Here is a 288,358-nt window from a genome sequence, read left to right on the forward strand (position 1 = left end):
ATAGCCCATTGGTTAGGGCACTCACTTGAGATGTGGGAAACCCTGATCCAAGTCCCTCTTCTGAATCAAGCTGTTATCCAACATATATGTTATGTGTATTGTACACCACATTGATATGTATTACACCAATGACATTAATATATACTATATTATATATGAATGTTGGGTAGTTCTATTAAGCTCTATGCTGTGAATCATATTTTCCCAGAATGCTGCGCATTCCTGTTCACTCATGCTAAGGTATATCCCATAACACTTTGTAACAGTTCGGCACATACAGATACAAATCCTGTCAGAAGCAAGATGTCTTATTAATGGTGTGCTTGGTATAGTTAGGTAATGCACAACTCGTTGATAGCTGGAATGCGATGCCCGAAACAAAGATAAGGGAAGGTATAGGATGGTGCAGAAAAACAACATAAAGAAGCTGATATGGATTGGTAGGTTAAGTGTTGGTTGATGTAGATAATGATGTCTAGCTTGTAAATAGGTGTATTATAAATATTGCTAGTCTTAGGTGCATATTCTCAAAGCTGATCTCTGTAAGGCGAATGAATATTGTGAGATTGATTGCATCCTGGAAGAAGTGGCATGTCTGCCTTCTTTTCCTACTGTACTGCTTTGTCCAAGACTAATAAACTGACTAAGCTTGGCTATTTGGTCTCTAAAATATTTTTAATATTGAACCGTAAGTGTAGTCTACTGATTGCCCATACATTGATTACTCAAAAAGGTAGAGCGGGACTTAAATCTGGGTCTCCCATATCCCAGGGAAAGCCCTAACCCTTGGGGTGGTCATGCTCAATTCCCCCAACCTCCACGATTTTTGGAAGGTCTTTTTTTTCATTCCACCTAGGAACAAAACAAAACAAAAATCTCAAAGCCTTGACATTTTTCACAAAACAGAATTCTTGTTTTCTGGCCAGCCCTATTACTAATGGAGACCAAGCAGCAGACCAGTAGCTGATTCTCAGCTTGCTGCATGTCCACCCATTACCAGCTGGCAGCATTCCATGGGCATCATTCACAAGAGAAGTGACTGTCAAGGAGGGATTGGAAAGAGAATGAGGTAGGTACTTTATAGATTTATCCACTGGCCTGCTCCACTAGGGATAGTAAACTGCACCTCCAGAAAGGGCTGCTGTATGCCCAGGAGCTCCTGGAGGCCTTGTGTCTTTCTAAGGTAAATGGCTCCTGATGCTCTCCCTGGGATGAGGAGACTCCCCCAGGCTGTTGCACAACCCAGCTCAGTTTTATTCAGTCCTTATTCAGCCATGCCCATTGATTGCAAATGGGTGTTTGCCTGAATAAAGAGCGAATGCAAGGGCCCAACTAATCAGACGCCTGTTTTGCATTGGTGTAATTCCTTCAGGGGGGTTACTCCTGATTCACACTGGTGTAAGTGAGATCAGAATCAGGCCCTCAGAATTTGGCCAACAGATATTTTGTGAGATTTCTGTGCATATGTCATTACCTGTCCATCTCCCTGCAATGCACTATGGTATGTGCATATTATTCGCATATCACATTACCATTCTGGTTTGACTGGCAGTGATATTATCAGGGAACAAAAATCATTCCTTCCTCCTCTGCCTCCCATACCGTATGAGCTGGCTCTAAAGCTGCTTTTTAAGGTGCTTGTTAAAACCACAATGCACTAAAAAGTTTGTTCCGGTACATTTATCATAAAATTCAGTGAAGGACAGCAATACTTGCAGGAAAATACCGTGCCAAGAACAGTGTGTAAATAACACTTTTACAATGGGAAATATTGATCATGAATCTGTCTCACAAGACTAACATTTTTTTGTCAGTTAGCAAACCCTTTAAAATGTAAAGCTATATCAAAGTTATTTCTATATCAATAACAAGTAGGCTATGAATATCATACAGTTGCAAGCTAGAAGCAGAGAGAGTTATTTCTCGAGCATGAAGACCCCCTCTATGTATGCTAATGAACATAATTCTGATGTTTTTCTTCAATGTCAGAGCGCTTTATATAGAAACAAATTGAGCTTTAAATAGGATTTTGTAGACAATTTGTGTAGGTGCATGAACATTTTAGCAAGTGGAGAAATTGCACAGAAATAAAATCTCTGCTTATACCAGTAGCACAAGTGGCCAGTACAGAGAAAGGAAAGAGGAAGGCACCATTCAAAGTGACTGCCATTATTAAGAAAACGAAAACAAAAACGTTTTCTCTCTTATCCGTAACAGCCACAAGACAGCCTGAAAGTGAACAGTGTTTCCTTATTACAATGATTTTCCTCGATTTTGTGCTCACTTTGGCTTGTTGCTAGAAAATGACTTCTGCGTGCTGGACTGATGGCACTGAGGTTTTCTCATTTAGAAATAAAAATACTAAAGTGTTAAAAACAACAATTACATGATCTTTACAAACCAAAAGAAGGAAAAAAAGCAAGTCACATTTTAGACCCACCAGCTTTGAGAGTGCCCTTTCGTTTTAGTTGGCATGGCAGATGAGTGGTTTTATAAATATATGCCACACTTGTATTTTTGCTCAACTTTGTACATCAATAGGCAAGTGTGTGAGAACATTCAACTCCCTGTGAGTGCATCAGACTAATGAACTCAATCGTGGGAGATGCAGACAGTCTCCAGGAAGGTGCTCCCTTGAAAGCCTGAGGGCACTCAGCAATGCACAGTAGATATTCAGCTTATATGATTGGACCCATTGTGATTTTCAGTTGACAAGCAGGTGATTCACTGATGTCACTGTTCAACGTAATATTGTGACTGTGTTGCAGTATATGACACCATGTTTTTTGTCGGAATCATGACCACGTACAACATCAAGCACTGTGAAGAGCTATCATCCTACTTCGTGAAATGATCACACACATTCAAGAAGCCTTCTCAAACAGCATAGATCTGCTCTGCTTGCACTCACCAATCAACAGTCCACCAGTATTCCTACAGTTCAGGACATTCACTCATCGAGAAGTTCTGGACACCCGAAAGGAATCTTGACCTAAAACTTGTGAATCTGACCCAGGCCTCTCCTGACTTGTGAAAGGGAGTCATTTACAACTGGTGGCACTCTTTATCAAAAGAACCAATGCCTCATTCAGAGAAGGAATCTTCCCTTCCTCCTTCAATTACCCAATACTCTGACCAACCCTGAAGAAACCCACCCTGAATACTTCAATCCTAGCCAACTACCACCCAGTGCCAAACCTGTCATTCCTGAGCCAAGTTCATTGAGAAAATAACCAAGGCTGATTACAAGCTCATCAAACTGAAGCCAGCATCCTAGACCCAACAAAATCCAGATTTAGGCCAGGACATGGAACTGAAGCTGCTTCAGTGGCACCGATGAATGGTCTCCTCATGCTAATGGATAGAGGATAGGTGTGCATTTGACGTTCTTGACCATGAGATACTGCTGTCTTGCCTGGGAGAGGGGCAGGAGTTCAGGGTAATGCACTAAAATGGTTTGAGTCCTTCCTGGAGGAATACACTCAAAGAGTAGTGATGCATTGCCACTACTGGACCCCTCATTTGTGTGGTTCCACAAGGATCAGTTCTCTCTCCAGTCCTTTTCAAAATCCACATGCAATCCCTAGGTGATCTGGTCAAATGGCATGCACTCAAGTGCCAGCAATATGCAGGTGATACATAGTTCTACTTATCCTTTACTACATATGATCACACCACTACTACCAAGATGTCCCAGTGCTTGGATGAGATCAGATCCTAGATGAATAATAGCTGGCTAAAGCTGAATCTGAGCAAAACAGAGGTGATACTGGTGGCAAAGGAAAGTATTCTGAGGAGTTTGCAGCTACAGTGCAATCTCCTTTCCCGGAAGATTCACATCTACAATTGTTCATTTCAATCCAGAGTCTAGGACAGTGGTGGGCAAACTTTTCAGCCCGAGTGCCAAATAGGGAATAGAAAGTGTATGGCAGGCCATGAATGCTCACAAAATTGGGGTTGGGGTCCAGGAGGGGGTGTGGGCTCTGGGGTGGGGCTGGGGATGAGGAGTTTAGGGTGTAGGAGGGGGCTCTGGGCAGGGACCAAGCGGTTCAGAGGGCAGGAGGGGGATCAGGGGTGCGGGAAGGGGTGCAGGTTCCGGCTGGGGGTGCTGCCTCTGGGGTGGGGCTGGGGAGGAGAGGTTTGGGTGCAGGAGGGTGTTCTGGGCTGGGATCGAGGGGGTTGGAGAGTGGGAGCGGGATCAGGGCTGGGGCAGGGGAGTGGGGAGAGGCTCGGGGGTGCAGGCTCTGAGCAGTGCTTAACTCAAGCGGCTCCTGGAAGCAGTGGCATGTCCCTTTTCCAGCTCCTATGTGGAGGCGCGGCCAGGAAGCTCTGCGCACTGCCCATCCACAGGCACCGCCCCTGCAGCTCCCATTGGAGCACATAGGAGCCAGAGCGGGGCCATGCCACAGCTTCTGGAGCGGGGCCAAGCTGCATGGTCCGGCTCCCGACCCAGTACCCCAGCCGGAGAGCCAGAGTGGGGCCAAGCTGTGTGCTGCAGCTCGCGGACTGGCTTAAAAAAGCTTGCGGGCCATAGTTTGCCCACCCTTTGTCTAGGAGCACTCTTTTATTCCTGGCTGATACTGAGCTCTCACATTGAAAAAGCTGTGAATAATACTTTCTATTATTGCCAGGTTGGGTAGGAAACTCTGACCCACCCTGGCTGATGAAGACCTGTAATCAGTTATTCATGCCTTTGTCACACCTCAGACTGGATTACAACAGTGTGTTATACCTGGAGATGAAACCTTCAGCACATAGGAAACTCCAACTAGTACAAAACACTGCAGTGCATCTCCTCAACAACACAGCTCCCCAACAACACAGCTCCCCATGTATGTTTGTAGGTAAGTTCCTTTCCCATACACTTGTACATGGGAGGGTCCCTGGTGATTGCTCCCAATCTTCCTTTAAATCCCAGAGGAAGGTTGCTCTGCAGACCCTCCATAACATGATCTGAGAAGGAGCACCCCAGGCAAGGAGAATTCACACACCTGTACATCACACTGTCCTCTGCTCTCTACTCTGGCTTCCTATAGAATTTTGAATCAAGTTCAAGGTCTTGGTCCTTATCTTGAAAGCGCTCTATGGCCTAGGCCCAGGATACCTAAAAGACCATTTAAAGCTGCTCAATGAAAATCATGGTCGACAACTTCACTGCACTTGCATAGTGGAACTCTCAGCAGTTAGAGTAAAGCTCGTCTGTGCAGGAGCCAGATCCTTCTCTGGAGGTAGTCCAAGACTGCGGAATGAACTCCCCAGGAACTAAGGACTATCATGAACCTCACCACTTTCCATTCCGAATGCAAGGCACATTTCTTTGACCTTGCCTTCTCTAATTTAAACACATAGCAACAGGTATGTTTAACCCCCCCCCCCCCCCCCCCGTTCCACCCCAAAAAAATCCTTACCAATACAAGACACTCCACTCAACATGCTTCTCCATCTGGGCAGAGAATGAATGTACAAACAACAGGACAGATGTGTCATCACATTGTTTTATGCACTCCTGGAAGGCACTCAGATACTGTGGTGATGATATGATATAAAAACCTGTATAGAATAGAATAGAATATTAACTGTTAAGCAACACAGAAAGAACCCTGATGCAAAGGTGAATTGGAAAGTAAACAAAAGCAGGCAGAGATAATTTCAGCCATCAGTATCAAAAAATGGGTTTTGGGGCATATTTCCCTGATGTTAAATACTGTACATTGGCTACATTTTAAAAGAACATAAAACACATTTTCTAACTCAAATGTTGCTTCCTTGGGAACAAAATGAGCACACCCACAGCATACAAAAAACAATGTGAGTGTGCTCTAGCATTCTGACTCACTGTAAACACGCATGCTGGACCCCCCTGGATAGGTCACTCCTGCTAGGAACTTACATCTGTGCACAGAGAGAGACACTGTTTCCATTACAGGATAAAGTGCATATTGTACATGTACAAACGTGTGGCTGACTTCTCCTTGCCTGGAGTGCCCCTCTATAGATCGTATTATGGAAGGTCTTCAGTGCAACTTACCTCCAAATTTACATGGGGAACTGCAGTTCCAGTTCACCCTCCCTTCTTCCTTTGGGGCCAGTGATAGAATAGTAGAGGCAGGGAGAAGGGCCTTAATACACTTTCTAGTCTAGCGATCAACAGGGCAGTCTAATTTCTCTATTCCTCTCTATGGGTCAGCTCTATTGCTTTTTTTATCCAAAGAATACAGCATTGCAATTTGCGTTTCATATACATCCCCAATACACGATGCATAGTTGCATTTACTGTGCTCTTGTAGCCAGGGCCCCATGCAATTTTACACATCCACGTCCAAGAATATGAAGGAAAGAGCTCCCTCCCCTGCAAAACAAAAGGCATTGCTGCAACTTATTTAAGCTCACGCAGTGATCTATTCATTAACGACTGGAGCCAAAGTCAGCCCGTTTAATTTGACTGCTTTCGTAAATTGTACTTGCAGTTCAATGCGTGCAGTATTTTCTATATTTAGTGTATGTGATTTGTGAATTGAAGTCATGTATATAAGCAGTGACTTAATTTACAAGTATAATAAGTATCTATGGAAACACTGCGGAAACAGATCATTACATGAAGTTCTTCAGGAATAAAAAAAATTCTGTGCATCCCATAAGATTTTTCTTGTATGGTTAGAAGGCTAACCAGTGGTGATCTATAGTTCCTTTCAATAAACATAATAAAGTTATACAGCATCTCCTAGCTCACAGTCAGCATGCAGTTGGTATATTTGTGTAAGAGAGCACTCATGAATTTTGATAGATAAATGCATGTCAAAGAAATATAAGGCTTACTTCAGGCAAGCTGTGGGCAATTCTAGGTCCCTGAGAAAGCTAAACAGTTTTGCCAAATACTCATCTAACATTCTGTGTTGTGAAAGAATAAAAATCTCAATCCCAAGCAAAAATTTTAAAAACTTGCCCATTCATCAAAATAAATAAATAAATTAAAAATTGGTTTTGAAACAATTACATTTTTTTAAAAAAATTTGGAACTACCAAGGAAACAAAAAAATCCACAATTTTCACAGCTGTGATCACACTACAGGATCACAGCTTGATTTTGGTGATTCAGTTTCCTATTAAATCCTAATACCTACTGTGTTTGACAGAAGACAACTGAAATGACTCATCTGGCTGTGCACATTGTACATGACATCCTGCTTGTGGCCATTTGTAAGGCATGAACTATTTCATGGGTTTGGCAAAAAATAAATGTCTCAGATAATATTTTCTTACTACATCTACTTATTGTGGGTAAATAAATAGCCTTCCCAACTGGGACCTTTGGGTACTACTACAATACAAATAATAAATAACAATAATACAAGAGCTGATCAGAATGATAAAAGTCTGCTCTTCCCCCATAGTATAAATTCACAGTATAAAATTATGAGACAAAGAATGATGCCATTTAAATCAATTAAACCAATATATACAGCAATAAACTGCTAAGTTCTTGTTCACATGGGATCTGTAGGGTATAAACTGTCATGCTCATAAAAACAAAAGACCTACTGCAGGCATGATGTGGGCGGGCACTCTGCAAATGTTCTCCATAGTGCTGGCATGTGTCTCAGTCCTGACCTGCAGAACTGCTGCTATTTCAGCCATAGGCTTCGTTTCTTACACAGAAACAATCATTTATGCTGTGCCATCCCATTGCTCATGATTTTGTTTTATTATGCGGCAGCCAAAGTAGCTCTTCAATTAGAAAAAAAAGAAAGAAATGTTATTGGGGCTTGGGCTGGTGACTATCGTAACTATTATTTTTAAGATCACAGTCCTCCTCCCACTGAGGCCAGTTAGGTCCTGAGTAACTATGGTCAAATCCTGGACGTCAGCTTGCAATCTGAGTGGCCAGGCTGTGTGCAGGGGCCATTAGTAGGATGGGGAAGAAATCCTCTTTCCCCGCTGCAATGTGGTATGGAGTTGCTCTGCGGCAACTACTGCTGCCTCAGGGCTCCAATAACCTTTGTTGACCAGGTATTCCTCCTCAGCGTGGGAAAATGGCCACTAGCTCTGTAAAGTCCCATAGCCACACCATGCCCCGAGAACCATGTTCTAGTCAGGCTCTTAACTCATGCCTATCCCTGATATATGAGGACCTGATCTCTCTCAGACCCCACAGTAGGAGGGCTGGATGGAGGCCATTGATGGGTAGGGTGGGAAACAGGCAGCACAGAACCTGAACAAAAGATAGCCAAGGCACAAGAAAATGTAAGGACGAGCATGAAAGGTATTGAACATGAGCTGCAAAGAGAAAGTTCCAGTTGCTAGGCTATGGGCTACCTAAGCGACTAACCTAGCTTAGGTGCCTAACTCCAGGAGAGGGTTCACAGCTGAGGCTCCTGAGCGAAGGGAGGCACCTATCTGGTCTATCAGCCAGACAGACCAAGCCAACTGCTTAAGTTCCTAAGCTCTTCTCCTCTCCCAGACCTCCTCGGCATGTCCTACTGGCTAATTTAGGAGGCTCCCTGCTCAGCTTGCTGGCTTGTGAGGATCCCTTTCTTGGGCACCTACCTTGCTTTGCATGGGGAACCTGAGCGCTTAACTCAGGGCTGAGGATTTCAATAGGCAGAAGGCATGTAGGAGTTAGGCATTGCAATGGTGAGTGAAGCAGCTTTAAAGTATGTTTGAGGATGTGGAACTGTGTGCCTTCCAAAATTAGGAAACTAAACAGGGGGACTAAGGGAATGAGCTTGTACCTAGAAGTCCATGGGAGTATTGCCATTGACTTCAATGAGAGCGTGATCAAGTCTTAGATCTCCTCTGTGGTACTGCACATTTAGCCCCTGTGGACGGGGGTCGATACAACTCTCCTCTCCTCCACCTCTACAGCCTATTCGCCCCGCTGCCATTGCAGTAGTAGTTCTGCCATCTTTAGCTCTCTGTGCATCTACACCAGTGATGGACGGGTGGTAGGGGTGAGGCATTTGGGCTTAAAAATTGAAATAGCTTCATTGAGAAATTAAAGTGATAATATCTACAAGGGCCTGTATATTCTGTGGTTCCATGGCCACAGTGCTACACACTGAAACATGCATATATTATTTTTCAATTCAATTATTTTTCAATTATTTTCAAAGCCAGTATGTTTCTTTTAATACCTGATGTGCTTCTATAAGCTATTGCATACAAGTCTTAGTTTGCTTATATTAATCAAAATTCTGGCTGTGAAAATGTCCTCCACAGCACTACATAGATGGAATTATATTCTGCTGTATTGAAAAAGTTTTTTAAATGTCAATTTTAATTTTCCTCTATATTTAGTTTTCTGACCAAAATCTTTATGGTATTTATATGTGGTGTTTCCACAATGTGCTATCTACAAATATGACCATTTTCCTTTTGATATTAAAATGTCTCATACACAATATTTTAATAAGAAGTCATTAGACTTAGCTGTCAAAAGCTGACATCAATCATTTTCAAGTGTCTAATTGGGAAAATAGCAAGACATATTTCTGGAAGACAGCATGCCCCAAAGCTTCTTGTTCTTGACCATGACATATGGCATAGAAGAGTAGTAAACAGGAAATCTGTTCTCTAGTAATTGGTAAAATAGCTGTATTTATGGTGAAATTCAATGAAGGAAATTGATATTTCTTTTAATAATAAAAATATGTGACAGTAGAAATAGATTCTTCTCTACTGTCATTCTCCTGAGTACAAAACTCGAGTCAGGGCTTAAAGCATTAAAATCACATTAGATCATTAATGTAGATCACATTAGCCTCCATCTCTGACTCTTAAAATTCTCTCACTTTTTCTTGATTTCCAAAGATTCCTCACAGCTCACGAGAATTCTAATAGCTGTTAAAATTTGAGCACAGTCATTGCCAAGTCTCAATAATGGAATGAATAAAACAGATCAATAATATAGAATAAGGAAACATGGAACAAAGAGTGGTTGGCAAAAAAAGACAGATGTATTTATTTTGTTAACCAAGCTTATTCCTCTTTTTTGTTGCTGTTTTGGTAGCTTGTGTGTTGCACTTTGGAAATTTTACAATAGGGCTAAATCCTTAACTGATTTAAAGTGGCAGAGCTTAATTAAAGTCAATTAAGCTAGGCCAATTTACACTGGAAAATGATTTGGCCCATAATATTTAAATAAGTGAGCAGAGGACACTATGGGAATATATTACTTTCTATCCCCCATGATTTTCTTTACTTTTAAAAAGGTACTTAAATTAGAAGAGTGTGACGTATGATAGTTAACACAAACAATCAAACATTTTCTAGTTTATAGTTTTAAAGACAGACTTTGCAAACCAAGAAGATTGGAGGGACATTTGATTTAGCAACTGGTGAACAAAATCATTCCAGACCTTCAAAAGACAAAGTAGTGACATGTTATTAAAACATACTCACCAGTGCAATCACTTCTGAGTTATAAATAATAAGCAGTTGCAAATGACAGCTCTATGGGTATGTCTACACTACGAAATTAGGTCAAATTTATAGAAATCGATTTTATACAGTCAATTGTGGGTGTCCCCACTTAAGACCATTAAGTCGGCAGAGTGAGTCCACAGTACTGAGGTTAGCGTCAACTTCCGGAGCGTTGCACTGTGGGTAGCTATCCCACAGTTCCCGCAGTCTCCACCGCCCATTGAAATTCTGGGTTGAGATCCCAATGCCTGATGGGGAAAAACATTGTCGCGGGTGGTTCTGGGTACATGTCGTTAGGCCCCCCACCCCTTCGTGAAAGCAACTGCAGACAATAATTTTGCGCCTTTTTTCCTGGGTTACCCGTGCAGATGCCATACCACGGCAAGCATGGAGCCCGCTCAGCTCACCATCACCGTACGTGTCCTGGGTGCTGGCAGACATGGTACTGCATTGCTACACAGCAGCAGCTCATTGCCTTGTGGCAGCAGACGGTGCAGTATGACTTGTAGCCGTCGTCGTCATCTCCTGGGTGCTCTTTACTGCAGTGGAGGGTGCTCAGGATATCATAAAGCAGAGCCAAACGAGAATGGTTTGCGTAATTGTTATAACTAGATCTGGTTGGGCATTTTTTGACAAAACTTTACTTTTGTCAGAAAGTGTTGGTTCACCAGAACATATCAGTTTTGATGGGAAAGGTTTCACAATGTGGTCACAATCTGCATGTACATGTGTGCCCCCAGAATAGCTTAGTGGTTAGGGTGCTAATCTGGAACAGGAATTTGAATCTCCCACATCCCAGCTAATGGCCCTAACCACAAAACTATTCTCAGGTGAGAGGGTCTCTATCTCTCAAGTTTTTTATAAAGCATTTCAAAAGGCCTAGATTTCATCCCAGTATGGAATGGGAAAATGTCTGACATCTCAGACATTTTTGCAGGATGGAAAAAGTGTTTCCTGCATACCTCTAATCACGGAAAGATGAGACACCGCCCTGTTGGCACACAGACTGCCGCCCCTTTCACAGTCCCGCCCCAAGCACCTGCTTGGAATGCTGGTGCTTGGAGCCGGCCCTGTTCCCCACAAAAAACCATCCACTGCAATCCGTGCCTTTTGTTCTGCATCCGAGAGAGATACTCTTGAGGAGCTGAAATGCGTGCGCCATCTAAATTTTAACAAATATCTTTTTCTCACATTTGCTTCTAGATGTAGTTTTGGTCTCACAAAAAATGTCAATGTCTTAATCACCATGTGCTCACTAATGTAACGTGCTGAAAAGAAAACAAAGTGCCTCAGTGGAAGTATCCTTGTTAAGTGCGTGGTTTGGCTTTTGCCTTTAGCTAAATATTGGAAGCTGATATTGTGGTTGCTTTTTCTCCACATTTATTTATAAAGTGGCGGGTTCTGGGACAGATGAATTTTGTAATGAATGAACTTCAGTTTATAACAATGGATTGTATAATATACATTTACCAGTGAAACACTATTCAGCTGTTTTCTTAATAATCTTCCTTTATCAAGATGTTTAATTAACTATAACTGACAGATCTGATATTACATGGTATTTAATACTTTAATAAACTTTTGAATAAGCTTGCTCTCCTCTTAGCCAAATTGTGGACTGTAGTTTTAATGGTCACATGTGACACTAGTCATCATTTGTATGTAGTGCATCCTGAATGATTTTTTTTTTCTTTTTTGGAAATGCAAGGCAGCAATAACCACCATTAGAGGTAGGTCACCCTTGCTGTGCCAAGATAAAAATTATATCCCTAAATCTGCAAGGATGCTGCGGTCCTACCACAATATGAGCAATAATGACCAAGGCCTTTCTACATGACTGATCCCACTTCCTGCACTTACCAATCCTCCTTCTTGATCCTGCCATGGGCAACAGTGTAGCAATGCAGCCACCAGAGATCATTCTTGTGCCAGAACAGGCCCATCCCACAGCAGCATTTGTCATTCTAGTCTCCCACATCCATATGAAAGCTTGGCTCTAGCCCTGAAAATACTGCCCCCACCTGCAGCTCTTTCTCTCTCTCTCTTCGTGCATGTGTATATGTGTGTGTGTGTGTGTGTGTGTGTGTGTGTGTGAGAGAGAGAGAGAGAGAGAGAGAGAGAACTGAAAGTGATAATAGATCTTCGAGTAAGGACTTGGTCAACCATGCTTTGAGTTAGTTACAGTTCAGTATTTAGTGATGACTGTAAATTGCCTCTTTGTAAGTCAGTTTTATCTATGCACATTCAGATACCACCAGTTTCCACTGGAAAGTAAATACAATATTTATTTCCTTATAATTTCCTTATAAAAATCCCTTCTACATTTGCAATGACTTTCCCATACTGAGAAATAAAGTTGTGACATGAGAAAACACTGCAATTACACTGAAGGAAAGTACAAAACTGCTCAACCAGAAACATGGTGAAGTGGTATAACCAACTTGACTTGCTGCTCATAGAATAAAGAGTAACCTAGATCTGCTAGAAGCATACAATGATGTTCTTGTCACTAAAAGTACAGACAAAGAGAAGGTATTATGCCCTGAATTGTAGAGATTAAAGAGCATTACAATTTGATAACTGTCCAATAACTTATGTGAAGTAAATTGGTGATCTAGGACAAGTTCTTAGTCCACAGATCTACACACCACAGTGGGCACTTCAAAAAGGCTCCTAAACCATGTATGAAGGCTGACATTTTCAAACTTCCCTAGAAAGCTAAAATACAGCCAATTCAAGGGTCATCAGCACAAGGATCTCACCACCATAAAGATGTTTTTATTCTTATCCTAGTCTCCGTGACTGCCAACTCTGTTTGAAATATACAAGTTTCTTCTAACAAAAAGACTGTCTGAATCGGGAGGTTCTGGAAGCCAAGATTGAAACACAGCTTAAGACAATGTATAAATGAATCCAATGGTCTCAGAAAAGTCCCTAGTGGATACCTATCCTAATTAAAAGAAATGAATACTGTTAAAAATTGTATAGTCAATTGCTTGACCACACTTGGTTTGCTAAAACAGACATATTTATGCTAAAGAATTGGGAAAATCAGAACAGAAGCATAGCCTGTGTTAGAAATGACTTGGTCCCTATTACACTGTAAATAAACTAAGTTAATCTTTGTATAAATGTAGGTTATTGAAAACAAGAGAAATGTAACGCACTGTGGTACGATGTCACGATTTGGCAGTCCAAGATTAGAATAGCAATGCTGTTACAGATCCGGGTTAAAACATGCCTCTATTTTGAAAAGTGATTCTGTAAACCTGGAACCTTCTTACCCAAAAGATCTTGTGTATTCAGAGTCAGATCTGGAACTGTAGTGACTAAAATAATGTTTTTTACTTAATCTCAGAGAGCCAATGCAACTAAGGATATGATTGGACTGAGTTGCTTTGAAATTTCAAGTGCATATTTCCCTGCTTATTTTGCTCCAAATTTACACTCATTTAAAAATAAGTATCTATCCCTTATTGTTGTGAAGAAAACTTGAACTGAATACAAACTACTGCAGTGCTGTTTGCCTAACTCTGCTAGGAGATAACCTGAAACAACAGCTCTGAAAGATGTGTAAGCTGTTCCTATTCATCTCATTGATGACAATTTCATGATAACAATTTATGTCTGTATTGTTAACTACTTCACTGCTGATCAAATCATAAGAACATACGCAAAATCATGTTATGAAGGTCTGCACAATCCACTGTGAGTGGCAAAGTTTGGCTTGTCTGTAGAACTTTGGCACGTACTACCACTAATTTTTTGCCCAAGCTGACACCTGGTTAGGAAAGACTCAACTGAACTCTATTTCTTCTTGGACATTGGCAGAATTGTTTAATAAGCTCTGATCAATTGTATGCAAGCTTGTTGGAGCCAAAAGGCTGCACAGATGTTACTGAGGGTATTAGCTGGCCTACAAGAACCTCTATCTTTGGTGATGACTTATGAGAAGACAAGAACCCAGCTCAATTTTCAGATCCCAGAAGAATTTTGCAAGACTGCCGGATCCAACACCAAACCAAACCATCTTTTTGCATATAAGCAGAACACATTTGATCTGGAGGGCCTGACAGTAGATTTGGAAGCTCATTTTCCCATTTTCACAGAGTCACTTTTCAGTGTGTGCGTGCACACACACACACACACACACACACACACACACACACACACACACACACACAGAGAGAGTTCAAAGAGCGCAAAAATGCAAAAAAATCCCACCCTAATCTATTACAGGAATAATTCTATCAGATTAATTATTTGCTATATACCAAACCAATACATAATAAATTGGGGGTGGGGGTTAATATATAATAATTACATTTTTGTTGTCAAGAGTTGAGCTTCAGCCTTCTGCCAATGAAATAAATGTTTTTTTAGGTGTAATGGCCAGACCTGTTGCTTTCCTATCATTGTTTTTGAAAACAACTCCGGAGCTGATGGCATTAAAATGTTTCTATTTGTTCATATGAACTAGAGTTTTGTTAGTAAGGCTAAAAGTCTAATTTACTGAAGCACTTTGAGGCCAACATCAGATCTTTGTTACTGTCTGTATTAGCTTGACGTTACAGCGGAACCAAACTCTGCTCACCTGACTAACATGAATAGTCCCAAAGGCCCAAATTTATGCCTGGTGTAATTCCTTTGAAATCTGGGGATAGACCAGGCATGAGTATAGTCCACTGACTTCAGTGAAACAACTCATATGAATAAGGCAAGAGGGATTTGGTACCAAATTTCTAAAGATGATTTACCATGCAGTGATACAATAAAGGCTTGATCTTCCGATGTGATGAGTACTCTCTGGCCTTGATCCAGCAAAGCACTTATTGACTCCAGCGGAGTACTCATGTGCTTAAAGTTCAGCATGTGCCTAAGTACCTAATTCTTATCTATTATTTATATTTACTGTAGCTCCTATAGGTTCAGTTGAATTGGGGCAGATGATTGTAACTTGCTGTGGATTTTATGAAGAAATGTGTCAGGTTACTTAAAAATCAACACCTGTCTTATCGAATTATGCATTATTGATAGAAACTGCAGAATAAGACTGAAGTGCTATGAATACTTCTGCCCACTACAAACTTCAAATGTGATGTCTCCTGGTAGATTGTAATTTACAAATATTTTTTAAAGTAATGTTTAGATAGGCACACATGCAGTAACATTAAGACGGTTTATATAGAGAACTTTCCTGCATGTGTTTCTTAATTATTTTTAAATTTATTAAATGACACACTTGTTTTGCCCTTCTCCACATGCCTAGTTCTCCTGTTAAATCTTTCAACACAGAAGAAGGCCTATTTATAATACTATTCTGCACGTCAATACAACTTTTCATTCAAGAATCTGAAAGTGTTTTACAACATGATTGACTTCATCATCACAGTTAGGGAAACTGAGGCACTGAGCAGTGAAACGCCTTGCCCATGATCATGCAGCAAGGGATATGTTTTCAAAAGAGCAGCTCAGCATGCAACACCTCCCATTTAAGGACTTCTGAAAATCTAACCACTTCTTTTAGGTGCCTAAGTGGGAGGCGAGTTCTTTTGAAAATCAGACCATAAATCTGTGGCAGAATAAGGAATGGACGCCAGAGCTTCTTGACTAATCTCAGCATAGAATGAAGTCACACAACTCAGGCAGGGGTTGTGGTTTCCTCAGTGGCTAGCAGGTGACAAGGTGGGCCTATTGCCTCCCATGCACATTTTGCTAGTTTTACCTGTATCTTGACTTCCTTTCCCTCTCCACCCACATTTGTCTGCTTCCTCCATCTGTTGCACAGATTATGAGCTCTCTAGGCAGTCTCCATGTTGCTTGTGCACACAGTGCATAGTACAATGGGACCTTCCTTGACTGGGGCCTCTAACTGTTATGCCATATAAATAATGGATAATTATTAACAATAATATTAAAAGATTTCCAGGCAAATATTCTCCTTTTCTTTTTAGGGAGACAAGATGACTGAGGTAATATCTTGTATTGGACCAATTTCTGTTGGTGAAAGAGAGAAGCTTTCAAGCTTACGCAGAGCTCTTCTTCAGGAGGTGTTAACTGTTCCACCTTGTATTTAGCTTTGACACTCTAAGTATATTTCCCAGCCCTGTTATATTTTATCTACACAGAGCTCTTATCTTGTTATATCGGCAATATCTCTTGTCTTGTTATATATGGTACTGGCAGCCACCCTTTTCTCAGCAGCTATGAAAACACTAACCCGAGACTGTCTACCAAAGGGCATTGGCATCCAATATTGGATTGACTGCAACCTCTTCAACCTTTCTCATCTCCGTGCCAGAACTGCAGTAATATCGGCAACAATAAACAAACTCCAGTGCGCAGATGATTATGCTGTAGTTGCACGCTCAAAGGAGGATCTTCAAACATCCCTTAATTGCTTCTCTGAAGCTTACAAAAGCCTAGGGCTAACTCTGAACATCGGCAAAACAAACTTTCTCCATCAGGCAGTTCCCGGTCAACCATCAGACCCAGCAAGGAAGATCTATATCGACAAAGAAGAACTGGAAAATGTAGAATACTTTGCCTATCTTGGCACCCATTTCTCAGAGAGGGCAGACATAGGCGTTGAGATTCAGCTCAGAATTCACTGTGCCAGCCTTGCCTTTGGCAGACTATCTTGCCAGGTGTTCAACAATCACAACATCAGAACACATACTAAACTGTTAGTTTACAACAGGGATTGGCAACCTTTGGCATGCAGCCCGTCAGGGAAATCCGCTGTGGGCCAGGATGGTTTGTTTACCTGCAGTGTCCACAGGTTCAGCTGTTCGCAGCTCCCACTGGCTGCGGTTTGCCATTCCAGGCCAATGGGGCTGCGGGAAGTGGCATCCAGCACATCCCTCGGCCCATGCCGCTTCCCACCGCCCCCATTGGCCTGGAACGGCGAACCGCAGCCAGTGGGAGCTGTGATTGGCCCAACCTGCAGATGCTGCAGGTAAACAAACTGTCCTGGGCCACCAGCGGATTTCTCTGACGGGCTGCGTGCCAAAGGTTGCCGACCCCTGGTTTACAAAGTGGTGGTAATACCAACTCTCCTCTATGGCTGTGAGATTTGGATGACCTACAGAAAACACCTGAAAAACCTAGAACATCAGCACCAGCACTTTCTTCGGAAGATCCTCATCATAAAGTGGGAGGATCATCGCACTAATGTCAGTGTCCTCACAGAGGCCGACATCTTCAGTGTTGAGGCCCTGATTATCCAGCACCAGCTGAGGTGGAGCGGGCACTGTGTGCACATGCCTGATGTACGCTTACCCAAACAACTCCTGTATGCCCCACTCACCAAAGGAGAAAGGAAACGAGGAGACCAAAAGAAACGCTTTAAAGACACCCTCAAGATAAACATCAAGAGATGTGGCATCGACACTGTACGCCGAGAGACAGCAGCCCAGGATAGGGATAACTGGTGAAGACTTGTCGGAGAGGATAGACTTGTCCACTTTTGCGGAAAATCGCCTTGCCCTGGTCACAGAGAAATGCCAGAAAAGAAAGGAAAGACAACAGTTATGCAGCAATCGCGGCCCAACCCTGTCTTCCAACACCACCTGCAATGTCTGCCAATGAGTATGTGGCTCAAGAATCGGAGTCTTCAGTCCATGAAAAATAAAACATGTGAAAAAGATTGACCACAAGGGATCGCTGCTGCTGCCGCCACCCCCAGGCTGAGAAGACATTTCTGATTACTTATCTATGGGCATCAAACAACTAGTACTTCAAACTGGATTGTCTTTCTAACCAGCAAATACGATTGTTCCAATTTTCAGGCTGTGTCCTCATTCTCTTAAGTAAATTAAAATGAAATAAGCTTGCTGCTCTGATTGTCTAGAGGCATTTTCTGAGTAATGTGTGTTCTCTTTTGGACTGTTGTGCCAGGATTTTCCTCCTTGCTCCACTGTGTTGTTTTTCCTGTCTCTCACTTTGTCTTATATGCTAAGTTTTAAATAAAAATTAAAATGCTACTGCTATCACCTGCCTACGGCTGGAAAAAAGTCAAGTAAACATTATAATTTCCAAATATTATAAATAATGTACACCCGGTTGAAATCTAGATCTGATCATTTAGAATAACACTAGTCCAGCCCCCCACTGCTGCTGAGAGCTCACTGCAACTGTTCATGAATGTTTTGTTCTCGGTTGCTCATCAAGCCAATAGAGAATAGCCTGAGGGGACTGGAAATCATCTATGTTTCGATCTGTCACTCATATGGCCCAGACTCAGCAAAATACTAAGCACGTGCGTAAATCTAATTGAAATCCAAAAAGATGTAAAGAAGTGCATAAGTGCTTTGCGGAACAAAGATGGGATTACTCGTGATTAAATCTAAACACGTTTAACAGGTGTGACAATTCAGGGCATAAGTCCTGGAATGCACTTTATTGCATATGTGTGCATAGATTTGCTTTAAGTATGCGAAGCAGCAAAATTTGCAGATGATACAAAATTATTCAAGATAGTTAAGTCCAAAGCTGACCGCAAAGGGATACAAAGGGATGTCATAAAACTATGTGACTGGGCAACAAAATGGCAGATGAAATTTAACACTGATCAGTGCAAAGTAATGCACATTGGAAAATATAATCCCAACTACACATACAAAATGGTGGAGTCTAAATTAACTGTTACCACTCTAGAAAGAGATCTTGGACTCACCATGGCTAGTTCTCTGAAAACTTAAGCTCAACGTGCAGCAGTGGTTGAAAAGGCTAACAGAATATTAGGAACCATTAGGAAAGAGATAGAAAATAAGACAGAAAATCTCATAATGCCACTATCTAAATCCATTGTACACTCACACCTTGAATACTGTGTCCAGTTCTGGTTACCCCATCACAAAAAAGATATAGTGGAACTTGAAAATGTTCAGAGAAAGGCAACAAAGATGATAAAAGGTATGGAATGGCTTCCATACAAGGAAAGATTAGGGCTGTTAAGCTTGGAAAAGAGAATTAATGGGAAATATGATAGAGGTCTCTAATATCATGAATGATGTGGAAAAAGTGAATAGAGAAGTGTTATTTACCTTTTCCCACAATACAAAAACCAGGGGTTGCCTGATGAAGTTAATGGGAATCATGTTTAAAACAAACAAGAGGAAGTACTTTTTTTACACAATTAACTTGTGGAACTCATTGCCATGGGATTTTGTGATGGCCAAAAGTATAACTGAATTCAAAATAGAACTAGGTAAGATCATGGAGGATCGGATCACTTATGGCTATTAGCCAAAATGGTCAGGGATGCAACCCTATGCTCATGGCAACTGTAGCCCTCTACCTACTAGAAGCTTGACAGGGAAGATAGGGGTGGATCTTTCAAAACTGCCCCATTCTGTACACTTGCTTTGACGCTCCAGTACTGGCCACTGTAAACAGGGAGAGACGGGAATGGGCTAAATGCAACACTGGTCTGACCCACTTTGGCAGTAGTCATGTTCTTAATTATGGAAAACCCATGTTCTTCCCCTAAAGAACTACAGGAGGATGCAAACAATATTACCAACAAGCGCAATCTATCTCAAAAGGCTGGGTGGTTAAAAATGTTTTTAAACTTGCTCTTGCACTTGTACTCTCTTTATTGTAGATTTTATATTATTAAGTGTAATTTTAGAGTTAATCATGGATTTAGGATAGTCTCATGTTCCTCATCACTCAAGATCTGTGTAAAATGTCTAGTAGAGTTTCAAGTTGTACATTTTCATAATGAGCCGATTCATCATCATAATAATTAGGACAATTTGTTGAATCAAAGCCTTAGAATCACATGAATGGTAGTTGCTGCACATTGAGGAATCTGGCTTCCATGTGTTCAGTGGAAGACTCAAGCACACAGATCTGATTTTTCGGTTGCTTGCCTTTAAACAGAAGCTGTGGGTCCTTAAAACTTCTGAAAACCTGGCCAACTCTGTTTACAGCAATAATCCAGGATACAATTCTAACTTCACTATTAATGTGATGCATGTCCTCAGACAGGATTGGGAGGGAAGAGGTTGGAGAGGTAACAATTCCTAACACACACACACTACATACAGATAGTATGAAACATGGAATTTTGAATAAAGAAATGGTGAAGTTCCCAACATCAGTCCTACAAAGAAAGTCACGCAAATGGGACCTTTTCTGGTGTGGTTCCCTTTGCAGGATCAGGGCCTTTAACTTGACAGATAAAGATGAACTGCTCATAGAACTAAAAATTAATGGCAGCTTTAGGTACATGTGCTCATGACTTGATGATATTTATAATGTTCAAAACTGAGTGAAGTCCAGCCCAGTAATTATATATTATATATATATATATGGCGCTCTGAAAGGGCCAGTTTCACAAAGCTGAAAAACAATTATGAGCCAAATCATCTAGAAGGAAGAATTTAATCAGAAAAATGTGAATGATAAGTGGGAATTGTTTACCTTACTAGATACCCCCAAAGCCACCATCCCACTATCAAGGAAGAAGGCCATATTAGTTAAAAGCAAACTAGTTTAGAGGGGAAGTAAAGGCAGCTATAAAAATAATATATAGCAAATGGAAGAATGGGGACGTGGACAGTAATAACTATAAATGACTATAAATCAGAAGCTAGGAACTGTAGAAATTTGATATGGGAAGCAAAGAGACACAAGGAGAAATCTATGATCACCAGAGTTAAGGACAATAAGAAGGAGGTTGTTTTTTTTAAAGTATTTTAGGAACAAAAAGAATTCTAACAATGGTATTGGTCTATTAATAGATGGAAATTATAGAATTATCAATAATAATGCAGAAAAGGCAAAAATATTTCATGAATATTTTTGTTCTGTATTGGGGAAAACAGATGATGCAGTTATATTATACACAGTAATGCCACTTTTCCATTCCACTAGTATCTCAGACGGATGTTAAACAACAACTACTGAAGTAATTTTTAAATCAGTAGGTCCAAATAACTTGCATCCAAGAGTCTTAAAAAAAGCTGTTTTAGGAGTTTACTGGACCATTAATGTGACTTTCAATGAGTCTCGGAATGCCAGGGAACTTCCAGAGGATTGGAGGAAAGCTAGCGTTATGCCAATATTTACAAAGGTTAAACAGGAAGACCTGGGTAACTGCATTAATCTCAGGCAAGATACTGGAGTGGCTGATATGGGACTCGATCAATAAAAAAAAAAATAAAGGAGGATAATATAATTAATGTTTGTGGAAAATAGACCGTCATACTAACTTTCTCTTTTTTAATGAGAGTACAAGTTTGATTTACAAAGGTAATAGTGCTGAAGTAATATACTTAGCCTTCTGTAAGGCATTTACTTGATACCTCATGACATTTTGATTAAAAAGAAAGATATAAAATTAACATGGCACACATTACAGGCAATAAAAACTGACTAATTGATAGGTCTCAAAATGCAATTGCAAACGGGGAAGCATTGAGTGAGCTGGGTCACACAAGGGATCGGTTCTTGGCCTTATGCTATTTAACATTTTTATCAATGATCTGGAAGAAAACATAAAATCATCACTGATATAGTTTGCAGATGACACAAAAATTGGGGGAATGATAAAGAATGAAGAGGATGGAGAGTGATGTGGGTTGCTCAGTAAGCTGAGTGCACGCAAACAATATAGACTTGAACCCGGTGAGTGCTGTAACTGCTGGACTATAGAATCAGTTGCTATTGCCTTCTCTCTCACCCAATGAATATTTAATTATTTATACAAAGTGGAACAGCTACAACAGGAAAGATTGACACACTCTCTCCTAAAGTAGCCCATAGCATGGTGGTGAGGTCATTCATCCAAGAGCTGGGAGACTCAGGTTTAAGTTCCTGGTCTGTTTGATTTGGAGCAGGGACATGAAGTTGAGTCATTGGAATAAACGCAAGACCTTTTGGAGTTCACAATGTGGAACAGCAATTTTTTTTGAAATCTCAAAAATTTTCAAGAGATGAACAAACTGTTTCATGCCCAGGTCAACTAGAACCCTTGCTATGAAAAGTTCATTTATGAGGGAAGTGCTTATAGTGTGATGGGCTCTATAGATAAAATAGAAGATGAAATCACTCAAGTCATGTGAGAATGGCAGAGAACTTTCTCCACTTTTACCTTATCTTTTTGTGCCTAAAGAAAACATTTCCTCTCTTAATATGCATACCTTTGGGGCTGCTTTTAGTCTTCGGGAAGATTAAAAGACAACTGTGATGAAGTATCAGTTTTCTAGGTTATTAAAAGCCCTTGGCTTCAGTTTGCATCTCACATAGCACTAGACAAACTAATGGATAGTAATGCCAACTCATGACTCACGGTTGGGTTGTGGTGGACTGTCTCATTTCTAAGGGCTCGATTTAACACTACCATTATCTTTCTGGTTTCTGCACAGTGCAAGACAGATGGGTTATTTGTGGAATTAGGCCCTACGTGTTAAATTCTTCACTTAATGGAAATGTCTAAGTTCCATTAATGCCGGTTACCATTAGTCAGAGTTATGTGTGCACATTAAGAGGGAGAATGTGCCCATAAGTATTTAATAATGTGTTAAGATGTCTGAAAACACATCTAAGGTAAAATACTTAATATTTCTGCTAGATGGTATTTCATTTCTTAATTTGGGAAATCAAACCATTTATGACCATAACCAAACACATTTGCCTTTGCCAAAACCTCATTTCTGTTCATTTAATGCGGGCACCGATCCCTAAATGAACAGAGTAGAATATCTGGGTTAACAAAACCCTTCTTCTGGTTTACTCTTCAAAATATTACACTACTGTTTTTTTTTTCCATGTATGGTTCTTTACCAAAAGTCAGAAATAATCTCGGCTGCTAATGGCAGTGTTTTAGTAACTAACTACACAGAAGAGCCAGAGTCTCAATTACACTAAGGTCCCTTTACACTGCCAGTCACAACCAACTCCTTTGCATGCACACACACCTTTTAGGTACAAAATTTACTGGGTGGGTAGAGGTGCTTATCTGGCTCTGGGGAGCCACCCCCAGTCCCCGCCAAGATTTTTACGTACGAATTTTTGGGTGAAAGAGGCTTTTTATTCACATGATTCACTGTGAATAAATTTCAGCCTCCCAAAAATTTTACTAGAAAATCTACTTTCTGAAGGCAGAGAAATTAGACACCCATGTAAAGCTATGTGACAAGATACTTCACATTAATTTTCACTCTCCAAAAAAGAAGGAATCACCCCTTTCACACACCTTTCCTAGCCCCACTTGAGTGAGATGCTAATCATACTAAATTGTGGGACATGTTCAGGTGACTTTGTGATATCTACCAGGGAACGATAGAGAAAACCAACCTTATTTTCACCTATGAGCTAAGCTTCATCTGTGTACTCGTCTCCAGACCATGAGAAGATACAGTGTCTCAGACAGGTACTTTTTATAAATCAAAATTACGATATCATATGTTGACACTGTGGGAGGCAGCAGAGTCTCAGACTCTGGGAGACAGGAAATATGGCTCTATTCCCAGCCTTGACACCGATTTATTATGTGACTTTGCCTGAATCACAACAGCTCTGTGCCTGAGTTTCCCCTTATCTGTAGAATGCAGATAATGTTCAACATACCTGCCCTCTTGCTTTAATGTTTTCAAAGTGCTCTATAAGTATTATTATTGTTCCATTCTGTTATTGCATCAAACCCCTTAAGATGTTTAATTCTAATAAAACTGATCATATTACCATTTCCCATTAGCTGCTAGTTACTGCCTCCATCATCTCCTTTACCTGACCATGAAATTGAGATATTTTTTAGCTAACCAAGTCATGTTGTAACCAGATGGAGAACGATTCCATCCACCATCTGGTAAACATTCACAAACTCTTCCTTAACTTCTTGTATTATGGAGCTGATGCAGGCTTTCATTTCAACCAAGGCTGACCATTGTATTTTTCTAACATTATGTCTTCCTCAATAAGTTTAAACAACAGGGGTTTATGGGAGAAAAACATGGCTAAAGCAATTGTTGGTGAAATATTCAGCATTTTTTCCTTGCCTGCTGGATTCAGACTGCCAATCTAAATCAGTAAGTAACCCAAAGGTGTCACCAACTGATAGCTTTACAGTGGATTATGATGAATAGATAGATTGTTTCAGTTCAATGCCTAGTAGATGTGTCTATATGACACAAACCACAGCTGGTGACCAATTGACACCCTTGCTGACAATCTATGCAGGGACGCCAACCATTGCATGGGAATGGAGACCCTAAATACCCAGGAGTAGAAGCTTGATCTGTTCTGTACACAGATAAGATCAGTCTTTAGGATTGTCAATCCAGTACCTTTCATGGATTCTAAATTCTAGTTAACCAAGTACTTTTATGGCCCTCATCACCTAAGTAGGTGAACATGTTTAAAAACAAGCTTGCCAGTCCAGAATTCTCTAACAAAGCTAATTAGCAAGCAGAAAATATCACATTTCCACCCGCCCCAGATTTCCAGTCATTGTATCAGTTCCCTGCATTTCTGAATAAATTTCAAAATTCTTCTGAGTTACCATATGTGGGCTTGACCTTCCATCCCAACCTTGTGCTCTTCTGACCCATGTTAATCAGCGTTCTCAACATTTAAACTGAAGATAACAGTACCTGGTCTAACAACCTCTTTGAAATGTGTTTCAAAAGCATGAGAATTTGCTGCCCATTTGTATAAGATTAGATACCTCTTTGCCCAGATTGAAAAGTAGGCTAAAGACATTCATGTTTTCCTCAAGTCCTAGAGGAATGAGCTTTGAAAATTTCCTATTTTTACTATGCCTTGAGATGCTTTCTATGAAAGGGCATTTTATAAGTAATCCTTGTGTGACCAAGTCCTTGTCAGAGAAGTGACAGACTGGTAACAGACTATAATAGTTGGCAAGGTGAAAGAGTTTTTATATTCAGTGAAGGGGTTTTACATTTTAATTCTGCTCAGAATTTTGTCCATAGTCAACTTAACACTTACAGGAGAAGTAAACTGACCCTTTTATAGGAGATTGTTACAAAGATACAAATTCCACGGATGGTGTGCAAAGAAATAGTACTGACTTCTAAATAGATTTTAATACCGTCTCTAAAACTATACTTTTTTTCTGGGTTTGTACACTGTGCTCATTACTGTAGCATCTGGGCACCTTCCTGTAGTGCATTAAGCAACATGACTATGCATCTGTCACATAATATTTGTTCTCTTATCCTTTTTCCAGAGGGAGATGATTATGCAGTGAAGTGTCTTGTTTTGGTAGGGTTTTTATTTATTAAATAAATATTCATGCTATGTTTTTATATTAGAGAAGGGAAGATCAAAGAAATGCATCTTACAGTTGGAGTAGAAAGTGGTGAACTTTGTGATAATCCTTAGTTCCAGGGGAAGTTCATTTCACGGTTGCAGACCACCCTCAGAGAAGGGTATGTCTCCAGCACAGATAAACGTCATGCTTATTGTTGAAAGTTCCACTGTACCGAGGAGTGAAGTTGTCGACCACGGTCCCCATCATGGAGCTTTAAATGGTCGTTTAGTTATCCTGTGCCCAGGCCATGGAGTGCTTTGAAGAGGACTGAGACTTTGAACTTGATTTTAAATTCTGTGTAGCAAGCAGAGGACAGATGTGATGTGCTCGTGGTAGCCTGTGTTACTGAGATGTGCTGCTGTGTTTTGTACAGATTGTAGTTTCTCAAATGCTGAAGGTTTTGTGCCCATGTATATTACATTGCTGTAATACAGCCTGAGAGGTGACGAAGGTGTGAGTAAGTGAGGCCAGGTCTTTGTCCACTAGATGGGACAATTTCCCCTAGCCACTTGATATAGTAGAAAGCATTACTCATAGCTGTTGCAATGTGGGTGCTCAGCATCACTAAGGAATCCAAGATTACATTTAAGAATACGGACTGAATTGACCAATTGTGGATGTGAACCTTCGATCTAAGGAAACTGCACCGTGGCTACAAACTTCTTAAAAGGGGACAGTTTAGTAATGGATAGGAATAGTCTTTAAAGAGGTAGTCAACGTACTGATCAAATTATAGAGATCAAAATGTGTAGCAATTTTGCACCAAGACTTTTGGATTAAGAGATTGTATTTTGGAAAATGCACTGTCAGTTTTCATAGGAACTCAAGAAAACTGGATCAGTTTTAAACTAGATACTACATTAAAAAACCACCAAGAAACAATTACTATTTTCAAATAAAAATAAGGCCCATATTTAAACAGACACAAGCAATCAAAGATTAAAAAGACATTGTCAATCTAAAATTGAAATATGAAGGTGATTTCAGATACGGCCCCTGCCTCTAAGTGTCCCTGTGAAATTTTGTGGTTTTACAACCAGATTTTCCATGTTTAAAAATGTTTTTGTCTCCCCCATGGCTGTGGGAGGGACCCACACAAACACCAGGCGAAACTGACTATGGAGGGGAAATGGAGAGAGCACTGGTGTGCAAGGTGCTATCGAATGCATTAACAACCTGGAAGGGGAAAAAAATTATTCCTCTCTTTAGTATCTTTCAAGTTATAGTGCTCTTAGGTGTTACTTGTAGCAACAGCACGAAAAACCAAACCAAACTCACAATTCAGAGAGTAGATTGATTTAAGTAAATGGTGTTGCTTTCATACAGAGATGCTTAGTTTTGCAGTTCTGAAACTGTGGATTTCTGTCTCCAGAGATAACATGCTTGTTAACAGCAAAAATGTTTTTAAATAAATAATATATAGAGCTGAGAACAAATCTGAGAAGAAATTTAGAAGAGAGTGAAGAGTCCCAAGTTAATAACAAACGGTTGCAGTGCTCATAAAAGCACATCATCTGAAGAAGTGGTGTTTTACCCACGAAAGCTTATGGCCAAATAACTCTGTTAGTCTTTAAGGTGCCACCAGACTCCTTGTTGTTAAAATTCACATACCATCTCATGTTAAAGGGAACAGGTACATAAATAAGAAATAAATGAAGAATAAAAGAAACATCTGAGATGGCAGCTCTTCAGTGAGTGATTGCTAACCTCCTTTTATCATAGCAGGAACCAGACACACAGAAGACTTGGAATCCTTTGTTTATGCTTCCCACAAATCCTTTGATTACTGAGGAAGAGAGGAGGAAGTGAGACTTGGAAAAGAGATAGTGAGGCAAAAGATTGCAACAGGAGAGAGGATTTCTTGTCTAAGCTGGGATGAATGGTCCATTCTATGGGGATTCTGCAGCCACAGAACTTCAGTAACCATTGATTTCATCACTGCAATACTCCAATTATGCCCAGTCTAACTTTATTTATTTCAAAGGAGCTACACTATGCAGTGGTGAGTAGGACAGAGGACAATAAAAGAACAGAACCAATACAGAGAATATGGTGCACTCTTCAGATAGTAAGCATCTTGGAGAGAGGCTTTGTCATATGTTTTTTCTGTGGGCAGAGAGGGGAGTAGATGTGAATGAGGGTTATTCCAGGTATGTAGTGATCAGCAAGTAAGAAAGGAAAGGAATTTAAGGAGCAGTGAAAGGGACAGGAGGAAATTATGGCAAAGATGTGATACAGATCCGATGGCTCACACGCAGACCCATGGGCCCATGTGAAACTCCACTGATGTTACTGGGACTCTGATTGGTACAAAGGTCCACCTGCATGCAGCAAGTCTCCAGGATCAGACCCTAAGTGTCTTAAAGGTGTAGAGAAAAAGCTGAATTGTTTACAGCAGAAAAAGAGGGATTTAAGGGTGTTTGAACCAGTGCTGCAGTGTTCTGGGTGGACTAGAAGGAGGAAAGAGTTTCCTTGACACCATAACTGCTTTACTTTATTGGACACGGATAGTTTCTGACATGGTTATAGTTTATCTTCTCCGTATACATGTGTAAAATGGTGTTTCAAAAAAGCTGCTGTAACTTGGTCATTTGTCTTTAATTCCAGAGATCTGAAATTCTTGAAACTGGTTACCAGCCCTCCATCCAGATGCTTTCTTTGTTTGCAAAATTTGTCCACTTTTGAGTTAGGGATGTTCAGATATTCTGAGTTTCAGATGCAGCTTAAATGGTTGAACTTTGCAAATAAGTTAATCTTTACAGAGGAAATATGGATGACAGCACTTACATAGCTGTCTGAAAAAAAGCTGAAATTTTGATCTGAAAAGCTGTTAAATTGCATTTGCACTAGCCAACTCCTCCTGTTTCTGCATATGCATTTTGTTCCATACTGTTTACTATATATGCAGTATGCAAAATGTCAGTAATTTAAATGTGGCTTTTTGTATACAATGATTTACATCTTCACAGATCTGTTCATTTTTAGCTGTAATTTCTATAGACTGATTAGACTGACTGAATAGTAGCTGTGAATTATAGGGACTATAACTTCATTGAAGGGATTCTGGTAACACTGTCAATCAAAGAGTACAACTCAAGTAGTTTACATATCACCGGAACCCCAAAATGGAACACTATAACCCACTCATTAAAAATATACTGTATTTTAAAAATAGATCTGATCAAGGTGGAATTGATTTAAATCATGATTTAAATCACTAGTCAGGAAGACTTGATTTAATCATGGATTTCTACATAGAAGTGCATTCTTGTTGGTTGTTATAACCTTAATACATATTCTTCACAACTCAGAGACCGCTGTAGGTTTCATTTTTAGAAGTGATTTATTTTGAAAACTTTTCAGGTTAATTTTACAGCTGTATCAGAAAATGAATGATTGTTTGGTTATTTCATTTACCAAAGGTAACTGAAGGAGATATTTATGAAGTCATTGGGAGGTGAATTATCTCCAATTCAACAGGTTAATCATTAATCAGCTTTGAAATCACAGATATCAGATTCACCTTTCAAAGCATTCTGATTTTTCCCATATTAATTATATAAAATGTTAACGTAACATTTTAAAATGTCTTTAATAAATTAATTCTATGGATAGCTACTATAACATCGATGGATCTCAGCAATCTCATTCACTCAATTCAGAAAGGCAGTTTTGATTTATTTTTAAAATATGTTTTGAAACTAGAGAAATGTGACCAAGGGCCTGAAAATGGGAGATAGAATTTCTTGCTTCTGTGCAGAAGATGGTATCTGGTCCAGGTCGGTAGTGACTGAAAGTCATTACTGTAACAGGTGTGGCCTACAGTAAGTTGGTGTGAGTTTCTGCTCTCAATTCAGATCAGACTGAAAACTGCCTGCATCACAGAAACTACTATCCCAATTGGCTTCCAAGTTGGCAGTCTCCACAGAAGCATTAAGGAATAAAACAGTCATGGAGATCGAACACAGCTCAATCACCCCTATAGAAGGATCCTTCAGGTCAACATTGAGACAAGTTTTGTGAACCGTGATCTTCGGTTCTGACAAATTCAACATCTTCCAAGAGCACTGAAAATCTCAAATAAAATACATCTGGTAAGACAATTAACTATTTGGGTTCCAATTCAACAAACTTATATAAGAATGTGCTTTGCTGGATGAGGCCATTGGCAGCAAAGAGTGTTTGTGAATAGATATCCAAAAGTTAAGTGTGAGAAAAGAGCACATTATTTTAAACTGTGTTTATCAATCAGCTGAATATTACAATATTCAATAGCCAAACAACTTTAAGTGTCATATTTACAATCATAAAATGACTTGAAAACGTTCTGCCAAGAATCTCACATTTCACATTAGAAGATGGTGAAAACAAATATACACTGAAGTGTGAGCCTTATATATTCTGATCTATTACTTTTCAAAAGGGTTACTTTAAAATAGATATTATTAATACCTGCAATGATGTACAGGAACATGACTTTTTATTTATATAAAAAACATTTACAATTTAACACTTACTTTCTAACAGCGACTGGCAGTGCATAATATGGTTTGTGATGTCATGTAACACAACCAGAAATACAGGCTTCTATACAAATCTTATTCCAAAAGAGGTTTGGCTCTATAGTTTTTGTGATTAAACTATCCATTACCTAGCAAACAAACCCTTGTATATTTCTTATGGATGAGCACTTCAGGAGTTAAATTCCACTGAAATTATCTGGACACCCAAGTAGGTGTTCAAGTCTTAAAAATAATTCACTTATCAGTATCTCTCATCAGGCCAGGGGTAGGTAGGCAGCTGCTTTCAGAATTATTGCCAGTTTTTTTCCTTGCTTGGCAAGCTGATGGTCCCATTCAATCAGGCTGACAGTTTCTCCTCTCCTTGAAAGCGAACCATCGGCTTCCAATGTTATGTACCTTCTACCCACATGATAATTGATAAAGCATATAACTTCTAGGTTCATGGCTCACTGTTTCCATTGCTCAGAGTGATTTTTAAAGTAACACACAAAATCTATTGATATTTGTATGAAACTAAGTTGATATAATAGCTTATTCTACTAATCATTTCTTAGAACACTGTAAAATCATTTGTATTTAGTATCAAAGTACTAGTCAACTGTTAGCACTATTTTAAATATCTCCATACTCCATTTAAAAAAGTCCGCTGTGCAAGTGTTATGTAATTTTTTAACCTTGATGACAAGAAGCATATTCCCCTAACAAGAATTTTTACATTAAAATTATTCTCTAGAAAATTATTCTGAATTTGGGGCAAATATTAGAATGCAAGGTAAAAGAGCACGCATGTTTTTCACTGTGGTAGCCAACTAGTCACTCGTTGGCCTGAAAATGCTGTCTTAAAATTTAGCCATCCAATCCAATTATATAAAAGAGAAAAACAATCGAGACAGTATAATCGGACACTAAATTTAGCCAAACTATGTGCAAGAACCTCTGCAAATACACACACAATTTAAAGGAGCAGCAATGTCAGATATGGTCCCAAATATGTCTGACTTTACCATCCTTACAATCTAATAAATATTAGTATTTATTTTAATATTTTAAATATCCCTGCTTTTATGGCCTGACTTTATGATTCTTAACCAGATGAGTAATTCTAACTCATGAGTATAGCTCCACTGAGGTCAGTAACACTACCTGTACACATAAGGACAGCAGGAAAAGCTTGCTACAATCTACATATCAATGAGAAATTAAAGTAAGGAAAAAACCCATGGTTTTTCAGAACCCTAAAATAGGTTTGTACAGAATAAAATGAGGAAATACAAGTTAATGGAAGAGCCCTGTTTCCACAGCTGTGCTCAAATCACACTCTTTTGTATTAAAATAGGTAAATAAACAAAGCATAATCATGCTGACTGTTCTTCATACATTACAAAACATGTTTACATTTTACAATGTTCCTTTAAATTCGATGCTGTAAGTCATAGCAGAGTTTAGTAACATTATTGATAATTTTCAATTGCGTAATAGCTTGGAATGTTTGGATATTAAATCACTTTTAACAGTTTCAACCATGCAGTGATCAATCCCATGAAGTACTGAGCACCTCAGCTACCACTTGACTCACTGGGTTGGGCCCAGAGCAAGTAATAAATACCTCTTAGCATATGTCCAATTAATTTTAATTCAGAAACAGAAGAGCTAAAACCTTCATTCACAAGTGAGATGCAGAAAAAGGCATTTGTTTTCCTGATTAATTTTTCTCAACACAGAACATGATACATTAAATGTTATACAAAACCTTTTATGGTGTTTATAGCTTCAAAACTTTTTTGTAATCAATGTCAATAAATTGCATGTCTCTTAAATTGCAATACATATCACTAGATAACATCTTCAGCAACCATAGTGTCAAAAATTTGATAGCAAACTTGCTGTTCCATTCCATCTTTGACATTATAAGACCTGATGAAGCATTCCAACCATGGCAAGTCATCTGCAAATCAAAAACAAATTACACATTTTGATAGTATTTCCAGCTCTTATAAGAAAAGTGGAACTTTAACACAGCCTTTAACTAGGAACACTAACACATATTTCAGCTGACTGAAAATGGATTTTGAAGTTTCTTATGCACAGAAGGGGTTGATCAGTCCCCATTGAGAAATGCTTCTCCTCTCTGCTGGTACAGAGAGCCACCTGGGAGGAGGCTGCAGAGTGGGACCTGTATCATTATTCTCCCTCTGTTCTCACCAAAGGATTGTACTTGGAGAAGATAATGTAGCCTAGGGATATAATTTCTATTCCATGGAACACCCACTGCACTGGGTGGAAGAAGGTCCCCAGGGACAAAGGTGCCTGGGTGCTTTGGACTTGCACTGTGAGGAAAAAGAAAAGGAGTACTTGTGGCACCTTAGAGACTAACCAATTTATTTGAGCATAAGCTTTCATGAGCTACAGCTCACTTGAGCTGTAGCTCATGAAAGCTTATGCTCAAATAAATTGGTTAGTCTCTAAGGTGCCACAAGTACTCCTTTTCTTTTTGCGAATACAGACTAACACGGCTGTTACTCTGAAAACTGTGAGGAAACAGGCTCCTAAGGGCCAGAGCTATGGCAAAGACAAACAGTTCTGTTCAGACAGCCCAATGGACGCTTCCATTTTGGGCCCCCAAATGAAATGCTCAGAGGAACTCTGATGGGATCTTCATGAAGATTTCCTTACCCTGAGTCACTTTCCACAGGGATTTCCCACAGGAAAGGGTACTCCAACATTCTATGTGCATTCAATGGAAGAATCTGGCCTAAAGTGAGGGGCTCAGACTGAATTCTCTATCAATTGTCACTATGCTTCTGTGACATTTTAAATAAAGGTCTTTTGGTTAACTTCCATATAAATGTGAATTACACATCTAGCTCTGCCTCGACATGTATATATACATACCAAACTGAATCTATGCCAACATGAGTGAACAGCTGCACACCCTCATTACCCTTTTAGGGACTGAATTATTACTCCTGTTCCCAAAGGCCCCTTTTTTAAAAAAGGACAAACCAAACATATTACACTAAACAAAAGTAACAATTTCCTTACAATTCTGTAGTATTGAATTTGGTCTGTGCTCTCATCATATTTATAATAAATTAATGGTGAATACAGCTTAACTTTACATATATAGTAGCAGATTACAAAAAGTGACAGCTGACCTAGTTTTGTTCCTGGAGGACAAAGTATATTCATGATCATTTCCATCTTCTCCTGAAGAAGACTACTAGTAAGGACTTCGGAGGCAGGAATCTGGAAAAACTTTTCCTGAGGAAAGGGAAGGGTTTGAGGAGAAAAGAAGAGAAAAATAAATCAGGATGTCATTAGTTAGTGTCATTTTAGAAAGCTCTTGAATCTTATGAAGAGACTAAAATGACAAAAGGGAGCAATATATTCAGTTCTGTGTTTTTAAAATGATCCAAATACAGCTAGAAACAAACCAGAACATGCACGAGTAGGGCATTAACCCTGAGACATGTAGTATGCGCAATGACTTAGACCACCAAAAAAGTGCATTAATGCCTTACTAACACACATACTGCATGAAGATAAATCCAATAAAGATTGTGAGGTGCTCAAACACTATTAGAGCTGAGTGAATAATAGATTTTTCAGTTGGCAGGGGGCTGACTCAAAAAATGTGAAAAAACAAATTGGTTTGATTCAAACTGAAATTCAGTTTTTCATTTTTTTTTTTCTGTTTTGAACCAATTAAAATGTTTTAGGTTGACACAAGATGATTAGTTTTTTGTAATCAGTGTTGATTCAGTCAGCTTTGGGTGTTTTTCACCATTTTATATGGGTTTTCTTAACTGCACAAAATTTAAAAATGAAACATCATTTCACAATGAAAAGTCAAAAAGATATTTCAAAATTTTCAAAATGAAACATTTTGAAACAAAGTCAAAACAATATTTTCAAATGGTTGAAATGAAAAAATTTGACTTTTCGAAAAAACATTTTTATTTTCTTTTTTTCGGGCAAAACTTTTTGACAAATTCATCACGAATTTGTGAATAGTTTCAGAGCCCCCAAAATGCATTTTTTTTTTTTTTTGGCAAAAATAATACCTCCCCCCCCAACCCAGTTGCCCAGCTCTAGATACTATAGTGATGGGGGCCATATAAGTATGATAGACAAACAGACAGAAATTATAGACAGGATTGTGCTATCCTTATTTAAATTCAACCTTACACCTCAAATAGTCCCACTGCTATGAATGGAAATCCTGAGGCATAAAATACCACTTACTCCTCAAGATTAAGGGAGGTGAACAGGAGTAAGGGTGTCGGAATCTGAACCTATGCAAGTAGAACTCTTGTTTTGAATTTCATTCTTCTGTTTGAAAAGACATGTGGGTGGGTTTTACACAATTTATCCTCCCACTATAAAGAGTAGCTCAAGCAGATGATGAAATAAAAGAGTAGGGGAACTGTATAACACCTACTCCCAACAATTTTCACTACAGCATAATTATTTTAACATAACTTTGACCAGACTTTCATTTTGTTCCTCTTTCCCCCACATTTCTTGGCCAACCTCATCTCTCTTTCTCCCTGGAGCCCCGCTGATGTGTCACCTAGCAAAATGGGGTCCTTTCTGGCTGACCTCTAGATGGCACTATAATATAAATGTTAAAGAACAACCGTTTACGGCAAAAGAGACACATTTTCAACTCATGCTTTCTCTTAAAAGAACTAATGTGGGAACACTTTCTCCTCACTCTAATTTTTATACTAGAAATCTAATGGAAAATGACCAAAAGATGGGGACATGTCAGAGAGGGACAATTTAAGATTACTCCCTCTGACCTCCGAAGTCCTTCCCGCTACCATACCATAATTTTTGCTGACTCTTCTCCCCAGCTCCTTTAACTCAGACAATCAGGTTAAGAAAATGAACTGGGAGCATGACTATAGAAATCTGATTGGAAGCTAGTTTAAAGTCACAATTCAAAGCAGCCCAGGTTCTTCTCAAGCACTGTTGGAGCACCTTAGTCTGAGCAGAGGAAAGTGGCAGTTTCCTTTTGAAGTGCAGGTAACACTTCAAAAGAAAACTACCTTTTCCCCCTGAAGCTCAGCTGTAGCACTCAGCAGCTCCCCCAGATTAGTTTCTCAATTTAGAAGAACAGCTTTCAAAGAAGGGGAGAGGGGCCGTGGAAAGGAAAGAAGAGGAGAAAGTGGGGATTGCTGGGCTTCAGCTTCCTTTTGCAGCTAAAGACCTTAATATTTTACGAGAAGAGCCTTTTAACCTGTTATACAGAATGTGTTAAAGAAATGGGAAAATATTGCCCCCTGATTGTCACTTGACACAGTGGGTAAAAATATATTTCTATATTAATTTGTATGTATTTGAGGTGAGGATGTTGCAAGCTGTGAAACACAGGGATCAAAAAGCCCAACTTGTTTTAGATAATTCCAAAGCTGCTGTGTAATACATTACAAATATAATGTTACATTAGATTGGTATTATCAGCATCTATTCATCTTATCAAAGTCCTCATACTTCTTAACATTTACATTCCTACCTGAAATTATCAGCAGGTATGCAACAACCGAAAGGACAGCTAAAACAAATGTCTATTGAGTACAAACAACTATCTAAATGAAACATGAAGGCCCAACTACTCAAAATCTAGGACATGCAGAGTACTCACAACTAATTTAACTCTGCCATCATGAGCATATGAAATAGGATTTTCCATTACTTCCACAAAGTAATACATCTATTACATATGCATATGAAAAATAATATTGCATATTTACATAGCACTTTAGAATCATTTAGTTAATCCCTCACATTCCCATGGGCAGGCCAATATCATTTCTATTTTAGAAAATTGGGAAACGGAGACATGTAATTTAAGCAAAGTCTGTAAAGTCACAAAGAGTGAATGTATAATCTTATGTTAAATGTGGAGACCAAGTGTTTAGGTAAGACAAACAATCTTTCTAGAGCAGGGACTAACATTTATTTGGAGGCTAGATGAATAAAACCTAGGAGGCACTAGTCAGTTCATGACAAGCAAGAGCCCCATTACCCAGACCTTTAGATCAAACAACTAGATTTAGAGGATGGACAGCTATATGGCTTTGGCTAGAATCTACCCAGTAAGGAAACAGAGTTTATATAGATTCATAGTTATTAAGGTCAGAAGGGACCATGATGATCATCTAGTCTGACCTCCTGCACAATGCAGGCCACAGAATCTCACCTACCCACTCCTACAATAAACCTCTCACCTATGTCTGAGCTATTGAAGTCCTCAAATCATGGTTTAAAGACTTCAAGGAGCAGAGAATCCTCCAGCAAGTGACCCGTGCCCCATGCTACAGAGGAAGGCGAAAAACCTCCAGGGCCTCTTCCAATCTGCCCTGGAGGAAAATTTCTTCCTGACCCCAAATATGGCGATCAGCTGAACCCTAAGCATATGGGCAAGATACACCAGCCAGAAACCCAGGAAAGAATTCTCTGTAGTAACTCAGATCCCACCCCATCTAACATCCCATCACAGGCCATTGGGCCTATTTACCATGAATATTTAAAGATCAATTAATTGCCAAAATCACATTGTCCCATCATACCATCTCCTCCATAAACTTATTAAGTTTAATCTTAAAGCCAGATAGGTCTTTTACCCCAACGCTTCCCTTGGAAGGCTATTCCAAAACCTCACTCCTCTGATGGTTAGAAACCTTCATCTAATTTCAAGTTGTCAGAGTAGTCATAAAATCCTGAGCTAACCTCCCAAAATAGTCACTCTCAATGATCAGATTGAAAGCAATCAGACAGGGTGATTTAACACCATGACAGAGAGAAACTCAGCCAGCTCAACCAGGGACTTTGTGGAAACACAGAATGCTGTATACCTGTGACATATTGTACTTCAAAATAGCACTCTGTAACCCACATATTCACCACTTGTGTATGGTTATATTTTGTACCAAGAATGTCTTGTAAGATATCCTATGAAAACTCATGATTTGCTGAAACTCATTGTTCTGTCAAAATATGTATATCATCGTTGTATATAGAATTATGAGATTTTGCTATATGGTTGTTACTTAAATATGTTGTGAGTGTAGGAGACGCCCATAGCAAGCTGTCCAGTGGCAACAAAGGGGGTGACCCACACCCAGATGGGTGTTAAACGACCCTCCCTACCCGTTGACCAGCAAGGGAATTTCAAACAAGAGATTTACAATTCAGTAAGAGACAGTTGCTCAAGCTCTACATAATGGGGATTGCTTAACTCAGTGACTCAGCAAGGTATCAGGACTGGTGATGCTTGACTCCACGTTTGAGCCAGTATTTTTTCAGACACATGAACTGAGCATATAAAATAAGGGACAGTGGCATTAAGAGTCTGCCTCTTTCCTCCCCACCTACTCTGAAGGCAACAAGAACATTTGGCAGAAAAGACTTTGAACTAGGAAATTGGTCCCAGGTTGAGCAGGGAGTTCAGCCTGTGTATTAAGAACTGTGAACTGCTTGCAACTTTGAGTGGGATGAGAAAAACTGCTTGATTCAACTCTTGCTTAGTCTGATAAAGTTTATGATTTAAACTTTGATTTTCCCTTTTATTTCTTATGTAACCAACTCTGATCTCTATGCTTACAACTTATAATCATTTAAAATCTATCTTTTTGTAGTTAATAAACTTATTTTAATTCTTTATCTTTACCAATGAATTTGTCTATAGAGCTCGGGGCATCTGCTCAAATTATAAAGTCTGGGGCACATCCACTATCCTTTGAAGGAGTGGTGAATTAATTAATGAGCTTATACTGCTCAAGACCTTCTTAATCAGCACAAGATGGTACATTTTTGGCGTGCAAGACTGGGCCCTGGGGATTTGCTGGGGTCTCCCTATGTATAGGTCATGACAGGCTGTGAAAGCCTGCATGTAACTTTGGGTGTGCCCTCATGTGCTAATGGCTATGTGACAGCAAAGCCAGAAGGAGCTGCTAGTTACTAGCAGAGCAGTGTAAGAGTCTCCTGATCCAGAGTGTTAAAGGGGACATACCAGTCCCACAGTCCAGGTTGTGCCCTGGTGGGGGGAAGCAGGAGGGTGTCCACAACTGCCACTCTAGTTCCTCTCTTCAGTCCATTTTAAGACTTGAACACACATTTTTCTCCCATTTTACCTTTTATCTAGTATTGACCTAAACAGCATTTTCATCAAAGGATAGTGCTAATAATTTGTACATTCATTATAATAGTTTGTTTTAAAACACTGCATATGACAAAGAGAATGTACAAATTCATATATACATGCATACATCTCTGAGACGATACTTAACAAGAACCATCATCTATTTACCCTCTGTTTACTTACATAATCAAAGAGGTATGCATCCAGTGTTCCTGTGCCATCATCAAGTGTAAACTTCATAACAAAGACATACTGGAGTGGCTCAATACCTAAAACTAGTGTGGGAAAAAATTTTTGCGTTAGGTACTGAGAACTCAAGACAAAATTATCACAACACAAGGTAATTGAAATGACTTGCTTTTAATGATGTGACTTATTGTAAGATCATAATTTTAAAATATAATTAGATACTTGGACAGGTGGTGGTTGTGGATTAATAATTAGAGCTGTGCGAATCACAGATCTTTCAGTTCAACACTGAACTGAAAAATAAACAACAAAATCTTTTCAGGTTGAAACAAAAAATTTTCAAGTTTTTTTTTTAAGCAAACAATGGAAATGTTTCATTCAATCTAAAACCAGACATTTTGTTTTGATTTCAAGGTTTTTATTTTTATATAAAATTGAGGGAAATTCCAAAACAAAAGGCATTTCTGAAATGAAAAGTTGTTTTTTTCCTTTCTCCTCCCACCAATACAAAAAAAATCACCAAAATCTACTTGAATTTGCTGATTGTTTTGGTTGAAGCAAATCTGCATTTTTTCAGTGAAGCATGTATTTTCACTAAAAATTTCACATAGCACTACATATATGATTCATGACAATGTTATTATACACTAAGTGAAAACATTTTGTGTTGCAGGTTAAATGAGATGCCCAGAAAGATTTACATATAGAGTACCACATTAGAATGGAAATTCAGTTTTGCTCAGGAGTTTAGAAAAATACAGAAAATGCTCCGAAGTACATCTTTTCTCTTTAGTAAAAATGTTGGAAACATTTGCATACATCCTAACTTCTATGTGTTAGGATCTCTTTCTGCCTGATCTTCCACTGAAATTGGTGAGAGTTTTGCCTTTGGTTCAGTGACAACAGGATCATGTTCTAAACTAACATACTGCAATATATTTGGTGAAATATATTATCTATGGGAAAACAATTTATTCCATATGATGTAATTAAAATTCCTGGGCAAGTTCTACTCAAATAAAAAAGCTGCCTGACCGGTACTCTGAAATTAACTAAGCCCATCTGTGAAAATTCAATGGCTAGGTACATTCTCCCATGGATATTAACTATGTCATCTGTCAGACTATGCATCTAATCTATATAATTATTGCAGCTACTTTCCAATCACACACTCTCCTGACTATCTTCAATTGAAAGTCTGTGTGTGGTTTATATTTGAATACTGCTTTAGATTCCTATTGGGTTCTGCAGGGGCCTGTCCAGGGTCTGGTCCCATTTAATATTTTCATTAATGACTTTGATAATGGAGTGGAAAGCATGCTTGTAAAATCTGTGGATGACACTAAACTGGAGGGGGTTACTAGTACTTTGGAGGGCAGAATTAGAATTCAAAATGACCTTGACAAATTGGAAAATTGGTCTGAAATCAACAAGATGAAATTCATCAAAAGACAAGTGCAAAGTACTACACTTGGGAATGAAAAACTAAAGGCACAACTACAAAACAGGGAATAACTGGCTAGAAAAGGATCTGGGGGTTAAAGTGAATCACAAACTGAATATGAGTCAACGTGATGCAATTGTGAAAAGGGCTAATATTTTGGGGTGTATAAACAGGAATATCATATGTAATAAGACATGAGAGGTAACTATCCTGCTCCACTTGGCACCAGTGAAGACTCAGTTGGAGTACTGAGTCCAGTTCTGGGTGCCACACTTTAAGAAATATGTGGCCAAATTGGAGAGTCCAGCAACAAACATGATAAAATGGTTAGAAAACCTGACATACGAGGAAAGGTTAAAAAAATGGGCATGTTAGTTTTGAGAAGAGACTACTGAGGAGGGACCAGGTAACAGTCTTCAAATATGTCACGGATGTGTTGTTCCTTGACTTTAGCAAAGCTTTTGACACGGTCTTCCACAGTATTCTTGCCAGCAAGTTAAAGAAGTATGGACTGGATGAATGGACTATAAGGTGGATAGAAAGTTGGCTAGATTGCTGGGCTCAACAGGTAATGATCAATGGCTCCGTGTCTAGTTGGCAGCCGGTATCAAGTGGAGTGCCCCAACGGTCAGTCCTCGGGCCGGTTTTGTTCAATATCTTCATTAATGATCTGGAGGATGGTGTGGATTGCACCCTCAGCAAGTTTGCAGATGACACTAAACTGGGAGGAGAGGTAGATAGGCTGCAGGGTAGGGATAGAATACAGAGGGCCCTAGACAAATTAGAGGATTGGGCCAAAAGAAATCTGATGAGGTTCAACAAGGACAAGTGCAGAGTCCTGCACTTAGGACAGAAGAATCCCATGCACCGCTACAGACTAGGGACCGAATGGCTTGGCAGCAGTTCTGCAGAAAAGGACCTCGTGGTTACAGTGGACGAGAAGCTGGATATGAGTCAACAGTGTGCCCTTGTTGCCAAGAAGGCCAATGGCATTTTGGGATGTATAAGTAGGGGCATTACCAGCAGATTGAGGGACATGATCATTCCCCTCTATTCGACATTGGTGAGGCCTCATCTGGAGTGCTGTGTCCAGTTTTGGGCCCCACACTACAAGAAGGATGTGGAAAAATTGGAAAACGTCCAGTGGAGGGCAACAAAAAGGACTAGGGGACTGGAACACATGATTTATGAGGAGAGGCTGAGGGAACTGGGATTGTTTAGTCTGCGGAAGAGAAGAATGAAGGGGGATTTGACAGCTTTCAACTACCTGAAAGGGGGTTCCAAAGAGGATGGATCTAGACTGTTCTCAGTGGTAGCAGATGACAGAACAAGGAGCAGTGGTCTCAAGTTGCATAGGTTTAGGTTGGATATTAGGAAAAACTTTTTCACTAGGTGAAACATTGGAATGCGTTACCTAGGGAGGTGGTGGAATCTCCTTCCTTAGAAGCTTTTAAGGTCAGGCTTGACAAAGTTGACAATCCATAGTTGGGGATTGGCCCTGCTTTGAGCAGGGGGTTGGTATAGATGATCTCCTGAGGTCCCTTCCAACCCTGATATTCTATGATTCTATGTTTGGGCTGTTACAAAGAGGATGGTGATCAACTGTTCTCCAAATCCACTGAAGACAGGACAAGAAGTAACGAGCTTACTCTGCAGAAAAGGAGATTTAGATTAGATATTACACACAAAAAAATGTACTGGAATATGCTTCCAAGGAAAGTTAAAGAATCCCTGTCATTGGAGGTTTTTAAGAACAGGTTAGACAAACACTTGTCAGGGATGGTCTAGGTTTAGTTGGTCCTGCCTCAGCACGGGGGGCTGGACTAGATAACCTCTTGAGGTCCCTTCTAGTCTTACATTTCTAGGATTCTGATTCTATGCGCAAATGATATATAATCAGTTAAAACTAGAAATATATTCACATACTTTTAAAATCAAATTGATAAAATAAGTAAAAATAATTGCTTGCAGTATATGTTTCAAGTTATGTGAGAATAAACATCTCTACAGAAACATGGTTGAAGTTTCTTCCAAGAAAAAGGTGGATGACCTGTTTACACACCACTTATTCAGTTTCTCCTGATGATTCCAGACTAGGTCACCTTCACGAAATTTTGTTTAGTAAGAGTCTAGACTCCACTAAAAGGAGTCCACAATTGTAAAATAGGGAAGACTTTGCATTTTGGGCTCTTACAACCCATCGATATTTGAATATAAACAACTGATGCTTTTTAACACTCTTCTTGCATCATAGACCTTCATATGAATTCCAATTCTTACGGAAATATTAGTTATATATTATATGCATTACTTTTGTATTATAGACATTTATATATCTCTCCATTTTATACCTGTGCTATCTTTAATTAGACAATTCTGGGGAAAATGTAAATAGTCGATCAAGTATTTACCTATAAACAAGTCATGTACACTGTTTATGCTGCCATGATCCACCACTCAGTGACTAAAATACGTCAGGAAAGTACATTCTGAAAGCAAAGGGTTCAATCTAACCAAACCAAAGCTATTTATTCAGCCAGACAAAATTGGTTTTCATGCAGTAGCCACATTGATATGTTGATGAATTATGCTGTGAGGAATTACGCATCTCCCAACTACTGCTTTTATTTAATTTGTTGGAAAGCTTTCATTTAATGAATTTAGTTGTTTTTTTTAATTTGGGGGGGAAAGTAAATTTCTAATGAACACAATTTGATACTGTAAGTTATGTGTTAGCTTATATTTACTAATACAGAATAAACATGAGAGGATATTTGTGAGACACATCATGCTTCTGCAGTAGTCTGTATTCTTTAATAAAATCAGTCAGACTTAGATACTACTTGAGATTGCAAATCCTTATTAGGATGTGAACTGATTTAAAATAATTAAATTTAGAAACAGTTCAAACTGTTATCTTCTTTACCCATTGTATTTCCCAGGGCTCTGTTTTCCTTCCATCAGTTGATGAGACTATCTAAAGCAACACAAGGAATAGACAGGGAGATTTTCAAAAGCAGAAAGGGGAGTTAGGGGCTCAAACCTTTTTGACTTGGGCGATGAACTCTTTACCAATTCCCTGGGTTATGTAGTAGGCTAGTGTTTATGTCCTCTAAGGGTAGTGTTTAAAAAAATGATACAAACCTTACTATCATTTACAGCTAAGGAAGATTCACATTTTGCTCAAGTGAAAGACTTGTGCATGGTACAAATTTTATTCCTGATGCTACATATGTGTGTATAGCTCATCTATATACTCATCTATAAGTACAAAGATTCGTTACACTTGCACTATTTTAATTGTTAAAAATGTCACCTGGTTAGGAATAAACACTAAACAATGAGCTCACATTCCAAAAGGTAAAAAGTTTTTCAGTTCATCTTTAATATAATATTCTAAAAAGGTAATCATATATGCAAATACACATGCATCCATAGGACACAAAGATCCGAGCAAAAGTGTAATCCATTCAGTGAGACAATTTGTATCTACCTTAAGAATCAAGACACAATCTAGTTCAGGTCATAATGATGTTAGCTAACCTCGTGCTATTTCAGTGGGCTCCCATGATGGTTCTTCTACTGCAAGGGAACTGAGACTCTGGATAGTCTTCTGATTCGAACACTGTTTGCACCTGACATTTAAAATAAGATGCTGTTAGTGTACAGACTTCAAGGTGATGAACTATTAGCTTGTTCATTCTGTGCCAAACAAGTTTATTCAAATAAAGTTACTCAGTGGAGATGCAAACCATCAGTGTACAAATCAGGTTTTTTAAGGCAGAGAAGCTTTGTACAACATCTAAAGTACTAAACTACATTAATGCTCCTTTTGAATCACCAGCTACAAAAAGTAAGTTATTTTGACCCACAAAAAAGCCTAATTGAATAAAAAAGGCTAACTGTGCACTGATACCAACTGAGCACATATTCATACACTAGCACTTTTGGTTCTTTAACAATACTTATAAAGTGCAATTTTGTAACAACAGTAATAAATCTGAAACTCTACTATGTATTAAAATACATGATAGGCTTATAAGATTATTAGTATAGGAATTTGGATTAACCTGTGCCTAAAATATTTTAATTATGAGTCATTAAAAGAACCTCTCCTTTTTATTCCTGGAGTACTAATGTATCATCATCAAACCTTTACAGAATGTAAGACAGCAACTAAAATACTGTAAGTGAATAAAAATATCTAATGTTGAGAGATGTCCATATAAAGTTGTTTTCATTTGCCCTAAGAAACAAAATTATGGTAGCATTATTCTGCCCTCAAAATAAGCTTCTGTGCTAGTATGTTACAGTTATAACATAAAATTGACATTTATTATCTTTAAGATTAGCTTTAAAAGCAAATTTGTCATGTAGAATCAGTGGACCTAATTCTGCTCCCACTTACACTGGTGTGAAGCAGATATCAATAAAGTCACTCTGGTTTTACAATGGAGAAAATATAGCAGAATTTGGTTTAATACGTTGCAGGAATATAATTCATACCTTTAAAATATGTTACATAGAATATGTGGCATTCAGAGTTAGGACAACTACATGGGCAATAAGATAATACCCAAAAATTCTACATAGATGAAATGTAAGACCGTTAATGAAAATTGCAAAGGCTGAGATTTTAGACGTACAGCTGTCAGGGAATTCAAGGATCGCCCCTACACCAACCATACCTTGGTGCACATTTAATTTTACTGTAAAGGTCTTAACGCACACAAGTGAGACTTTGAAACATCATGAACCTTCAAGTTTCCTAAATGAACTCCCAAGTTTGGAGGCCTTTGTGCCTACTATTATTCAACGTGCTGGCTGTGGGATGGGCTTCTCTTCGAGACAAACTTTGGGAGCTTTCACTCCAAAAGAGAATCACGAACCTTCTGAATAAGGGAAACTATAATGTACAGGCCATGATTTGGTCTGCACAGTAGACTGAACCACCTCTGCAAGGGACACATCCATACCCATGCAAAGAGGGCAACAAGGGTACAACCTGCCATCAGGCCAAATGAAAAACTACTGCTCCTGCTCCTCTGGACTGACTAGGTTTACTGCCTGAAGATCTCAAATCCTGTTCTGGGCAGAAAATCTAGGGCTCTTGTCATATCTAAGATGGCTCCTAGGAAGGTGAAAGACTGCGTAGGAACCAGTGTGATTTTTCAATGTTTACAATAAAACCCAAAGATTTAAAGAGGGAAAATATCTCCTGTAGGGCATAGTTATAAGACTGGGCCCTTATGAGACAGACATCTAGGAACAAGGAAACACCTGCAGGCCCCATCTACGAAGCTGAGCTGCCAAACAGTTAGTGATCACATGGGGCATGCTGACAGCTCAAAGGGTGGTACTTTGTACTGGTGATGACCTGTGCCCAGCAGAAACCAATGCCTTTGCCTCAATGAGGTGTGTAAGTAGGCATGTCTTTATGATCAAGAGCGTTTCTATTTTTTAAGGCAGAAAAAGCTAATAAGTTCAGATAACCATCTTTTCATAGGTTTCAGAGTAACAGCCGTGTTGGTCTGTATTAGCAAAAAGAAAAGGAATACTTGTGGCACCTTAGAGACTAACCAATTTATTTGAGCATAAACTTTCATGAGCTACAGCTCACTTCATCGGCTGCATACGAAAGTTTATGCTCAAATAAATTGGTTAGTCTCTAAGGTGCCACAAGTACTCCTCATCTTTTCACACCATCAAGTAGGGGCTGTAGCACATCATTTAAAGTGCATGGGAGGGCATATATGCATATAGTCAAGCACTGACACCCCTAGCCCATGAGCTCCTATACCCACTGCCTCCTAGAAGCCTTGACCCTTGAGGAAACCCTCCTAACCCTCGCTACCATCCAGAGAATTATAGGAAAGTCTGTGGGCTGAGAATAAGGTTTTTTTAACCTAAAGGGTAGTTATTTTAAAAAAGCTGTCAGCTCCTGAAAATAGAAGTGTACCATGTAAGTTTCTTTTCTCTTAACTATAGTGGTGGTAGCATAAGTTTCACGGTCAGGATCCAGATCAATGTCTTCTTCTTCCATACAATTTTAATTTTTGCAATTGTCATGGACAATTCTTTTCAAGAACAAGCTTTAGAAGGTAAAGTTATATCTGTTTGCAAGTGACACTGGAATTAAGTTATTGAAACAAACTAACTTACTATACATCTATTAATTGCAACCACTTCTAAACTATTAAGGCTTTTTTTTTCTTTTAACGTACCCATAATGCCATATTTTCCCTTGCAAAAGGAAGGGAGCTGAAAGGTCTAGTAACTCAAGATCTTCTTTTGTGGATCTCACAGGTATAATACATTTAAATCTTCTTGAAAGTTTTCTGATTTCTTTTAGCGTCCCTCCTATTAAATGTAAAAAAAAAGTGTTTTCTTAATTGTATTTAATCCTAAATTACTTGATTCATCTGTCTTGGCCTATCAGATATCCATTTCAGCATCTGTAATTCATCACTGTACGCAGGCCAGTGTTGACGAAACTCCTTAATGTACTGCATGTATTAAAAGTATAGGAACAACCACACACATTTTTTAAAAGCGACTCATTACTGCATGCAAAGAGAACAAAATGTTAACACAACCACATGTGCTACATGTTCAATCAAAGCTGTAAGTTACCATAACATATGTTTTAAATATATGTCATGATAACAATAGTAGCTAACAAGATAACAGACCTTAAAGTAACTTTACTCAAGTTACATTTTGTTCTTTCTTTCACTACATTTCCAGCAATTTTAGTGGTTGCTGTCTTGAGAACAACCAGAACTAGAATACACTTTATACCACTAGAAAACAGCTTGACATTCCAGCTTTTAAGTGGTACAAGACATTAAATTTTAGCTAGCAATATGAGAGCAAGTGGCTGTTAAAACAGCATCAGAACTGAAGTGAGGGGAAAAATGCAACACAGTAGTAAACATGATAATATGATTTTAAGTACTATGTGGTAACTTACCAAGACTAGAAATGAATGCTTTATATTACTGGAGAAGCTAGGATTTTCTGAGTCTAGCACAGGGGTGAGCAAACTTTCTGGCCTGAGGGCCACATCTAGGTATAGAAATTGTATGGCGGGCCATGATTGCTCACAAAATTAGGGGTTGGGGCACGGGAGAGGGTGAGGGGCCAGAAATGGGGTGTTCAGGGTGTGCGATGGGGCTCCGGGCTGGATGGGGCTCCACTTCGGTGTGGGGGCTCCGGCTGGGGGTGCGGACTCTGGAATGGGGCTGGGGATGAGGGGTTTGGGGTTCAGGAGGGTGCTCTGGGTTGGGACTGAGGGGTTCAAAGTGCGGAGGGAGATCAGGCCTGGAGCAGGGGGCTAGGGTGCAGAGGGGTTGAGGGCTCTGGCTGGGGACGAGGGGTTTGGGCTTTGGTGGGTGCTGTAGGCTGGGACCGAGGGGTTTGGAGGGCGGGAGGGGGATCAAGGCTAGGGCTGGGGCAGGGGGAGGGAAGGGCTCAGGCTCCAGGCGGTGCTTACTGAAAGCACAGCCAGGCAGCTCTACGCGCTGCCCCGACCGTAGGCACCTCCCCCGCAGCTGCCAGAAGCAGCTGCACGCCCCTCTCCAGCTCCTACACGGAGGCACAGCGTGGGCGGCTCTGTGTGATGCTCCGTCCACAGGTGCTGCCCCTGCAGCTCCCATTGGCCACAGTTCCTGGCCAGTGGGAGCTGTGGGGGGCGGCCCTTGGGGCAGTGTGCGGAGCCCCCTGGCCTTGGCTGCCCCTATGCATAGGAACTGGAGGGTGGACATGCAGCTACTTCCAGGAGCTGCACAAAGCCCTCGACCCCACTCCCCAGCAGGAACTTGAGGGCCGGATTAAAAGGTCCAATGGGCTGGATGTGGCCCGTGGGCCGTAGTGTGCCCACCCCGATCTAGTATCATGAGACATGCATTTTATCCCTTAGAGATACAGGAATGTAATTTCTTAAAATGATCACAGGTCCTTCAATCACAGCCGTGCTTGTCTAATATGGTTGCTGGATTGAATCTAGAAACACTCTGACCTCAGACCAGTATAATTCTGTTTCCTTGTAATTTCAAGAACCAGTTTGATACACTTAACCCTGTAATTATTGTTACGCACGTAATAACCACCAGCTTTTGGCTAAATAACATTTGAATTAATTAGTTCATGAATGGATAATAGGAAAGAAATATAGCAGTGAATTTCCTGAAATAAGTAACTTTCTGCAAAAACAACTTTAGTTTAAATTAGATTTAAGATCTTACAAAAGCATTATTATAGGAACTATGGCTTTGTCTCATATATTTTATTATTATTGTTATTACAGTTATTTATCATGCAGGAGTGACTAGAGAAACCAACCAGATCAGGGCCCAACTGTGCTAGGCACTGTACAAATACATAGTAACAGACTACCTACCAATAATAAAACCATAAAAGATGAATAAAACTTGGGAGGGGAACAGAGGCACAGAGACATGAAATGACTTGCTTGGGGTTACATAGCAGAGCCAAGAATAGAATCCAGTCCAGTGCCATAGCAACAACCTCTTCAGAACACAATGCTTGAAATGTTATGGTCAGACAAAGGATTTAAATCATGTGTTAAGCATAAAACTCAGTACAGCCTTAACTATGGAACCATTGGGATGCCTCCATAATTTAAAGGTATTTGGAATACAAAGTCAATCTAGACAATGTTTTCAGTGTACTAACAAATTAACATCAACAAATGTGTCAGATTAACAATAGCTGTCCTTTGAAATGAATCAGAGTGCATTTACTGGATAAAAACTGAAGTAAATGATAGTACATATTAATCTAAATATAATCAATATCTTAAACTACATCTTTTTTAAGGTTTGCCACAAATTAGTTCTATTTATGTTCATTAAAAGTTGTCTAAATAAAGGCTGACCTAGCAGTGAATCTGTTTCCTGGATTTAGCTCTATCTCAACTCTCAGCTCAACAGAGGCAAAAAAAATCCTCTCTGGGGAAGGGAGGATCTCATACTGTACTAAAGCAAGCTGCTTATGCAACACCAAGAGTAATATTTAGATCTACTTGGCCAGAAGAATAGCTGCTGTTGTGTGTATGTGCAGAAATTAAGGATGTATCTGGGAACACTCAAAAAATTCCTCCCAGAACTTGTAAATGAAAAAGTAAAAAGCCCAAATTCTGTGAGTAGCCATCTTTTTTAGAGACATTCCATTGTCAATATTCGGAAGGAGAAAAGAAAATGAACTGACATACTGGTCAGCTAAAGTTTCTTTTAGTAAACATATGAAGATTTACAATTGTGTCTTTCACTTCCACTCCACATGCTCTCTCTCTCTCACACACACACACACACACACACACACACACACACACACACACTCAGCTGCTGGGGCTTTAATATCTTCCAGTGATTTGCAGAGCAAGGTATACTGTTTGGTTATTTTGGGGAAAAAAAAAACAGACACAGAACTGGGGAGACAAGGTTTTTACAAAGGAAGAAAATTGTATCAACAGACTGAAGAATGTGGGGACACACCACAAAGCAGATTACTGTTGAAACTAGTCAGATAATAAGCTAAGTAGCAAACAGAAGGGGCTTTGTCATTAACCCTAATGATCTGTCCACAGAAAGGGCCAGCTGACTCACCCTTGCCCTTCTACCTTGATCCACTTGGATACTGTGACCTTGTTTTAAATTCAGAATGTGAAGCTGTGCAAAAATTTCTTATTTACATTCTATCCAAACATTCTCATTTATATCTTTGCCTAAATTGCTTTGTTTAAAGTTAGGTGGCTTTTTTTCTTTCCCCCTAAAAAATCAATCAGATAAAAAGCACACTGCTTCAGCTTTATTTATGTGACACAACACTGACATCCAGAGGCTGACAAAGTAAATAGTAGGTCTGCATTATCAGAAGCCTTTTATTTATCCAGCCACGTTTGCAGTCTTGCCAAAAATCTTCAATCACATTCCAAATCAGAACGATACCTACCTAAAAGTCCAGCTGGAGACAGTACATTTTTAAAAAAAAATGCATCATGAATAAGCTTCTTGGTTTGGATCTATCAGATACAAAGGTATCTGATTCCTGTCTGGTTTACAAGAAATCCAAACCCACTATTTTTGCAAGTTTAGATTTTATCTAAAACTTCAGAGACTCAACCAACCACCTCTAACCTTAAAATTCTAATGGATTTTACCATCTCTTAATGCTGATTCTAATATGTGTGTGCTTGTTTCTAAATACAACTCACTAACTTTTTGTTTTTAAATCAGAGATATTTAAATCCTAAATTTCTAGTGGTAAAGACCACTGTGCCATCCTAGGTGGTATAACTGTAATTTAACTATCTTACCTTGTACCATAATTAAAGTATCTTCTGGCTCTTGAAGCAGCTCATCATGTTTTACAAAATGAACAGCTATTTTTCTTTGCCCCTGATTTTCTGTATCCCACACTGCAGAATCATACCACAATGAATTATGTACTTCTGGATTTGGAGCTGTAGCTGCACAGTCTCTTAATATTAAGTCAAAATCATCTCCATCTGGAACTTCTTGCCTAAAAACATTTGAGAAATCAATAGGTAAATAGTAGCAGCTTCTCTTTCAATAGTCTAGTAGTTGAAATGCAGTACTTTAAATAAACAAGATACTGAAATATTATTATAACAGCATATACAGGAAAATTCACCTTTCCACACTGATCTTTGACAAAAGATAATATACAACAAGTTGTAGCAATTTAAGGGTTTGATGGTGCACAGCAAAGGCGTGGAGTGTTGTGCATATAAGCTCAAGGAAAACTAGTCCTGCATTAATGAGCCTGCTGCTGCATGCCAAGAAAACTAATCCTGTCTATCAGCAGGGGTAAAGCCTAACACCTTCATCCAAGCCCACACTGAAATCAACAGAAAGATTCCCACTGACTTCACTGGGCTTTGGAATAGGCCCTAAAATGGCCACATAGCTACATATCTCTTTAGCACTGAAATCCAGATTACCCTACTCTATTTTACCATGCATTCTGCAAAAAAAAAAAAGAAAAAGAAAACAAGAGCAGCAGCTGTTTGAGACCACTTTCCACTACAAGACAATACCTTACGTTGTGCCACACATAATCACTGTTTGTACTTGTGCTGGAGTGCAAACACATTGCATTCCTTGCTCTGCATGGTGGAATAGCTTGCAGGATCAAGCCAATGTATAAGTGTAACCATGAACACAAAGATAGTGGATTGCTTATGAAATTTTAACAGGAAATGTTCTGGCACACTTTCTGTTGGGGGAAAAAGCCTTGCTGGCTTTGAGTGGAATAGCAACAAGGAGACAAGAAACATTGTTACACTGAAGAAAAAAAAAAAAAATCTTTAAAAAAAAAAAAAAAGCACCACAGATGTCAGAAACTCAGAATATCTCTATTTAAAAAAGCATTTATCCACACCAATTCCCTGCTCCCAAAGAAATCAAGGGCAAAATTCCAACCAGAGCATGCTTCTGAACGCATAACTGTACTGCACGAAAGAGTATTCAGTATTAATTGTGTCTGTTTTTTTCTTCTATTGGCATTTGTATTTATTTATTCATTCATTTGCTACATGATTTTTAAAGTATTTCACTCTGCTTTGGAACTTATCAAATTTTGAAATTTTCTCACCAAACAAAATTTTTCCAGCTTTTTTGTTCTGGGTCAATCAAAACATTTTGGTTTTAAAATTTTCATTTTTAAAAATATTTTATTTAAAATAAAACAAAAATAAAAAAATTAAATATGAAATAAAATTTTGAAATGAAAAGTAACTGAAATAAAATGAAAAATCAAAGTGTTCTGATTTTACTGAAATGCTTCAATTTTTTTTAAAAACAATATTTTGTCGGAAGTGACCTATGCCCCTGGAATGTTTTGATTTTGATGAATCGGCATCTTCCTATAAAAAAATGTCCTATCAAATCTGACAGCTCTACTCAAATGAAGAACCCTCTCTTTTTTAAACCAGTAACATTTTTAATTTAATTGTAATTTAATTTTAATTGTAAAACACAGATGTTTGTCTAATACAGGACAACGTTCTTAAATTGTTAGAACTGAACTGTACCATTGATTATTAAAATAAAGCTTATTTCCTTGAAGACTTCACTAACTCGCCGTAGGTAAGGGCCTACTACAGAAGTGGGTGGCTGAGGCCAAACTAGATTATCATTATGGCCCCTTCTGGCCTTCAAGTCTATGATAAGAACACTTAGCTCTCATATAGCACTTTTCATCAGTAGATCTCAAAGCAAATCACAATCTTTACTGGATTTATCCTCACAACAGCACTTTGAGGTACGGAAGTGCTATTATTCCCCATTTTATAGATGGGGAAGTGGAATATATGGGTCCCCCTGATACCATGATGGAATGCCCCTCTCCTAAGCTCCATTTACAGAGCAACTTCAGAACAGTCCTTCTGCAGATTGTGGGGGGGAGGGCAGGAACAGGATAAAACTCCCCACTCTGGCTGTGACTTTTCAAGTGTATGTCCAGATGCAGTCAGAAGTTAGCACAGTTTGTAAAGTACCTTGGGCTGAAAGCTTCTGTATAAATAACATATTGTAAGAAAGTCTCATAAGAGGACCAGTAAGCACTGATAATACTGCACAGTGATGTATACAGTGGTATACAGATGTATACATTTTCACCACAGAGAGGGCTCGATCTCGAAAGAAACTGAGTGGTCCGGCCGCATTTTAGCAAGGCATTTCAGCACATGCTCAACTTCAAGCATTTGAGTAATCTAAAGTTAAGCACGTGCTGGGGCAGAGAGCTCATCAGTTTTCAGGATCATCCTTGAATAACATTATTAACCCGCACAACCCTCCTCTATCAGAAAGGCATTATCCTCTTTTTAAAGATGGGACACCGAGAGATGTTAAAACTCTTTCCAAGGCCACATGGTGATTTTATGAGATCTAGGATTAAAACCCAGAAGTAAGACTCTTAAACACACATACTACTCTGCTCTTCATGATGTGCTAGAAGGTGAAATGATGTTAACGTTATTTAACACATTCAATGCACTTTCTTGAAACATCAAAGATTTCCTGAATTTTTACTTAACTTACAGTAGTGAGTTTTGCCAAGACAAAATTGATATCTGACAGTTTTCAAATGGTATTTTTCCCCCTTAAATAAAATAACTTTGAAAATAAAGCAAAACTCTGTCTCTAGTTGTACTGGCAGTCTCCACCATTCTAGAATTCTAAAAGCCAAAATACAGATAGTTATGTGGATACCAACAGATTATTGTGATGGGATACTCAAAAAATTGTAAGAGTAGGGTTAGGTAAATCTTGCTTCTAGGTCCAGGGCATAATTGAGTGCCATATTTGCAAACTGGAACAGAAACTAGAATTCTGGAGCCACTGAACAGAACTTATTAAGCATATCCCATATGATTACAGTTTTCCCCAACTAATTTCAGTAAGCTTCTAAGCCTTTGCTTGAAATGAAATGGATTTAAATTCAACTCATCTTCAGTGTTAAAAGAAAGATGAAAATATTTAAAAGATTATCTAAGATTCCTAAAACATACTGAGCAATCTGTAACTTTTACTGTTATTATGTAAAATACTTACAGTGAGTTGCATTTTGAACAATAAAGTTTAACAGACTGATAGAGCTTCTGGGGTTTAAAAGTTCTCAGTTTTGCTCTAATGCGATACTGTTGAGGAGCTGCGCTGTTCAAAATAGTATTCAGTGCTGTGTCATCTAAATGCTGATGATCTGTTAACACTATAAAGCAATAAAAATACAACCTATTAAGCAATAAAACAATACCTGGAACAAAAAAGTGCACAATAAGGTGAGTGGATGGGAACATCACAGGGATGTGTTTAAAGAATTTTCACTGCTGTTTTTTTAATTTCAGAATTTTCTTGAAAAAGGAAAAGATACTCTATTGGATCTTAAAGTATATAAGCACATTTGAGAAATTACTTTTGCAGAATCTGTGTGCAGCTGTAGCTAAAACTGATAAAGGTTCTAAGTAAGTCAGCTGATAGCTGAAATTACAATTCCCATGGAACTGATTGTTAGATTTGCAAACCCTGGTAAAGTAAAATGGTCTTCTTGCAGCACTTAAGCCAGTTTTGACAAATCACATGTCCATTTTTATGAAAAGAGTGGCAGCAACAGGTATGAGCTGAGCTGACAGAACTCTTGAGAAATGTATTTGTGGCTGCAGCCTCCGCTTTACAAGTACAATGTTTCAAATGGTTCCTTTGGCCTTTCAGACACAAGACATTCCCAAAGTCTGCAGTGATTTACGCCTGGGTGAAAAGGATTCAAGTAGGGAAAAATCCTACCTATTTTAATAAGAATGTAATTTTGCAATTTCTTAAAATATTGTAATTTCTTCCCATTTAAAAATGTTCCAACACAATGAAACAAATACAATAGGATATTTCAACAAAGGTGACTAGAACAAGATACTGCCAATTGAGAGGATGAAAATACAAGGCTGAATATATTAGCATCCAATAGATATAACTGCCCAATTTGTAGTGTGGCTTTATCTACATCTAAATGCATATCTTCCTTAAAAACAACATTCATAATGGTAATTAGACAATTACATTTACTTCAACAGTTTTGTAGCTAACATCTCAACATCCATCTTTATTACTTATAAGTAGGGTTGGCAAAATTTGATTTTTATTTTCTTTTAGTTTTGATGGATAATATCTATTTTTATTTTTAAGCTTTTTCTATTTTTATCATTTTAAATTTTCACATATATTGGAAATTATGGGGGGGGAAGTGGTCAGACAATTGGGAGGGTTCAGACAGTAATGATTCAAAAAGTTAAGCTTTCTAACCATTAAAACACAAATTGTCAACATCACATGTCAAAATATACAAAGCATATATCCTTAAATTAAACTCCAATAAGTTCTCTAGCAGCATTTTTGTTACTTGGACCATCTGTAAATTCTGATGATCATCAATGGAAATATTTTTTCATCAGTATGTGTGTGTACACTGAAATTGAAATTTACTGAAATGTACAGATAAACTTCTAAGACTATTTATATGAAGTCTACCACCTTGGTATAAAAAAAAAAAATGCTTCCTACCTGTAACAGATAACTGCTGGCATCTCTCTGAATATGACTGATCTGTTAAAAAATGACATATTTTGAAGGAAAAGTAATTGTGTTAATTGAGTATAACATTGCTACTAACCACTTAACATTGTACGATTGTTATTAATTCTGAGTTATAGATAACTGCTGCATTTCAGTTAATAGGAAAAAATTAATGTAATCACTGATGAAAACTTGATACTCTACGTAAAACTACATTTATATTTGTCTTGATGTCATTTGTAGTTGAGAAATTTATATTTTTTTAGCTGGGCAAATCTCTCTCCTATCTACACTGCTAATGGTATAATTAGGCACCCCCTAATCATTCAAAAATCCACTTGCTTTTGATCCCTGACTTACGCCTTGTGTTTTATTTTATTTTTCATAGGTGTTTGTTTGTCCACTAACTAGACCAAATATGGTCCAATGGCAGACAATTGAAATGTATGATCATATAAGTGTGTCAATTAAAGTGTTTTAAACCATGAAAGATGCTTTACAATAGATTAATACCTACATCTGATAATGCCTCTTACTATAAGAGGGTCCATTCCATTCTGTTTGGGCAAGACCTATTTTTCATTATCACAGTATCCTTTAGGTTTTGCTCAAACTGTATAGGAGAAGAGACTAACAGTAAAAGGCTTCATCAGGTGCAGGTATCTTTATTCATATATAATAATATTTATCTTAGATTTATGTTTACACAGCGCATGTTAGTACAGCCCTCGTTACTTGTCACATTTGAGCTGCACTTTTACTTTCACCCAAACCTTGTTTTCTATATTTGTTAACAAAGAATGGCATTACAGTTAACATCTCTGCAATTAGATTCCATACACTATAGGATATCTGTATGCATCTGATGAAGTGAGCTGTAGCTCACGAAAGCTCATGCTCAAATAAATTGGTTAGTCTCTAAGGTGCCACAAGGACTCCTTTTCTTTTTGCGAATACAGACTAACACGGCTGTTACTCTGAAACCTGGTGCCTTTTATGGACATAGATTTCTGTTAAGCTCAAGGACACTGAAAAGTGTTTTTTTCCTGATCAACAGCTCTGGACATTAACTTCTCCTGCCTGGTAGACTGAGTTCTAGGAATAATTTATTCACTATTCTCATTGTTCCGGACCTCATCAAAAGTTCAGAAGTCTATAACTTCATAATCCGACAGCTAACAGGTAATTTGCTTTAAAATAAACCCAAGGCCTTATTTCTTAGTCTTCTAGCAATTCTGAGGTTCTGTCTACAATGGTGTTCACCACAGCGGAATCTAAGAGCAGTAAGGGTCTCCTAAATAGATTCAGTTCCACAGGATTCCATTCTACACAAAAAAGAATTAATATAAGAGATAACTATTGAAAAGGTATATTAAGTATGAATCCAATAGTAGCTGCAAACTTCTCCCTCCAAATATAAACTTTTTTAAAAATAAAAATGTACTGAATTGCTAAAACCACAGCACCATTCCCTTGAACATCTGTATATTAGCTCATAAGAGTCTATTGTTTTTTTGATGAGTGAGAGATTTATGCAGGTAACATACACAGAATGAAATGGAAGCAACACTCGTGAAATACCCAGAAAGGAGAATAGATTCTTGAATCTTAGTTCTTCGAAACAGAGATAGTGAGTATTTTGCTACTATTCCTACGTGTCATCATAGGCAAAGGACAGTCTCTTTCTTAGGTAGACACCTTACTTTTGATGTGAGTTTCCTTAAACCAGCATTCTGTTTTTTATGAACATGCTTCCTGTTAAGGGTTTGTACACAGTGGGGTAATGCACACTAGTTGCACATTAATTGGTGTGTACACCCTGCTGGTGTGCACTAAATGTTCTCTAGTGTGTTTTAACATAGTGCTGTTTCAAAACAGTGCTACATTACAGTGAAGTGAAGATCTTACCCTCTGTGTTTAAATTAACTCTTTACCAAGTCCTTTTTAACATTCATTTATTTACATGACAATCTTCTGCTGTGAAACAGAACAATAAGAGAATATTGGTTTCTGGTCTAATAGAAATGTATCTTGTATCTCCCAAATACTTTTTGTTTAAATGAAAGAAAAACATTCCATGTCTTCTTTAAAGCAATAATAAATATAACATGACCAGTATTATTTTCATGTAGCAAGAAATAGTGAATCAATTTCCAATTGCTCTTACATGATAGACTGCCAAAAATGCCATCCAATTCCAGTGAAGACATGCTCTCCACATTTTGACTCTCTGTGAGATTCACAGAATCCATGAATCTATAAAGAAAGAACAAAGGTTTTAAAGATATACATTTTCTGTGGTTTTCAATAGATCTTAAAGGTATCAAAGATGTGAACCTTTTCTTCACAGAGTCCAGCTAGAACGTTTAGGTATAATAGAAACTATTGTACGGACAGAAAACAGAAAAGAATCCAAGGGCTATAGGCATGTTTACTGAAGATTCAGTAGGAGAGACCCTCTGAATCAATATCCTATATAGCACAGAGAGAGAACTGTGCTGCTGGAAGTGCAGACTTTCTGATGAAATATAAAATTGAGACCTTGAACCTGAGCTATTCTTTGCCTATGGGCCCTAATTCAATACAGTATTTATTGATGTGCCTTGCTTTAAACATGGACTTAAATCTCACTGACTTCAATTGGATCTAAGGACATGCTTTAAGTGAAGCAAATGCTTAATTACTTTGCCTAACTGGCACCTTCATCATTAAAAGACTGCATGCCACTTTTAAAAAGAGTATTATGTTTACAACACCTGCTAGCTTGGCTAAATCATAACTTGGACCATTATGATTTGTTAATCTAAACTCCTCTTATAGTTTCAATTGGAAAATTTAATCCTCACTTACCTACCCTCTTTTGAAAACTGTTCTGTGGTATGGTAGTGCCAAACGGCAATCTCATTCCACTCCAGAAGCACTGGGTGCTTACATGTAATCAACCCCCAAAGCACTTACAAATGTAAATAGCTTCTGTTTACTAAAATTCTAAAATACTGCAATTAAACTTCCAGACTAGTCTCAAAGATTATTTTCAGAACTTACGCTTTTAGTTCTTTGACATCTGGATTATTTTCTGGCAGGACCCTAATTCCTCGACCATAACAGGTGCCACCATGAAGATGAAATTCTACATAGGAAACATCAGGCTGGTTCTCAGCACTGGCTTGTTTTGTATGCAGACTGTAAATTCTCAGAAAGCTTCCAACCTAAGCAAACACATGATTTCATAATATAAAATGAATAGAATTATCATGCTTTTCTCCTAATAAAAGCCTCTGAACCTCAGAATCAATCCCCTTATCTACTTTTACTCTCAATGTTAAGCTGGTGTGCAACTGTCCCATCAGTTGAGAAAGACTGGATCTGGCTTCTTGCAAAGTCTGCTATCAATTTTGCTCTCCAAGCAGCCAAAGTAAACAAGACCAAGTACTTCCTCCCTGTAAGGACAGAGTACATTTTTATAATTGCAAAAAGACTCTCCAGAGACAGATCTGTGTTGTAATTTTCATGTCCACATGGTTCATTTGATAGAACTCAGTATGTCCACCACATCACTAGGAGTAAATTAATGCAGTAAGTTTCATGCCCCACCATGTGTTATTGTTCAATGAGCAAATAATTTACTTTGGGGCATCAAAGAACCAACACCTTTCACAGCTCCAAACCTTTGGCACTACTTCTAACTCTGCCAGACTTCCTCTCCACGGATCAACAGTAGGTAGAGTATTTCCCCCCTTGCTTAGAATCAGTTCTGTTATATCAAAACACAGACTTGCCAAATTACAAAAATACTTTTAAATCTATTTACAAAGATGACTTCAAAGACAAAGGAGGTCCCAGAGGATTACTGGTGTTTCACATATTTTCAGAATGAATATTTTTTATTATAACAAAAATAAACGACAGTTTTTTCATAAGGTAGGCACATTTCGGGGGTTAACTATGTTCATTTTCCTTTGACTTATTTTAATGATTTAGGAATATAATTTACTGTTTTCCATATCCTTGTTGAAAAACATCAGCCAGGATTCAGTTGATAGGCTGACAGTTACGCAGCCTTCTTTGAAGTTGCAAATATTTAATAATCTTGATTTATACTTGCTCTAAGTACCTTTGAAACATGACTCATATACGTAAGTTACAGAAGACTCTAAATTCACACTGGATTAACCTCAATATTGCAGGGGTAACACTTAAAAAGTTTCAGAGTTAAAAAGTTCTGTTTTGACTGCCTGGTTTGAACACATAATTGCCCACATGGGCAGAAATTTCTTAAGTGCACTCATAGCACTTATTGGGCCTGATTCTCAGCAGGTGTAGACTGGAAAAACTCCATTAAAGCCAATGGATTTATGCAGATTAGTATTAACTAATGGTGTGGCCCATTATTGTTATAGCCACATCTGTTTTGCATTACACTTTACAGTGGGTTCACTCACAGTTCATGAGACACTCTTTGTTTCTTACATACCTAGATAATTATTTTTTAAAAATAAAAATGTATGATTAAGTGTTTTGCATTTGTTCACTTAGATGATAAATATTTAAGGTTTGAGGGAGCAAGAGGGAAGGGGCTGGAGATAATGGCCTACACCTTTAAAAATCAATGGGAGACTTGCAATTGTCTAAGCACAGAACCAGTCCCAAGACAGAGAGGGGCTAACCAAAACTAACGAGTCTTGGAGACAGATTTAAGAGTCTACAAGGTGCAAAGTGGCTGGGAGTGCATTCCTGGAATTGGAGAATGGTGACAGATGGCAAAAAGTTGCTTGTGAAAGGAGGCTATCAACAAAGCATTGAAATATGATGAGTTGGCAGAACATAGGTTGTATGTGGAAAAAAGGAAATGTAGTCAGGAGCCACACTGTACAGAACTTTGAAGAGGAGGTTAAAGAGTTGAGCTTGATGCAGATGAAGACCAGAAGTCAGTGCAAGTTTTCAAGAGAGCAATACATACGCACACAGGTAAGTGGAACAGTGAATAAAGATGATGATTTTTCCAGTAGCATGATGGGTAGACTGACTGGCACAGTGTGAAGGCTGAAAGCAAAGCTATCCAAATCTTTACAAATTAAAAAAAAAAATTAGTACTGATTTTATTTCCACTACCTCCAACTACTCAGGATACTGATGATTTAGAAACACCATACAATTATTGTAATAAAAATCACACTCTTCAAATTAAATTGGGACAACCAGAGCAGACTTAACATAAGAACAGCCATACTGGATCAGACCAATGGTCCATCTAGCCCAGTTTTCTATCTTCCGACAGTGGCCAATTCCAGATGCTTCAGAGGTAATAAACAGAACAGGGCAATCATCAAGTGATTCATCCCATGTCACCCATTCCCAGCTTCTGGCAAACAGAGGCTAGGGACACTTCAAAGCATGGTTTTGCATCCCTGACCATCCTAGCTAATACCTATTGAGGGACCTATCCACCATGAACTTATCTAGTTCTTTTTTGAACCCTGTTATAGTCTTGGCCTTCACAATATCCCCGTGCAAGGAGTTCCACAGGTTGACTGTGCATTGTATGAAGAAATACTTCCTTTTGTTTGTTTTAAACCTGCTGCCCATTACTTTCATTTGGTGACCCCTTGTTCTTGTGTTATGAGAAGTAAATAACACTTCCTTATTTATTTTCCCCACACCAGTCATGATTTTATCAAACTCTATCATATCTCCTCCTTAGTTGTCTCTTTTTCAAGCTGAAAAGTCCAAGTCTTATTAGTCTCTCCTCATATGGAAGCTGTTCCATACCTCTAAGCATTTTTATTGCCCTTTTCTGAACCTTTCCCAATTCCAATATATCTTTTTTGAGATGGGGTGACCGCATCTGCACACAGTATTCAAGATGTGGGCATACCATGGATTTATATAGAAGCAATATGATATTTTCTGTCATATTATCTATCCGTTTCCTAATTATTCCCAACATTCTGTTAGCTTTTTTTGACTGCCGCTGCACATTGAGTGGATGTTTTCAGAGAACTATCCACAAGAACTCCAAGATCTCTTTCTTAAGTGGTAACAGCTATTTTGGACCCTGTCATTTTATGTGTATAATTGGGATTATGTTCTCCAATGTGCAATATTTTGCATTTATCAACATTGAATTTAATCTGCCATTTTGCTGCTCAGTCACCCAGTTTTGTGAGATTCCTTTGTCTCTTTGGAGCTTTTGATTATGAAAGCTATGATATCCGAATGGCCTGAAATGCACTGATTACATTCAGTTAGTTTTCTCACTAGAGATTCTACAGTCTTCTGAGTTTCCTTTGAGGCTAACCACTTGTTTTTCCATCTTGGTAACTTGAGATTTGCACATTAGCTCCCATTACTGACAGGTATTATCAACAACTTACTAGGCAAATGATAAAGTGCCAACTATCTTTAAATTCTAGGATCATTCCTTTTACTAAGAAACCAAGTTTGGACCATAAAGAGCTTGCCTAATTACTGCTTACTCTCAAACCTCCCATTTTATGGATAGTGTTTGGTAAGTCAGTGCTTATTCAATTCCAGGTGCACTTGGACACCAATGATATAGGAGGTAGATTCCAATCTCCCTCTTGGCTTTCCTTAGAGTAGAGACTATTTTAATCAGAGTCTTAAATTATCTGCTGAGTTTAAAATAAACAGCTGAATGTTGGGTTTATGTTGCATCTCTCAGTAGTCTTTTTATAGGCCAGACCAGTCACTAAACTATATTGCTACCCTTCATTCCTGGAATGTGCCTTGAAGTAAATCAGTGATAATGGAAAAACGTGTTTCATCGATGGACTGGAAGTGTGGTGTCTCTCAAGTTCTATACTATCTGTTTGGCTTAGTCTTTCTACCACCGTGTCAGAAGTCAGCAACAGACTGCACTTTTCTAGGGAGGTGCTATGGAGTGGAACCTGCTCTCTTCCTGAAAGCTGTCTGTCTCTTCGTCCTTTGAAAAAGTATAAAAATCCTATACACCTTAAAGCTTTGGATTCAGAGATGTTTACATTATATTTGTCACCACCTCTTCCAATCCTCTTCCTCTCTTTTTTAAAGTTGTATTTCTCCATCTGATTTCCCGTCTTTGTATTTTAAGATGGTATTTTATTAGTTTCATCAGACTGTTAACAATGGTAAGCTTTCTCTTCTTCTCTCTCTTTTTTAAACTGAAATGAGAACTGAGAAATTCATAAAAATTGATAAAAAAATTTTACTACCTTGTTGAACAATCCTGAGGTAAAGACAGCACAGGGTAAAAGGCAGTTGTTTGCAGAGATTAATACACCGTTTGGGGAGAATTTGGAGGAAGTAAACAGTTGGTAGTTGAGGAAGTGTAAAAAAGTAACAGTTCTGAAGATGTTAAAGAGTAACAGTTGTGGTGATATAAAAAGTAAGTTTTTGGTTTGATGATAAAACCCAGTTATGTAGATGTAATTATTTGTGCACTCGGTACAGTCACATTGGGTGGAACCCTGGTAGTTAAACAGATTATACAAGGGGGTCAGGTGGCTACTACCATCACTATGTTTTTGTCCCCAAGAGGCTTTATAGCTATTCTGTGGGAAAATGGGCGCTTTTCCCACAGAAATGGTCTGTAAAGGACTATCTGGCTGCCTGCAGCACTCTGATCTATATTATTTGACTATTGGATGAGTTAATCAAAATCATTAAAGGAACGCAAGGGGCTTCTAGTGGAACTTAACTTGACTGTCTCTGATTGTACAAGATGGGAGTGTAATCAGGTACAGTTGTGTAAAAAATAATAGCAGTGCAAGGAATGTTAAGATCAATGGTTGTGAAACCCTCAGTTCTGTATTGTTTTATCTTTATGGCCCCCACTTTTCTATTGTTATTCTGTCTGGTTCTCTAATTGTTTCTGTCTGCTGTATAATTAATTTTGCTAGGTGTAAGTTATTTAGGGTAGTGGGATATAATTGGTTAGAAAATTACGTTAGGATTGATTAGTTAATTTTTTAGTAAAATGACTGGTTAAGGTATAGCTGAGAATATTACTATATAAACAGGTCAAACAGGAAGTGGAGGGAAGGGAAATTGGAATCATGCTTGCTAAGGGAGGGGAAGGGAACAGGGAATAGGAAATGGAGAACAGGGACACAGGCAAGACTCTGCAGTATCAGAGCTGGGAAGGGGGACAGGGTAAATGCTCTGCGGTGTCAGTGCTGGAACAGAACACTGGGGAACAGACGCTATCAGCATATAGAGATAAGTCCGACTGGTGCGAAGGGCTTCAGAATATGCTTGCTTGCAAACTAACCCCAATAAACATCGTATTGTCCGCACTTTGGATTTCTGTTCTTTTGCGGCTTGCTGTCTGTGTGACAAGAATCAGGGAAGTGGGAGGGTAAGGAAAAGCCTTCTAAAGTGTTTAGAAAGATAAATGCTGGTATTTGTTTTTCCCCAGCTTTCCAAGTATTGGTATAGTAAGATGACTGCACGAGCCTCCAATTTATCCATATGTAGCAGCCCAGCAGAAATAAAACACATGAATCCAGCCAGAGACAAGTGGGAAAATGTCACTGACTTAAGCAAATTGGCAACCTGGAGATTTTGCAGTTTCACTTCCATTTTCCCCAGAATCAGTTTAAGCATGAATCTTTTTACAGGTCAATTCTTAGCAAAGTAGGAATAAATGTGAAATGAACAGCCTGAACTTTAATGAGAAATCATCTAGGGGATAAGGCTACCTCCCTAAAAATCCAGAGATAATTTCCATCTCATACATTTATAATCATTTGGGCTTGGTCACTCAATCTCATTTGTATTTTTTTAATCGTTATCCTGGATTTACTACAAAATGTGATATATCCTGGTGTGTGTGTGTGTATATATATATATAGTGACAAAGCTCTGTCCTTGCCTCCGTGGGTCCTGTGTTTCCTGGCGGATTTCGCTAGCCTCAGAGGCTCACCATGACCCTGCACGTAACCCTTCTCTCTCTCTCTCGAGACAAGGGTCACAGTCTACTGAGCCATTTTCATCATAAGCCAGCAAGGGAGGTGAGGAGAAGTTATCCTTCCTTGCACAGTCTCTGTTGTCTCCCAGTCTCGTGATTAATCAGGGGGCAAAGGTATGGGGCGGGGGGAGCCCAGGCCCACCCTCTACTCCGGGCTCCAGCCCAGGGACCCTAATAGTATCAGCTATGGTAGCTGACCTTTTAGAAACATGACATGTACAATTCCCTGAGCTACTTCCCCCACAGCAGCCCTCACTTCCTCAAGCTCCACTTGACCCTGACTTCAGGGCCTCCTTCCTTGTGCCTGATATGGTGTGTACTACTCAGCCTCTCCAACAGCGCAACTTCCTCCCACAGCTCCTGACATGCACACCCACCTAACTGGGAGCCTTTTAACTAGTTTCAGCCAGCCCCTGATTGGCTTCAGATGTCCCAATCAACCTAGCCTTCTCCCTGCCTTCTGGAAAGTTCTTAATTGGCCCCACATGTCTTAATTGACCTGGAGCAGCTGCCATTTCACTTATCCTGGTGCCAGGGATTTGTTTAGCCTGGAGCTAATATATCTATCTCCCACTACTTTTCTATAGCCATCTGGCCTTGCCCTGTCACAATATACACACAATGAACAATTTTTATTTTTTTTTTTACTTTTTTTTGCCTACTGAGTAGGTGCAGAAGAAAGCCTGAGATATGTGATCACTGCGTGATTGATCTTGTTGAGTTAGGGATAAGTATGTACTAGGCAAGCAGACGTAGAGGTTTTGCTGGTGCCAACTGCCCTTTTCTTGGGCTCAGCCTAAACACCAGGCCACTAGAATACTGGGATGAGAAGAAAAAAGAAAACACAGCTTTGTACACAGAATCTGATTCATCCAAAGAAAACAGAACTCTACTTGAGGGAGAGGGAAGGCCAGGTTCCTTTTCTCTTAACTTCTTTTGTTTTCCTTTCCCTTCTTGCCCTGAGCCCCAATATGCCAAAGCACTTAAGCATGAGAGTGGATCCACTGCAACCAATGGGACTATTCACATGCTTAAAATTTGTTTACATCCTTAGGAGCGTTGCTGTTGTTGTGGGAACTATTTCCCCCTAAAAAGTTAATAAAATACAGTTTAATACATACTTATTAATTACCTTCCCTAATATTACTTTTCCCCATCACACACAAACAGTTGCTTTTATTGCTGGTACAATGGTATCAAGAATGAAGGAAACCTGGTCCATACAATTATGAATGTGAAAGGAGTTGGTTCATGAGATAATCTCCCTATTAGGATGTAGTCCATGCTGTGAAAGCATTTGTAAGCCCCATGACCTACAAAATCATCAACCCCACCATTAACTCAAACTAAAAACAGGATGAGCATAATCCAAGAGTAATTAGGATTAATCCTTCAGTGAGACCATAGGAAGCCAGAAGAAGCCAATTAGAAACAGCTGAAAGGCTGTCAAATCAGGAAAGGTAGAAGGTCAAAGAAAAATATGAGAAAGTTTTGAAAGAATACATCTTACTTGCATGGAATTCTTGGCATCAGACTTAGAATGAAGTATGAGAAGTCCCAAAAGTTGATACATCCAAAACATAAGGATGCTGTTGCATAGCCTTGTAGTGCTATATAAATAGCAACTTAAAAAACAAAACAAAACCCTAAACTCAAGGAAAAAGATGACTACTTACCTTACTACAGTACTATAATTGTTGTTCCTCAAAATGTGGGTGCATATGTATATTCCACTCAGATGTGTACATGCCCTGTGCACCAAAGCCAGAGAAGGTAGCCTAGCTGTACCCAGAGGGGTAGCAGTCATACCCTCTGGCCCTTTATCTCCTCCCCAAATTTATTTAAGGGTAGGCCAGTGCCGACCTTCCTCAGTTTCTTCACACTGAAAAGTAAAGAATTGAGACTCTGACACAGAGGGGACAAAAGGTGGATCATAGAATACATATCTGTACCCAAATTTCAAAGAACAGATACAGTACAGGTAAGTACCAGTCTTTTCTTTGAGTGGCTGCAGACCTGCATTCCACTCAGATGAGTCACAGGCAGTATTAGAAGGAGGGGGGGCTCTGCGTCTCCTTAAAAGCCCGTCTCCTTAAAGAGCATCTGAAAGACTGCCTTTCCAAAATTCACTTCTGATTTGGATGCAGTTGTAATAGCATAATGCTTGGTAAATGTACGCATGGAAGACCAAGTAGCAGCCCTGCAAATGTCCAATGTTAAAACATCACTGAGAAACGTGATCTATGTTGCATGGGACCTTAACCTCTGTGGAAGTAAACTCTGAGCTATCCCACAAGCCACTGTAATACAGCATGTTATCCATCTGGAAGTCGTCTGTGCAGAGACTGTTTGACTGTTTATGCAATCTGCAAATGAAACCGAAAGATGAAGAAGTGATGAAAAAATTGGCTTAGTTCTTTCCAAGTAAAATTCCAAGCATCATCTCACATCCAAGGAATGAAGATGCTGTTCGTCAGCATTTGATTGAGGTTTGGAAAAAAAAACAGAGATAAGCAAATTGTCTGGTTAAGATGAAATTGTGACAAAAACTTTGGATGAGGTCTCAAGGCCACTTTGTCCTTGAAAGACCGGGTATACATTAAGACCTGAAGCTCACTAACTCTTCTCATGGAAGTTATGGCCACAAGACACACTGCCTTTAGGCACAGGAGAGATAGAAAACAAGTTGCCAACGGGTCAAACGGAGGACCCATGAGAGCAACCAACACAATGTTAAGGCTCCACTGAGAAATCACTTTGATGAGTGATCCCTCTCAGAAATCTGACTACCATGGAGTTTGAGTAAACTGATTTACTTGAACTGGAGGATGAAATGCCGAAATCACCAATAAGTGGACTTTCAATGAACTGACTGACAGACGAGAGGACTGAAGGGATAATAGATACTCCAAAATGTCCTGGATGCAGGCCTCTTCAGTTGAACTCCCCAGGCCAGGAACCACACTGAAAACAATTCCACTTAACCAAATATGTAACCCTAGTAGAGGGCTTTCTACTATTAAGGAGAAACTATCAAATGCAGAACAGTGTGCCTCCTCCTTATCTGGCCATGAAAGTGAGGTGCAGACTGCTCAGTGCTGGATGCAAAATCTGAGGCAGTAGAATGGTAAAACAAGGAAGAGGAGTGAAGTGCTATAGTAGAGAAATTGAGGAAGTCAGAAAACCAGCACTATCTCAGCCAAGCTAGTGCAATGAGAATCAGTCTGGCATAATCCGCCTTCAGCTTGATAATGACCTGAGGAGTGACTGGGATCAAGGAGAAAAGCATACATCGGGACCGATCCATAATTCAGATGAAATGCATCAGTCAGGGAACCTGGACTGAAACCTGCATGAGAGCAAAAGTGACGGCACTTCTTAATGTCCTCCATTGCAAGCAGGTCTATAGTCGGAATGCCCCATTGTCTGAAGATGGACTTCAGCACACTGGTCTTTAGAGACCACTCATTAATCAGGAACTTCTCCCTGAATAGACGATTGGCCAAGTAATTCTAGGCCCCTGGTAAATGAATGGCTGTGGGATTGACGTTCTCTTCAATGCAGAACTGCCACAATTTCATCACCTTCTAACAAAGCTGACTGGAATGAGCTCCCCCTTGTTTGTTCACATAATACGTCACAGTAGTGTTGTCAGTGAGTATGTGAATTACTGCACCCTTGATCGGTGCTCGAAATATCTTGCGTGCATTGTAAATGACCTGAAGCTGATATGAAAAGATACCTCCTGCTCCATCCACAAACCTTGTACCTTAAATTCCCCTAGATATACTCCCCAATTTATTGTGTAAGCATCAGTATTTATGGTCCTGTTTGGGGAGAGGAGGTGCGGAGATGTATGCCAGGGTGCTCCCTTTGCTCATTACTCTGAACTGTCCACCACTGGAGAGAATGAAGAACTGCCAGAGGCATTTGGACAAGCCCATTTTATGCCTGATAATTTGGACGATAGTCCAACTTCAACAACTTTGAAGGGAACACAGGAGCAATCTTGCATGCTGGACTATGTAAGTGCATGTGGTCATAAGACCTAACATCTTCAGGCCCACTTGGGTAGTAGTCGAAGGGTAAAATGGAGAGACAGATACAGGTGATGAATTGCCCAGAATTGCTCATTTGGTAGAAATGCCCTCAAGCTCAAGCAGGACCCCAACAAGCTTGCTTTTTTGATTTGGTATTAATGTCAACTTCCCCATGTTTAAGATCAGACCCAGATGATCAAAAAGGAGTAATGTGAACTGTACATACAAGTGGACTTGTTCCCCTCACTGACCAATCATCCAGGTATGGGAAGACATGAATTCCTCTTTTTCTAATTTTTAGCCTGCAGTTTTAGTCTGAATCATACATAAATGAAAGACCCTTGAATATAAGGGAATTTTTTGGAGTTGAATCTTTATAAAATATACAAGAGACACCACCTTACAAAATTTGCCTGATAGCAAAAATTTCTGAGCTGGATAAATTTTTAATAGTTAAGTGCTGTATTTCTCCTCATATCCAATGATCCTAAGGAATAAATCTAACTGTATGATTAGCTCTGAGCAGCCATTTTTTAGAGACTAAAGGTGAGATTCTACAAAGATTTGAGGCAGTTAAACATGAATTTTGGCTCTGATCTTAAAAAAAAACAATTATAGCGACAATTAGAGAGCCAAATGAGTAATTTATAAAGCTATTTTTGCTCTAGCTGGCTCTATGGAGCACAAAATAGCATATCATTATTCTTTCCACCCAAGCAAAAGAGAAATGAAACTGCTGGATTAAAAGACAGACAAGAGTTTGCAAGCTAGCAATACTCAATGTCATTATAATACATTAAGGATGGATATTGTGTTGTACTTCAAGCAAAGCCAATCGAACCACATATTGTACCATATTAGTGAATGATGAACCTCTCCAAGTTTTTTGATCACTACAAGGCATTGCTTCCCCCCGTATTTATATTTTGATCACATACACATAGATGTCTTTTCATTCTTAGTGATACTATTAATTTGTTTTAGACATTTGATAACTGCTTATAAGTAAAGTGATATAATTATAACCAGCAGCGTCATATATGAAAACGGTTGTACAGGTTATGAATAGCAACACAGTATAACATTAATTGATTATACCCTATGTAAGAAAGCGTAATATATATAAATTCCTTTGGGAGGCAGCATTGCATATTGTTAGCATCATGTTAAGCAAGAAGCTTTGAACATGCTAAGTAATATCAACTCCCAATTCACAGAATGCTTGTACAAAAAGCGTATGACACTTCTTTATATTTTAGCCGGTGCTAAGATATAATCCACCAGGAAAAAAAACATTAAAAAGAGCCCTGCCACTATCAGTCTCTATAAATGACATCTTCAATTAAGACAATATAGTTGTTTTTACAAACTCTTGCAGGGAATAAGCATGAAGATATATTCTGATGCCATGCTTCATGATTTGTTATAAATTGACTATATACTGTACTACCCAATTTCTCTACTATGATCTTTTCTTGCTCCTTGTCAGAATGCTTTCAAATGCATACAATTTTAAAATAAAATTAAATATTTTGTTTTTATACAGTCTTTGCTATTGACTTCTTGATAACAAGTCTGGGTAAAGGAGATTATTCTTACATTAAAACATCATTATTCAAAGCTGCTGCTGTTATTCCAAACAGTACATGATGATACTGGAAAGTGTAACCTACCATTTTAACAGCAATTTACATGAAAACACAATTCTAAAGGAATTTCAAAGGAAAAAAGGATGTACCAACAAATAGTGTAGTATTTTATTGGTTCTACCATCCTGAAATTGCCAAAACACCTCCTAAATCGCAATACCTATTATGGGCATTCTTATTTTAATACCTATTCTGGAAAGCACTTAGATTTTTACTTAAATCACATTGACTTCAAAAGGATTTTAAGCATGTGCTCAGAGTTAAGCACACAGGATTAGGTGATTTCCTTGTCTGTGCATAACAAAAGCCTGTATTACATGACGTATTACATGAAATAATATGACCACAGATTATTTCAGTCACGTCTCTTGCAAACATTCCCTCATATGTATAGCAAGTCCTTTATTAAAGCATCTCTCCCTTTTACTAAGAACATCTGAAGTTTTAATTATGAGTCTATTCTGTATGACAAATAAGCAAAATTGAGTGCACACAAACATTAAACTTCAAAGATTTGTAAAATTTCAGCATGCAGCAGCTGGAATCCACATTTTTACTGTAACCTTACCTAAATTAAAACCACCTATTATAGCAAAAATTTAAGTCTGTAAATGAATACAAAGAAGGCTCAATGCCTACAATTCTGATTTAGCCTGTAGTTAAGAAAACGTATGTCTTAAAAATTCTAGTGAATTCCAGCGATATATGAATGCTTACTTGACGAATCATACTGTGCCATCAATATTTCGGGCAGGCACAGCTCCCTGAACTTTGCAGGTTCACGATCTTGGGGTAATTTTCCAATACTCTTTCTGTCCTCCTAGTTTCAAATCCAAATTTGTGCAAAGTGCTGTCACTTCTTCATCTATAACACATACAAAATGTGCCCCTTCCTTTATCTCCACGGCCAAAAGTCTTGCTCAGGCAAGAGATAACAAGGATGTGCATAATGCAGTCTCCTCTTCTCAGGTCTCCCTTCTTTCTTCCCATCTTTCCCCTCACCAATCCTTCTAATAAGTTGCAGTACATTCTACCTCTGCTGCTATGTGTTCTCACTTTCTATTGCACTTCCCATTAGTGCATTTTGCTTTATCAACGTTTTCCACCTTACCAAACCCTTTTTCTTCATCACCATCATTATTATCATCAATTTCACCTCTAAACATCCCCCATCCCCACATTGACACTACACTTGAACAGTCTCCATTCTCCCAGGGTCCAAACCATCTCAACTCAAGCCCTTCCTAGAAATTCAGTTATTTTGGCTAGTCTTCCATTACCAACCAGAGAGAAAGGATTAGGCTGGGATTTGGTTAGGCTGGGATTTGGGAGACCAGGGTTCAATTTCCTGCTCCACCACAGGCTTCCCCGCTCCACCACAGGCAAGTCACCTAGTCTCTATGCCTCCGTTCCTCATCTGTAAAATGGGGATAATAGCACTTTCCTCCTACCTGATGATAAATACATCAAAGATTGGGAGGTGTTCAGATAGTATGGTATCATGAGCCATATAAGTACCTAGGATAGATTTAGTTTTGCCTGTAATAGAAATTTCAAAGATATATACTCATAAAATTGCAACATAAACATACACACAACAATCTGGACCTACAAGATATGTACTAAACCTAAGCATGTAAAACACATTCTTGTTACATATGTGTGCCCTGGTGGGCCTGGGGTAGCCCTCACTGGAAATGCTAATGTCAGGGCAGGCTGCAAAAAGGGAGAGCAGATACTCCCAAGACTGGTGGGTAACACTGAGTTAAACTCCACAACAAGTCCCAACTCTTCTTCTGATCCCCCACACTGATTATCAAGAAGCAAAAAAAGAAATTACACAGCCCCCTTGATTGCATTCCAGTTCTCTGGCTCCAAATCAGCACCTAGGTCCAGTACAGTGAGAAGTTATTTAAAAAACACTGCTCACACGTACAAAATGTTTTTCTGACCCCAAAGAGTCAGCCATATCACCAGGTCAGTAAAGGTTTGGATGTTACCCAAAATACCACACTCTCGGCCAATCCTTTAGTGTCTAAAACTAAAGGTTTATTATAAAGAAAAAAGGAAGAACAAGAAGAGAGATTTTAAATGGTAAAACAGTCACATACATACAAAGACTTTGAAGTCCATATATCAGATTCCTAGCAGTATTGGTTAGTTTGCTGGCTTGAAAGTCCCTCTAGAACACATCCACAGCTTGGATGGGTCATTCAGTCCTTTGTTCAGAGCTTCGTTTGCAGAAAGGTTATACCAGAGGTAAGAAGCAGGAATTAAAGACAAAATGGAGAAGATGCAGGTGCATTTTATAGTCTTTTGCCATGGGGCTTGTGCTACCTTTGTCCCAAACACAAGCTGCCAGGCACATGGCCTGGAAACCTTAGAGTTCTGTCCATAGGCATGTCCCTGCATGCTTTGCCAAGTCAGAAGGCACACCCCTTGCCTTCTCTCAATGGGTCAATTGTATAGCTGATGGTCCTTAATGGGCCATTTAATGGGCTAGGCAGTGCTGATGCCAGACTGTCTGGGGGTGTCACCCAGAAGCATAGCACAAGTTTTGAAATACAGACATACATACATATCTATAACTCATAATGTAAAGGTGATACAAACATATAAACAAGATTATCATATTTGGCATATACCTTACATGGTATATCTGGCATAACTCATCGCAATTTTATAATATTGGTATTCATAATATCCCAAAGTGTCCCCCAAACTCCATACAGTGTCACAATATGTTCTTCCTCATCTCCTTTATCTGTACTTTTACTGCAAGGTTCTTGGAGCAGAAACCTTGGCTTACATAGGATCAGCAAAACCCTTTTATTGTTACTCTGTATTAGGAATTCAGGTTCCTAAAATCACCTTATGGTTCTTGCAAGCTGGGCCAAACAGGGCAGCAAAGCACAGATATCACATTCTCTCTGAAAGATGTTTGACTAAGTTGTGTCTGGAGAGACCTTCCTAGGGCTTGTCTTCACCTGTAAATCTAATAATGCTATGCAAATGTGAGCAGACAAAACAGATGATAGGAACATAAACATAACTTGCTGGTCAGCATAGACAAGAACAGATGTATGAGATACAAGAAGGAAACCGGAAGAGATAAATGGGAAGAAAAGTAGAGGCAGCTTATGAAACCACCCCACGTATTATGTTCTTACATTAAAACCTGGATTCAGGAGGGGAAACTTCTATTACAAACATTACTGGCTGAGAAGGATTGGGTGCTACAAACACCCAAGACTTCACAGTAAAAGGAAACTGATCATCTTTAGAATCTTAAAAAGTGTAGACTTTCTCCTCCTAATTCTCAGACAGTACTGTTCAACACTGTTTTTGGAGTGAATCTTTTAGCAAGAGATAAATCTATATTTGGGAAAAAATCTAAGATTAATAAAAATAACTGTGTGACCAATATAGTTAACAATTCTTACATAAACAAGAGCCATCTTCTCATCTGCAAATTACTCATGAACATGTCTTTATTTATTAATGTATCAGTATTGTAAACTGATTTTAAGTCTACCCATAACACTGGATTAATATTTTCAACATAAAAATATATCTACACCCTCCCCTCCCCAATTACTTATAAAATTGATCCTAAAACCAAGGATATCTTAAATAGTGTAATAGTCATGCTGTAAAATGAAAGCTACATTTTCTGCTAGTCTATTTTATTCAGAAGCAAGATGGTACTGTTGCTAAAGATCAAATGTTTAATTATAAAAAGAAAAGGAGTACTTGTGGCACCTTAGGGTATGTCTACACTACGAAATTAGGTTGAATTTATAGAAAAGTTGGTGTTTTAGAAATCATTTTTATATATTCGAGTGTGTGTGTCCCCACAGAAAATGCTCTAAGTGCATTAACTCGGCGGAGTGCTTCCACAGTACCGAGGCAAGCGTTGACTTCCGGAGTGTTGCACTGTGGGTAGCTATCCCACAGTTCCCGCAGCCTCCGGAAATGAGATTCAAAAGTTTGCGGTTCTTTTCGTACCTGGCCAGTGCATCTGAGTTGAGAGTGCTGTCCAGAGCGGTCACAATGGAGCACTCTGGGATAGCTCCCGGAGGCCAATACTGTCGAACTGTGTCCACAGTACCCTAAATTTGACCCGGCAAAGCCCATTTAAGTGCTAATCCACTTGTCGGGGTGGTGTAAGGAAATCGATTTTAAGAGCCCTTTAAGTCGAAAAAAAGGGCTTCATCGTGTGGACGGGTGCAGGTTTACATCGATTTAACGCTGCTAAATTCGACCTAAAGTCCTAGTGTAGACCAGGGCTTAGAGACTAACCAATTTATTTGAGCATAAGCTCAGGAAAGCTTATGCTCAAATAAATTGGTTAGTCTCTAAGGTGCCACAAGTACTCCTTTTCTTTTTGCGAATACAGACTAACACAGCTGCTACTCTGAAACATGTTTAATTATGTTGTTCTTTTCCCTAAGTATAATCAACATTACTGACCCACTAAAACAAGATATGTATTGCAGAATGCAGCAGACTTCACAGAATATGCAATACCCTTTTGTAGACTGTAGAATTATCATTTAATTGGGCAACAAATTTAACCCCATTTTACATCAGTTCCAATAAATAATTTTCAACTATAGAGTACATTTTTCATAATGCATTACGTTCACATGGTAATGAATGACATTACAATATTTGGAAAGAGCTGTTTAATTGGAAGGATAATTTTTCATAGTGATTTTAAGGTAATGAGGCTGTTTCACACCTGCTGAAGGTGATCTGCACTAAAATAGCGTGTACAGGAAAGATCGTAAAGGATAAAAAGCACATTGGAAACAAAATCATCACATGTAGAAGTGGATAGCTAGCTTTCTTGAAATGAATCCAAAACAAAAAAACAACAACAAAAAATCCAGTAAAATTAAAGTTAAAAATACTGACTTCTCTGTTACCTTCAGTGATTTTGCCAGTTTCACATGGTTATCGTAAACTAGAATGTCTACAATCAGATTTCTCAGCTGATGGATAAGAACTTTATCTCCTTCAAGGTCACTTTCTTCCACAAGCACCTTCCAAGATGGGTAGGGACATTTTGTACCATCCCATACCTGCCATGAAAAGAAATTATTTCAACAATCCCTTTTAATACTTTTAATGTGCAAAATAAAAGGTTTAAAAAGTTGATTACTTTAGATTAAATTGTTACAAACATATGTAACTACTTACCTTCACATGATTAAATATTGTGAGTCAAAATAGTTACTAAAGTTACTTTCCTCCTTAACTAAGAAAAACACTCACTTGGTTCAGCAGCAATTTTTCAAGTTTAAGTAGTGTCGATCACAGCCCCTATATATTTTTTTATGCTACACATACTCTAAATTGGTATTCACTACTTTTTTTTCCCCTCTCCAAACTTTGTCGGTCTTTATGATGAACAAGCCCAGTCCTTCAAAAGGTAAATTTAACATCTTAGCCTGAACACCACCCTAAGAAAAGCCAAATTTAAAAACCAAGTAGTAGTGGTGGAGAGTAAGGGGAAGTGCCACAGATCTGGTGTAGTATGTGACACAAAGACTGCTTGACGGAATGTCTAGAGACAATTTGGCCCTCTTATTAACATGGACTTGATTTTCTAGGACGCTTATCAGGCAGGTGGACTGGGAGAAGGAAAAAAACTTCTCTCAACCATAAAAATTGTACCTGGACTTAAGAACCCAGCCCTGGAAATCTTTTGGTGGGTTCTCTCATGGTACTTAGTTGGAGGAGATGCACCCACTGGTGTTTAGCTGGCCTTTCAAAGATTCCTCTCTGTCAATAGACGTTTTTGCTACTACTGCTGTGGAAGTCAGACCAAAGGAGGAAAAGTGAGTACATGCTAGGAACTCTCTAAAAAGAGTTGTTTTCTCCTAGGGCTGAAGGTATCTGGTGCGGTGGTTCATTGTGGACATTTTATTGTCATTTGATATATATCATTCAAATCTGGTATTTTGTATGTAGGTCCACATGGGGATAATTGGCAACAGAGCAAATAACCAGTCTAGGGCATCACAACAACAGAGACCTAAATTAAAGGCTAAACTATTAGCAGTTACTAGCTTCTTAAAACTACAATTTATACCCTATGAAATAAAGTGGCAAGGTTATTACCAAAGTAGACAATAATGGTTGTAATAAAATAATGGTTCAGAAAGCTGCTGTTTACAGTGTAGGAAAGAAACTAAGGGTAGATGGGGCCATAACAATTAAATGTTGGATCTACAAGGAGACACGCTTACAACCCCAATGGACGCTGTTTTCTAGACAGTTCTCAATACATGGTGCTAAAGCACGTTTTCCCAAGAGTTAGCATCTGTAGAGGTAATTTGCAAAAGAAAAGACAAGACTTTTCCCTTTTTGTCTACTTCCTGTAGCTTAGACAGAAAGATATCTCCTGTTTGGAGGGCCCTCAAGAGAAGCATTTACAAGAAATACAAGTCATGTGCAAAAAAGCTAGAGAAAACACATGTGCTCAACCTTACAAAGCAGACAAAAGAAGAAAGCCACCCACATTGAGGACCCAGAGCAGGAAAAGGAACTTGCTGCCATGGATCCTAAGAAGTTCTAACTTCCACAGACAACTGCACCCGGGCATAACTGGAACCAACTTTGGATCCAACATCTTACCTGATTTTGCATATTGGTGCCTAAATTACCTGACCTATTAAAAAGTTGCCAGTATTTTTGTACTTTAAAGAAGTGGACTAAGGCACCAAGGATTTCTTTTACGGTTGGTCTCAGGAGTAGAGCTGGTCAATTGACAGAAAAAGCAGCACTGGATTTTGATAAAATTTCCCCCCCATTTTCCACCTGGCTGTATTTGGAACAACTCTGTAGTCCAACACTCAAAAGAGGGAATTGATAAACTCTGATCCAAAGAGCTTATTCCCCCATCAGATCTAAGGACAACTATTTAATTTAATTTTTGATAGCTGGAGAAACCTGAAGGACCTATGGATTCCTTTTAAGGATATCCCTTTTCATACCCATTAGCCACTAAGGCCTCTTCCAAGAAAGGTCTTTAATCTGTGGTTCCTTCTCTACTTTCATAGATGTGAATGAAGCTCAAGCTTCCTTCTTAAGCAGTTGAAACACTGGGAATGAGTAGACGGAACCAATATTTTGCTAGAACAAGAAGCCACTGACACTTTTTCTTTAAAGACCTGTCCATTTCTCCATTTCTGCTACCGCAGGGACCAACTCCTGTTACACTATGAACCAAAAATTTGAACATTAGGCTATTTAAAAGGCTAAAAAGGTTTAGTACGCTAACTAAATCAAACCTGTGCAGGAAACAGGAACTGGTCCTTCACAGCTGATGGAAAGACAGGGACAGCTTGGGGTGGAGGCCTTTTATACTCATGGATACAAAACGCTGCAGTAGGAAACATCCATGCATCCCTTAGTTGCTTTACAGCTTTGAATGGTTCCACGGCAAGGCACGCTATTCTTATGATAGAAGTGGGCAGAGGCAATTTAATGAAGGAAGCGATAAGTCTTTTAATCTTTTAAACTTCATCTTGTTTATGCATTAAAAATTCAGTTTTATTTTTCCTTCTTCATCACCTGCTTCTGATAGCTTTTGCTCCAGTGTGAGGATTTGAGTATCCCCAATTTAAACAGAAAATTCTCAGAGCAGTTGGTAAGCACTTGCCAATTGCTCTTTGCTCATTTTTTTGCACAGCACTGCTACTGGTCATTTGGTTTATTAGTTCTGGGCAACAAATACAATATCAAAAACTGGTTAAACAAATACTATTGGCCATGCACAAAGCCCTGGAAGTAAGTTTGATTGTTTCTCTGAGTGAACATCAAAAGGTCTGTTAGGCCACCACAATGATGACTACCTTCACATACTTATTCATTGAGCAGCTGGTCTGCTGAAAATTATTAAATAGTCAAATTAATCATTGCTTTAAATCATAAGAACAAAGACTTAATCAAGAGCACCATCTGAACTATATGAAATGGTGGTGGCATGGACACTACCTTTTAGCAATTCAGCACAGGCTAGCCAAGACCCTGCTAAAAGTATGAGCCTTGCTTATAGCAAGATCAATGTCTGACAGAGAATCAGATAGACTTTAGCACATAGGCACCAAGGAGTGCATTAACAATGCCATAACAATATTAACCCCAAAATTAGCATTTCTGAATTTGTCTAACTGCTATATTTAAATGCAGTTTTATGTGGTAATATCTTTATGCTACTCCTACAAAAATGACACTATCAAGGTTACTAGTACAAATAAATTGATCTAACATGCTTCACAAGTCAAGCCTTTATTTCCCCCTCTCCCAGTTGTTCTTTTGCTTATATAAAACTGACACAAATGCAAGAGTCTATGGAACTTAAAATAAACAAAAAGCAATGAAAGATAAACAATTTAATAAATTACTTGCCTGTGTCCTTACAAAAGGATCTCACAGCACGAACGTGTGCTCATTGAGGTAATGAACTATGAACATTTTACCTCCAGTTCATAAAGTACTTAAATCATTTTATTAGTCCTTCTTTGACATCCATTTTACATGGGTTTGTTTGAATTAAAATGTTTGTAACAGCTGTAGGGCATGTTGCAGGATGTAGTTTAAATAACATTCCTTTTTATGTCATGTAAACAATGTTCTTCATGAGAACACCTATGCTGCTTAAATGAAGGAATAATGCACTATTTTCTGCCTATCTAAAAATACTAAAATATGGCTTTAGATAGTTGTTTCTTGGCTTTACTACACATAAAAGCAGAAATACTCAGATGGAAAACATCAGACTGTCTCTTATTTGTTAACAGTGAACTCATGGAGGGGTTTCAGGATAAAATCAGTCCACTGTCACTGTTTCTAATTCAGGAAAATTACACACACAGATCCCTTTTCACTTAGCTGATGTTAAGTATTAATTCCCTGAAAGTGCTTTCAAACAGTGTGACACACTGTATTTTGTTTCTTTACTCAAGCACTGATTCTGTAAAGAATTTAGGCATAACTAATAAAGGCTAACTCAAATACCTCAAAAAGATAGCATACTCAATCCATCCATCCATATGCTAAACAATGCTACATAGTGCATTAAATTATATCCTGTTTCTGTTCTAATGAAACATAATACAGAGAAGTGTACATAAAAGAAGTCTGTTATTTAACTAGCCACAATGTAGAAACTTAAAACAGACAATATCATTTTTTCAGCATTAAGAAATTCTGTAATTTCAAACTACAAATGCTTGTGAAATCCTATTCTGAACACGTACCTTGTCACACAAATATTTGTGAATAATTCTAGAGGAATAGGTGAGCTGAATGTCTTTAAAGACAAATGAAAGTATGAATTTGTATGAAAGTGAACTGGTTGAGGATCATATATTTATTAAAATAATCCTTAGATGTCGAAAAAACTCCTATATAACATTATTTAAATATAAGATTGAGTGAAATCATTAAAACCCTGAAACTTAAAGCCTTGAAATAAGAATCTAATAGTCAATCTGTAACAATTATTTAAATTATTTAAATTGTTTAAAAATCCACCTTGAGAAGAAAGGAAGATCCATCCACTTCTGCTTTCCCTACAAGTTGGCAAGTAAGGTCAAAAAACAGCATTGGCTGGACACCAGACAATTTTGCTGTTGGCCCACAGACTGAAAGATTACTAGCTGCCCACATACGTAGTTCTTCTATTGTTTTCTGTTCTTCTTCTGTGAAAGAGTACGATTTACTAGAGGTTCGAGGCACTATCGGTGCTCCTACGGTTCCATCAAATGTCAAGGATGCAAAGCCAATACCAGTAATCCCCTGCATCTGTTCATTGTATTCCCTGATCTACAACACAAAAACAGGAAGAAAAAAATATTGACTACAGTGCATGAAAATGTATAAAAAATTCAATATTTTATATGCATAAAAATGATTGTTGCCTGTTATTGCTCTTTAAAATGTATTAGTCCTACAAAATAAGAACACACATGGAGGGAGGAACCAAATGAAAAAACACCAAAACAAATGAATACACCCAGAAAACCAACCAGACAAGCAACAGAAAATGCAACCTAACACCAATAATTCCTGTACTGGCAGGATCCAAAATGCATATGTAAATAAATTATAAAAATAATTAGCTCCCATATAAAGCTTTTCATTCATCGACCTCAAAGTGCTTTCCAAATGGAGGTAAGCATCTGCCCTACTACTCTTTACAGATGAGGAAACAGAGGCACAGGGTGAGGTGAAGGTCAAAAGTATAACTGGGTTAAAAAAAATTAGATAAGTTCATGGAAGATAGCTCCATCAACGGTTATTAGCCAAGTTGGTCAGGGATGCAACCCCATGCTCTGGGTGTCCATAAACCTTTGACTGCCAGAAGCTGGAACTGAACAACAGGCAATGGATCACTCAATAATTGTTAGTTTCAGAGTAGCAGCCGTGTTAGTCTGTATCCGCAAAAAGAAAAGGAGTACTTGTGGCACCTTAGAGACTAACCAATTTATTTGAGCATAAGCTTTCGTGAGCAACAGCTCACTTCATTGGATGCTGTGTTCTGTTCATTACCTTTGAAGCATCTGTCACTGGGCACTGTCGGAAGACAGACTAGTGGGCTCAATAGGGCTGTTCTTATTTTCTTATGGCTTGCCACAGGTTACTAAGCAGACCACTGATAGAGCCCCAGTATCATGATTCCAAGTCCAGCTCCTTATACACTAGACCACACTGCCAGCTAATAAAGTAGATTGTTGAACATTGCCCCTTCGGTTTCTCAATAATAAAATACACCAATTCTGTGAGCTACACTTCTACTCTTATGACAACACAATAAATAGATCAATTTCCCCCCTGATTCATGCATGTAACTTACCTTAATGGGAGTTCCGAGTCCCAAATATTCTTCTTCCTGCAATGGACACCTGCCTGCCAGATGACTGATTTAACTTATGCTTGCCACTATCCAACGCATTCTGGAAAGCTCAAATCCTGAAGTGTTCCCTCAAGCAGCAGACAGTCTGCTCCTCATATTCTCCTGTCTCTATGTGATGTCAATAGGACATCCTCACATACATGATATGATCCATTAACAGGAGCTCTAGGCACTGGCCCACTTCGCTAAGTGGGTAATCCAGCCCTACATAATTTAAGAGTTGGCTATCAAAAGGTAGTAATTGTTCAGAATAACTCATCTGAATAATTTTGCCATTTCTACATCCTAGATCTTAGCCATGCTGTAAAATGATCAGTACAGGGTTCCCAGTGCCCTGTTTTCAGGCCAATTAAATACTTTAGCAATTTAGAAAATAGCACAAACCCAAAAGAACCTGTACTACAAAACTGCTCTAAACAGCAGGAGATTTAATCAAGAATTTGCCAACATTTCCAGAGCATAATTTGTAACATAAATATAAATAAATAAATAAATAAATAAATAAATAAACGTTATCAATTTGTAAACAAAGCAGCTAAAGAGGGCTTGATATCAGGAAGTCCCTTAATCCTTGCTACTTTGTCTACAATTATAAATGCCTTAAGGATCATTTCTAGGATAAAATCCAACCTTACATGCACTTATATATTCTCTAGACCTGACAGATAAAGTAAGCAGCATTTCATGAGGTAGCTTTTCCTAAAGATAATGTTATAAATTTTAATCTTTTGACCTTTAGCTAAAACCAACCAACCAAAAAAAAAAAAAAAACACCAACAACAGAAGAACAAAAGATATAAATCTGGAATGTATGCATTTTTCATAATTCTTTTGAAGTGAATCAACTCTGTCTCCTAACTCCCACCTCAATGCAAAAAAAGTAAACTTCTATTATAAACAGCATAGACCCATGATAAATGAATAGCCTTTAGCTCTGCTGCTGACACTGGCAATATATTCTATACTATGCACAAAACTATGCAGCACTGAGGGAAAAGGAAAGCCTTCTTTCTTCAGTTTTATTCATTTATCTATGATCAAAAAGATTTCAGCTATATCATCAAATATTTTATGTGGCATTTCAAATGAATCCCTCTCACAGATGATTTGCTTTTATTTCCCATTTATTTGTTCAATAATTTATCAAGTACCCATTGCCATAGTATCTCAGCAACTTACAGACTGAAAACTCACCACTAGACCTAAGAGAGAGAAGTTTATGAAGCTCTTAACTTCCTGTGTAAGTAAGACAGGAAACTATACTGGCTCATGTGGAATCCTTTGAGCTTTCATCTATCCCTTCAATTTAGACTATTTTCGCTGACTATAGCCTTGATTTCATGCTCCTTTCTTATGGGCTCTGTTTGTGTGTGCCATGCTCCTACGGTCTCTATGAGTAACCTTAGTTTATTACAATTGAAATCAGAGACAAACACAGTTAAGTACAGTAATTAAGCAGTAAAGGAAATGAAACATAAGAGAGTAGACCTCAACAAGCATGATGGAGGACATTAACAAATGACCTTGAAGTGAAGAGTTTTTTCTGTGAAATTCCTTAAGTTTGGGTAAGTGAGGAAGCCACTCACAGGTCTCAAAGCTGTTCATAAGGTAAATAATGCATGGTACTGTTTAGCAAATGACAATGTGAACAGAAAAGTACATAGAGCAGAGGTTACAAAGAAAAAAAAAGTGACCTAGCTGAGAACATCAGAACCAAGGAACAGATGATATAGAGGGAGAATGTTCTTGGCTTGCCCATTGCAAAGGACTGTGACTAAATAAGTGGAGTGTAATCTAAAGAAAATTCATGGACAGAGTTCCATCAAATGTGGCTTGTTAAAGCACAGTGAATAGTTCTCAAACCATGGTAAGCAATGCTACACTATAAAATAGCTATGTTTAAACTAATTTTAGTTTTAATTAAATGTAGATAAAGCTAACCTGTGAATTTAGTAAAAGATGACAACCTTTTCCTACAAGAAATGCTTTTTATTATTCCTGGAATCTTGGCTGGCAGCAAGACAGATACTCTCTGGAATAAATAATTATCACTGTAGCAAAACATCTACTGGGGGAAAAAAAATACAACGAAACAGATGGTGTGGACCATGCTTGTAATGGCAAGCAACTACCTTCACTTATGGTTTAAGGGAGCTTCTGGATAAGTGATTTTAAACCTGAAGAATTGAGTGTGAAATCCTGACCTCACTGAAGTCAAAGATAAACGCCCATATACTTCAATAGGACAGGATTTCACCCGGAATATATTTACACAACAGTTGCTAATCTCCAATGCTTCATGAATAGATTTTAAAAAGCCAAATACATCTGGATTCAAAAAAACATTATCTATCTAGTTCAATGGAAGGGAAAGTGTGATAATAAATTGAATATTAGACTGGGATAATTTTGAGGTAATTTTCCATCAAAACTGATAGTTAAATTATAAAGGCAAGAGCAACGTAAGAGACTTTACAAAACTACTGCTGTCATAGATCATCAAAATGCCTCACAAAGACAACATAAAGCTAGTTTATAACTGCTACAGTAAGAAGAATCTAAACTAAATCTGAAAGTTGATTTCCAACTGGATTAGGAATCGAAGACAGCTTTTTCAAACCTGGATGCCACAAGTTCAAAGGCTTGATCATAATTTACATATTTCTCAAAAGAATGTCTGGTAGTTTCAAGACAAAGGGTTTGTTTGTTTCTTAAATAGAACAATACTTCACTGTAGATAGTCTTCTCTGATGAATTCCTTCTTAAACTGAAACCAGGCAAAGAATACACTAAATGTTGCTATAAGGCATTGGCAAAACAGTAAAGTTATAATTTACTTTAGCATCTTAAAATTATTATACGCAACTTAGTTAACTTTTACTATTCTAAATTTGCCAAGTGATCGAACCTTGACCAGCTCAATCAGCTTCTCAGATTATTCCTGAGATAGAGGATTGATGCCTGTGACAGCTACTTTTATGAAAACATTTTCCTTCCCAAAATAATGTCTTCTGGAACATTACCTTATATTTTGCAAATGTTTTGTCACATTCCTTTAAGTGTACTAATCCACAATTTAAACTAGTTTTAATAATATGGTATCCTGATCATATGCTCTCTCTTATATTTGGGTTTTACTATTTTAATTCCTTTATCCTAATAGCTGCATAATAATTGAGGCCATATAAGAAGGCAGGTGGTAATGGAAGAGAGAAGTAACATATAATATTTCAGTATATATGTTGTGTTCCCAATGTTAATTAAATCTTTGTGCATATATTTAAACAGAATGCTAACAAAAATAAATTACTACAAGCAGCTGTAATGATTTGAAGAGAATATCCACCAGCTTCTAAAATAGGACACATTTAAAAAGACACAATTTGGACACTATGCTGTGCAAGCTTCTCCATACAGTTTTGCCAATGCACTTATTTATCAAGTAGCCAACACCAACTATTGTACAGAAATTGCTGATCTGGGTGGATAGTTTCAAGCTTGTGAGTGTGCATTTGTTTCAAAAGTGTACAAACACTAAATAGGATTTGCATCTAAGGCAAATGCATTACACCACTATGGCACTTAGTCCCCTTCATGGTATTGTGCTATAAATGTGGTGGCCTCAGTCCAGGTCCTAGGGGACAGATGTCCACACCAAACACACAAAAAGTCACAAACAGTGCCATCATGACTGTTGGCATCCTTATTGGAAGTCTCAGTAGAGGATTAAGGATGAAAAAAGTATTGACACTAAACTACTCTTAACTTTTGCGATGGTCCCACCAAGTCAGGATAGAGTAACATGAACAGCAGCCATGCTGGATCAAACCTGTGGTCTGTCCATTATTCTGTCTCAGAGAGTAGCCAGCTCAACATGCTTCAGAGGAAGGTTAAGGAAACATGCAGTAGGTGGATGTGGGATAATCACCCCCTCCATGAAGGTCTTATGCTAATCCTAAATAGCTAGAAATTGGTTTAAGCCAGTATTGCATTTTCTTGTGTTACAATTCCAAAAAGCCCAACACCATTTTTTTTTGTTTTGTTTTAAACTCAAGGATGAAAGACGTATTGTGGATGAACTATGCTTTAATTCCTTTGCCTGATTGAACGTTGTGGAGGTGAAGAACCACCTACTTATTACAGTTATACAGCAACCCTGATATTCTATGAAAAGAAAAGGAGTACTTGTGGCACCTTAGAGACTAACAAATTTATTTGAGCATAAGCTTTCGTGAGCTACAGCTCACTTCATCGGATGCATTCAGTGGAAAATACAGTGGGGAGATTTATATACATAGAGAACATGAAACAATGGGGGTTACCATACACACTGTAACGAGAGTGATCAGGTAAGGTGAGCTATTACCATCAGGAGAGCGGGGGGGGCGGAGGGAACCTTTTGTAGCAATAATCAAGGTGGGCCATTTCCAGCAGTTGACAAGAACGTGTGAGGAACAGTGTGGGGGAGGGAGGGAAATACCAGCAGAAGTTGGTCCAATAAAAGGTATTACCTCACCCACCTTGTGTCTCTAATATTCTGGGACCAGCATGGTTACAACAACACTGCAAACAACATTCTATTGAAGAGACAACCCTAAAAGACAGACAGACACAGCACACATTTCTCTGATAATACTGTAGTTAAGAAACAATTTGGAATATTTTAAAATTGTGAAAGACTTGGCAAAATAACACTAAAGAGGATTTCCGGTAACACGCTAATAGAAAACAGATGTACCAGAAACAACAATCCCTAGTTATAGGCATACCTGGTCACACTGTCCACAGTTAAGGTTGCTTGACACATCCCATATTAAGATCCTGTGTTCAAGTTCCTTATAATTTTGTCAGACTTTAGCCATTTGGACTGAATTACTTCCATGCCAAATGTGTGCCTCAGGCTGAATATTTTTCAAGTTTCAGCCAAAATGGTTTGGTTGTTTCTTTGAATGAATGAGTTTGGGAGAAAATATACCGTTTTGCCAATATTATAAAAAATTCTTACAACTGTTTAGTTGAGTCGCTCTAGTACTCCCATGCATGAAGCAAGGGCTTGAAATTTGGCAGGGGAGAGTTTTCCTCATGCTGGGGATGTGCTTTTTGCCATTCCTTGAAAAAGCACCTAAATCTGGTCAAGTTTTCCACTCTACACATTACTGTAAAAATCTTTGTACAAAATATGCCTTGTGAGGTATCATTTGAAACCTAATAACTGACTGGTCAATAATATTATAGTGCAATGTTTGTAGCAACCCTGTGTGTACAGTTATGATGCTAAAGGCACATATTCAAACTCACATAGCCCCAGTTAGGTAGAACTGGTCAAGAAGGCCTGTATTAAACAAAGAAATGTGTGTGTACCTCAATTTGCATATACGCTGAAAATATACTCCTCAGACAGTGAAAGAGGGAAGAACCAAGACAAAGAAAATGTGCATTTCCATATGCACTGGTGAAAAGAGACAGAATGAAGCCACTTTCCCACCAGACTCCAAGTCTCTTTGCTCTCAGCTGGAAAAAAAATTATCTCAAGAAATACATTTCGAAAGGGTGACTGAACTATAAAATTGAGGGACAAAAATACCCCAAGTTATCTATCCCTATCCACCTCTCTCTCATGACTTAAGACGACAAAAGAAAAAACAGCCGTTGGAACTTGGGAGAAGATCCTGACCAGAAATTTGGTCAGCAATGCTACTGAAAACCTGTGGTAAGGATTTCATCTTGACCAAGTCTAGTTTGTTAAGTTTAGTAGTAGGAAGCTTTTATTTTTATTTTTATTTTCCTTGTAACCATTTTTGACTTTAATGCCTAAATACTTGTACTCATTTAAAACTTATCTATTTGTAGTTACATAAACTTGTTTTATTCTTTAATCAAAACTAATTCAGGGTTATGAACTGTATGTGTAACCCCATTTGAGGTGGCAACCTGTTGTATCTTGATCTCCTTAGAGAGGCAATGGACCTAATATATCTGGACTGCCCAAGAGAGGGTTGGACAGTGCTAAACACACTTTTGGGGGGAAATTCATGACTGGGAGTGTGTTGGCGTCATCCTGCATGTGGTAACCCAGGCTGGTGGAAGCCAGATTATGACTGGAGCGTGGCTAGCAGGCTGCAGCTATACACAATCACTCAGGGTGTTATCTGCGTGCTGTTTGCGAGCTGCCCAGGTGGAAGCTACAACAGTGAAGCATTGTTAGGCATCCTAGGTTGCAGGGCACGGGTGACACAGCCCCTCACTGGTCTGGATTGCATCCTGAAATGTCACATTATCATGTAATTAAAGACTGTATCATAATACATACCCACAAGAGGGCCAAATTAATGTTGCATGGGCAACCTCAATTCTGGTATTTCCTAACGTTTTGAGCTCTGGACTTGTAACCTCAACATTCGTTTAATGTAGTTTAGTGTGTGTAACATAAGGTCAAAAGGGGAGTACAATATGTACGGTGTTGATATAACACAACATTTTGAGACCGTGTGCTTCCACTGTTAGGGAACTTCCTTCCCTCCACGGTGTTCCACCCACAGTAGTAAGAGGTACAGGTATATCTGTAGTAACTGATGCAGTAGAAGGCACAGGTATATTTGTAGTAATTCATTAAGTATTAGCTTAAATCATAAAATTACAAGAAATATTAACAGAAATATAATTATGCAAAACAATCTTTCAATCCCGTTATCAAGATGCTTGCAATTTTCATTTCCTGAAACATTGAGCAAATCAAGTGATTCTGTATTTAGACTAATCCCAACTGAACTCTTTTTCCCCATTACACTATTAGCTCTGACCCACAGGGCCTTGCCAATACCTGTTTTAATTATTATCGTGGTGCAGTAGCACCACTATAATAAAGGGTATGTCACGACTTTGGTCTAAAGGGCAACCTTCTACGGCCTCTTAAATTGGCATGCTTAGTCAGATTCCTTTGAAATGTGGTGTGCCTTAGAAGGGTGCAGAATTGGCTTAGTGACTCAATTTCGGGTCATTTAAGACAGAGATTGTGGAGTTGTAAACACCCCATAACAGACATTTTTCATAAAAAGTTTCTAGGTTTTGTTTCTTTTATTTATTTTTGGCTCAGAGCTACAGATAAAACTATTGATGTAATGTTGGTCTCAGTCTGTTGAATTTTACCCAAGGTGGTGCATGGTACTCACTAAATCTTTGGGAGACCCAAATTGAGAACAGTATTTAAGAATATGTAGATTTTTACAGTGCACGTGTGCCAATACATAAAAACGGCTAGAGGGTTTCCACTGCAGCCATTTTATAGAGGACTATGGCTAGCTAGTTGACTTTAGAGCAGCCTCCAGATTGATCTAGCATGCCCCAGAGTTGGGGTGACATTCAAGGTAACTAGCTCAAATAATTCTAATAGTTTGAAGAGGCATGGTTTTTGTTTACACAATCCATGGTGGCTTATTCCTATCATATTCTGTTCACATATGAATTCTATAGCTATCTTTAATGATTTTATTCATTTAGTTTACCTAGTCCTCAAATAAGGCTCACTGTTCTGGAATTCCCAGGATTACCTCTAACTTTCTTAAGATAAAAACTACCAACAGTATGCCTATTAATTATTACTAGTAGTTTTTGAAATCAATTTAGTCTTGGTTCATAAACTAGTGAACGTCTTTGTCCCGCATCGGGCTTTCACAATATGAATGAAGTTATTCCCACGCTGCTGATGCCTCCCCCCCCCCCGAAAAAAACCCAAATGTATTAAAAACAACGTACCTTTATTCTATGAAATCGAACAATATCTCCAATTTTGTAGATTTTTGGAAGGGCATCTAGATTTCCATTAAAAAGTGTGCATGTTAATTTCACATTTGATTGGTCCACAATTGTTACAACAGAACAATAATCTGTAAAATATAAAAAAGAATGTATAATAGGACTTAATGACATTTTAGTATTAATATATTCATATTTGGATTAACACATAAATCAAGGGAGTAATGCTAATAAGAAAATTCATCCCATCATATGCTATGTAAGCTGTTAGAATAGCTGAAAACCGGTATGGTTGCTTGTGCAAAGAGCTCTGAGTCAGAAACTCCCACATTCTGTTGTTCTGCCATGGGCCCACTGTAGGGTTTGGAGAATGTTACATCTTCACAAGTCTCAGTTTCCTCATCTGCAAAATGGGGAAAATAGCTATTTACCTCACAGAGTTGTGAGAATAATAGTGATTCCACTGTACTTTAAGAGATAAAGAGCTGTGCAAGTGTCAAGAGTAAATTAAAACATTAATTACCACCCCACACACAGACATAAGAAAAAGAGTTGCAGGCACATATCAGTGGTTTGAAGTTTTATCATCTTTCAAGCTGCTATTTTATTTAGTTTTGGGAGGTAGGCATTGGAGACCCAGGAAACGGCACTGCACTTCCACAACAAGCCACAGGGTCAAACTCCAAAGACTATATGACCTTTATTCTGCCTCACTAGAACTGTAACAGTGTATTATGTATGTTACAGACTTCCCTAAACAGAAATGTAAAAGCAAGTGCTCAGTTGGACATCTTTAAGTGAGAAATCTGTAAGGAAGTAATGGTAAAATTGTTGTCTTGATCTCAGGAGTTAGGTGCCTAACTTGCTTGGTTGCTTTTGAAAATACCATTAGGACATCAGTAATTTTTAAATAGGTAATAGGCAGAGGAATGGCATCACAGTCTATTTCTATGTTGATATACGACTTTGCCAGGCATTTATGTACGCAAAACTTTGTTTTGAAAATGGTTTTAATAATGTACAGTAAGACCCTTAAGAAAAGCATATCATTACATGCAATGCATTAACTAACAATACACAACATTTCCATTTTTGAAGTACTGACTCCTGAAAAGGGGGAAGTACACATTGGCTTTGAATGTGAAGGTTGCTATCCCTAGGTGCACAGTGCCAGAATGTACAAAACTAGCATTCCTAAGAGTGAAGAATTAAATTAAATTCTTACATTTAAAAATTGTATTTCTAAACACCAGTACATAAAAGTGGGCCTACTTGCCCATTCATGATTTTTTTACCCCAGCCCTCGTTCCATTAGTTACTTTACTTGCCATTTATACTGAGTGTGACATTTATAGAGGAGTTGAAAATGTTTGCTGGAAAAGTGAACTGAAACATTTTATGCTTTCAGACTTGGAAGGCACCAGGAGTTTTTGGGTTAATTGGTGCTGCTAAGTATTGTGCAAACTAAGGCCATGTCTACGCCTGGAGTGCTTTACTGGTATAAATGTAATGGTATACTCTACTGGCATGCAGTCTTAGCTGGATACAGCTTATGCCTGTGAAACTATGCTTTTAGCATTGTAACTTATTACACACTCCTTTCCTTGCAGTAGTGTGAGACAAGCTATGCCGGTAAAAGCACAGTTTTGCTGATATAACTGAGTCTGCAAAAGCTCACTTTCATATACAATGAAAATGTTGTTATACTGGTAACGTGCTAACTTGAGGAGTAAAAAGTTCAGATTTACAGGCTGGAAACAGAAATCTTTCCCCTCTTGCCTACATCTCAGTACGTTTGGTATGGTCTCCTCTCAGAAACCACGCTGAAGGGGAAGAGTTAATTCTGCCCTCTCGGTTTTATTTTGTGTACTGGCAGCAACCAAATCTAGACTCCTGAGCTCAATCAGAAATGGTTGTAGTACTTCAGATGTTAAGATTTATATAATCCCCTTGGAGTCCCTTACTCAGAATTTAGGACACACTGCTTAAGCCATCAGCAAGTTGTCTAGGTTATTTTTAAAATTTAGATAGATAGATAGGGCTGTCAAGCTATTAAAAAAAATAACCGCTATTAATCACACGATTAATGGTGGGGACTGACTTTTCCATTTTGGTTTTAGCAACCAAACATACATATTGGAACACTCCACCTTATTACCAGGTAACCTCCATGTATCAGGAAGATATCCAAGAATAAAACTTAAGGGAGAGGGCTCCAATTTAGCATCCAAAATCAGATTAGTCATTTGACCTGCCACAGACAAGAAATTCTTGATAGAATCACAGAATATCAGGGTTGGAAGGGACCTCAGTAGGTCATCTAATCCAACCCCCTGCTCAAAAGCAGGACCCATCCCCATTTAAATCATCCCAGCCAGGGCTTTGTCAAGCCTGACCTTAAAAACTTCTAAGGAAGGAGATTCCACCACCTCCCTAGGCAACGCATTCCAGTAGAGGGGCACTCCCAAAAATATATGAGGTAATGCAGCACCAGTGGAGTTTCATTTCCAACAGCCATCAGCAGTTATGAAGCCCATTACAATTAGATTATGTGGGGACCAGTATATTCAAAAAAGTGTCTGGTGAATAAGCCACAGTCTCAAATCTTCAGCTGTTTTTTTAACATTAGATACAATTGTATTACACTGCAGAGATAGTTGTGTATCCAAATCTCTATTCCAAGCAACTCTCAAATTGACAATCTTTGGCAGAATTTTTGCATCAGAAAATCATAAAAGGATATCACTGGGTGAGTAAATCTAGGAAGATTTGCTCCAAAATAATAAAAATGTTATGGAGGCTCTGGAGCTTCCAATGCATTGGGTCTAAAATACATTTGAAAGTAAATGCTTTAATTGGAGATATTTCCACGCTCCAGAGCGGGGAAAGCCAAATTGTTGCTGAAGATCTACAAATGGTTTAAGTTTATCATTGTCAATTAGCTGCGACAAAGTCATAATTCCTCGCTCCATCAATTCCTCCACATCATTTTACCACCGATTTTATGGAAAGATTACTCCACAGAACCATCTCTACATGGAAGAATGGATGGAAGCAGAACTTTCTAGTCAAGTTTGACCAAACTTGTCTCACAGTTCTTATTGTGAAAGCTCAGGAGCCATCCAGCCCATAATAATTCCATCCTATAATGCCCAAAATGGGGAGAGGATATACCAATTCTCATTCAATCTGAAAGCAAAGTATGGTCTGCATGGTCACCTCTAACAGTCACAAAAATGACTGGCATAACAAAAAGGAGATATGATAATTTTTCAAGTTGGGAAAACAAAATTATTCCAGAGATGGAGGGAGCTGTAATTTGTTCAGAGCCAGTCTAAATTCCTCACTTCCTCAATTCCTTCCTCCCCAAAGAAGCATTCTGAAAATATTATTTAATTTCTCAAAATATATTTGAGGAATCGAAATAGGGAGACCACTCTGGACATACAGAATTCTGGGAAGGACATTCATTCTCAGTATACTAATTTTATCCCACAAACTGAAGATTAACGAATTCCATCTCCAAAATCACTATCCAGTTGGGAGATAACTGGTTATATATTTATCTTAGGAAAAGTTCTGAATATCACTGTGAATCAGTATTCCTAAATATTTCATGTCAGAGGATTGCCATTCAAAGTCCCAATTTGAGAAAAGACCTTTGTGGACAAATTTGTTAATGCCTAGGATTTCTGATTTACCCCAATTAATTTTATTTCCTGAGAAGTGTCCAAACTTTTTAACAGTGGTTAGGGGGGTTAGGAATGGTGCCCTCTGGCTTAGATACAAGAGCATCATCCACACAGAGCATAATTTGGTGCTATGTTTGGCCTCCTCTGATACCATGAATATGTTGATTTGCTTGGATGGCACTGTCTAAAGATTCTAAAGCTAAATCAAAGAGAAGAGGAGAAAGGGGGCAGGCCTGCCATATTCCTCCCTGTAATGCAAATGGGGCAAAAATAATATTGTTGGTAACTACCGTGGAAGTCAGATTAGAGTATCTAAACTTAATCTAAGCAATAAATTGGCTACCAAATCCAAATTTTGCTAATACTTCAAAAAGATTGTCCTGTGCTATGTGGTCAATGGCTTTTTTGGCATCTAAAGAAATTACAGAAAAGGGTTCTTTAGAATCTCTTGAAGTGGCAATAATATCAGAGCAAATTATTTGAACCCTGTCTATTACAAAGGAACCCTATGTAATGTATATGTATAACCTGAGAGAGAACTTTGTCCAACTGCATAACAAGAGCTTTAGCTAAATCTTATCATAATTCATTAAAGAAATTGGCTTGTAATTACTACATAGTCCAAGGTCTTTCCGAGGTTTATGATAACTGAAATTACAGCTTCTTCCACAGTAGGTGGGTACATTTTCTCATTCTTTGCCTCATATTCAATAATCTAGGTGTGAAAACTATTGTAAAATTCAACAGGGAACCTTCTTATACCAGGAGTCTTTCCAACCTTCATTTCTTGTATAGCTCATCAGTTCCATGATTTCTAGAGGGGCATCTATAAGTTCCTTCTGCAAGTCAGAGATCTGTGGCAGAGACAGTTGACTAAAAAGTTACCTTGGGCATCTTTACTGATTTCCTCTTCAGCTAAACATAGTATTAAAAAACTGCGGAAATTGTTTATTAATATCTGACTGGTATATATAATTTGTAGGTACTATAACAAGTAGCAGCTATTTATTTGTATTAGCCTTAAGCTTAAGTCTTGTCCTCTCTCTCACCAAATTCTCAATAGTTTTGCTTGAAATAGAATAAAGCAAACTCAACCTTTTGGGAGAGAAGTTTGTTTATTTCATATCTTAGATGGGTCTTAGTTTCTTTGGGGCAGAGGCAGAAGCATAGTTTACACTCAAGGTCTTGATTTCCATCACAAGGGTAACGATTCTATGTTCTGTCCATTTCTTTTTAAAGGTAACATATGAGACATGTCCTCTGACGGAGGCTTTAAGGCACCCCAAAACGTGGCAGTGATGAAGCAGAGAGGGGAATCGTTTAAAAATAAAATAAAATAAGAGTTAACAAATGATGCATCAACAGAAGAAAGGTATTTCATCTCCACATCTTAGTTGGGGATGCATACCATTGGGGCCTAAAAGACTCACCTAGCAGGGTCAGATATAGCAACAGTATCAATGCCACAATCTGTGATAGAATTTATCCAGTCTTGTGACACTAAGAAATCGTCAAATCTTGAATATGTTGAAAGAGCTGCAGAAAGAAGAAAAAACAAAACCCTACAGTCTCCGGCTGTAAGATTTCCCCTATCTCCACCCATCTGGTAAGCCTAAATAAAGCCACGTATGTATGAAGTAGCTGATAAGTATTAGTGTTTCTATGCAGAAATGGAGATTCATAGATTCATAGATATTTAGGTCAGAAGGGACCACTATGATCATCTAGTCTGACCTCCTGCACAACGCAGGCCACAGAATTTCACCCACCACTCCTGCAAAAAACCTCAACCTATATCTGTGCTACTGAAGTCCTCAAATCGTGGTTTAAAGACTTCAAGGAGCAGAGAATCCTCCAGCAAGTGACCCGTGCCCCATGCTACAGAGGAAGGCGAAAAACCTCCAGGGCCTCTTCCAATCTGCCCTGGAGGAAAATTCCTTCCCAACCCCAAATATGGCGATCAGCTAAACCCTGAGCATATGGGCAAGATTCATCAGCCAGATACTACAGAAAATTCTTTCCTGGGTAACTCGGATCCCACCCCATCTAATATCCCATCACAGGCCATTAGGCCTATTTACCATGAATATTTAATTACCAAAACCATGTTATCCCATCATACTATCTCCTCCATAAACTTATCGAATTTAATCTTAAAGCCAGATAGATCTTTTGCCCCCACTGCTTCCCTTGGAAGGCTATTCCAAAACTTCACTCCTCTGATGGTTAGAAACCTTCGTCTAATTTCTAGTCTAAATTTGCTGGTGGCCAGTTTATATCCATTTGTTCTTGTGTCCACATTGGTACTGTGCTTAAATAATTCCTCTCCCTCTCCAGTATTTAGCCCTCTGATATACTTAGAGAGAGCAACCATATCTCCCCTCAACCTTCTTTTAGTTAGGCTAAACAAGCCAAGCTCCTTGAGTCTCCTTTCATAAGACAAGTTTTCCATTCCTCGGATCATCCTAGTAGCCCTTCTCTGTACCTGTTCCAGTTTGAATTCATCCTCCTTAAACATGGGAGACCAGAACTGCACACAGTATTCCAGGTGAGGTCTCACCAGTGCCTTGTATAACGGTACTAAAACCTCCTTATCCCTACTGGAAATACCTCTCCTAATGCATTAGCTTTTTTCACGGCCATATCACATTGGCGGCTCATAGTCATCCTATGATCAACCAATACTCCAAGGTCCTTTTCCTCCTCCGTTACGTCTAATTGATGCGTCCCTAGCTTATAACTAAAATTCTTGTTATTAATCCCTAAATGCATGACCTTACACTTATCACTATTAAATTTCATCCTATTACTATTACTCCGGTTTACAAGGTCATCCAGATCCTCCTGTAGGATATCCCTGATTTATCAAGGACTGGGTCTAGAGTTTTGTTAAAATCTCCAGCTATCATCGTCGGCTATCCCCTGATATGAGAATGATGTCTGCCGGGGGAAAAGTCATTGACGAGACTTAAGATGGCTAAGAAGCGTAATCCATGCTCTATAGGTTTTTCCATATATGTGTCAGGTGTTGGCTTGGAGAGAGCACAACCGGTAGCAGGGATGCTGTACACTTTTCTTCCTCCTCTGCCGTTTCTCAGCCTCTTGAGTAAGGCGATTCTCTTCAGAACAGGTTGAGGCTTGACGTATGATGCAATGCTATTGAAGTCTATTAACAGCCAGTGCTTTCCAATTCATGGAGTCAATGCCTCCCTTCTTAAGATATACTTTCAGGGTGTCCTTGTAGCATATCCTCTGTCCCCCATGGGTCATCTTATCATGATTAAGTTGAGAAAAGAGGACTTGCTTCAGAAGATGAGTATCAGCCATCCGCACACAATGACCAGACCAGTGAAGTTGATGTTTTATAATCTTCACCTCAACACTGGTGGTGTTAGCTGGAGAGAGAACGCTGGCACTGGTGTGGTGACTTTCCCATCTGATATGGCAGCACTGTTGGTACCACTCCAGACACTTAAGATGGCTTTCGTATGTCACCCATGTCATGTCCTCATAAAAAAGAGTGGGGATGACCAGGATTATAGACCAGGATCTTAGTTTCCATCCGCAGATTTCTGTCACTAAAGACACAACGAAGTAACTTTCCAAAGGATGCATTGACAGAACGGATCCTATATTATATCTCCACATAAAGATTGGCTATCTGGGAGAGGTGGCTATCAAGGTAAGGGAAATGCTCAACATTTTCCAGGAGTTCACCACTGATGACAATTTGTGAGAGAATGGGGGCAACCTGTGCTGAGGCAAGCCTTCCCAATATTGAGGGAAAGTTCTAGGCTATGATAGGAGCCCAAGACAAGATCTAGTCAGCCTCGGTGTGCGCAAGGATAGCACAGTTAGCATACTGAAGGTAGGTAATAACAGTCCTGGTGACCTTAGTTTTAGAATGAAGATGCCGCAGGTTGAATTGCTGGCCATCAATGCAATACTCAATCCCAATTGCAGAAGAAAGATGATCACGAATAAGAGTCAAGATCGCGGCAAGACAGATGGAAAAAAGGGTTTTAGGCAATAACAGTCCTGTTTAACACCAGCATGGATGGTGAATGGGTCTGTCTCCAACTCATTACAGAGGATGGTGGCGGTCACCCCATCATGAAGTAGCCTAAGAACTCAAATGACAACTGAACCTAAACAGCACCTTCCATAACCCTTCATGATTGATGGAATCAAAGGCCTTAGATAGGTCGATAAATGCCATAAACAACGGCTGGTACTGTTCTCTACAATTCTCTGGGAGCTGTTGTGCAACAAAAATCATATTGGTGGTGCCCTGAGATGGTCTGAAAACACATTAGGATTTTGGAAGGATGTCTTCGACAAGAGGGACGAGACGGTTTATACTCACAAAAATTATGAAAAAAATTGGGATCACACTGGTTTGGCCTGCAAATTTGATTATCAATTGCCAGTGTCAGCCTTGAGGATAGTAAACCTGCCCTCATTGTCAAACCTTGTGCTCAAAATGTTAACATTCAGGATTTTTTAATGTATTCATATAGCAACACCTTTTGTTTTAGAATTAAAGTAACTAGAAATTGAGAGGCCCACCCAATCTCTATTCACTTTAGAAGCTTCAAGTTCTGTCATATGTGTCTCCTAGAGAACAAAAATGTCAACGTTCTTTATTTTTTAAGCACTGGGTATATTTTGTTTATTTTAACAGGGTTATTAAAGCCCTTTATATTCCAGGAGACACATTTAATTATCAGAGTGTAGTGATGTGAGACTCACCCGCGCAGCACCTCCTGCTGGTTGTTTGGGAATTAGCTCTTTCCAGCCTCAAAGCACCCTCTGCTGGCCAGTGTCTCACCTGTTGCTGGCCCCGGGTCCGTCCCAGACCCTGGTGCCCCTTTAGCTCAGGATTCTGCCCCAGCAGTACCCCTACACTCTGGGTCTCCCCTCCCAGGGGAACCCCCAACCCTCTAAACCTACCTTGCCTCAGTGACTACTGCCAGTCATCATCTAGCCCCTGCTCTGGGGCAAACTGCAGTCTGTCACGGCCACTCATCATTGGCAAGGAGGTTGGACCAGCTGCCTCTGCCGAACCCTGGGCTGCACTTCTGCAACCCCCGTACCTGTGTAGGCCTTCACTAAGGCCTGCAGCCTGGGGATTTATCAGGCTGGAGCTCCCCAGCTCCCTTGCCCTATTCCCCAGCACTGCTCCAGTTTCAGGTACCTTGCTCCCAGGCAGCTAGCCCTTCCCACTCCAGGGCTAGAGTGAGCTTCTGACCCTCAGCCCTCTTATAGGGCTAGCTGTGGCCTGATTGGGGTGTGGCCCCAGCTGTGGCTGCTTCCCCTAATCAGCCTAGCTTTTCCCCAGCTGCAGCCCTCTCCAGGGCTGCTTTTAACCTCTTCAGGGCCGGAGTGGGATGACCACCCAGCTACACAGAGCCATCATTATTAAAACATAATGGATAACATATACGCTTTGTGAATAAGTCAGAAATTGCAAATTTTCCTGAGCAGCATACAGTTCCTGCATATCTAAGCAGCAAAAGTTCTATCATCCAGATATAGAGTGTCACTTCCCGATACATATTCTACAGAAGTGGGAAGGGAATTCTCAGCATGGAAGGGAAAGAGGAATTAAATACATGAAAAAACAAAACAGAAAAGATAGTGGAGAAAGAAATACACAATAGCACCATACAATCAAAAAGAAAAATCTATTTAAACAATCCAAAAAACCACATTTGACACTTAGGAGGCATCCTGGATCAGTTGAAACTTGGAGACCCTCTCCAGCCTTGGGGGCCCAAACATCACAAGTACAGTAATCACCTATTACCAATAGAACTGTGAGGACGCAATGATTTAAAAAATATAATTACTAATCAAATGATTGATTTTACATTTTGAAGTTCCTTTCGCATGAGCTAAGGCAATAGGAAGTAAATTGATAACCCTTTAACCGCAATTAGAGAGAAAAAAAAAGAAAAGGAACTAACATGTCAATATCAGCTAGTGCCTATCAACTTGTTTAGACAAGCCATATCTGATCTGAGAGAGCAAAACCAATTCCATATGGTCAGATCACTCCAAAGACATCTCCTTTTACAAAGGAGGAGGTGGCAGATTTGTGAGGTATTTTTCTGCCTCCTGAGAGGAACTGAATGTGACTATCTTCACACCCATGCAGGGGGCCTGTAACCTGATACTGTTGGGCTTTGGCCTTGGGCGGTGGTTCTTGGGCCCCGGGTGGTGGGGCTCGGACTTTGGCCCCGGGCACCAGCAAGTCTAAGCCAGCCCTGGGGACCCCATTAAAATGGGCTCATGACCCACTTTGGGGTCCTGACCCACAGTTGGAGAACCGCTGAGCTAGATCAATTAGCTTGGTCTTACTAGTTTTGATATTATTACAGTTCTTTATAAACTGTAACTTGTTCCCTTTGAGATCATCTTCCACATCAGAAATTCTGTGTTCAGCTTCATCCATCTGTCTGGATAGAGCTTGTAGTATACTCTGAAACTCAGTCACGGTGGTCTGCAGAATGGAGACTGTAGATTTAATGTCAAGAGTGTCCGCAGGCACCTGTTGTAGTACAGCCATCAGCTGCACTCCATCCGGCTCAGGCACCATTTTGTTTGTCAGGGTGGGGAAGGCAGATCTTCTCTGTCTTCTGAGAGGAAGATGCAGAGCTAGAGAGCATCTTTGGGGTTTCAGAGTAGCCAAGTGCAACATTTCTCAGGGTTGGATGGTAAATTTTAGGAGACAATGTTTGGGGATTTCTTGCGGCCTGCATCACAGTTCAAGCAACCTACAGCTAACTCGGTTGCAACTCTGGTGACCCAAGTTGTCTAGGTTCTTCAGAAAGCAGTGTATAAACAGAATGTACCAGGCATCAATTCAAACTTCAAGAAGCTAAATTATGAAAGCAATGAATAATCCAGTTTAAGAATTATACTGTTAATTGCAACTAGAACAAACAGCAAGAACAGAACACACACACCAGAAATGTGAAAATGCTAAGCATCTGCCTTGTTTGAGTGACAACATGAATGTCTTCAGCTTCTGTAATGACTACGTGAAATGGCAAGAGACTTTATAAACACAGCCCAGGGATTTAACTAATTACCATTACAGAGAACTTTTCAAGTCAGACAAACAACATTCAAAGTCAGTGCTGGAAATATGACCACCACCTATTTTAGAGCAATGTTAGCTTCAGTCATATTTCATATGGCAACCAAGAAACTACACAGGCCATGTCAGTTCAATCAAATTATAATAATTAGTGCCACAAACCAGTCAGCAATCAGAAAGGCAAAGCTATCATTTTGTCTAATATCACAACAGCACCTACATCCTGTGGGATAATATAAAAATATCTTATACTAATACCAACAACAGTACAAAAGTTAGTGTAAACAATTTACAGCAAAAACATTTGCTATTAAGGCTCAGGTCTTTCCCCCAATAGAACAATTTACTTTAGCAGTAAGCAATTAGTGATACACACATTTCCCCTTGGTTAGTGTCACTGTGATCCTCGGGAAAGGCAAGAAGTGTGCAAAACACAACTGACTCAGTTATAATTCTTCTCTGTTCAGTTCCTTAGGTCACCTCTCATAACTTGGTTTTAGAGCTAATCCTCAGTAAACATTTTATAAAGCAATAGAAGCACAAATAAACTGCTTAGAGGAATCAAAGACACCATCAATCCACTGTGACATCTTCACCATATTAAGACTGTGAAGTCCTAGAAGGAAACAAAGGATGTCACGTTCCATTAATTAGATGAAGCTGGCACATGGGTCACAGAAGCATGGAGAGCATTAATCAGACTTGATATATTCTTCTGATGAATATGTACATATGACAGTTTTGGATCCATTTAAAAAGATCTTTCTTTTACCAATCTCTATATGAATGAGAGAAGCGCTGACAGGAGATATCCCATATGCAATTTAAAGAGCCAAAACCCCACATCTTCCCATTTCTAATACAAATATAAATAATTGGTACAGCATTTCTATAAACATGATAACTGATTTTTCAATAATCTGGCATAGATTATACAATTCTTAATTCTAACATACTAGATGCTTTCAGAACTGGTTCTACGTCATTACTGAAGATTCTTTTCCCTATTCCTATCAGCAAGAATTGGTACACCAGACCAGATCACAGGTCCATCAAGTCAAGTATCCTATCTCTAAATGGGACAGAAAAAGGGGCAGGAAACCTCAAGATTAGTGGTTGGCCTTTAGTAGGAATATTTATATTCCTAAAACATTTATTTATCCTGACTAATGTACCTGCGGATGTTCTCATCTTACATTTTTGATACCTTTTTGGCCTCAGTTATATTTTGTTGGAATGAGTGCTACACATTAACTCATTTATTAGCATAAATGAGTTGTATTCAAAATGACATTCAAAATCCTTAGTTTCATCCTGCTTGTGACGTTAACAGCAGAAAAGTTTGATAAGATTTGAAGTTATCCATCATAAAAGTATTTTATCATATTCTCTCACTCACAACTACATTTCACAGGGATATTTATGAGCTGTTATCATCTTAATTAATTAGCCTCTTACAGTTTGTATGGCAACTTCCATCTTCTCTGTATGTGTATATATATATCTTCTTACGATATGTTCCATTCTATGCATCCGATGAAGTGGGCTGTAGCCCACGAAAGCTTATGCTCTAATAAATTTGTTAGTCTCTAAGGTGCCACAAGTACTCCTGTTTTTTTTGCGGATACAGACTAACATGGCTGCTACTCTGAAAAATGAAAAATTAAACTCTCTGTTAGGCATTAAAGGCAATTTTGAGCAATTCACCTAATTTCCTTGGTCTGAATAAGTGCAAATTGCCTGGGAATTTTATTGTAAAAGAAAAACTGCTAGTAATACTAAATCAAGTCTTTAATCAAAGAAGTAATGAATATATACATTTATATACTCTGCTAAAATACTTGCACAGAATTATTTCCTTTACTTGCACAATACGCGTTTTTAAGATCAACAGTATTTAAATTAGGAACTGAATAATATACTGTTTAAAAAATAAATTCAAGTAATTATTGTCACTAGTGGCTAGTAGAATGTTTCTAATCAACTTATTGGTATAGTTGCTCCTAAACCAGATGCATTAAGAAGTCAATAGTTACTGGGCAGCCAACAGCAATTTTCAATAAATCCTACAATTTTACTATGGTTTTCCAAGCTGTATGATACTTAGGACCCTACCAAATTCATGGTCGTGAAAAATGCATGACAGACTGTGAAATCTGGTCTCCCCCCTGAAATCTCATCTTTTGTGTGCTTTTACCCTATCCTATATAGATTTTATGGGGGGAGACCTGCATTTCTCTTATTGGGTGTCCTGACCCAAAAAGGAGTTTCAGGGGGGACGGAAAGTTCTTTCTTTGGTGCGGGGAGGGGGGAAGAGTGTCATGGTATTGCCACCCTTACTTCTGCGCTGCCTTCAGAGCCCAGCGACCAGGGAGTGGCGGCTATCGGCCAGGTGCCCAGCTCTGAAGGCAGCATCCCGCCAGCAATAGCGCAGAAGTAAGGGTAGCAGTACCGTAACACCTCATACAACAACTTTGCAAACCCTCTCCCCCACAAAACTCCTGTTTGAGTCAACTACAACTACAACACCATGAAATTTCAGATTTAAATAGCTGAAATCACAAAATTTATGATTTTTTAATTGACCAAAATGGACTGTGAATTTGGTAGGGCCCTAATAATACTGTATATTTGCATTTCTAATGAGGTCTAATTTGAATCCTGTAAGCAGCAGGTAAGGAAGTGATTTTCCAGTAACTGGAGTTATCTTAAGGTACTATCCTCAGAGGAATAATACTGAGAAAGTGTGTCCTATTAAGCAGGACACAGGGAGATAGCTAATCACTTCCAGAGTTCCAATATCCTCTGCAAAACATAAAAGTACAGAAAATGTGTCATGGAGGACGGATAAAGAAGAGAGAGAAAAAGAACTACTACACAAGCACCATCAAAACCTCAGATTTCCTTTAGAACTGAAATACTGTATTCTACAAGGAACAATGCCTACTTTCTACGAAAGGAGGGCAAGAAACTGCATAGCTGCAGCATTTACTGTATCTGTGAAAGATCAAATTGAGGTCTGATTTCCGTATTCTCAGATAAGCAGGCTCTCAGATTGCCTAGTTTTGAGAACTGCTGAACTGGAGGGACATCTCAGTACAAACAAGCACTGCAAAATGGACAATCCCTTTACTAAACAGATTTCATATTACTTAAGGAGTTAAACTGTTAGCTCAACAGCCTAAAACCTGCATTATGCTACCACATGATGTACTACCATCTGGAGTCCAGGTACAACAACTGCTCCAAAGTCTCTTGTACATCCAGTAGCCTGTATTATTATGTGAAGGAACCTTGGCCACTTCCAGTCAGGCTTCAGATCAGTGTAAGTCAGTAGTTTTTACCTGACTGGCTAAAATAAAGTATGCAAAAATTTGGTTTAAAAAATATGACAGAGCATCAACACGTCACTTGCTAGAGTGAGTTTGTGTAGTTTAAAATTGAGAAAATTTTGATTAACTAATTAGATTAAAGTTCGATCCAGGTTGGACAAGGGAATTCATTCTACTGTCTAGCATTCACGCCAGGAAGACACTAGACTGGATCAATAATCTCCTACTGCAAAGGGAGAAAAGGTTATTGGTACAAGGATTCATTATAGAGACTGTTTGGATTCTAAATTGCAATAATATAAAAAGACAATTGTAGAAAACCACATTCTCCTTTAATACCTATAGCAACATTTTGTTTTTCATTATGAGGGTAATCAGTATACAAACATCCTTGTACTAAACTAAGTGACTGAAACGATAGATTTATGAAACACTTATAACACATCCTAGAAAAAAATCTGAACGAGAATTTTGCAAAACTCCAAAGAGAACACTCCAAAGATTTAAGCTTAATACAGCTTAATTGTTATTTCTAATAAGGGAATAAACTTAAGAGACACTCACAAACATTCAAAAACTATGAGCAGCATCTGGCTAAACAGATGCTTTAATGCCAGTGTTTGTAAATTGTAGATCACAATAACTGTTGTGGGATTTCTTTTCATTACCTAAGTGACTGAAACAATAGGTTTATCAAATACTTATTAACTATTTATTAAACGTAATAATTTTACTTTATTTATTTTTACCAAGCATCAGAAGAAATATTGGGTATTTTATAGAAAATAACACTTTAAACAGTAAAGAAACTAGTTACATGCCAACGACATCTATAATTATCTTTACAGTGGTTTTCTTGCTAGGCTGGAAAAATTTTATACTATCTGCCTAGTTGGACTATAATAAATACTCTTGAGTGAGGCATATATCAGAATTACTGTACTGATAAAATAAAGTAACTTACTTCTGCCAGTTTCCCCATCTAAAGAATGAGAATAATACAGACCCCTTCATTGGTGCACATGTGTGTGTGATTGGTGTTCATATAGCATTCTGAAACGTTCGTGCTATTATTTATTGCAGGGTGATGATAAATAAAAGTGACCAAGCATTATAGTTTGACAGTGCCCCTTTTCAAATACATATAGCTCAAACAACTGTTGTGCTAAAATTTTCCATGTTCTCAGCCCAAGATAAATCCTTTGTTGAGAATTCGAGCAAAAACTGTTTATGCAATGTTTTTGCAGCCATGTTGGTCCCAGGATATTAGAAAAAAGGTGGGTGAGATAATATCTTTTATTGTACCAACATCTAGAGCGGAGGAAGAGCTCTGTGTAGCTTGAAAGCTTGTCTCTCTCACCAACAGAAGTTGGTCTAATAAAATATATTATCCAACCCACCTCATCCAGTAAAAGAGTAGAAATCAACCACACAATTTTGCAACCTTTTTTTGAAAAGCAACTACTCTGCATGGGGTAGAATCCTGAAACTGAATAGGGACTTGGCTCCGAAACAGTAATTTTTTTAAATTTACTTCGTGCATATATTGGATTTTTATATATATGAGAATGCGGTGGTGGGGGGGCTAAACACACTATCCCTTAATGGACATTGTGTACATATGTTTAAGCTGAGCTGACACTTTCATTCAATGTACAATATATCTTAATATAATGGTTCTGTGTATGTTTTGCAAACAAGTGTAATGGAGTTCCCCTCAGGAAGACTCTTGGTGCTACTTCTATGCCTCCCATTATCTAATGGTACAAAGATCTCTTTTCACAGCAGTTTCCCATGGTAGGAAAGGGTAAGATGGATTGGAGTATGCCACGCCAAAGGGAAGAAATAAACTTGCACCTTTAAAAATACTCAGGTGTAGACATACCAGACTAAACCGCTTAATCTGAATACGGAGCTCAAATATCCTAAATTAACATTAGCTCATTCCTATGGATTATAAAAGAGTTTATGACCATACCAAATACCCCTCTCTAGCTCACATCAATGGGCTGCTTATGTGTCATTGAAAGCCGTTCCAATGACATTGCATCTTATGAACAGCTAAAACCTTAGCTGGTTTAATATGGCATAGCTTCTAAGGAAGTCAGTACCCAACTCCAACTGAAATCTTTGCTATAGACATTAACATGTATAAAATGGAGTTTTAACTAGGTTGTTGAATACCACAGCAATATCTACCTGAACAGTGGGAATTTATTCTTGCTGTACATAGCAAATCAAAGCTGAGAACTATTTGAAGCACAGAGAGTTTAGTAATAAAGTAGTAAGTGAATCAATCACAATTACATCAAGGAATGAAATTGCTCTTGATAACAGTAAAAGCAGTTTACAAAACATTAGGCCAGATTCTAACACACGGTGTCTGTCCAAAAAAAAACGCTACTGAACAAGGGAAGCAGTAGGAGCTTCCAATTTACCCGGCAATCTATATTGAATAACAGAGGTTGCCATCTGGCCCACTGTTTGAGAATTAGTAGTTGAACTTGTGTATGTTATTTGCTCTATAAGAAATCTCAAAGGAAAGAAGAGTGCACCAGTAACTAAAAATATGGACGATACAAAAATATTTATTGCATTTGGAGTAAAACTGCAGTTTGCTTAAAATATACAGCCACTGCTGTTGCCACATTTCTAAAGCCATAAGGAACAATACATATTGCATCAAAAAGTCAAGAAGAGGGAAAGAATAAATATAAAAACAGAAAATACAAGGTTAGCACATTTATTAAAAGTGCAAGAAATTTACACTGTCTGCAGCATTTGAACTTTTCAGTCAAATGTGTAAAATATAAAATTAAATATTTAGCATGCTGTTTTTGCATTCAAAGAAGTCACATCTTTAAGAGTGACACACATACTTCTCTCATGGTTTGTTACTTTCTTTTTTTCCTTAAAAGGATGCTTGTACTACTGTAATCTGTTGAATGTCGCTCGCTCATAAACACACCAAGTTCTGAGACTTGCCTAACTCTTCTAAACAAATAAAGACACATACCCATCAATAATTAACACTAATGATCAATTCTAATCACTAAAGTGGGAAAAATCCCTTTTCGAGTTAGGGAGATTTCCTTTGAAATTTTGAAGCGTTCAGTATAGTCATAGATAAAACCTGATACACATTCTCGGTTTTAGGAATGTCAGATAATCAGCAGCAATTTCCAGAGAATGGAAACCACAGAGAATAAACACCCTTCAGCATTATATCACTTGAGTAGGAAAGGTGAGAAGGATAAAAAGGATATACAATAAAGTGAAAAAGAATTCTCCTCAATGTGATCATTATGAATAGAGAGGCAAGAAAATTAAAAACAAAACACTTCAGTTACACTAGACCACCAAAACTGCTTAGGCATCACATTGTATATTAATGACAGGGTTTTGCAAACACTTTTGCACATGAGTAATCCCATCAATTTTAACAGGACTTCCTATATGAGTACTCAAGTGCCTGTTTGAAAAACGGGGCCCAAAATATGGAATTACTGTCTTAATTATTCAATTTCTTGAGAGTTTAAAGTGTGACATAACATTATAGTAATTTTAATTGATTATTATATATTTTCCAGGACAACCTGAAGGACTGAGTTTCATATTTCTGAATATATGCTGACCTGAGTTAGTCTGAAGCTCCTGAAGACAGCTTTAAAATAAGGGAATTTTTTTGTTTGTTTTTTGTTTTCTTCCCTCTTACTCCACTTGTTGTGTGTTCATCTGTGAACTTCATAACTTGAGCTTTATTGCCAACATTTTTTTCTATTAATGTATTGTGTATAAACTGCTGACTGTTAGAGACATATAATACACTCTAGTATTGCATTAGGAATTCATTTGTAAGTAAACAGTGTCTTCAAATTCAATGTTATTTTATTTAGTCTTCCACATTTGAGTAATAGTTTTACAGAGACGTGTCATTTAAGGTCCTATGAGATACCTTAAAGAGTATTTCTCAGCTTTACATATTTTTTGGACTGATCACAAACAAGCTGCACATTGTACATGTGTTTCATTTTTTAAAAAATGTTATTTATTTATTTATTTTACAACAAATGCCATCTCAGACAACTACTAAGCAATAACAGAATGAACTGCTGATTTTTTGGTTTGTTTCCTTGGATTTATACACTATGTTTCTACACAGAAAACCTATAAGGTTTTTTAGAAGAGGGGAGGCTCTGCCACTGAAGATACTATAAATAAAACATGAATTGTACGTGATAAAAAATGAAGATGGACATAGCACTTTGTTTCTCAAACTATAAGTGCCATAGGATGCACAAGAGAGACAAGGTGGGTGAGGTAATATCTATTACTGGACCAACTTTTGCTGGTGAAAGAAACAAGCTTTCGATCCACACAGAGCTCTTCTTCGGGTCTGGGAAAGGTACTCCATGTGTCACAGCTAAATGCAAGATTGAACCGATTGTTTAGCATAAGGAGTTAGAACATATTCTAAGGGACCATTCATGATAGAATGTCCCATTAACACCTCTGCAATCATAGGACAAAAAGTGGGGTTAGCGGGTTACAGACTGTTGTAATAAGCCACAACTGACAAAACATCAACAATCTCTGTCGGAACACCCTCCTTGCCACCATGGATGTCACTTCCCTATACACCAACATCTCTCACAATGACAGCGTAGCTGCCCACGTCAAATATTTACACAATGGAAAGCTCTCAGATATCCACCCCAAATACATTGTCAAACTCATCCATTTCATCCTCCCCATAACAGTTTTACATTTAACAACAAACCCTTTGTCCAAACCATAGGAACAGCCACGGGTACGAGGATGGCTCTCCAATACGCCAACCTCTTCATGGGCCACCTTGAAGAAGCATTTCTGGACAAACGCATTGCAAAACTAGTGATATACCTGAGACACATCAATGATATTTTCATCCTCTGGACAAACAGCTTAAATTCCCTCTTAGATGTCCATCACAACTTCAACAACTACCACCCGCCCATTAAACTCTCTCTTAAACACTCCCACACTAACAGCAACTTCCTGACGCCACACTCAGCTCCAACAATGGAACCGTACAGACAACTATACACATGAAACTAACAGATCACCACACCTACCTTGATAGGTCCAGTAACCACCCCAAATACACCAAGAAATCTGCTATCTACAGCCAGGCATGCAGACACCACAGAATATGCTCCAAGTTGTTGAGCTTCACAGAACACAGAAAAGTCACAACTTTTTAATACAGCACAATATACTAGATTTTCATACAGTTACCCCCTTCCTCCCTAAGAGCAATTGGATAAAGTAAGAGATTAGATGGGGAGGTGACAGACACCAAGATAACAGATAATCTAAAACATGTTATGCAGCATAGAAGGTATCAGGACTGGGATGTGGTGGTCTGACTTAGTGGTTACAGCTAGATGACAGGAGTGAGAAGCTAGAGGCACGTGCCAAAGCCAGAATCAGAAAACAGAAATCAAGCCAAAGGTTAGAGCTGGAGTCAGAAGACAGGCAAGGGAGCAGGACTTGAAAAGGGCAGCAGCAGACTGGAATAGTACAGGAACAAGGCAGGAGCAAGGCAGCGACACGAGCAATCGCAGCTCCGGGTGTAAGTGTTGAAAAGCCAGAAACCGGCTGCTGCGCTTAAATGCAAACCTGTTGGCTCCTTCAGTCTTTCAGGTAGACTGTCTAATCAGACCATTCTGCCACAGGCCAGCTGGATTCATTAACCTGCCTGAAGGCTGTACCGGCTAGCCCCAGAATCAGCTGAGGGAACTCAACCCCAAGGTTCCTAACAGTGGGAATGATGGATTTTCAAAAAAAAGAGGCATGGAGAGAGACATCAGATTGGATGACCCAAATTATGTTTTGTGGCCCTAATATTATGCATTTATATGAAAAGATTTACCATTTAATTTTCTTAGGCCAAAAACAGCATCTATGATATACTATACTATAATATACTAATCAAGGTATACCGGGTATAATACATATAATATAAACATATCTCTGTGAATAAAGTAAAAAAATCAAGGTATATTAAAGGTATAATATGTATAATATATACATAGTTGTGTTTGTGTGCACATTTATTATTTTATAATATATTTCCAACTCTACATGTTGGAACAAATACCTATTCATCCCCAGTCTAAATAAATTAGATTTGGGCAAAGATTTTTTTTTCCAATTTTTCCCCCAATTATTGTCTATGTAAACCGAGGACTATATGGTGTATAATGTAACAGCCACAATAATATTCATAACATAGAACAGCTGGAGCTTCTTCTTCTACATTTATTCCTGTATTAGTCTACAGTACCGTCAAAAAGGATCATTTTCAGAAAACACAACCAGTGCTGTCTGACTCTCTCACAGAGCTCTCTACCAGCAACATAAAATAACCAATAGCCAACTAACTCATCTTAAATAAAGGACCCTGAAATGTATAGGTTAGACACACATATATATATATGCTAAAATTATATTACAAGAGTGTATCAAGGAATATGTTGACATGAAAGTAGTGATAATCATTTTAATTTAATTTCAAGAGAAAAACTAGCAAAACATATGCTATGATCTCTGTAATGGCAGATGAATCACTATTAGCTCTTGATTCCTGATTTAATAATTGCATCCATTTTTAAAGAACTGACATCTAAATTACAGTATTTCATGACTTTTATTTTTTTGTTATACATTATGTTTCACAATTGTCCACAGGAAATACTATTATTACACTTCCTGATAACTCAATAGCACACAAGAGTTATATTTTACCCATACGTGTAGAGTTAAAACAGTACAACCCTTGTAATATGGACATAGTTATAACAATATATAGGTGTTTTATACCAGTAGAGCTATTCCCATATGAGAAGGGAAATATTCTAAACTGGCATAGGACATAGGGTGACCATGTGTCCAGTTTTTGATCGGAAAACCCAGCTGAAAAGGGACCCTGGCCCCTCCGGTCAGCACTGCTGACCGGGCCATTAAAAGTCCCATTGGCGGTGCTGCAGAGTTAAGGGAGGTTAGTCCCTTCCTGTCCTGGGGCACCACACTGTGCCCTGGAAGTGGCCAGCAGGTCCGGCTCCTAGGTGTGGGGGGGTTTACAGGGCTCCATGCACTGCCCGAGCACTGGTTCTGCACTCCCATTGGCTGGTTCCCAGCCAATAGGGGCTTGGAGGGGTGTGTGGTGCTGTGGGCAAGAGCAGCGTGTGCTGCGGAGCCTCCTGCCCACCTGCCGCCTAGGAGCCGGACCTGCTGGCCGCTTCTGGGGCACAGCATGATGCCCCAGGACAGGCAGACAGCCTGCTTTAGCCCCGCTGCACCGCTGACTGGGAGATGCCTGAGGTAAGCCCATGTCCCAAACCCCTCTTCCCCGGCCCCACCCCAGAGCCTACACCCCCAGCCCAGAACCCGTGCCCCCTCCTGAACCCCAGCCCTTAGCCTCCAAAAAACCCAGAGTCCCCTCCTGCACCCCAGAGCCTAAACCCAGCCCAGAGCCCTCACCCTCCCTGCCCCACCCCAGAGCTCCCTCCCACACCCTGAACCTCTCATCCCCAGCCCCACCCCAGATCCCTCACCCCGTGCTGCACTCCAAACCCTGCCTCAACCCACTGTCCCCTCCCGCACTCCGAATCCCTCGGCCCCAGCCCAGAGCCCTCACCCTTCTCATACCCAACCCCCTACCTCCTCCCATATTCCTAATCCCTTGGCCCCACCCCTAAACTCGGAGCCCCCTCCCACACCCTGAACACCTCATTTCTGGGCCCACCCTGGAGCACTCACCCCATTTAGAGCTCTGACTCCCTCCTGCACGCCAACCCCTTGCCACAGTGCAAGTGAGTGAGGGTGGGGGAGACGAGCCACCGAGGGAGGGGGAATGTAGTGAGGGAGGGCAGGGCCTTGAGGAAGGGGCAGGGCTAGGGTGTTCGGTTTTGTGCAATTAGAAAGTTGGCAACCCTAATAAGACATCTTTTTATTAACATAACTGGGTCCACACTAGGGGTTGAACATTTATAAATATCTGAGTTACCAAAAAAAAATCACACCTAAACTGACATAATTATACTGATGCTAAAAATGCATAAATCAGGCTTCTAACTTTAAGAGACGTTACAACAGATAATTTACCTTCCCTTTCAGTGGTAACACAATTAGCAAAAAATCCTTAAAACGTATTGAAGCCTTTGAACAACCAGCATAGGCTTTCGATTCACTCTGAATAAATAGAGCAGGCACTCTGTCTACCTCTGTGTTTATGCAGCACCTATCACAATGGGGCCACCCGAACTTGAGTACAGCCTCTGGGCATGACACCACAAACAACAAGTGTTCCCATTATGAGTAAAATGAATAATTTATGCTCTGAACTGCTGCTTTGTGTAAGAGACACAACGGTGTCACATTTACAGCATAGTATAATTGCATTCATTGTTAAAATCTCAAAAAAGAATTATTATACACAGTAGCAGAGCAATCTATTCCCCTCAAGGATAAGTTCTGGGCTTCAAATCTTCTGCCCTAATTTGTATGGACTATTACCGTAAGAGATCCATTTTCTACTTTCTTTCTCCACCCATCTGTCCAAACTGAATCTTACACACTGGGCAAAATAGGGAAAGTTTAAAAGCTCTATTTTGAGGAATAAAGCTCAGATGTCATTCTGTTATTCTCCTTAGTTTTACCCTCCATAGCTAAAGGCATGAAAATATCAATAAATTGAAAATGGCTTTTTGATTTTTTTTAATGCTGTAAATGCAAAAGGCCTAACCCCCCCCCCCCCCCCGCCCCCTTGTTTATTGTGATGTTGGCTGACCAGACACCAGCTCTTACCAAAGCTTCTGGCCTCAGCCAAGCACTGACAAATTCATCACAGGAAACCAGTCTGTTTCACCTGTGTGTTAATATGCTGAAAATGGGTGTTGAACTTATAACAATGTGTTTAGACTTTATTAAATGCTTGTAAATTTTTTCCTGCATCAATCTCACTTATTATATCTTTATTACATGCTATAAGGTCATATTTAAGATTTTGCTTTATAACTCTAAACAATTTTTTCCCCTGAAACTGTTAACTTTTCAGAAGGAATCATCCCTACTGTTCCTCACACTTTCTTGTCAACTGCTGGAAATGACCCACCTTGATTATCACTACAAAAGGTCCTCTTCCCCCCCCTCCCCTTCCCCCCCCCCCGGGTAATAGCTCACCTTACCTGATCACTCTCATTACAGTGTGTATGGTAACACCCATTGTTTTATGTTCTCTGTGCATATAAAATCTCCCCACTGTATTTTCTACTGCATGCATCTGATGAAATGAGCTGTAGCTCATGAAAGCTTATGCTCAGATAAATTTGTTAGTCTCTAACGTGCCACAAGTACTTCATTTCTTTTTGCTCATTAAGAAGGCTATCAAAACTATATGGGCCATTTTAGGACATCACAACAAGACTTTGTTAATTGCCCCTTCACACCCATGAAGAGGCTACATGCAAAAAGTCCCATCAAGCTTGAATTCTGGAAGAAGGAAATAAAGATACTGAACAAGAATTTTTTTCATTTCTTTTGCCTTTTGGACTCTCACAGGGCTGGAACTGCGAAACAGAAGCAGAGTTCTTGAGGGTCAACATGGGTTGTCCCTTGTCATGCTGTCTGGAGTGGCTCACCACTGTAAGAGCCTATCTCGGAAGGCTGTCAAAAAACAAGGGCAGACACCCCAAACTGGTGGTATGTTCTGTAGTTAGATTTCACAAAGCAAATAACAAATGTGAACTCCTGGATCATTACACCAGTCTTATCATGGAGTCACAGACAGTCCCCTTAGCCTCTCCAGTCTATCTTGCAACCCAGACAAACTGAACTTTGTGACAAAAGGTTACCACACCACATCAGATTTCTCCCTGTCCCAAGAGACCAGTCTCTTAACACAGACCAATTGGTACTCCAGATCTTAAACCAAAGACAATGCTGGCAGCCAATTCTATAGTAAACTAACTAAAGATTTATTAGATAAGAAGAAAAAGTGAGAGTTATTGAGATAATAAAGCAGGTAAAATATATGTACAGATAAATCACAATTTGTAACTCCAAATGGTGGCAGTGATAAAATTAAAAAAGTCTTTTCAGGGTATCCAGTCTGTCTTTTGAGGAGCTCAACTTTGCATCTGGCACACTTCCCTGTAAGAGTCCATCCTTTCTTGAATCCATATTTATAGCTCCTTTACACATTGGAGTTTGATGGGTTATTTACCCACAGGTGTACAAACAATGTAAATGTTTGCTATTGCATTGTACAGGAATAGATAAGTGAGAACAGTACAAGTAACGGCCCATTAGTTTCCATGAAGTTTAAACACCCTCTACACTCTTTTGTATTCAACAATTACTTCATTCTATCCAAATAGAAAGTAAATTGGCCTCTGGCCCTGGACTGACCTGGTCTGCCAGGAACACAGCCCTAAAAGACATTTAGTGCTGACAGATTGCTACAACTCTATCACCTTTTAAAACCATAGACTGTAACTCATTTTGGTATATATGTTTGCATGCTTCAACCTGTAAATAACTCTCTCATTTCTTTTTCCTAGTTAATAAACCCTTAGTTTACCAAAGGATTGGCTACACATGTTGTCTTTGGTGTGAGATCTGAGGTACAAACTGACCTCTGGCAAATGACTGGTCACTTAGGACTGAAAGCAACCCAAATATTTTGTGATTTTTCACGTTTGGCAACAAGCTATCACTAAGTCCAGCTTGCCTGGCTGGCAAGACAGACTGGAATGCTCAATGCAACAGTCTGTGACTCCATGGAAAGACTGTTAGAGTGCTTCAGGAGTCCACATTTGTTACTGGATTGGCGAAATCTAATTATAGAGCATACAGCAAGGTTGGGGTGCCTGCCCTACTTTTTCATAGTCTGCCCTGAGGTTGTCACTCATGGTCATGAACCACACCAGACAGCCTGAGATATATTAAGAGATTTTAAATTTTCTGTTTGATACAGTACATACCCGTTCCTTTGCTTATATATGGAGGCTTGAAGAATTTCACAGCACCATACAAGTTGACTATAGTTCCGCCTTTAAGATGACTCAGAGGGGTATATGTGTATTTTGGTGCAACAGGCTGGAAAGAGACAATAAAAAAGTGGATACATATGAAAACATTACTCCAAAAAAAAAAAAAAATCAATCCAAAATTATTTCTTTTAACCCTCCCGCCCCAAATCCTGCCCTTTTCTTGCCATTTTTTTTTTTTAAAAATAAGCACTATCTAGTCTAATCCCCTCAGGTGTTAGAGCAGGAGTCTACCTTATTTATTTTAGCAGCTCAAAACAAATATGTCCACTACCCACAGGCAGCAAGCAAGCATGAGGAGATATTTGATTTTCATTCTCCATTTCTTTCTGTGATTGTATTTTCCTTGTTATAAATACAAACTAATCAATTCAACTTATTTGAATTTGCCTGTCTCTATGTGACTGCAAACAGTATAGGCATGACAGAGAACACATGAAAATATATTTTTAATCAATTTTAACTTTAGCCATCGTGCTGGCATCTGAGGACATTTTAAAGATGCAGTAGTAATCTGATATAATATTTTTGTAGTTCTTCTTTGCAGAGATACCACGCATCATTACTGCTCTTGAGTCTCACATCTCCTGCAACAGTCATCCAGGGAAATTTCTCTAGCTCTTAAGATTTTTGAACCTCTGAGGTACTTGAAGCTCAAGGGCTCTGTCTTACTGAGCATCCCTCAACATAAAGTCCCACAATGTGCCTGCCAGCTCCTTTCATGAACAAAAAAACAACAGTTTCCCCCAAATTAATTGAAGATGATAAAGAAATTATAAAACATTTTCCTACAAAAAACAACATAAAATGGACACATAGATGGAAGACCCAGGTCATACCTCAAAAAGTTGAATCTCCAAACCATGGGAGGGAGAGGGTGGATGAGTGAGAATCCTGTGTGATACTTTCAAAGAATTATATGATTATCCCTTCTTTAAAAATATCTTACAAACAACATTTCCACTCTGTAGGTCTACGGATGTTTCGATTAAAAATCAATCACTGCAATAGGCAGTGTTAGGTGGAGGCCAGTGTCCAACAAGAACCAAGTTGTGTTTTTAAAATCAAAGGAAAGGAAAGTAGAGAGCGCTCTAACTTGTGAAAAGCACAGATATAGGCACAAGGATCCTTCACCTTTACCCTCAATATCGTGGTGCAGAATACATGAACACAGATCACCATCTAGCTGTCGCCAGTATGGTGTTGATGCTCCAACGAGCAGGTAAATCCTCTGTGATGAAGAGGTTTGACATCAACGCACTCCGTGTGACAGATTTAGCCAACAGGTTTTGTATTGATGTCAGCCACAGATTCTCGGCTCCAGCTATTCTGCAAGACAATGGATGTTGTCAGGTCCCTGTTCACTTCTATCCTCAACCAATCTGCTGAGCAGACAATTGGCTACAGGCATGCAGGACGCTGACCATGGCTATCAGAGGAGGCCTTCCAGGTAATTAAATTGATGGCTGCAGCCCGCCAGTGTAGTGATAAGCAGACTCGTAATCAGCTGAAGCAAAAATTTAACACCCTGGCACTCTGCGATCGTGAGGCATATTATAACCAAGTGGTGGATGATGCTGAATTTGGCTTAGCCATGGGCGACTTTAAGTCAGCATTCCGCACCATTTGCGACCTCAGCGGTCAACAGATAGTCACTACAAACGGCATCGTGAATGACAACAAAGACCATCCATGTAAATCGGATGATGACATTCTCTCACACTGGGTGGATCCAGACATTTGTACTGATGCACCTACATTGGATGAAGTAAAGTGTGCCATCTCTAAACTGAAAAACGGACGTGTAGCCGGTACTGATGACATCCCCTCAGAGCTGCTAAAATGTGCTATTGATCCTGCACCAGAATCACTTCTGGCCATCTTTCGTCTGGTGTAGAGAACTGGAACCCTGCCAACTGCCTGGAAGGATTCACTCCATAAGGGCAACGGACCATGCAGTGATTGTAAGAGCTACAGCCGATCACCTTGCTCTTTGTTCCAGGGAAGGTGCTTGCGTATTTTTGCTGGCAAGCCTAGCGCCTTTGGTACATCGGAACATTGTCCAAACAGTCAGGCTTTACGAGGAACAGGCTTTACGAGGAATTAGACGCCATTTTGGCCCTTCACTTGTTGTCAGAGATACAATGTGAGTTCACGAAGCCCCTGCATTTAGTGTATGTTGATCTTAAGGCTGCATTTGATTCAGTAGACTGTGTCGCGTTACGGAAGGCCACACAGGGCGTTGGACTTGATTAGAGAGCTGCATAATGGGACCACTGCCCATGTTCGTCTGGGGAACCGGATGTCAGTGCCTTTTAAATCAATATCTGGTGTTAGGCAGGGTTGCATTTTGGCCCCTACACTCTTTTGTTGGGCAATGGATTTCATAATGCAGCATTCCGTCAGGTCCATAGGCACTGAGATCAGTGATCTCTCACTCACAGACCTTGACTGCACTGATGACGTTCTTTTAGTACAAAGCCCCGACATGTTTCGTGAGGCACTCCAGCATATGGAGGAGGAGTCAGCTAAGATTGGTCTCCATGTTTCATGGTCAAAGACAAAACTGCAAAATCTAGGACCAGGTCCACCTGCGACTCCAATGTCTTTGAACAACGAAACTGTTGAATCAGACTCCAGCTTTTGCTACACTACACTTACCAACTCCTCCAATTCTCACACCGAGGTTCTCCATCAGATTGACATCACGGTATCCGCCAAGGGCTGTTTACAATGGACATGGAATCAACATCATCTTAGTATGACAACCAAGTTCAGGATTTATTCGAGCTATATCCTTCCCATACTGTTGTACAGCTGCGAAACATGGCCTTCCAACAAAATGTCAATGTCGTATATTGGACATAAAGTGGAATGACTTCATCTGCAATGTAGATGTTTATGGCTGCTCGGGTCTACAGACTACTGGGGCCATTGTCCACAGGCAGCGCCTTATGTTTTTTGGACATGTTGCAAGGATGCCACAAGATGTTCCAGCAAAAGCCATTCTCCGGGTGACTTGTCTGGGATAAAATTCCACCAACCGAGGGGTGGAGGCGACCCAGAGGCAGACCCCCTATTACATGAGTTCATCAAGTCTGTTCCGATGTTGGACTCTCAGGCCGTCAAGCCTTTGCAGTTGCGCAGGAATGGACCAAATGCCAAACAATCGCTATAGCCGACTGTCTGGCTAAGCATTCAAGGGAGAGAGATCTTTCACTAGAGAAAGAAAAACTTCCAATATTAAGCTAACTCAAATAACTGCCAACCCAAAAGAAACAAAAATTCTAGCAATTGGAAGAGTTTGGGTTCCCCTACTTCAGTTTCTGCTTTTCATTTTCTGCCCTGTTAAAAAGCTGTATTCCAACCCAGAAGTCCATTTTTTTTCAGAGGTGAGTAAAGTGATCCATGTTCCTACTTCACAAGGGTGCTGTGACACCTACTTTGGTCCCATTCCTGCAATGTTTTGTGTATGGGTGGACTCCTGAACCTGTGTGAATCCCAATTAAGTCGACCTTTTGTAGGGTGCAGGAGTTTGTCCTAGATCAGGGCCCTAGTTGCACTTTTAAAGATTTTGGCAAGAAACGCACTGGAGAAGCGTGAAGTACCATTTAAAAACTTTTAGTGTATTTTCCATGCACGTCATTTTCAAAAAACAAAGCCGCACGTCATTTTCAAAATACAAAGCCAAAGAAATGGCCACTTAAAAATTATGTTCCAGTAAAGGAGATAGAAAAATTTTCTACTCATTCACATTCAGTGAACCTTTTAAATTACATATGCAAATTAAAAAACTACTAGAATATAAACTCACCATGGATGCTGTTTCTGAAGCTGTGACTGTACTTGGCTTAGTATAAATCTGAGGAGAAGGAAGTCAGCAGATTTATGGATTACAAATCTGAAAACAGTACAGTAATTGTAATAACAAATACAATTTCAAACTGCTTATGCAAGTATTTTTAAAATTCTTTATTCTCCGACAAAAGACAAGTCTGACTTCAGGTGATAAAAGAAAAGCCAACACAATGCCTTTTTTCTCCTTTCCTTCATAATTTATGAAACTACCAGAGTAAGACTTAGCCTTACATAAAAGCAGAAAGGCCAGTGCTGGGTGCCTAGAAGTGGGGAGAGCAGAGTTCAGGTCCCTGCTATGCCCTGCATGTGTCCTTGGGCAAGTCCTACGTGCACAATGGGGTCCTGACTCCTAGCCCTGCCATGTTGGGGTTGTGTGAGGAGAAACAATAATGAGCATAAGTCCTGGAACTAGGGATATGGGAGGTGCTGCAGCACCCCTTGGCTTGAAATGGTTTCCATTATATACAGTGTTTACAGTTGGAGGTTCAATGGCTATCAGCACCCCCATATAAAAAAATGTTCCAGCACCCTTGGTAACGAGTGCAAGACACTCACAGACCCAGGAACTGGGTCACTGAAGAACCTATGGGAGACAAATAACCCCAGCCCCATACCCTGAGTCTTCTACTCCCCCAGGAAATGACTCTCCCAAGCCTCATCTCAGCATCCCCATTTCCACTGCCATCACACTCTCCCTCATGCCAGCACCACCTCAGCAGTAGTACTGGGACTGAGCAAGGTTTCCCCATGAGTTTCTCCCCATACTGAGCTGACTCAGCTAAGGCTTGAAAGACCATACTCAAAGCATATTTATGGTTCGCAGAGAGGGTGTACTAGTGGAGTTCTGCAGGGGTCTGTCATAGGTCTAGTACTTGTGAATATTTTCATTACTGACTTGGATAATGGAATGGAAGGTATACTTATAAAATATGTGGCTAACACCAAGCTGGGAGGGGTTGCAAGCATTTAGAATGACAGAATTGGAATTCAAAATGACCTCGACAAATTGGAGAACTGGTCTGAATTCAACAAAATGAAATACTATAAAGACAAATGCAAAGCACTTCATTTAGGAAGGAAAAATCAAATGTACAAATACAAAATGAGGAATAGCTGGTAACTGATGGTCGTGGATCACAAACAGAATATGAGCCAACAATGTGATGCAGCTGCAAAATAGGCTAAATATTATGCTAGAGTGTACTAACAAGAGTGCCATATCTGAGACTCAGGAAGTAATCGTCCCACCCTACCTGGCACTGGTGAGGGCTCAGCTAAAGTACAGTGTCCAATTCTGGGTGCCACACTTTACAAAATATGTGGACAAAATGGAAAGAGTCCACACAATAGCAACAAAAATGATAAAAGATTTAGGAAACTTGACCTATGAGGAAAGATTAAAAAAACCCTGAGCTTGTGTAATCTTGAAAAAAGAAGACAAAATGGGGAAGTACTAACAGTTTTCAAATATGTTAAGGACTGTTATAAAGAGGATAGTAACCAATGGTACTCTATGTCCACTGAAGGCAGGACAAGAAGTAATGGACTTAATCTGCAGCAAGGGAGATTTAGGTTAAGAATAGTTAAAGACGAGGATAACTTGCAATAGGTTTCCAAGAGACGTTGTGGAATCCCCATCATGGGTGGTTTTTATGAACAGGTTGGACAAGAGATGTCTAGGGATGGTTTAGTTTACTTGGTCCTGTCTCAGTGCCGGTGGCTGGACTTGATGATCTTTCGAAGTCCCTTCCAGCCCTGCATTTCTGATTCTACATCCCTCAATATTCAAACAGTCAGCAAGCTTAAGCAATTTATGAGCAATTTAAAAGATCTGGAAAATTGATATTTGGTTCACTAACGTAAAAAAAATGCAGGCTAATTTAAAAGACACTGGTCGATAGGACTACTCTTGTGAGTAAAGTTAATGTGTTTGGACGACTAGAACCAAAAACACAGAATTATAACACAACAACAGGGTCCACATGGACATTTATTGTACAGCAGGCTAATATGGGATAGATTTACATCATAACTTGCTGCAAACTACCTGTTCATCTAGACAAGCCCCTAGTCTACCAATATATCTGTTTAGCATGTGGTTTGTTTTACAACTAATAAAGCACTATTTTATTTATAAATAATTATAGCAAGATGTTTGACATTGGTTTGTGGCTAGTTGTGATTCAGAAATTATATTATACAAAGTGGCTAATACTTTACCTACCCATTGTTTCATGTATATTACTTTTAAGTGTGTTTAAGCATCCTATATGTACATCATCACTGTCACCAACAACTAATGCAACAAAACAGTTTGCATTATAACTCTTTTTCACTGGTTAACAACTCTACAGTGGCCTTAAATAACCCATACAGGTTTTTTAGAGCCAAAATTTCATTCAACTTCTTTGAATTTAAAGAGTTAAAAAAATCAGTTAAAAAAAGTTCCTGCCAGACAAAAGTTTGGAGCTTGATACTTAGCATATAACTAGCCACTAATGAGGCTGTTTGGTGTATGATTTGGGTTGAGAAATTTTAAAATAAAAGTTATAAGTAATTGAAAAATCATCTCTAAGCCTGATCAGAGTAGCCATTAGCTAAAATGTTTTCAGCACACCATAATACAGTCCTACTTCATTTCATATCACAACAGTGCTTCTAGAGGGAAAAATGCATACATTCACTGTTTAGCCTGCCAGGTACTAGAACTGCTGCTTGGATAATTTGCATGAGGGATATTGAAAAATTGTCATTAAAATGCAGCAAAGATAATAAGAGCCTGGCTTATGAAAGACAAAAGACAATAACAGATCTGAAATAAAGATCACAGAACCTGCAAGGAACATTAATATCTTTTCAATAGAAAATATACAGTCGTAGCTATGTAAACACATAAATAATAAATAATAAAAAATAATAAATAATAAATAACAGCAGAAGCAAAAGAGGATAATTACCATTCCCACATCTCGGTAAGTTAGAAGTAGCTAAGGCCAACACCATTTAAGTGCTAATATTATTAAAACAATTTTTTTTCTTAATAAATGAAAAATGAGAGGTCTAACTGTAGATTAACATACCCTTTAATGCTACAGAGGTAAAAATATAACCCCACAACAGCCTGGAAATGAATAGTTACGGTGAGATTTTACACTGTGCCTTTAAGGGTACGCCTACACTACAAAATTAGGTCGATTTTACAGAAGTTGATTTTTAGAATTCGATTTTATACAGTTGATTGCGTATGCCCACGCTAAGAGCATTAAGTCAGCGGAGTGCATCCTCACTATCGCGGCTAGCATCGACTTACAGAGCAGTGCACTATCCCTATCAGAACACTTCTGAACTAGAAAAGGTAACCAGAGAGTCACAACCACGGCAAGCATGGAGCCCGCTCAGCTCACCGTCAACATATGTCTCCTGGGTGCTGCTGGCAGATGCGGTACCGCATTGCTACACAGCAGCAGCTCCTTGTCTTCGTGGCAGATGGTGCAGTAGGACTTATAGCTGTCGTACATCTCCTGGGTGTTCCTGGCAAACCTCGGTGAGGTCAATCAGGGCCCCTGGACAGACATGGCTATCGTTCTCTTAGAGCACCGAATGGGAGTGACTCCAGGTCATTCTCCTCTTTAAGCTTTGTCTCATGGAGATTCAGTCCTGCCTGGAATATCATGCGAGCTGGAGGCTTCTGCCTCAGGCTGCTCTCCCAGGCGGCAGCACCATGCAGTCACACCTATCCCAGCCTGCCCCTTGCTCCCATGACTCATGAAGCCTGGACAGTAGTAAGGAGCAGTTCAACTTGTGGAATGACAAATCCAGAGCAAAGGATTGCATTCTATGGGCCACATTAAGATTATTTCAGAGTCCTAGATAGCATTTAGTCTCTATAAAAGGTTTCATGAAAATTTCCCCCTGCTCCTAACAAAAATGTTAATTTATCAGAGCAGTTGAAAGGGTAAGGAACCCAGGACTACAACTTTGAGAGAGCTTCCATATTATCTAATTCATCTAATTCATATAATTTGATATAATTCAAAGTAAAATTTCACAGCGCTGTCTGTTCTAAGACTAAAAATGCAGGAGGGGAGTCAGAGAAAGAAACAGTGACCGGCTTCTGCCCGGTTTTGAACTGAGGACCTTTCGCATGTTGGGTGATAACCACTACACTACGGAAACCCAACTTGAATGGGGCTTCTCTTTTTTTGCCACAGACTTTGCCAAATGCACAGGAATGTTTTCTCTAGCTACAGAAGCTACCTAAGGCAATGTCTATATCTATGGCCTTCCTGCTCACAAAGTGGTCATGCCCCCACCCAAGGCTGACACAGCGCGGACTGCATGTGACACAGCGACCTGGCTTGGGTAGGATCACTAGCGAGGCATGATACTTTTGCTGTTAAGCAAACACAGCAATTCTTTCCTGGCCTCTGCCGCTGAATGCCTCCACGTATTAAGCTGTGCCCTATCAGTGCGGGAGGACTGCATGAGCTCGGAAAACATGTCATTGCGAGTGCAGTTTTTTTGCCTTCTAATCTGCGATAACCTCAGGGACAGAGATGATAGGGAGAGCATAGAAACATTCTACACTCTACGATTCTGGGGGGGACTGCATGGTCACCTGTGCTGCTGAGTTCGTCATGCTGACCAAACAGGAAATGAAATTCTAAAGTTACCGGGGCTTTTCCTGTGTACCTGGCTAGTGCATCGGAGTTCAAAGTGCTGGTCACAATGGAGCACTCTGGGATAGCTCCTGGAAGCCAATACCGTTGAATTGTGTCCACACTACCCCAAATTCAACTCGGCAGTGTGGATTTTAGCGCTAATCCCCTCGTCGGGGAGGAGGAGTACAGAAATCGATTTTAAAATTTAAGTCAACAAAAATGGCTTCGTTCGTGTGGACGGGTGCAGGGTTAAATCGATCTAATGCTGCTAAATTTGACCTAAACTCGTAGTGTAGACCAGGGCTAAGAAACATCGTGCTAAAATAGTCAAGGTACAGGGGAATTTATGGTGATTTAAACCACCTTCCCACCCTCTCAATCCTTGGCTGCTGCAGGACCAGTGCAGACCACAGAGTAACTCAGACAGCTCTGGAGGGCTGTGTAAATTGCAACAGCCCATTGCTGGCTGCCTATGGGCAGAATCGCCAAAGCACTACACTCTCTGACCCCAACCACAGCTCCTGATACATCCCTGCCATGTCAGCCCTTCCCTCAACATGTCATCTATATCTGGGGCCTCACTGGGCAGTATAAACTGCCTTGCATAAAGTGTGCATCAGGGGAAATTCTCCCATGGCCGGATCCAGCACATTAAGATATCCATTACTCTTCCACAGCTTTATAAAAGGGCTGTAGCAGATAGGATTCCCATCTCCACCCCCTGCCAATTCTCAGGTTCCTACAGCAAGGAAAAACCAGGACCCATTGCACATCCTGTATATTTTATAGTATAAATTTTCTTGACAAGCTACACCACTTTGAAAAAATGGGCTAGGAAACGTGTCTGCCATATGTCCAAATGAACATTGCTGTATGAACTTTAAAAAGTCAAAGCCAGTATTAACTATGTTATCTGTACAACCTTAATTTTGCATTACAGTATGTTTTTACATTTAATTTTTGATATAAAGTGACATACCATGAAGTGCTTCTCAAACCTAAAAACTTTCAAGATTTTGCACCATAACTGGCTATTTCTTAGTAAGCAAACAATCTATGAGCTTGTCTGCATGGCCCAACAATTCGGACTACTGGGGAGTGAACTGCAGCACTCAAAGTGCTTTTCTGTAATTGCCCAACTGCTAACGTGAACTAAAAGGTATCTGGTTAGTGTTAACATAGTCCTCTTCAAATAGTACTAAGGGAACACAAACTAGGTACCTTTCAGTTCACGCCAGCAGTGTCCACATAGGATAGTTATAGCACAGCACTTTGGTGCACACCACAATTCACACCGCCGTAGTCAGCACTTGCACAGTGTAGACATAGCCTATGGTACTTACAGTAATGTGCTTTTTCTATCAGTACTTTTTCTCTTCTGTTAAACAACAAATTAATGACAACTTGGACATCTAAAGTGGAAAATTGAACCCTGTGTACCCACGTACGTAAATGGTTGATCCTGCATCTTCAGATACTTCCAGTTGACAGCAGTGTCGGTCATCTTCATTTGCAGAAGGGGACTTAGCCAAATTAAATCCAGCTACAACCATGGTGTCCTATTGAAAAGACAAAATTAAACCAATAACTGACATTGTTCTTTATTCGATATGCAGCACTTTAATGTCGTTGCCCCTTTTGCCCCCCTGCCACCAACTGTCTTTGGCTTTACTTTCACCTCTGCTTAGAAGTCTACGAAGTCCCTTGAAAAATGTGTCCTTTCTTTATTTCAGACATTGTTTGGAACCCCAAGTTTCATACCATTTGTTTGTACAATGAAAGTAGTTCGTAATATAAAGCATAGCCATGGTCCCCTACCCCCACCACTTTTACTACTTCTCCTTATTTGAAAGAAAAATATGTCCACCACCAGTAGCAAAATCAGAAATGCCACCTGAAGGAAAGGAGGAGAATATTTTTTGTTGAAATATAATTCAAAGTTCAAAATGCAGGAATATGCAAGCAGCACATCTTTCAAAAAAGAATTTCTAACTACTGGACTATCAAAAATAAAAGTATCAAGTGTTCTAGGGACTAACCTAGAGAATGGCACTAACAAGATACAAATATTCCATGTCCTTGAAACGTGCAAATCACACATTCACGGGTCCTTTAACAATATAGGTAATTTGCAAGTGGTATAATTTATACACAAAATTCCAAGCTGAATAATATATATGTATGAATGTTTTTAAAAGATTCTTCTTCAATGTAAATGTTTAAATCAGAAACACACACACATATGCCCCTCAATCTCTCTCCCTGTTCTTTTTCAAACAAAACTGTTTGCCCAACAGTCAATCTGGAATATAGCCAAAGGGAAGTTATTTTATGGAGACTGCCTTTTGTACAGACACTCTGTTATGGGTTTTTTTTAAAATAGCTTTTAAATGTCAATGATTTCAAAACTATACTAAACCCATAATGGAATATGCTTGCATGAAATGAGTCTATTTGAGGAAGAATGTTGTACCATTGGCCTGTCAAAAAAGGAATAAAGAAAGTTATTAGTCACAGGGGGAAAGGAGAAGAAAAAAGATTTATATACTTCCTGGGTTGAGAATGAAAATGAGTAAGAAGTTTCCATCATCTGCACACTTCAGCTATTTTACACCTATGAGGTAACTATTTACACAGTGATGCATCCAACAGAAGTGGCACATCAAAAATGTATGTGACACACACACACTTTAGTCAGGACCCCAGTTGGGAAGGACATTTAGCATCAAAACCAAAACTGAATAGTTTCAACTGGTTTACTCATTCACCAATGGCAGAGTATGCAATAGTGGAGTTTAGCCAAATATGAGATCATACAATTGGAAATTAACTACAACATCATGATGTAGAGAACAAAGGTGTCACAGAATGTTTACTACATAATGATTATGATGGATGGTTTAGACCCATCCTGCATCTTGGCAGGGGGGTTGACTAGATGACCCTTGAAGTCCCTTCTAACCCTATGATTCTAGGTGTCCGCTCACTGTAATATATTAGCATCTGCATAGTAGTGTCTAGAGACCCTAACCAAGAATGGGGCCTCTTTGTGATAGGCACTGTACAATCACAGTGAGAGAAACTCCCTGTGACAAAGAACATACAGTCTAAATTAACAAGGCAGACAGAGAAAGGGAAATATTATCAACTCCATTTTACAGAGGGGAACTGAGTCACAGAGAGACTAAGGCCCAGATTTAGGTACCTCCACTCAATGTTTCAACACTAAGTGACTTAGGAGCCTAAGCCTCATTGAAAGTCAATGGTAAGTAGTCTAAGTTCCTAAGTCACTTTTGAAAATTAAACTTAGGTGCTGCAATGCTGAGCACAGCAATGCCTAAAATACCTTTAAAAATCCGGGCCTAAATGATTTAACCAAGGTCACTCAGGGAATCTGTGGTGGGAAAATGGAAATTGACCCTAGATCTCCTCATTCCCAATGCAGTATCTTAAAATACTTTCCTCTCAATGGAAAGACTCCAAACTCACCAATATGTTTCAGAAGCATTATTGGAACATTATTGGAACATCAGCAGAATCAGGACAAGCAATGTCTCAATGTACCGTCCTCAGAGGAAAGTAAGTACTTTGCAGAACATATAGATAGATATAGTTCATGCCATAAAGAGCTGTAAATCTATATTTTAGACAAGGCAGAAAATGAGGGCAAGAACGAAACAAGGGAAAAACTGGGCATGTTTCCCCTGTTGTGATACCGCTACAGATCTCAAAGGTGGGTAAATTTTACAAATAGGCAAACTAATGCAGAGAGAAGTTGAGACTTGCCCTCGGTCACAGCAAATCAATGACAGAGTTTCACAAATAGATGCTCAGTCTCTTGCTTTACGTGCTAGGAATTTTTATTTATTTTACTTCAAAATATAAAAAATGTAGGGCCTCTCCTTCACCTGTTCCAATCCCTAAAATTAGTAAGTAACACAATTTCTTTTTAATTATTTAAATTATGAATGTAGATATGTAAAGTTAGGCTGGCCAACTTACTATCGCTCTTCCCTTCTTATATATAGCCACAACTTTAAGAAAGTCTGATACACTGATGGAACACTAATGCAAAGCTGTGTTTAAAATGTGCCCAAGTATATATACAAGGTAAACACAAAGCACTTTTGGAAGATGAATCTAGACTGAAGAACACACACACAGAAGAATCTAGTCTTTAAATGTTCATTTTTTCTCATGGGGAAAAACCCTCCCACTCACGTTTTGTTCTTAAAAGAAACAAACGAATCATGGCTTGTAGCACTATTAGGCTATGTCTACACTACAGCCGGGATTGATGCTGTGAGATTGATTCACTGGCAGTCGATTTAGCAGTCTAGTGAAAATCTGCCAAATCGACAGCAGATCGCTCTCCAGTCGACCCCTCTACCCTCAACGAGAAGAGTAAGGTAAGTCGATGCGAGAGTTTCTCCCGTTGACCCCCCACGGTATAGACCCCGTGGTAACTCAACCTAAGGTACATCGACTCCAGCTACGTTATTCACCTATCTGGAGTTGCATAGCGTGGGTAGACTTACTGCCGTAGCGTAGACATAGCCTTAGTTTGTCATTTCCATGTGGACATTAACATTAAGAGGAACCACAAAAGAAATTACCTAAAGAGGTCACAACTATATTATCCTTGTGGTATGTGAAATGAACTGCATTAAACTTGCAAAATAATAAAACATTTGTTGTAAGCAGAAAGCTTAAGACAGTGTTTAATTAGTCTAAAAAATTTCCTCAGCATTTAAAATTCAATGATTTCCTCAATGAGGCGGTGGCATTTTGAGAGCTTTAAAAAAAAAAAAAAAAGAGGTAGCTGAAAATATGGTCCAGTAAATTAAGATCAAACTCCCAATATTGGAAAGTCAACTATATAAAGGTGCAGATTAATTAAACAGATGGAGAATAAAAGTACATCTTGTACTTTTCCATATCTTATGCCTGTAATTATTTTTCCTATTGTACTGTAAAACTTTGATCTTGATTAATGAATGGAGGATCAGTAATGATCTCAGAGGTACAGTTAATATACCACTGATTTTCCTCTGGGCTTTTCAGACTATTACAGAAAGAAAATCCTGCCTCTGAACTGAAAATATGAAGTGATCTGCATTTCTCTGGTGAATCTCACAAGGATCATTCAGCTAAAACTTATTTTCAATTTTTTAAAAGGTAACAATATAAAATACATGCTGCCAGATATATGTGCTTCCTTCAGACATCAATGGCCCCAGGATCTCTCATTACAGGGTGGGTGGTTTATACGCAGAGGGCTCCACACAAAAAGATGGGTCCTCCTGTAGGAGTCCTTCCTCCACTGCCCAGCTTGATTCACCCAGGCCTGCTCACTCCTAAAGCACAAAAGGGGCAAATGGCAATAATGCTCCAGAGGCTGGCTGATTTCTTCAAGAAAAGAGACATTTTCAAGAATTTTCTGTAAAAGTAAATGCAGGTCAATAGCTTTCCAAGTTTTGTACATTAAATTTGCATCTAAAAGCGTCAAGTCCTAATAAGGTTTCTCTTTTTCTCCTACATGTTAATATACAGGGAGAAGCACACTGATGGGTGTGCAACTCCTGTCCAGGAGTATATGAGCCACTTGCACACACTAGTGTGACCAGGCGCAGCTGCCAGTGACCCCTGTTGTTTGCCCCACTGGGCAGGGCTGAGGGTGGTACAGCCATGCCAGTGGAGCTGCCTGGCCTGGGCACTGGCTCCTACAAGCAGTGGCCCAACATGCTGCTGCTTTCGCCGCTGCAGTTCCTTACCTAGTCTTCTATATGTATACACTTGGACTGAGATTGATATGGAAATAGGAGACAGACTTGTTGAAAGTCTCTGGGTAAGGATAACAGGGATAAAAAACAAGGGTCATGTCATGGTAGGGGGTCTAACTACACACCACCTAACCAGGAAGAAGAGGTGGACTTTTTTAAACTAACAAAATTATCCAAAGCACAGGACTTGGTGGTGATGGGGGACTTCAACTACTCAGACATCTGTTGGGAAAATAACACAGCAGTGCACAGATTATCCAGTTATTGGAATGTACTGGGGACAATTTTATTTCAGAAAGTGGAGAACGCTACTAGGGGAGAGACTGTTCTAGATTTGATTTTGACAAATAGGAAGGAACTGGTTGAGAATCTGAAAGTGGAAGGCAGCTTGGGTGAAAGTGATCATGAAACGATAGAGTTCATGATTCTAAGGAATGGTAGGAGGGAGGACAGCAAAATAAAGACAATGGATTTCAAGAAGGCAGACTTTAGCAAACTCAGGGAGCTGGTAGGTAAGATCCCATGGGAAGCAAGTCTAAGGAGAAAAACAATTGAAGACAATTGGCAGTTTTTCAAAGGAGACATTATTAAGGGCACAAGAGCAAACTATCCCACTGCGTAGGAAAGATAGGAATTATGGCAAGAGACCACCTTGGCTTAACCAGGAGATCTTCAATGATCCAAAAATTAAAAAAATGAGTCCTAAAAAAAGTGGAAACTAGGTCAAATTACAAAGGATGAATATAAACAAATAACACAAGCACGTAGGGACAAAATTAGCCAAGGCACAAAACGAGATCAAACTAGCTGGAGACAAAGGATAACAAGAAAACATTCTACAAATACATTAGAAGCAAGAGGAAGATAAAGGACAGGGTAGGCCCGTTACTCAAGGGGTGGGGGGGGCGGGGATGGAAACAATAACAGAAAATGTGGAAATGGCAAAGGTGCTTAATGACTTCTTTGTTTCATTTTTCACCAAGAAGGTTGGTGGTGACTGGACGTTTAACAGTGAATGCCAGTGAAAATGAGATCGGATCAGAGGCTAAAATAGGGAAAGAACAAGTTAAAAATTACTTAGACAAATTAGATGTCTTCAAGTTACCAGGGTCTGATGAAATGCATCCTAGAATACTCAAGGAGCTGACTGAGGAGATATCTGAGCCATTAGTGATTATCTTTGAAAAGTCATGGAAGATGGGAGATTCCAGAAAACTGGAAAAAGGGCAAATATAGTGTCAATCTATAAATAAAGGCAAATAAAGACAACCCGGGGAATTACAGACCAGTCAGCTTAACTTTTGTACCCAGAAAGATAATGGAGCAAATAATTAAGCAATAAATTTGCAAACATCTAGAAGATAATAAAGTGACAAATAACTGTCAGCATGGATTTGTCAAGAACAAATTGTGTCAAACCAACCTGATAGTTTTCTTTGACAGGGTAATAAGACTTGTGGATGTAGGGGAAGCGGTAGATATGGTATATCTTCACTTTAGTAAAGCTTCTGATACTGTCTCACATGGCCCTCTCATAAACAAACTAGGGAAATGCAACCTAGATGGAGCTACTATAAGTTGGATGCATAACTGGTTGGAAAACAGTTCCCAGAGAGTAGTTATCTGTGGTTCATAGTCATGCTGGAAGGGCATAATGAGTGGGGTCCCGCAGAGATCAGTTCTGTTCAATGTCTTCATCAACTATTTAGATTATGACATAGAGAGTGCACTTATAACGTTTGCCGACGATACGAAGCTGGGAGGGGTTACAAGTGCTTTGGAGGATAGGATTATAATTCAAAATGGTCTGGACAAACTGGAGAAATGGTCTGAAGTAAATGGGATGAAATTCAATAAGGACAAATGCAAAGTACTCCATTTAGGAAGGAACAATCCACTGCACATATGCAAAATGGGAAATAACTGCCTAGGAAGGAGTGCTGAGGAAAGGGATCTGGGGGTTGTAGTGGACCAAAAGCTAAATGAGAGTCAACAGTGTAACACTGTTGCAAAAAAAGCAAATATCATTGTGAGATGTATTAGCGGGAGTGTTGTAAGCAAGACACGAAAATAATTCTTTCGCTCCACTCCACGCTGATTAGGTCTCAACTGGAGTATCATGTTCTGGGCACCAGAAGTCAGGAAAGATGTGGAGAAACTGGAGAAAGTCCAGAGAAGAGCGACAAAAATGATTAAAGGTCTAGAAAACATGACCTATGAGGGAAGAGTGAAAAAAATGGGTTTATTTAGTCTGGAAAAGAGAAGACTGAGGGGACATAACAGTTTTCAAGTACACAAAAGGCTGTTACACGGAGGAGGGAGAAAAATGGTTTTTCTTAACCTCTGTGGAAAGGACAAGACGCAATGGGATTAAATTGCAGCAAGGGAGGTTTAGGCTGGACATTAAGAAAAACTTCCTGTCAGGGTGGTTAAACACTAGAATAAACTGCCTAGGGAGGTTGTGGAATCTCCATCATTGGAGATTTTTAAGAGCAGGTTAGACAAACACCTGTTAGGGATGGTCTAGGTAATATTTAGTTCTGTCATGAGTGTAGGGGACTGGCCTAGATGACCCCTCGAGGTCCCTTCCAGTCTTATGATTCTATGGTCTGGGATATGATTTTTGGTTCAGCTATTTAGGTATTTACATGGCCCTCAATACTATATTATTGAAACGCGGCCAATGTAATTAGAAATGGAAAAAACAATACTATCATGGCTCTGCTGGTCTTGCTTGTTGTTGCTAGAGCCCTGCAGCTCCACGGATATCTGCGGATATGAATTTTGTATTGTGCAGGGCTCTAACCATAAGCTTATATTTCATAGATTCGAAAGTGACTATGATTGCCTGACCTCCAGCATATATCACAGGTCGGAGAACTTCCCTAAATTAATTTCTGTTTGAACCAAAGTGTATGTTTTATACTGATCAAATCACCCCTTTACATTGTGTGTGCCAAGCTAAATAAATTGAACTCCTTGAATCTGTCACTGACATGCTTATATGCAAATTATGCACAAATATGCAAATTACCTCATTACACAATTTGCATGGACTGTCACACATATGACAGTGGTTCTCAACCAGTGGTCTGGGGCTTTCTGGGGGGCCGTTAATCAGGGCCAGCATTAGACTCGCTGGGGACCAGAGTCGAAAGCTGAAGCCCCACCACTTGTGCTCAAGCCAAAGCCTAAGCAATGTTGCTTCATGGTGGCCCCTGTAGCATGGGTCCCCAGGCATTTGCCCTGTTTGCTACCCCCTAATGCTGGCTCTGGCTTTTATATACAGAAAATCAGTTATTGTGGCACAGGTGGACCGTGGAGTTGGGGGGAAAGGGGGAGCTCAGAAAGATGTTGAATACCCCTGATGTATGGTACAGAGCAAAACTTGGAAGCTATATATTTAGCTGAAATACTATTAGGTATTTGGGAAAGCTACTGTTTGGAAGCATTTCCTTTACATCTTGTTTTGGCACAACAGTCAAAGAATAGAAGTCTTGGAAAAAAATCTCACCTGGATTTTAAAAACGTCAAAAGACCTTTATTAGGATAGCAAAGATCCCTTAACTGACGCAAAAAAACCCACTTAGTATGACACTTTCTAAGCCTTTCAAAGAGACTAGCTATCAACCATGTGCTGTGCAGATTGCCTCTTTTGCTGGAACAACCTTTAGGAGTCCTAAAATGAAATAAAGAGATCACTCTCCTTTTAGCTTCCCCTGCCCCCCCACATAATACTTGTTAAAATATATTGGAATATACATGCTGATTATATCTGAGAATATTCATTTCTCTCAGACACAAAACCTGTAATGGCTCTTTCCTGATTTCCTGGGTAGCTCCCAAATTGGTTTGATAGGTAGCAGGTGCACAAGTGAGTGTGCGAAGACCTGTGTACACTGAGGGCAGATCTACACTAGAAGCGTAACATCGCTCTACAGCTGGTGAAGATGCTCTATGCTAATAGGAGAGCAATCTCCCGTCAACATAATTACTCCACCTCTGCGAGAAGCAAAAGCTTGTCGGTGGGAGAGCATTTCCCGTCAACATAGCACCAGCGTAGACAGTGCTAAGGTCACTGCAACTTGCATCACTCAAGGGGGAGGGTCTTTTTCACACCTGGGTGATATAAGTTAGATTGACTTAAGCAGTAGTGTTGACTTGCCCTCAGTAAAGAACACAGGAGGTTCATGCAGTGGAGGTGGGGCTGAGGGGTTCAGTGTGGGACAGAGCTCAGGGCTGGGGCAGAGGGTTGGGGTGCAGGGGTGTGAGGGCTCCAGCTGGGGGTATGGGCTTTGAGGTGCAGGAGGGTGCTCTGGGGCTACGGTGGTGAGAGAGGACTCCCCCCAGCTCTCTCCCCGCGTAGCAGCACCTGGGTTGTAGGGGAGAGGCGTCTCTCACCACCCCAGAAGCTCCAAGGCTGGGGCTGCAGGATAGGTGTCCCTCCCCCAGCCCCAGCAGATCCGGGCCAGGGCTAGGTCCAGGACAGGGGACGGCTGCCCCAGCTGCGCCTGGGTCCTTAGAGCTAGACCATGGGGGGGGTTTTTTTTTGCTCCTCAAGCTGTCCCGGTGCCTTTTGGTCCATGGCTCTGGGTGCCGACAGTACCGGGGTAGATTTGGCAGTCGGAGATTGCCTTTTCTGAGACGATTCTCACTGAGGTGAGGACTGAGACAGCTTTTTGTGGCTTTCTGCAGGACTGGGTCCTTCGTAGCTGTTTTTGAAGAGGATCCCATGTTTGATGCCACCACGGGTGAGTGCTGGTGGGGAGAGCTCCCGCGCTCAGGATCTGAAGCAGATCGACGGGATTTCTCCAGCATTATAAGTTTTAATTGGAGATCCCTAGCTTTTCTAGTCCCCTCTGTCAGCTTTTTGCAGTGGTGGCACTTCTGTGCAATGTATGTCTCTCCCAGACAACAGACACACTGCGAGTGACTGTCTGAGACTGGTATTGACAGTCTACATGTCAGACAGCATTTAAAACCTGGAGAACCAAGCATGTCAGAGAGGCTATTCACAAAGAAGGAATGGGAATAGGCCCTTCCAAGTGCCTCTGGGCTGTGAGGTGGATGGCTGCCTCAGGAGAGAAAAAACGAAAAAGGTTTTAGGGAACGGGTGGGCAAACATCGGGGAATAGAAATCGTATGACGGGCCATGAATGCTCACAAAATTGTATGATGGGCCATGAATGCTCACAAAAAGGGGTTGGGGAGTGGAAGGGGGTAAGGGCTCTGGGGTGGGGCTTGGGATGAGGAGTTTGGGGTGTAGGAGGGTGCTCTGTGCTGGGACTAAGGGGTTCAGAGGGTGGGAGGGGGATAAGGGCTGGGGCAGGGGTGCGGGAAGGGGTGCAGATTCCGGCTGGGGGTGTGGGCTCTGGGGTGGGGCTGGTATGAGAGGTTTGGGGTGCAAGCGGATGCTTTGGGCTGGGATTGAGTAGCTAGGAGAGTGGATGGAGGATCAGGAGTGGGGAGATGCTTCCAGAAGCAGAGACATGACCCTTCTCCAGCTCCTACGCGGCTTTGGCTCCTACACTGCCCCATCCCCTGCAGCTCCCATTGGAGCGTGTAGGAGCCAAAGCAGGCCTGGTGCCGAAGCGGGGCTGAGCAACCTGGTGCGGCTTGCGGGCTGTAGTTTGCCCACCCTTGTTTTAAGGTTTTTGTTGTTGTTGTGTTTTGGTTTTGGCTTGGTTTCAATAGAGGAAGAATTGATAAAGAAGGATAAAACTATGAGGTTGAACTAAAGGAACAGCAAGTAAAGAAGGATAAAACTATGAGGGTTGAACTAAAGGAACAGCAAGGTTTTGAGGATGCTGCTGTTCTGACCAAAGCCAACGGCGATAGAGAAGGAACTGGAGGGTGGATGGCTGCACACGCTGGGTAGCCACTCGGAGCGGCGCAAGGCGGCTGCCGCACGTGCGCCCGACAACCAGGGCACTGCTACTACAAATCTCTGCCTAGAAGCGCAGAGGCGCACAAACACCTAAAGTGGAGCACCCACAGGGACACTCCTCAAAGAAGCAACAAGACACCTTGCTGAACAAATATAGGGCAGTTTAAAGCTCCTTTACAATAGGCCAGTTTTGGCACCAGTACTTTTCAGCAGAGCTGCCTCCAGCGTGGTCCATATCCCACAAGTACCTTCAGACTGATGGACTCCTGTCAGGCTATAAACATTTTAGATTAACAGCCTTCTGCTTTCTATTTCACCTTGTATCAACAGCACTCCCATAAGCTTTTACTGCATGTCTTTTATTCATGTGTTTGTTTGATTACAACAGATAAAAGAGCTTTCTGATTAAAGCTGACCATTTTTAGCCAAATACTGCACTATGAATGCTTTTTGCTAATTCAGCAGTCTCTCACAATGCTATTCTAAATTATTTAAGATCCTAAATCTTAATGTTTTCTGCAGAAAAAAGACTGCAAGCTTAAATGTTTGGGGTATATTTGGTCATTGAAGGATTTGCTAAAAATTTTTCCCTAAAACACAGAGGTGAGAACAGACAGCTTAAATAAAATTCCAGGGGATGGGGAGTTTTACACAGCATCATAAATGGAAACAAAATATGTGTTTTGCTGCCTAAAGGTATTGTATAAGTCACACAAAATGTAAAACCCACTCAAACCTAAATAAATTAAAATAGGTCAAAATGATTAGATAATGTAGCATTCCTTGCCTCTACACTGATGACATATATTAATGTTGCCTTACACTTACCCAGTGTGTATATACTAAAACAAAACAACTGAAAGAGACCCTAACATATACAAGCATTGCTAAATTGAGCTGTTTTGCCGATACCAGGTGTTGTATGTTGTGCATCATTGCTCTTACTGCTGCTGATGCTGTTTACATTGTTCCCCCAATAGTGAAATCAACCCTAAACCAAAAAGCTATGCCCCTGTATATATTATTCCTGTTTCAGCATTTTACCAGATTACTGGCTGCACAAAAGTGATTCTGGAACTTCATTGTTGACTCAGGATTAAAGTTCTGGATAGCTGACTGGACTTGTCTTGCACTGGAAAGAAACTTTACCATTGTACAGGTTCAAATAGTCACTCAGTGACCAATTAATAAATTGAATTTTTACTGTGAACATTAAATCATTGTCAGTAATGCACAATTTAAGTGAAGAAAAAGAAATCTGTCAGTACTGTATTATAAAAGACAACATGATTTAGGGCAGCATTTCTCAAACTGGGGTCCACAAGGGTACTCCAGGTGCTCCGTTGATCAACTCCTTCCCCTCCTCCCAATGCCACCAGGGAACAGCTGTTCAGTAGCATGCATGAGGTGCTGGGAGGGAGGCAGAGGAGTGGGAATGGGGCACGGTCAGGGGAGGGGCAGAAAGAGGAGGGGCAGGGGTGGAATGGGGAAAGGAAAAGGTGGGGTGAGGCGTTGGGGGATGGGGTGGGGCATAGGGCTGAGCAGGGACTTTGGGGGTCTGCAAAAAATTTTAAATCAAAATGGGGGTCCTCAGGTTTCTAAAGTTTGAGAACCGCTGATATAGGTTATAGAAAGCAGAGATTTTTTCTCAGCTCTCCCACTGATTTACGGTAGGACCTTTGGGAAGTTACAGCCTATGTGACTGTTTCTATATGTAAAAAATGGGGTTAATATGTACACAACTTAAGGAGGCGTTATGAAGAGTTAGGCAATGTGTGTATAGTGTTTTAAAGATGTGAACTGCTATATAACATTAGTTTTGAAAATAGAAACGATCAGTTTCACAGTGATGATTTACAATGCCCTATAGATAAGAGGACTTTTAAAAAACTACTTTTATCGCAATTGGGTGGACAATCAAATTCTTTACATCAATCATGTGGGATTTTCAGGTCATATGAATACACTGTGTATACAGAAATCACTAGATTCAGCAGACTATTTTTAAAACAGTGAAAATAGAAAACGCATCCCGAGTTAGAAAGGAGAGAGAGAAAGAATAGAAATACCTAACCATTTCTGGAAGGTTAATGAATGCCACCAACTTATGGCAGACATGGAGAGCACTATAGTTGGGAGCCAGTGAAAAGGGAGTGATCTGTTATCACCACTTCTTCCCTTGTGTTAGCTAAAGCTGCCAAAGGAAAGCCAGGTTTAAGAATGCCTAGAAGTGCAGAGTTTGTAACTGTGAGGGTACGTCTACAGTATGAAATTAGGTTGAATTTATAGACGTTGATTTTTTAGAAAGCGATTTTATACAGCCGATTGTGTGTGTCCCCACTAAGTGCATTAAGTCGGCAGAGTGCGTCCACAGTACTGAGGCTAGTGTTGACTTTTGGAGAGTTGCACTGTGGGTAGCTATCCCACAGTTCCTGTAGTCTCCGCCGCCCACTGGAATTCCGGGTTGAGCTCCCAATGCCTGATGGGGCAAAAACATTGTCGCGGGTGTTTTTGGGTACATGTCATCAGTCGCCCCTCCCTCCGTGAAAGCAACGGCAGACAATCGTTTTGCACCTTTTTTCCCGTGCAGGTGCCATACTGCTTTCAGCAGACGGTGCAGTAGGTTTGCAAACCATTGTCATCATCCACCACTTCCGCTGCAACTCTGCTCTCCTGATGCTATGAATCCACCTTGCAGATCCTCTATATGACCATCATCATCCACTACTTCCGCTGCCACTCTGCCCTTCTGGTAGTCTCGCAGGGCTGCTTCTGCTGCCACTCTGCTCGGCTGCTCCTGTCTTGCCATACCCCGGCAAGCGTGCAGTCCACTCAGATGTTGTGTCCTGGCAGCAGACAGTGCAGTAGGTCTGCAAAACTGGTCATCCAACCACTGCTTCCCCTGCAACTTTGCTCTTCTGCAGACGCCATACCACGGCAAGCATGGAGCCCGCTCAGATCACTGAAGCGGTTATGAGCATTGTAAACACCACGCACATAACATGCATTATATGCAGAACCAGAACCTGCAAAAGCAGGTGAGGAGGCGATGGCAGCGCAGTGGAGAGAGCGATGAGGACATGGACACAGACTTCTCTCAAAGCACAGGCCCCGGCACTTTGGCCATGCTGGTGGCAATAAGGCAGGCTCATGCCATGGAATGCAGATTCTGGGCCCAGGAAACAAGGACAGACTGGTGGGACCACACAGTGTTGCAGGTCTGGGATGATTCCCAGTGGCTGCAAAACTTTCGCATGCTAAAGGGCACTTTCATGGAACTTTGTGACTTGCTTTCCCCTGCCCTGAAGCGCAAGAATACCAAGATGAGAGCAGCCCTCACGGTTCACAAGCAAGTGGCGATAGTCCTCTGGCAGCTTGCAATGCCAGACAGCTACCGGTCAATCAGGAATCAATTTGGAGTGATTGGGCAAATCTACTGCGGGGGCTGCTGTGATCCACGTAGCCGACACAATCACTGAGCTGCTGCTATCAAGGGTAGTGACTCTGGGAAACGTGCAGCTCATAGTGGATGGCTTTGCTGCAATGGGATTCCCTAACTGTGGTGGGGCAACAGACGCAATGCATATCCCTATCTTGGGACCGGATCACCAAGGCAACCAGTACATAAACCGAAAGGGGTACTTTTCAATGGTGTTGCAAGCACTATAGGATCACAAGGGACGTTTCACCAACATCAAAGTGGGATGGCTGGGAAAGGTACAGGATGCTCGCATCTTCAGGAACTGTGGTTGGTATGAACAGCTACAGCAAGGGACTTATTTTCTGGTCTGGAAAGTAACTGTTGGAGATGTTGAAATGTCTATAGTTATCCTTGGGGACCCAGCCTACCCCTTAATGCCATGGCTCATGAAGCCATACATAGGCACCCTGAACAGTAGTCAGGAGTGTTCTTGGGTGTCTGGGTGAGGAGTCTACGGAACTTGGGGAGGAGGGCAGTTGGTCACACAGGGGTTGCAGTGGCGGTCTGTGCCTTTCCTGCACCTCAACCATACGCCAGAGCATATCAGTTTGATTCTCCGGTAGCGTAAGCATTGCATCCCGCCTCCTTTCATCATGCTGCCGCCACCTTTCCTCTTGATCCCGCCACCTCTCCTGTTGCTCCATCTGTCCTCGCTTTCCTGGACTCTGCCGTTGTCTACCTCCACGCATTCTGCTGGGCTCTTTCAGTTTGGGTGGACTGCATGAGCTCAAAGAACATTTCATTGCGAGTGTGTTTTTTTCGCCTTCTTATCTGCCCTAGCCTCTGGGATGGAGATGCTAGTCGCAGCGTTGAAACATTTGCAGCTGCGGGAGGAAAAAAAGGGAGATTAAAATTGAAAAAGACACACTGGCCATTTAAAAGGAGCGGCTGATGTTTTCAGGTTAACGTGCAGCACAAACCCAACTAAACCCCGCCCCAACTTTCTGCGATGATTGCTTCACCCTTCCCCCCACCGTGTGGCTAACAGCAGGGATGATTTCTTTTCAGCCACAGGCAAACGGCCACCTCTGATGTCCCCTTAATAAAATTCCCCATTTCAACCAGGTGACTACGAATGATATCACTCTTCTAAGGACAACATAGAGAGAGAAAGAATGGATGTTGCTTGAATGCCAGCAAACAGCGGGACCACACGCTGCCATGCTTTCTTATGCAGTGATTCCAAACTACATGTTACTGGCCTGAAGCGGTAAAGGGTCCTACCAGGGAGGATGCAATAAGGCTGCCCTCCCCAGAAACCTTTTGCAAAGGCTTTGGGAGTACCTCCAGGACAGCTTCACTGAGATGTCCCTGGAGGATTTCCGTCCCATCCCCAGACACGTTAACAGACTTTTCCAGTAGCTGTACTTGCCGCGAACGCATCCCAATTCTTCAGGGCAAATTAATTATTAAACACGCTTGCTTTTAAACCATGTATTATATTTACAAAGGTACACTCACCAGAGATGCCTTCTCCACCTTCAAGGACCGGGAGCCCAGGTTGGGAGGGTATTGGTTCCAGGGTGATAAACAATTCCTGGCTGTCGGGGAGAACGGTTTCTCTGCCTGCCTGGTGTATGTTATCTTCCTCATCCCCAAAATCCTCATCCCTGTTGCGTGAGACTCCCTTGCAGGAGTCCACATACAGGTGTGAGGTAGTTGTAGGGGCACACCCTAGAATTCCATGCAGCTCATCATAGAAGCAGCATGTCTGGGGCTCTGATCCCGAGTGAGTGTTTGCCTCTTGGGTTTTTTGGTAGGCTTGCCTCAGCTCCTTAAGTTTCGCACGGCACTGCTGCGGGTCACTGTGACAGCCTCTGTCCTTCATGCCCTTGGAGATTTTGACAAAGGTTTTGGCATTTTGAAAACTGGAACGGAGTTCTGATAGCACGGATTCCTCTCCCCATAGAGCGATCAGATCCCGTACCTCCCGTTCAGTCCATGCTGGAGCTCTTTTGTGATTCTGGGACTCCATCATGGTCACCTCTGCTGATGAGCTCTGCGTGGTCACGCCACAGTGGCCAAACACGAAATAAAATTCAAGAGTTTGCGGGGCTTTTCCTGTGTACCTGGCCAGTGCATTGAGTTGAGAGTGCTGTCCAGAGAGGTCACAATGGAGCAGCGTGGATTGCTCCCGGAGCCCAATACCGTCGAATTGAGTCCACACTAACCCAAATTCGACCCGGCAATGTTGATTTCAGTGTTAATCACCTCCTCGGGGAGGAGTACAGAAATCGATTTTAAGAGCCCATTAAGTTGACAAAAATGGCTTCGTTGTGTGGACTGCTGCAGGGTTAAATCAATCTAATGCTACTAAATTCGACCTAAACTCGTAGTGTAGACCAGGGCTAAGTGTCAAGCAGTGCTAAAGCATTCAACCTTCTTGAACTGACTGTGTTTCTCTACTGGCCAGCTACCATTTTCTATTTCTTTTTAAAATAATTCATTAATAGGAGCTTCATAGTACCGTAGTACAGTGATGATACAAACACGAACAAAAGTTGAGTGAGAATTTAGTACTGTGCTTTTAAGGAAGCAAGACCTCAAGGGGTATCTAAGCCCTCGTCAACACTAGGACTTTAGGTCAAATTTAGCAGCATTAAATCGATGTAAACCTGCACCCGTCCACACGATGAAGCCCTTAATTCAGACTTAAAGGGCTCTTAAAATCGATTTCCTTACTCCACCCCTGACAAGCTTAAATCGGCCTTGCCGGGTCGAATTTGGGGTATTGTGGACACAATTCGATGGTATTGGCCTCCGGGAGCTATCCCAGAGAGCTCCATTGTGACCGCTCTGGACAGCAGTCTCAACTCAGATGCACTGACCAGGTAGACAGAAAAAGAACCGTGAACTTTTGAATCTCATTTCCTGTTTGGCCAGCGTGGCAAGCTGCAGGTGACCATGATGGAGTCCTAGAATCGCAGAAGAGCTCCAGCATGGACTGAACGGGAGGTAGGGGATCTAATCACTGTATGGGGAGAGGAATCCGTGCTATCAGAACTCTGTTCCAGTTTTCGAAATGCCAAAACCTTTGTCAAAATCTCCAAGCGCATGAAGGACAGAGGCCATAACAGGGACCCGCAGCAGTGCCATGTGAAACTTAAGGAGCTGACGCAAGCCTACCAGAAAACCACAGAAGCCAACGGCCGCTCCGGGTCAGAGCCCCAAACATGCTGCTTCTATGATGAGCTGCATGCCATTTTAGGGGGTCAGCCATCACTACCCCAGCCGTGTTGTTTGACTCCTTCAATGGAGATGGAGGCAACACGGAAGCAGTTTTTGGGGACGAAGAAGATGATGAGGAGGAGGAGGCGGCTGTAGACAGCTCACAGCAAGCAAGCGGAGAAACCGGTTTTCCCGACAGCCAGGAACTGTTTCTCACCCTGGACCTGGAGCCAGTACCCTCCGAACCCACCCAAGGCTGCCTCCTGGACCCGGCAGGCGGAGAAGAGACCTCCGGTGAGTGTACCTTTTAAAATACTATACATGGTTTAAAAGCAAGCATGTGAAAGGATGAATTTGCCCTGGCATTCCTGGCTCTCCTGGATGTACTCCCAAAGCCTTTGCAAAAGGTTTCTGGGGAGGGCAGCCTTATTGTGTCCTTCATGGTAGGACGCTTTACCGCTCCAGGCCAGTAACACGTACTCGGGAATCAGTGTACAACAAAGCATTGCAGTGTATGTTTGCTGGCATTCAAACAACATCCGTTCTTTATCTCTCTGTGTTTTCCTCAGGAGAGTGAGATATCATTCATGGTCACCTGGTTGAAATAGGGTGCTTTTCTTCAGGGGACACTCAGAGGAGCCCATTCCTGCTGGGCTGTTTGCCTGTGGCTGAACAGAAATGTTCCCTGCTGTTCGCCATGGAGAGGGTTGAGGGGGTAGCCACGCGGTGGGGGGAGGCAAAATGCGACCTTGTAACGAAAACACACGTGCTATGTATGTCAGGGTAAACCTTGCTGTTAACATTAAAGAGTGTAGCCACTGTTTTATGAAATGTGTCTTTTTAAATACCGCTGTCCCTTTTTTTTTCCTCCACCAGCTGCATGTGTTTCAATGATCACAGGATCTTCTCCTTCCCAGAGGCTAGTGAAGATTAGAAAGAAAAAAAAAACGCACTCATGATGAAATGTTTTCTGAGCTCATGGTGTCCTCCCACACTGACAGAGCACAGACGAATGCGTGGAGGCAAATAATGTCAGAGTGCAGGAAAGCACAAAATGACCGGGAGGAGAGGTGGCAGGATGAAGAGAGTAAGTGGCGGGCTGAAGAGAGGGCTGAAGCTCAAATGTGGCGGAAGCGTGATGACAGGAGGCAGGATTCAATGCTGAGGCTGCTGGACGATCAAACAAGTATGCTCCAGTGTATGGTTGAGCTGCAGCAAAGGCAGCTGGAGCACAGACTGCCACTACAGCTCCTGTGTAACCAACCACCCTCCTCCCCAAGTTCCATAGCCTCCACACCCAGATGCCCAAGAACGCGGTGGGGGGGCCACCGGCCAACCAGCCACTCCACCACAGAGGATTGCACAAAAAACAGAAGGCTGGCATTCAATAAATTTTAAAGTTGTAAACTTTTAAAGTGCTGTGGGGCATTTTCCTTCCCTCCTCCACCACCCCTCCTGGGCTACCTTGGTAGTCGTCCCCCTATTTGTGTGATGAATGAATAAAGAATGCATGAATGTGAAGCAACAATGACTTTATTGCCTCTGCAAGCGGTGATCGAAGGGAGGAGAGGAAGGTGGTTAGCTTACAGGGAAGTAGAATGAACCAAGGGACGGGGGGTTTCATCAAGGAGAAACAAACAGAACTTTAACACCGTAGCCTGGCCAGCCATGAAACTGGTTTTCAAAGCTTCTCTGATGCGTACCGCGCCCTCCTGTGCTCTTCTAACCACTCTGGTGTCTGGCTGCGCGTAACCAGCAGCCAGGCGATTTGCCTCAACCTCCCACCCCGCCATAAACGTCTCCCCCTTACTCTCACAGATATTGTGGAGCACAAAGCAAGCAGTAATAACAGTGGGAATATTGGTTTCGCTGAGGTCTAAGCGAGTCAGTAAACTGCGCCAGCACGCCTTTAAACGTCCAAATGCACATTTTACCACCATTCTGCACTTGCTCAGCCTGTTGTTGAACAGCTCCTGACTACTGTCCAGGCTGCCTGTGTACAGCTTCATGAGCCATGGCATTAAGGGGTAGGCTGGGTCCCCAAGGATAACTATAGGCATTTCAACATCCCCAACTGTTATTTTCTGGTCTGGGAATAAAGTCCCTTCCTGCAGCTTTTGAAACAGACCAGAGTTCCTGAAGATACGAGCGTCATGTACCTTTCCCGGCCATCCCACGTTGATGTTGGTGAAACGTCCCTTTTGATCCACCAGAGCTTGCAGCACTATTGAAAAGTACCCCTTGCGGTTTATGTACTCGCCGGCTTGGTGCTCCAGTGCCAAGATAGGCATATGGGTTCCGTCTATGGCCCCACCACAGTTAGGGAATCCCATTGCAGCAAAGCCATCCACTATGACCTGCACGTTTCCCAGGGTCACTACGCTTGATATCAGCAGATCTTTGATTGCATGGGCTACTTGCATCACAGCAGCCACCACAGTAGATTTGCCCACTAAAAACTGATTCCCAACTGACCAGTGGCTGTCTAGCGTTGCAAGCTTCCACAGGGCTATCGCCACTCGCTTCTCAGCTGTGAGGGGTGCTCTCATCTTGGTATTCATGCGCTTCAGGGCAGGGGAAAGCAAGTCACAAAGTTCCATGAAAGTGCCCTTACGCATGCAAAAGTTTCGCAGCCACTGGGAATCGTCCCAGACCTGCAACACTATGCAGTCCCACCAGTCTGTGCTTGTTTCCCGAGCCCAGAATCGGTGTTCCACAGCATGAACCTGCCCCATTAGCACCATGATGCATGCATTGGCAGGGCCCATGCTTTCAGAGAAATCTGTTGTCCATGTCCTGACCACTCACATGACCGCGCTGACGTCGCCTCCTCGCCTGGTATCGCTCTGCCAGGTTCTGGTGCTGCATATACTGCTGGATAATGCGTGTGGTGTTTAATGTGCTCCTAATTGCCAAAGTGAACTGAACGGCCTCCATGCTTGCCTTGGTATGGCGTCCGCACAGAAAAAAGGTGCGGAACGATTGGCTGCCGTTGCTCTGACGGAGGGAGGGGCGACTGACGACATGGCTTACAGGGTTGGCTTCAGGGAGCTAAAATCAACAAAGGGGGTGGCTTTACATCAAGGAGTATTTCAGGCAGGACTTCCCGGAGGGTTCCAATAAGAAATGGTGCACCTAAGTTATTGTTCTTACTGGCCTCTGATTGATACATGGCTAGATTTACCTCGCTGCACCTTCTCTGTGAGTGACTGCAGTGTGACCTAGAGGAATGAGTCCCCTAGACAGGGGGCGGGTTTGCAAATGAGTACAAAACAAATCTGGTCTATTTCTTGTTTTGATCCACTCCATCTATTTTTTACATCTTTGGCTAGCAGCAGACGGTGCAGAAGGACTGCATGCCATCCACAGCTCATGGCTGCTCGGCAGAAGATGGTACAATAGGACTGCTGGCAATCCGTATCGCCTGCCTGCTCACCATAAGATGGTTCAATAGGACTGACTGCAGGACTAAAGAGAATGACTTGATCAAGTCACTCCAAATTTAGTCCCTGCGCCCATGTCTGCCCAGGCGCTCCTGATCAACCTCACACAGGCGACCAGGAGCACCTCGGACATGACGATGACGGCTACCAGTCCTATTGCACCGTCTGCTGCCACAAGGCAATGGGTTGCTGCTGCTGTGTAGCAATGCAGTAACGCGTCTGCCAGCACCCAGGAGACATACGGTGACAGTGAGCTGAGTGGACTCCATGCTTGCCATGGTAAGGGGTCTGCACAGGTAACTCAGGAAAAAAGGCGCGAAACGATTGTCTGCCCTTGCTTTCACGGAGGGAGGGAGGGAAGGAACGGGGGCCTGACAATATGTACCCAGAACCACCCACGACAATGTTTTAGTCCCATCAGGCATTGGGATCTCCGCCCAGAATTCCAACGGGCAGCAGAGACTGCGGGAACTGTGGTATAGCTACCCACAGTGCAATGCTCCGGAAGTCGACTCTAGTCTCGGTACTGTGGAAGCACTCCGCCGAGTTAATGCACTCAGAGCATTTTCTGTGGGGACACACACACTCGAATATATAAAACCGATTTCTAAAAAACGACGACTTCTATAAATTCGACCTAATTTCGTAGTGTAGACATACTCTAACTCATATTGACCTTTGTCTCCCAGAACAGACTCTGCTGGAGATGTCTACGGATTACTGCAGTCCAAAAAGTATTTCAGATCAGGATCTTGGAAAGGAACTGTTGCTATCAAAGTATTTTCCTTTCGTTTTGATCTTTATTGCCTTCTGTATCTTATCAGGAGGGGGGCTTGTGTATCGAGAATAATAATCTTGCTTTTTAATTAAACCCTGCTGAGTCACAGCTCCTTTCTTTCCAGAACTCAAATTCATCCACTCAGATTATCACTGAACAATTAAAAAAAACCACAACCCAACACCACATTTTAGAAGTGGTGTAAGTATAATGAAGTTCCAAGTCACAACAGAGGTTTGAACACTGATGCTGGTGCACTCTGGACATTTGAAATTGGCTGTTCAATGGCTGCTGTTTGCTGCTCCGCTCTCTGATCTTCTAATTACTGCATAGGGCCTCATTTTGCTGCTTATTTTGCAGCTTGTATTTCTGCCAGGAAGGGCAAAAACCACCAGATCTTTAATTTTCAGAGGACTCAGCCACTGGTGACGTGGGGAATCAGCTCTGGAACAAGACTATCTGAACCTGGATTTGTTTCTTGACGTCACATGACTTTGACAATCTTCGTATAAACTACCATGTAGTTGCTTTGCAAATCTGCTGCAGAGATTTGAGGCTGTCAGCAAAAGCTACTCTGCCCCAAACTGCATGAGACTTGACGTGATCTTTAAGCTCTAGGCATGCCAGTCTACAACAGTGAAGGATTCAATCTGAGAAACAATTAGACAAGACTCTGAGTTACATCAGAACCCACAGAAATAAGTCACATGGAACAAAGCTCACCCTGTGACCCAAAGTCTTTACCAAAGTCTGAAATGACCTCCCATGTACCCTCCTTGAGCTATATGTACCAAATGGCTCAAAAGGACCCTTCATCAGCTTAAAGGCCAAATTAATATACACAAGCTCAATTTCACAAAAAGGGGCTGCTGAAAAACTGGTCTACCTTGGAAAACATGCCTTTAAGCAACATAAAAGCAGCTCAGTCTATTTAGTTATCCAAGAGAAGGTTAAGAGGAAATTCAATCATGGTCTGCCAGCACTTAAATGGGAATGAGATTTCTGACAGTAGACAGCACTTTAACGGACAAAAGCATAACAAGATCTAAAGGTTGGAAATAGCAGCTAGACAAGTTCAGACTAGAAATATGGCACAAGTTTTTAACAGTGAGGGTAACTAATAACTTACTTAGAGATGTAGAAGATTCCCCATCACCTGAAATCTTTAAATCAAGACTGGATATCTTTCTAAAAACATGCTATAGCTGAAACAGAATTATGGGTTTGATTCAGAAATTACCGCTAAGCCTCTTTGACCTGTGTTACAGATGCAATAAGACTAGATGATTATAATTGTTTTTTTTAAGCTAGTCTCATAGAGACTACATCGGGGGTGCAAAACTGTATGAAGGGCTGGGTAGGGAAAGCTGTGCCTCCCCATCAGCCCCCTCCCACTTACCACCCCCGACTGTCCCCCTCAGAACCTCCGACCCAGCCAACTCCCACTGCTCCTTGTCCCCTGACCACCCTCTCCCAGGCCCCCCTCCCCAACCACCGCCCCAGGCCCTCCCCCATCCAACCACCCCCTGTCCCCTGACTGCCCCGACCCCTATCCACACCCCCCGCCCCCTGACAGGCCTCCTGGGACTCCCACACCTATCCAATGCCCCCGTTCCCTGTCCTCTGACTGCCCTCCCCCACAACCTCCGCCCCATCCAACCGCCCCCTTCTCCCTGTCCTGGACTGCCCCCCGGAAACTCCTGCACCTTATCTAACCTCCCCCCCACCCCCCTTACCATGCTGCTCAGAGTGGCAGGACTGGCTTATTGGAAAGCCTAGTAGGTGGGCAGGTGCAAGCTGCGCTGTCTGCGTGGCAGCATACCTACATGGGAGGAGGGCAGCACAGAAAGGGCCGGGGGCTAGCCTCCCCATCCGGGAGCTCAAGGGCCGGGTAGGACAGTCTGGCAGGCTGGATGTGGCCCGCAGGCCGTAGTTTGCCCATCTCTTAAATCTCAAGGATTTTAAAGCTCTCAGTGTAGCCCTGGAAACCAGCAGCTTCCATCCCACCTTCCTCATGGTCTGATGAATGAATCTTTGAAGCTGATATGGTTTTGTATTAAAGCTCCTCTTGAGAAGTATAAGTCTATTTTTTTTTTTTCTACTGAGAGCCAAGTTTAAGTCATAACTTGGCTCGGAGTTAAAAAAAAAAAAAAAAAAGCTGGTTGGTCTTTAAAAGAGCAGAGCTAGCCCAATACATATGCATTTCATACACTCCACAAATACAGAGCAACTCAGGCTGAAGCTGCCCATTTCCAGACCTGCCCTGAAAGGTGGTCAGTTGTGTGCGCGCATCCGTGTACCCCATAGGTTAGTACAGTGGTAAAATGTAGTGACAGTTGTGCAAAGAAGCTTGCCAAGTACATTACCCAAGCCATTGGTCTTTTCACACTAAATTCACACTGATTTTTGCTTCAAATTGTTTACTTCAAAAATGTTGAATCATTAAAACACAGCTATGTACCGGATTCACTTTTTTCTGGCCTTCCTTTTTTTAGTTTAACTACTGATCTGCACATCAGTTTACTAAAGTGTCATCATCATCCAAGCTAACCAATATTTAGCACATTCGTTGTTTAAAATTGTTTTATTTTCCTTCTTTAGGCCCATAACAACCAGCCTCTTGTGCTGATTTGACTTAACATGCATCTCACTGGTATATTAAACCAAACCTGTAACTCTGCTGCATTATGAAGACAGCAGCCAGCCAGTGAAGGAAGTGCCATATGTGGTTTTATATACAAGAGATAGGCATTAGTATTATATTGTATGTATATTCTACTGCTAGATTCATTATCCACAAAGAGTAAGGTACACCAATTATACTGCATAAATAGTAAAAGTTACACAATTTTAGGCATTTTCAAAACATTTTTTGCTTGATAGTGTCATTTAAATCAACTCAGTGATTAATCTACTGTCTACGTCAAACTACAACATAAATGTTACTTATATTCATAACTGGGCAGCCTCAGTCACCATTCACCAATATTCATCCACATTCATTTGCTAGGTAAAAAGGACGGTATTCTGATAATATAAAATAATCAATTTCTTAGTTTACTTTTTGGGTTAATAAGAAATTAACATAATCAAAACTATATTTTCCTTTCTAGTTAATATTTCTAATAACGACTCAATATGTCGCTTAAAATCTATTTTAAATGACAGCCATAAAAATTAGATAGAATAGTAAATTAAGCTACATCTTTAGAAAAGCCACTCAGAAAGACGAAGAAATAAAAATTTTTACCCCTTGATGTACAACTTTTCCACAATCGTCTGCCAACCTTCCAAAGAATAAAACATTGACGGTGCTGGTCTTTGAACATGAATTCTCTGACTCTATAACAAGAAGCATAAACAATCCAGATTACTACAAATCCTTTTATACCAAAACGGTGACAGAAAAGTCTCTACAAAAACATTCTATACAATGCAAAACACATTTTTATTTGAATAACGAAAACTGATATATACATGCAAAATATTTTAAAAGGCCCAGAAAAGCAGCTATACAAACAATACTGTCTATATGAAATAGAATACTTTTCATGTGTTTGATCACAATTTAAAATGTGCATGTACAGAGAAACAATGTATATTAAACATAGAAGTGACAAAGCTCCCACTTTGGATGATGTTACAGATAGAATACACTACTAAGTTATATTTAATTCTCTGTATTAGCAAAGAATATATTGTATAACTATTTTATATGGAGATAATCCATGACTTATCATAGAATCATATCATAGAATATCAGGGTTGGCAGGGACCCCAGAAGGTCATCTAGTCCAACCCCCTGCTCGAAGCAGGACCAATTCCCAGTTAAATCATCCCAGCCAGGGCTTTGTCAAGCCTGACCTTAAAAACCTCTAAGGAAGGAGATTCTACCACCTCCCTAGGTAACGCATTCCAGTGTTTCACCACCCTCATAGTGAAAAAGTTTTTCCTAATATCCAATCTAAACCTCCCCCACTGCAACTTGAAAAAAGTCCCTTCATGCACTTGTAAGTACCAAGAAGTTTTCCCCGGGGACCTGGGAGACCTAGGTTTGAATATCTGCTATAATTAAGCTTTCATTTTAAAACATATTCTAGCTGTTATGGTTACAGAAATGACCATCCATGTGTGAATCGATACAGTCATTTTTTTGGAACTGTAAAGAACTCCAGCGCCCCTGCTGAGGCTCATAGATAACCTGACTCGCAGCAGAGTGCAATTAACAAAACTCTGGGGAAGTTTCAGGTCTATTCAGACCTGAGTAGGTAGCAGTGAAACTGACAATGACTGCATCAAATTCACCTGCTGCTGCTAGGACGGCGTGGGCAAACTTTTTGGCCTGAGGGCCACATCGGGGTTGCGCAACTGTATGGAGGACCAGGTAGGGAAGGCTGTGCCTCCCCAAACAGCCTAGCCCCCGTTCCCTATCCACCCCCTCCCACTTCCCACTCCCCTCAGAACCCCTGACCCATCCAACCCCCCCTTCTCCTTGACCCCTGACTGCCCCCTCACAGGAGCCCCCCACCCCCTATCCGCCCCAACCCACCCCCTATCCAACTCCCCCCCACTCCACAGTCCCCTGACTGCCACAACCCCTATCCACATCCCCACCCCCTAACAGGCCCCTGGGACTCCCACGCCATATCAAACCGCCCTTGTTCCCCGTGCTCTGACCCTCCCCCCAAGAACCTCCGCCCCAACCACCCCCCAGGACCCCCCCATCCAACCTCCCTCCCCTCCCCCCCGGCTCCCTGACTGTCCCTTGGGACCCTCTGCCCCTTATTCAACCCCCCCGCTCCCTTACCATGCCAGACCCAGCCACGCTGCCCGATAGGAGTGGCAGGCCAGAGCACCGCCCGCGTGGTGGCATGGCTGTCTGGGAGGGGGGAGGGGCCGGGGGTAAGCCTCCCGGCCAGGAGCTCAGGGGCCAGGCAGGACAGTCCCGTGGGCTGGATGTGGCCCACGGGCCATAGTTTGCCCACCTCTGTGTGCTAGGAGCATCAGCACTGCAGATAAGTTTCATCTACACTGCATGCTTTTCAGGGGTGTATAGTGCACATACTCATGTAGACCCTGTAGCACAGGTACAAACAGCAGGGTAAATGGTGAGGCATGGCTTAGGCAAGTAGAATAAAGACATGCTTGAAGGGTGTGGGTATATACTCAAGTACACACCCAACAAGGCTCTCTACTCACCCAAGCTGTGCCTCCCCATCTACACTGCTATTTTTGTCAGCGCGGTGTCCTGTTGCTTCCCCACTGATAGAGCCTTTCTCTGCTGCCTCCCCTCTGCCAGAACTTTTCATTGGATCATCTAGCTGCACACCGCAGTGTGGACACAATGTGCTTTTCACGCTGGCATGTAGCTACGTGTACACAACACGCTGCTGAAAGTGATGTGTAGTGTAAACGTAACTAGAGAGTAGAGGACAAGAACCACAAAATAACCCTTGAGGCTGGAGAGGTATAGTAATAGACTAGCACCCCTACCCTCATACAACAACCAGGAGAGAGAGAGGAGTCAAGTAGCAGAGATCCTCTAGTGGAGGACAGGATGGGGGTGAGCAGAAGTAAAGTGGGAAGGAGGAAGACAGAAATAAAATATTTTCTTCTGGGCCAGAAGAGGGACTTCAAAACTGAAGGCTAGTCTACACTGGCAACGCTTAAGCACTGCCACGGCAGCACTTGTGTGGTCTTGTTTGGTCGCGGCGCAGCGTTGGGAGAAAGCTCTCCCCGCGCTCTAAAAAACCCACCTCCATGAGGGGCATGGCTCCCAGTGCTGGTGCACTGTCTACATTGGTGCTTTACAGCACTGAAACTTGCTGCACTCGGGGTGTGTTTTTTCACACCCCTGAGCGAGAAAGTTGCAGCGCTGTAAACTGCCAGTGTAGACAAGCCCTTAGACACTGTATTGCCAGAGTCCAATACAAGAGTTAGTGCCCCGAGCAGTATCTAGGAACACCATCTGCATTCTTTCTCCACAGGAACTGGGCTTCTCAGCAGTTGTTTTGAATCTCACTGGCAATCTTTCCCTTCCTCATCTTTTGTTTCAGCTTCTAGCTGTGCAGTTTAGTCTTGACTACTAAATGTCTCTTTTTTTAAAACCCAAGTCAATTAGTTAAAGATATAGCTTTAATCTGTTCAACCTGGAATAGGACTCAATATGTTATACATTATATCTTCTGTCAGCACAATGGCCACAATAAATGCTTTATTTCCATATATCAACCATGGTGATTACTACTGAATTTGATACAGTTGCTCTTCAGTTTTTCAAGTGGGTACAAACTGAAGAAATGCAGCATTAAGACAGTACATAAAAGTAATATATTGCTGGAACAATCTATAACAACAGATTACAAGGTTGCATAACTACAAGAAGTCTGTTGAAGCACTATGGTCACGTTGCTTCAAATGACTCAGTGGCATGTAAATTTAAAATACCATATTCTGAGGGAATGTATACAAGTGCTGAACACAACAAAACAGCTCTTTTCCAAGGTTTATTAATACTGATATAGCAAAATTTTAAGAGATGCATTAGTAATTTCAACAGAAGTAAAGAATTGTATGTTTAAATGGGAATACCTTGAAGTACAATCTTGAAAAATTCTGTTCCATTTCCAAGTTTAGTTAAAGGGTAGGAGAGAATAACTGTTCCCTGAAATGAAAGAAGAGACGAAAAAAAATTGATTAACAAAAAACTCCAAAATAAAGCTATGAGCAACTCTGGGTCACTGCAATAGAAATAACTGGTAGAAGCTTCAAAGCCAGCTTTTGCTCTGGAGTGTCCAGCATGAATTAATGTTATTGTGGTTTGACAAACAGATTGTGGGGGGAGGTTTAGAGTAATTTGGTGATCAAGGTTAAGAAGATATGAGAGCAAGTAAGTGAATTTTAACCAAAAGGTGTCAGTTCTAAGAGGGTGTTTGACATTGAGCAATTTAATCATCTAGACTAAAGCAACGAGAAAGGAAGAAAGCAAGTGGCTAATAGGTGACCAAAACTAAAATAATCACTGCTTTTCATATATATGTTCTTGGACTTTCCACTCGGAGAAAAGCAGCACATATCCGGTGAGAAGTTAACTAAAGCAAGTAAACCAGAGAAGGCAGGAAAACAATAGCCTCTCAGAATATAGGAAATAATATTTAGACAGATGAGCATAACAAAATAATTAACTGAGAGTTACAAACCAGGAGATAAAAATATGTAGGCATTAAAAATAAATTTGATTTCTGAGAAAGATTCAAGTGGACAGACACATAAGCAACTCTCAACAACATTTCTGCAAGAGTTGTTGTCAGTAGTTGCTACACAGATGCTAACGAGTACCTCAGAAATGTAGGCCATGTACTTAAAGTAGGTACCACAATGATAGGTTTTGCTAGTTAAGGGCAAATGAAGGGCTAATTCACAGAGGTAAAAAAAGTGGCTAAAGAGGTGATGCAAAATAATCAGAAGATACAATGGATTGCAAATATTCTGGAGGAAAGTATTGAGATGCATGTGAAATTAGAGTCAAGAGACAAAAATACAGAAATTCATATGGGAATAAATAATCCTCTGTATAAATGGTATTTAAGATGTGGAGAACTGATCAGAATAGTGGTATCATCCAAACCCGGGGTTTGTAGAGTTGAATCACACCATTGTGTGAACGCTGCAAATACTTTTTGGCTGTACAGGGTAACCTACTAACAATCAAACTCCGTTTACACTGAAGTCAAATGGAAGCACAGAATTACATCATTGCATTCCAATTCTAGTTATACTGGACATCTGCTTAGAATGAATGAATGGGGCAAAAAAGGGATTTTACCATAAAAAGGTTAATTAACAGAACATGTAAGTCAACTGAGTGCATTCCTCCACATTTGGCAGGTTTAGTGCAATGCCCATTTTAAAATTAGAACAATATGGAGAATGGTTCAGGGGGAAGAAAAACATAAGGTTTGAAAAATAAATATCTATCTATCTATCTGTAAGAGAACTGGGTATGTTCAGTATGGAGAAAACATGGTTGCAGTAGAGAGGGAGAAAGACAACCTTCTATAAAAACACAAAAGGAGCATTACCAAGATGACAGGTATGTTATTACCAGCCAGCCAGGACAGAAAGAGTCATAGTGGTCTTGTATTGCATCACGGGAAGTGTGGGTTAAATATTAGAAGACAGTGTTAGGCAGTGGAAACAGCTGTCACAAAAGGAGGAGGCACAAAAGCTAAATGAAGTATAGACTACCTATCAATAGCCATCTATTACAGACACTTTAAGAAATAAACAACATTCGGCAACTGACCAGTAACCGAAATAGAAGTCTCCACATTAAATCCAAATAATTTTTCTTCTTTTTTTGTCTAAAAAAGTAATTATTAAAATAAATCCAACTACCCCTAATCTTCAACATATTTCAAATAGAACAGTGATTCAGAACATGTTGTACAGCTTTATTTCTGCCAAAGCAGCAATAGTGTTTCATTTAGACAAAACAAAGACAAAGTTATAACATAGGCTGTATTTTATTATGGTAATAATGTCACTTTTCAGGAGCAAGATGGCAAGTTTTATGGGGCAACACGAAATGTTATAAATGCACATTTTAATCACCAGCAACCACTAAAACTATGCTTTATAAAGGTACTGGAAATGTCCCTAAAAGTACCTGAAGAAACAGATTTTCCACTCATATTTTAATTTGGGGATTTATTTAAAATTACAAGTAAAGGATAACCTGTGTACAAGTTGTTAAAAAAGATAGACAAAATTTTGTCTGTTGCCAGTAACATCAGTCTAAATCCATAGCTCCATTGAATCTAATGGAGCTACCAGTGTAAAAGAGCAGAAACTGATTAAAGATTGGGGGGGGAGGGGGAGGGAGAAAGCAACTGAAGAGTTAATTACAATCTGTGATAAATGAAAGGCGGGCTCCCTTCTATGAACACCCAGCGAGCCAGTTAGCTATAAAATCCCTCTTAGTAGTTGTTCTCTACTTGCTTTACCTATAAAGAGTTAAAAAGTCTCCCTGTTATGCACAGGTAAAAGGAAGGGAGTGTGCACCTGACCAAAAAAGCCATTGGGAAGGATAGAACTTTTTAAAATTGAGAAAAAAACTTCCCCTTTCTCTGTCTGTTGTTCTCGGGGAGAGGCAAACAGGGAGCAAGTATGCTGTAAGAAACTTGGGGCTAGGTATGAAAAATCCTCGATATCATACCTAAAACTACTCATTTGAAATCTCAGATATGTAAGTAGATCAGGAAATGTCTGGGAAGATGCAATTAGGTTTATGTCTTTTTATTTCTTTATGGCTTGTGGACTCCGCTGTGATAACCCCAAATGCTTTTGTTTTGCTTTTAACTTTTAAGCTGCACCTCAAGAAAGTTGTTCTTGATGCTTACTCCTTGAAAGTGGGTTTTTTGTTTTTTTTTTTTAAATCTAGCACTAGCCTGAGTTTCCAGATGTATTTTCTTTCTTTTTGTTTCTAATAAAATTTACATTTTACCCCACAGGAAGGAATTCCCAAGTGCGCCTTCCTGGGTTCTCAAAGGATTTTGCACTTGGGTGGTTGCAGCAGCTACCCATCCAAGGTCAGAGAAAAGTTGTAACTTTGTGAGTTTAATACAAGTTTAATACAAGCCTAGAGTGGCCAGTATTAATTTTTAGAATCCTTGCGGGCCCCCACTTCCTGCATTCAGAGTGCCAGAGTGGGGAATCAGCCTTGACACAAGCAAAGGATAACCTGTGCACAAGTTGTTAAAAAAAAAGACACCAAATTTTAATAAAAACAAATGAGCAAGAATAAGTGTTCTGGAACTTTTGTTGGAGGGAACTGTTCTTCATTTGAGTTCATTCTGTTGCAGCACTATATGCTGACCTAAGTTCTCTGGTTTCATGCCCCTGCATTTAACATCTAGCATTAGTATAACACAGTGGTCCCCTGTGGGGATGCAGAGGAACATGCGGGGGCACAGGGAGAGGCAGCCCTGCAGTGAGGCCTGGGCCAGCCCCCACAGGAGTGGGAAAGGAGCTCCACCCAGTGCCACTCTCCCCCAGCCCAACTCTGCTGCGACCCTGGCTGCAGCTCTGCTCCACTCCCTGCTCCACCCCAACCCAATTCTGCCCTCATTCCCTCTCTGCCCCCAGGCCAGCTTCGCCTCTAGTCCCAGCTCCTTCCCCCATCCCCAGTTCCGCCCCCAGCTCCACCACTGAGCACACTGTGCAGTAATGGAGGGAGGACACGGACAGATTCCACTACTGGTGGTGTGGGGACGGGGGGGCGCGCACAGCAGGAAAACTTTGAGCACCACTGACAGAACATAAAAAGAAGGTTCAATCACTTGCACTATGGACTGGCACTTAAAGAAAACTTTCAAGTCTGGAAAACATTCTGTGCTAACCTGATAAAACTAAACAACGTCCTTTTCACTCAATCCAGTTGTGCTTTCACAGCGATATAATCCTCAGAAGCTGGTTTACTAGAAAGATATCTGATAACCTCCAAGGCTTCCTATGTCGATAAAATACTTGCACTGCTTCAAATTAGGTGCACCTGACTGATATAAACAACCATTTTGCTGCTTATGCTCTAATAAATTTGTTAGTCTCTAAGGTGCCACAAGTACTCCTTTTCATTTTGCTCCAAGCACTCCTGCAGTGTCTGGGTGCATCTTACCATGGTGTGTGTGTTTTGGTTTGCTCCTTTCTTTTTGCATCTCAGTACTCAAAAGCTTATCTGTGTCTTCTGGTAAAGTGACAAAATCCAGTTTTGTGACATAAATCAAGTGGGCTTTCAGTTAGTCTGCCTCATGTTTTGCGCATTTCTACTGATGCAGATACATACTATGTATTCTACATCCTTAAAATTACATTTGATAGACAAAATTTTGATTTGACAAAATTACACCATTGTCAGTTGCTGTACCTTTCTTTGGAAAAGGAGCTGTCCTAATCCGAGTGTCCTACGTAGCAAAAAGTATCAGGAAATCAAACATTGCAATGACCAACAAGGAAAGCAATACTAAGAGCTTGTCTACACTACTGGGGTAAGTCGACTTAAGTTACACTACTCCAACTCTATGAATAACATAGCTTAGGTGGACTTAACTGCAGTGTCTACATCATGCTGCGTCGACAGGAGACACTCTCCCATCGACTTACCTTCCTCCTCTCGTTATGGTGGAGTACAGGAGTCAACCAGAGAGAGCTCTGCGGTCAATTTAGTGGGTCTTCACTCGACCCGCAGCAGCATTGATTCACAGTAAGTGCAGACGTGGCCTAAGTATTTGCAGTGACACTGCAAGAACTGTTTGTAAATGGCTTTCATTGGAGTAGCTATGAATTGCCCTATTTTCTTTCTTCCCCAACTACCACTAGAAAACTTACGTTCCTAAAGCTCCTCCTCCAAATGTTCCCCAAGAAGTACAGGAGATGTGCCAAGATGTTAAACGTGTTCCATTAAGTAGTATGTGTTTCAGGCTTTTGCCCAGTACTTGCTCACTTTCACAGCACTGTCCCTCACGTATCCAAACACCTTCGTGAAAAGGTTTGGAAAATGGTTTACAATACATAATCTCCAGAATAACACATTCCAACAGAATAGCTTGGAATGTGTTATTTCATTTCAGCTGGCAGTTAAACTTAAGAAAATCAAATTTTTGTCTGAAAATATTTGATAACTTATGCCTAAACAAACATCTAAAATTAGTTGGTCTACTCTTGCAGTTTAGTACTTCGTATCTAGTCAGTTTCATTGATTCCCCTGAGCAGTCAGCTTCATACAGCAAAAGGAGAGGGGAACTTTAAAACCAAAAAAAAAAACAGGAAAATGTGATTGTAAAACTACAAAAGACAGTGGGGAGACTCAGGGCAGCTGTAGCAAGAGGATTTTCTTTTTAAACTAGACTAAATTCCATGCTGCTATGTGTTCCTTTATCACCTTTGCTGAGTCAGGATAAATTCATTGAGGACAAAATGAATTTAGACATTGGCCAAAAAATTAAAAATTGATTCGGCTCATTTCCTTTTAGCTCTGCAACATGGTAATCCCTCTGGAGAGCGACAGTAACTATGGATTCAGAGTAGCAGCCATGTTAGTCTGTATCTGTAAAAAGAAAAGGAGGACTTGTGGCACCTTAGAGACTAACAAATTTATTTGAGCATAAGCTTTCGTGAGCTAGAGCTCACTTCAACAGATGCATTCTATGGAGTTCAACCATTGAGATGATCTCAGGCTATTTTAGGGTTGCTCACAGCTAGCCATGCAAAACTGGATTCTCCAGAGCACTTAGCATTCAACATTGCTTCCTCAACATTAAAAAGGATTAGTTTGCTATCTGCATTGTTTTGTGCCAAACAACTCTTTCACGGTCACCTGCTTATTCCTAGAAGAGGCTGCAGCAGAATCAAGCTCTCTCAATGTGAGACAAGGGTCCTAAAATGCGATTGTATCTAGCTTCTCCTTTACAATCAGCGAAAATACTGCACTATCACCAGACACACTAAACATTCTGCTTTCCAACTGCATATGTAGATTTTGGCAGAAGTATTTCCTAAGTTAGAATCTGCTTTTGTCTGCCTCAACATTTTACTACATGTCCAGTAATTCTGTACAGTCTGTCACACTTGCTTGCAGAAGTGGCTGTTGCTTGGCAGGCTGAAAAGCCAGAATCTATATTACTCCAAAGAGCACACAGATTTCCATAAGTGGGAGGAAAGGAGAAACGCAGAACTTAGGAGAATGTGTTTTTTCCTGAAAGACTTTAGGGGGTGGGGATATCATGTCCCTTTTCACTTCAATTCTCAAAATATTTCCTCTCATCCTCCTGGGAATAATTCACTCCACCTCAAGAAACTGCAGCAACAAGCCCTTCCTGCAGACTAAACCACCTAGCACATGGAAGATTGAAGACAATGCAAAAAATACAGAGAAAGGAGGCCAAGACCTCTCTTGGCCACACACAACATGATAGCAATTTGAAATGAATTCTCTTTCTTTTAAGCTCCTGTGTTTTCCCCTTTCCCCCCCTATTATTCTCAGTGATCTGGTCCGCAGGTTCAGCCCCCCACAGAAATAACAGTCAGGCCAGATGGCTTGTGGCAAGATCTCACTAGCATCCCCACACCTTATGGGAAACGGATCTCTGTATCACATCCACCTCACAGGTCTCTCTCTGAATGTGCACAGTATGCAAAACAATGATCGAAAGTTTGAACTGCCTGGCTTGTTTGGCTTTTTCTTCTAAACAGAGATTGTTTTTCACAGCAGACCTAATGAAAGTTTAGGATACTGATTCACATCCCCCCAAGTGTTTGGGATGATAAAACGGATTTAAAGTTACATTCACAGAAATCTTATTAAAGTAAACATTTTGATAAAAGAACACAATATGGCCTCACATTTTAAGAAACAGATCTAAGGTGTCTATTTCACTAATATTCTGTGCCTGCAGCTGAGAACACACTCCTAAATGTGAACTACTCCATACCCCCTACATTTCCCAGTCTGGAACAACTAACTACTTGGCAACCAAACATTGCTATTATCAATGTAGCACATTTTATGGCAAGGGAATAAAAAGGAAAAAAACAATTACATTTTGATGTGGTAGCTGCTATTAGAATAATTGTCTTCATAAAACTGGGAGATTGAATTGCTTTGTATAAGAAATGAGAAAGGCCTTTAAAAATCACCAGACCAGAAAAGTGATTTTAATCCATAGAGCTGTCATTTTAGGTTAGGTGTTTTTTTTCCTTTGTTTGATTGTTTATTTAATCAAGCCCCAAAAACCGCTCCAAAAACTGCAATTTTTTGGAATACAAATGCTATAAAGAAAATGGTAATGTGTTTTAAACAACAACTTAGATCCAGTGAGGATATGCAGATGCCGGGGCCATGTAAGGGGAGCTTACACATGCCTTATACATTTAGCTTTTTTTTTTTTTTTTTTTTTTTTTTTTTAAAGATGACAAATATCCTCTTGCTAGTAAGTTACCTGAAAGTATTTGTTGGCCTGATCGCAACCCATTTGCAGGTATTTTAAATCCACTTTCTGCAGATGGCTTGGTAGTAGAGTTTCAGGTGAGCCATCAATGACTTGAACAGGCATAGCTGCTTTACCTAAGTGAGATTAAAAATAAAAACACCAATTAGTCACATATTACTAACTTGTACAGTAAAGAAATAATTCAATCTTGTTGCAACTTTGGTTTGAATGTGAAGTCACTTCAATTGAGCTGGAGTTCAATTGCTTCATTTGGCATATTTATAATCTTCAACAGCAGATGAGCTCAAATATCTTACAGATGTTAGCAGGAGGCAAAGCATATCAAAGGAGCACTTGCCTGACGTGAAGTCTCAAGTTAAGCCTTTTCAATTCACAAGCTTTTCAGTATTTTTTTTTTAAATAATTCATTTTATATTAAGTTTCTGTAACAAAATAATGCTCACACATAATACTTAAAACCAAATAAAGAACAAAGTGGGCATCATGAGTATCATCTGCCCATAAAATCAATATAAAATAGTAAGTATCAGATCCTGACCTGGGAAGCCAGAATAGATATTTTTATGTCCTTACCAGCAGTTTATTGCAATTCAAAAAAGCTACAACAATTACTGTTGGGGGGAAAAAAAAAAGTCATTCAAAGTGTAGCATGAATTTGGTATAAAACCAATTTTAATAAGATGTGAACATAGTTCTGTACAAGTTCCCATACAAATAAGTAGACATAAGAATAATGCATATAGTGATTTAATAAAATCTAAGCTCAACTGATTTTTCAAGATATCAGATGATAAATTAAATTTTATTTAGAAAGGAGCATAATCACTGCCAAATTAAATGTAAAAATGTAATAAGAAAAGCCAAAAAGGAGTTTGAAGAACAGCTAGCCAAAAAACTCAAAAGGTAATAAAAAGTTTTTAAGTACATCAGAAGCAGGAAGCCTGCTAAACAACCAGTGGGGCCCCTGGACGATAGAGATACAAAAGGAGCACTTAAAGACAATAAAGTTATTGCAGAGAAACTAAATGAATTTTTTGCTTCAGTCTTCACACCTGAGGATGTTAGGGAGATTTCCAAACCTGAGCCGTCTTTTGTAGGTGACAAATCTGAGGAATTGTCACAGACTGAAGTGTCATTAGAGGAGGTTTTGGAATTGAGAAACTTAATAGTAACAAGTCAGCGGGACCAGATGGCATTCACCCAAGAATTCTGAAAGAACTCAAATGTGAAATTGCGGAACTATGGTTTGTAAACTGTCCTTTAAATCACCTCCCGTACCCAATGACTGGAAAATAGCTAATGTAACACCAATATTTAAGAAGGTCTCTAGAGGCGATCCTGGCAATTACAGACCAGTTAGTCTAATGTCAGTACCGGGAAAATTAGTTGAAACAACAGTAAAGAATAAAATTGTCAGACACATAGAAGAACATAAATTGTTGCACAAAAGTCAACATGGTTTCTGTAAAGGGAAATCATGACTTACTAATCTATTACAGTTCTTTGAGTGGGTCAACAAACATGTGGACAAGGGAGATCCAGTGGACACAGTGTACTTAGATTTCCAGAAAGCCTTTGACAAGGTCCCTCACCAAAGGCTCTTACATAAATTAAGCTGTCATGGGATAAGAGGGAAGATCCTTTCATGGACTGAGAACTGGTTAAAAGACAGGGAACAAAGGGTAGGAATAAAAGGTAAATTTTCAGAATGGAGAGGGGTAACTAGTGGTGTTCTCCAAGGGTCAGTCCTAGGACCAATCCTATTCAACTTATTCATAAACCATCCAGAGAAAGGGGTAAACAGTGAGGTGGCAAAGTTTTCAGATGATACTAAACTGTTCAAGATAGTTAAGACCAAAGCATACGGTGAAGAACTTCTAAAAGATCTCACAAAACTAAGTGGTTGGGCAATAAAATGGCAAATGAAATTTAATGTGGATAAACGTAAAGTAACGCACATTGGAAAAAAACAACCCCAACTATAGATACAATATGATGTTAGCTACAACTAATCAAGAGAAAGATCTTGGAGTCATCGTGGATAACTCTCCGAAGACGTCCACACAGTGTGCAACGGCAGTCAAAAAAGCAAACGGGATGTTAGGAATCATTAAAAAAGGGATAGAGAATAAGATGGAGAATATCTTATTGCCCTTATATAAATCCATGGTACGCCCACATCTTGAATACTGCATACAGATGTGGTCCCCTCATCTCAAAAGAGATATACTGGCATTAGAAAAGGTTCCGAAAAAGGCAACTAAAATGATTAGGGGTTTGGAACAGGTCCCATATGAGGAGAGTTTAAAGAGGCTAGGACTTTTCAGCTTGGAAAGGAGACTAAGATATGACAGAGGTATATAAAATCATGAGTGGTGTGGAGAAAGTGAATAAGGAAAAGTTATTTACCTGTTCCCATAATATAAGAACAAGGGGACACCAAATGAAATTAATGGGTAGCAGGTTTAAAACAAATAAAAGGAAGTTCTTCTTCACTCAGCACACAGTCAACCTGCAGAGCTCCATGCCTGAGGAGGTTGTGAAGGCTAGGACTATTTAAAAGAGAAATTCATGGAGGTTAAGTCCATTAATGGCTATTAGCCAGATGGGCAAGGAATGGTGTCCCTTGCCTCTGTTTGTTAGAGGATGAAGATGGATGGCAGCAGGGAGGTCACTTGATTACTTAAAGAAAAGGAGTACTAGTGGCACCTTAGAGATTAACCAATTTATTTGAGCATAAGCTTTCGTGAGCTACAAGCTCACTTCGTCGGATGCATCAAAAGCTTATGCTCAAATAAACTGGTTAGCCTCTAAGGTGCCACTAGTATTCCTTTTCTTTTTGCGAATACAGACTAACACGGCTGCTACTCTGAAACTTGATCATTACTTGTTAGGTTCACTCCCTCTAGGGCACCTGGCATTGGCCACTGTTGGTAGACAGGATACTAGGCTGGATGGACCTTTGGTCTGACCCAGTATGGCCATTCTTATGTTCTTAATTTTGTTTTATTTCTTCATACTTAGTCTTTTTAGAAGATGTCCACGTTAAATAGAACTTCTTGCCCTATTAGTCTTGTCCTTCTGCTGGTTTCATGCAAACTAACCAAAATACTTTATATTTTCTAACTCAGAAATCACTCAGAAAGCACATCCCTCGGCCCACACCGCTTCCCACAGCCCCCATTGGCTTGGGACGATGAACCATGGCCAGTGGGAGCTGTGATCGGCCTAACCTGCAGATGTTGCAGGTAAACAAACCAGCCCGGCCCGCCAACGGCTTTCCCTGGCAGGCCACGTGCCAAAGATTGCTGATCCCTGATATACAGAATGTTAAAAAACATCAAGAAACTGATTTTCTGCACTTTCCAATTAACATGAATCCTTTTTCATCTCACTACTTAAGAACTCTTAAAACAATATTTCATTTTACTTTAAGAAAATTATCTGTTTTCATTACTTTGGTCCATTCAAATTGCTAGTTTCCTACCATTTCTTTCAACTCTAGGCTTCTTGAATCATCACATAACACTAATGATCCATTTGCAGTATGGATCATACGCTTTTGCACTTTCTAAAAATGAAAAACAATAATTAATTAATCATGTTGAAGACTAAAAAGCTCACCAGTGCATATGGAGCCAGATGCCTTCTCATCTCAGTTTTCTAGCAATTCAAAACCCATATCAAGTAACAATTCCCTCTATTCCTTCCCAAGTTAGTTCCTCCCTTCCCAGCATCCAAAGTTAGTTGAGTCCATCCACTATTCACACCTCCCTCACTAGTCATCCACTTCTGTTCCCATCTAAGCTACATCTACACTGCAACTCAGGGTGTAATCTGCAGCTCATGGGGAGCTACCCGTGCTAGCTTTAATCTAACTACCTCACTAAAAAGAGCAGTGAGGATGTGGCAGCGCAGGATAGCAATGTGAGTATATACTCAGCAGGGTCAGGCAAGTTCGTGCAACCATGTTCTTGTACTGAGCTCTTGACACACCAATAAACCAAGGCAACTGCAGTGGGGGAAGGCTTGACAGTTGTTACTGTACCTGGGACCCCCTCATTTGTTATACCTGTAGGGCAAACTATTTACAATTGTTCTCTGAGTTTTTAGTCTAGTTTTATACCTTGGCCATAAAAGGTTCAGCTAACTTCTAATTATGGTAGAAACTCAGAGTTACAAACACCTAGGGAAGAAACTCTGAAATGTCTGTAACTCTGAAATGTTTGTAACTCTAAACGAAACATTATGGCTGTTCTTTCAAAAGTTTACAACTGAACATTGACTAAATATAGCTTTGAACTTTACTGTGCAGAAGAAAAATGCTGCTTTTAACAATCTTAATTTAAATGAAACAAGCACAGAAACAGCTAACTTACCTTGTCAAATTTATTTTTTTAACTTTCCCTTAATTTTTTTAGTAGTTTACGTTTAACACAGTACTGTACTGTATTTGCACTTTTTTTTTTGGTCTCTGCTGCTGCCTGATTGCATACTTCCCATTCCAAATGAGGTGTGTGGTTAACCAGTCGGTTTATAACCCAGGTGTTCGTAACTCTGAGGTTCTGCTGTATCGATATCAAATCTTCCTTCAGACAATAATAAGTTAAAAAGCAATACCAGTAAAACCAATTTTTGGCTTCTTTACCTACTGTAACCATGCAACGAAGCATGTATGAGAAATCACAATATATTCTAGTAAATCTGTCAAGTTAGCCCTCACCTGAGAATACTTACTCCTTACTTTGGGGGAGGGGTTGGTTTATTTACACTGTAATGCAAATTTTGAAAAAAATACCTTATATAACCAAGTAGGAAAATGAGAGCTGAAGTCTCTCTTGTAAGTAACAAGACCTCAGGAAGCTCTTGATATCACATCTCACCAATTTACACAGTATCCCACTAACATACAGAATAAAATGATGAAAATATTTCCAAGGCCAATAGTGCAACTGCCTTTTTCACTACTTTCTTCCTAATAAAGAGGCCTTGCAATGTAATGTATAGAAGACAGAGTCAATAGTGTATAGAAGACAGGGTCAATAAATCCTCAGCATAATACTCAGAATATCATACACTCTGAACTGCAAAGAAGGTTAGACCCACATTTATGGAACAAATAAACAAGCAGACACTCCTCGACTGACGACGATTACATAGACTTATTTTATTTAGCCTAGATAGACAAAGAAAGCAAGTTTGAAAACACTGATATTCTACAACATTACAAAGATTTTACAGTTGAAATATCCTGTGAAAGGAGCACCCAGCCCCCCAAAAAACCAGTAGGTGAGGAGAGGGAGGTGAGTGCAATGGAGTGTGTAGTAGAGGCTTCCCCTACCAAATGACAAGGAGGAAACAGGTAGGAGGAGAATGAAAACTCTTTCTATTGGCTATTGGAGCTTCAGATTCATCAGACATCACCCTTGTTCTATTCGATATGAAATATGGAACCTCCCCAAGCAGGCTCCAAGATGGTAGAAATCTCAACACCCTACTCATTCTAGTGCTGAAGGCAGAAGTTTTGGGCTTCCGCCTAAAGAGTCACTCCTAGAAATCACCAAAAATGTCCCAATGCCCCTTTTTATGAAGGATTGCCAAGCATCAGGCATCTCACGTGACAGTCCTGTCATGCATTTTGACATGTCAGTTGCATTCTCACATTCTGCTGAGCTGTAAGAAGGCAGGAAGCATGGGCCTGCAATTCTGCCTTTTGGCTGCCTGTTGCAAGAGCCTGAGACAGATGAAAGTGTGTACAACAACAGAAGTGTTTATAACCACTAGAAGACACTCTCCTACAGGATCTGGAATTGAAACTGGGATTCCAGAGAGTCTCAATATTCCTTTTCTGACTAGCAAATAGCTGTGAAATCTACTGGCAAAGTATGTGTTTCATCCCCTTTTGATAGCTTCCAGCCCATACAGAGGACAACAGCCTACTACTGTTAGCAGTCAATCCATTAGCTCAAATAGTAAAGGTCTGTGCTGGGATTTGAAGATCCAAACCCTGCTGGATGACCCATGTGAGGTTTATTATGGTGCCGCATAATGGAATTTCTGTATTTTTCAGGATTGTTTTACATTAGCATGTTACAGTAAAAAACTACATAAAAAGAATATTATGTTTGCAACATTAAACAAAGTTAGGAAATGCTGAAATTAAGGTTAATTTGGCCCCTTGTGCTTTATTATATAACTTTTAATGATATGATTGCATACTCTTTTTTCCCCCTGAGGACCCTTGCCTCATTTCATGCACAAAACGGACTGTGCTCTGGCAATAAATCTAGGTTCAGTATTTAATGAGACTGTTGTCTGTATGACCTCCTTCTTCATTAGTTGCAGAAGCTGGAAGGCGTGTAGTGAATGAAGCTGGAGATTGCAGGAAGATTAAGGAGGGTCTCATAGTTAAGGCAGCTGAATGCTGTCCTGGAGAATCAGATTTTATACCTGCCTCTGCCACAGAGTTCCTATGTGATGCTGAGCAAGGCACTTACAAACATTTCACAGGAACATTTCATGTGTGTTCCTCATTTTCTGAGTACCTGCGTTGAGACCCTGGGGTCTGATTTGCAGAAGAATTGAATACTCACAGCTACAACTGAAGTCTACAAGAGCTGTGCTTTGAACATACACAGTGCTATAAAGTAGTAAATGCTCTGAAAAATCAGGTCCAAAGCATCTCAGATTGGGTTCCCAGAATTAGTGGATATTTTTTACATTAAAGTATCTGTGCCTCAGTTCCACATTTATAAAATGGGGATTCCACCTCCTCACAGGGGATTTGTGAAGATTAATTAATGTTTTTGAAGCACTCAGATATTATGGAGAACCACAGAAAAGTCCATGAGGAAATTAATAATTCTGTTTTTATAGGGTTTTGATGGTGCGCAGTACATGAAATATGGGGTCACAGACATTGAATGAAGATAAAAAGCACCCATTCAGTGCACAGAACAATGCAAGGATCCTGTGGGAGGAAAAAATAGTATGCAATCATATAAGTAAAGACTATCATAACACATACATGACAGGAAGAATAATGTAATGATTAGGGCACTAGCCTAGGACATGGGAGACCTGGCTTCACATCCCTGCTCCACTACAGACTTCTTTTGTGACCTTCAAAAAGTCATGTATCTTCCCTGTGCCTCTGTTTGCCATCTGGAAAAAACCCAAAGCAATTTGTACAGAATCATGCACTGTTTAGAGGGGAGGGGATCTCACACCCCACCCCTCCCAAATGTAAAGGGATGCCTCCCTAATGTTTTAACTCTTACTAGGAAACCCCCTTCCCCCTCGGCACCTTGGCAGGAATGATAACCGTAACAGGAGACTCACCTGTAATGATCACAGGCCACGCAGCAGCTCCCCCTTAGCTGAGCCCCTTTCCTATCCCAACCAAACCAATGCAACGGCCCCACTGCGGATGTCCCTAGCCTGGGCAGGACGCAGCCCTCAGCTGACTCTGACAAAGAGGAGTGAGCTGAGGGGTCCCCCAGACCAGCTCCGTACCCAGAACCCTGCAGGGAAGCGCCTTTGCCTCGGGACCCGTGTACAAACCCCCCTGCCGCCGCTGCTCCCGCCTCCCTCCTCTCAGCCTCCTGCGCTCCCTCTACGTCACTGCCTCTCTCCGGGAAAATGGCGTCCCCCGCGCTGCGCTCCCCTCCCTCCCACTCCACGGGTGCGCCCGTCCCGCCCGCCAGGGGCAAGGTTACCAAGGCGAAGCCAAACAGCCGCCATTTTGCTTGTGGGCTGAAACGCCGTCTGTGTCCGTTAAGTCCTCCCTCGTGCCATGTCCATTTCACAAAACGGGGTTTCCTCACGATATTCAATGGTTCGAGGGCCGGGGGCCAGGGAGCGCACCCCGCGATCGAAAAATGCCAGGAAGGGGCAGGCTAGGGAACGGCAAGGGCGAGGGAACTGTGTCCGGGTGGAGACTCGGGGCGATCGTGCAGCGGAGTCCACAAGCCAGGGGCAGGAGCTCGGGCCCCAAACGATGCTGCGGGAGACCCAAAGCGCGTAGCGAGACCCTGTCTTCCGCAGGGACGCAGACATCGAAACCTGTCTTCAGCCTGCCGGCAAGCAAGCCCCTGCGCCAGCCTACCCTCCGACCTCTTGTGAGACTGGCCCAGCCCTGCCGGCACACACACGCTTTGCCGGAGGCGGCCAGACCGTGGCAATCTCCCCCACGCAGAGTGAGACGGGGGATAAGGGACTGAAGCCCATTCAGTGAGCGATGGAGGGTTGCTGGAGACCTGAGGCAGGTCTGGCTGAGGAAGTCTCTCCACAAGTGACTGAGGTTTAGCGCAGGCCTGCCTAGGGGAACCTGCTCCAAGGAACGAGACTGGGGCACTAGGGCCAGCTTTGCCTGCCAGGTTCCCCTTTAGTGAATGATACCTGTGGGGGCAGTTCTGGGGCAGCCCTGATCTGGACTCGCCATGGGCAGAGCAAGAGGTAAGTGTGTGTGAGACAGGCGCAGCCCCTCTGTTTATGCTGAGCTACTGCCCTTCCCTCGTGCTGCCCACACACCGCCCCGCATTCCCCACCTGGCTTCAGCCCCTCCAGCGATGGCTGAGTGAGGGAGGGGAGGCGGTGGCTGGGGTTTCATTCGACGCCCACCAGGGCCTGAGCGAGCCTCCTTCAGTGCACAAACTCGGGGCACCACATAAAAGCTGGGCTGGCAGCTCTTTACCCTGCCTTGATGGAGCCGCCACAAGCAGGTGACCAGAGTAGCTACTAGCAGTGGTGCCATAGCCTACCCTTCCCCGTACCTTGGGCACAGAGGGGCTGTAAAGAACCGCTGCTGGGGCAGGAAGGAGTTGAGATGATGGGATCTGGACGCAGAGGAGGCGGCTATAACGAGGTATCGAATATGAGGGGAGGGAGTGATTAAACGTCTTGTGGCTATGGCGGAGTCTGAGGGTATTTTTTCCTGTCTAACTCGTGTGTGTATCTCTGTCTCTCTCTCTCTCCATAGGGCACTTGGTTGGGCTGCTCGCTCAGGTTTGCCTGTTGTTGTGCGAAATGGCGGCTGCTGTCTTGGTGGGTTTGGTTTTGTTGTTGCTGGTTTTTTTTCCTTCTTTCCCCTCCTATTCCTCTCCCCCACCTCTGACTTGGCCACTTCTCCGCAGCGAACCGCGGTGAGGACTGAGTCAGGAAGAAGAGGAAGAGGGAGCGGACCGCATTGAAGCCAATAGCCAGGCTGGGTGGGCTGCCCAGGCACGCCCGGATTGGCTGCTGCTGCAGGGGCAGCTGCAGCTGGGCAAGTCTGAGGAGCTCTCGGGGGAGGCTGGTGCAAAGGGAGAAAATGGGCGCCATGATCCCAGCGCTGGGGAATCTGTGAGGGCACGGAGACTGAGTCACGCTCATGGAAGAGGAACGAGAAGGCCCTGACAACCATCACCCAAGCAGTGCTGAGACTGAGGAGATAAGCTAGGGGAGAGGGCCAGCCTGCGCCTGTATTTGTAACTGCATCAGTACAAGATGGCACAGGGTCTCCCTGGAGAGGGATGGGAGTCCGCCGGAGGTCATGTGACCTTGTTGCATTTTTGTGGGGTTGTCTGGCTGCAGACCAAGCTGGTGAAGACAGCGGCTGCTGCTGGGGAGAGTCCGCGCTTCCTTCCCCCCTCAGGCTGGAGAGTCTGGGTGGATTTTTATTTCCCTTCCCTATTACCCGTCTGCAGAAGGGTGTATCTGATGCTGCGGAGGATGGTTCTCGCTTCTCATCCCATTCCCCATCTCCAGGATGTGGCAGCTCCTTCTGGGGCAAGTTCATTCCTCCTTCCCCCTCTTCTCTGCATTGAGCTTAGCTGCTGCAGAAGAAAGTTCTTGTTCCTCCTCTCCCTGCCCCAGCTGCCAGTATGGGGGCGGAGAGTAATGTTTTTCACAATTCCTGGACAAGGTTGTAAGGTGTCTGATTGCTGCTATCTAAATTAGGTCACATTTGCAATCCTGTCTTTGACTCTCCTTATTTCACTTGTAAGAGCAACTCCTTTGTTGGTTAGATTTCTTGTGGTAGTGCTTGTTGGTGTCTCTTCATCTTAGTAATGTAACCCTTCTGCCCGTCAGAGTTGGCAGCAACAAGGGCCGGGTTCAATATCTAGGGGATCCATTCCAATAACACAATGCAAACCGGCTCGAGCCCCCACCCAGTGACCTGGGACAAATATATACCACCCCCGCTGGGCGCCTCCAAGAGGCAATACTTCCCCTCTCGCAAGCACATAGCCTGAGTGTAGCAAAAGCCTTTTAATAACAGAGAGAAACAATGTGGCATTATGTTGGGGAAACACCACCAACAGGATTCATAACACAACCCATGAGCAAAAAAACCCACCCCAGGCAAATTGGGGCATGCCCTTTTCCCTTTGGTTCTTGAGTCCAGCAACCCCAAATCACCCAAAGTCCCAAAAGTCCAATGCCCCAAAAGTCTCTGTCCCTGGTCAGGGCAGCCCCAGAGTTCGAAAGTTTATCTGCGGAGCTTTACCTCCCAACCTGGGTGGAAATGGGACGGGGGTAAGAGGCACCTTACATGATCTGAAGCTGACCGCCCCATAGCTCCATAGCGGCGCTCCGCTCCGCCAGCCGCCCCACAAACTCCTTCGCTCCGCTCCGCCAGCCGCCCCACGAACTCCTTCGCTCAGCTGCGCTCCGCTCCGCCAGCCGCCCCACGAACTCCTTCGCTCAGCTCCACGACCCACAAGCAGCTCCTGCCATCCACACACTGCTCCGCGTCGAACTGCTTCACCAGCCGTGCCGCAAACTGCTCCGCAATATATCTTCAGGCTCCCCCACTACTTAACACAACACTCAGTGATTTCAGCTTGTAGTAGGGGAGCCCCAGTGCTGGTGCACTGTCAGCCCAAAGTGAGCTCAGCAGCCTATAACTAGACTTCTAATGAAATCAAAATTAGCTCTGATATTCCACAGTGGAGAGAGGAGGAAGTGCAATTAGCATGTAAGGCCCTCACCAAGGGGCCCATGCCACCAAGTATTAATACTTGTCCCCAGCCTCTCTCTATTCACACAGTTTTGGAACCCATGACCCTTGCCTAGCGAGTGCTACTTAGTTGATGGTGAATCCCTCCATCATAACAAAAGGCCACGTACAGTTCCAAGCACAGTTCCCATAATCAGGGTAATAACAATTTATTCTTCCTGCCCCAATAACAGAGATGCTGGGGATCCCACAGCAGCCAAAGTGACCATTTGAGCAGCTATGGTCTCATTCTAGGCGTGGTGGGTGTGCCTATGCAAATGACATCGGCCCCTGAAGTTCTTTTCCACAACTTGCCACACCTCACCACCAGATGTCAGGGTGGAGCTCATTCTGACACTGCTTACAGTAAGATACTTAACTATCCGAGTCCACCTCTGTACAGTTTGCAAATATACTCATTTTTGTGAGCTGTTGCATGCTCCCTCACAACATTGGACCAATTTGCAGAGGTGGCTTGCTAGGAAAAATGCTGAAGGTGCTTCATAGGATTGACCAGTCATGAAAATTGACTAATATTTTTTGGGATGATATCCGCTTTTTTAGTGGAACAGCCTCTCACTCAGAGAACATGATGCAGTTAAATAACAGGTAGTTCAGACCACAGATATACAGAACAAATCTATGATTTGAAGTATTGCAATTGCACCAGTGTATTAACTCTTGGGGATTTGCTTATATATGAAGAGTAAAAATCTTCCCTGGAAATGTTATGTAATCCTGATAGTCTTTTAAAGATGCCATACTTAAAACTAGACTGAACGAAGAATTAGGAAATTTAAAACTAGAGGATTCCATGGTTTCTCCATAGAGGGACTAATGTGTTATCCCTCTTAAATTGTTCATTTATATTCTGTTTGCTTCTACTTGTCTTTCCAGATAATAGTGAGTGAGGAAGGGAAGCTTAAAAATGCATTGTCTGACCTCTTGTCCTGGAGGTTGTGTACTGTCGCATTAAAAATAGTACTGCAAATAAATATTTGCTACCAACTTGCACAAATCAATGCTTATCTGATCTGTAAGTCACATTGGGGAGTTGGAGTCTAGTTACGTAACTAAATGTGGTCCCAGTTACAGCCCCTGAGCCTGACATGTAGCCCTAGAGTGACTGGCATCCGAGCTACTTTGAGAGGTACCTTGAGTAGTTTTGCATAGTTGCAAATAACTTCGCTAAAGGAGAGGGGCCTCCTTTCTATTCAACATCAAATAGTGTTGTCTCTCTTTTTTTTTCCCCCCCTTTGAATTACATGTAGGAAATTTAAAACAGAAATTCAGAGATTAGACACTGAAATATAGATGGCTAACTAAATTATTTGAAAGGGAGTACTTGTGGCACCTTAGAGACTAGCCAATTTATTTGAGCATGAGCTTTCGTGAGCTACAGCTCACTTCATCGGATGCATAACGTGGAAACTGCAGCAGACTTTATATATACACAGAGAATATGAAACAATACCTCCTCCCACCCCACTGTCCTGCTGGTAATAGCTTATCTAAAGTGATCATCAGGTTAGGCCATTTCCAGCACAAATCCAGGTTTTCTCACCCTCCACCCCCCCACACAAATTCACTCTCCTGCTGGTGATAGCCCATCCAAAGTGACAACTCTTTACACAATGTGCATGATAATCAAGTTAGGCCATTTCCTGCACAAATCCAGGTTCTCTCACTCCCTCACCCCCCTCCAAAAACCCACCCTCATACACACACAAACTCACTCTCCTGCCACAAGTACTCCTTTTCTTTTTGCGAATACAGACTAACACGGCTGTTACTCTGAAACCTAAATTATTTGAGGCGCAAAGGTTTAAGAACTTGGACTGTCAAACTTAATTTATTGTTAAGACAGCATCTCCGGGATTAACTTCTGTATTCATAGAATCATAGAATACCAGGGTTGGAAGGGACCTCAGGAGGTCATCCAGTCCAACCCCCTGTTCAAAGCAGGACCAATCCCCAACTAAATCATCCCAGCCAGGGCTTTGTCAAGCCTGACCTTGAAAACTTCTAAGGAAGGAGATTCCACCACCTCCCTAAGTAATGCATTCCAGTGTTTCACCACTCTCCTAGTGAAAAAGTTTTTCCTAATATCCAACCAAAAGCTTGAGACCATTACTCCTTGTTCTGTCATCTGCTACCACTGAGAACAGTCTAGATCCATCCTCTTTGGAACCCCCTTTCAGGTAGTTGAAAGCAGCTATCAAATCCCCCCTCATTCTTCTCTTCCGCAGACTAAACAATCCCAGTTCCCTCAGCCTCTCCTCATAAGTCATGTGTTCCAGTCCCCTAATCCTTTTTGTTGCCCTCCACTGGACTCTTTCCAATTTTTCCATATCCTTCTTGTAGTGTGGGGCCCAAAACTGGACACAGTTCTACAGATGAGGCCTCACCAATGTCGAATAGAGGGGAATGATCACGTCCCTCGATCTGCTGGCAAAACCCCTACTTATACATCCCAAAATGCCATTGGCCTTCTTGGCAACAAGGGCACACTGTCGACTCTCATCCAGCTTCTCGTCTACAGTAACCCTAGGTCCTTTTCTGCAGAACTGCTGCCGAACCATTCGGTCCCTAGTCTGTAGCGGTGCATGGGATTCTTTCGTCCTAAGTGCAGGACTCTGCACTTGTCCTTGTTGAACCTCATCAGATTTCTTTTGGCCCAACCCTCTAATTTGTCTAGGGCCCTCTGTATCCTATCCCTATCCTCCAGTGTATTCACCTCTGCTCCCAGTTTAGTGTCATCTGCAAACTTGCTGAGGGTGCAATCCACACCATCCTCCAGATCATTTCTGAAGATATTGAACAAAACAGTCCTGAGGACTGACCCTTGGGGCACTCCACTTGATACCGCCTGCCAACTAGACATGGAGCCGTTGATCACTACCTGTTGAGCCCGACAATCTAGCCAACTTTCTATCCGCCTTATAGTCCATTCATCCAGCCCATACTTCTTTAACTTGCTGGCAAGAATACTGTGGGAGACCGTGTTGAAAGCTTTGCTAAAATCAAGGGACAACATGTCCACTGCTTTCCCCTCATCCACAGAGCCAGTTATCTTGTCATAGAAGGCAATTAGATTAGTCAGGCATGACTTGCCCTTGGTGAATCCATGCTGACTGTTCCTGATCACTTTCCTCTCCTCTAAGTGCTTCAGAATTGATTCCTTGAGGACCTGCTCCATGATTTTTCCAGGGACTGAGGTGAGGCTGACTGGCCTGTAGTTCCCCGAATCCTCCTTCTTCCCTTTTTTAAAGATGGGCACTACATTAGCCTTCTTCCAGTCACCCGGGACCTCCCCTGATCGCCATGAGTTTTGAAAGATAACAGCCAATGGCTCTGCAATCACATCCGCCAACTCCTTTAGCACCCTCAGATGCAGTGCATCCGGCCCCAGGGACTTGTGGTCATCCAGCTTTTCTAAATTGTCCTGAACCACTTCTTTCTCCACAGAGGGCTGGTCACCTCCTCCCCATGCTGTGCTGCCCAGTGCAGTATTCTGGGAGCTGACCTTGTTCGTGAAGACAGAGGCAAAAAAAGCATTGAGTACATTAGCTTTTTCCACATCCTCTGTCACTAGGTTGCCTCCCTCCTTCAGTAAGGGGCCCACACTTTCCTTGACTTTCTTCTTGTTGCTAACATACCTGAAGAAGCCCTTCTTGTTACTCTTAACATCTCTTGCAAGCTGCAACTCCAGCTGTGATTTGGCCTTCCTGATTTCACTCCTGCATCCCCGAGCAATATTTTTATACTCTTCCCTGGTCATTTCTCCAATCTTCCACTTCTTGTAAGCTTCTTTTTTGTGGTTAAGATCAGCAAGGATTTCACTGTTAAGCCAAGCTGGTCGCCTGCCATATTTACTATTCTTTCTACACATCGGGATGGTTTGTCCCTGTAACCTCAATAAGGATTCTTCCCCCTCATGTTATTCTCCCAGGGGATCCTGCCCATCAGTTCCCTGAGGGAGTTAAAGTCTGCTTTTCTGAAGTCCAGGTCCGTATTCTGCTGCTCTCCTTTCTTCCCTGTGTCAGGATCCTGAACTCGACCATCTCATGGTCACTGCCTCCCAGGTTCCCATCCACTTTTGCTTCCCCTACTAATTCTTCCCGGTTTGTGAGCAGGAGGTCAAGAGCTCTGCTCCTAGTTGGTTCCTCCAGCACTTGCACCAGGAAATTGTCCCCTACACTTTCCAAAAACTTCCTGGATTGTCTGTGCACCGCTGTGTTGCTCTCCCAGCAGATATCAGGGTGATTGAAGTCTCCCATGAGAACCACGGCCTGTGATCTAGTAACTTCCATGAGTTGCCAGAAGAAAGCCTCATCCACCTCATCCCCCTGGTCCGGTGGTCTATAGCAGACTCCGACCACGACATCATCCTTGTTGCTCACTCTTGTAAACTTAATCCAGAGACTCTCAGATTTTTCTGCAGTTTCATACTTGAGCTCTGAGCAGTCATACTGCTTTCTTACATACAATGCACCTTTTCTGCCCTGCCTGTCCTTCCTGAACAGTTTATATCCATCCATGACAGTACTCCAGTCATGTGAGTTATCCCACCAAGTCTCTGTTATTCCAATCACATCATAATTCCTTGACTGTGCCAGGACTTCCAGTTCTCCCTGCTTGTTTCCCACGCTTCTTGCATTTGTGTATAGGCACTTGAGATAACTCACTGATCATCCCCCTTTCTCAGTATGAGGCAGGAGTCCTGCCCTCTTGCATGCTCCTGCTCGTGCTTCCTCCCGGTATCCCACTTCCCCACTTACGTCAGGGCTTTTGTCTCCTTCCCCCGGTGAACCTAGTTTAAAGCCCTCCTCACTAGGTTAGCCAGCCTGCTTGTGAAGATGCTCTTCCCTCTCTTCGTTAGGTGGAGCCCGTCTCTGCCTAGCACTCCTCCTTCTTGGAACACCATTCCATGGCCAAAGAATCCAAAGCCATCTCTCCGACACCACCTGCGTAGCCATTCGTTGACTTCCACAATTCGACGGTCTTTATCCAGCCCTTTTCCTTCCACGGGGGGATGGATGAGACGACTGCTTGCGCCTCAAACTCCTTTATCCTTCTTCCCAGAGCCACGTAGTCTGCAGTGATCCACTCAAGGTCATTCTTGGCAGTATCATTGGTGCCCACGTGGACAAGCAGGAAGGGGTAGCGATCCGAGGGCTTGATGAGTCTCGGCAGTCTCTCCGTCACATCGTGAATCCTAGCTCCTGGCAAGCAGCAGACTTCTCGGTTTTCCCGGTCAGGGCGGCAGATAGATGACTCAGTCCCCCTGAGGAGAGAGTCCCCGACGACAACCACCCGCCTCCTTCTCTTGGAAGCGGTGGTCGTGGAACCCCCAACCCTAGGACAGTGCATCTCATGCCTTCCAATCGGCGGAGTCTCCTTCTGTTCCCTTCCCTCAGATGTATCATTTAGTCCACTCTCCGCATTAGTACCTGTGGAGAGAACATGAAAACGGTTACTTACCTGTATCTGCGTTGCTGGTACATGGACGCTCCCCTTTCTTCTTCTGGAGGTCACATGCTGCCAAATTTCTTCACCGTCCTTCTGTTCCCGCAGTGCAGCCTGCTCTGAATCTTCAGAACGTTGTGTCTGTAGAAGCATATCCTGACATCTGTCCAGGAAATCTTCAGTTTCTCTTATGCAACATTGGGTCAAGACCTGTTGCTCCAGACCTTGACCCTTCTCTTCCAATATGGAGACCAGCTTGCACTTTGTACAGACAAAGTCGCTTCTGTCCTGTGGAAGAAAGACAAACATGGCATATCCAGTGCAGGTCACAACAGCTGACACTCCCCATCCATATTACCTTCCTTCTAAGAGCTTCCTCAGGAGTTGTAGTAACTACTCAGAGAAGCCGGCAAGATGTAAGCCTCAGTGGGCTCTTCCCAGGCAAACTCCCTCTGTTAGCCTCTCTGCTGTTCCAGTCCCCTAATAATTGTTGTTGCCCTCCACTGGACTCTTTCCAATTTTTCCACATCCTTCTTGTAGTGTGGGGCCCAAAACCGGACACAGTACTCCAGATGAGGCCTCACCAATGTCTAATAGAGGGAAATGATCATGTCCCTCGATCTGCTGGCAATGCCCCTACTTATACATCCCAAAATGCCATTGGCCTTCTTGGGAACAAGGGCACACTGTTGACTCATGTCCAGCTTCTCGTCCACTGTAACCCCTAGGTCCTTTTCTGCAGAACTGCTGCCTAGCCAATTGTTTGGTTTCATTTTCTTATGAAAAGATGCAGTATGACAGCTGAATGTCTGGCAATGATACGGACTGAAGGAAATGATTTATTATTTACATATCCAAAATATTTTATTCTAGAAACATGATTATATTTACAAAAGCATACTTGCTTAATTTAGATATTTGAAGCTAGTGGAGTTGTTGGTCTATCTGGATCTACAAAGATTTGATCCATAATCACAGCAACTTTACTATTCCTCTCTCCCTGTCCCTGCCACCAAAACAGCGGAGCATGCCTGTGCTGTTCTTACCCACAGTGCATATCTTACATTGTCATAGGAGCACAGTAAAAACAAATATACTTACATCTATTGACTGTGGTGCTTTGGTATTTATGCCACAAGAGACGTGTAGAGCCCATATGAGCAACCTTGGCACAAGCTAGGAGTGGGGAAAGCGGAAAAGTAGTGAGGCACAAGCAGAGCCTTACAAAAAGGGCAACAGGACAGAGGAAAAGAGGGCCAGATAAAGGAATTTGTTCACTTTCAGAGTAGAGACTATCCCCTTTAGACTAAATAACTCAGGGCACGCCTCCACTACTGCATAAGTCTATCTAACTTGCATTGCTCAGGAGTGTAACAAAGCTCTCTTCGCCCCCTTTGCCTCCAGAAATATGCCTTTTGCACTGTCCACACTGGTGCTATTGCGGCTTCCACTTCTTGCTGAGGTGGAGTAATTATGCCAACCGGAGAGCACTCTCCTGTCAGCATAGCGTGTCTTTACCAGATGCGCTACAGTGGCACAGCAGCATCAGTGTAGTGTAGACTTGCCCTCAGTCCCCTTAAATTGGAATTGTACCTCTTGTATTCAGTCACTTCACATTAAAGAAAACTTTATTTGGTGAATGAGGTGCACTTAGGACTAGCTGGTGCCCCTTGGATTTCATGTTGGAGCTGAGGGTTCTGCTGTATGTAGACCTATCCCATTCCATTATGATAGGCAGTGTTGCCTGCACAGCACTACTTCCTTCTCTCCATCCAGCCCTTGTAGAGGGGTAGCCAGGGGTAGATGAGTGGGGAAAGATGAGAGTATGACAGACACAAGGGTCCACTAACTTTTCTGTACTATATAGCATAAAGAGTCCTGGGCGCACTGTTGGCTGAGGAAACTTTAGTGGTACAGCTCCTCTGAAGTAATGGTGACTTGGACGGAGTGGCCTCTAGAACTTGAGGGAGGGCAGAGGGGAGGGAGAAGGTAGAAAATGAAGCCTTAAATGCTCAAAAAATCAAAATATTCATCTGGAGTTGAGCATTGTTAATATTTTTAGTTTAATATAGGTCATAGCTCGGATGTAGTAGCCTTATTCAAAATAGCAATTTTATAGTGTGGCTTTGTATTATAGAAACCTTCAGTTGATTGTTTAACTGTAGGCTAAACTGAATACAACTCCTTCCAACAAAAAAAATGGAAGAACCAGGCTAATGGAGGAATGGGTTGTTGACTTAACTGTGGTACTATCTTGGTTTGAAACCAGATGGTTACACTGCAAGCAAGTAGTGAATAAAATTGAATTTTGGGGATTACCTGCACCTGCTGAAGTGAGGAGCAGCTAGCTGCTCAACTCTTCAAAACTGAAAGAAGAATGGATAGTAAAAACCCAGAGGGGAAAGATAATCTGATACTTTGTGTATTTTCTCAGATCTCTGAATAAGATCTGTTACCTCCCCCACAGTGTCTTAAAGACATGATAGGTAGAGGTGACCTGTTCCAGAGATAACTGCAACAACTGGATTATGAGCCTTCTGTCCAGAGTTGAAGTACCACTTAACTGTAATTGTTCCTCTTGTGTGTTTTCTGCCATTAGGCAAGATACTAGAATGTTCCATTGGAGGTATCTGGAATTGGGTTAGAAAGATGTTGCTTATGTTGGTGTGAGCATTTTGTCTGAGTATAAAGACCCACTGTTGAGGCTCTGACTCATGTGATTGACAAATTGGATACACTGGGCCCCAGGAATATTTTGGCATATGCTCGAACCTAATCTAATTTCAGTAGCTGGTTTTCTTGTGTTTATTGAGAGCAAAACATCTTCACCGTTGTATCACATCTTAGAAGTGATACCGTTTAGCAGATTCAACCTGTTAGCAGCGGCGGAAGAGACTAGGAAAGTTTAATATGTTGTCTTATTGTAGTTTTAAGCATTCTGACATGATCAAATGTGCATCCCTAACTCCTGCAATAACTCCTTCAGCATGGTTTATTTCTTAATGCTTGATAAGTTTACACCAGGGTTCCATGTATAATGACTAAGTTTCTGTGTAAGAAATCTGCCTATTGTTAGCTTGCTACATAAAACGAAACATTGCTGCCTTCTGCTCTTGTGCATCTATACTTGACACTTCTTCCCCTCCCACTTTTTTTGACCCTTCCACAAAGGGAGTTCAGTGAATTTCTTGTGCCTGTTCCCATGATGCTGCGCTTAACGGAGGAAGACCCTTCCAGAATAGACACAGCATAAACCATGATACTGCAAAACAACAGCCTTCAGAGAAGTATGTGGAGAGGTATCTCAGAATTCTAGGTATGGGTTAAGTGAGGAGAGACTTGAGCAAAAGGTTGTAAACTGCTCCCAGATCTCAGCTAGCTCCAGCGCTCTGCAGGAGACAGACAGTCAGTCACTGGTGTGCAGGGGGTTCAGTATATTTTTGGAGTTGGGGAGGCTTCCATACGGTAATGACAGAGCTTCTCTGCCCTACTAAAGCTGTTTGCACCTCTCTCTCCTTTACAGTATCTGCATGACCAAAACCAATATTGGTAGAAAATCCAAACATTTGCCCATTTTGGAAGCATTTTATCACGTGTCAATGCTTAAATTATAATGTGAACATACCATAATTTATAGTGTTTTAGGAATATTTCAATAAAATTTTATTTTAGAAACTTCAGTAAAAGAGTAACTTTAAGTTACTCTAACTGAACAGTGGATAAAATTTGTCAAACTGTGTGGCTCTAATGTTTTACCTGTTGAAGGGGCCTGGGTTCATATTTTGTGTTAAGGAGGGAAATGTAAGTGGCTGTTCAGGTATTAAATGCAAACTTTTGCATTCTCAAACACTGGGTGCTGAATGCTGTCTCTGAACTAGGATGAATAGCAGAGCAGACATCAGTAGATCAAAATCCTGATGCATTCTAGTGTGTGTCAAGGATTTTTGATCCTAAACATGGCATCTCATTCATTTGATTGGTAGATATCCCTCTTCTCTTCCCCACCCCAACCCCCCTTAAAACTAGCTCACTTTGAGACAATTTTGCTTTCTCTTCCAGTTTTCTCTTCCACCTTACTAAAGGGCTGCCGTCTAATTCTGGGCTCTCAAGTCAGAACCTATTCCCCCAAAAAAGAGCTGTGCTCCAATTTAAGGACAGCTGTGCAGCTTTCATTTTGTTTAGCTAGTGGTGTCTAGGCAAGACACTTTCACTCTCACAGATCATCTAAAGGCAAGGAACCAAGCTTCTAGACCCTATCTCAAACTAGAGAACTATAGTGGTTTAAACAGTTACACACTGAACTATAGGCGCCATGCTGACTTGTATTCTGAGCCAGACCTATTTTACCCCAGTGTCTACATAAGCACAGTTCTAAACAATTCCTGGCACAATAACTGGGACTTTACCAGACAAAGCTGCTCAGGCTCTTAAGGTTTATCTGTGTGGGGACATTCAATTGATTTGCCTTAACTTTCCTGAAGGTGTGAAGTCAGCACATAAAGGATGTTAAAGCTGTGTATGCTCTCAGGAGTACAGTGTCCTGAACTAAAACTACTTTATTCCTGAGTGAAAGATCCACTCAAGGATTTAACACCTTTTAATGTATGTGCATAACTTCATACCTTCAGTTGACTTACTTTATTGTAAACAGGGCCTTAGGCTTTGTCTACCCTAGCACAATTGCCAGTAGGGGTGTGGAAAAAATACACCCTTGATCAACATAAGTTTCATTAACAAAAGTACCAGTGTGAACAGTGCTATGTGGGCAGGAGACATAGCTACCACCGCTTGTTGGGGTGATTTAATTATGCCAGCAGGAGAGCTCTCTCCAGCAGCATAGAACAGCTACACGGGAGACCTTACAGTGGCACAGCTGTAACAGTACAGCTGTACCTCTGTAAGGTCTGTAGTGCAGGGACAGCCTTAGAGTGGTAACTTAAACCTAGTTAAAATAGTGGTATTTGCCACTTAAAAATCTTCTCATTAAATCTCAAATCAGCAATTATTTTGGTGAAAGTTTTTCACTTCCAAAAGATCATTTTGTTTATTTCACTAATATGTACTGTTTGCATTTGTAGTTCAATTTTAAAACTACTTCTCAGTGGTTACCGTTCCAGGGTGATATGCTGGAACAAATTCACATGCATATAAAGGCATAGCCTACAGTTGTTTTTAGGCTCTGTTTTTAAACTTGTTCTAATAGATTGAGCAATGTTTAACAAATTCTATTCCACAATCTTGTTGGTTGAAGGGGGAAAAAAGAACACACTTCATTTTAGGAGCCACAGTGTCTGGATTCAGCTAGCTAGCCACTCCATTTCCTTAAACTATAGTGCTGGGACTACTGATCCTTACCCTCAAAGACAGCAAGTAGAAGAGCTATGTTGATTTCTGGTGCAGAAGGGGAGAAAATGACTGAATAGATAGTGTTGTCTCTTACCAGTCAAGTGACTAAAACTTTATTCTAAAAAGGAAGAGGGTTACTCCTTTTAAAACAACAACAGCAAAACCCACATCAAACTCTGCTATGTACAAAATCTCACATTTAGGTATAACTAGCTCTGTTATAAAAGCAAGGAAAATTCCTTTGTTAGTGTCACTGTTGTCACCAGTTTAGCATGCATGCTCATTTGTCTTTTATAATCCACTGATACTAGTGTCGTGGATCTGAGCTTTATTAAAAATGGTACCTTTCATCCTAATAAACCTTAAAGCATTCCATTTGCTCCCAGACCCGCATACTAAAATGCAGTAACTATTAATGCATGGTATGATTACACAACAAACTGAAGACTGTTAATGAAGGCTACCTAATAGAAACTTCAGTGGGAGGCTAAATGGACAGAATGTAAATATACATACTGATTCCTGTCCAGATAAAACTTTTTTGTGTTTAAAAAAATAAAAATGCATAGGATGTATGTGGATGGTTAAGAGTTTGGTTTAGTGTCTAATCTGAATATGGACCCTAGAGTAGTACAATGTAACCTCTATCACCATTACTTCAGAGTAGAAAGACTTCTACGGATGTACTGTTCAACCTTGTCCTAGGCCTAGCTGCTGAGATCTGACTGAATCTCATCACAAGGGGAGATGGTGATGTGTTCTGGAGATTTTGTGGTAAGAGGTTTCTGTTAGGCTTCTATAAAGTGAGCAGAAAAAACGGACTAATTGATAGCCATGCCACTTAAATATGAAGAGGTTCAGGTCTGTTTAAGTTCTTTTTATAAGAGCATTCTGAAACTGCTGGATATGAATACAATATATAAAATAAAAAATTAACATGCTGACAATTCTCAAGTGAACCTATCTAATCCCCCCACTCTTGATTCATCCATCCCTTATTCAGGTTTCAAAATCTCAATAAAAAGAAAAGCTTAATTTTTAATTACACCTAAGACATTAACTCAGGCTTTGCCATAGTGATAAGGGAAATAAATCCTAAAATCGAAGGTCTAGCCTGGAGAATATTCAGTCTCCATGTGCTCTATTGCAGTGTAGGGTGTGTTATCATAGTCCTGAAGATGCCCTAGTCATGGAACAGTGCCCTGTTTATGCTAGGTGCTGTACAAATATAGATAGAGCTTGCTTCTACTTCCATTTCAATTGCACAACTCTTTATTTATTGTAATGTTAGCTACTGGTACAGATGAGCAGCTGCTAACGAACTCGTAAGCCAAATGTTAGTGCTTACACAGGGAAACTTGCTATTGAGCCTGCTGTAGCTGTTGTGGGCAAACTAAAGTGAGGACAGGATTTGGGGGGAAATTAAAGTATTTGTATGGAGTATATATAAAGACTTTTGAACAATTCATAAATTTCAACTTTAAAAGTATAGACAAATAAGATACCTTGAATTCATCAATGTGGCAGGTTATGCAAACAATATATTGTTTAAAATATCAAACACTTTATGAATGAGTTTTCCTTTTGTCTTCTTTCTAGCTTCTCTAATGGAGACCATCAAAGCTGAAATGTTCATGACTTTGTAATTTTGAATGGATTACTTTTGTTAGTAGTTACAAGAGTAACTTTTTTTCAAATTGCAGTCCATATTTCTTAAAATATTTAGCTGTTTCGTAAAAAGTAGGGAAAGGGACTTAAGATGCTAACAAGTCCACTTTTTAGACCTGCTTTCACATGTTGTCATAAATATAAAGGGAAGGGTAAACCCCTTTGAAATCCCTCCTGGCCAGGGGAAAGCTCCTCTCACCTGTAAAGGGTTAAGAAGCTAAAGGTAACCTCGCTGGCACCTGACCAAAATGACCAATGAGGAGACAAGATACTTTCAAAAGCTGGGAGGAGGGAGAGAAACAAAGGGTCTGTGTCTGTCTGTATGCTGTGCTTGGCCAGGGATAGATCAGGAATGGAGTCTTAGAACTTTTAGTAAGTAATCTAGCTAGGTATGTGTTAGATTATGATTTCTTTAAATGGCTGAGAAAAGAATTGTGCTGAATAGAATAACTATTTCTGTCTGTGTATCTTTTTTGTAACTTAAGGTTTTGCCTAGAGGGGTTCTCTATGTTTTTGAATCTAATTACCCTGTAAGATATCTACCATCCTGATTTTACAGGGGGGATTTCTTTATTTCTATTTACTTCTATTTTTATTAAAAGTCTTCTTGTAAGAAAACTGAATGCTTTTTCATTGTTCTCAGATCCAAGGGTTTGGGTCTGTGGTCACCTATGCAAATTGGTGAGGCTTTTTATCCAACATTTCCCAGGAAAGGGGGGGTGCAAGTGTTGGGAGGATTGTTCATTGTTCTTAAGATCCAAGGGTCTGGGTCTGTAGTCACCTAGGCAAATTGGTGAGGCTTTTTACCAAACCTTGTCCAGGAAGTGGGGTGCAAGGTTTTGGGAAGTATTTTGGGGGGAAAGACGCGTCCAAACAGCTCTTCCCCAGTAACCAGTATTAGTTTGGTGGTGGTAGCGGCCATTCCAAGGACCCCGGGTGGAATACTTTGTACCTTGGGGAAGTTTTGACCTAAGCTGGTAAAGATAAGCTTAGGAGGTTTTTCATGCAGGTCCCCACATCTGTACCCTAGAGTTCAGAGTGGGGGAGGAACCTTGACACATGTCCAATGTATAAAGTTAAAGATTTTTAGTAGGTTACTAGCTCCTTAAATAACAGGAAGCATCTGCCACATGTTCGCAACAAGCTATTTCTAAAAACTTCTCAGATATTTTAATGTCACATCTGTTCAGTGTTTGCCCTTACTGTACAATCTGAAATCTTTAAATGATGGCAGTATACAACAGCAGAAAAATTTGGTGGAGGTTGCAACTGAAAGCCTCCAGTTTGTACGTGGGCATGAGGGAAAAAGGACCTACTTGGAAATGATGTGCGTTGCCTAGGGAGGTGGTGGAATCTCCTTCCTTAGAAGTTTTTAAGGTCAGGCTTGACAAAGCCCTGGCTGGGATGATTTAATTGGGGATGGGTCCTGCTTTTGAGCAGGGGGTTGGACTAGATGGCCTCCTGAGGTCCCTTCCAACCCAGATATTCTATGATTCTATGATGTGCTTCGGTAATAAGCCCTAAAGTAATATGTGAGTGCCCTTTAAACGTGGTTCCCTAAAGGAAATTCTAGATATGACATTTGTTATACTGCATTCAGAACTAACCTACAATAGAATAAAACCAAAAAACAGAGATTATTCAAAAACTGCAAATCAGTGGATTGGTAATGGTAGCAGAAAATATGTCCCTATATCAAAGTAGATATCTGATCTCCTTTTAGTTCAGTCCCTTTTGAGTGCTCTTCTCAAATCCTGTGAGTCTAGTCCAGCAGTCCTTGCTCCAGCAAAATTCGCTTTGGCCTCAATGGAAATTTTATCAGAGTAAAGACTGCAATCAGGCTCTGTCTGAAGGGCCAAAGCAAAACAGCTCAATGTTTGATCTCTTAATTAAAAGAGGTCTACTACTTTTGTGTATTAAGTTTTTCCAACAATATTAGTCTATTTCGTTTAGAAAAGTCCTTAGCTGGCATATGCCAGCTAACTTTTGGCCTCTTGGCCAATTTGTCTTCTGTATCAATGAGCTACATATTAAAAAGGACTTGAATAACAGACTAATGCTTGTAATGTAGCTATTACAGTGGGGGTCAGTCATCTGCATTTAAATAATGCCTGTAGACCAGAGAAGCTCCAAAGAAACCATTAGGATCTATATACTCTCATATCATTTATTGAAGTCAACAGCAAAACTCCTATTGACTTCAGTGGGACCAGGATTTTGCATTGGGTGTCTAATGTGGACTTCAGAGCCCAACTTTACACACACAGACCAAGATTTTAAAAAATCAGACCCTAAAGTTAGAGTATTAAATCTACATTTAGTCCTACTGAGTCCAATACAAGTGCTGGGTGCTCTACAGTTCTGAAAAATCATGCACGAACCTGAACATGGATTTAGGAAACTAAGCCCTGGTCTACACTGTGGGGTGAGGCCAAGGCCTGTTCTGCACACACCTCACAATTCAGATTGTCAGAGATTGGTAAATCAATACAAGAGGTTATGTACTCCTGTGATACCTGAACAATGACTGAAGTGCAGTGTGAAAGATAAATAGCTCACATCATAGCTTTCTTTTAGAGGTTTTTCTTATGGCTTTGGCATGCATATGAACTAACTTGCATTAGTTAGTTTCCTACAGGGATAGGCAACAAAAACTCTCTGAAGTTCTTTGGCTGTGCAGATCATTTTAATTTTATTACAGTTGATTGCAGTCCCCTCAGGGCTAAGCATGCTGTCAGTCCTTAACAAAATTACTTTGGGCCACATTGTACTGTCCCTGGTGTTCAGAGCTTTCCCAAAGAGCAACAAAGTGAAACTGACAAAGTCTGCCAAATTTCTCTGCTGATGTTCAGAACTGCTGGCAATAACAAGGCTGACAAGGATCATGTCAATTTCACTGTGCTATTTGAGAAGTCTATGAGCGGGGTAGACGGAGCTATTCATAGGAAAAGAGGACTTAAAGTGACTGTAATAGAGGTAGGTGGAGCATCATAGAATTCTTCCTGGGTGGTAGACAGGAAGGTAGGGAAAGGTATAAGGAGAGTAGCAGGCATCTCTCTCTCTCTCACACACACACACATCCACCCCAGCAGCAACCACAAAAACAACCACTAACAGGAAGCTCTGAGTTGGCAGGCCCAGAGGGTAAAAAAAAAAAAAAAAAATCTCATCCTTCCAGTAGTTAGAAAGTGCCAGGAGGATGGAAAAAGAGGGATTGATATTTATTAGTAACCTTAATAGCCAATGGCAGATATAAAAAATGAAGCCCCCAATAGAGTCCAGGGACAACACTCTAGAAGAAATCAGAGCAACCTTCCAGTCTCCAGCAACAGATATTTGGGTTTAAGTGGAGAAGGAAACTCATTTCCTGAGTGTTGGCCTGAACTTTTACGAATGACATCTGCTGCTGCATCCTACCCCAAACTCTCCCACAATGGCTAGTAGGTGTCTGACAAATTTTTCAACTCCTGGCCATCAATAGGATTTGAATTCTCACGACAGAACTGTACAGCAAAGTTTGACTACAGTTTATCCTTATTGTTGGGGAAAATTAATGTCCATTCAAACACAATGAAAACTGTCTTAATCACCACCCAGGGGCCTAGCAAAGCAGCTGCCTATTAGGGATGGTCTTAAAAAAAGGATCAGCCTTCGGCCTAACCAAAGCAAACACAACCACTTTAGGATTTGTTCATCTGGAATGGGGAACACATCCCATTCATGTTCTGCAACTCACATACTGCCCTCATCTGCGTATCCAACAGTGAAAGCAGGAGAGAAACTCCATGGCAGGCAGCAGGTCCAGAGGGGAAAGCAACTCCTAGGGCAGGTCTACACTACCAGTTAAGTCGATCTAACGTACGTTGCTCAGGCGTGTGAACACCTCCCGAATGATGCATGTTTCGTGCTGTCCACACCCGTGCTATGTTGGTGGGAGACGCTTTCCCTCTGACATAGCTTCTACTTGTCACCATGGTGGAGTAATTATGCTGATAGAAGAGTGCTTTTCCATCAGCATAATGACAGGTTTCAGAGTAGCAGCTGTGTTAATCTGTATTCGCAAAAAGAAAAGGAGTACTAGTGGCACCTTAGAGACTAACCAATTTATTTGAGCATAAGCTTTCGTGAGCTACAGCTCAAGCTTATGCTCAAATAAATTGGTTAGTCTCTAAGGTGCCACTAGTACTCCTTTTCCATCAGCATAATGTGTCTTCACGAGACATGCTAAAACAGCGCAGTTGCATCGGAGTAGCTCTGTAGTGTAGACTTGCCCTTAGCCCAATTCCTCTCACCAGCAAGTGGGGACTTTGCAAATCATTGTTTATCCCTATATTTATGTGGTCATAAATACTGCAATGGAAATGTTAGGAATAATTCAGTGTGAACATTTAAAACAGGGGTTTGCTTACTGGATGTGACCTTTAATGAAGGTATCACTGTATTCATAGAATCACAGAATATCAGGGTTGGAAGGGACCTCAGGAGGTCATGTAGTCCAACCCCCTGCTCAAAGCAGGACCGATCCCCAACTAAATCATCCCAGCCAGGGCTTTGTCAAGCTAGGCCTTAAAAACCTCTAAGGAAGGAGATTCCACCACCTCCGGAGGTAACCCATTCAGTGCTTCACTACCCTCCTAGTGAAAAAGTTTTTCCTAATATCCAACCTAAACCTCCCCCACTGCAACTTGAGACCATTACTCCTTGTTCTGCCATCTGCTACCACTGAGAACAGTCTAGATCCATCCTCTTTGGAACCCCCTTTCAGGTAGTTGAAAGCAGCTATCAAATCCCCCCTCATTCTTCTCTTCTTCAGACTAAACAATTCCAGTTCCCTCAGCCTCTGCTCATAAATCATGTGCTCCAGCCCCCTAATCATTTTTGTTGCCCTATGGCTGGACTCTTTCCAATTTTTCCACATCCTTCTTGTAGTGTGGGGCCCAAAACTGGACACCCTACTCCAGATGAGGCCTCACCAATGCTGAATAGGGGGAATGATCACATCCCTCAATCTGCTGGCAATGCTCCCACTTATACAGCCCAAAATGCCGTTAGCCTTCTTGGCAACAAGGGCACACTGTTGACTCATATCCAGCTTCTTGTCCACTGTAACCCCTAGGTCCTTTTCTGCGGAACTGCTTCCTAGCCACTCGATCCCCAGTCTGTAGCAGTGCATGGGATTCTTCCGTCCCAAGTGCAGGACTCTGCACTTGTCCTTGTTGAACCTCATGAGATTTCTTTTGGCCCAATCCTCTAATTTGCCTAGGGCGCTCTGTATCCTATCCCTACCATCCAGGGTATCTACCTCTCCTCCCAGTTTAGTGTCATCTGCAAACTCGCTGAGGGTGCAATCCACGCCATCCTCCAGATCAATAATGAAGATATTGAACAAAACTGGCCCCAGGACCGACCCTTGGGGCACTCCGGTTGATACCGGCTGCCAACTAGACATGGAGCCATTGATCACTACCCGTTGAGCCCGACAATCTAGCCAGCTTTCTATCCACCTTATAGTCCATTCATCCAGCCCATACTTCTTTAACATGCTGGCAAGAATACTGTGGGAGACCGTGTTGAAAGCTTTGCTAAAGTCAAGGGACAACATGTCCACTGCTTTCCCCTCATCCACAGAGCCAGTTATCTTGTCATAGAAGGCAATTAGATTAGTCAGGCATGACTTGCCCTTGGTGAATCCATGCTGACTGTTCCTGATCACTTTCCTCTCCTCTAAGTGCTTCAGAATTGATTCCTTGAGGACCTGCTCCATGATTTTTCCAGGGACTGAGGTGAGGCTGATTGGCCTGTAGTTCCCCGAATCCTCCTTCTTCCCTTTTTTAAAGATGGGCACTACATTAGCCTTTTTCCGGTCATCCAGGACCTCCCCTGATCACTATGAGTTTTCAAAGATAACAGCCAATGGCTCTGCAATCACATCTGCTAACTCCTTTAACACCCTCGGATGCAGCGCATCCGACCCCATGGACTTGTGCTCATCCAGCTTTTCTAAATAGTCCTGAACCACTTCTTTCTCCACAGAGGGCTGGCCATCTCCTTGACATACTGTGCTGTCCAGTGCAGTATTCTGGGAGCTGACCTTGTTTGTGAAGACAGAGGCAAAAAAAGCATTGAGTACATTAGCTTTTTCCACATCCTCTGTCACTAGGTTGCCTCCCCCATTCAGTAAGGGGTTCACGCTTTCCCTGACCTTCTTCTTGTTGCTAACATACCTGCTACGTATGCTAACAAACATTCTTGTTACTCTTAACATCTCTTGCTAGCTGCAACTGCAGGGGTGATTTGGCCTTCCTCATTTCACTCCTGCAAGCCTGAGCAATATTTTTTACTCCTCCCTGGTCATTTGTCCATGCTTCCACTTCTTGTAAGCTTCTTTTTTTGTGTATTCATCTCTAGGTATACTTTTAACATTAAGCAACCAGGTATGTCCTGACATATTTGTACTTGACGCACCTGCTAATTCTACTGTCCATATTAATCAGAAAAGAGCTAGCAGAAAATTATTGTACTCTGTGTAACCAAGAAGTTGGAGCAAATGTGGATGGATTAAAAACAGCTCAAAATCCTGTCTAGGAATGTTATGTGTCTATTTTTTCCCCCTTTAGTTTTGCAGTAAGCATGAATTTAAATGTATATGCAATTAAGATTTTAGGGTTGGTTTCATTTCAGCATCAGTCTTTTGGCTACTTTTCTTTCGGAAAGGAGGAGGATGGGCTCTAACAATATATGATCCACCATTGCTAAACTGCCAAGTAAAAGAGGCTGTTGAGGCAAAAAGGCATTCTTAAAAAACTGGAAGTCAAATCCTAGTGAGGAAAATAGAAAGGAGCATACACTCTGGTAAGTCAAGTGTAAAAGAGAAATAAGGCAAGGGAGGAAAGAATTTGAAGAGCAACTAGCAAAAGTCAAAAATATAAAAGCTTTAAAAAAAACAAAACATCAGAAACAGAAGCCTGCCAAACAGTGAGTTGGACCACTGGACTATCGAGGTGCTAAAGGATCATTCACAGAAGACCAGGCCATTGCAGTGAAGCTAAATGAATTATTTGCCTCAATCTTCATTGGAGAGGATGTGGAGGAGATCCCCACACTCGAGCCATTCTTTTTAGGTGGCAAATATGAGGAACTGTCCCAGATTGAGGTGTCAATGAAGGAGATTAGGGAGCAAATTGATAAATTAAACAATAAGTCACCAGGAGCAGATGAGTTCTGAAGGAACACAAGTACGAAATCGCAACATTACTAAATGTGGTACATAACCTATTGCTTACCTCAGGCTTTATACCAGATGACTGTAGGGTAGATAATGTAATGCTGATTATAAAAAAGGCTCCAGAGGTGATCCTGACAACTACATGTTAGTAAGCCTAACATCCGTCCCAAGGAAACTGAAAAACTATAGTAAAGAACAAAATAATCAAACGCATAGAGGAATGTGATCTGTTAAGGATGAGTCAACACAACTTCTGTAAAGGGAAATCATACCTCACCAATCTATTAGAATTCTTTATGGGTTTTAATAAACACGTGAACAAGGGTGATACAGTTGAAACAGTGTAGTTCTACTTTCAGAAAGCCTTTGACAAGGTCTCTCACCAAAGGCTCTTAATAAAATTAAACAGTCATGGGATAAAAGGGAAGATCCTCTTATGGATCAGTAACTAGTTAAAAGACAGAGAATATGAATAAATGGTCAGTTTTCACAAAGGAGAAAGAGAAATAGCAGAGTCTCCCAAAGATCTGTACTGGAACCTGTGCTAGTCAACATATTCATAAATGATCTCGAAAAAGGGTGAACAGTGAGGAGGCAAAATTTGAAGATGATACGCAATTACTCATGATAATTAAATCCAAAATTGACTGCAATGTTCATTGAAGATAGGTTCATCGATGGCAGTTAGCCAGGATGGTCAGGGATGCAACTCCATGCTCCAGGTGTCCCTAACCTCTGACTGCCAGAAACTGGGATTGGACTACAGGGGATGGATCACTCAGAATGCCCTGTTGTGTTCATTCCTTCTGAAGCATCTGGCACTGGCCACTGTCAGAAGACAGGATTCTGTCTAAAGAGACCATGGTCTGACCCAGTATGGCAGTTCTTATGTTCATAATATACTGAATTTTCTTAAAGAAGGGATATAAGCAACCTGCACACAAATAAGTCTTTCGTTTTCCCTTATTTATATTAATAATTTTTCCCCATTTTCTTTGCTTCCTCCCTTCTTGAGAACAATAATAATGGTCATAAATAGCCAAAACATGCCCGTAATTGATGGAAATGTAATTGATGAAATAATTGATGTAATTGATGAAAACCATACGGGAAGTCTTTTGTCCCCTATAACTTTATGCCCTTTATAATCATTTGTCCTAACTGGAATGCACTGTAGTATGTCTTGAATACTGGAATACAAAATACTGGATTTTGCCTTAAAATGTAATGGATGTCAAAATGTTCAGACACTTTCCACATAAAAAGACTTTAGAACTTTAGTTTGCTATATATCTGGACTCCCATTAAGATACAAATACAAAATTAAGATTTAATCTATATGTGCAAAGTATACTCTAGAAATAAAACTCAGATTAGTTTTTATCATCCCTTTAGCTAGAACCATTAAGACTATTGTCATAAACATAAAGGGAAGGGTAACCACCTTTCTGTATACAGTGCTATAAAATCCCTCCTGACCAGAGGCAAAGTTCTTTTACCTGTAAAGGGTTAAGGAACTCGGGTAACCTGGCTGGCACCTGATCCAAAATGACCAATGAGGGATTAAGATACTTTCAAATCTGGAGGGGAGGGGGAGGCTTTTGTCTGTCTGTGTGATACCTTTGCCGGGAACAGATCAAGGATGCAAGCCCTCCAACTCCTGTAAAGTTAGTAAGTAATCCAGCTAGAAAATACGTTAGGTTTTCTTTGTTTTGGCTTGTGAAAATTCGCTGTGCTGGAGGAAATGTGTATGCCTGTTTTTGTGTCTTTTTGTAACTTAAAGTTTTGCCTAAAGGGATTCTCTGTGTTTTGAATCTGACTGCCTGTAAGATTATCTTCCATTCTGATCTTACAGAGTTGTTCTCTTATCTTTTTTTGGTTCTTCTAATAAAGTTCTGTTTTTTAAGAATCTGATTGGGTTATTTGGGTCTTAAAAATCCAAGGTTGGTTTGTTTTCATCTTGTTTAGTCTCAGGCCTCCCCAGGAAATGGGGTGTAAGGGCTTGGGGGGATATTCTGAGGAAATAGGAACTCAAAGTGGTCCTTTCCCTGTTCTTTGTCCAGATCACTTGGTGGTGGCAGCATACTGTTCAAGGACAAGGCAAAGTTTGTGCCTTGGGAAAGTTTTTAACCTAAACTGGTAAAAATAAGCTTAGGGGGTCTTTCATGTGGGTCCCCACATCTGTACCACAACTCTCAACTTCATTAGCAAGTTATGGCTTAATACTGCCTGGACATAAACAATACAGTAACACTGACCTGAAAGCAAGCACAACATGACTATGAGATAGGACAAAAAGGAAATTAAACTGAGCCAGAAAGACAACTATTATTTGTGTCAAGACAATCCATTACTGTTCTTCCATGCTTCTTTCAACAGCATGAAAAAGCTGTATCCTAGTTAGTAATTAGTGTGGTAATAGGTTATAATTTTTAAAAGGTTTCAGTACAAACATGTAGGTAGCAAACTCAGTATAAAAAACAGTTCTTGCACAGGGACTATGTTCTACCACAGCTACCAGTACACAATAAGTTAAACCCTAAGTAAACATTTTAGCAATGCAAATTGTCTCTCTTACTCGTACTGACAAAGATACATTTGACCTCCTATGACAGCTGGGAATCACACACACATTCTGACTACCAAAAACTTGCTGAATACATTTCTACATTTGGTTATTTTTAACTTTTCCTTTTTTGGGTTATTTAGTAATTGGGAAAATGAAGGTCTAATAGCAATGGCTTCAGCCAAATAAATAAAGTGAGGGTAGATGCTATACAAACTTACCCAAATAACTCTGCCAGTATACTTCAGTCTAGATCTGCAAGTCCAATCACTGCCCTTCTTGAGCAAACTATGCAGTAGCTTTGTCAGATAGTGGAGACCAAATGGATTTTTGCATGTGACCTAAATCAGAATTTAGAAACAATCCACTGGAGATGAATCACTGGTAAATCCTCTTTGAGAACTATAGAGGAACAGGTGTTTTTAAATAAATAAACAAATAGTATTAAACTTTAAGAAAGGAAAAAAGAACCAATAGTTAAAGTCTAAACTCTGTGCCTACTAAAACAACAACATATAATGGGGGTACAGGGTGTTGTAGCCATGTCAGTCTCAGAATGTTAGCGGGAAAAGGTGGGTGAGGTAATATGTTTTACTGAACCAACTTCTGTTGGTGAGAGAGACAAGCTTTCAAACTACGCAGAGCTCTTCCTCAGGTCTGGGAGTTGCAGGGGAAAGAGAGGAATCCATATTACAAACCAAAACCTTGATCCTACAAACACTTCTCTATATGCTTAACTTTACACACTCAGTAGGCCCATCAGATATGTCTTCCATGTCTGGTTCTATGTAATCCTGTTTATGGTTGTTATTTCCTTGGGCCCCTATCCAGCAAAGACTGACAAACCAATTTCATTCTTAAGCAGATGTGTAAATCTTTGCAGGATTAGGCCCCCAAAAGGAATAACAGAACCATAAACACTGAAGACAAATTTGATCACTTTTTAGATCACACTGCAAAATGCAATGGGAAAAGGAACTGACAGTAGATGACTATACACAATACAAACCTTATCCTGCAAATTTTCCAAATCTTAATATTGGCTCTCCCTTATTCTATTATCACTATCTAGCCCAGGGATCGGCAACCTTTGGCACGCGGCCTGGCAGGGCCTGGCAGGCCGAAACAGTTTGTTTACCTGCAGCATCTGCAGGTTTGGCCGATCGCAGCTCCCACTGGCCACGGTTCGCTGTTCCAGGCTAATGAGGGCTGTAGGAAGTGGCGGCCAGCACATCCCTCAGCCCATGCCGCTTCCCGCAGCCCCCATTGGCCTGGAACAACAAACTATGGCTAGTGGGAGCTGCGATCGGCCGAACCTGCAGACGCTGCAGGTAAACAAACCATCCAGGCCCGCGAGCAGCTTTCCAAACCATCCAGGCCCGCGAGCAGGCTGCATGCCAAAGGTTGCCGATCCCTGAACTAGTCAGACACAGAAAGAGACTGAAAAAAAAATAAGCAAAATAAAATTCTCCACAACTACAGCAAGCTCTTTCTTGCCATTTGAACAAATTCAAGAAAATAATTTGTGTTAACAGCTCGTTCTACTCTTCTATCTAGGTGTAAAGTTAGCCAGAACATGCTACTGACAGGAGGGGAGCGGAGGAGGAAATCTTAGGCCATTTCTACACTTACAAGCTTGCAGCGGTACCTATACAGCTGTGCCACTGTAACCACTCGTGTACCCGCATTATGCATTTCACACCCCTGAGCAACAAAAGTTTGGCTGACATAAGTGCTAGTGTAGACATGGAATTACATGTAGTGAAATTGTTTTCATGAAGCATAGAGCTTCTGATTGCAAAGATCTAAAAATCCCAAATACATTTTAGCACTAATTTGTCCAATACCACTGCTAAATATTAGCAGTTTCCTAATATTCAGCTATTGCCATCCTTAACTGAATGACAGCCACCAGAGTTTTTTTCACTTCACTTCAGGCTAGATCAGCTCTACTTAATAGGAGAGTCTCTGCAAACTTTGTAGCCTCTTGTCTGAAGCAATTTTTAATCCAACAACTCATAAAAGAGGAGGAAAGAGATTGGTGAAGGGGTAGAAGAGCAGAGAAACCTCGTAGCAGCTGAGTGGTGAATAAGGAGTAAAGCAGGCCTCCTATACCCAGAGAAGAGAGAACAGAAGAGTCTATGAAGACATTAAGGACCTTAAAATTAAATCAAACTAATTAATATAGAAATCACATTGATGCTTCATTCGTGGTGGTTCTAGATTCCACACAGTCCAATAGTCAGAAGACTCTAACAGACAGAGATGGGAGCGGACTTCACATTTATCAGAAAACTAGACAGAGGCAGATACAAGAGGAGAGTCCTCAAACTAGAAAGCAGACTACAGAACTTCTGGAAGAATTCTCATCAAGATGTTGTGAAGAATGAGGACAACAGCAAAACCAAGTGCATCAGCATTTGGCTGCTAGAGGTCTCGCCAATATAATTTCTGGTTATATTTCAGCAAAAATTGGGACAAGCTGAAAGCTTTAAATACCTGCATGAGGTATGCCACTTTAACAATATATAATTGATGTTTTTAAACTACAGTTTTCATGTAAAAACAAATAGAGCAAGCACAAAACAGATTACAGACCTGATCCTGCAAATAGTTACACAGATGTTTAACTTTATGCATGTAAATAGTCCCATTGGACGACTCATATGCATAAAGATAACTGGTTTGTTTGTTTTGTTTTTGCTTGATATATTGGTGCCTATAAATTTAAGTTTTTGATGAATATCACTGTAGGATATCAGTGTGCAGGGTAACTGGCTCAAGGGCAACATAAGGATCTCATGGTCTTATAACCACAAAGGCTTAGTGAGCTGCTTCTCTAGCGCTTCAAGCCCATATCTAGTCATGGGGCTTAGGACATTCTTATTCTAATAACAGCAACCATACAGAGACCTTTTCACAAAATAATGACAATGAAAATTCCCTTATATTTATTGTTTTCTAGAAGAAACCATATTTTAACCCCATGTTATCATTTGACATGGAAAGTTCTGAATAGATTTTTGCATTTATCTAATGCCACTCATTCAAAAGAATTTAAAAAATATTTTCTAGTCATATAGCACCTATACAGTTCTGGGATGGGAGGATATTAACTCACTGGCAAGCTACACATCAGTGTGTGCATGAGCTAAGCTACTAAAAGTTCTATGGGATCTTTAATGTCTACTCAGAACAAACAAGATCTCATTCTGTAAAATGATCATTACTGAAAGACACACATAAACTGTGACATGAATGGATCTCAAAATCAAACGATGATGCTGGACGGATCCTTTCAGGATGCGAAGTATACCTGTTGCTGAGAACCCAGGACTGCAAAAAGCCTGGATTTAAGCCTTTGCCTCTCTAAAACAAGAATCACTCAGTGAGAAAATAAATAACCACAACTGCGCAATGAGAAGCATGTATTTTACGCTCTTTGTCCGTGCAGACACCAACCAATGATACCAGGACCCAGAGAGAGACACTTGAGGGCTGTGTTGGTCAGAACCGTTACAACAGCCCAGGGCAGTGGTCAATTTCAGTCCCATTCACAAGAGTGCACAGCTCTCTTTGCAGCGAGGAAGTTCGGGGGAAGAAGCGTTTTCACGCTGGAGACCAGAGACCAGATAAAGTGTGTCAGAGCTGCCCACTGAAAAGCGCGGAAGGAAAGAGTCCAGCAGCCCCCCTCCAGGGAGAGACAACCAGGCCGATGAGGAGAGAGGCTCAGAGGAGGCAACTGGACCTGCCTCTCGCCATCTTGCCCCAATCCCCACAGGGCGGTGCACAGCGAGGCTGCACGAGCCACCCGTCCGCCTGCACTGGGTGGTGAACCCACCATCACTACCCCTAGCAGTCCCTCACCTGCCCCATTATCCCCGTCCCCACGCCACGTCCTCTCAGCAGGCGGGCAGGTACCTGTCATGGGGCACAGAGCCAAGAGGGCTGCACGTAGCAGTTTCAGACTCAGCTCCCCATTGCATTGCTGTTATTGCACATGCCTCCGCGCTCTGAGCATGTGCGGTAACAACCGTGGAAGCGGCGGCCCGTAACTCCTGAGGGCTTTGAGCATGTGCAAGAATAACTTTGGAAACGGTGCCCCTCATTCCCGAGCACCTGGAGCATGCGCAGTAACAACAGTGGGCAAGCGGTTGCTGTTGCCCGAGCGCCGCCTTGACTTGTTGCACTCGCTGTTCCCACGCGTGGACGAAAGCGGGCCGGGAGCAGCACACGGGGCAGACACCGAGGGGGCGGGGCAGAAGGAGGAAGGGGGTTCAGCATCTTTCTTCCACCTGCTGACTCCGGTGTCATGTCGAAGCAAGGTGTAAAAAAGAAACCCACTTCCCCGGCGACCCCTGGTGGCATGCACACCGAGGGGAGTATGCGAGAGATGCTGTTTATGTACAGGCGTGACTACCTGCCCTTTCCTGGTTACTATAAGCAGCAAGTCCATATCCAAGTCCAGTGAAAAGAATAATTTAAAATAGGATATCAGTCCAAATTTATAAGTATTTATTAATGACTTAAAACCACTATCTGAAAGGACAAATTGATAAATAGCAATGGATATGAAGGTATTGATAACTGATAATCCATACATTTAAAATATGGAAAAAATCGCTAAAATATAGTAATACACTTCTACCTCAATATAGTGCGACCCGATATAACAAATTTGGATATAACGCGGTAAAGCAGCGCTCCGGGGGGCGGGGCTGTGCGCTCCGGTGGATCAAAGCAAGTTCAATATAAGCAGTTTCACCTAAAACGCAGTAAGATTTTTTGGCTCCGAGGACAGCGTTATATTGGGGTAGAGGGGTAGTAGGATACATGGAATGGAGCTCCAGGATCTCTGCTTGTCACGGAACATATCCATCATATCTGCAATGGCATATAAAAAGAGTCTACAAAGATTTTCCTTAAAATTTTTACCTCTCTCAATTCCTAACAACTTTAAAAGATCATCATTTCCTTCGCTCCATTGGCCATGAGCCCCAACTATGAGACCAAAGAAGTGGACATTTATACCTCCCATTAGTTTCTTAATATCTTCCTCCAATTGGAGGTAATAGGTGACCTTCTCTTTGTGGGCTTTCTCCAGACTATCAGCATTATCCTCCCAGCGAATTGTGACATCTATCACCACCACAATATCTCCTTTTATAAAAACAATATCTGGATTTCTCAAATTTCCTTCTTTAGTTCTCAGGTGAGGTTCTATTATTGATTTCCACCCCAATTTGCACACCTTATCTACTACTGCAGAACTTACCCTATTATGTCTTCTAATCCTAGCCTCTTCAGTTTTAAAACATTGTCCCGATATATGTGGTATTGTCTCTCTAGCCTTACCACACCATCTACAGATGGCATTTAATCCTTCTCTCCCTCTTGCCAATGTTTCCCTTGTAGGGTACATATTAGCCCTAAGGTGTAATGCATCAATCAATGAGGAGGATTTAACCATACTAGCTCTTTTCAAAATCAAATTACTAATTACATCATTTTAAAAATATTTAATACCTACCCCCTGGCACCTTAACGTACACCATCTAAAATATTCCTCCTCCCTCCATTTCTTAGCATTTGGTATTGCTGCACTAAGAACCAATGTTTTGTCAACTAAGTTTTCTCCAGCATATAGATAGAATAAATCTATCCAATTATCTTTAGACACAATATGTCTTCTCCACTTGTGGATAAGCAGGTTGGGTATTTGTACACTGAATTTGGTTAATGCAAGTCCTTCATTTCTTCCCCTTGCATAAAATAATACATCAGTAGTACATTGTGGGAGATGTAAAATCTGTTTTACTATTTTCCTAACTAAAACATCCAACTCATGTAAAAGATAAAAAGGGGGCTCAATTAAAAGTAAATTATAAAATAGCGTAGGTAAAATATATGTTTGTAAAATCATCAGTTTTGGGGCTGGTTTAAGAGGAGCCTTTCTTAAGTTCTCACTCCATTCAGTCAATTTGTCCTTAAGAAGCACTCCTTCAATCCCTATCCAAGAATCTATCCTTGCACCCAAGTACTTTTCGAATTCTCCTGACTGTACATAATCAATAATTTCAGTAGCCATTCTCCAATTATCCTTGGGGTTAATCACATAGGTTTTATATTTTGCTAATATGTGAAATCCCTTCTTTTTTTTCACATTAACCCAAAGATTAGTGTTTCTACAGAAACAATCTAAAATTCCCAGATTTTTGGCCATCCCTTGATACGACCCACTTAAAATTGCCACGTCGTTGTCAAATGCCAACGACGTGACACTATTTCCTTGGACATAAAACTTAATTAGTAAAGGATCCATGGCAATATTAAATAAAATAGGAGATAGAGGGTCGCCTTGCTTAACCCTACTCCTAATTAAAATAGACTCAGTGCTCTTTTCACCCACCCAAACCCTTGTAGTGCAGTTATCGTAGAGGTCTGTTATAATTTCTGTAAAGTGCTCATCTATGCCAAAAAGAAAAGGAGTACTTGTGGCACCTTAGAGACTAACCAATTTATTTGAGCATAAGCTTTCGTGAGCTACAGCTCACTTCATCAGATGCAATGATGTAGCTCATGAAAGCTTATGCTCAAATAAATTGGTTAGTCTCTAAGGTGCCACAAGTACTCCTTTTCTTTTTGCAAATACAGACTAACACGGCTGCTACTCTGAAACCTGTCATCTGTCCCAAACCTTCTTAGGCCAATATAATATGTCCATGTCCCACCGAATCAAATGCCTTAGCCAAATCCACAAATACAATGGCTAATTCCTCTCCATTTTGCTTTGCTCCCTTTATCAGGTTGTCTAAAATTGAGATATTCCCTTCACAGCCAGGAGCAGAGATAAAACCTTTTTGTCTATTGCAAATTTTGACTGCAGTCATTAATCTTTTAGCTAAAATTTTCGTATACAGTCGTATCCACACAGAACCTATTGTTAATGGCCTCCAGGAGGATAGTTTCTTTAATTCTTCCTCAATTTGCACTTTAGGAATTAAAATAGTTTTCTTTTCTTTAAAAGTATCAGGGACCTGCCTATTTAAAAAAACATATATTAAAAATTTTCATGAGAATTAAGGAGTCCAGATTAAAAATATCCCATAAATCATTCACTGTTGTTTTATCTGGGCCAGGGGCACTATCTTTGCAAATTTCTCTCAGGTCCTCCCTGATTTCATCCACAGAAATAGGACTCATTAATAAATCATTATCCGCTCTCTTTGTTTCCGGGGGCCATCCTACCGTACTTCCATGTCCAATTTTTTCCAATATATCTACATAATATTTTTTAATATCTTTGAAGGGAATATCACATTTAGCCCTATCTGGTTCCCCCATGATTATGCGGGCTAATCTTCTTTTATCCTTAACAAATAATTGTTGGTAAAATTAGTATCTAGCCTTCTTATTGGCATATCTCCAAATAGAATTAGACTGTCTCTTTCTATCACCCACCCCTCCATTCCCTTTTCTATTATTATTGTTCATGTGCTGTTGTTCCTCACATCTACTAATATCTATCTCTACCAATGAGTTACACAACTTTTCCACCATTACCCTCCCAACCGATATTTTCTGATTTTCCTTTAATAAAATTTCGATCTCCTCTAGGCTATTCAATATTTCTCCAGCTTTCCTACTTTGTCTCCCTTGCCTACAAACCTTCCCCACTTGTCCACATATGAATGCTCCTTTAATGGCAAAATTATTTCTCTCAGAGGCGGAACTTCCAGTATATTCTCTTCAATCCTATATCTACCTCTCCCACTTCATCAATACCTCTATCTTTCTTGATCTTCCTCTTAGCCAATTCATGCCTTTTATCTGAAATTTGTTTATTGGTCTTTGTTTTTAATTCACTGTCAATACACTTATTTATATTCCTTTCGCCTAGATATTTCGTCTCCAATTGAATAAGAAACTCAATCTCATGATCCGACCAGATTTGAGATCGAGAACAAGTTGCTTCTTTAGCCTTACTCCTAGCTGCTATATTTTCTTTTCTCTGTACATTTCTAATAGCGGAATGTCTATGTCTACAATGCTGGCTTAGGCCCAATTTAGTATGAAAAGCCAGCCCACAACTTGAGCAGGTATAGCGTTTCACTGGGGTATCGACTTCCTTGGGCATGCATTTGGGGTAGTGGCATGCTATATTGTGGAATTGAGAGGATTTTACACACTTTTTGCAGACCACTCTTATGGCCTTGCTTTTATGTACTACAAGATAGGTTCTAATGGCCTTTCACCACTGTTGAGGTACTCCCCTTTGCAGGAGACCATATCCTGCTTGCCATTGGAGCCCCCAGATTGGTAGCATAGAATAAACTCAGAACAGGAGAAAAACAAGGACTACTGGATCTGGCGTTGATTGAAGGCCTTCACAGAATGCAGGTACTCCAAGTTCTTGTGATCAGTGAACATTTGAATGGGGAAGCATATGCCTTCCCCCTGGTGTTGCTGCTCCTCAAAAGCAGCCTTGATGGCCAGCAGCTCCTTGTCATAGATGACATAGTTTAGTCTTGTGGGTGTTAGCTTCCTGGAATAGAATGCACAGGGCTGGAGTATGCTAGGTGACCCCTGCTGTTGTGATAGTATGGCCTCGATTGTGTAATCAGATGCATCTGGCTCAACGATGAAAGGCTTGGATGGGTCTGGGAGCATTAACACAGGTGCTGAGGTGAAGGCCTTCTTAAGTTGTTCCAAAACCAGTTGGCCCTCCGGCATCCAGACAAAGGCAGAGGTTTTTTTGGAGGATTTGGTCAAGCAGGGATACCACTCTGGAAAACCTTTTGATGAATTGCAGATAGAAATTAGTGAACCCCAGGAAACACTGGATGTCGCTGGTAGTTTTTGGTATGGCCCAGTGACCAATGCCCAGTGACTATGGCAGAGACTTCCAGGAGTCCATACAAATCCAGTCAGTCGAGATGACATAACCCAGGAAGTCAATGGTGATGGATTCAAACTCACACTTTTCAGGTTTTGCATATAAGCCATTTGCCCTGAGGTGTTCCAGTATCTGTAGGATGTGAGAAATCATGCAGAGTTGGGTTCTCAGAGAAGATGAGAATGTCATCCAAGTAGATTATGATGAACTGGTCTAGAATACCTTTAAAGATGTCATTCACAAAGTGTTGGAATGTAGCGAGGCACTGAAGAGGCCCAAGGGCACAATGAGGTATTTGTAGTGGCCATATTCAGTGGAAGGTTGTCTTCCAGTTGTTGCCCTCCCAGATGTGGACTAGGTTGCAAGCACCATGCAGGTCGAGCTTGGTGAAAATTTTAGTTGTGCTGACCCATTCCAGAAGTTCATTGATCAATGGGACAGGATAGTTGTTTTTGATAATAAATGCTGTTCAAAGCCCAGTAGTCAACGCAGAGACACGGTGTTCAAGCCTTCTTCCTGACAAAAGGATCAGATCTCCAGCAGGGGATTTGGAGATCTGGATGATATTCTTGGCCAGGCTCTTATCAAGATATTCCTGTAGGGCCTTGAGCTGTGGTTCAAATAGAGGGTAAATATGCTTGAATGGGATTTTAGGCCCTGGCTGGAGATCCATAGGTAGGGACCTACCAAATTCACAGCTGTGAAAAACTGGTCTCTCCTGTGAAATCTGGTCTTTTGTTTATTTTTACCCTATACTATACATTACAGGGGAGACCAGTGTTTCTCAGACTGGGGGTCTCAACCCAAAATGGGGTTGCGGGGGGTGTTGCAAAGTTATTGTAGGGGGGGTCATGGCATTGCCATCCTTACTTCTGCACTGAATGGCCAGAGAGCATCGTCTGCTAGCCAGGAGCCAAGCTCCTGAAGGCAGTGCCCTGCCAGCAGCAGCAAAGATTTAAGGTGGCAATACCATACCATCCTACCTTTACTTCTGCATTGCTGTCTACAGTGCTGGGTGGCCGGAGAGTGGCAGCTGATTGCCAAGGGCCCAGCTTTGAAGGCAGAAGCACAGAAGTAAGGGTGGCAATACCATACCATGTAGTCCTTACTTCTGCAGTGCTGCTGGCCATGGCACTGCCCTCAGACCTGGGCTCCCAGCCAGCAGCCATGGCTTTCTGGCTGCCCAGATCTGAAGGCAGTGCTGCCGCCAGCAGCAGCACAGAAGTAAGGGTGGTAATACTGCAACCCCCCTACAATAACCTTGTGCCCTCCCCACTGCCCCTTTTTGGGTCAGGACCCCTACAATTACAACACTGTGAAATTTCAGATTAAAATATCTGAAATCATGACATTTGCAATTTTAAAAATCCCATGACCATGAAATTGACCAAAATGGGCTGTGAATTTGGTAGGGCCCTATCTATGGGGCAGTAATAGGGATGGTGTGTGGGGAGGACATTAGCATTCTTTTTATCAAATATATTGGCAAGGTCGCTATACTTTGCTGGAATTAGGGGACTGGTATTTCCTGATGCTGAGGTGCACAGCGTGGAGGACTCCTTCCTTTCAGCTCCCCCATACTAGGTCTGATTCGACATCACAGCTGGCAGAACCTGGCATTAAGTCATACCTCCTGTGTTGCCCAGGAAATGCTCTGGTTATGGAGGGAAATCCAGGGAAGGCTCAGTGTGACTGGGAAGTAAGATGAGAGGATCAGGTTAAATTGCAGGGTCTCTTGGAGGATCTGAAGAGATTCTGTCTCATAGGAGGTGGGCCAGGAGGACAGCATATTGCTGTCAATCATCTCTACCCAATCCAGGGAAAACTTCTTCTGTACAGGCAGGCAGTTAACTCTGGCAAAAGTCAAGTCCATGAAGTTGCTAGATGCCTTGGAGTCAATCAATGCAAGCAAGGTGCAGCTTACTTCAGGTGTGTCTGGGATCCAGATCCAGATCTGAACTTGCTAGTGGTGTTGATGGGGGTCCTGTAGTGCAGGGACACATGCAAGTAGTAGAGGGGGCCCATTTGGGGAACCTGATCCCCCTGTTACGTCCAGCCATGACCCCTCTATTGGGGAGGGACAAGGTCATTTACTGGCACAAGGGCCAGGCTGACCCTGTGGAGGCACCCAGAAGCAAAGTGGCCACACTCCCTGCAATATGGACAGCCCATTCTGGTACCATTGCTTATTCTCTTGATCTATGAAGCATCTTTAAGTGGCATCAGTTTGCGTGGGCTCTTGTATTGCTCAAGCAGCCAGTTGTCAGTTTGAATAAAAAGCTTGATAGAGGATGACAACTCGGGGGAGGAGAGGTGGGGCGACCTGAGCAACCTCATCCTTTATGGCATCATTTGGCCCTCAGCAAAAGTGGTAGATCTGCACTGCCTCATTCCAGGTAGTATAGGCAGCCAGGCACCAGAAGTGGGCTGCATAAGCTGAGCCTGTGAACCCTGTGTGAGGAACTGCAGGGAGGTATCATAGAATCATAGAATATCAGGGTTGGAAGGGACCTCAGGAGGTCATCTAGTCCAACCCCCTGCTCAAAAGCAGGACCCATACCCAATTAAATCATCCCAGCCAGGGCTTTGTCAAGCCTGACCTTAAAAACTTCTAAGGAAGGAGATTCCACCACCTCCCTACGCAATGCATTCCAGTGTTTCACCACCCTCCTAGTGAAAAATTTTTTCCTAATATCCAACCTAAACCTCCCCCACTGCAACTTGAGACCATTACTCCTTGTCCTGTCCTCTTCCACCACTGAGAATAGTCTAGAACCATCCTCTCTGGAACTACCTCTCAGGTAGTTGAAAGCAGCTATCAAATCCCCCCTCATTCTTCTCTTCTGCAGACTAAACAATCCCAGTTCCCTCAGCCTCTCCTCATAACTCATGTGTTCCAGACCCCTAATCATTTTTGTTGCCCTTCGCTGGACTCTCTCCAATTTATCCACATCCTTCTTGTAGTGTGGGGCCCAAAACTGGACACAGTACTCCAGATGAGGCCTCACCAATGTCGAATAGAGGGGGACGATCACGTCCCTCGATCTGCTCGCTATGCCCCTACTTATACATCCCAAAATGCCATTGGCCTTCTTGGCAACAAGGGCACACTGCTGGCTCATATCCAGCTTCTCGTCCACTGTCACCCCTAGGTCCTTTTCCGCAGAACTGCTGCCTAGCCATTTGGTCCCTAGTCTGTAGCTGTGCATTGGGTTCTTCCGTCCTAAGTGCAGGACCCTCAGAGGTGTGGGCCTGGTTATGGTCATCAAATAAGAGCAAGAAAATTGGATGAATTCTTCAAAACAGCCAAGAACTGGGTCTGCCTGTTCCAGAAGGGGTGATACCCAGTGCAAGGCTTCTCCTGTCAGAAGGCTGATGATCAGCCCCACTTTTGCCTTGCCATTTGGGTAAATGGTTGTCCAAATCAAAACATCAGGTGGCATTGGATAATGAACCCTCAGAACGTTCAAACCACTTTGGCAACAGGACTTTTGGATTGTGCTCTGTGGTTGCTGCCATGACCAATCGCAGAGGCTCTGGAATGGTCTGGACCTGCTCTCAGAGGGAGGCATTTTCCAGCTGCAACGGGGCCCTGTGGTTGCTGGGGGAGGGTGGCTCGGCTACTTGGCTCCTTACCTTGTGCCACACCTCCCCCCACCCCCCACCCCCAGCAGCAGCAGCAGACTTTTGATGTGGGAGGGGGCAGGGGGTTGTGGCATGGGACAGGGTGAGGTGGGCTCTGGGTGGCACTTACCTGGGGCTCTCCCCAGAAGCGGCAACATCCCCCTTTTTCAGTTGCTAGGAAGAGCCATGGCCAAGCAGCTCTGTGGGCTCTCAGTTGAGTCTAAATTAGCTCTGTTATTACACAGTGGAAAGAGTAAGGGTAAAATGGTGTCTGGGGCCCTTAGGCACGGCTCACACCATGAGGTACAAGTACCTGTCCCCACCCTCTCTCTACTCATTGGGCTTTGGTAATTCTTTGCAGTCTGTTTTGCAATTAATTATCTTAAGTAATTTTGTATCTTTTCTGCAAACTTTGCCATCTCACTGTTTACCCCTTTTTTGCAGATCATTTACAAATATGTTGACCATTTATTCCTACCCTTTGTTTCCTGTCTTTTAGCTGGAGTGCCTCCGAATGCTTTTAGGATCATCTACGGATCCTTAATTTAATTTAATGACCAGCTTTTTGTTATCTTAATCACTCTGCCTCTGTTTATAAACAAAGTCCCTGCCCCAAGGGCAGAAGTTGTTAGCAGCACAGAACTCATCGCATTCCACGCTCAAGCTCTGGCTCCTGGGTGTTAAGCACCCACCATTTTTTAATGTGGGTACCTGAGCCCCAGAGCACCTACACAGGGAGTCAGCGCCTGTGCCTTGGAGACCAGAATTGCACACAAACAGTAGTCCAGATGAGGTCTCATCACCAGTGCCCTGTATCCTAACACTTCCCTGTCTCTACTGGAAATACCTTGCCTCATGCTGCAGCTGCACCCCAGGACCAAGTTAGTCTTTTTCACAGCCACACCACATTGACAGCTCATAGTCTTCCTCCTGTGATCAACAAACACACCCACCCAGGTCTTTCTCCTCCTCTCTGTCCCATCCAACTGATAAGTCCCCAGCTACAGCAAAAGTTCTTGTTGTTAGTCCCTGCATGACCTTCCACTTTGCACTATTAAATATCATCCCATTTCTATTACTCCAGTTTACATGGTCATCCAGATTTTCTTGTATGATATTCTTCCATATTGGCAATACCTCCCAACTTTGTGTCATTCACAAATTTTCTACTTTTTTGTGCCAAGGTCAGTAATAAAAATGTTAAATAAGATTGGTGCCAAGACTGATCCCGGAGGAACTCCAGACTCCACCAGGAACCTCCCTGCCTGACAGTTTGCTTTTCAGTATGACCCATTGTAGTCTCCCCTTCAACCAGTTCCTTATCCACGTTTCAGTTCTCATATTAATCCCAATCTTCTTCAATTTAACTAATAATTTCTCATTGGAACTGTATCAAATGCCTTACTAACATCCAGATCTACTAGCATTTCCTTTGTCTAAAAAATCAGCTATCTTCTCAAAGAAAGATATTAGTAACGTTGTTACCACCTCTTGAATCCAACAATTGAAACAATTGTAGAAAAATCTTCAATTACTTCTGTCATTTAGGCGACTCACTTTTTGCGGTTCATAAAGCTTGAGTTGGAACAGATCATTTAACTTTAGGAAAAATCCTAACAGCCCTTTATTGTCTTAATCACCCATTAATCACTCTGTTTATAAACACAATTCTGACTCCCTGCCTCAGGGGCCAACCAAGGAAGTTTTTTAAAAGGCTTTTTAAGCTTTCCCTAGAACTGTGTGCATGGACACAGCAGAGCCTGGGGCCTTGGCTACACTTGCAAGTTAGAGCGCATTTAATCAGCCCGGGGCCCCTAACTCCTGAGGTGTCCACACTGGCAAGGCACTTAGAGCGCCTGGACTCTGCAGCTGGAGCACTCCTGGTAATCCACCTCCACGAGAAGCATAGAGCTTGCTGCACCCTGGCTGAAACGCCGGGGTGTCAGTGTGGGCAACATGTTGCATTACTGCACTATGATTGGCCTCCAGAAACATCCCATAATCACTTGAAGTCAAGTGGCCACTCTAGTCATTGTTTTGAACTCGGCTGCAGGCATGCAGATATCCCCCTTTCAAAGCTCCATTTCTGACAGCAGGCATGCTTATCTGCTCAGGGACAAAGCAAACCATTACTGTGGAATGCTTGTGCTGCAGAGGCAGGCATTTGTGCGTGTGTGTGTGTGTGTGTGTGTGTGTGAGAGAGAGAGAAAGAGGTGGGGGGGAGGCTGATGTCGGGGTTTCCCCCTGCCGCTGTCTGAACTTACAAGACAGCATGCTGACACACTCTCTGCCCCCAAAACACACTGTCTCTTCCCCCACATACACACAACACACTCCCTGTCATACTCCACCCCCCGCATTTGAAAAGCCTGCTGCAGCCACTTGCACACTGGGATAGCTACCACAATGCACTGCTCTCTGTGGCATTGCAAGAGCTGCTAATGTGGCCGTGCCACTGTGCTTGCAGCTGACAGTGTGAACGTACAGCAGTGCTTTCTTTCCCTGTTGTTGTTTCCCTGTTTAACTCCCGGCGCGCTACATCTGCAAGTGTATCCGTAGCCTGCATGAGGACGAACAACAAAAAGTGGAAGATCCTCACCCCCAAAACCTGCAACCCACTACTTATAACACATTATGAACAATTAAAAAAACAACAACCCAAAACCACTTATTGTAAATGGACTAGACAATTTTGCTTTGGAACCCATGTCCCCTGCCTAGAGAGTGCTGTTTCATTGAGAGTGAGTCCCTCAATCGGGATATGCCAAGTACAGTTCTGCTGCCCTTGATTAACACAACAAGGATAACAACCATTTATTACTCCTGCCCCAATAACAAGTAGACTGGGGATCCAACACCAGTCAAAAGTGATCATTTGGGCAAGCAATCCCATCATGCTGAGCATTTAGGCATGGTGGGTCTGCCCATGCAAAGGAGATCAGCCTGAAGTCCTCTTCCACAGCTCACCACTAGATGTCAGGGGTGAGCTCATTCAGACTCTGCTTACAGTTACACTTGTGTAAAAGACACAATACAAAATAAAGTTGAATTGTAAAGTATGTGTTAAGTAGAGGAATTCTTCAGGGAGATTCTCTAGGATTTATTTCTCTCAGTCGTTTTCATTATTGCCAACCGAATATAAGAACAGATTTATTCTTGTGGATCACCACAACTCTCAAGTTCCAGCTCTTAATCCCACATTTCCCTATGGCAACTAGAGTGCTTGATTAGAGTGCAAAAGTAATATTAGAACAGTGTTATACCAACATGACAAAAAATAACCCATTTTTGGATCTGTGTGGATAAAGGATGTTACATTTACTAGTACTGAATCTTCCCTGATTGCCTGCATTTCTCACTGTTCTCATCTCTCCAGGTCACTTTTTGGTTTACTTCTTCCTCCCATGTGTTTGCTAGCTAAAGCTGGCTAGGAAGAGGAATTTCCATCCAGTGAAAAATTTTGAGTTTTCAGAATTTTTTTCATCCCAAATCAGGAAGAAAAGCCCCAAATGCTATTTTTGGCAATGTTTTGATGTTTCCAAAACAAAATATGCTCCCCAGGATCTGTGGCTGCCTGGGAACCCTGGAAGTCACAGCTCCCCAGCAGTCCAGCAGGCAAACTGTGGGGGAACTGGTATCCCAGGGAGCAAAGCACACTTCCCTGCTTGGTTTCCATTGAAAGTTTTGATGGAATCAGCACCTTCTCACAGAACGTTTTGATTGCATCTCATCAGCATTTTTTAATGGAAAACTGTCCTGTAGGAACATTTTCAACCAGCTCTGTTGCTATCTCTATTGCTAATTTTGAAAATGACACCAAGTTTGATCACAGCTGAATTTAGAAAGAAACACCTGATAAGGAAAGGAAGCAACTATGAAGGTGGTAAGGAGATTCTTGGAGGGGTATTCAGTCCAATGAGTCAAAAAAATCTCTAGAAACTGTAAAAAAAGGCTTAAACTGGGCAAACCCCATACAAGCCCCCATTCAAAGGGTAGTTGATCCCTGAATTAAATCGTAAAGCTATTATCCTCTTCCCCAAAGCCTTCCTTAAGACCCACTTCTTCTGAGATATCTTTAAGAAATCTGCCAGTTGATGCTGAGCAGATGCAGTCATGGACAACTGCATTTATTTATTTATCTATAAAATACATTTTTAAAATGTCAAACAATTTGGAACCGTCAACTGTGCTCACAGCTAATCTAAATTACCACACAATCTTCTCACAGGTACCCTCATTTTTCCTCCCCGGAATACTGTTTATGATGCTTTTAGCATTTTTTAAAAATAAGATTGTAAAACTCAGAGCACTCTAGGCTTTCATGAATAGTAAAAAGAGTTGACAATGTGCTATCATGTATACAAGTGAATAGGGAAGTGGGAATGACTACAGCACCAGTGCATCAGAAGAGCTTAACAAATGCAGCTAGATTCCAGCTGGTTGTGTCAACAGGGCATTTTCATACTTTCAAATGTTTGGGTCTCTTAAACTTAATCTTAATTCTGAATTTCATGGGTTTCTAATGATTCTACCTGTAGAGAGGTTAGCTGGGGCTGGTCTCCCACACCACCTCACTAAATTGGGGAATAGGTCTTGTGGGGAATCAGTTTGGCGGCAGGAGACATTCTCTGTGGCCTTTGTGAAGGAAGAAATAACAGAGTAAGCCCAGGCCCTAGGTCGGGAGGGGCAATGGTGAGTCAGGCACTCAGGCAGGGTCTGAGCAACAACAGTATATAATGGCAAGCCCAGGCCCCAGGTTCCAAAGGGCCTGGGAGAGGGGAAGACTGCCACCTGCGAGTTGGGTGGCAAGGCGGACGCAGGCCCTCCCATTTCCCTGCGTCCCAGCCCGGGACCCTAACAGCAGCAGAAGACCTGCTGCTGCGTCAGTGGGGATCCTGGCCACAACACACTGACATGGGTTCTGGCAGTGCTGCAGCAAGACTAGGGTCAGCTGCCCCAAGGCTACTTCCAGACTCCCCCTCTTGAGGTACCTGGGTTGGGATGATGTCCTCAGGGGGTTCCAATACCATAGGTTCCTCGGGATAGCTGGCGAGAGGTAGACTTGGCAACTCCTCCTGGTAGCTGGTACGAGGCAGGCTCGGCAACTCCTCCAGGTAGCTGGCGCAGGGTGGGTCAGGCCAGTCCTCGGGTTTATCGCAGGCCACTGGGGTTTCCCAATCGCGAGCTAGGTCGAAGGCATCTGGCCTCCCCGGTGGCATCTCTCCCAGTGAGCTCTGAGGTCGGGCCTTTATACTTCCAGGGCAATGTCTGACCTTCTGGGGGGCCAGCTCAGAGCTCCCTGGCTCCGCCCACTCTGGTGTCCAGAGCAACTCGTCTCTCTCCATAGTGGCGGAGAGCCACACCGCCTCACTACACACACACCCCCTCAAGTCTGGCTCCCGCTCGTCGGGGCCAGCCTCTTCCATTCCTCCTAGGCGGGACAGTTCTTTGACGGCCCTATGCAGGATGGTGAAAGCATAGGGCTGTAACGCCAGGTAGTAGCACATTAGTCTAGTGTTGTTGTTTTTCATTCTTGTTAACCACTGGAGTGAGGCATGATCCGTGACTAGTGTAAATGGGGCAAACTGGGGGATGAATCACCGATAGTAGCTGGCGAGCCGCAGGAATTGTCGCACTTGATGTTTCATGGTGTGTGGCGGGCAGGCCGCCAGTGCTTGAACCCTCCCCATGAGGGGATTCACTCGTCCTCCCCCTATGGTGTATCCAAGGTACGTTGCCTCTTTCCATCCAATGCAACACTTTTTTGGATCGGCCGTTAGTCCTGCCTTTCACAGGAATTTCAGGATCACGGCTACACGTTCCAGGTGGTCTTCTCACTGGCAGCTGTAGACTACAACATCATCCAAATATGCCGCTGCATAGTCGTGATGGGGCCATAGAAGGCAATCCATTCGTCATTGGAACGTCCCCGGGGCCCCATGGAGGCCGAAGGGCATCCGGGTAAATTGGTAAAGTCTCGTTGGGGTGGCGAATGCCGTCTTCTCCTTAGAGATGGGGTAGAGTGGGATCTGCCAATACCCTTTACTGAGGTCGAGGGTGGTGATGAAACGGGCCTCCCCTAGGTGGCCAAGCAGTTTGTCCACACGGGGCATAGGATATGCATCAAACCTTGAGATGGCGTTGACACGCCAGAAGTCTATACAGAAGCGCCGTGTTCCATCGGGCTTAGGTACCAAGACCACCGGACTGCGCCACTCACTCTGCGATGGCTCGATGACTCCTAGGGATAGCATGGCCTGTACTTCCTCCTCGACCTCCTGCTACATTCGGTGCAGCAGGGGCCTGGTCGTCTCCCGGATTACCTTCCCCGGCTCAGTCTGGATGGCATGATGGACCAGGGTGATGTAACTGGGTAGGACCGTAAAGGTTCTCCTGAAAGCCTGCAGGAGACATTGGGCCTGCTTTCACTGTTCGTCTGTGAGCGTGTCGCTGAGCTGGGGGCCTATGGGGTTCTCTGTCAGGGGTGTGCGGGGACCCAACTCTGGTTCTGGCGGGTAAGGGCCTTCCCACTCCCGCCATGGTTTCAATATATTCATGTGATACCGCTGGGTCTTCTTGCTCCAGTCGGGCTGGTGGACCTCACAGGGGATGGGTCCGACCTTCTGGGCCACCTCGTAGGGTCCCTGCCAACGGGCCAGCAGCTTCGATTCGCTCAACGTTAGGAGGAGCAGGACCCAATCTCCTGGCTCAAAGGCACGAACCCGCACTTCCTGGTTATAGATTCGTGCCTGGGCTTCCTGCATGACTTTTAAGTTTTCAAATGCTAGGGCTCTGGCGTGAGCGAGGTGCTCCTGGAGCTGGAGAACATACTTCAGGAGGCCCTGGGTTGGAGATGGAGACTGCTCCCATGTCTCCCGCATTAAGTCTAACAGGTCCCACAGGCGACAGCCATATAGTAGCTTGAACGGGGAAAATTTTGTTGATGACTGGGGTACCTCGCGGATTGCAGTAGTAAGGGTGGGAGTAGCTGGTCCCACCGGCATAGCTCCTCTGGGGGGAACTTGCGCAACGTCTCCTTCAGAGTCCAGTTCAATCGTTCCACCAGTCCGTCAGTTTGTGGGTAGTAGACGGAGGTGCATAACTGTTTAACTCCCAGGAACTCGCATACCTGCTGCAACAGCCGGAAGGTGAAATTGGTGCCCTGATCCATTAGGATTTCAAGGGACAGGCCCACTCGGGCGAAGACCTTCACTAGTTCCCTGGCAATGGTTCGGGTGGTGATGCTCCGCAATGGCACGGCCTAGGGAAAACGGGTGGCATAATCAACGATGACCAACACATACTGGAACCCTGTGGCACTTCTCAGGAGTGGGCTCACCAGGTTGATGGCCACCTGCTCAAATGGCATCTCCACTGTAGGCATGGGAACCAAAGGGGCCTTGGGCACCCGTGGGGGAGCTGCTAACTGGCACTCCGGGCAGGAGCTACAATAGTTCCTCACCTCCTGGTGAACACCGGGCCAGAAGAACTGCCTCAAAATCTGGGCAAGAGTCTTTTCATGGCCCAAGTGCCTGACAGCAGTGATGTCATGTGCGAGCTTCATTACTGCTCGTCGGTGGCACCGAGGCACCAGCAGCTGCGCCCGTGGTTCTTCCGTGCATGGATCCCATTCCACTTGGTAAAGATGGTCACGGCATAGCTTGAAATGGGGCCACTGGTTTGCGCGATGTGGGTTGATCATGGCCCCGTCGACAGTGGCTAGTTGTCTGTAGGCCTAACTAAGAATGGGGTCTGCTCTTTGATCATGGCAAAAGTCAGTGTTAAGTCGGGGTTCGACAGTCGGCCCAGGCTGGGGGTCCTTGGTTTCCTTGGTCCCTGCCTCAGGGTCCAGGGTCTCCTCCTCCTCCTCCTCCAGTTGGGCCTCGGGGCAATCTCCTTCCAGTGCAGGGGCTGAACAGAGGATCTCTTCGAATGCTGACCAGTCCCACCCCAGAATCACCGAGTAGGCTAGTCGAGGAGCCAGGCCAACGACGATATGTCGTGTGACCCCGGCCACCGTTAGCGGGATCCAGGCACTGGGGTAGGGCCACACATCGCCATGCATTGCATTGCATTGCATTGCAGCCGAATCGTCCCCAGGTGGGGGTTGGCCCAGGGCCCCAAGGTCTGACAGATTAGCTTCTGGCCACAGCCGGAATTGATCAGGGCCAGGGTTCAGTGGTCCCCGACAACTACTAGAACTGTGATCTTGGGGACCTGTGGCAGCCAGGCCTGGGTCTCCCCCGCACAGACGTGGCTGAAGCTGCAATCCATCTCAGTGCAGTCATGCTACAAGTGTCCATATCTCCCGCATAAAAAACAGGGCTCGAATTCCAGGTGACCATCCCTGGCCCGGGGGGTGGACTCTGGTAGCTGGCCTCACCAGTGCTTCGGCTGCGAGGAAGTATTCCATCAATGCAACGGCGGTGGCTAGCATCATTGGCCGATGGTGAAGCACCCAGGCCCTTCCTCGCACCGGGAGGATATGTACGAACTGTTCTAAAATAATTTGTTCCATGACCTCATCTGCAGTCCTCCTCTCTGGCTGTAGCCACTGCTTGCACACTTCCTTCAGCACTTGGGCCACCAGCTGGGGTCTGGTGTGTGTGGGGTAGGTCTGGCTCCTGAACCACTGTCGAAATGTTTCCAGGCTAATATCCAAGGTGTCCAGGATCACCGCATTTACCTGGTTATATTCCCTTGCATCCTCCATAGACAGCCCTCTGTATGCTGTTTGGGCTGTCCCAGTCAAGTACAGGGCCAAGAGAGTGGCCTGTTGGTCAGGGGCCCACCCTGCGACCACCGCCACCCTTTCAAAAGTTACCAAAAAGGCTTCGGGGTCATCATCAGGTCCCATCTTGGTTAGCCGCACCAGCCGCGTCTCCCGGCTGGGGCTCCTCAGGGCGAGGCGGTACCATCACCAGCTGCTGCATGCATTGCTGCTGGTGTTCCTGGTTCTGAACCCCCAGGTCCCGAATCAGCTGCTGCTGCTGTGCTCCCAGCTGCTGGATGAGCTGCTGCCGCTCCTGGCACTCCATCAGGAGGTTGATAAGTTTGTTCATATCCATGGCTTTTTCTGGGGTATGTTCCCCCCACAAGACTCCTTCTCACAGAAGTCGAGGGATCGTGCCCACATTCTCCACCATGTGTAGAGAGGTTAGCCGGGGCGTGTCTCTCTCTGGGGCGGCGGGGTCCCACACTGCTACACTAAATTGGGGAATAGGTCTTGAGGGGAATTATTCCAGCCGCAGGAGTCATCCTCTGCGGCCTTTGTGAAGGAAGAAATAACACAGTAAGCCCAGGCCCTAGGTCAGGGCGGGGCAATGGTGAGTCAGACACTCAGGCAGGGTCTGAGCAACAACAGTATATAATGGCAAGCCCAGGCCCCAGGTTCCAAAGGGCCTGGGAGAGGGGAATACTGCTACCTGCGAGTTGGGTGGCAAGGCGGACGCAGGCCCTCCCACTCCACTGTGTCCCAGCCCTAACAGCGGCAGAAGACCCGCTCCTGCGTCAGTGGGGATCCTGGCCGCAACACACTGACATGGGTTCTGGCAGTGCTGCAGCAAGACTAGGGTCGGCTGTCCCTGGGCTACTTCCAGACTCCCCTCTTGAGGTACCTCGGTTGCGGTGGTGTCATCAGGGGGTTGCTCTCCCAGTGAGCTCTGAGATTGGGCCTTTATACTTCTGGGGCAATGCGTGGGTGGGCTCAGAGCTCTCTGGCTGCACCTCCTCTGGTGTCTGGAGGGATTCATCTCTCTCCGGAACGGCGAAGAACCACACCGCTTCACTATACTACTCTTGAAAATTCTGCTCCCTCCGCCCCCTCCTCCTCTTTAACTCACCGATAAGTCCGTACAAACTTAACTCCAGTTTATCCAAAGTTTTTGTCTGGTAAAAAACTGTAGCTCATGTGAACAATAGGTAAACACTAGGCAATGAAGTACATTACTTAGATCATTTTAAAGAATGCAGCAAGCAGGAATGATATGTTCTCATGATACTTTAAATGTTTTTGAAATGTACTATAATTTTTCAGTAACAGAATATTTCTGCAGAGAAGAGGACTGAGAGCCAGTGTTCTATTCTTGATCGTGGCACTGACTTGGTGTGTGACTTTTAGTAAGTCGTATAGATTAAACTTTTGATGACTAAATTTAGGTGCATACATTTATAGTTAGGTACCTAAATAGTGGCAGTATTAAAAGGTGGGATTTTCAAAAGTGCCTAAGTGAGTCAGTCAATAAGGTTTGTGCTTCTAACCTTCTTCAGTGCTTCTGAAATCTCACCCTGGAGTGACATCCTGGCCTTATTGAAGTCAACAGCAAAACTCCTATTGACTTCAGTGTGACCAGGATTTTGCATTGGGTGTCTAATGTGGACTTCAGAGCCTAATTTTATGCACACAGACCAAGATTTTAAAAAATCAGACCCTAAAGTTAGAGAATTAAATCTACATTTAGTACTACTGAGGCCAATAGAAGTTGCTGGGTGCTCTACACTTTTGAAAAATCATGCACAAACCTGAACATGGATTTAGGAAACTAAGCCCTGGTCTACACTACGAGGTTAGGTCAAATTTAGCCGCGTTAGGTTGATTTTATAAGCAATGCACAACCAACCCTGTTACGTCGAGCTAAAGGGCTTTTAAAATTGACTGCTGTACTCCTCCCCGGCAAGGGGAGTAGTGCTAAAATCGACCTTGCTGGGTCGAATTTGGGGTAGTGCAGACACAGTTCGATGGTATTGGTCTCCGGAAGCTATCCCAGAGTGCTCCAATGTGACCGCTCTGGACAGCACTTTGAACTCCAATGCACTAGCCAGGAACACAGGAAAAGCCCTGGGAAATTTTGAATTTCACTTCCTGTTTGGTCAGTGTGGCGAGCTCAGCAGCACAGGTGACCATGCAGTCCCAGAATTGCAAATGAACTCCGGCATGGACCAAACGGGAGACACTGGATCTGATTGCTGTATGGGGAGAAGAATCTGTGCAGGCCGAACTCCGATCAAAAAGAAGAAATGCTAATATATATGCTAAAATCGCACAGGGCATGGTGGAGAGAGGCTACAACAGGGACACACAGCCGTGCTGTGTGCAAGTTAAGGAGCTCAGGTAAGACTACCAAAAAGACAAAGGAGGCAACGGTCACTCTGGATCAGAGCCCCATACATGCTGCTTCTATGATCAGCTGCATGGCATTCTAGTTGGGGACCCTACCACTACCCCACCACTGTCCGTGGACGCCTGCAAGGGGGAGTCTCACGCAACATGGAGGAGGATTTTTTGGGTGAGGAAGAGGAGGAGAATGTGCAGCAGGCAAGCAGAGAATCTGTCTTCCCTGGCAGCCAGGACCTTTTCATCACCCTGGGGCCAATACCCTCCCGAGGCAGGTTCCCGGACCCTGAAGGTGGAGAAGGCATCTATGGTGAGTGCACATTTGTAACTACACTACAGGGTTTAAAAGCAATTGTGTTTAATGTTTGATTTGCCCTAAAGACTTGGGATGTATTTGTGGCTATTACGGCTATTGGAAAAGTCTGTTAACGTGTCTGGGGATGGAGTGGAAATCCTCCAGGGACATGTCCATGAAGCTCTCCTAGAGATACTCTGGAAGCTTTTGCAGAAGGTTTCTGGGGAGGGCTGCCTTATTTTGTACTCCATGGTAGGACACTTCACCATGCCAAGCCAGTAGCAAGTAGTCTGGAATCATTGCAGCATAAAGCATGGCAGCGAATGGTCCTGGGTTTTGGTCACATTCAAGCATCATTCGGTCTTTATCTTTCTGTGTTAACCTCAAGAGAGTGATATCATTCATGGTCACCTGGTTGAAATAGGGGAATTTTTGTAAGGGAACAGTAAAAGGACCCTGTTCATGCTTGTCTGTTTGCGTTTGGCTAAAAGGGATCATCCATGAGAATAGCCATGCGGTGGGGGGAGGGGTGAAGGGCTCATCCCAGAGAATCACCACGCGGTGGGGTGGGGGGCGGGGTGTACTGCATATCCACCCGAAAACTGCAGCCCCTCCTTTTAAATGTCCAATGCAACTGGCATTGCTTGCTATGGGAAAGGAGGGCGCTGCAGTTTGAAACCATTCCCACATGTTATGAAGGCGTTAGAAGCCAAACCCTTGTACCCTTTGGCCCAGCCATGTGTGATGTGTCACCATACCAGCAGGTGCTCCATATAAAAGGCAAAATGCAACCTTGTATCTAAAGCACATGTGCTGTCTGCTGTGAATTGCTTGATTGACTGTGAAAGAGTCTCCCTTTTGTTCTCAGAAATGTATCATCTTAAATTCTACTCTCCCTTTTTATCCCCCCACAGGTGCAAATGTTTCTACGCTCCCCCTATCATCTCCGTCCCAGAGGTTATCGCAGATTAGAAGGCGAAAAAAACGCACTCACAATGACAAGTGTTCTGAGCTCATGCAGTCCTCCTGCACTGATAGCATGATATTCATGGAGGCATTCAGTGACAGAGGTCAGGAAATCATACAGTGAGTGTGATGAGAAGAGGCAGGATGCGATGCTGAGGTTAATGGGGGAGCAAACGGACATGCTCAGGCGTCTGGTGGAGCTGCAGGAAAGACAACAAGAGCACAGACCACTGTATAAATGCCTGCCCTCCTCCCCAAGTTCCATAGCCTCCTCACCCAGACGCCCAAGAATGCGGGGCTGGAGGCTCCGGGCACCCAGCCACTCCACTCCAGAGGATGGCCCAAGCAACAGAAGGCTGTCATTCAATAAGTTTTGATTTGCAGTGTGGCTACAAAAAGCAACGTGGCCTTGTCCTTCCCTCCTCCCCCACCCCACCTGGGCTACCTTGTCAGTTAGCTCACTTTTTTTTAATCAATAAAGAAAGTATGCATGGTTTCAAAACAATAGTGACTTTATTTCCTTTGCCAGCTGTGATCGAAGCGGGGAGGGTGGTTGGCTTACAGGGAATTAAAATCAACACCGTAGGCTGGCCAGTCATGAAACTGGTTTTCAAAGCTTCTCTGATGTGCAGCGTGCCTAGCTGTGCTCTTCTAATCGCCCTGGTGTCTGGCTGCTCAAAATCGGCCGCCAGGTGATTTGCCTCAACCTCCCACCCCGACATAAATGTCTCCCCCTTACTCTCACAGATATTATGGAGCACAGAGCAAGCAGCAATAACAATGGGAATATTGGTTGCGCTGAGGTCTAACCTAGTCAGCAAACAGTGCCAGTGAGCTTTTAAATGTCCCAAGGCACGTTCTACCACCATTCTGCACTTGCTCAGCTTGTGGTTGAACTGCTCCTTACTACTGTCCAGGCTGCCTGTGTATGGCTTCATGAGCCATGGAAGCAAGGGGTAAGCTGGGTCTCCAAGGATAACTATTAGCATTTCAACATCCCCAACAGTAATTTTCTGGTCTGGGAAGTAAGTCCCTTCTTGCAGCTGTTCAAAGAGCCCGGAGTTCCTAAAGATGCAAGTGTCATGCACCTTTCCCGGCCATCCCACGTTGATGTCGGTGAAACGTCCCTCGTGATCCACCAGGGCTTGCAGCACCATTGAGAAGTACCCCTTGTGGTTTACGAACTGGTTGGCAAGGTGGTCTGGTGCCAAGATAGGGATATGCATTCTGTCTATTGTCCCACCACAGGGAACCCCATTGCAGCAAAGCCATTCACTATGGCCTGCACATTTCCCAGAGTCACTACCCTTGCTAGCAGAAGGTTAGTGATTGCCTTGGCTACTTGGATCACAGCAGCAGCAGTCCCCACACACGATAGCCCCCACAGTAGATTTGCTCACTCCAAATTGATTCCTGACTGACCAGTAGCAGTCAGGCATTGCAGGCTTCCACAGGGCTATCGCCACTCACTTCTCAACTCTCAGGGCAGCTCTCATCTTGGTATTCCTGCGATTCAGGGGAAAGCAACTCACAAGTTCCAGGAAAGTGGCCTTACGCATGCGAAAGTTTCACAGCCACTGAGAATCATCCCATACCTGCAACACTATGCGGTCCCACCAGTCTGTGCTTTGTTTGCCGGGCCCAGAATCGGCGTTCCACTGTATCAACCTGCCCCACTGTCACCATGATGTCCCAATTACCACATCCCGTGCTTTCAGGATCGTCTATGTCCATGTCCTCCTCACAATCATCCTCGTGCCAGCGTCCCCTAGCCAGGTTCTGCACATACTGCAGGATAATGCGAGAGATATTTACAATGCTCACAACAGCAGCAGTGAGCTGAGCGAGCTCCATGCTTTCTGTGCTACGGCGTCTGCATGGGTAACCCAGGAAAAAAGGCACAAAATGATTGTCTGCCGTTGCTTTCTTGGAGGGAGGGAGAGAGGGAGAGAGGGAGGGGAGACTGACGACATGTACCCAAAACCACCCGCGACAATATTTTTGCCCCATCAGGCATTGGGAGCTTAACCCATAATTCCAATGGGCAGCAGAGACTGCGGGGACTGTGGGAAAGCTACCCACAGTGCACTGCTCTGTGAGTCGATGCTAGCCATGGTATTGAGGACACACTCCGCCGACTTCATGTGCTTAGTGGGGACACACACAATCAACTGTATAAAATCACTTTCTAAAGATCGGTTTCAGAGTAACAGCCGTGTTAGTCTGTATTCGCAAAAAGAAAAGGAGTACTTGTGGCACCTTAGAGACTAACCAATTTATTTGAGCATAAGCTTTCATGAGCTACAGCTCACTTCATTGGAAGTGCATCCGATGAAGTGAGCTGTAGCTCACCAAAGCTTATGCTCAAATAAATTGGTTAGTCTCTAAGGTGCCACAAGTACTCCTTTTTTTTTTCTAAAGATCGACTTCTGTAAAATCAACCTAATTTCATAGTGTAGACACAACCTAAGTTTATTTTTAAACTATTTTTAAAAAAAATCCTGGCCCCAGTTTTGGAAGTATTGGGTGAGATTTTCAAAAGTGCCTTAGAAAAGGCAACTTTCCGTGGGATTTGGGTGGGTCTAATTCCCTCAAGCACTTTTGAAAATCCTACCTTTCGGCCCCTATTTTCATGCAAATACTTTGGTAATAAATAAAAACAAATAAATAAAAAATAAATATATAAAAACCAGACAACACTCTATGACTGGAATTGTTCCTGTACCATATAGAATGCTTTATTTCCATAAGACATTAGTTATTCTTTAATAGTCCTTTGAAATGTTGCTAAATTAAAATGCCACACATTAAAATTTGTAAATAATACAGTCCCCAGAAAGCATCAGTCATTTCTATTGAGAGCTGTTGTAACAGAGCAAAAGGAACAAAAATTATCTGGATCTGCAAGTATCTCACACAGCTAGAGTCAGCCCTTGTTGGCTGGCTAACTTGTATTATTGATGGCAGCATTTTAGATAAGGTTTTCTAGAAATTTATTTACAAAGGCCAAATTCACTCAGTTATGGGAAGGCAGAGATCAATTTAACTAAATCTGAAATAATCTGTTGTTCATTTGACCTACACTTTATAGCAGCAAAAGATACAAATTTATAAGAATGATTAAAATTGTTACAGTATGTTTAATAATTTCTAGATGTTTTCCAAGAATGAAGTTCTACTAATTGCATCTCTATAAACAGACTTCATCACTAATTAATAAATAAGAAATCACATAGTTACTTTGTGCTTGTCACCCTCAGGTTTAGTGTTTAATAATCCACCTGCTGTAATTGACAGTAAGACACATGGGTTTTTGTTACCTCATTGCTAGAAAATCCAGAATGCAAAGCCTAATACCAATTAAATTTCAAATAAAATTATTCTGCCTAAAATAATTAGTTATTAATGTGTATTTGTATTACAGTAGTGCCTACATGTCTTGCCTATGCTGAGATTCAATTGTGCTAGGCACTGTATAAATATATAGTAAGAGACAATGCCTGCTCTGAAGAATTTATAATCTAAATGTAATACAAGATGCAATAATTGTTGTAATAAGCAAATGGGGGATGGCAGAAGCAGGATGGGATGATAGTAATACAAATATGTTTTGGCTTAGACGAGCTGTGTGCACAATTTGGATGTAGCAAAGAGTTTCTTTTGAAATAATTCAGTGTATCAGTAGCATTGCTCCCAGCTATCCACATGCTTATTCAGTATCTGCTAGCAGTATTCACCATGAGTCTCGGGGGGTGGGAGGGGGGGAGATAGGGGGGAATCTGATGTAGGATGGAGTCATAGCTTTACATGTTAGTATGGGAAGGGTGTTGCATGCATAAGAAACAGCATGGAAGAAAGTGCAAAGGCATTTGGGCAGAAAAGAAAAAGTAGGTGATGAAAACTGGTTAGTTGTTAAATAACAGGACCTATTAAAATAAGAATTTTCAGTACTGGAAATAGAATTAAAACAATGAAGCTCTCAGAAATGAATAGTTAAGTATTGTAAATAATTAGCTGGCAATCTGATTTTTCAGTTCTACAGTTTCCTGATATCTATCTTGCAGAACACTATTCACAAGTGCGCCTAACAAAATGGATCCTGGTGTAATTGAGATCAACATCTCAACCAGTGTCTCATTTATTATTACCATTTGTTGTGCCAGACAAAAAGAACTTCAAGATGAAGATAAGCCATTCTATTTCACCTAAACTCATAACAGTATTATAATTTAATTCCTTGTCTACAATAGTTCTTGAACCTTGCTAACTGCAGTTAATGACAACTGTTTTCTGATATGCTTGCTACTAACATGGTTATAGACTGTTGGTTATAATGCTATGGCTATAGAATGCTTTCAAGTCCACTGTCAATATTTCAAGGTGACGTCCTTACTCTTGGAGCAGACTCACAAATATAGCTGCCAGGTTCCGATGGCTTATCCAATGCCCAGGTTTCAATGGCTTATCATTAAAGTATAGGATGCAGAAAGAGTCAGGCTGACCAGAAGAAAAATTTCCTGCCTTACCAAGAGAAAAGGAAAGAGAAACAGTAAGGGACCTAGGGAAGACTGAGAGATTAAGTTGGGGGACTGACTCTGTGGACGGGGCACTGTGCCAGTCCATGGCTTGTCATGTGATTATGGAGGAACCTGGTAGCAACTACATTGTTAGGGCTGTATTCTAAAATGGATTTAAAAGCAAGCAAAAATTCTCAGTTTTTCTGTAAAGGTAGGTGGCCAGTTAGCGTGGAATTTCACATAGGATTAGTTTTTATGCTCTTTGAATAAACCAATACACCTATGACTGGCCCTGCTAAATAAGATGTATGTTCTGTTAGCATCAACCATCACTGAAGTCAACATAAACTTTTGGAACCTGATCAATAAGGATCTTTCCAATAACTTCAATGGACTTTGGATCATGCTCCCCTTAAAGAGAAGTTTCAGGAGCAGAGGGTAGGGAAGATTGAATTAAAGACTGAAAATTGTTTGCCAGATGTTCAAGGCAGCATCTACTCTTTTGTTTAAAATGAGAAGTCTTTTTCTAAATTAATACACTCACTAATTATCCTCTCGTTGCAGTACGATAGTTGGCTAATTAGCTTAGCAGTAGCATCCTCTTGTCAACTTTACAAATGATTCAGTTAATCTTATCTTGCTTCCCAATAGCCCTCTGTAGAAGTGAACAATAACTAGATATTTGTTTGCATCTGTCTTTGTCATAATACCTGTTCTACATTCAGCTGTGTTCCCTTGCTAAAGTGACCAGACAGGAAGTGTGAAAAATCGGGACGGGGGTGGGAGGTAATAGGCCCCTATATAAGACAGCCCCAAATATCGGGACATCTGGTCACCCTATACGTAGCTCTGAAGATGGTACTGTATTGCTCTTTGTACTTAAACCTAAACTGTCTGACTAGTGACAGTGGTTTGTGTTGTCTTCACCGATAAAGTAGTTTGTGTGCGTATATTTATTACTGAAGCTACTGCAAAAAATAAATCTCTTTTGGACCATTTCCCTTTGAGTTAATGTCTTACCATTGACATACATCCTGAGATTAGGATAATGTAATAATAAAAAAAACTTTAGAAGCAATGAATCCTTGCTTTCACTACAAACCCAGGAATAAATACAGCATGAGTACATACAAACTAATTAAAATCAAAATGGTATTACTGGGGGTGTTTAATCTTTAACATGCTTATATATAACAGTGGAACAGTCATTAGTATGACACATGCTCATGGAATGTGAAATTTAGCAAGTGCATTCAGGTGGTAGAAGACAATAGATAAAAATCTCAGGCATGCACCTTAAAGGCTATATCTTCAAAGAAAGCATTGAAAGTTCTTAGTCAAGTGCAATTTGTGTGCACAAATTAACAGAACTATTTTAATAAGAGCTACATAATGGTGCCCTGTACTTTTTTTTAAAATTGTGCCCTAATTTGCTTCTTTATGGTATATTTCAATGTCTGGGAACATTTTCGGTGGTCCTCCTTTTACATTATTTTACTACTGGGTTATTTCCTTTAGAAATATATGGGGCACGAAATCTGGTCTTCCTGGTTTAGCTGAAGGCCCTCTGGGAGATGTCAGGGATGATTAGTCAAACTCTACCACTTAAACTGATATATATTCAAACTGTTAATTGCCACACAGGTTACATAGGTATTAATGAAAACAAAAAAAAAATTTAACAATCTTACCAAAAATCCCTTCCCTGCTCAACTTTCACTCCCTTGGCATTTGCGATGTCACCCATTCACTGTTCTCTAGTCCTTATTGAATCTTCCAGCCTAGACTGGTCCTGAATTTACAATATAAAAATCAAACTGAAACATATTTTAAGAAACCCCAAACTTTTAAGACCTTCCATATACATCCTAAAGAAACAAAACATGGCACCAACCCTGTTTATTTCCTTTCCAGATCACCCTTAAGCTTTTGGAGCTTGAGCCTGCTGGGTGCTTAACACCCTTACCTCCCACTGAAGTCAGTAGGAGGAGATGTATTCAGCATCTTGCAGGATTGGGTCCTTAAGCCCTAATTCAGCAAAAGTACTTAGACATGCCTAATTTAAGCACACAAGCAGTCCAATGACTTCAATGAGACTCCTCACACAGGTAAAATTAGGTATGTGTTTAGCACAGCTTTTCAAAGCTATTTAGGTATATCTGAAGATGCAGATAGGCACTTCTGAAATGCCACTAGGTGAATAAGCAGGTTAAGCACCTAAATCTCATTGATTTCAATAGCAGTTAGGTTCCTGACCTGCTTGGCACTTTTGAAAATCCCATTAGGTGCTTATCTTTAGGTGTCTAAATATCTTTGAGATATCTCTCAGAGCCTAATTATTCTGTCTTTATGCACAAATAGCCTAGACTAACAGCTTTTGTCTTCATTAGAAATGAAATGCACACATAGAAATAAGAGATTTGGGGTAAAATTTATTGTTGATTTATACCATGTTAGTGGTCTTTCAAAAAATTTTGATAGAGCCATTTTCTGTCAGTAAATACAGTGCCATCAAAATCAAAATGCTTTGCAAAATCATGTCAATTTTGCCAAAAATCTTTTAGGAGAAGAAACATGAAAAAACTCCCAGCAATGTAGAAATGTCCCATTTTGACATTTTTTGTTCTGAAATTACTTTTAAAAATTTGGATTATATTATATATATAAGATAAAATTTTAAATACAAAAAAGTTGTAACTGATCCAAAATAATTTTTTTTTCAAAAATTTCCTTTGCGGAGGATTTTGAATGTTGGGGGTTTATTCTGAGTCAAAATGAAGTCAAATTCAGAAATTTCACAATCCTTTACATAATGGCATTGTCATTCTCCAGCCAGCTCTGCATGTGATACAATGTTGGATATTAAAATGCTGGACAAGTATAATTAATTCAGTATTCAATATTTCATAAATGACTATATACATTTTGCTCTAACTTGAAACAAAACAAAATAACCCTCTAATTAGATCAGTCACGGAAAAGTTCTCCCAAAGCACATAATCCCCCCCCCAGAAAATGGTATACATAAGGTCCTGGTTTACCGAAGTTCTTAAGTGGGTGCTTTGCTGAATAGGAATGAACTTAACTATAGCTTGAAGTTAAGAATAGGTTAATTGCTTTGCTTAATATTGGCCTAAATGTAAATTTAAACATATACAGTATGTGCAATGTGGTGAAGCACCGTTGCTGAGAGTAGTTTAATTTCCTAAATGGATTCCATTTAAATGTGCTATGATAATTTTACATTAACATATATATGTAGCAATTAAATTATATCCCTATTTGTTTTAATAAGAAAAAAAAGAGTGAAAGAGAAGGAATATATAAATGTTAGAAAGTAAGACAATAAAGGAGGAAAAAAGGGGAAAAAATTCTGTTAACTGTGCCTCAGCATGGATTCTTTAGAAGCACCTCAGTGCTGTTCAATATCGTTAGAGCCAACTGACAGCTGCTTAATCACTTTAACAGTGTGCCCTTATATGAGGCATCCTAGGCATTTACTAAGACATCTTTAATTCAGACAGTCTTAATTCAAGAGGTCTTAACCAGCTAAAGGTGCCTGGAAGCTAAAGCGGTTCAGTGAGCACCAGAGTCCTTAACCACTTCAGCTTCAGGGCTCTGTGAAAAACCAAACAGAAATTGTTCTATCATGCATGAGAGACCATTCCATTCTCAAACTTTCAGAACTTTAGAGATATGGTGCTATTTGCCTTTAATCTTCCTTTTTTTTTTTCATTCCTTAAGACAGATTTTAAATCTAGTGAACTTTGAAGTTTCTATTTTTAGCCATTATTGAGATGTGCAAGCCCAAATATTAATCAGACCATGGAAAATGTGTATATTTTTCACATCTAGAAACAGATGATAAGTTGAACAAATTAAAAAAAAAACTCTTTTGGGTTGAGACCATAATTTCAACTCAAAAGGAATTTGTTTGAGCAACTGAAAAAGTGGGGGTTAGAATGGAAACTGCTTCTCCAGCATCTGACATAGCAAATGCTATGATAAGCTACATTAATCTTTTCACCCAGACACTGCCCTCAATTGGATAGAGTATCATTGTTGGACATGTTCATAAATAATTGTGACCATTTCACCCTCTACTGGCTGCATCTAGGTCTTGATCCTGAATAGTGCTCCTGCATGGTACTGAGCATCCTCCATTTGCACAAATTTCAATGGGAGATAAGCTTAGGGTTTTTCTGGATCAAGGACCCAGCAGGTCAGTTGAGGCTGAGATCCAGTTCCATTGATACTGAGATCTTCTGAGAGGTACCGAGTCTCCTCAACTTCTGTTAAAGTCAGTGGGTGTTGAGGGTGCTCAGAACCTCTCAGATAGACTCAACACGTCCAGGACTGGGCCATAAGGAAAAGAGTGCATGTGTAACTCATTGGTGAATGTGTGACTCACCCCTTCTGTGCCTAACTGCAGAAGATATGTGTTGTTAGTGCTCCTAGTTAGGGCGCTTTAGCTCAAGTTATAGCAGTTCATGGTTTTTAGTTCTGAAGGTCCCCAGTTCAATCACTGGTGTATCATCCAAGAGGACAACCATCACTTATGCTGCTACGATGGCTCCCTAATTCAGCAACCTATGGGAAGCAAGGCAGCCTGAAGAAAGAATCCTGAAGAGACTCATATGCTGAAGTTCTTGACTTTTTGTTGCTGTAAGATTTCAAGCTATTAACCTCTGTTTACTTTATATTCACTTCTTAACAAACTATTTTATTCACACAATTTAAACTGTTGTCCTGAGCCATTTTAACACCGGCCAAAACCAGCTGGCAGCTAATGACAGGACCCTTTTCATATTGACTTGGACTGTGAAATAGATTTTGCATTTGTTTTTTGTTCTCTATTTGAATATGCACATTTGACTAGATACGGTTAATGTGTTTATTAGGCATGATTTTACCTTATTTTATATAATCTTGCTTGATTTTTCAAGTTTATACTACTTTAGTTCTTTGTTCTCTTTTGTATATTGACCATGATGGTTTTATGTATGCTTAATTGCTTTTTAATAAAAAAAAATCTTACCATGAAAATATTTTAAATTATTTCCAAATTGAATATGTCCTTTAGTAATTGTATTAGTAGCAAATGGAAAGCAAGCACTGCACACAGTGCTTTCCCATAAATCATAATTATACACACCATCAAATAAATCGACTAAATCTAGTTGCTCAAGTAGGCATCTAATTATGTTGAAAAAAATGCAATTGGATGCCTAAATACATGGCCATGGATACAAGCCCTTGCCACTTGTTTCTGTGACCTAATTCAAGAAAGCCATGAACCACATGCACCTCTCTATGTAGCATTCATTGACCTACAAAAGGCCTTAACCACGGTTAGCAGGAATGGCATCTGTAAGATCCAGTTGAAAATTGGCCGTCCACAAAAGGTTCTCTCCCTATTCAAGAAGTTCCACAAGGAAATGAAGGCAACCATCCAGTATGAAAATGAAATATCATCCTAGTTTAGTATTGATACTGGTATGAAGCAAGGCTGCGTCTTAGCGCCCACTGGCTTTTGCATCTTCTTCTATGTAACCTGAGCCCCGCTGCCCAGGGCTGAAATCCTCAGGCTTCAGCTTTGACCCCGGGAGGTAGGGCTTGGGCTTGGGCTTCATCCCCTGGCCCCAGCAAGTCTAAGCCAGCCCTGGCGACCCCATTAAAATTACCACAGTTTGAGAACTGCTGGTCTAAATCATGTCCAGACAAAATAAAAATACCACTTGCTGTCAAAAATATTATACATCCACTTACCCCACCCAGGAGATGTTAGAAATTAGACTTTTTTGGAGATGCATATTTTATAAGTACTAAGTCAAATGCAGGCCTTTGATACAAGTGCACAACTTCCACTGAAGTTGATGGGTGTTATATGGATCCATATGAGAGTTTAATATATATTCTATATAAACTGACAGTCCAAAAATTAATATTTGTGGAAAGTCATGAACAGTTCTTACTGTAGTGATATTTTAACTATCACAGTAGTTAATCATCTTCTCATTTAGGCAAATCTAATTGGAAAGTAGGAGAAAGTTGATGTGAAGGAATAAGAAGGAAAACAAAATAGACAATAATAAGACAAGAAAAAGGCGACTAGAAAAAATATAATAAAAGATATGCTTGTTTGTTTTAATTCTGTGTCAAGACAATTATAAAGTACTGAGAGTGATAAAATCCATACCATGCCTCTTAGAGTACAAGCTAGGATGATTAAAAACTTCAAGAAAGGGGAGACTAACAATAGGGAATAAGGAATATTGATTACTTAAGCAGAAGCATCCCCAAAGTAGACTTTAATATTTTATAAGACTCACATAAAAGCTAAAGGATGTTAACAATTGCTGGGCCTTGGGAGACATCAGAGCTCATCATGCTGGGCTATGGTCTGACTAAGATATTGCTTTTCCTTTATATCAATGCGAAAGTAATTATTTTCCTTTTAACTACAGTTGAAAATTATCCAAGATTTCTTCCACAATTTTAAATCACAAAGTTCATATGGGCAACAAAGTTTTTTGTTAAGAACGGCCATACAGGATCAGATTAGTAATCCACCTAGCCAACTATCCTGTCTTCTGACAATGGCCAGTGCCAGATACTCCAGAGGGAATGAACAGAACAGGGCAATTATTGATTGATCCATGTGTAGGAAGTGTCCCCATCACAATACTACTGGACTTTGGAAACCTTCCGGAAGGCACTGCCCAGTGGGGCCACGAGCATCCTCTCAGCATTGAACTTCCAGAGCTGTGGTTACAGAAAGACCATCTAGCCCCAGTCACCTCAGTTCCTTCTGGTGTTGTCCCCAGTGCCAGCTTCTGGCAGTCAGAGTTTTATAGCATGGGGTTGCATCCCTGACCATCTTGACTGATAACTATTGATGGACCATTCCTCCATGAACTTATCTAATTCCCTTTTTAAGCCAGTTATACTTTTGAATTTCACAACATCCCCTTATGTTTGTTTAAAACCAGCTGCCTATTAATTTAATGGGGTGACCTCTGGTTCTTGGGTTATGTGACGGGTAGATAACACTTCCTTATTCACTTTCTTCACACCATTCATGATTTTATAGACCTCTATCAGATCATCCCTTAGTCATCTCTTTTCTGAGAGTCTAAGAGTGCCAAGTGTGCATATGTAACCCACACACCTCCAGGGTGTGGTGTTCTGACCCATTTAGTGGCACTGAGACCACTTAGAGAGAGAGATTAATGAGCCTGCTCTACAGCCTTAGCAAAGAGGCAGCTGGCTTTTAGCTCATGTGGTAGAGGCTTATGCACTAAGCTCCAGAGGCCCCAGGTTCAATCCCACCCACCAACGACCGGTGTCTGTCGGTATTACACATATACTGGATTAAATTCTAATCTCAATTCCATCCATGCAAACTGTGGAGTTGCATAGATGTAAGTGAGGGTAAAATTTGGTACCATAATTGTAAAATACACATTTTCAATTAGATTACTACTACTTATTTTTATTACTATTGCTAACATATACTGTGTCCAAAAGTGTGCTTGGTGCTTTACAAAATGAATATAAAGATATGATCCTTACCATGAAGAGTTTACAGTATAATTTTGGACAGAATGGACTACATTCTGGCCTCAGCTCTGACCCCTGTGTACCACTGTGGTGGCACAAAGGGGCCAGAAAGTCAGCTTTAAAAGGTCACTGGGAATTTCCTGGTGTAAGGGAAATCCTGCCTGGCATACTGCAGCTGTAGCTGGCTTTATGCTTCTCTCTCCCAATCCCTTAGATGTAATGGTTGGCCACTGCTCTTCAGGGATCCTTACTTTTCTTAATGACCCAAAGGAGCTGTTACAAGCCCTGATGGAGTTCTGAGTTTTGTTGAATGGGCCTGATATGCTCCCAGGAAAGCAGATGGGGAGGCAGAAAAGTGGCTTCAAGCTCATTCACAAAATATCAGTGACCTGATTATCAAAGGTGTTGAAACACCAATACAGCTCCCACTGACTGAACATTTGGCCTAAGGGTTGTGCATGTGTTCAGACAGGTGGGCAGAGCCGAGGTGATGGGGATGAGGAAGGTCACAGGGGATGTAAGAAAGGGAGGCTGGGGAGGCATAGAGGGGAAGGACAGAGAGATGATGAGAAGTGGAGGGACTGGGACAGGGAAGAGGAGGGAGAGGGTAGAGTAATGACAAGGATCAGAAAGTAGCAGAGGAAGGCAAAGGAAATCAATCTCAGGCAGTAAAAAGACAAAGCTGTAAAGAATCAATGGACATTGGTGGAATCCAGATAGCTAAGATATCTGGTGGTGATGGACTGCTAGTAGGTGGGAGTAGGGATTTGTGGCTTACTCAACAGTCCACAAGAGGTGTTGGTACTACTGTAGTGGAGGATGATCTTTAACACCTGCAGTCCTGGACCCTGAGGAGTGTAGCAGTGAGGGGCTCCAGTGGGGAGGCTTTATTGCTAGTCCCCGAAGAGTCCTAATTTGGGGGTTGTGTCTTGTTTGGGTGTACAAGACAGGATTATGTCAGTGGAACATCAAAAACTGTGGGTAAAATGAAGACCCATTCCTCTCCTGCAACTACACCAGCCTAAGGACAGAGTCGAAAAACAGTGAAAATGCTTCTCCTTCCTTTCCCTAAAACACTGCCATCCTGTTGCTGTTCCTCTCTCCTTAGCACTTCTTGGACAGGACCATTGTCTCTTGAGCACTCAGATTAAGACCAGCAGAACAAGGACAATGGACTTCAAAAAAGCAGACTTTAACAAAATCAAAGAACTGTCAGGGAAGGTCCCATGGATAACGGAATGCTAAAACTGTAGTATAACTTTTAGCCATGAGGTGGTGTCATGAGCTATATACCTTACCTGAGCTGGTAACAGCCAGATCTGGCAGTGCATTAAGTATATTAAAAAGAACTAGGGCTGTCAATTAATCACACTTAACCCACACGATTAACTAAAGAATTAATCAAGATTAAAAACATTATTCATGATTATTCATAATTTTAATCGCATTGTTAAACAATAGAATACCAATTGAAATTTATTAAATATTTGTGGGTGTTTTTCTACATTTTCAAATATATTGATTTCAATTACAACATGGAAAACAAAGTGTATGCTGCTCACTTTATATACTTATTTTTATTACAAATATTTGCACTGTAAAAGTTATAAAAGAAATAGCATTTTTCAATTCACCTCATATATGTATTGCTCCCTTACATACAGTGCTACTCCCCCACCTTTTCTGCCCTGCCTGTCCTTCCTGAACAGTTTATAAACATCCATGACAGTACTCCAGTCATGTGAGTTATCCCACCAAGTCTCTGTTATTCCAATCACGTCATAATTCCTTGACATCACCAGGACCTACAGTTCTTCCTGCTTGTTTCCAAGGCTTTGTGCATTTGTATATAAGCACTTGAGATAACCTGCTGATCGCCCCTCATTCTCAGTATGAGGCAGGAGCCCTCCCCTCACAGACGTTCCTGCCTGTGCTTCCTCCCGGTATCCCGCTTTCCCACTTACCTCAGGGCTTTAGTCTCCTTCCCCCAATGAACCTAGTTTAAAGCCCTCCTCACTAGGTTAGCCAGCCTGATCGCAAAGATACTCTTCCCTCTCTTCGTAAGGTGGAGCCCGTCTCTGCCCAGCACTCCTCCTTCATGGAACACCATCCCATGGTCAAAGAATCCAAAGCCTTCTCTCCGACACCACCTGCGTAGCCATTCGTTGACTTCCACGATTCGACGGTCCCTACCCAGGCCTTTTCCTTCCACAGGGAGGATGGACGAGAACACCACTTGCGCCTCAAACTCCTTTATCCTTCTTCCCAGAGCCACGTAGTCCGCAGTGATCCGCTCAAGGTCATTCTTGGCAGTATCATTGGTGCCCACATGGAGAAGCAGGAAGGGGTAGCGATCCGAGGGCTTGATGAGTCTCGGCAGTCTCTCCGTGACATTGCGAATCTTAGCCCCTGGCAAGCAGCAGGCTTCTCGGTTTTCCCGGTCAGGGCGGCAGATAGATGACTCAGTCCCCCGGAGTAGAGAGTCCCCGACCACCACCACCCACCTCCTTCTCTTGGGAGTGGTGGTCATGGAACCCCCAACCTGGAATAGCAACTCACTAACTGAACAACTGATTTTCTCACTCTATGGGGATAACATAGTGATGGTAGTGCAGCAGTGTCCTGAACAACAGGAACAGTCAGTGGTAAGGAATCAGATGAATCTGGTATGGAATCAGCTGGCTCTGGTACCAAAGTTTCTTCCATCAAGTCATCAAACTTAGGAGTAGTAATGGAGGTTCAGCTGGATGAACAGAGAGTCCTACTGGATCATCCCTGGACTCCAATACTAGTCAAGACTGAAACTGGTCCATATGTCAATTCTATAAAACACCATCAGAAAATATTACTACAAACTGAACAGGTCCCATGCATTTTACAAGCTCTCCAGTACCCATTTCATTCCACAACCATAGCTGTGAATCCACACTAAGTCTCCGACTTGAAAAGAACGATGATGAGTCTCATATCTTTGGGGAATTTGTATTGGGATTTGGCTACATGTGAGGCAATATCAGGATGTAGCAGGCCCCAACAGGTAGGCAAAGATCATTTCAAGACAAGAGTTGCAGGTGACTCCTGGATAGTATCATGTGGTGTGTTCATGTAGACAAACAATAAATCGTCCAGTTTCTGCTGATGACTCAAAATACACTTGTTAGCTTTGAAGGCATGCTTAAGTGTTTGTACACATTGTTCCACTAGTCCATTTGTAGCAGGATGGTAAGGAGCTATGCGTATGTGCTGAATTCCATTTGAAGCTAGGAATCTCTGAAATTCTTCAGGACAGAATTGAGGTGAAATGCTTTCAAAACCTGACATTGAAGTTATTTCAGAATGATCTCTCGCTATTCACATTAGATGCAACCATTAGTCACAGATAATTCATATTGACATAACATGAATTGAGTAAACTGGAGACATTTTTGATCCAACACTACCTTGTAGTACCATTCCCTTCACAAGAGAAAGCACAACATCTTTAGCAGTTTTGTTGTTAATGTCTGTGCTAGTGATGGGTAACCTATGCATCAAATTAAGTTAAAACACTTTGTCTGAAGTTTTCTTGGGTTGATGGGAGCTTAGGCATTGCAGGCATGACAGCCCATCCGCATTGCCAAGCTAAGTTCCTTTATGGAATTGAATAGTGTAGGAATGAACTGAAAGTAGCAATGTCATTGTTGCATATGAGCAGCAGCTAGTGACGGAATTTTATGTTTCAGTCCAAAAATTGAAACTAATGGGTGGTGATCCATCAGCAAGGTAAGATGTATATTAGATATGGAACTTTTGAATTTCGAATCCAGTGCCCAGAGCTTCCTGGTCTATTTAAACATATTTCTTCTCAGGTGTAGTGAGTGTGAAGTGAAGGCAATTGGTTTCTCCATGCCAAAAAATTGCACCCACTTCATATTGTGAAGCATTACAAGCCAACTGCAATGGCAGTGAAACATCAAAGTGTATAAGAACTTTGGCTGATATTGACAGTTTCTTTGCCTCTTTAAATGCATGATCACTCTCTTTAGTCCATTTCCGTTTTTTCTTTGCTTGTAACAACCAATGTAAAGCCAATACTGTTGCCAGATTAGGCAAACATTTACCATAACACTTAAGGAGTCCTAAGAATGAAAGTAATTGTGACACATTCTCTGTCCAGTGTTTCTTGAAGATTTCAAGGTGCATTCACAGTCCCCTTAATCTTGGTCCAATTCACCTTGAGCTTCTCAAACAAGATATGCCGATTAATGGTGGATACTTTTCTTCAATTACAAATGGATTGTCCATCTACTTGAACTTTCACCTGGAGTATCCCTTTTTGGAACTAGTTTGTTTTTGGTATAAGCCTTCAAAACCATGGAGGGTTTTTTCAACAGAACTTGTGACAGTGTTTGGTGATAGGTAGATGCAGGAATCTATTAAATAGCAGCTCCAGTATCAAGCTCCATTCTTGTAGGAATTCCTTCAGTCAAGGACCCAGATGCCATGTCTGACTCCAGCTTCCAATAACATGTGTACTGCTAGGTCTTGGTCAGTATGACTGGAGCTTTTGACTTTTTCCACATTATGAATTCCTGATGATCCTTTCATAGGTTCAATCTTCATAGATGTCTTCTTGGATGTATGGTTACTCTGTGTTGGTAGTCATTGAACAGTATGACAGGTCATCATGATGCGTCCTTTCTTCTGACACTTTTTAAAAATAACCTGATGTGCCTAGCAGTCCTTCTCACAGTACGTAGTTTGCCCACAATGGCCAAACAGGAATTCCTAATGTGTCCTTGGTTTTCTGTCTCGCTGATGCAGGTGGTGAACTTCTCAGTTCACACTGAATTCCAGAGAATCCTTTTCTGCCATCTCCATTACAATACTACTTCAACAGCCTTCTTGATGTAAGAACTGATATAGTCAATAATTTCTTCTGAACCTGGTCACTGTGTAATCTGGAGACTAATTGGTCATGCATGTCGTCATTTAATGTTTGTCCAAAGTGACAACGCTTTGACAAATTCCTTAAAGCAGCAACAAACTGTGCTACTGACTCTCCATTTCCTTGATGTTGCAGATGGAACTGAAATTGTTGTACTGCAATCGATAGGGGTAGGAGAAAAATATTCCTGAATTGCTGCAGTAATTGCGGTGTAAATGGCAGTTCCAGGCACAATTGGAAACAATAGGTTATACAGCAGTCTTCATTTGCACCGAACACTGTCCGCAAGGTCGGACCAAACGCTCTCCGCGAGGTTGAAACTTTTTGTCCTTTTGGAATGGTGTCACAGGTTACAAATTGCTCAAAATATTTGTGATACACCACCCTTTGTTCACGGTTTTCATCAAACTCACCAACATTGCCCACAAAACTTGCCATATCATTGATCTCCTGTTGGGCTTCACACTTCCTGGGCACCTTTTCCACAAGAAATTCTCCCCATCTCCTTTACTGTGCACTATCTGCATCTGATTGCCCTCTGCTCCCTGTGTGCTTGTACACTCCTTTGGCTGTACTTGGACTCCCTCTACTGGATACAGGCCCTCAGTTCAGGCTAAAGCTGTTGGTCTGCCTGTTTGTACATGTGACCTGAAGAAGAGCTCTGTATAGCTTGAAAGCTTGTTGCTCTCATCCACAGAAGTTGGCCCAATAAAAGATCTTACCTCAGCCACTTTGCTTGCACTTGGTCAGTCAATATGGCTGCTAGTTTTCTCTTCACAGCTTCTGTTTGAATAGTGCCACCAGTTATGGCAGTACACTTATCCTGTGTTCTCTCTTTATTTGCCTACTTCCCCCACTCTAGCTAGATGGCATATGCTGTCCCAGAAGCAAAATGCAGCATGAGTCTGCCTGCCACTGCCTGTGTCTCTAGGTGAACTTTGTTCCCTTTTTCGTAGTACCATTTGCTTCCTTTTTCTTCTCCTTGGTCAGGCAACGTGAGCACTGGACACTTGTGGGATATAAATTCCTCGTCACCAAATGTTATCTTTCTGGAGTCAGCAGAGAAAGAGACAGACACAAGGGGAACTGATAGAAACACAACTGTCCAAGCTGCAAATCTGAAACTAACAGAAAAGGCAGGCTTTGCACTGGGTAGGGAGGAGAGTACAGACCCCCTAACATTTAAAGGGACAGGACACACAGGGGGGACCCCACCCTGTGCAGAAGGTTGGAAAGACTTTGGCCTAGTAGGGCCCCATAAAACTGGTGGGTGGTTCCTGGTATGTTTAGTGAGTTTAAATCTGTTTATTGTTTTTATTATATTTTCTCTATAAACCTGAAGAATAAATGTGCTTGCTTAGAAAGAGCACTATGGTAACTTGTAACTGCTGGCATACACTGTTCTCAGCCCTCGATTCTGGCCAATAGGCAGACTGGCTTGCAGGGGATAATCCAGTATAAGGCAGGGAGCTGTGCAGCCTTAAAACTCCCTGGTCAAAAGGAAATGGGACAAGAGTCCCTACTCAGAGACAGGTGATGGCTGGAGACCTGAGAAGTAACTGGGCAATGGGTGCGGGGGGGGGGGGGGGGGATACAGGCGCAGTTAGCTTGAAACTGTGACAATATCAAAATGTTCAATAGTAGATGAACCTTTTAAAAAAGTAGTTAATGGCTACAGTGTAAAATTCCACATTTGCTCCATCTTGGTTGACTTCATCAAATCATGCAGTTTTGCATGATTCTGCTAAGAAATTCTGAAGGGGATCCATTCTTCAAACTTAGTGCTTATTGTTTTCATCTCTCACATGAAGTCTGGTGAGATAGTTCAGCCTTTTTCAAAAACTGGTTTGGCTTTTTTGAATAAGGATAATGGGCTTTAAAGAAAGACAAGATCAATTTCACTGCTTAATGGAACTGTCGCAATATATATGGCATTCCTTCAGAGAACAAGAAATGGTATTTCAAAGCTGGCCAAAGCAGCAGTCATTCAATTACTGGCAGCGTGACAAAGTTCCTCCTCTGCCTTGGTGGGTCCTGCGCTTTCCGGCGGATTTTGCTTGCCTCAGAGGTTCACAGAAGCCCTCAGTTTGGCCACTTTTGACACTGGCTCAAACCTGCCGTTCACTCAGCGAACCTCATCACTGGCCAGCATGAGGGAAAGGGAGGAGAACAATCCCCGCAGTCTCTGTTGTCCCACCCAGTGGGTCGGGCACAGGCCAGAGACCTTCCCCTCTGATATGACTCACAGCCCAGGTCAACTCCTCTTGTGTCCAATAGGGAGTTAGGGGGATGGGGGGAACATGTGCCCACCTTCTATTCCAGGTTCCAGCTCAGGGCCCTGTGGATCGCAGCTGCCTCCTGTAACAGCTGTGTGACAACTACAACTCCCTGGGCTACTTCCCCATGACCTCCCCCCAGCACCTTCTTTGTTCTCACTGCAGGACCTTCTTCCTGAAGCCTGATGGCGTTTGTATTCCTCAGTCCTCCAGCAGCACGTTCTCTCACTCCCAGCTCCTTACGTGCCTCTCCCTAACCAGGTGTCCTAATTAGCCTGCTTGCCTTAATTCGTTCTAGCAGGTTCCTGATTGTTCTGGAATAGTCCCTGTCATTTTATGCAGTGAAAAGGGACCTGCTTAATCTATCTACCTTCCACCATTCTCCTGTAGCCATCTGGCCTGACCCTGTCACAGCAGCAATATAAACCACTGAGTTGTTGACTGTGTGGGCAGAGAGGTGTAATTGATATTCACAAAGTCACAAAGGTCCTTGAAGGATTTATGACACAAGTAGGACCAGAAAAATGTGACTTGCAATCTTGGATGCAATTGCTTCCTTCTCCTAGGCTGGCACTCACCAGCATGCCTGGCTCTCTTCTAGCAGTTATGTGTTATAGAGCTTAGTGTAATAAAAAGATCCTTTTGCTCTCGTTACATTTGTGCAAATGTTATTTGAGCCAGTTTGACTTGTGCCACCATACCTGACATTTTCATTGTCGGCAGAGAGAGCTACCAAGTTTGACAAATTCAATACCTTCTTGCTCAAAACACTTTTCAGAACGTTGGAAATCAATTCAGCTGTTTCACCCAGCAAGTTTGTAACTTCCAAAAGCTTGACATTATGTCCTTGAGATGAAAAATAGTGCGAAGTTACAGGACAATTTGACTTCCTTCTGGTCTGAGGCATTTGCTGCAACGGAAAGTGGTTTATTCACAAGGTCTTCCACAATTTCCTGCACTTTAAGACTGCATACATTCTGTTATACGATAACAGATGCAGTGAAATTAGAGGGACACCAGGGTTCATTGTTGAGGCAAAGTTCACAGACTGCATAGCATCCTTCGTTCTGACTTCTCCTACTAGGAAACAGCTTCAAATATTCCTTGCATATGTTCTTCAGCTCAGGATCATGAGCTGCTCACTCAAGATGTTTCACAAAAGTGGTACTTGAAAGTGGTAGCTGTGCTTGGACACAGTGGAGAGGGGCAGCTGCAGGCTGGCTCCCTGGCTGCCTGGATCCAGTGCAAGTTAAGGTTGCATAGGGGCAACCCTAACTTATACCACTAACATAATTAGGGACCCTACACCCAGGGCCGTCCCTGGGGGGGCGGGGCCCAGGATGGAAGTGATGAATCTATCACTTCTGGGACCGACCACGCCGGGCAGCGGGCAGGGGAGGCGGTGCCATCCCAAACAACCAGGCGTGGCCCCAACCACACTCTGGCCCCCACCCACGCTGCCCACCTTTCTGGGGCTGCGGAGGCTGCAGTGGTGGCGCTGTGCGTTCTTCCTCCCAGTGCGCTCTTCCTCGGGTGGAAGGGGAGAGGCTGGGGCCGCTAGCCTCTCCCAGTCAGTGGTTCATGTGCCGCCCATGTGCACCGGCCAATCAGGCTGGCCTGCAGGGCCCCCCAAAGTGCAGAGTCCAGAGCCATAGCCCCAATTTGCCGTGACCTAGGGACAGCTCTGCCTCTGCCAATGGCAGAAGAGGTGTAGTGGAGCTCTGCTCTGCCATGCTCTAACACGACTCCTTCTTTCTTTTATATCGAGGGTGAGTGTCACGATCTTGGGATTCATTAAATACCAATGAATGAGAAAGGAATAAACCTTTAATAAAACAAACTAGAGAGCTACTGTGGTAACTGCTGTACACAGCCATGTGTGTTCCCAACCCGCGCCTTCAGGGTACATCTCCAAATTCCTATGTTCATAAAACTGTCCCTTTTGAGGGAGCGTCTCTAAATTATAATCTTATAGCTCATAAAAGCTTATACTCAAATAAATTTATTAGTCTCTAAGGTGCCACAAGTACTCCTTTTCTTTTTGCGGATACAGACTGTCAAGGTTCCTCCCCCACTCTGAACTCTAGGGTACAGATGTGGGGACCTGCATGAAAAACCTCCTAAGCTTATCTTTACCAGCTTAGGTCAAAAACTTCCCCAAGGTACAAAATATTCCCCCCGTTGTCCTTGGACTGGCCGCTACCACTACCAAACTAATACTGGTTACTGGGGAAGAGCTGTTTGGACGCGTCCTTCCCCCCAAAATACTTCCCAAAACCTTGCACCCCACTTCCTGGACAAGGTTTGGTAAAAAGCCTCACCAATTTGCCTAGGTGACTACAGACCCAGACCCTTGGATCTTAAGAACAATGAACAATCCTCCCAACACTTGCACCCCCCGTTTCCTGGGAAATGTTGGATAAAAAGCCTCACCAATTTGCATAGGTGACCACAGACCCAAACCCTTGGATCTGAGAACAATGAAAAAGCATTCAGTTTTTTACAAGAAGACTTTTAATAAAAAATAGAAGTAAATAGAAATAAAGAAATCCCCCCTGTAAAATCAGGATGGTAGATATCTTACAGGGTAATTAGATTCAAAAACATAGAGAACCCCTCTAGGCAAAACCTTAAGTTACAAAAAAAGATACACAGACAGAAATAGTTATTCTATTCAGCACAATTCTTTTCTCAGCCATTTAAAGAAATCATAATCTAACACATACCTAGCTAGATTACTTACTAAAAGTTCTAAGACTCCATTCCTGGTCTATCCCCGGCCAAGACGACTACAGACAGACACAGACCCTTTGTTTCTCTCCCTCCTCCCAGCTTTTGAAAGTATCTTTTCTCCTCATTGGTCATTTTGGTCAGGTGCCAGCGAGGTTACCTTTAGCTTCTTAACCCTTTACAGGTGAGAGGAGCTTTCCCCTGGCCAGGAGGGATTTCAAAGGGGTTTACCCTTCCCTTTATATTTATGACACAGACTAACACGGCTGCTACTCTGAAACATCTCTACAGTGAGTGGCCAGGATAGCTGGGGATTGCTCTGCTGCCTTCCACAACTTTACACCAACAAAGAGTACCTCTGCATGGAGTAATTCCCCACTGGTCTTCTCTAGCCACTTACATAGCTCAAAGTGACCTTAGCAGACCAAAAAACCTGGGTCATTTTGTTGCAGCTGATATCAACCGTCTCCCCTCCCCTCCCACTTTAACATCAGACTTCCCACATGGAACACTTGTCTGCCTAGATTGCACAATTGTCTGTGAACTGCTTTGGGGGTCTCTACTGCCTTTCAACTCTGCAACTTTGTAGTGGTTAAAACCCACACTGGATGTAGTATCACAGAACGTGGGCCTGCTGAGGCATCAGAGTCCAGGGAAAGCTGCCATCCCTGGGTTTTGGCAGTATCGGATTTACCATGGTGCCAATGGTGCCATAGCGCTGGGCCCAAGCTCAGAAGGGGCCCATAACACTCATTTCGTCCCCTCTCGCAGCGCTGCAGCAATGGAGCTTCAGAGCAGCAGGGATCCAGCATGGGAGCTGAGAACCCAAGCGGCCCTTGGAATTGTAGTTTCTTGGCCAGCTTCCTGCCTATAGTGCGGGCCCTGGAGCAGGGAAGGAACTACATTTCCCAGCATTCCCTTGGCCGCTATCGACAGGAAAGGGAAGGGGTGGGAGTGGGGAAGCTGTGAGACTCCATGAACCGCAGCTTGCTGTGACTGGAGAGCTGGCTGCTAGAAGGGGGTGGTACAGTGAATGGGGAACAAGTATGTGCAAGGAGTAGAAGGCTTTGGCCCAGATATCACCCTCAGAAGACTTCCCCAGATTGGATTAGGGATGCTGGTGTGACCTCGCCTGGCAGCCCCCAAAGAAGGAACTGGTGGACTAAATGGACAGTGCACCTCTCTATCTGAAGCTTAGCAAGGGAAGTATGTGGATCCCACGAGAAGTTAAAATGAAAAGTAAGGGAGGGGAGGTGGACGTGGGCAGCTTCAGATGCAGTACAGGAGGATTTCCACTTCTGAGCCATGAAAGTAGAAATTGACTTTTCCTTTCCAGATGTACCTAATATTCAGAAAGGGAATCTAGTACCTGCCTTCCACTAGTGCTCAAGCTCAATTTGGGCAGCTGTTACTACATTTCTCCCAAATCAAATATGCTGATCCACTGTAGTTTGCTGTAGAAAAAGTAGGATAAAATTGAGCAACAGCCATTACCATTTTGTTTTGTTTGTTTAAAAGGGAGACAGTGATAGTGCATTGGCAAATTCCCCATAGAAATGAAGATTGGAACAAAAGAATAATAAAGACACCTCACCTTTTCCTCATTTACGTAGGACAGTCTTATAATATGGATCTAGATATCCTCCAATCACACAAACTGAAAATTGTTCCACTTTACTGCAGTTCCATAACCATGTGGGAACCAGTCCGGTCTATGTTCTGTGCACATCCAAAATTCTTACTGAAGTCAGAAGTGCCTTGCTTTTGTGACCATACGACCTGATATTTTCAGCCCTTGTAAGCGAAGCAGGTTTACATTTAGTAATTGGGTGGGAAGCTTCTCAGAAAAGGTTTGGTGCTGTAGGAGGTGTTGCTTATTCATGAGGTCATGTGAGACCTTCCTGTTACAATAGTAAACCAGTGCCCCATAGAATGCACTTTACTCCTAGAGTCTAGAATGAGGTCCTTTGCTTCTATACACAGCCCATTAAAGACAACGAAAATACTCCCACTCACTTCAAGAGGCTTTGGACAGAGCTGGTTATACACAGGGTAACTCCACTGTCTTCACAGGGTCCTGGTCCCATGGCGGGGGGGGGGGGGGGGGGCATGTGAGATTGTTGCAGAGCTGCTGCTCAGGGATGGGAACCTCCTGGCACCCCAGCCTCCAAAATCATTCAGGCTGCACTTTCTGCACGACTATGTGTTAGCTGAGGGGTGCGTGGGAATTGGTGGCCTCTGCTGCAGGTGATGGGCATCTCAGGTACTTAAAGCCATGGCCTAGAGGAGGGAAGTGCATAACTGCAGAGTCTGCAGCTGCCTAGGGCCAGCGCTGAGGATTTAGAGTCCCTAGTGCCGCCGTTGCAAGGTTTAAGCATGCTCAGCCTTGGAATAGCCACGCCTCCCTTGACTAGTAGCTGCAGCTATCTAAGGCTTGCCTCTGGCAATTGACCCCATGGCTATAGCCAGAGAAGCTGCAGGTAGCTCTGTGACTACTGGGGGCCGTTAAGCTAGAGCAGATAAAGAAACTGGAGTTAACCTTGAAGGAACAGAAGTCACCAGTAGGAAAGGAATGTCAAGGGGAGCAGGGAAAGAGGAAGAAGGTCAGGCTTGCAGCGGGAGAGATAGCCCCAGGTGGTTGGGGAGCATGTCCAAAGTAGAAAGGAAACAAGTATGGGGAGAGGTAGTGGTGATCAGGTAGTAGACTAGCATGTAGAAGGGAGAAGAGGGAGAAAGGCTGGTGTCTTCAGATTCCCAAGGGCTAAGTCCTCATTTTGGGGAAATGTGGTTTGCAAGTGGCTTTCTCAAATGGCAGGATGGGTGCTGAGGGAGGGATTTGTCAGAATTAATCAGGTATCTGCTGGCTTTGGAACTTTGAGCTGAGACGAGGACCATATACGGTGATTGGTGACATGGCTATAGAAGGCCTGAATAAGGAAGGAGATAAATCTGTGAGGAGTTTCCCTGATCACTGTGAAAGTTCTGCTCACTGTGGACACTGGGTGTACAGCTCAATGAGAAAAACTGGGGGCTGAGGGCGCTGTGTAGGGCAATGCATATAGTCATGTAGAGGTGTGTGATCAAAATGAAAAATATCTCTGAGATTCAGTCCCGGGTATACTATGGCACCAGTGGCACTGCTACACCAGGCCCACACTCGGAGCCCACAATGACTACACAAAGGCCCAAAAATATGTTTGGTGCTGGGGCCCACAAAAGGTTAATCTGGCCCTGGGTTTTGGGAGAACCTTTTGGGGCTTCCGTGTTTGAAACTTTCAACACAGAATTCCACCTTTAGTTTATTAAAATACCGCTTTTGCAGGTCATCCTCAAACAGATCTTGTGGTGATAAGGTACATATGCCCCAGAGGTGCTTTCAGTCCTCAAAGCATGATGCAGACTGCTTCAAGCACATCACAAGTATCTTTCTGAAGATACCTCTTTTTGTCCTTCTGTCTGATTCCATTGAAACCCCACAGGAACATTTTCCATGATTGAACTTTTACTAAACTGCAGGTACAGAAGCAAGCAGACTCAAAACACATGCAATAAATAGTAGCAAATTCAACACTGCCAACACCAAGTGTTCAGAAATCCTAAGCCAGCTCCCCAAATTTTGTCATTGGCTTAAAAAAATCAGGCAATTTTAAAAAACAACTTTAGGGTTCTTTTATTTGTCTTCTGATGTTCTAGTCTTTTATGGTTCACATTTTTAAGCTTTGCTCTACTACTGTGAAGGATAGAAACATGCTTTTTAAAAAATGATTTTCACATAATCACATGAATCCTGGAGACAGGGCTTTAAGAAAAACACCAAACATCAGAAGACTCCCAATAAACTCGGGCAAGTGACAACACTGTGAATACTATACAGAGTAAAAAAAAAAATCACGAACTATGAGATCCGCATAACATTAGCTTCAATGACTTAATACATGTAATTATTTATTTTACTCTATTATTTGAAATGTTTTGCAATAATTGCTATATAAACTGTACTGCTAAAGGAAACAAAAGTCGGCCACAATCCAAAGGCTTATGTATGTGCTTAACTTTATTTACATGAGTAGTCCCAATGACTCAGTAGGATTACTCCTAAGGCATAAAGTTAAGTACATACATAAGTCTTTGCAGAACTGGAGCCCAAGTAAGTAAGAAGGGCTTTGAAAACACAGGGCCAAATCTTGAAGTCCCTACTTAGTCAGATGATGTCAATGAGAATTTTAATGAAGTGAAGACTGACTAAGAACTGAGCAGTGACTTCAGGATTTGGGCCATAAAAATCACAGTAAACCACAAAATAAAAAGGGAGTAAGTGTCAGGTCATAAGAACATAAGAATGGCCATATTAGGTCAGACCAAAGGTCCATCCTGCTCAGTATCCTGTCTTCCGACAGTGGCCAATGCCAGGTGCCCCAGAGGGAATGAACAGAACAGGTAATCATCAAGTGATCCATCCACTGTTGCCCATTCCCAACTTCTGGCAAACAGAGGCCAAGGACACCATCCCTGCCCATCCTAGCTAATAGCCATTAATGGACCTATCCTGCATTAACTTATCTAGCTCTTTTATGAACTTTGTTATAGTCTTGGGCTTTACAACATCCTCTGGCAAAGAGTTCCACAGGTTGACTGTGCGTTGTGTGAAAAAATACTTCCTTTTGTTTGTTTTAAACCTGCTGCCTATTAATTTCATTTGGTGACCCCAAGTTCTTGTGTTATGAGAAGAAGTAAATAACACTTCATTTACTTTCTCTACACCAGTCATGATTTTATAAACCTCAATCATATCCCCCCTTAGTTGCCTCTTTTCCAAGTTGAAAAGTCCCAGTCTTATTAATCTATCCTCATATGGAAGCCGTTCCATACCCCTAATAATTTTTGTTGCCCTTTTCTGAACCTTTTCCAATTTCAATATATCTTTTTCGAGATGGGTCGACCACATCTGCACACAGTATTCAAGATGTGGGCATATCATGGATTTATAGAGAGGCAATATGATATTTTTGGTCTAATTATCTATCCCCTTCTTGATGATTCCCAACATTCTGTTTGTTTTTTTGACTGCCACTGCATTTTGAATGGATGTTTTCAGAGAACTATCCATAATAACTCCAGGATCTCTTTCTTGAGTGATAACATCAAATTTAGAACCTATCATTTTATATGTATAGTTGGGATTATGGGCATTACTTTGCATTTATCAACATTGAATTTCATCTGCCATTTTGTTGCCCAGTCACCCAGTTTTTTGAGATCCTTTTATAGCTCTTTGCAGTCTGCCTGGGACTTAATTATCTTGAGTAGTTTTGTATCATCTACAAATTTTGCCATTTCACTGTTTTACCCCCGTTTCCAGATCATTTATGAATATGTTGAATAGGATTGGTCCCAGTACAGATCCCTGGGGGACACCACTATTTAATTCTCTCCATTCTGAAAACTGACCATTCATTTCTACCCTTTTCCCCCCTATTTTTTAACCAGTTACCGATCCATGAGGGGACCTTTCCCTCCTATCCCATTACAGCTTACTTTGCTTAAGGGCCTTTGGTGAGGGACCTTGTCAAAGGTTTTCTGAAAATCTAAGTACATTATATCCACTGGATCCCTCTTATCCACATGCTTGTTGACCCCCTCAAAGAATTATAGTAGATTGGTGAGGCATGCTTTCCCTTTACAAAAAACGTGTTGACTCTTCCCCAACAAATCATGTTCATCTATGTATCTGACAATTTTGTTCTTTACTATAGTTTCAATCAATTTGCCCAGTACTGAAGTCAGCCTTACCGGCCTGTAATTGCCGCTATCGCCTCTGGAGCCCTTTTTAAAAATCAGCGTCACATTAGCTATCCTCCAGTCATTTGGTACAAAAGCTGATTTAAATGATAGGTTGCATACTACAGTAAGTAGTTCCGCAATTCACATTTGAGTTCCTTCTGAACTCTTGGGTGAATACCATCTGGTCCTGGTGACTTATTACTGTTTAGCTTATCAATTTGTTACAAAACCTCCTCTAATGACACCTCAATCTGGGATAGTTCCTCAGATCTGTCACCTAAAAACAATGGCTCAGGTTTGGGAATCTCCCTCACATCCTCAGCCGTGAAGACTGATGCAAAGAATTCATTTAGTTTCTCCACAATGGCCTTAGCATCCTTGGGTGCTCCTTTGGCATCTCAATTGTCCAGTGGCCCCACTGGTTGTTTAGCAGGCTTCCTGCTTCTGGTGTACTTCATTTTTTTTGCTATTACTTTTGGAGTCTTTGGCTAGCTGTTCTTCAAATTCTTTTTTTGGCCTTCCTAATTATATTTTTACCCTTCAATTATATTTTTAAGAATATATATATATATAATCTCTTAAAAAAAGAAGTTGCCAGTTTGATTTCTGTATGCCAGTGGGTTCTCATGTAAAAAAGGAGACAATTGTCACCTTAGAATTTAACCTCAGGTTTTAAATTTTTAATTTACAGATCTCTTGCCATAAAATTGTGATTCTCCTCCTAGGAAAGTCAGGATTTTATTAAAGAGCACATGTGGGTTATTACAAACCCTTCTGGCTAGTTTGAATGTTGTTTTATTTTAGTATCCTAGAATCCCTGAAGGAGAAATCATTGGCTGGGACTCAGAGACATATCGATCCACTTCAAGACACACAGAGTGACAACTGACTATTTTAAAAAACACTTTATAGTTGTATTAAATAACACTGAGATGGGAGTAGCACTGAGATGGGAGTGGTATTATGGGTCTAAACTCCTTCTTATAAGACCGGAACCTTGGATCCAGCAAGTTGTGCTCAAAGCCAGCGTTGTATACTCCCTATCCTGGGGAAAGCCAGGAGCCAGTTTAGCCCCTGTTACAAATAAGAGTAGCCGTGAGGCTTCCCTAGTTTACAGCAGCGTCAATGGCCTGTATGAGTCATTGCTCCAGCACTCAAGCCGATTGTCAGGGCTCAAGCTGCTCAAGTCATGACTTCTCTCATCTGTACCACACTTCTGACACACCTGTTTGCTAAGTATTGGGCTGGGAGACAAATAGAAAGGGGCAGTGTAAAGCTGGCTAAGTCAGTTTTATGCCAGCTGGAGATTTCTCCAATCTGGGAGTTTTCTGGTCCCTTGATGCCACAGGAATAGCACAGAGGGGCAATACCAAGGGTCAAGGATCTGGCCCATCTAATATGACGTTCCTATGCCTGATTAGACCATTGGTCCACCCTATTCAATAAAGTGCTTCAGAGAATGGCCAAGATCATTAGCTTTTTAAGAAAGTTGAAACACTCCATCCTCCACCCCAGTAATGAACCTGGCTAATTGTGTACTATTGTAGATGATGGAATATTCTTTCCTTCTCCCTGCACTGAAAAGCTGATTCACTGAAGCATGAGAGTTGATCACCCTTATCTTAGCTTGCATAATTCATTATTATTCATCATAAAATTAGCCAACTCTTTTAAAAATCCAGGTACAGCATTTGACTCTAAGCTGTGCTGTGGTGCTGAATTCCACTGGCTGACTACATGTGATACAAGGAAGTATTTCCTTTTTATTCGTTCTAAATTTATCTGTCATTTATCCTGAGTGACAGAGGTAGGGAGGGAGTGTTGCATCTAGGGTGACCGGATGCCCCGATTTTATAGGGACAATCCTGATATTTGGGGCTTTGTCTTATATAGGAGCCTCTGTCCCTGTCCCAATATTTCATTCTTGCTGTCTGGTCACCCTAGTTGCATCAGGAGGGAAATGTGGAATGTGGGGCCTGTGGATTTCATGCTTTTATGGGAACTGGTTGGTTCCAAATTTTGAGTGGTCTTATTTTGTTTTTTATGACGCCTGGATCAATAAAGTGAAAGTAGTAATAAGGAGCCTCAATTCTTGCCATAAAGTCTTAAATCAGTCTATCAAATAATAGAAGAGCCTCCCCCCCGTCTCTCCATTTTCTGGAATATCACTTATCCATGAGGGCTTCTTTAATTATTGCTCTGATTTTATGGGACTTGAGTTTACAGACAGTCAGCTACTTTTGTCTTCACACTTAGTCGCCCAAAGTAAATCCTACCTCTCTCTATGGCTGCCCTGGTACAGCAGAACTGGGTTTATTCCACTTCAGAATTGGGAGGACAGGTTTTGAGGACCTAGCACAGGGGATCCACTCACTTTGAGAGCTGTGAAGCCCTGCTCTGTTGGGGACTGCCTGCACGCTGGCATGGAATGGATTTGAGGGGATGAGGAAGAATGGGAGTAAGTCCTGTGGATCCATAATTACCTGGATTCACTGGCCTTTCTACCATGTGAAGTGGGAATGCACTAGTTGCTGGGACTGCTGCATTCCTGGTGCTCTGTGGCCAACATCATGGATTCCAATGAACAGTTCAGTCACAGCAGGTGTGTGCTGGGGTCCAGGGTTTGTCATGGAATGCATAAAGATGGTCCATCCTTGTCATCTCATTTTAAGATCCCTACTTTTCTGTCTCATAATTGTTGTTTTCAGGTACAGGGCAAATTATCCATTTTGTCAAATTCTTCACTGCAGGAGCTCTATATATTTGGGGTGGGATTTTCAAAACCACTTGGCATTGGGCTAGCTCAGCTCCCACTAACATCAACAATAAATCCCCGTTGACTGAGTTGGTCCAGTGGTGACTGCTCTTGAAAATCCCACCCTGTGATGGGGCACACTTGCTCTGCACTATATGGAAAAGAGTTAACCCTACATTGTGGTTTGAGGAAGCCATGCCTCCTCAACTCTACTGGGCATGCTCCAAATGCACTAATATAAAAGGGAGCAGCTCAGCTCAGTTGAGGCTGGTCACTGGAAAGGAAGGATGCACATTGCAGGCTCCAGCTGAGGAGTAGCTGAAGCCTGAGGTCAAGGGAGCTGGAGATGCTGCAACTCAGGCAGATGCCAGGATACCCATGGAGCCCTCGCAGAGTCCAAAGTTGCCAGGGACAGTGCAGGCCAGGGAACCCGGAGACTGCGGAGACACCCAGACTGCTGCAGCAGGAACCACAGTAGGAAGCAGTCCAGGGGAATTAGATAATGGCCCAGTTAGTGAACTGGAACTTTGAGTCAGCGTGTTTCGGTCAGTGCCATGCACCCTTGCCACTACCTGGGCTGGGGCCTGGTGGAAAGGGAAGACCTGTGCCCCCCTACCTGGGCCATCACCACTCCCCTTTTTGTACGTGGTGGTCCCCCGTCCCTGACTGAGGTCACTTGGCCACTAGGCCTTACTGCCCTGCTAAAAGGGGCAAAGCCATTGACTTTGGCCACTAGGCCTTACTGCCCTGCAGACTGGGGCGAATCTGTTGACTTGCTGCCCTGCAAATACATTCACTTTGGCCATTAGGCCGTAGTGCCCTGCTAATAGCAGTGAATATATTGACCTTGGCTACAGAGGCATAAACACGGGCTACTTATACCCCAGCCCTACATCCTAAGGAGATAGGATGCACTTGACCTGCATTGGATGGTGTCCCTCATCCTTTCACACATCCTTAATAGCCATTATAAAATCTCTTACTTTAGATAATTAGCCGGTTGCTGCTGGTAGCACGTAGGAGGTAGGATGTCAGCCTGGTATCAGCATGTAGATGCCATAGTGACTTAGACAGAGAGAGAAAGATGGCACAAGAAAGCTATACTTCTAGGCAATTTGCAAAAATGACATATGAGCAGTGGTGAGCTGGAGCCGGTTCGCTAGAACCGGTTGTTAAATTTAGAAGCCCTTTTAGAACCGGTTGTTCCACGAGGGATAACCAGTTCTAAAAGGGCTTCTAAATTTAACTGGCCAAAAGTGGCGCCTTAGGCGCCAACTCCATGGGTGCTCCAGCCCTGGAGCACCCAAGGGGAAAATTTGGTGGGTGCAGAGCACCCACTGGCAGCTCCCCACCCTACCCCCGGCCCTAGCTCACCTTCGCTCTGCCTCCGCCTCCTCCCCTGAACGTGCCGCCCCGCCCTGCTTCTCCGCCCCCGCAGGCTTCCCATGAATCGGCTGTTCATGTGGGAAGCTGGGGTGGGCTGAGAAGCAGGCTGTGGCTTCCCGCTCAGGCCCAGGGAGGCGGAGGTGAGCTTGGGCGGAGGGGGGGGTGCGAAAAGGGCTGCCCGCGCCACAGCAGGTAATCCGGGAGCGGAGAGCGCAGGGGAACCGCTCCCTGCCCCAGATCACCTCCGCCACCCTCGGCCTGAGCGGGAAGCCGCCACCTGCTTCTCAGCCCTCCCAGGCTTCCCGCCGAACAGCTGATTCGTGGGAGGGGGCGGAGAAGCAGAGTGGGCAGTGCGTTCAGCAGAGGTGAGGTGATCTGGGGCCGGGCGCAGGGCAGGGACCTGCTGGTGGGTGCTCTGCACCCACCCAATTTTCCCTGTGCATGCTCCAGTCCCGGAGCACCCAGGGAGTCGGCACCTAAGGCGCCACTTTTGATGCGATCAGTGGGGGAGCAGCCACTCCCCCTGCCTCCCCCCAGCTACACTCCCCTGTCCCTAGGAGCCAGAGGGACCTGCCAGATGCTTCCTGGGAGCTGCCCCAGGTAAGCACCGCCAGGACTCCCCACCTCGTCCCCCGGCAGGTGCCTCTGGCTCTTAGGGGTGGGCACCCACTACGGTGGCCCACGAGACCCTCCTACCCGGTTCTGGGGGCAGTCAGGGGACAGGGGAAGGGGGTGGATGGGACAGGGGTCCTGGGGAGGGGGGGGGCGTCAAGGAACGTGGGGGGGGTTGGATGGGGCAGGAGTCCCGGGGGGCGGAGGTGGGCAACGACCCCCTCATGGGGTGAGGAGGGAACCCGTTGTTAAGATTTTGGCAGCTCATCACTGCATATGAGCTACGCATATCAAGGGCATTCTGAACTGTTGGGCATATTGGCTCAGCCACTAAGCCCTATGGTATGGAGAACAGAGTCTACATCCACCATCATTTCAGCTGATAAAGAACAAAATAAGTAATATACATGTGATGATAAAACAAAATACTGAAGAGCTATTCATACCCATCCTGTGCACTGAATGATGCAGGGATCCTGATAAAAAAATAGTGTGTTATCATGTAAATAAAGACTGTATAATAATGCATACACACCAGGGGCCAAATTAAGGTGACACAGGTAACCTTAGTTTTGTCATTTCCAAACTTTTGAGTTCTTGTATTTCCAGCCGAAACATTTTTTGTATGTAATTTTCTATCTTTTCAAAAAAGGCAACTGGAAAAAAAACATTTTTTTTTCACGTGGAACGTCATGACTCCCACATGGTTCATCAGTAGGGTTGGAACATTTCTATTCATAGCAAGATCTCTACTACTGGAGCTAACAGAACAACTGATAGCATAATAGGGAACCACCTTCTGTATGGGCTAGCCCACAGAAAGAGATGAGGCGTATATTTTGACAGTGGGCTTCACAGATATTAGCTGACAGCAGAGGAATATTAGAACCCAGAAATCTTGTGTTCCATTCCAGGTTCTGAAGGGACTGTACTCTAGCGGTTACAGACCCTCTGTCTCTGTCCTGGCCACTCATGACCCCTTCTGTCCCTGGCCCCAGCAGTATGCCCTCATCCCAGGCCCAGTCTCTCCCTCCCATCTGAGTTGGCTCTTCATTCCAGGCACAGTCCCCCCCAACATTGCTGCCTCATCTCAGAAAGCCTGTCCCAGTCTCCCCCACCCTTCAGCTCTTCATCCCATTCTCAGTGTCCCCCACCATCAGTTCCTCCTCCTAGTCCTCGTCTCCTCACCTCACACTCACTCAGCTCCATGTAGCAGCCCCAGCATCCTCCCACATTCTTGCCCCTATCTCTCACCCCCTGTTCCTCATCCCATATACTTCCTTGGTTTCTCAGACCCAGTGACCCCCTTATCCTGGTTCCTCAGTGCCCCTCATAATCACCCTCACAGGTCCAGCTCCTAAACCCTTTGTATTCAAGTCTGGCAGTTTCCTCTTCTCCTCACTGCCTGGGTGCCAGCAGTGGAAGCACTGAGAACACAGGAGATGTAGTCTCCCAGCTCCATGCTCCTGTACCTGGCACCATAGTAGCCTCAGCTGCTGGGAGGAGCAACTTTAGGTAAAGCCCTGTGCGGTAGTATTCTCAGTGCAGATGGCTATTCAGAAAATTTAGCTGTCAAAATCTAACAAGTTGCTACTGACCATGTGAAGTAACCTTTTTCAAAGGCCAAAACTTAGCCAAATTTGTACTTTTTTCCCCAGGAACAGAAAAAGGCACATCCTTGATACCAAAGCAATGACTTCTGTAAAATTTCAAGTCCCTGTTCCAAAGCCCAGAAGTAATACAGTTTCTCAGTGAAATGACTGTAGGAATTTAACGTAACAATATATTTTCCCCTAACCTAATTTGGAGAAACACCAGAACCATTGTTGCTGAAATTTTCCAGAAACATTTAGCCTGAAGCAGACACCTGGGATGGAAAATTTCAGCTAACTAGGTTAAAGTCTGGCAAAGTTATAACCATTGTGAACAGTATAATAGAAATGTTAGGCATCTTAACTATAGGTGTTCCTATGTGTGTTGCCTATAATATATGCATTTCTAATTATATAATAGAGATGCCTAACATTTTCTAAGACCTTGTTTCCAGGTGCCAAATTTTAACCATTTGAGCTGAAATTTTCCATCCCAGGTATCTGCTTCAGGCTGCATTTCTTTGGAAAATTTCAGCAAAAATGGTTCAGATGTTTCTCCAAATGAGGTTAGGGAAAAATACATTGTTGTACTCATGTAAAATTCTCACAATCATTTCACTGAGAATCTGTATCACTTCTGGGCTTTGGTGCTATAGCATCTGGTTGTCTCTCATTATTGAGAATATACACTGATAACTAACAATACTACTCATATAGGATAAGGTGGTCAACTGATTTCTTTCCCTGCCTACCTGCTATATTTATTTGGGTGAAAATCTTTTAATAATGGCACTTCACACTATTATTAACATTTCAGCTAAAAGCCTACAGCTTATATAAGCCATATTATTATTTCATTAGAAGCTCTCCTTTCCCATATTGTATACAACCCTAAACATTATCGAACCAGGCTTTTTATGTTTACAGATTAATAGCTTCCTATTCAGACTGCAATATTCTCCTGGTAACCAAAAAAAGGCAAGGGTCAGTCCTGTTCTCAAGTACATTGCAGCAAACCCCAAGTTACATGGATGTAACTCAGAGCAGTATTTGGTCCTTGGGCTTCTCTATAAAATGTAAATAATCAGAACAGATAAAGAGGAAAGCTTTCCCCTTTAGAAAATGTACCCTTCTTTTCCTCTTGTTTCAGAAATGTCCTGATAACACAGGATGCTAGAATAATAAGTGAACTTCAATTCATTTTAGAACAGTCATTCCATGGTTCTACATTATTCAGGAAGCATAAATGTGAAAGAAAAAAAACCTGTGTTTTCTAACAATGGAGAGCGCTTCTGTTCACTTCTCTGCTTTAGTAATTTTAAATCCAAAATGAAGCGATTCTTAATCTATAGCCTACGTCAACTCTTCCTTGGAACAGTTGTGTGTGGCTTGCCAGCTTCCAGCTCATCTTGGTCAATATCTTCTACAAACGCAGTTAACTGCCAACTACCTCTAAACAGCACAATGTCATTTGGGTTAATTTTTTTCTCTCACATTCGGTAACAACAGGTACCCTTGGCATTCAAAATTACTAGAAGGAATGTGAATTAAATGAAAGAGCATGGCTGTCAATAAAATGCCATCACCCTTCCACTGGCTACGTTGTGCAAGAACCTTTTCTGTGTCTCCAAAAAAAGTGAACATAGATACATTTTTTTTTTCAAACAACTTACTATCATTTCTATCTTTTTCATTTAGTCCTCTTCAGTAACTACTGTATTTCAACATTTAGTTCAGAAATTGGATGCCTTGGGGCTTGGAGTTATCATGCACTAGTAAAATGAAGAGAAACAGACCTTTAAAAAATAATTGCCAAAATAGATTCTGTCAGCAAGCATTAGACTCAGATGTGGTATTGGCTTGAAAAGGTTATGTCACTTAGAATACATTAAACGTTTATTGGCTTCACTCCAGGTAAAGGTGCAGCTGTTTACATATCTGCAAATTTGTATAGGCATGCTTCTAAATGAATTTTAAAAACAATACGTTTATAGATTTATAACCTCCTTATTTATGATCCCCAAAGTGTAAATAACTAAAATTTCCTCTTTGGACTAGGTTCTCACATCCCTTACTTGGCTACATAGGGGAGTATAGCCTATTGCCTTAACCCCCTGTTCAAATTGCACGGTATTACTAACCTGGTACTCTAACATTCTCCCCTCCCCTGCAAGTAAGTGGGCTGGGGGAGAACAGTCGCAGGAAGTGATATGAGCTCTTGCTCTTCTCTTATTAGTAAGAGCAGGTGTCCTAAAACAGTGAGGAAAGACGGCCAGTGGGTAGGGTGCTAGCATGGGAGTTGTAAGAGTTAGGTATAGTTTTCCAGTCTACCACAGACTTGGTATGATCTTGTGATCTTGGTGTGAGAGTCACCTTTTTACTCCTCTCCATCCAGCAAGAGAGATTTGCTTGTGCTTAACTAGGTATCAACTCCCGGACACCACCAGCCTGTTAGTCACCCCAACAATCTCCTCTGGGCTATGCCAGGCCTTACTTTGCCTTGCAGGTGACTAATAGGTATAGCTAAGTGTAAGTGTGCCTCCTTTCCTCTAGGACGCCCTCTCGTGCCTGGATGCAGCATTGCAGGGGACTTCACCTTCTGCATCCCCACAGTGGCCAGTTCCTTGGCTTGTAATGACCTTTCTCAGTCTGCATCTTCTCCTGATTCCCCCTCTGTGGCATTCTGTGGCTTGGCCCTTTGGTCAAGTTACATAAAGGTCTAAACCCCTTCCAGAGTAGTAGGAACAAGTCAAATAAAGATTCAAACAAGTCTTCAAATTAATAGCTCTTTGACTCCACTCATGCTTCACTATAGTTCCCTTGATGTATCTTGCCTGTTATACCCTAGTCCAAGGCTTCTCTCCATTAGAGAGATCTGCCTTTCCTGAAGTCTCCCTCCAACTGAGTTCCTTTAGTCTACTTATATGGCTGAATTCTGTCTCCTTTATCCAGGAGTCCATTAATTTGTCCTCCCACCCAGTGTAGATCATGACTACCTGTGTCCTTTCCCTTGTGTTGCAGGTGATGGGAGTTAAGCCCCATTATATACCTGTGACACTGCACCCCATATTCTTCACAGTGATATTATTATGATATGATTATGGCATAATTCTGATGTATTTTATGCAAGATAGGACATGTGACATATCGTTGGAAAGGTTATGATTTACTGAACATGATTATCCTATTTGTATGCATGTTATTATCTTTGCATCTGAAGTTAGGAATATTGACTATATCTGTATTACAAATGTGTTTACATCTCTGGAACGCCCACTAGGCAAAAGACTGTCAGTGTAGATGGCTGGCTAGGAAGGGCCCATTCAGGTTAAAGGGCTATTAGAAGAAAACAGTAGGCCTTAGAAGAAGTTTATCTCCCACTAGGGTGGGGGTGGGGGTCTACCTGAGGAGGCTACAAATGTCCTCTGAGCAATGGCTGCTTTGGCACTACAGGGACATCTAACCAGGTCACCTGGTACTGGACTCCATCTTGGAATACCAGTGTTTTTCCACTGACTGACGTGGGAACTAAGCTTTGAGACAAAGGGTTCCTGCCATATGCAAAAGCCATTTAAGGCGGGGAGTGACATCATCATGGTTCTTCACTGACTCTCTGCCCAAAGAAACTCCTGGAAACACCTGTGGAACAAAGACTGAACTGGGGGGAAGAGCTGGACCCAGGCCAAAGGGATTTGTAGCCTTTGAAAGGAACACCTGGGGTTTTTAAGCTGTAAGCAAGTGCAGCTGGCCCCTCCAGCCTGCTTAAATCATCATTTAGGGTGAGAATTTGCTACTCATATCCAATCTCTTTAGTATATTAAGCTTAGTTTGCGTGTTTTGTTTGTTTGCTAGGTAATGTGCTTTGATCTGCTTGCTATCCCTCACAATCACTTAAAGTCTATCTTCTGTAGTTAATAAACTTATTTTTGCTTTGTCTGAAACCAGTGTGTGGTTTCATAACTTGGGGTAGAAAGTTGTTGCATATTTCTTTCCACATTGAGGGAGGGGGCAAAGTTTGAGAACCGCTCCTCTAAATTAATCCCTTGTTTGGGTGGCTTGGCATTATCAGTTTCCATATAGGTCTCATCAGTACAAGTTGGCCAAAACCTCCAGACCCAACTTTGAGCTCAGGCAGGCAAGACCCTTTGGAACTGTTCCAGAAATATAGGGTCTACCACCTTGTCTAATCAGTTTGTGTTGGGCTGAAACCATCATGTTGTCATAACTCATAAACCCCCAGGCTTACCCGCTGGAGAAAAAAGCTGTGTTCTAAACTAATGGTGGTATGCTTCTGGGGTAAATCCCAGTATAATCAGAATGGTCTCTTGTACAATTTTGTAGGATTGCTCCTGCTTATTGGACAAAGCTTGGTAGGTTGCCCGAGCTTCTCCTAGGAGAAATGGGGCCACTTGAGCTGGCCAAGAGGATTTGGTTACTCTCTTAAAAGTATGCAAAAATATCTTCGGGGTGTCACCTGGGCCCAAATTAGCCATACCTCATACTGGTCTGGGCAAATTCTCTTCCAAAACTATCTGGGTCCTGTGGGACCAATTTTCTAGGCATTGCAGGAAATGTTTTTGCTGAGTCTGTTGATCCTCTTGCTGTTGTTGCTGCCCTTGTAGTAGGTGCAACAAAAGAGTAGGTGTCTGCTCCCCTTGGTTGGTTAGCATGTAGACCATGGCATCCATCTTCCCCCCTCCACCCCAAAAAATAAGTCTTAGTCTGTCTCTCACCTTTAAGGTTGTTGGTATCTCTTCTCCTTCTTTGGAGGGGGATCTCCAAATTCCACTCTGAGACCACATGTAAGTGTGCATCCTCACATCTAGGATGCACCCTTGCACCTAGACACAGCGTTGCAGGGCACTTTGCCTCTTGCATTTCTCCCCCTCCCAGTGGCCACATCCTTGGTATGTAATGGTCTTTTTCAGTCTGCCTCTTTTTCTGACTCCCCCTTTGGGGTGTTCCATGGCTTGGTCCTCCAGTCAAGTTACATTAAAGTCTAAACCCCTTCCGGGATAGCAGAAACAAGTTCAAATAAAGATGCAAATAAGTCTTCAAATTAATAGCCATTCAGCTCCCACAGGCCTCACTGTATTTCCCTTATTGTATCCTGCCTGTTAAGCCATAATCCAGGGCTTCTCTCCATTCAAGAGACCTACATCTCCTGTAGTCTCCCTCCAACTGAGCTCCCTCAGTCTAATTGTACAGCTTAGCTCTACCTCCTCTATCCAGGAAGCAATTAGTTACTCCTCCACAGGTGCAGAGCATGTGTCCTTTCTCTTGCCTGACAAGTGATGTGGGATAAAGACCATCACACCTAGTCCCCAAACCCTTTTGAGGCATTCCCCTGTAGTTTCCAGTTCTTTCTTCACTGAACACTCTCAGAAATACCAGGTCTGCTGTCCCCAGAGGAACAGAATATACACCTGTCTGATTCAGCTCAGGATCACCACTTTGTTTAACACCACAGTGTTTAGGTATATTTGTAGTGAAAATAAGACAAAAGAAAGTGAGTAAGGATAATGGAAACAGTAGCATTACATATAAAAAAAAAAACCATAACGCATTTCAACCAAGCTTGGTAGAGATCCCATTTTCATGAATGTAATCATACTGCACAATTACTTCCTAAGTGCATTATAACAGGATGTTTCCTTGTTCCCCAGTTATAGTCCAGTAAACCTTTGACATGTACCCTCAATTAAGGTTATTCTTCATTTCCTGTTAAATTGCGCAAGCCTCATCTGCTTTTAGCTCAGACTGGTGATTGTGAATGAAACAATATTCAGTTTACATTTCAAGAGATAAATAAACATCTCTGGTCTTGCAGGAAACCAGTTTTTCAGCTCTGCTGGGGATTAACACCTTGATACAAACTTTAAGAACATATTTCCCAAAGTATATACATAACTCCTAACATAGTAGCAGTACATACATTTTTTGATGATATTCATAACCGTTGTGACACTGGCTTTTCTTTGATGCCTTACATGACAGTCTTTGGTGAACCAGGATATATATATAGCTGAATAAGTATATTCTTGTAACCTCTTTGCTTGTTTTCATGGATGGTTTTGTGGGTCTCACTTGGGCAAGTCATCTGTAAAATGGGACTAATAGCACTTTCCTACCTCATAGGGATGTTGAGAGGATAAATACATCAATGACTATGAGGTACTCATATACTACAGTGATAAGGGCCAAAGTACCACCTCTATAAGATATCTAGAGTAAGATGTTCCATGAAAAGGGTTCAAGGAACTTACTCTGGATTGTAACATTACAACCTAACCCATTGTGCAGTACAGCATTTAATTTAAATACTTACATTTGTCTGTATGGTATGTAAAGTATTTTTAACTTTAAGGTTTTTAATTAAAATGTTAAGTACACTAGATTCTGTAGAACATCTGTACAATTGTTTCCTTTATGGGCCTTATCCTTTTAATAAAGAATAATCTTAACAACCACCAAAGTTTACAGATATTACAGAAATATTATAGAAATCCAATGGAAAAACTATTTCTGGGACACATTAATCTGTTTTAATGTTAAAGCTCAAAATGAAGGTGCTTTACAGTTTCCCTAAGGGCCATAGTTTGTCATTTGTTTAGACTGTAATAAAATGAATAGTTTTCTCAGTTGGTCACAAAGGATTGGAGCATACTTCATGTTATAAATGTACATAATTTGACAGAATTGAGTCAGAATAGCCTCATATCTTTAGATGCTCAGGACTAAGAGACAGATCATTTCAGCAGATCTGCAGGGCATCAGATAAGCATCAGACATGATGGATTATTTTAGCTGCAGCACATAAATACTGCTGTGCTGGATGCTTCTACCCTTCAAATTCCATTTTATATGATCTCAGTAGGGGCAACTTTCCGCTGCTGCAAACAGAGGAAATGGTTTGGTCAAAATATGTGAATTGTAGCCCAATACACCACAGAGTTGTATCCTCTTGTCTTAGTGCAGGCTTAAATGAAAGCCATTGTAGGCATACAAGCTATTCTGTCCCACTGATTTGGATCCTTAGATTTGGATCCACAAGGCAAGTGGATTGACACATACGTGTTTATCCATACATATTTATTAATATATAGGTATGTAAATCCCAGTAAAGAGCATTAAGAACATTAAGACGTCAGCTGGTGCAAACCGATGCAACTCTATTCACTTCAGTGGAGTTGCATCCATTTTAAAATATCTGAGGATTTGGCCCATTATATGAATTTGAGACAATCCCTGCAGGTTTTCCATTTTGTTAAAAAATTATTTAGCTGCTTGGGACAGATACTACAAAGCATGTACTTTTAGTTCTGCTAAACTGATATATTGCTATCACAGTCTGAAAATATACTTAGAACAATATCTATCTGTACAGGAATTTGCACTGTTCTTGTCACTGTGGTATTGATGCAGAAAGGCCATTTAGTGAACAAGAGGCTCTTTGATTCTAGAAGAGAGGTGCAATCTCTTTCTGCAGTGCTAGCTGGCTTTGCACAAACTAGTTGGCTTCCAGTGAACTAAGCTCTAACATACAGAGCAAAATTTACTGTGCAATTTTTCCTTGAAAGGAAAAAATGCATGAAATCTGATATACATCAGTTTTACATTATACAACAGAATCCTGCTCCCACCAGCCTCAGACAGACTAAATGGAAACTGCACATATATAGCTCAGAACAGATGCAATTTTAAAATACGAGAAGAACCTCTCAGCAGAACTGAACTCAGAAACATTGGAGAGTCTTAAGCCTTCTGAGATAAGTACAGTAAGTATTTTAGCGGCTCTTGAGTGGATGAACAGGACCAAGAGGATGCAAGATGTATCCCCTCCCCTTGCATAGCTGTGCAATAGCCTCCTGCAAGTACAGTCTCTACTCTTTATGTATCCTTGGCAGCACAAGGAGGATTTGCTCAGGTTCCCATGCAATGAGAAAGAAATTGGGAAAGAAGTGGGGTCATATACCTCCCCCACATACCAGCCTGTGGACTAGGCCCAGTGCACTGGGGCAAGGAATCTTCTCCATCCATCTTAATGGATAGAATAGTTCCCACACTAGTATACATTTGAAGAACTCCTAGGTGAGACTGGTTCAGAGCAGCAGCCGTGTTAGTCTGTATTCGCAAAAAGAAAAGGAGGACTTTTGGCACCTTAGAGACTAACCAATTTATTTGAGCATAAGCTTTCGTGAGCTACAACTCACTTCATCGAATGCATTCAGTGGAATCTGCCCGAGACAGTCTTCACAGGGTACACCTGGGGTGATGTGGATGTGACCTGTCTCTATCTCCTTGTCACTGAATCTAGCAAACTGTCTCTCTGTGAACTCCCTCCCTGTGGGGTTGACCTCTGGATGGTTCTCTGTCTCTCCATTCTGTGCAGGCTTTCTCTGGGTTTTGTGTCTCCTGAATCATTGGTGAGTCTCTCTCCCAGGATAAAGTAAATAACTGAACACAATAATAAAGTTGTTGACCTTCAAAAAGTCACCAGTCCCTCCTTTGTAGGCTTGGTCAGGTCAGTACCACCAGGCCTCAGGCACAAGAGCAACTGTGGTGCTCCTTCCCGGGAATTCAGAGTGCAAGTCAGCTCACTTCCCCATCTACCTGCCACTGAGCTACTCTGCTTCCCTTTTTAACCTTCTCTTCCAGCTTCTGCAGGCTTTGCAGGTGCAGTGGGGTGGGGCCACCTGGCCCAGAGCACCTCCTTAACCTTTTCTTCTTTAGCTTGGGATTTGTATACCCTATCACAGGAGCACTAAGAAGGGGCTTTGCCATAATTGTCTCTAGGGATTTATGGTCTGATTGCACTATAGTGAGTGGCCATAGGTCTATTGTTGGAATTTCTCCATTCCAAATACCATAGCCAGAGCTCTTTTTCTGTTTGGGGATGCCCCTGTTCAGTCTCTGGCAGGGCTTTGCTGACATAAGTGACTGGCTGCTCCTGCAAAAGAGCTACCCCCAATTCTTTTTCCAATGTATCACACTGCAGTGTCAGTGGCTTTCCTGGTGGTAGTACTTCAGGACAAGGCCATCCATTATCATTTGTTTCAGCGTGCTGTGGGGGACCTGCCCAGTCCCACTCACCACCTGTCTTTGTGAGCTGACATATGGGTTCTGCCACAGCAGCCAGGTGTGGACAGAACTTGCACTGAAAATTTATCATTCCTATGAAGCACTGTACCTTTTTCACATCCATTGGAGCTGACATGTCCCTGACTGCCTTGATCTCCTTGGGATCTGCTTTCAGTCGCTCTGCTACAAGCAGATGTCCAATGTATGTCACCTTACACTGTCTGACTCACATTTTTTCTGGATTCAGTTTTATGTTCTTGTTCCTGCATCACAATAGAAAAGCTTGTAATTTTCTTTCATGGTCTCATTCAACTTCTTTGTCATTGCTCCCTTCACTTACAACAAGGGTATCATCTGCAAGTATTTTCATCCCAAGCAGCCCTTCCAGGTGTTCTCTGGAACACCTCTGGTACTGGGCTTATGCCCATCAGCATGTGCAGCCATCTGTAGTAACCAAATGGTGTTGCAAAGGTTGTCAACATGCTGGAATCTTTATCCAGCCTTATGTGCCAAAATCCATTCTTCACATCACAGACCAAAAAGATTATGGGTTTGGAAAGTTCTGGCAAAATGTCATCTGTTGTGGGCAGTGGATAGTTATATCTTATTAATGGCCAGTTCAGTGGCTTTCCTTCTATGCAGATGCATAATTTGTCTAATAGTTTGTATACTATGCTGCTTACCCAGGCAGTAGTGGCCTCTACAGGTGCTATGAAACCTCTGCTCTGAAAGCATTTAAGCTCTTGCATACTAGATCACATAATGCCACTGGAATTTTCCTTTGTGGTAAGAATGCAAGATCCACACAGGGGTCTATTTCCAGTTGCTACTTTCCTTCAAGCACCCATTTAAAAATATTCCCATATGCTTTTAAAATTGTCTCCATTGTTCACAGGATTCCCCCTGTTAGAGGGCTTTCCCTCCACCCTTCCACTTCCCTGGTTCTTGTCACGCAGACAGCAAGCAGCAAAGGTCAGAAGTCCGAAGTGCGGACAATGCAATGTTTACTGGGGTTAATTTCCAGCAACCATGATTCCAATTTTCCCACCCACTTCCTGTTCGACCACAGTTTATATAATAATATTCTCAGCTATACCTTAAGCAATCGTTTTACTGAAATCTATGTAACCAATCCTAACATACTGTAACATAATTCTCTAACCAATTATATCCCACTACCCTCATTAACTTACACCTAGCAAAATTAATTATACAGCAGACAGAAACAATTAGAGAACCAGACAGATTAACAATAGAAAAGTGGGGGCCATAAAGATAAAACAATACAGAAATGAGGGTTTCACAGCCACAACCATTGATAAGTGATTTCTTTGCCAGACAGGATGCTATCAAACTAAGTTACCATCTTAAGATGTGTTTCTTTATCTGGTGGTGATGGGCACTATCAGGATAGGATCATCTTCCTAACAGCCCTATACCACCTTATTTCAATGTGACTGGTTTGGAATGTGGGGATGTGACCATATGCTTCCCAGCTTATGGCTGCCCCTGCTGCTGAGCCAAAGGCCTTAGCCTAAGAACAAGGCCTCAGACTATCCTAGTGAGAGAAGGCCCATACACAGGTGGACTTGTGATTTTGATTCTTTGTTTTATACCTCTATAACTAGCTAAGTGGTAAAAAGAAAAGGAGTACTTGTGGCACCTTAGAGACTAACCAATTTATTTGAGCATGAGCTTTCGTGAGCTACAGCTCACTTCATCGGATGCATACCGTGGAAACTGCAGCAGACATTATATACACACAGAGATCATGAAACAATACCTCCTCCCACCCCACTGTCCTGCTGGTAATAGCTTATCTAAAGTGATCATCAAGTTGGGCCATTTCCAGCACAAATCCAGGTTTTCTCACCCTCCACCCCCCCACACACAAACTCACTCTCCTGCTGGTAATAGCCCATCCAAAGTGACAACTCTCTTCACAATGTGCATGATAATCAAGGTGGGCCATTTCCTGCACAATCCAGGTTCTCTCACCCCCTCACCCCCCTCCAAAAACAACCGCATTTGCTCCAACCCCTCAGACAGAGACAAACACCTACAAGATCTCTGTCAAGCTTTCTTACAACTACAATACCCACCTGCGGAAGTAAAGAAACAGATTGATAGAGCCAGAAGAGTTCCCAGAAGTCACCTACTACAGGACAGGCCTAACAAAGAAAATAACAGAACGCCACTAGCCGTCACCTTCAGCCCCCAACTAAAACCCCTCCAACGCATTATTAAGGATCTACAACCTATCCTAAAGGATGACCCAACACTCTCACAAATCTTGGGAGACAGGCCAGTCCTTGCCTACAGACAGCCCCGCAACCTGAAGCAAATACTCACAACAACCACATACCACACAATAGAACCACTAACCCAGGAACTTATCCTTGCAACAAAGCCCGTTGCCAGCTGTGCCCACATATCTATTCAGGGGACACCATCACAGGGCCTAATAACATCAGCCACACTATCAGAGGCTCGTTCACCTGCACATCCACCAATGTGATATATGCCATCATGTGCCAGCAATGCCCCTCTGCCATTTACATTGGTCAAACTGGACAGTCTCTACGTAAAAGAATAAATGGACACAAATCAGATGTCAAGAATTATAACATTCATAAACCAGTCGGAGAACACTTCAATCTCTCTGGTCACGCAATCACAGACATGAAGGTCGCTATCTTAAAACAAAAAAACTTCAAATCCAGACTCAAGAAACTGCTGAATTGGAATTCATTTGCAAATTGGATACTATTAATTTAGGCTTAAATAGAGACTGGGAGTGGCTAAGTGATTATGCAAGGTAGCCTATTTCCCCTTGTTTTTTCCTACCCCCCCTCCCCAGGACGTTCTGGTTAAACTTGGATTTAAACTTGGAGAGTGGTCAGTTTGGATGAGCTATTGCCAGCAGGAGAGTGAGTTTGTGTGTGTGTGTGTCTCCCCGGGAAAAAGGGGGGGGGGTGAGAAAGCCTGGATTTGTGCTGGACATGGCCCACCTTGATTACCATGCACATTGTAGGGAGAGTGGTCACTTTAGATGAGCTATTACCAGGCAGGAGAGTGAGTTTGTGTGTGTATGGGGGTGGGGGGGTGAGAAAACCTGGATTTGTGCTGGAAATGGCCCACCTTGATTATCATGCACATTGTAGGGAGAGTGGTCACTTTGGATGGGCTATTACCAGCAGGATAGTGAGTTTGTGTGTGTGGTTTTTGGAGGGGGGCGAGGGGGTGAGAGAACCTGGATTTGTGCAGGAAATGGCCCACCTTGATTATCATGCACATTGTGAAGAGAGTTGTCACTTTGGATGGGCTATTACCAGCAGGAGAGTGAGTTTGTGTGTGTGGGGGGGGGGGGGTAGAGGGTGAGAAAACCTGGATTTGTGCTGGAAATGGCCCAACTTGATGATCACTTTAGATAAGCTATTACCAGCAGGACAGTGGGGTGGGAGGAGATATTGTTTCATGATCTCTGTGTGTATATAATGTCTGCTGCAGTTTCCACGGTATGCATCCGATGAAGTGAGCTGTAGCTCACGAAAGCTCATGCTCAAATAAATTGGTTAGTCTCTAAGGTGCCACAAGTACTCCTTTTCTTTTTGCGAATACAGACTAACACGGCTGTTACTCTGAAATAAGTGATAAAAATACACCTAAGTTCTTAAAGTATAGGCCTTTAAAGGCAGGCCTGCATATCTATATTCTAACACCCCCTTTAGCTTCTTGCACGGCACTTATAAAATTCTGATGCTGCACCTTGAGCAGATCATAGAATATCTGGGTTGGAAGGGACCTCAGGAGGTCATCTAGTCCAGCCCCCTGCTCAAAGCAGAACCAATCCCCAACTAAATCATCCCAGCCAGGGCTTTGTCAAGCCTGACCTGAAAAACTTCTAAGGAAGGAGATTCCATCACCTCCCTAGGTAGCGCATTCCAGTGCTTCACCACCCTCCTAGTGAAAAAGTTTTTCCTAATATCCAATGTAAACCTCCCCCACTGCAATTTGAGACCATTACTCCTTGTTCTGTCCTCTGCTACCACTGAGAACAGTCTAGATCCATCCTCTTTGGAACCCCCTTTCAGGTAGTAGAAAGCAGCTATCAAATCCCCCCTCATTCTTCTCTTCCGCAGACTAAACAATCCCAGTTCCCTCAGCCTGTCCTCATAAGTCATGTGTTCCAGTCCCTAATCCTTTTTGTTGCCCTCTGCTGGACGTTTTCCAATTTTTCCACATCCTTCTTGTAGTGTGGGGCCCAAAACTGGACACAGTACTCCAGATGAGGCCTCACCAATGTCGAATAGAGGGGAACGATCACGTCCCTCGATCTGGTCACATACTGACCAGTGGGCAACAAGAAAATAAAATCAAAAAGACAATTATTCATAGAGTATGTCAGAGTTTTTACAGTATTTGTTGAGTGCAGCATCCATGCCAGAGAACTGACAGATATTTCACACATCTGCTTTTAAGATGTTACATGATATTTTGTAGCTAAGGAGCAGCTTGTGACATGGCTCTCACATCCAAAAAATGTTGTATCCTTCTGCCTTTGTTTGACAACAGATCTCTTAGTGACAGTAAAAAGGATCTGACAGAGGGACCAGCATAGGAGTTACATCATGATCTTTATGTGACAGTTTTGGAAAACCTTGTCTGAGATCATGGAAAAAATCTTTTGGCTTATTGCATCTTTAATTTTCCAGAACAAATGTAAATATATTTCTGATAAAGTTAGTCCCAGTTAAGAGGATATTCTGTATAAATCTAGGTTAGAGAATATGTAAGAAGCTTGTTCTGTATTTGGCAGCAAGAACAAATCACCTTGAATAAACACCAGACATTGTTCACATAGAAAGATGAACTGATGCTTGAGAAAGATAGCTGTACATCTTCCTAACAGCTAGGATTTAGCTGTGTGTTATCGAAGAGAATTAATCACAGGACATGTTGTTTTTCTTTAAAATGATTATCAGTGGATGAGTATTATAAGCTTCCCTTCTACACATATTTCATTGGACTATAGGAAAATATTGCTTCTGAAATTAGCTTTGGCTTAAATTTCTGAAGGCAAAATATTCAGCCATTGCTTAAAAAGCACTTAGAAATAGATCCACAATCCAGTTATGTAGTTACACTTTTGGAGGGAGAAAATCTATATTGTTCCTCTGTGTGTTTACACCCTTTCATGCTTGGGTTTTGTTAAAGCTGGATAGAAAAATCCATACCGTGTGCTGCTCCAATATAAATGATCTGGGAATGGAAGTAATCAACATGAATTGTTCCATGCACAACTTGATATGCTTCTGGAAAATGGGAGACACCAAATGAAAATAGACAGGGAGTGAACCCAAACTACTGATTGACTAACATTGAACTAAAGAAAATACTGCAGTTGGACAAAGCCTGTCTTTATTAGGCAGCTCTAAACTGTGCCATACATAGTGCAAGTCAAACTTAAACTGATATTTGGTTATATCAGAGGGAAGGATGGCATTTTTACTGGTGAGCTGATCCTCAAAAATTACTCCAAAGTGATTTGTATGAACATACATCATCATAAGATATTCATATTTTCATCATTGTATGAATATATCTGTCATGGCCAATGCAAACAACACTCTACTCTTCACTTGAATTAGAGCGCCAGATCCTCAGCTGGTGTAAACTGGCATTGCAGCACAATGGAGTGAGGATCAGTCCCAGAATTTCCATACCAAGACTCAGTGGGCAGTATGCTAGCACTTCTTAAAGTTAAGTTGTGAAATGTGGCCCCACTGACTTCAGTGGAGCCAGGATTTCATCCACAAAGACCATTCCATGATTCTCACTTTGAAATCACAGAAGAAAAAAAATCAGTGATATCAAAGATTACCCAGACCTTTCTTATGTTTCCAGATGCTCAAACAGCAGCTATGCTATGAAACAGTCAGATGACAGCTGAAGGAAAATTCTGAGCATTTACATGACACTTTGCTTCACATTTCTTGGCACAGATTCTCTGCTGCACCCGGTATACTTTAGGCATAGGAGAGACAGAGCTGGAAAGAGAAGATGGGGCTCAAAGGAGCCAGTTGTCATTCCCTGATTCTGCGGCTGGTTCTGTACCAATCCTGGCCTAGATCAAAACAGCTTTAGGATTGAAATAACCTATGACAGATGGTAATGGCCTTCAGGAGGCTGTTCACCAGTGAGCAATAGCCAGAGCACAGTAGCTGTCCAGCCACTCCCCCTATGCTGGGGAGGGAGTGCTGCAGGAGGGGATAGTCTCTAGGAGATGGCTGTGTGGTTCTCTGTATCCTTGATGTTAACAGAGTAGTGCAGAAAGGCTGGAATGGAGAAGGGAATCTAGCCTCTTATATCTAGGATTGCTACCAGAAGCTCATAAACTGGAATAGGATCTATGTTATTACATGTATTTATAATTAAGGCTATGATTTACTCACAGAGGTCGAGGCAATCATGGATTCCCTGACTTTACCGGATCTCCGTGACTTCTAGGGCTGCAGGAGGAGGAGGTGGTGCCCTTGCTCTGCAACTGGGGCTGGCTGGAACCAGGACCCTGGAGTCCCAGGCTCACTGCTTCCTCTGGGGCCTGCTGGAATAGCACTGTCGTATCATCCTAAGTGGCAGTGATTCAGTACAGGATAGTATAAGCTGTAGGTACCTTACACTGGTAATAAGGGAGTCCTTCTGCCCCTATTTTAAATGTTGCATTCCCTTGTGCAGCTGGGCTTTTACATTAACGTAAAGTAAATTGAACTAGTGCCATTTAAGGACAAAAATAATTCATGGTGGGTGTGCGAGATGATCCCAGGGGCTGCGCGGCAGCAGGAGTGCCGCCGGACGGCACTCTGCCGTTTTTTTCCTTCGGCAGCAGCTCTGTACATCCACGGCTGGTGTTCCCCTCCGGTGGCCCGCCTGCGGCAGGTCTTCCGGTCTTCTTCCGTTGGCGGCGCGCCAAAAAGTTTGAAGACCACTGGTGTAGCTCACCCACAGAGTGAAATAGATCCAGCTACACATGAAAGGATGGTGGGTTTTGCTTGTTGGGATGGTTGTTTTTAATCAATTTGTTTAAAAATATTGTCTTGGGCTGAGAAACTAGAAAAATGATAGGGAAAAAAAAGATACACACACACAGAATGAGATTTATTATATTAGAGAGATGAATTGCAAATCAATTTCTTTGTTTGAAGTGAAGCCAAAAAAATGAATGAACATATAAAGAAACTTAAACTGAGAGCAGAGCTAACAGCAACATTGCTGGAACTGATCTAGTGCCTGGCATGCAGCTTCCCCCACCCTCCCAAGTATATTTGCTTTCATGTAGCAAATATACAACACATTTGTTCCTGCTTCAGCTTTCATGATAATTCCAGAGGCACAGTCTGTATAGCCAGATAGCAGTCAGTGAAATAATGAGAGAAACATTTGAAAAGAATTAACAAGTAACTTTCAAAATACATAATAAAAGGCAGCAAATCTAATTGGCTTCCAATGGGAGTTTTCTCATCAAATTCAATGGGCTTTGGCTTAGACCTTGAAGTTATTAAAATGGTCAAGGTTTTCACTATATTTCCTGGAAAATTTGTAAAGTATGTATCTATTGAATAAGGATAATTCATACACTGAGTAATTTCTATTTTGTAGAATGGTAGGATGTGGCTCTTGTTTTGTGTGGATGTTTTTATTCTATAATTCTGAAGTCATTCTGGTCATCCCTTGTGTAACAGAGAACAGAAGTTGACCCCTTATCTTGATTCTTCAGCTGGTTGTCAGATTTCCCAGCTGCAGCTTGTGCAGGTTGCAAATGGAGACTGGCTAACTATTTCCCTGGTGAGGTAATTAGTGGATGGCATTTGGAAGTCTGGTTTCCTCTGTCTTTATTCATATCCCAGTGCAAAATTTTGTGGCATGTAGTATGTACATTGTTGAAATAACAGACGAGGCATGAAAATATTTGGGTAATTTCAGTTCTGTTCTCCCAGACAACTTACTAGTATTTTATTATACTTGTATTATATATAGATTAGATTAACCAGGGTGCAAGTAGAATTTATTTCTTACCGGTATGCTGCGCATCGGCGACTCATGGGAGGGACATAAAGGGGGAGGGCACCAGCTAAAGGGGGGGCATGTGACCTGCCCACATGACCCCCCCCATGTGACTCCTCCCCACCCCCATTCCAGGGTCCCCACGCTCTCCCCATCCCACGTTACCTTGTGGGGGGAAGGACTCTGTCCTCCTGCTGCGCCAGATACAGACTTCTGAACTGCAGGGCTTTCCGGAACCACAGCGGCGTAAGGAGCAGAACGTGGGGCCACTGCTCCCAGGAGCCAATGCCCCATGCTGGCAGCTCCTCCAGTGTGGCTGTACTGGTACCGCCCCAAGCCCCACCCCAGCCCTGTCCTCGGGTAAGGCTGTACAGACCCCAGACAGGAGATGCGGCTGCATTGAAGGAGCTGCTGGCGGCCCCACATTCTGCTCCTGTGTCTTTCCGGCAATAAATATCTTAATGGTACGGCATACCATACCATACCGCCCTACTTTCACCACTGAGATTAACGTAATTTATTGCCTGGTTTATGGACCTAACATTTTCCAATTAGTGTTGAAAATCCATACGATATTCTCATGTTCCTGAGTTAGCTAAACTCTCATATTTAATCAGTTCCCTCTTGACTACATAGCTGAGGGAGCTGCTGTAAATTATTTCAGCTACTGTATAGGATAAATTGCATGGAAGAAATATACTCCTAATCCCTCAGTACAGAGCTCCAATACTATAGCTAAATAAACTGTAATCATATTTGCAGGTGACATCTGTGATATCGGCAAGGTAACGCAGTACTCGGATACAGCTTCTTCCCCAGGAACACTTTCTTTTGTGTTATTATTAACTCTCCCCAGTGTTGGGTTGCCTTTTTATACCAACATTGGAGGTCCATATTGTTCTTTCAGACCCTAAAACATCTATGACATTTGGCAGGGCCAAGCAACCACCTCTCTAGGGTGGTTATTTTGCATCTGGCTGCTGCTTGCTGTATCTTCCTTTCTACCAGCTAGTAAGTATTCTTAACTAGAGCAGGTTGAAAATTTTCCAGCCAAACTGTTTTCCATAGGAAAAGATTTGACAAAATTGAAATGTTGAACAGTTCCCCAGGAATGTGTCAATTCCGTTTAAACTTTTGATGGAAACCAGGCAGGTGGCAGCCCAAAGAAGCTCAGACTGAATATTTTCAAAAATTCTGTTTCAGTTCTTCCAAAATGGCATTTTTAAAAGAAACGTTCATCTCTTAGAAACTTTTGCATCGCTGACTTTTTGTTCCTATTTAGTTATTTTTTTTTTTCAGAAATGTGAAATTTTAATGGGATGGAAATTCTGGTTACTGCACAGCTCTACTCTTAACTTCTGCTCTGTTTCCCCCAGAACCTCCTTTCTCATTCTGAAGGAGGTGGTGCAGTGATCCTAAGAGCCCCGGAGTACCAACTGGCAAAGTGTTCACTGTCCTGTAACAACAACTCCTATCAGGCCTGACAAACTCACTAAACCGAACACATTGCTGCCATAGTATTTGTCTGTAAAGAAGGCCATGTGAGGTATCAAATTAAAGCTTACTTTACATGGCCATCATGAGCATTGTGTGAGGTATGAATGGGTGATAATTAAGAAGTTGTATGTATGTACTAAAAATATGTTTAAAGCATGTAAGCAGGCAGGGTTGATAAACAAGTCTGTCATAGACAAAGGGATGGTGATTTACCGATGAAGTGAGCTGTAGCTCACGAAAGCTTATGCTCAAATAAATTGGTTAGTCTCTAAGGTGCCACAAGTACTCCTTTTCTTTTTGCGAATACAGACTAACACGGCTGTTACTCTGAAACCTGTCTGCCTAGGTCCTTTAGCAGTGGGCGGGTTCCGCCCGCCCAATTCCTGGATCCCTACAGGACTACTTTACTATAGCCATCTGGCCTTGCCCTGTCACACTGGCAATAAATACATCTCTGAGGTAAATGAAACTTTATAAAATCCCAAACAAAATGGAAGCTGTATTTGCATGTAAAAGCCATGTTGATAGTGTGATGCAAAATGAGCCTGGGAAGACACTGGAGACTAAAACCACAGAGGTTTGTCTTGTCTCTCAGGTTAAAACAATGGAGTTTTGGGGAAATATAAAGAGAGTCAAAAAGACATTTTGTTAACTAGTTAAGTTCTAGTCTTGTAGAAGCATGTTATCTTTTTGTTTTATTTGTAAACGTTTTTGTTTTCACTATCCTTACTCAGTATCACTTGAACCTCTGTTCTTTATTAATAAACTTATTCTTGGTTTCATTATAAATTCATCTCAGTGCTGTTAGCTGTCATACAAAGTGTGACGCCTCAACTGAACCAAATGGGTTGGTGTGTACGCTCTCTTTGGAGACAGAAACTTGGTAATTTCTGTGAGTTTCCAGTGATAAGGCTGGATACTACAGGGGAACGCTCTTCAGGGGCCTTGGGGTTAAACTCCAAGGCAAAATAAAGACTAGCAGAGCTTCTGGGGAGATTATTTGGGTGGCTAATAGACTTGAGTGACAGGGAGCTGACTCACAAGTCTATCTATCCCTAACCAGGGGATAACAAGGTGATCCATAATCCTGGACACCCAGAGAAAATGATGCACATACACATTGTCAACATCAAAAATGGATAGATAGGAAACCACTTGGAAAGCAAATGCAAGTTGCCAAGTTGATATAGTAAAACAGTTAGACATATACAGAAGGATGAGATTCATCGTAAAAAATAAATAAATACAAAATCTTACCCCTAGGGAGAGGAAATAAAAAACACATACACAATCTGAGGGACAGATAAAAGACAAACAAGTAAGAATACAAACTGATATTAATAAACTAAGTATGAGCTCATAGTCTGATTTTAGTGGTTTAAAAAAATAAAAAGTCAAAGTATCTTGCTATAATAAAGGTCATCACATTAGCAACTAAGAGAGTTAAAAGTGTCACTCTGCATAGCATTTAGAAAATTGCATTCAGCTCTGGTCCCAGAGTGTGGGACGGATATAGAGAAAATGATAGAAAACACAATGAAAATCAACAAGAATGATCCAGTCCAAGGATCTGAGGATAAGAGTAAGAACTACATTTTATAGTGTAGAAAAGAGATGACTCCAGGGGGATATATAAATACTATCAAGGTAACAATAAAAATGAATGAAGGGAATTACTCAGTCCCAGAAGATGGTATGGCAAGAAGCAATGGCCTGAAGTTAAGGAAGGAAAAGCTTAAGCTAGACATTAAGAAAAAGTCTTTAACAGTTGGAGCAGTTGGGCAGTGTAAGAAATTGCCCAGAGAGACACTTAAGGGACCATCACTATCAGGCATGTTTGAGAAGAGATTAGATAGCACATCTAATGACGTAAGATAATGCAAAATGCAGGGGGTCAGATTTGATGAGCAATTGTTTTTGTTCTAGCAGTACTGTTTATGATTTGGTTAGGTTTTGATACCATATGTAGTCCTACATGCTGAACACAAGAACTGGTTTTGCAAAAGAAGGTATTCCAGGCTAGCATCAATTTATAGTAATTTTGAGAAAAATAAGAATTTGTACTGCTTAGGGGAAAAATTTATCCTGAAAAGAAAATCACTGCACCTCAACTCTTGAGAGATGCAGCAAATATCTGACTTTTACTGAATACAGGAACTGTTCCCATAGGGACACATGGCATGTCTGCTATCAAATATCTGTTGTAATAGTCTCTTTCTGCTGTTTGAGCCTATTAGAAAGTTAAATACAGATTATATTTAGCACAGTGCTGGATTAACCATTAGACTAATAAGGCTATAGCCTTAGGCCCTCCTATTTTTTAGGCCCTACTGGTCAGGCAGGGGGCACAGCTGGGACCAGGTGAGGGGGAGCGAGCTTGCTTACGCAGCCCTGCTGGAGTGCTCCTGCCAGCAGGAAAGGCAAAGCAGCCCCCTATGGCTTGGAAGGAGCTCAGCTGGCAGCCTGCTGCTTCCGCTGCTTCCTGTCTGCATCTCCCCGCACTGCAGGAACACACTGCCAGCTATCTGGTTAACACTGGTGACCGGGCCCTAAAAATCCGGTTACCACAGCCGTGCCAGCCGTGGGCTGTGGGTGTAGTTTGAGCAGGCATTGTGTCCCCCCCCCAGCGCCCACGATTTCTCTGGAGCTCTGCTTAGCTGTCAGGGAGGGAAGAGGCTCCCTCTGTCCCTCTGCTCCACTGAGGCTGGCAGGCAACTGCAGGACATTGCCTCCTGGGTCCTAGTGCCTGTCACCGTCCTCTTCCAGGTGTGCTGGGTTCCGCTTCTGGACAACTGGTGAGTGCCTGTGGGGAGGCAGGGCAAGGGGGTGGTGGGGAGAAGAGGCAGTACCAGAGCGGTAGGGTGGGAAGCTTGCACAGAACCTTCACAAACTCTATCTAGCTCCAGCCAGACCTGTTGCCCCTCCCATGTATAAGGAATGAATTCCCACACATCTGTAGGAAAAAGAAAACATCCCATTCAGGATACTAGTATTTTAACTTTTACAGTACCCTCCATCGAGGGGCTTCAGATATATGATGCACTGTGTTCAATACTGTATTGAACTATACTAAAAATAAAAGAAATCCAGTTTTTTCTTTGATGTATTTTTCTGTACTGATGTGGGATGCTCAGGCAACCAAGTTCTTTCCTTATGCTGAGCCTTGTTCCACAGGCCAACACATCTTTGTGCTTTTAAGGGGTTGCAAAAGCACTGGAGGAAGCTCAACACACAATGTTGTAGGTTTCTCCCTTCCTCTCCCTCAAAGATTTTAAATCCACTTCTTACAAGGCTATGATAGAAAGACAGACTGAACAGGCTAAAGGCAGGTTCTCTAGCAGTTCAATCTATCATAAAAGTACCTCACATTTGATTTTTTTTAAGTTTCATTCCAAAAACTTAAAGCTAAATAAACCTGAAGTTAGTCCTAATTTTTCTGCCTCACCTCAAACTAACTTCTTTGCCAAGTGGAAAATGTTGGTTAAGCATGGAATGTGTGTGATTCCAGAAGGGAATGAGAACACAGGCCAATTCCCGCTGACAGTTACACCTGTGTAGCCTTACTGACTTCAGGGAGAATAGATTTTTGCACAAGATTAGATTTTGGTCCCTTCTGCTTTTTCACACCTGGTATAAACAGAATCTCATTCACTTTCCTCCCCTAACCTCTGAGCACTTTAAGGGGAAAAAAATAAGCGAGGTCTGCTTCATTTACACATGCAAATGAAACAGGAAACTCTCCTTACATTCTACACCAGCCTTAAACAAACACCAGACCTGATGTAACAAGAATGTCACTATAGCAGCCTTGGTTGGACTGTTCTTTTGAAAGATCCTTAATGGTTCTTTTAAGATGCTGATTTTCAGAGAAGTCTTTTTGTGCAGGGGGGCAGAGAACACAAGAGGAAATAGCTCTGTTTTGTCAACTCCTAGTCATTCAAAAGCTGAAAGGTTTTAGAGTAAGTTTGTTTAATGTTTGTACAGTGATTTTGAAGAGCTAACATAGTACAGAAATGCTAAATATTATGACTGGGCAACCATCTAAAGATCTGTGTCCCTTCTAACTGTTACCTTTTTCTTACAGAAAGCTTAAAACAAACAAATGCAAACTGTAGGGGGCTGGTGCACACAGAACTCATGCTTAAAAAACCTCATGTCTGAACTGCTGATCACGCATTCTAGAATAGATACTACTTAGTCCTGCCATCAGGGAAGGGGACCAGAACAGATGACCTCTCAAGGTCCCTTCCAGTCCTATGATTCTATTCTACTATTCTAATTGTGGAAGAGCTTGGTGACAGAATGGCCTGATGGGGTGAATCACTGGAGATTAACTACACAAACTGGGTATCATCCCTCAAATAATATTTGGATTCAATGTGAAAACAGTAATTCATTGTCTTCAGTCAGTGCAACACTGGGAGACAACTTTCAGAGCAAGACCACCCAGGGTGGCAACCTGGACAGCAGTGAACATGAGATGGTCGAGTTCAGGATTCTGACAAAAAGAAGAAAGGAGAGCAGTAGAATACGGACCCTGGACTTTAGAAAAACAGACTTTGACTCCCTCAGGGAAATGATGTGCAGGATCCCCTGGGAGGCTAATATGAGGGGGGATGGAGTCCAGGAGAGCTGGCTGTATTTTAAAGAAGCCTTCTTCAGGGTGCAGGAACAAACCATCCTGATATGCAGAAAGAATAGCAAACATGGTAGGTGACTATTTAGAAAAGCTGGACATGCACAAGTCCATATGGCCAGATGCAATGCATCCGAGGGTACTGAGGGAGTTGGCTGGTGTGACTGCAGAGCCATTGGCCATTATCTTTGAAAACTCGTGACAATTGGGGGAGGTCCCGAACAATTGGAAAAAGGCAAGTATAGTGCCCATCTTTTAAAAAAGGGAAGAAGGAGAATCCAGGGAAATACAGACTGCTTAGCCTCACCTCAGTCCCTGGGAAAATCATGGAGCAGATCCTCAAGGAGTCCATTTTGAAGCACTTGGAGGACAGGAAGGTGATCAGGAACAGTCAACATGGAGTCACCAAGGCCAAGTCATGCCTGACCAACCTGATTGCCTTCTATGATGAGATAACTGGCTTTGTGGATACGGGGAAAGTGGTGGACATGACATACCTTGACTTTAGCAAAGCTTTTGATACAATCTCCCAGAGTAATCTTGCCAGCAAGTTAAAGAAGTATGGATTGGATGAATGGACTATAAGGTGGCCAGAAAACTGATTAGATCATCGGGCTCAATGGGTAGTGATCAACATTTCAATGTCTAGTTGGCAGCCGGTATCACACGGAGTGCCCCCAGGGTCGGTCCTGAAGCCCGTTTTGTTCAACATCTTCATTAATGATCTGGATGACAGGATGGATTGTACTCTCAGCAAGTTTGCGGATGACACTAAACTCAGGGGAGAGGTAGATATGCTGGTGGGTAGGGATAGAGTCCAGAGTGATCTAGACAAATTGGAGGATTGGGCCAAAAGAAATCAGATGAGGTTCAACAAGGACAAGTGCAGTGTCCTGCACTTAGGATGGAAGAATCCCATGCTCTGTTACAGGCTGGGGACCTACTGGCTAAGTGGCAGTTCTGCAGAAAAGGACCTGGGGATCACAGTGGACGAGAAGCTGGATATGAGACAACAGTGTGCCCTTGAAGCCAAGAAGGCTAACGGCATATTGGGCTGTATTAGTAGGAGCATTGCCAGCAGATCGAGAGAAGTGATTATTCCCCTCTATTAGGCACTGGTGAGGCCACATGTGGAGTATTGCATCCAGTTTTGGGCCCCCCCACTACAGAAAGGATGTGGACAAATTGGAGAGTCCAGCGGAGGGCAATGAAAATGATATGGGGGCTCGGGCACATGACTTATGAGGAGAGGCTGAGGGAACTGGGCTTATTTAGTATGCAGAAGAGAAGAGTGAGGGGGGATTTGATAGCAGCCTGCAACTACCTGAAGGGGGGTTCCAAAGAGGATGGAGCTAGGTGGTTCTCAGTGGTGGCAGATGACAGAACAGCAGGAGACTGTGGGTGGGGGGAGGGGGGGTGGTCTCTCAATTACAGACCTAAAAGTCGCAATATTACAACAAAAAGACTTCAAAAACAGACTCCAACGAGAGACTGCTGAATTGGAATTAATTTGTAAACTGGATACAATTAACTTAGGCTTGAATAGAGGCTGGGAGTGGATGGGTCATTACACAAAGTAAAACTATTTCCCCATTTTATTCCCCCCCCTCATTGTTCCTCAGACATTCTTGTCAACTACTGGAAATGGCCCACCTTGATTATCGCTACAAAAGGTTTTCTCCCCCCCACCCTGCTCTCCTGCTGGTATTAGTTCATCTTAAGTGATCACTCTCCTTACAATGTGTATGATAACACCCATTGTTTCATGTTCTCTGTGTATATAAATCTCCCCTCTGTATTTTCCACTGAATGCATCTGATGAAGTGAGCTGTAGCTCACGAAAGCTTATGCTCAAATAAATTTGTTAGTCTCTAAGGTGCCACAAGTACTCCTTTTCTTTTTGCGAATACAGACTAACACGGCTGCTACTCTGAAAAAAGTATCTTTAGTGTCCCACTTCCCTTATTACCATGTGGGGTGATGGTTAGAATCATATAGTCCAACCCCCTGTTCAAAGCAACACTAGTCCCCAATTTTTTGCCCCAGATCCCTAAATGGCCCCCTCAAGGATTAAACTCACAACCCTGAGTTTAGCAGGCCAATGCTCAAACCACTGAGCTATCCCTCCCCGCAGTCAGCTTTAGGAAGTGTCACTTAGGGCTTGTCTACATTGCATGTGGGATCAACGGGCAGCGATTGATCCAGTGGGAGTCAATTTATCGCCTCTAGTCTAGATGCAATAAATCGACCGCCAAGCATTTTACCATCGACTCCGGTAGTCCACTGGAGTGAGAGGCGCAGGCGGAGTCGAAGGGGGAGTGTCAGCCATCGACTTACCACAGTGACGACACTGCGGTAAGTAGATCAAAGTACATCGACTTCAGCTACGTAGCTGAAGTTTCATAACTTAGATCAATCTCCCCTGCACTGTAGACCAGGCCTTAGTTACCAACAATACTTTCTACTGCACCCAGTTGCTTTTTGGAGGATTCTCATCTAACTTTTGACCATCTGTGACCCTGTTAGCTTGCAACAGTTGAAAGGATCACAGTACAAGCTGGTAAGGCTGCAGAATGTAGGGGCAACATTAGGAGAAGGGCTTAGAGGGTATCTGCTGGAGAATCATTCCTGGGAGCAACAAATAAGATTAGTGTCCTACAACTGAATTCTAAGTGAACATGAGAAGACCAGTGCAAGATTCTGTGGACCAGTGAATCAAGGCTGGACATGTTTCATATGAAGAGAACTTAGGTTTGACAACAAGGGGATGAAAAGGTAAAACATGAGTGTTTTGGACTAGTGTGGATTGGATCCATAGAGATTTGGATCAGAAGGTTGTACAGTGTATCACCACTGCTAGACAAACTATTAGTAGCTGGGCAAACTATTCATAGAAAATAATTTATCTGATGATTTTAGCCCTTTTATTTTTTTATGAATTATCTGGAAACAGTTATTGAACTAGATTCGCTGATTGGGTTATGCCAGCAGATGCCATTCTAGGGGCCCACTGGCAGAAAGTCCACCAGGAGCAACGGTGCTGCACCATAAACACCATTCTGCTGAGAAAGAGGTGGGCTAGAGCCACCCAGCACAGCTCACAAAGTTAGTAAGGCCAGATTGGGCTGGGTGGGGTGGGAGAGCGGCAAGGTAAAGGATGGCTAGGAAATGTAAGAATTTGATCTCTCTCCTGGCTAGGCTTAGACAGTGTGGTAGAGAACTGGCTGTACTTTAAAACTGGTTTCCCCAAAAAGGATCCTTAGGGAGCAGAGATAACCTGTGCCTGCCAATAGTGGGGGCAAGGGGGCAGAGTAAGGGCAGCCAGCTTCAGCAGTGTTACTGAGCATGCTCGGTCTGTGTGAGCGTGCTCAGTACAAGCCAAGCAGCTGGCATGTGTGCAAACAACTCAAACACTGGTTTCCTTTACAGTTTATATTGTCACCAGAAATCCTCAGTCACAATACAGCCTGGAAAAGGCAATGCTGCATTTGCTGTATTCACCAATTTTTGGTCTGATATCTCAGCAAGTAATTTCTGGTCAGGGCTCATGTTGGTCACAGCTGGGAAAGTCATGATCAGGTAATGTGAGTTCACAGTCTGCTGCTGGGAAGGCAGTTAATAGGACATGCAAACTTGCATGTGATGCATATACTCTGACCACTGCTGAGGGGCATAAGGAGGAGACAGTGGGAACATGGTGGCGATTACTCCATGCCAGAGGATAATTCCCAACTGATTTTCTGGCAGGATAAATTAATAATGAGTTTAAATAATTTTTGACACATTTCATAGCTCCATCATATATAACAAAAGGAAATTCACAGCAAGTGTCATATGTTCTTCAGTATATTTTGCAGCTGAGTTACACTAGTGAGTAAATTTATTGGGAAAAAAGCTTTGATTAAAAAAATAACACATTCAAAACACAACTACTGGTTCTAATCCTGCAATCAGATCCAGTGTGGTTTGCACGTTGGAAGTTAAAATTCTAATAAATTTAATTGTCCAAATAAATCAAATTTTAAGGAATTGTAGAGTCACATTTTCTCTTCACCAAACCCTTTGGTATAATAATCACTTTATAGCAAAGAATTTTCCTGCAGTGTCTAATAAAATATTGCTCCATGTTCTACTGTAAACCAGACTGTTGACCATGCTTGGATACTGTTTGTGTTTAGCTTGCTCTGACTTAATTAAGGTTCTTATTTGCTGTATTGGGTTAAGGTCAGGGCTCTGAGGATGTCGTGTCAATTAGTGCCCTTGACTACTCTTTTTTGCTTAAATTATCTCTGCACAGGTGAGAAGAAAGGTTTGCATCATTATCCTCTTGATAAATGAGCCCACAGACAAGCAGCTGTTTTCCAGAAGGAATCCCATTCTGTAGAAAGGTGGTGAAGAGAAGGGTGAAGCAGAAAAGGTATTCACAAAGGTTTGTTTGGAATATAACTTGCATATTGATCTTGATGACATTTGCAACCCTTTTTATTCATTTCCCACCAATGTCTGTACAAGTGATTTGGTTGGTTTGTTTGCAAGAAAGTTTGTGGAAAGTTAAATTCTCACAATTACTCATACAAAAATGTGTTTACACAAATGCCAGTGCTGGAAGTGTTATCATGGTCTTCTCAGAATCTCTTTGTTTTTTTTCCCAGTGTATGGAATTTCCATCCCATCAGGGATAGTCAAAATGAATAGTCGAGGAGCAAGGCATCAGCTGAAATATCTTGAGTGGGTGAGTGAGTCTCTCTCTCTCTCACACACACACAATAAAAAATCTTAACAGAATTTTTTTTAAAAAATGAAAGGGCCAGATTCATTCTTACGGGCAAAAAGGGCATAGGTTGTTGAAATTTTAAAATCAAATTTTTTTCAACAAAAAATTAATTTTGTCAAAATCTAAATATTTTGAAAAAGGTGTTTGATTTTCACAAAATTCAGTATAAAAGAAAAAGAAATTAAACAAGGCATTTCAATAATCTCAAAACATCCTGTTTGACATTTTTCAGAATGGAATGTTTCCATGTTTCATTTCATTTCTAAACAACTAATCAAAACAAAATTCTCTCTCTCTCTCTCTCTCTCTCTCTCTCTTTTAAAATGTTAAAATCAGAATGAAATATTTCAGTTTTATCTACATTTAAATGATTTGATCAATTAGAAACGATTTATATGATAGAAATGCAGTTAGTTTTTCATTATTATTATGGGTATCTGCAATAGGTGTGCATGGAACTTTACAGGTAGGCAGAAGCCAGGCAGTGGAAATGAAACCATCTTCTACCTTATCTGCAACATGGATCTTCCTTTGCACATTTGACAGTAGATGATCTCCAGTTCTTCACTGCTGATCAATGTTCAATTAATACCAGAGTCTGGGTTACAGGTAACCTGTTACAGCTATTCACAAATTAATGTTCCAGTACCGTACAATTTGTACAGAAGTTAGTCCTCATTTGTCATTTCAATGTGGTGATCTGAGGAAAAACTAGAAATTCCCTTTTGATAACCTTGTTACCATATATTGCTTGCTATCCCTGTTACAAGCTGCTAAAGCATTTTAAATTAAAGTAAAAATCATCCCAGGAATGCCTCAAATCTTCATAATTCTCTTGAGTTCTAATACTTATACTGAGGCTCAGAAACAGTGCAAGGAGGGTAAGAGTTCCACATCAGACTCCCTTCTCCTCAGAAAACAACAGAGGCCCATATGTATGGTTAGGGCTTAGTGGGTTGAGTATAGGAACAGTCACTCTTGCTGGCATATTTCTCTCCTAATTAGCTGGATTTCTGAATGCAAATGAGTATGGAAGTCAATGTTGCAACAAAAGGAGTAACCTCATCTGTGAGTTCTACTCTGCTTAGAAGGGGGGGAATGGAGATAAATTAAATGGTCACAAGGAAAGTAGTCAATGACTGCACGGCTCTTGAGAGTGCCGTGCTGCCAAGAGTGAGGAAGAAGGCCTGAAAGAGCAGGGAAGGGAAGAAAGCCATACCCGGGAAAGGTCTGGAAATTCATGGAGCTATATTGTGCTTTCCCTGCAAAACCTTGGGCTTTACATTGTTGGCAGACTATACACCCTAGCCGCCCAGGCTACAAATCTCTCCACTTTGAAAAGAGGGGAAGAGATATGGTTCCATTCCCATTAGGTGAAACTCATGAGATTTTAAGTGCACTGTTTCCCCTTTCCATGGGTTTGAGACCTGACGTCATTAAGATAAGCCAAGAGGTGTGCAAAAATATACTTGTCCAGCCTTCTCCCTGGTATCTTCACATCTGTGGAGGCTGTTATACGCGAGTTATTCCACCAAAAACTTGCAAGAACATTTTCTCATGACCTGCTCTGTATTTTAAGCCAGGATAAAGAAGAGGGGAATCTGGCAGGTTTTTTTGAGAGAACTGCAGATTCCTTCCTCAGTTATGCGCATTTTATAAATCCAGAATGTGTCACTCATTTTAAGAGACCGCAACCACTTTATTTTCTGGGTATGGTTTATTTGTAATTTAATTCAGGGGAGAAATATGCCATTGTCAAAACCAGAACAAACTCTGTGAGTTGGTCCTGAGTTTCTGCTAGAGTGGTAGCTCAAGATGGTACAGCAGCTGGCCAGTCTGTTGATGGGGTAGGGTTGCCATGTGTCCAGTTTCTGACTGGAATGCCCGGTTGAAAAGGGACCCTGGCGACTCTGGTCAGCACCACTGACCAGGCCATTAAAAGTCCGGTTGGTGGTGCAGCGGGGATAAGGCAGGCTCCCTGCTGCTGTGGCTTCGCACGGGACCCGAAAGCAGCAGCATGTCCCCGCTCTGGCTTCTATGCATAGGGGCAACCAGGGGGCTCTGCACACTGCATCTGCCCCAAGCTCCGGCTCTGCAGCTCTCACTGACTGGGAATCCCAGCCAATGGGAACTGCGGGGGTGGTGCCTGAGGACAGGGCAGCGTGCAGAGCCGCCTGGCTGTGCATAGAAGCCGGAGGGGAAACGTGCTCCTGCTTCCGGGAGCTGCCTGAGGTAAGTTCTGCCTGGAGCCTGCACCCCTGACCTCCTCCCTTGCCCCAGCCCTGATCCCCCTCCCACCCTCTGAACCCCTCAGTCCCAGCCTGGAGCACCCTCCTACACACCAAACCCCTCATCCCCAGCCCCACCCCCACCCCATAGTCTGCATCCACAGCCAGAGCCCTCACACACCCCCGCCCCAACCCAGAGCCCCCTCCCGCACCTCAAACCCCTCATCCCCAGCCTCACCCCAGAGCCCACAACCCAAGCTGGAGCCCTCATCCCCCCCTGCTCCCCAATCTCCTGCCACAGCCCTGATTCCCCTCCTGCCCTCCAAACCCCTCAGTCCCAGCCTGGAACACCCTCCTATACCCCCAAACCCTTCATCCCCAGTCCCACCCAGAGTCTGCACCCCCACCCCTTGGCCCAGCCCGGAGTTCCCTCCCGTACCCTGAACCCCTCATTTCTGGCCCATCCTGGAACTTGCACCCCCAGCCCAGAGCCGGTACCCCTTCCCACACCCCAACCCTCTGCCTCGGCCCAGAGCCCCCTCCCATACTCTGAGCCCCTCGGCTCCATCCCCCAGCCTGGAGCCCCCTTCTGCACCCCAAACCCCTCATCCCTGGCCCCACTCCAGAGGTTGCACCCCCAGCCGGAGCCGTGACCCTCTCTCGCACCCCAACCCACTGCTTACCCAGCCCGGAGCCCCCTCCCACACCCTGAGCTCCTCATTTCTGCCTACCTCATCCCAGAGCCCGCACCCCCTGCCAGACCCAGCCTAGTGAAAATGAGTGAGTGAGTGAGGGGAGAGTGAGTAACAGAGGGAGGTGGGATGGAGTGAGCAGGGGGAGGGGCCTTGGAGAAGGGGCGGGACGGGGTGGGGCAAGGGTGTTCTGTTTTGTGTGAGTAGAAAGTTGGCGACCCTATTGATGGGGTATAATTTTTCATATACAGTTTAGTTTTCATATACAGTTTTATTTTCAGGACTAGATTTCTTGTGTGTGAATGATTTTCTCTCTCTTTGCTAAGTTTGTGGCTAGTTACAATTACACATTTACTGAAAAATTAATATTTTCTCTTAGCATCAGCCTTATGTTTATTTTGTTTAGATATGCAATATTTTATTTGCAGCTTTTGTGTATTTCTAATAATTTATCTCCAATACATAGTTCCTTGTACAGAGAAATAAGACGAGAAAGAAAATACGTATTCAATTATGTATAATGAACAATAGGCTTGATTCTTTGTAGGAGTTCTCACTTTGGGAATCTTTGCCACCGTTTTGGCTGATCTCTGTTAGTTTTCTTCAAACAGATTGATTCTCTTAAGTGTGTGAAGGAAAGAACATTTGGGCAATATGATCTTTGCTATTCTTCTGTAATTATCTTGTATCGGGTTTTGTGGTTTTTTTCAGGCTCTAGTGGGGTTTTTTGCAGATCCCTCTGTGGGAAGTTACATCAAAGGATACTATTACTTCATCTACTTCAATACATAATTATTGGATATACTGTGAAAAAGTCCCTGGAGCTTCTCACTGTGATTAGATTGCCCTTATTATACAGTTTCGGTAATAGAGACAAAAATAAATAACTTTGGAGGAGAGACACTTACTGGCAGTAGGTGGCCCTGATTGTGCAGTTTTTGAAGCATAGAGAAACATCCAGGATACAATGGGATCACTCTTTATGTGCTGCAGTAGGCACAATGGTTTTAATTTCCCTTTCTAGCTAGCACAGTATGTTCAGAGCTGATTGTATACATAATTTATTCAAGTGGCTAAAGGCTTCCATTTGGTAATCTGCTGCACGAATTACCCCATCAACACTTTTCCCATCTTGCTCACTATTCTTTGGGGCCCAGTCCTGGGTGTTGAGAGCATTAAACACCTGCCTGACTTGTCCTTGTGGCAGAAATAGGATCCATGCAGCAGGAGGGAAACATCACAAATATCAAACAGAAACGAACAAATAAAAAAAAACCCACTACTCATTTCCAGGGCTTGAGGTTTATATTGAGAATTCTTCTAGAATCAAAAGGGCACACAAATCTTCAGCTGTCTCTCATCATGTTTCCTGAATACAGCTTTAATCCTCAACCATAAAGCTATATAAAAAAGGCAGCTCTCCTACCTCTAGAACTCCCTGTCATGGCTCATAAATACCAAACACCCATCTCTCCTTCTTCTGAGAGCAACCCAGCACCTTCTTTTCAGGTTCTGAGCCTAACTAAGCTAAGCTGTGCCTAATCCCTGCAATTCAAGGAAACATTCCAGGTAGGACATTTTGCTGGGAGTTAACCCCAAAAATCAATGTTGTTGTTTGACTCAGCATGATCTTCTCCTACAGGTACTATGGGGTAGGCAAGCCATTCACCTAGTTTTAAATCAGACAGGCTTCTTTTTGGGTGATTTATCTGCCATCCAGTACTCAGAGGAGGGATGCAATTTTGAAGAGTGTGCTGCTCAGCCCCACACTGGCATGATTTTGCATGTACTGTGCATGTGAGTTCACGCCAGCAGGAGCCGAGCGGCACACTCTTCAAAATGGCATTCTCCATGCGGCTTGACCTCACGCACATGGTGTGAACAAGGTCACAGCAGTAGGGGAAGGCCCACACCATTGCTGGAAGTACTGGAATGTCAGGTATTCTGGGAATGTGTGAGTGGCCACCCTAACAAACTATGGGAGTTAGGTGCATCAGAGCTGTGGGACATAGTCGGGGAGCACTGATGACCTGTACCTCATTCACGCTAAATGGGTGTGCAGGTTGTTTTTTTAATTTATTATCAATATTTTTTGTTGAGTGCATTGCAGGGGATCTGTTTCATTTGCAAAGAGTGAAGCTGAACACAGGTTAAGTTAAACAAGTGGAAATTTATTAAACTCTGTGAACTGGTCTCTCCATGTGGCTGTATTACTTCCAATCTAATTACCTCCTTTTTCAGTTCCCCTGACGTCTGGTCAGTAACAGACCTCCAGAGAACATGGGGCCTCTGATTCCATGATCATGAAACAGGATCCCATAACCATTGACCTAGAACCCTATGGCAGCTGTAAGTATAAGCCCTCCCCCAGAGAATTCTTCCATTGCAGTGCTGACTGTATACCAAGTGCAGAGCCAATTTCACCAGCGCTGTGCAGCCAACACGGCAGTCACAAGTGAAGGGGGCTTTCTGGGGTAGGCAGAGGCAGGGAAGCCAACAAGTCTTGACCAATGGCCAGTGTAGTCTCTCACCCTGATTACTCTACACCATTACCAAGCTGCGTGGGGCCATTATCACAGGGACAGCCCTCAGGCAAGGGTTAAAGCAAACGGCAATTGTGACCCTAACAACATCCCCATGGAAGAGGCTATGGAGGCTCAGTGATATCTGGTAGTAAGTTTCAGCTGGCCTGACCCAGTTCAGTGTACCCCCACTGGTTAATGTATCTAAAAGGCATAATGTAAGATATCAATAGAAAACAAATAACATACTGATCATTAATATTATTGCATGGTGTATGTATGGAGGACAAATTAAAAATTACAAACGTTTTGGGAATTGTGTTCTTAAAGTGTATCTGCCAGGCAAGGCTGAAGTTACTCCACCATAGACAAAGAAATGTGGTTCTGCCATCTGGAAGGCATTTCCCCAGTATACAAAGAGACAATGTGAATGCAAATTACATAGAAGGTAAACAGGACCATCAAGACGGCAGGGGGAGGAGATTGCAGGAAACAGATCAATCTGCATTTTAGCAAACATCAGCAGGGGAAGAAGCCAGCATGAAATTTCCTTCACCAAGAGACTCCATGTCAACTTCCTCAAACCTTGAATGAACTTTACTTTAAGGGCTAACATTCAGAAGAATTCATCTAAGAGGTTCACTGGACAAAGCAAGAGGCAAATAACCCCAAGTTACCTTTCACCTAAGAAGACAAATGAACTGAGCACTTTGGACTTTGTGGAAGTTTCTAACCAAATGGATGGTCAGCCATCTTGCTGGAAGGTGGATTGGTAAGGAAACTACCTTGAACAAAGTCTGTAGCTTGTTGTGTTAAGTCTTAGCTTCTGGAAAACATTTTTCACATTTGCTTGTAGCAATTCCTAAGTGAATCCTTTATACATGAACTCACTTAAAAGCCTATCTCCATTTCATTAATAAACTTGTTTTACTTTTAATCTAAACCAGCCCAATGCTGTGTTGGATTTGAAGTGAATGTTAAATCCAGTTAACGTGGCAAGCTGCTGGGTATTGTATCTTCAAAGGAACAAACAAACCTTAATATCTCTCTGGATGGTCCAGGAGAGGGCTGGACATTGTGGAACACATGGTTTTGGGACAATTCTGTACTGGGATCACTCCTGTTTAAGGTAACTGGGTGATAGAGATTAGAGTGGGGCTGTTGTGTTGTAGGCAGGCTGCTGGGATCAGAGCGCTGAACCAAGCCTGCATAGCACACAGACACTCAGGACACTGCATGCTTGTCTGCTGGCTGGAAGCATCCAGACAAGAGAACCCCAGCAGCAAAGCATCTTGAGACACAACCTCTTACTGGTCTGGATTGCACCCCAGAACATGACAGTAGTGAAGGGAGAGAATTCTCCTTTCTCTGCTAAAAGCAGATGGGAGCGTCCCCTTCTCTCCCTGCCTTAGATAAGCAGTGCTCCTACATAGCTCCCCCCACCCCCCACTTGGCTAGTTCAGTGAGAGGTCCCCAGCCTGCTTCCATTTACTTTGATCATTGCCCAAAGGGTATTTGAAACTTCTCCCTCCTCCCACCAGTGCTCATTGAGGAGATGCAGACTGCCTCCCTTCCATCTCTGTGTTACTTGGTGCCTGTGCAGGGGTAAATCTGGCTCCTAGAGTCCTGATGCTTTTAAGAAGTTCTCTAAGGGCTAGAGAAAATCTTGCTCCCTTCAGCAACATGATAGACCCCTTATCTAGCTTTGCTGTTTTTGAGCTACTTTCAGCACCTCACCTACAGCTGGCTTGAGCTTCTTCCAGCATGTCTGTGACAAGTGCTTTCTCCACTCATTGTTAAATCAGGGTGGAAGATGATTTAGGAGTCAGTATGAGACATCAAGACACAGCACAATATTTTATGTGGGGTGTTTGTCTGAATGAAAGATGTACTTAATGGGTTGAGAACTTGCTGTCCTCTCTCTCTCTAAATACTATTATAAATAAAAATACAGTGAATGGCGATGTGATTTGCAGGAAATTTGTAACAGTGTGTCTTTTATTTGTATTGTGACAATGGCAAAGGCCCAAATTAGGAGTGGGTCACCAGTGTGCTAGGCACTTTACAAGCACCTAGCAGGATGTGATCCTTGACTATGCTCAACCCATGTGAAATATACAGGAAAGATGTGGAGGCTGCATGTACTGTCACTAAATGTGCAATTATCCAAAGCAAGAGTGAACTTTGCTATTTTTCATTTATTGTTATTAATTATTTGCATTTCAGTGGAATCTAGTGGACCAACCAAGATCAGGCCCACTATATTAGGTACTTACAAGTGAGGCAGCATGGTTCTAGTGAACAGAACATTGGAACGGAACTCAGGAGACCAGTATTCTATTCTCTGCTTTGCCACTGGCAGGCTGGGTGACCTTGGGCAAGTCACTTCACCGTTTTGTGCCTGTTTCTTCATCTGTAAAATGGGGATAATGATACTGACATTCTTTGTGAAGAGCTTTTGAGATCTACTGATGAAAGGTATTATTATTATATTACAGTCACATAGCAAGAGACAGTCCTGTGCAGAGGAGTTTGCAATATAAATTGACAAAAGGGAGGAAGAAGGGGAGAGAAAACAGAGGCACAGATTGTTCACAAAAATAAAGTCACAAGAATTTTTTTATACTGCAAAAAATGTTCCCACCCATTTTCCCTGCAAACAAAAGTGTCTGAAACAGTTTTAATCAAACTTTCCATAAAGCTCGGAAACAGAGCCTAATCATTTTCAGCATCAAAAGTGAAAACTACAGAAAGTTGAGTGAATTATAGAGATTTGCAACCTTAACAACTGTAGTTCTTACTTCTCCTGTTATAATATAGTGCAAACATAATATTTTTTGAGATGGGCCTAAGACCAACCCCCACAATCACAATAACCCTGAACTTCTGGAGGCCCTGGAGTCCCAAAATGAACCCAGGTCCAAATTTCATTGCTGCTTATGGTTCTAAAACTTATTGAACCAAAAATCAAGCTAGATCTGAACACGTTAAAAACTCTGAAGTTTGGGGAAATTCACATGTGTAACAGTGAAATCTATAACAAACTCAAGGATACTTTTGAATTATTATTTTACAGGAAAATTATGCAGAAAGACAGTCCCACGCTTTTAGGCAATAGGTGTGACAGATTCTTTCGGAGGTCATTGTGCAAATGGCTCAAGGGCTATTGTACTTGTATATGCACACACTTATTGGGTTTGTCGTTCCACTAAGCTGAATCAGTGGGGGAAAATAAGTAACCAACCACAAAACCACATTCTAAGGAAAGTGAAAGATCAACATACAAATGGTAGTGACAAAGGACTCAGACAACTGACATGTTGAAGTGTTCGATCCTGCACTATGAGGGTGCACAGGGTAGTATGTACAAGCTCAAGGTGCTAAAATGGACAAGGAGCAGAGGGGAATGCACTCCTATATTAATGCCAGACCTCCTGCACTCATATATTAATGACAGCCCTCTTGCGCAGCATCAAAACTACTCCTGCTAAGTAGGAGGAGGAAGGCCTAGGAGGTGAGCACATAGGTATGTGCTATATTTATATACTGAAGACCTCACTTTAGTCCATATCTTTTCAGACAGGCTTACCCACCGCAAGCATTCTGCCCATTTTTTTTCTTACCCTATATTTGAGAGTGAGGGGCTTGAGACTACTATGCATCAGGCAGGACTATTCCTAGAGCAAAATTTTCACGTGGCCACTGATTTTTGCCTTCATCTCTTCTGAGGTTGCCAGCTAGAGATTCCTTGGGACTTAATTTGAAGAGTACTGAATTGAAGTGTATGGGAGTAATTGGTGCTCAGCGCCTCTGAATATCAGACCTAACAT

At 41.8% G+C, this 288,358-nt stretch overlaps 1 protein-coding gene across 3 annotated transcripts; it reads right to left on the reverse strand.

The window, feature by feature from the left end:
• Positions 1-29,031: 29,031 nt before the first annotated feature.
• Positions 29,032-166,330, reverse strand: POT1 (protection of telomeres 1). 3 transcript variants are annotated; one of them, XM_077834547.1, is made up of 20 exons: positions 166,088-166,330; positions 158,735-158,859; positions 151,332-151,404; positions 147,991-148,082; positions 123,649-123,759; positions 117,496-117,543; positions 113,616-113,730; positions 88,460-88,590; positions 79,327-79,617; positions 74,709-74,864; positions 58,166-58,329; positions 57,288-57,376; positions 55,109-55,150; positions 53,609-53,765; positions 50,347-50,552; positions 46,232-46,367; positions 43,551-43,642; positions 38,558-38,649; positions 33,381-33,486; positions 29,032-32,170 (listed from the first exon to the last, which is right to left on the reverse strand). In XM_077834547.1, exons 2-20 carry the CDS (start codon positions 158,846-158,848, stop codon positions 32,058-32,060), a joined length of 2,328 nt encoding a protein of 775 aa, XP_077690673.1. In that variant the 5' UTR covers positions 158,849-158,859; positions 166,088-166,330; the 3' UTR covers positions 29,032-32,057. The 3 variants fall into 3 exon arrangements, with proteins under 3 accessions (XP_077690673.1, XP_077690683.1, XP_077690687.1); XM_077834557.1 differs by lacking the exon at positions 117,496-117,543; XM_077834561.1 differs by lacking the exons at positions 29,032-32,170; positions 33,381-33,486; positions 38,558-38,649 and adding an exon at positions 41,469-41,657.
• Positions 166,331-288,358: the final 122,028 nt, after the last annotated feature.

The sequence above is a fragment of the Eretmochelys imbricata genome, chromosome 1 (genome assembly GCF_965152235.1).
Source record: "Eretmochelys imbricata isolate rEreImb1 chromosome 1, rEreImb1.hap1, whole genome shotgun sequence".
Classification (NCBI taxonomy): Eukaryota; Metazoa; Chordata; order Testudines; family Cheloniidae; genus Eretmochelys; species Eretmochelys imbricata.

Bases quoted from the DNA above. Each gene is read 5' to 3' on its own strand.
- POT1 (XM_077834547.1), bottom strand. From the start codon at position 158,848: ATGCCTGTTCAAGTCATTGATGGCTCACCTGAAACTCTACTACCAAGC. The intron at 57,377-58,165 runs GTAAGTTCTGAA...CTTTCTTTATAG, and splicing joins GATGTCAAAGAACTAAAAGC to ATTCATGGATTCTGTGAATC. The intron at 38,650-43,550 runs GTTAGCTAACAT...TTCCCACACTAG, and splicing joins GCCCACTGAAATAGCACGAG to TTTTAGGTATTGAGCCACTC.